Raw genomic sequence first — 288358 nt, 5'->3', positions numbered from 1 at the left:
TTTTTTTGTAGTTGTCATTGTTGTTTGGCAGGCCCAGTCAGGTTTGAACCCACCAGCCCTGGTATATGTGGCTGGTGCCCTAGCTGCTGATCTACAGGCACTGAGCTGAGAAATATTTATGATTTTATACAGTTTAAATGGTCAGGAATCTGGGGCCAGCTTAACTAGGTGATTCAGACTGAGTCTCTTATAAGAGACTGACGTTAATGTCCAGCAGGGTGCTCAAAAGTCACACAAGACAGAATTATCATGTGCACTGTAGGATTTTAGAAACTCTGACCCCCAATAATTGTGATAATCCAAAATACCACTGCATATTCCCAAATATGGCCCATACCATCACTTCCATCTCCATTAAGAGCGACTGCCCTGAGAAAGGACAGGTAAGAATAGGCAGTAGAAGAAAATGAAGTGGAAGCGTGTTGCCATGGAGAGGCACTTGAGAATAAGACATGAAGCATCCTGAGGCGTTGGGGCTTTGCTCAATGCCTGATAGCTCCATATGTACTTATTAATGGAATGAAGACTTCAGAACCAAACACAATTCTGAAGTTGTTCATTACACCAGGGACAGGAGGGAGAATGGAGAGAAAATGGAAGAGGCATGGACAAATGGGACTTAGAAATACAATTGCACTTTTACTGAAGTCACTTTATCATTTTAGGCACTACCTCATATCTTTATTTCTTTCACTTCCTTGGAGCTAAAACTACTAGAGTTTCTAACATGTTTGCTACTGAGACATTTCTCCTCTGCATATGAGAAGACTGAGGCCCAAAGAGATGAAATGCCTTGCGGAAGGTCCCTGCAGTAAGTTTATGGCTGAGCTGGGACTAGAGCAAGGAGCTCAACCTTCTTAATGCTGCGACCCTTTAATACAGTTCCTCATGTTGTGGTGACCCCCAACCATAAAGTTATTTTCGTTGCTAAGTGGGGGGGGGTCACCACAACATGAAGAACTGTATTAAAGGGTCACGGCATTAGGAAGGTTGAGAACCACTGCCCTAGAGCACTTTTACTCCCCTACACAAATGGGGCCTGACCAGAAAGTGCTGTAGTACATGGCCTTCTCCTTCCTATTTGGGCTTGTTTGGACCAAGGTCAGTGACAACACTGTTCCAATTCAGGCTCAGCTTGCAGCCACCTGGAAAGTTAAGTCTTGGATCTGTCAAGTTTTTGTTATTGTTGTTTAAGAGCCAATAAGTCCTTGGGAACTGAAATGCTTATAGCTGCTCATGAGCCTGCTGGCGTCCCCTGACTCTTGACCAGGAGCACCTCAATCTCGCTGACAGCACTGAGAACCATGTGTCCTCTGTAAGCAAGGGGCCTGATAAGGTTGGCAGGCTGTTCAGTAAAGACAGCCACCTTCTCCTTCCCTCCCATGTCCTCTGACCTTGGTGGGTTGGGGAGGGCAGTAGAGGTGTTACTAGATGGAAGCTGGTCTTTGCAGCATTATCTTACTTCTTTTCAAGCGACTGATAATTTTCTCCAGCAGAACATCCAAAAAGGCAAGTTACTTTCCCAGGCGCCTAGGCAGGGTTTTTGAGAAAGATACATTAATATGTCCTGGGTAGTCCAATTATTGATACCTGTGTAACAAGCTACTGCAGAACTGAGTGACTTAAAACAACCATTTTATTGTAGTTCACAATCTTGAGAGTGAGGAATTCTAACCAGGCTCGACTGGATGATTTTTCTGTCCTGCATAATTTAAATCACTCTCAGCTGGTGGATGGGTTGGTTCTGAGGGTCCAAGATGGCTTCACTCACATAGCTACCACCTTATAGAAACGACTAGAAAACTGGCTCAGCTGAGATTTCTGACAAAGGTACCTGTGAACTCTGCAGCATGCTGGTCTCAGGGCAGGTGCAATTAATACATGGCAGCTTAAAGCTTCCAGAGTGAGTGTTGCAAAAGGCCTGGGAAAAGGCTGCAAATCTTACGATACAACTCAGGAATTCTAGAACATGACTTTTGCTACATTCTGTGAGTCAAACAAATCACTAAATCCAGCCTAGATTCAACGAGGAGGGGGGATTAGACTTTTCCCTTCAGTGGGAAATGTAGCAAGAGATTTGCAGCTATCATTGATTTGCCATACCAGTCTTATAGAAACATTCACTTATTCATTTAACAAATATTTATTGAATGTCTGCTATGTACCAGGCACTGTTCTAGTCATTGAAAATAGCAGTGAGAAATAAAGCAGACAAAAAAAATCCTGGTGCTGTGGAGCTTACATCTTGTTGGCACAAACAGATAATGAACAAAATAAGTAAGTAAAAGATATAGCATGTTAGATTATTGCAAGTTCTAAGTAGAGAAATACAACAGACATGGAAATAAGAAGTATTGGAGTAGAGGGTTAAAATTTTAGATATTGCAGCTTGGCAAGACCTCACTGAGAAATGACTTTTGGGTAGAGATCTAAAGGAAGTGAGGGAACTAGCTGTTCATTTTTTCATATATCTAGTGGCATAAACTCTAGGCAGAGAAAACAGTAACTGCAAAGACCCTGAGAAAGGACAGTGCCCGGTGTCAGGAATGTTTGAGGAACAGTGAGGAGGCCAGTATGGCTGGAAGTGAATGAGGGACAGAGCCATATGGACAAACTAAGGCTAACAACAGGGGCTAGTCGGGGGGAGCACCAGATCAGTAAGGGTCTTTGAGCCCTATAATTAGCACTTTGGCTTTTCTAATGAAAGAGACAGGGAGCCACTGGCAGGTGGCTAGAGGAGTCTCTTGTTCCACGGGATGATTATGCTACTAGTCTGGCTAGATTCTTGTAGCCTATGCATATACATGCGGAAGTGTCTGTAAATATTTCTAGCCAACCCATATGTCTTGAACATCACTCATTTCACCAATGAACAATCACTTCTGATTTCTGAAGATAATTTAAGTATTTGCAGCAGACTTCGGGTGTGTGAGCTTCTTCAAATAACTAACACATGGAAGTGTGTATTCCTAATAAGACACTTGAAATGTTAACCAAAGCTCCTAGGATATTAATTAACACTAACCAGATTCTGGTTAGCATTTTATATACATAACAGAATAAACATGCACACACGCGCATGGGCAAATCATACCATTTTCTTTGTTCAAGTATTTAAAAGCAAATTTCTGTAAAATTTAACTCTGGTTGGCCTCACATTTGGAGCCCAGAAGCATTTAGCTTCTATGGACCTTGATGCAGTCAATGGCTTTGCTCCTGAGAACTTGGATTCTTGTTCCCCTTAGCTGGCCTGGCCTGCAATCCCTTCCTTCCTGTGCCAATCTAAGATCAGAGAAGTCTCAGAAAGGAATTCCTAGTGTTTTTTTCTGCACCTCTGTCCCACCTCTGCCCCAGGCCCATCACCATCAAGGTTTGTTTTTCCACTTCCTTTGGATGAACATCAGTGCCCCTGAAGGGCAGCTGGCCACCATTCCTCATTCACCTCTGTTCACCTCCCTCTGGGGCCCTGGAGCTCTGTTTCTCTGGGTGAGTGGGGATGTGAAGGATGGGGCAGATTTGCTTAGGAAGGGAGGAGGAGAGATAACAGCCTAAGCTGGGGAAGAGCAAGATCAAAGGCACAGAAGTGGAGCCATGTGTGGGCAGGGTGAGGAAATAGGAATTAATCCCACAGGATTAGAGCGTAAAGCCCCAACAGAGAAGCAGTGGGAGACAAGGCTGGACCAAAGATGAGGGCCATGTATTAGAGGGACCTGGAAACTTAGCTAATTAATTTGGCCTTTCTTTCAGTAACAATAGTTAAGTAACTTCTGTTTGTGGAACGCTTCCTGTGTGCCAAGCTCTGTCTTAGGCACTTTTTCTACATTTTCTCATGTAATCTCTATATTAGAGATTACTTCCCCTGATTTACATTTTAAGGAAACAGAAACCTAGAGAAGTTAAATCTCCTTGCTAAAGGTTGCTGGCTAGTGAGTGGTATAGCCCAGACTGGAACCTATGACTCTGTGGTCCTCACCACAGTTTGAAGGAGTCTCTCTTCTGGTTAAACACCTCCCAGGACTTTAGAAAACTGAGGCAGGGAGTTGATCCAAGTCTGCAGTGCTGAAGAGACTCTAGGCTCATAATCTCTCTCTTCCTCAATAGCTCCCTCAACTCCTTCTCCTTTTGATCCAGAAATTCTGGTCCATCTTGAGGAGCTTCCCTGTACTGTACTGTCATAAACCCTGCACAGCTGCACTAATAAACCCAACCCCCTTCTACTTCTCAAAGGTATGGCCACCAAGCGTAGGTCACCTAACATCCGCCTATATGCTATATTACAGTTGGACATCTTTGAGGTTAGGAATAGGGGGAGTTCTTTGTCTCTGTTTCATGCCCCTTTGTAGACTATGCTGACAGGACAGGACACCCACTTTGTGTGTTTGGGAGGCAGTTTCTATCTTGCCTTGTGGCTTACAGGTGGGCAGTAGCCAGACTGGATGATGTGCTTGTCCTGCACTCTGAATCCTCCATGTGAGAACTAAAAGATGTCCAGATGCTTAGTCAGATGCCAGCACCCAGGCCAAGCAACTAGGCTGGTCTTTTGGATCCCCTAGTCCCTCTTCCTCAGGAATCCAATCTATGAGGTCTTGAAGGCCTGCCATTGTCCTGTCTGTGCAAGGCCGAGGGAACAGGCTGAGCAGAGAGCTGAGGGTAAAGAAAGGTAGGAAGACAACAATTCATACCTCCATCCTATCACTCATAGGACAGCAGAACACGGCAGTGAGGGTTGGGGAGTGGGGCTTTGGGGAGTTGAGAGCTACATTCTATGGAAGGGGCTTAGGAGACTGTGACTCCACTGAGCACTTTCAGTTGACCCTGTCAGGACAAGCAGCACCTGCCTTTTCTCCAGGGTGTGAGGGCTTAGAGAAGGCAAAGAGATGGGTAAAATTGCCAGTGCTAAGGAAAGAGAAGAGATAGGTTCTTGCTGCCCATGAGCTTGAGAATTTTGCAGTCCTTCGTGTTTATGGATTTTCCTATTATCTATATTAAATAATTATGTAAGGCTGGGCAGCGCCTGTGGCTCAGTGAGCAGGGCACCAGCCCCATATACCAAGGGTGGTGGGTTTGAACCCGGCCCCAGCCAAACTGCAACAAAAAAATAGCCGGCAGTCACCTTAGTCCCAGCCACTTGGGAGGCTGAGGCAAGAGAATCACCTAAGCCCAGGAGTTGGAGGTTGCTGTGAGCCGTGATGTCACAGCACTCTACTTAAGAGACTCTTGTCTCTCTTTTTTTTTTTTTTGTGGTTTTTGGCCGGGGCTGGGTTTGAACCCGCCACCTCCGGCATATGGGACCAGCGTCCTACCCCTTTGAGCCACAGGTGCTGCCCAGAGACTCTTGTCTCCTAAAAAAAATTATGTAAGGCTAGTAAAAAGACTTTTTTTAATGCCTCACGTCCTTCTTATTTAGTTTTTCCTAGGAGAGCTGAGACCGGCCTCCAAGTTCTAAGCACTCATATCGCCTTCCTTCCTTTATTCTGTATTTCTCTCCTGTCCCCAGGCACCAACTTGCTACAAAGGCCCAATTTTTGCCTAATTTTCTTCACTCAATATTCCAGCAATTTTTGGGGTAAGGTAGCTCATGCCTATAATCCCAGCACTTTGAAAGGCTAAGGCAGGAGGATCATTTGAGGGCAGTGTTCATGACCAGCCTGGGGAACATAGAGAGACTTAATCTCTACAGAAGATTAAAAATAAAATAGCTACATGTGGTAGTGCACATCTATAGTCCCAGCTTCTTGTGAAACTTAGGAAGGAGGATCACTTGAGACCAGTACAAAGCTTCAGTGAGGTATGATAATGCCACTGCACTCCAGGTTAGGTGAAAGAGTAACATCTTGTCTGTTAAAAATATACTGCAGCAATTTTATAGGACTGAGACCATCTTGGAACCTCACTCAGGCCTCTGAGTTGGTCCCTTATCCTCTGCCTGGCTCTCACCAAATTCTTCCCCAGTAGAAAAAAATACTGCTTCTGTCTTCTAGGCTCTCCTGTGGATAGACCAATCACTCAAAACACCAAGTCCACCACTGGCTTAACCTAGAAAGAAGATGGATGGCTATCAGGATAGTTGTTTAATGGGATTTCTGTGTCAGAAAACCATGGTAAGAGGCATCTGAGAATAGAAGAGTGAGAAGACGACTGATGACTTGAGCATATTGTCTTAAGATCACACTCCAGTGATAGGGAGATCCCTCTCATGTTTGTCATGTGGGTAGCTTTGAGATTAGATGTGAAGTAACTGACAGTTCCTGGTGTGAACACATGCTAGTTTCCTTCCTCCTACCATCCCCATGCCCTCAGGTCAGGCCTCTGAGTGCCACCATCTATCCAAGCCCCAGCCTTGCTCCGCACAGTAGAACAGTGTGCATCAAAATGGCCAACTAACCTCCAGCCTGATCACTCTCAACCCAGGTCCTACCCATTTCGAAAGCTCAGTGATCAGCAGCCCCAGTCCTGTTTGGGCTGGCTACATTCAAAGGATTGGAAGCTAATTATAATGATCCTTCTTGTAAATATAGGCTTTCAATTGTGCAAAACATTTTCCCATCCATAATTTCATCTCTTTGTTCTAGGAATCTTGTGAAATACTGGCCTGCACTTTGTTGAGTTCATGTGGCTTTTCAGAGTTGTAGTGTTTGGTCCACACTGTAGTCATACTGACAGCCAGTAGTGCCTGCATTCTTTTTGATGGTTTCAATTGTTTACATTTAAGATGATTCTTGAGTTCCATGGTGAGGTTGGGGTATGAATATTGATTTTGCTTTTAATGAGATTTCTTGTGTTATATTCTACTTGTTAAAACAATACATGTTCATTGTAGGGCATTTGGAAAACACAGAAGAGTACAAGGAAGAAAACTTCAAAATTCCCTAAAATCCACCATTTGAACACAAGTATTATTTACTTCCAGACTTTTCTAGTAGCATTAATAATAGTTATAGTAATCACTGAGGATATTTAGTGAGTACTTACAGTATGAGAGCATTATACTAAGGGTTTTATGTTTATCTCATTTCGATATTCACAACAACCTATGGAGTGCATACGCAGTATCATCCTTACTAAAACTGATTAATTGAGGCACAGAAAAGTTTAAGTTACTTACTCAATGTTACTACAATCATTAACTATTGACACTAGAGTCTGAATGCAGAAATCTGCCTCTGGATCCCTGCTTCTACTATATGCTATGTGGCTATGTGTGTTAGATAGCTCAGACTTATTTTTGTTTGCAAGAAGGTAGACAAAAATAGATAATGGAAATAGTGACTTGAAATTATTCACTTACTCTTTGTCACACTCATCCCTTTCACCAGAGCTGCAGAGTCTCAGACATGTTCTTCCTCTAGGAAATGCACTGGAAGCCACAAATTGGCCTGATACCATGTGACAGGAGGACAGAAGAAGGAAATTAAGGGATGGATAAGAAGGCCTGCAAGTTGATGGAAGCCAGGAGCAGACAGTATAAACCACAAGACACCTATGTCCTCCTTGAGCTCACAGTCTGCATTCTTCTATCTTCTTGCTAACAGAACCCCAACATTGCCCAAGTGTTCAACAAAGATCTTCTGATGTCAGGGAAGATAGGCAGCTCTAGAGGAGCCATGATTGCTTTAGAACACTTACAGCAATGCTTTTCCTTCCACCAGTGATTGGTCACAGTTTAGGCTGATGAAGTATAAAGGAAGGCCAGCTAGGGGGCTTCTGGGAAAGGTTTACTCCCCTGCCTGGTGATCCAGATGCCTCCCAAAAGACATACCTGTATATCTCATTAGGGGCATGAGACTCAAAGTCAGCAGAGAACTAAACCTTGAAAGATGGGAGGAGTCAAATTCCCAGATTATGGAGGGGGAGAAGAATTCTGGAAGATGCTACGTGGCAGGACTAAGAATGGTGAGTTTGGCCAAAGAATGAGGTATTGTGCTGAATCCGACTTGGATCATGTCCTCATGCGAAATTTAGTGATAGTTTTTCTGATAGAAAACCTCCCGTGACAAGAATTTGATTTCATAGGACCCTTCTCTGTACTCCCTATGCTTCTCTATTCTTAGACCTTGTAATAGTGCCTATTTGCTTGCTTTAGTAGTGACTCGCACAAACAGGCGCTCAAGAAATACATATTGAATGAACAAAACAATCATCAGCTTTTGTTTTTTTCCTGACTGACTACATCCTGTCTGAATGTTCCACATGACACAGTTGGACCCATGGAAAACAATGCTTATCAGTGGAAAGAGCATTGAAGACACATACAGCTTCCAGGATCAGTTCTGTCACTAATGAGAGGGCTGTGTGACATTAGGAAAGTCATTCCCTATGTGAAAAACCGGGGAGTTGGACTGTATGATCTCTGTAGTGGAAATCTATCAATAATTTTGTAACATCTTTGAACCCTCTTCTGTTTTCTAGCCACTTCTCTACCAAACACATGCTTTCCCAAAGCAGAAACCAGAAATCCTCACTCTCAGCTTCCCTTGCCACTATGTTACAAGCATATGATTTAGAGCCTATGAAACAGACACATTCAGTTGGGATTTGGAAGACAATTCGATTTGGAAGAGCATGCCATGAAGGAGGCACTGCTCAGAACCCACTGTGGAGAGAGCAGGGGAGAGAAAGCCAGCTTTCACAGGCAATGGTGCTAAAGGGCCTTGCAGTGATGCCTTCAGCCTGGCCTTGGTTATTGATCATACAGTACACTTGCCCTCCTGAAGCAGCAATAGCGCCTCTCCCGGAGAATCCCAACAGGGCTCTGGACTTTATCCTTTAAAGGGCATTTTATGACATTGTTTTTGAAGGCAAAGTTTTTCTGTTTCCCTAGCCAACCCCAATTTTCTGAATTACTTAACATTACTTGGATTCTTATTTTTCTGCTAAAACTAGCTAGACAGAGTTTTGTTGTTTGTTTACAACCAAGAACCCTGACCAGGAGAGTCTCTGAGACATCTACCAATGCTAAGATTTTCCTAGGCCCTCTCTCTTCAGAAGTTACTCCCACAACTCTCAGTGTTTGTTCTAAGAGGTAGAGATAGTCGTGCTAGGTGGGGAAACTGTAGTTTTGTAGAACTATACTATAAACTTCTAGAGGAGGGTGGTAAGGTGAAAGAGTGGGCAACAGATCAGAAGGGCATTGATAAGCCTTGGTGCTTTAAGAATTTTGGACTTTATCCTTTAAAACAGCAGTTTTCAGGCTTTTTGATTTTATACTTTCATAGGACCTGCCTAAAAACTACTACGGACCCCAAAAAGCTTTTTTCTTTATAATTGACTTTTACCATGTTAGAAATTAAACTGAAAACTTTTTATGTATTCATTTTTAAATAACAATAATCTGATTATATGTTAGCAAAAATATATTTAATGAAAAATAAGCATATTTTCTGTTTTCCAAAATCAAAAAATAAATGAGAACCATTGTTTTATATATTTTCAGGTCTATTTAATGTAATAAAAGGCAGTTGGATTCTTCTTATCTGCTTCTAATTTTCAACCATTGCATTATGTTTTCTGATTAAGATGCCTGCTGTGAGCTGTGTGAGGCCATGGCACTCTACCAAGGGCCATAAAGTGAGACTCTGTCTCTACAAAAAAAAAAAAAAAGAAAGAAAGAAAAGATCTGGCTTAACATACAAATGTGGTTGGAAAAGGGAGAACCTTGGTGACCTTCTTACAGGACCTCAGGGGCCCCCAGGAACTTTTGGAACCTACTTTGAGAACCCTTGGTCCAGAGCAATGGGAAGTCATTAAAGGGTTCTAAGCAGGGGAATGACAAGTGTGATTTCCTGTAGAAAGCTGATTCTGGCTGCAAGGTTTCAGGGGCAGCACATGTTGTATTCTATGTCAGTGGTGCCCCCTACTAACACAATGGCCTTGAGGTAGAGAATAAAAGGAAAGTCAAGAAGGACAGTTACAAGGCTATTGCATTGTACAGGAGGAAGATGCTTTTGTCTTGGTTCTCTTGTAGGTATGGAGAATACGGGTCAGAACTTGAATTCAGATGCCTCTGACTTCAATACCCATGTTGTTCTCTCAGTACCAGTGATTGCCAAGCATGATTAAGAAACATTGAGAAACAAATTGAGCATATCTACCACTGTACCAAATATATACATTATAAGTAAAATTATAAAATAAGATAAAATGAAATAAATAGGACCAGATGTGGTGACTCAGACTTGCAATCCTAGCACATTGGGAGTCTGAGGTGGGAGGATCACTTGAGCTGAGGAGTTCGAGACCAGACTAAGCAAGAGCAAGACCCTGCCTCTAGTAAACACAGAAAAAATTAGCCAACTGTTGTGGTGGCGCCTGTAGTCCCAGCTACTTGGGACATTGAGCACAAGGGATTGCTTGAACCTAGAAGTTTGTGTTGCTGTGAACTAGGCTCTAGCATGGGGCAACAGAACAAGACTCTAGCAAAGAAAGACAAAAAGAGAGAGAGAGAGAGAAGGAAGGCAGGCAGGCTATTTTGAAAGGGCTTAATTATCATGATAGCGTCATACTCTCAGTAAGTAGTACATTGCTGTTAGAAAATACAAGCACTGAGGACAAGGTTTATTTCTAATGATCATGAGTGTACATCCAAATTTCAAAACAGCTCCTTAAAAATGCTTAATGTTGGGCCCAATGTCTTGTGATATCTCCTTAGATTATCAATGCCCTTAACTTGTAGTGTGACTGATAAAGTTCTCTCAGTAGGAATAGAAGTGCCAGCTGTACCACATTTGATTGTTTTGGGCTTTTGTTTGTTTTCTTTAATTTTCATGTTTTACATTATTTTATTTTTTACCCACAGTGAGAAAGAAGAAATAAATCTTAGACTTCTTAGTGATCCAGAGAAAGCAGGAGGCAGCTGCAGAACTCCTCTAAAGAGAAGAACAAACTTTACACTGATCTAAAATAACCTTGAAAAAAAAAAAAAAGACTCTGTAAGTAATAACAATACCCTGGTTTCTAACATCTGTAGTCATAACTATGTAGCTGATATGGAACTGAAAAAAAAAATGGTATAAAAGAGTCTGGAGAAAACTGTTGCTCAGCATTTCCCGCCTTGAGGCACCTGAGTTATCACTGGCAATTAAAGGTTCCTTCCTCTATGTTGTTGGTGTAAGTGTCTGTTGGTTTTATTTAGCTGTTTTCCTGCAACAATAGTTTCCTTGTAGGTGTCTCTTAAAGCAATCTGTCCATTTTGTGAGCATTAATTTTTTTAAAAACAAGGTAAATTCATAATTCCACTTTACTGAGCTAACATGAATAGAAATAAGTTGCCATATATCAAAGAGAGTGTGGCATCTCCTCATTTTGGAACTCTCACCTTTCCCTGAAGATGCCTCATTGAAATTATGTGACAAGTGGCCATCCTACATAAAGCCTACCACTGTCAATCTTTATAGTAAATGTTAATAAAATATAGTTTCTTACTTTCAAGTTGAAAACTAAGTATAGAAAAGAAATTCTAATATATTTCCCCCCACAATTCAATGGACCATGTTGCATTCTTTAATTTGGAACCCTCTGCCATGTACTCTAAAATATAGCAAAAGAGACTGGAGCCTTGGGCTGTTGCCCTGGGTAGAGCACCATGGCGTCACAGCTCATAGCAACCTCAAACTCCTGGGCTTGGCGCTGCCTGGACCTCCATAAGAGCTGCACCACGACTCCTGACATGTGACCCATGCTGACTGGGCTTCCACATGCCCTGACCAAAAACTGCGGGAGCTGTGCAACCCTGTGTCCTCCCTCCTGTATCCGCCTTGCCTCCACACTGGCCCGCACGTCTGGCCAGGGATACTGGTAGCCGTGTGCCCTATGGAGCCCTCCCTGCCTCTGCGCAGAGCCCTTCTCCTGGCCAGAGACTGCTGGAGCCTTGGGTGCTCTGTGCCAAAGTCACTGAGTGCCAGGCACTCCCAGAACCATGCGTACCACCTCCCGCCCTGTTGCTGGATATGGGTGTGTCACACACCAGAGCTGCTTCCACAACCAGAACTCCCTAGCTGGGTCAGCCCCAGAAGAACTACACAGGGTCACTACCTACAAAGATCCAGCAACAATAGAGTGATCCCACTGGGGCCCAATCTTGGAGACACACCTCCCCAACTCTGAGGACAGCCAGAGGCAACAGTGAAAAACAATCATGAGGCAAAATCAACAGAAAAACTCTGGCAATATGAATAATCAGAGTAGATCAACTCCGCCAAGGATCAATGGGGCAGACACAGCACAAGATCCCATGCACAAATAGCTGAGATGTCAGAAATCGAATTCAGAATCTGGATAGTAAATAAGATTGAACTAGAATTCCAAGTAGTAACCCAAAAGATATCCCAAGAATTCAATGACCAAAGATTTCAACACATTGAGACAAGAAGTTGCATCCCTCAAAGATCTGAGAAACACAGTAGAATCCCTCAGTAACAGAATGGAACAAGCAGAAGAAAGGATTTCTGACATTGATGACAAAGCTTTCCAATGCTCCCAAACTCTCAAGGAGGAAGAGAAATGGAAGGCAAAAACAGATCACTCTCTCAGAGAGCTCTGGGATAATTCGAGGAACCAATATTCATCTTATAGGGATCCCCGAAAGCGACAAAGTGGCTTCACAAGGCACAGAGTCTCTTCTCCATGAGATTATGAAGGAGAACTTTCCAAACATGCGAAGAGATTCTGAAATTCAGATAGCAGACAGTTTCAGAATTCCATTATGACTCAACCCAAATAAGACATCCCATAATCAATTTCACTAAAGTTAATATGAAGGAGAAAATTCTGAAAGCTACCAGATGAAAGAAAACCATTACCTACAAGGGGAAGAATATTAGAATAACTGCAGATCTCTCTGCTGAAGCCTTTCAAGCAGGAAGAAGATGGTCATCAACTTTTAATCTCCTAAAAATAAATAACTTTCAACCCAGGATCCTGTACCCAGCTAAACTAAGTTTCATTTATGATGGAGAAATTAAATAATTCAATGACATTCACATGTTGAAGAAATTTGCCATAACTAAACCAGCTCTCCAGGATAGTCTCAGACCTATCCTCCATAAAGACCAGCGTAATCCTCCACCACAAAAGTAAACCCACCCAGAAAATTTTGATCAAATTCCAACTTCCACAGTCACAAAAGAATTAAAAATGTCCACTGGGCTCTCAAAAGGCTTATCAATATTCTCAATTAATGTGAATGGTTTAAACTGTCCTCTAAAGAGGCACAGGTTGGCTGACAACATACAAAACCTCAAGCCAGATATCTGCTGCATACAAGAATCACATCTTACATTAAAAGAGAAATATAGACTCAAGGTGAAGGGATGGTCATCTATATTCCAGGCAAATGGAAAGCAGAAAAAAGCAGGCATTGCAATCCTGTTCGCAGACTCAACAGGCTTTAAACCAACCAAAATCAGGAAGGATAAGGATGGACACTTCATATTTGTTAAAGGTAATACTCAATATGATGAGATCTCAATTATTAATATTTATGCACCCAACCAGAACGCACCTCAATTTGTAAAAGAAACTCTAACAGACGTGAGCAACTCGATTTTCTCCAGTTCCATAGTAGTTGGAGATTTTAACATCCCTTTAGCAGTGCTGGATAGATCCTCCAAAAAGAAGCTAAGCAAAGAAATTTTAGATTTAAACTCAACCATTCAACATCTGGACGTAACAGACATCTACAGAACATTTCATCCCAACAAAACTGAATACACATTCTTCTCATCAGCCCACAGAACATACTCCAAAATTGACCACATCCTAGGCCACAAATCTAACCTCAGCAAATTCAAGAAAATAGAAATTATTCCTTGCATTTTCTCAGACCATCATGGAATAAAAGTTGAACTCAATAACAACAGGAATCTACATACCCATACAAAAACATGGAAGCTAAACAACCTTATGCTGAAGGATACATGGGTTATTGACGAGATTAAGAAGGAAATCACCAAATTTTTGGAACAAAACAACGATCAAGACATGAATTACCAGAACCTCTGGGATACTGCAAAGGCAGGCCTCAGAGGGAAATTTATAGCACTGCAAGCCTTCCTCAAGAAAATGGAAAGAGAGGAAGTTAATAACCTAATGGGACATCTCAAGCAACTGGAGAAGGAAGAACACCCCAACCCCAAACCCAGCAGAAGAAAAGAAATAACCAAAATCAGAGCAGAACTAAACGAAATTGAAAACAAAAGAATTATACAACAGATTAATAAATCCAAAAGTTGGTTTTTTGAAAAGATCAATAAAATAGATAAACCTTTGGCCAACCTAACCAGGAAAAAAAGAGTAAAACCTCTAATTTCATCAATCAGAAATGGTAATGATGAAATAACAACAGACCCCTCAGAAATTCAAAAAATCCTTAATGAATACTACAAGAAACTCTACTCTCAAAAATATGAAAATCTGAAAGAAATCAACCAATACCTGGAAGTACATCACCTACCAGGACTTAACCAGAATGAAGTGGAAATGTTGAATAGGCCTATATCAAGTTCTGAAATAGCATCAGCTATACAAAATCTCCCTAAAAAGAAAAGCTCAGGACCAGATGGCTTTATGTCAGAATTCTACCAAACCTTTAAAGAAGAACTAGTACCTATACTACCAAACCTCTTCCAAAATATAGAAAAAGAAGGAATATTACCCAACACATTCTATGAAGCAAACATCACCTTGATCCTCAAACCAGGGAAAGACCCAACAAGAAAAGAAAATTATAGACCAATATCACTAATGAATATCGATGCTAAAATACTCAATAAGATCCTAACAAACAGAATCCAACAACACATCAAAAAAATTATACACCATGACCAAGTCGGATTTATCCCAGGGTCTCAAGGCTGGTTCAATATACGTAAATCTATAAATGTAATTCAGCACATAAACAAATTAAAAAACAAAGACCATATGATTCTTTCAATTGATGCAGAAAAAGCTTTTGATAATATCCAGCATCCCTTCATGATCAGAACACTTAAGAAAATTGGTATAGAAGGGACATTTCTTAAACAAATAGAGGCCATCTACAGCAAACCCACAGCCAATATTGTATTGAATGGAGTTAAATTGAAATCATTTCCACTCAGATCAGGAACCAGGCAAGGTTGTCCATTGTCTCCATTACTCTTTAACATCGTAATGGAAGTTTTAGCCATTGCAATTAGGGAAGAAAAGGTGATCAAGGGTATCCACATAGGGTCAGAAGAGATCAAACTTTCACTCTTAGCAGATGATATGACCATATATCTGGAAAAGACTGGGGATTCTACTACAAAACTTTTAGAAGTGATCAAGGAATACAGCAATGTCTCAGGCTACAAAATCAACACCCATAAATCTGTAGCCTTTGTATATACCAACAATAACCAAGCCGAAAAAAGAGTCAAGGATTCTATTCCTTTCACAGTAGTGCCAAAGAAGATGAAATATTTGGGAGTATACCTAACAAAGGACGAGAAAGATCTCTACAAAGAGAACTATGAAATTTTAAGTAAAGAAACAGCTGAAGATGTTAACAAATGGAAAAACATACCATGCTCATGGCTGGGAAGAATCAACATTGTTAAAATGTCTATACTACCCAAAGCAATATATAATTTTAATGCAATTCCTATTAAAGCTCCATTGTCATATTTTAAAGATCTTGAAAAAAAAATACTTTGTTTTATATGGAATCAGAAAAAACCTCGAATAGCGAAAACATTATTCAGCAATAAAAACAAAGCTGAAGGAATCAGGCTACCAGCTTTATGGACTGTACTATAAATCCATAGTGATCAAAACAGCATGGTACTGGCACAAAAACAGAGAAGTAGATGTCTGGAACAGAATAGAGAACCAAGAGATGAATCCAGCTACTTACCATTATTTGATCTTTGACAAGCCAATTAAAAACATTCAGTGGGGAAAAGATTCCCTATTTAACAAATGGTGCTGGGTGAACTGGCTGGCAACCTGTAGAAGATTGAAACTGGACCCATCCCTTTCACCATTAACTAAGATAGACTCTCACTGGATAAAAGACTTAAACTTAAGACATGAAACTATAAAAATACTTGAAGAAAGTGCAGGGAAAACTCTTGAAGGAATTGGCCTGGGTGAATATTTTATGAGGAGGACTCCCCAGGCAATTGAAACCGTATCAAAAATACATTACTGGGACCTGATCAAACTAAAAAGCTTCTGCACAGCCAAGAACATAGTAAGTAAAGCAAGCAGACAACCCTCAGAATGGGAGAAAATATTTGCAGGTTATACCTCCGATAAAGGTCTAATAACCAGGATCCACAGAGAACTCAAATGTATTAGCAAGAAAAGAACACGTGACCCCATCTCAGGGTGGGCAAGGGACTTGAAGAGAAACTTCTCTAAAGAAGACAGACGCACGATCTACAAACACATGAAAAAAGCTCATCATCCTTATTCATCGGAGAAATGCAAATCAAAACTACTTTGAGATATCACCTAACCCCAGTAAGAGTAGCCCACATAACAAAATCCCAAAACCAGAGATGTTGGTGTGGATGTGGAGAAAAGGGCACACTTCTACACTGCTGGTGGGAATGCACACTAATACGTTCCTTCTGGAAGGATGTTTGGAGAATACTTAGAGACCTAAAAATAGACCTGCCATTTGATCCTATAATTCCTTTACTAGGTTTATACCCAGAAGACCAAAATTCACAATATAACAAAGACATCTGTACTAGAATGTTTATTGCAGCCCAATTCATAATTGCTAAGTCATGGAAGAAGCCCAAGTGCCCATCGACCCACGAATGGACTAGCAAATTGTGGTACATGTATACCATGGAATATTATGAAGCCTTAAAGAAAGATGGAGACTTTACCTCTTTCATGTTTACATGGATGGAGCTGGAACATATTCTTCTTAGCAAAGTATCTCAGGAATGGAAGAAAAAGTATCCAATCTACTATGAAGCTAAATTATAGCTTTCACATGAAGGTTATAACCCAACTATACCAGAAGACTATAGGGAAAGGGCCAAGGAAGGGGAAGGGAGTGGGGAGGTTATGGTGGAGGGAGGGTAATGGGTGGGGCCACACCTACGGTGCGTCTTAGAATGGGTACAGGCGAATCTTACTAAATGCAGAATACAAATGCCTGCATACAGTAACTAAGAAAATGCCATGAAGGCTATGTTGAACAGTTTGATAAGAATATTTCAGATTGCATATAAAACCGGCACATTGTACCCCTTGATTACACTAATGTACACAGCTATGATTTAACAATAAAAATAAATTAATTAATAAAAAAATAAAATATAGCAAAGGAGTAGATTTATAAACAAATAGGGGAGCATTTTTCATATCATGCCCAGAAGTAGGTTGATGTTTATTTATTCTACCACAGCTCTGACTTCAGCTCAGATACCTCGTACCAGTGTGTCCTGACCAGAGATTTTGTTTTTTCAGACCCATGGGTATTTCTTTCCCACCAACACGGACACCTAACTCAGAGATAAACTAATATCAAGGAATGTGATTAAAATGTTTTCAGGGGTATTTGTTTATCATATAGAACCTAAAGCAGCAAAAGTCAAAGTGAATTTCAGAATAAATGACTTATTAACTACTTTTTCTGTGCCTATCATTGTTCTAGACCCTTTCATATATGTTAGCTTTAATCATATATCAATCTTTGTGACAATCTATGCAGTAGCTGTTAATAGTGCATGGGGAGAAGAACATGCTCTCCTAGCACAATGCCTGGCATAAATGGGCATTCAGTAATGTTTATTGACCTATTCTTTCTTTCAAATGTAAAGTTACCCTTCATGAATAAGAGGTAGAAGAATGAAACGAAGTGCTTGAGATCAGTCGTCTGCAGAAATAAACCTTTTCTCCAAAAATGGTCCAGCATTTGTAATATAGTTTGAAATCAGGAAGTGCTATGCCTCCAGCTTTGTTATTTTTGCTCAACAAATTACTACTAAGCAATAAAAATTAAAATAGCAAGAAAATATTGTTTTTGCTATTGAGAGTCTTTTCTGGTTTTATATGAGTTGGGATTTTTTTTCCTATTTATGTGAAAAAAGTCATTAAAACTTTGATACAGATCACAAAGAGATATATCCTTACATCTATTAGAATGACTATTACCGAAAAGCCAAAAGATAAGTGCTAGCAAGGATGTGAAGAAAAGGGAAGGCTTGGAAACTGTTGGTGGCAATGTAAATTGGTGTTGCCATTATGGAAAACAGTATGGTAGCTCCTCATATAATTAAAAGTAGAACTACCATATGATCCAGCAATCCACTACTTGGGTATCTATCCAAAGAAAATAAAATCAATATCTCAAAGAGATATTTGCACCCCCATGTTCACTGTAGCATTATTCGCCATAGCCAAGATATGGAAACAACCTAAGTATCCATAGACAGATGAATTGATAAAGATGTGACTTTCTTTATAAAATGTATGAGAAGGTATACTAAGAGAGGGGCTTCAAGTGGGACAGGAGGAAAACTTGGCCTCGTGGACCAGGAAGTCTGAGGGCCTTTAGAATGTAGTTATGAAGTTACCAAGGTAACCAATGACCAATAGAAAAGAGCAATACTTCCTGGAGACCTCCAGAGGCCAATGAAAGACTTGCAACCAAGTTCAAAGGGAGAGGGTATTATACCCCTGCAGGCCTTTGCTTCTATATCTCTCTCTCACCTTTTCTCCCCCATGAGAAGGACCCACTTTGGAAATGCTCTCAGCTTTCTCTTTGTTCTTCCTAAATAAAATCTGTCTTTGTTACTCTGAAACTTGTGTAGGTTACGTTTGCTTTTTATCCACACTGCCTGTGCTGCTTCAGTTTTATTCTCAGTTTCCATTCATGTTTTGCTTTGGATTACCACCTGCCTCAGCTTAACTTTCTAGCTCAGCAGTGTAATAGAATCAGATCAAATAGGTTTGGGGAACTGGGACCCCCCCAACCCCAACAATATATATATTATAATATATATTATCTATTAGTTATTATTTCACTTATGTGTACAATGTTTTTGGGGGTTCTTTTACCTTTTTTTCTTCAGTTCGACATCGGCTACATAGTTATGGCTATAGATGTTAGAAACCAGGGTATTGTTATTAGTTACAGAGTCTGCCTAATTTCTAATATATAGATATGTATATATAGCGTGTGTGTGTATTATATGTAGAAGAATATATACACACACCAAAAAATGTTATTCAGCTTTTAAAAAAAGAAAATACTGACATTTGGGAAATGACAATATTAGGATAAGTGAAATAAGCTAGACTCTAGACACAGAAAGACAAATACTGTTATTATTTCATTTATGTAGACAATTTTTTTTTTTTTTTAAGTTAAACTTGCTTTTCTGCCCTGGACTACCATGAGGATGGTGTGACCCTATATATGATTTTCTTTAAAGATGGTTTAGAAATGGAAAAATGTTAACAAATTTCACAATTACTTTGGATCTATCAACTGTCATCATAACTGGCTGCTGCTTGTCATCCACACAACACAAGGACTTAAGACAAACAGGACTGATGTCATCTCGAGCTCTTCATTTATTTTGGCCGTGATTTATTTGGAGTGGAGGCATTGTTTTTAAGGAAAAAACATGTCATGTAGGTTGTTTAAAAATGAAATGCATTTAAATTCATTTGAGAGAATGCCTCTTAGTTTAATACACGTTTTAACTAAATCCATCCTACAATGTTCCTGGAGATGCTAGAGACTGGATGTAGACCCCTACTAGAAAGCATAAGACTTTAATCACATAAATTCTACTGTGGAAACCACTCCTGAGACTAGAATGTAAAGGAATCAAAAGTTTTAATTCTGAGTTACAGTAAAGGGAGAGACCATGATCATAGCAGTGCCAACACTTGAAGCGGACACTTAACACATTTCATCACCTACAATGGAAGTAGTAACTGGGGAAGAAATTACCAAGAGAATAAAAAGAAACTAATAGAGTTGGAAGTAAAAAAAAAAAGAAAAAAGTTAAAACTCTCCAACTTTTTATGGCTGAATAGTACCCTCATATTAATCTGAAAATTTTTTTTTAAAAAGACAAAACATTTCAAACTCATAGTAAAAAAGAGTAGAATGGTGGTTACCTTAGCGCTGTGAGGTGGGGTAAAGGGGAGAGTTTGGTCAAAGCATACAAGATGAGTACTTTTCAGAGACCTAATGTACAGTGGGTAACTATAGTTAACAATGTATGCTTGAAATATGCAAAGAAATATCTCAAGTGTTCTCATACAAAAAAATAAAAGCTAACTCTGTGAGGAGATTTATATGTTAATTAGCTTTATTTTAATAGTCATTTCACAATGTATATCAAAAAATCATGTTTTATACCCTAAATGTACACAATTTTTATCTGTCATGCCTCAAAAAAGCAAAAAGAAAATGCTAAAAAAAGAGACCCACAAAAAAAATGTTAAAAAAAAGAGACCCACAATTGGCTAGTCAAAGTTATTCCCTAATGTTCTAATATTCACTTGACCCTTGTTTTCTAAAGAGTATTGTAACAGAAGTAAGAGTCTGAAAGGGGGGAAATGGTTTACAAGTTATCTCTTTAAAACCCCTCACCTTTCTTGAGGATTTAAACCTGCATTTTTTATTATTCAGCCATTAAAAAGGATGGAGACTTACATCTTTTACATTTCCCTGGATGGAGCTGAAATACATTCTTCTTAGTAAAGTATCACAAGAATAGAAAAATAAATATCCAATGTACTCCATACTAATATGAAATCAATATATAAACAATTAACATGTCCATAATAACAATAAAACACTATTACTATCCAGTTTGGGGGTAGAGGGAAGCAGAAGGAGGGAGAGGAGAGGATGTATGGCAGAAGAAGGGAGGGCATGAGGCAGGATCTCACCTAATGTGCACATTATGAGGGTGTATAACACCCCCCTGGGTGAGGGGCTCTTCTACAAATGGAACTTTACTCTGGAAGGGAGAACAATGTAACCTAAATATTGTACCCTCATATTAATTTGAATAAAATTAAAAAATAATAATAATAAAACCTGCATTCCTACCTGGCCAGTTATAAGACAGGCAGAGGAGTATTCTTTGTTCTTTGTTTTAAAACACAAGAGATGACACAACAGACTTGTCCTTAGGCAAACAGCTCATCTTAATGGGAGATAAGACCGACCATGACCACCAACCATAGTTAAACAGCAATAGCCCCGAAGTTAAAACCCCCATTTAGCACTCTGTATTTCTGCTTAAAGGGAGGACAATGGCTGTTTTTATTTTTTTTATTGTTGGGGATTCATTGAGGGTACAATAAGCCAGGTTACACTGATTGCAATTATTAGGTAAAGTCCCTCTTGCAATCATGTCTTGCCCCCATAAAGTGTGACACACACCAAGGCCACACCCCCTCCCTCCAGTCCCTCTTTCTTCATCCCCCCCCATAACCTTAATTGTCATTAATTGTCCTCATATCAAAATTGAGTACATAGGATTCATGCTTCTCCATTCTTGTGATGCTTTACTAAGAATAATGTCTTCCACTTCCATCCAGGTTAATATGAAGGATGTAAAGTCTCCATTTTTTTTAATGGCTGAATAGTATTCCATGGTATACATATACCACAGCTTGTTAATCCATTCCTGGGTTGGTGGGCATTTAGGCTGTTTCCACATTTTGGCGATTGTAAATTGAGCTGCAATAAACAGTCTAGTACAAGTGTCCTCATGATAAAAGGATTTTTTTCCTTCTGGGTAGATGCCCAGTAATGGGATTGCAGGATCAAATGGGAGGTCTAGCTTGAGTGCTTTGAGGTTTCTCCATACTTCCTTCCAGAAAGATTGTACTAGTTTGCAGTCCCACCAGCAGTGTAAAAGTGTTCCCTTCTCTCCACATCCACGCCAGCATCTGCAGTTTTGAGATTTTGTCATGTGGGCCATTCTCACTGGGGTTAGATGATATCTCAGGGTTGTTTTGATTTGCATTTCTTTAATATATAGAGATGATGAACATTTTTTCATGTGTTTGTTAGCCATTCGTCTCTCGTCTTTAGAGAAAGTTCTATTCATGTCTCTTGCCCATTGATGTATGGGATTGTTGACTTTTTTCACGTGGATTAATTTGAGTTCTCTACAGATCGTAGTTATCAAGCTTTTGTCTGATTGAAAATATGCAAATATCTTTTCCCATTGTGTAGGTTGTCTCTTTGCTTTGGTTATTGTCTCCTTAGCTGTACAGAAGCTTTTCAGTTTAATGAAGTCCCATTTGTTTATTTTTATTGTTGTTGCAATTGCCCTGGCAGTCTTCTTCATGAAGTCTTTACCCAGGCCAATATCTTCCAGCATTTTTCCTATGCTTTCTTTGAGTATTTTTATTGTTTCATGCCTTAAATTTAAGTCCTTTATCCATCTTGAATCAATTTTTGTGAGTGGGGAAAGGTGTGGGTCCAGTTTCAGTCTTTTACATGTAGACATCCAGTTTTCCCAACACCATTTATTGAATAGGGAGTCTTTCCCACAAGGTATGTTCTTGTTTGGTTTATTGAAGATTAGGTGGTTGTAAGATGTTAGTTTCATTTCTTGGTTTTCAATTCTATTCCAAGTGTCTATGTCTCTGTTTTTGTGCCAGTACCATGCTGTCTTGACCACTATGGCTTTGTAGTACAGACTAAAATCTGGTATGCTGATGCCCCCAGCTTCATTTTTAATACTAAGAACTGCCTTAGCTATACGGGGTTTTTTCCGGTTCCATACAAAACCCAGAATCATTTTTTCCAAATCTTGACAGTACGATGTTGGTATTTTGATAGGAATGGCATTGAATAGGTAGATTGCTTTGGGAAGTATAGACATTTTAACAATGTTGATTCTTCCCATCCATGAGCATGGTATGTTCTTCCATTTGTTAATATCCTCTGCTATTTCCTTTCTGAGGATTTCATACTTTTCTTTATAGAGGTCCTTCACCTCCTTCGTTAGGTATATTCCTAGGTATTTCATTTTCTTTGAAACTATGGTGAAGGGAGTTGTGTCCTTAATTAGCTTCTCATCTTGACTGTTATTGGTGTATACAAAGGCTACTGACTTGTGGACATTGATTTTATATCCTGAAACATCACTGTATTTTTTGATGACTTCTAGGAGTCTTGTGGTTGAGTCTTTGGGGTTCTCTAAGTATAAGATCATGTCGTCAGCAAAGAGGGAGAGTTTGACCTCCTCTGCTCCCATTTGGATTCCCTTTATTTCCTTGTCTTGCTGAATTGTATTGGCTAGAACTTCCAGCACTACGTTGAATAGTAAAGGTGACAGAGGACAACCTTGTCTGGTTCCAGTTCTAAGAGGAAAAGCTTTCAGTTTTACTCCATTCAGTAAAATATTGGCTGTGGGTTTGTCATAGATAGCTTCAATCAGTTTTAGAAATGTGCCACCTATGCCTATACTCTTCAGTGTTCTAATTAGAAAAGGATGCTGGATTTTATCAAATGCTTTTTCTGCATCTATTGAGAGGATCATGTGATCTTTATTTTTGCCTCTGTTAATATGGTGGATAAAGTTTATGGACTGGCATAAGTTAAACCAGCCATGCATCCCTGGGATGAAGCCTACTTGATCATGATGAATGACTTTTTTGATGATAAGCTGTAATCTATTGGCTAGGATTTTGTTGAGAATTTTTGCATCTCTATTCATGAGTGAGATTGGTCTGAAATTCTCCTTTTTGTTTGGGTCTTTTCCTGGTTTTGGTATCAGGTTGATGTTTGCTTCATAGAATGTGTTGGGCAAGATTCCTTCTTCCTCAATTTTTTGGAATAATTTCTGCAGTACGGGAATAAGCTCTTCCTTGAAGGTTTGATAGAATTCTGGAGTGAAGCCATCTGGACCAGGGCATTTTTTGGTTGGAAGATTTTTTATTGTTTATTTGATCTCAGTGCTTAAAATTGGTCTGTTCAGGAGCTCTATTTCTTCCTGGCTGAGTCTAGGGAGAGGGTGTGATTCCAAATATTGATCCATTTTCTTCACATTGTCAAATTTCTGGGCATAGAGTTTCTGGGAGTATTCAGAGATGATCTCTTGTATCTCTGTGGGATCAGTTGTTATTTCCCCTTTATCATTTCTGATTGAGGTTACTAGAGATTTTACTTTTCTATTCCTCGTTAGTCTGGCCAATGGTTTATCTATTTTATTTATTTTTTCAAAAAAACCAACTCCTTGTTTCATTAATTTGCTGAATGATTCTTTTGTTTTCAATTTCATTGATCTCTGATTTGATTTTGGATATTTCTTTTCTTCTACTGAGTTTAGACTTAGATTGTTCTTCTTTTTCCAATTCCATAAGATCTCTTGTGAGATTCTTGATGCACTCTCTTTCTGTTTTTCTAATGTAGGCATCTAAAGCAATGAATTTTCCTCTCAAAACTGCTTTTGCAGTATCCCACAGGTTTTGGTAGCTTGTGTCTTCATTGTTGTTATGCTCAAGGAAGTTAATGATTTCCTGTTTTATTTCTTCCTTCACCCATCTGTTATTCAACAGAAGATTGTTTAGTTTCCATGCCTTTGGGTGGGGTCGAGCATTTTTGTTAGAGTTCAGTTCCACCTTTAGTGCCTTGTGGTCTGAAAAGATACAAGGTAAAATTTCAATTCTTTTTATTCTGTTGATATTTGTTTTGTGTCCCAGGATATGATCAATTTTGGAGAATGTTCCATGGGGTGATGAGAAGAATGTATATTCTTTGTCTTTGGGGTGGAGTGTTCTATATGCGTCTATCAAGCATAGTTGTTCTAGGGTCTCATTTAAATCTCTTACATCTTTGTTTAATTTCTGTTTAGAGGATCTGTCCAGCTCTGTAAGAGGTGTGTTAAAGTCCCCTGTTATTATGGTATTATCAGATATCATATTGCTCAGACTGAGTAAGGTCTGCTTCAAGAATCTGGGAGCATTTAAATTGGGTGCATAAATATTTAGAATTGAAATGTCTTCTTGTTGTATTTTTCCCTTGACCAATATAAAGTGACCATCTTTGTCTTTTTTTAGTTTAGTTGCTTTTAACCCACATGTATCTGAAAATAAGATTGCAACTCCTCTTTTCTTCTGAATTCCATTTGCCTGAAAAATTGTCTTCCAACCCTTGACTTGGAGCTTTCATTTGTCTTCTGAAGCCAGGTGTATTTCTTGCAGACAGCAAATGGATGGCTTGTGTTTTTTAATCCAGTCAGCCAATCTATGTCTCTTCAGTGGGGAATTCAAGCCATTAACATTTATTGAGATAATTGATAAGTGTGGTAGTATTCTATTCGTCTTATTTGGTGAGAGTCCATTGCTTAGTTTTATCTTTTGCATCAGTGTGGAGGTTAGGTTGTGTCCTTTAATTTCTGAGTTCTTACTTTGCTGCTGATCCATTGTGGTGGTCAGTGTGCAGAACAGGTTGAAGTATTTCCTGTAGAGCTGGTCTTGTTGTGGCGAATTTCCTCAATGTTTGTATATCTGTAAATGATTTGATTTCTCCGTCAATTTTGAAGCTTAGCTTAGCAGCGTACATAATTCTGGGGTGGAAAATGTTCTGTTTAAGTAGATTAAAGGTAGATCACCATTGTCTTCTTGCTTGGAAAGTTTCATTAGAGAAGTCTGCGGTCACTCTCATGGATTTGCCCCTGTAGGTCAACTGGCGCTTACTCCTGGCAGCTTGCAGAATTTTTTCTTTTGTCTTGATTTTGGACAGGTTCATCACAATGTGTCTTGGAGAAGCTCGGTTAGAGTTCAGGCGACCTGGGGTCCGATATCCTTCTGAAAGCAGTGTGTCAGAATCTTTGGTGATATTTGGGAAATTTTCTTTTATAATATTCTCTAGTATGGCTTCCATTCCTCTGGGGCATTCTTCTTCCCCTTCTGGAATTCCTATAACTTGTATGTTGGAACACTTCATAAAGTTCCATAATTCTGACAGTGAACGTTCTGCTTTCTCTCTCTTCTTTTTTGCCTCTTTTACTATCTGAGTTATCTCAAAAACTTTGTCTTCTACCTCTGAAATTCTTTCTTCTGCATGGTCTAACCTATTGCTGATACTTTCCATTGCATCTTTAAGTTCCCTAATTGACTGTTTCAGTTCTTTCAGCTCTGCTATATCCTTTTTATATTCTTCATATCATTCATCTCTTATTTGATTCTGTTTTTGGATTTCCTTTTGTTTATTTTCCACTTTATTAGCAGTTTCCTTCATTGTTTCCATCAATTTTTTCATTGTTTTCAACATGTGTATTCTAAATTCTCTTTCTGTCATTCCTAACATTTCTTCATAGGTGGAATCCTCTGCAGTAGCTACCTCATGGTCCTTTGGCGGGGTTGTTCTGGACTGGTTCTTCATGTTGCCTGGAGTTTTCTGCTGGTTCTTCCTCATGAGTGATTTCTTTTATCTGTTTCCTTGCCCTAATTTTCCTTTCACTTCCTCTTGCTCTTTAAGTTCTCGTGCCTGTGGACTAAGGGTTACAGGAACTGAAGGGTGAGAAGGTTGAAGAGCAAAAAAGGGATGAAAGAAAGGAGGACTGAGTGATAAGAAAAATAGAGAAAGGAGAGGGGGTGGGTAAAAGGAATATTGACAAAAAGAAGAGAGGCACAGAAAGAGGGAGACAGACCAATATAAGTGTACAGTAGGGTACTTTGACACAACCTTAAAAAAAACCCCACCTTCTGGGGGTGCCCAGTTGGATGGTTCCCTTGAGGTCAGCAGGTCTTTTCTAACCTGATCGGACACAGTACCCCACCTCCACCAAGTAGAGAGGAAAGACAAAAATGCTATAAATCAAACCAAAACAAGCAAACAGAAAACTTTATGGGATAAAATTGGGTGAAAAACCAAATAATAGTGGTAGAAACACTAGCAAAAATGAAGTTCTAGTTATTGAAAAAGGCAGTAATGGGAAATTATAATTAAACTAGAAAAATGGAGAAAGAAAAAGGATCTGTATGGAAAAGGTTGAAATTAAAAAACAAAACAACATCACCAACATCAAAATAAACAAACAAAAAAAAAAAGCAAACCAAAGAAAAACAAAAAAACAAAAAAAACACAACCAAAAACAAAGCAGTATGTATATGTTGTTGAATATTGTCTGGGCAACATGTGGTCTTCTGGGGTATGAGATGTTAATCGCCGTTCTGATACGACTGGAGGCTGCTGATTTCTCAAACCCCAGCAGGTAGACACCCTAAATCTGTCTTCAGCCCACTTAAAAGGCACTTTGTACTTGTAAACTTGCTGATCAGAAGCTTTCCCAGGAAAGTGCTTGTCGCTGGAATCACTGCTGAAGTGGCTATCCACTTACCCAGTGTGCCAAAACCGGTCTCACTCTGCCCCTGAGGGTTAGGGCTGCAAGGCGGCTCAGACCCCACCCTTAGGCTACTTGGTCGCTGGGTTACCAGCTCCCACCCGATTCTAGCTCTGCGACCCTGAGGGCGGAGCTTGCCGGGGCAGATCGCTCACAATGGCTCCCTGTGACCCACAGCCAAACACTATTAGTTCCGTCTGGCTCAGCGGCTCAGACTGGGGCCCTAGACAATGGCCAAAGTTCTCTGCACTCCCGTTCAGGCTCTCCCCAAGGCAGTTCAACTGAGTGCCAAGTCCAAAGACACGAAAACAGTTCACAGGTAAGGCCTTTCTGGTTTGCAGTCTCGCTGCTACTGAACTTACAGTTGCGGGCGGGTTTAGACGGATTGAACACATGTGACCACTTGCCGTTTTTCCACTGTTTTAGTCCTCCTCTTGGGGTCCAGAAGTCTCTCGCTGACTCCCTGTATCCTCACAGGGGTGATGATAGGCAGATCTCACCAGCCAGAGATGCCTGGAGTCCTATCTCCCCAGACTCACGGTGCCCAGATGCAAGGAAACTGTTACTCGGCCACCATCTTGCTCCACGTCCAGGATGATGGCTCTTTAAGATGAGAGGCTGATACCCTCCTCATCTGCTGGTAAATTAATAAACTTCTCTTCCCTTTTCCTCAAGCCACTGTCCTCATTCTTTGCTTGGCCTTGGGGACAAGTACCATTTTAGGCTACACATGCCTATGAGTGTCACTTTTCTAGATATAAGAGCATCAGGCACTCATTTGGCTTCCTCTTAATTTCAATTGGGTTGCTTGTGACCAGGGCATGGCTGAGGTTCAGCTTTACAATATAGAAGAAGTAAGGGTTTGCTGAGCAAATCAACAGAAATAAAGCCTGCAAAGAAAATGGCTGAACAATTTTTGGGAACAAAATGGCTTGAACGTTTGTCAAAAGCTTTAGAACCACCATTTTCCTATAATCAGTTTCCTGGAAACTATAAGTAATATGCTTATTAAATCAGAATTTAGAAGCAGGTCAAGGAACCAAAGCTGAGTTAATGTATTTCCTATATGCTTTGAAAGAAGTGAGAAGGTATTTAAGTGGAGAGGGAGAAGGAATCAACAAGAAAAGACAAGGCTGGAGTCTACATATATAAAGACAGACTGAGTTAAATTATTTGAGCCTTAGTTTACTGTATCAATGGGAATATGGTAGAACCTCCGTAGTTAACTACGGCCCTACATTGATGACCTCCTTAAGTTAACTTAATTTTCATAGACCGGACATACACCACATGTACATATCAGTACAGTGGCCTACTTTCTTATGTTGACCACCTCCACGTAGTGACCAGTTTGTTACAGTCCCTTGGGTAGTGAACTTACAGAGGTTTTGCTGAAATTATGAATTATCTAGCTTATAAGGCTATTCTAATAAATAATAATCTATGCCAAGGGCTTATCCCAGAGCTGGGCATAGAGTAAATACTCAATAGATGGTAGCTACTCTTTTCTATTTCTAAAACCATTCCTAGAAGAAGGAAGGTATTGTGGGTGGGAAGCACAGAATAAATCAAGGAGTGATTCTGGAATGGTGATGATGAACTTAGAGGGACAACAATGAGACCTGATGAAGTGTAAGATTCATTCATGCAGTAGATGGGGATGGAATGACTGTGGAAAGGCACTGAAGCAGCGGGGAAAATGGAAATACTTTAGGCAAAAATCAGCATGAAGAGTGCAGTTTGGAATGGGCAAGTCAGTGGGGTGGGGAGCAATAGAAGGCTGTTGTAGTACAAGAGAGAGGTAGAGGATGTACTAACAGAAAAGGAAACAGATGGCAAAAACGTGAAATAAGGATCCTCAAGCCTTGATTCCTGACTGAGGTATGAGAAAAGAAGGGAGAAGATAAACCTATACTTGTTTGTCAAATGGGTAGAGTTAGTTGGAAGGGCTGGTTTTACTCTAGGTGGAAATCTAAATCTGGAAGTCTGTCTCCTCCATATTGAGTACTCTTTGTGTGAAGTGACTGTAGAGGACTCCAATTAGTAGGGCTTGAATAGAAGTAAAAACAAGGCCAAGGTGTTTGGATCTCCTTTCCAGAATTCCTGGAATCTAAGCAGTTCTCAGACACAATGGCTCACATGGCTGTTACATGAGGCTTCCCATTATTCTCCTTTTTGTTATTAAGTAGTCACATATGTTCATTTGGGAACACTCAATATCTCCTCAGCCATTTTTTTTAACCTACAGATTTCAGCACTGTTCTAAACCCACAGTCCCATGCCTATTGGAGCAGGATTTGCTACCTCAAGAAGGCGGTTTCAGAGCCCTGACACCAATATGGCTCCCATTCCAACCTATGGCCTCTCTGGCCTCAAACTAGTTACAGTTCAGACATCTAGACCTTTGCTTCCCAGAGTGTAGTCCAAGGACTGGTATCACTTGCTCATTAGAACTACAGAATCTCGGGCTCCACTGGAGACTTACTGAATCATAATCTGCATTTTAACAAGATTTCATGTTAAAGTCTCAGAAGCACTAACCTAGAGAATGGTTTAGGTGTTAGTTTTTGGATTTTATGATGTGAGAAGAAAAATGACTTTCATGTAAAGGTTAAATAATGTTATTTTCAGAGAGTTGGGAAACCATGGTAGTTATATATGCAATAAATCTAGTCAATTAATCTACTACTTTGGTAACACAAAGGACGATGATGATAGTTAAAATTGACATTCATTAAGCACTTAGTCTCAGGTACTATACTAAGTGCCTTCCAAACAGTCCTTCTCATTCAACCTTCCATTCTAGAGTCTTACAACAAGCCTATGAAACAGGTACTGTTATCATCCCCATTTAACAGATGAGGAAACTGAGACACAGGCTTTGATCATTAAGCTGCACTGCCAGATGAGATCTCCCTGATCTTCAGAGATTTTGGTGAAATGAGATTAAACACCCACACTCTTTACATGCCTTTACAATTCCTGCAAATTCTCAGGAGCTTATGTTCTCATGGTACTTTCTACCTCTGGCTTTTCTGTCTCTTTCCTCCTCTCCCCCACTCAATAACTCCCTACATTCCTTCCAAGTGCTTAGCTCTACTCTCTTCCTTTTCTTCCCTATGTCTCCATTCTCCCTCCAGCTTTTCCAGGGGCAGAACCAATTCCTCTTTTGTTGTCTCATGCATGGAAATTTAGTGAGGAAAAGAAGGAAAGGAGAGGTGCAGATACAGAGATATTTATAGATTTGTTATAATTCCTGTTTTGATGTCTTCTCTTTTTGACCTTTATCAATGACAAAAGCAATACATGCTTGTGAAAATTTTTTTCCAAAATACATAAAATAAGTGAAACTATTGTTCTAATCATTTTCCTTAATTCTACTACAATTCCATCAATTGTTCAGTATGTATCCTTCCATAAGTCAATTAACAGAATTTCCCTATCCCAGACTCAGGAAGTTTGATGTCCTCTCCAAGGTGTTCATATTCTTATGGTCAGTTGGTCACTTTTGGCTTAAAGAAGCCTATGTGGGTAAATCATTATATCCTATTTACATCTTTTCTCTTGTAGCTGATACCATCTTATCTCCTTTCTCTGAAGCAACCCCTATATGAAGTTCAGTCTCTTTTTCTTAATTTCCACCAAAATCACTCACAAAAGACATCTGTGTATATAATAGACTTCACTGAAAACTTAGAGCAATGGAGAGAAATTGCTATCATAGCTATCCCAAAACCCCCTTAATTCTGAATGTTTGATTTCCTTGTTCTTAAAATTCTTGGTCCACTTCCCAAATATGAAATTTTTCACTGTCTCCATACCATCTTGCCTAAATCTCTACGACCTCAATTATTAAGACATTTTCCTGAAAAAAAATGCATTTCTCTCCCTAAGGGAACTCTACTATTAAAAAAATGCTCACCCCATGAATGCATTAATGTACATAGCCATGATTTAATAAAAAAAATAAAATTCATTTTAATTAAAATTAAAAGACAAAAAAATAACAGATGCTGGCATGGATGTAGAGAAAAGGGAGCTCTTACACAGTGTTGGTGGGAATGTAAATTAGTGTAGCCACTGTGGAAAACCATATGGAGATTTTACCATTCAATACAGCAATCCCACTACTGGGTATCTATGCAAAGAAAAAACATCAGTATATCAGAGGATATCTGCATCCCCATATTTATTGCAGCACTATTCACAATAGCAAAGATATGAATGAATAAAGAAAATGTGCTATATAGACTCAATGGAATACTATTTAGCCATAAGAAGGAATGAAAGCATGTCGTTTGCAGCAACATGGATGGAACTGGAGGTCATTATGTTAAGTGAAATAAGCCAGGCACAGAAGACTAATATTGCTTAATCTCAAATATATGGGAGTTAGATCTCACAGAAATAGAGAGTAGAATGATAAATACCAGAGCCTGGCATAGGTGAATGGCAAGGAGGGGTGGGAGAGATTTTAAAAGGTCAGTTAATGGGTACAAACATAGAGTTAGATAGAAGGAATAAGGTCTAGTGCTCCATAGTAGAGTGACTATAGCTAACACTGTATATTTCAAAATAGCTAGAAGAGAGAACTTGAAATGTTGTAACACATAGAAATGGTAAATACTCTAGGTGTTTAGTAGCCCAGATACCCTGATTTTATTATCACGCCTTCTATGTATGTAACCAAACACGACATGTACCCTGTACCAAGATACAAATATTATGTATTAATAAAAGAAATGAAACTTTGAAAAAAAATGCTCACCCCACTATATACAGATATAGATAAAAAGGGCTTTTTTCATTTTGTTTTCTACAAAGTAGAATTATATTGTATTTAATCTTCTGCAACTGGCTTCTTTCACTTAATTTTACTTAATGACTATCCTTCAATACTAGCCCATAGTAATCTATCTTATTCTTTTTTAGGAGATAAAACCATTATACAGCTGTTCCATAATTCATTAATCACTCCTATATTGCTGTATATTTTGTTTATATCTATTTTTCCAAGGTACAGACAATGTTCAGATAAATATACTTTAACATGGGCAGTGCCTGTGGCTCAAAGGAGTAGGGCGCCGGCCCCATATACCGGAAGTGGTGGGTTCAAACCCAGCCTCAGCCAAAAACAAACAAACAAACAACAACAACAACATTTTTTTTTTTAACATGGCCAGCCAGGCACAGTGGCTCATGTGTATAATTGCAGCACTTTTGAAGGCTGAGACAGTAAGATGCCTTGAGGCCAGGAGTTCAAAACCGGCCTGAGCAACATACCCTGTCTCTACAAAAAATTTAAAAATTATCTAGGAGTGGTGGCATACACCTGTTGTCCCAGTTACTTGGGAGGATAAAGTGAGGGAGGATCGCTTGAGCCATGGAGATTAAGGCTGCAGTGAACTATGATTCTGCCACTGCATTCTAGCCCCGGGAGCAAAGTGAGACCCTGTCCAAAAAATAAAAGCCATAGCTTTACACAATTGCTGATTTCCATAGAAATGTTTCCCCAAATAAGAATACTTGGAACAAATGAAATATGCATTTACTGTCTGGACAGATCATGTTCAGTTAGCCTCTATAAAGTCCCTATGGGTCTTGTTAGGGGCCTAAACCCTTCCCCCTCCTCCCCTCTATGGATAAAAGGCTTACTTGGCCCCACCCCAAGAGTACCCCTAAAAAGACCCTAGCCAGCCAAAGCCTATTAGCAACCTATGGAATTTTCTTCCCCCTACACCCAGTATACAAACAAGCCCCAAACCACACTCCATCTTTGCCCAGGCAGGTCTCAGTCCCCTTTCATTAAACTTGGCCTGAACTTCTCCTGATCTTGTTTCTGGGTACACCACTAAACACCTTTTAGATCTACATTCCAACCTATTGAAAGACTTGGGGCAGAACCCCCCACTCTGCCCGGAGCTCTGACCACCCCAATCAACCGCAAGAGACGTCGCTTGATGCAAAAACGCAAGAGGATTTTTATTCCTGCATGCCGGGGCTTGACCCACAACTCTTTTAGAAGCCGAGGAGTCAAGCCCCGCACAGCAGTTTTTACAAGCTTATAAAGGCAAAAACTACAAAGTAGGCGGGAATAGCAGACATGGTAGGGGCTCTAACCATAAAGTAAGAGGGAGTAGACATAGCTGGGGCTCTAACCAGATAAGAAGAACTCTGGTTCATTATTCAACTGTCTTAAGATAAGATCAACAGTCAAATATTTGTCTTTAACAATAAACATTCGCTTTAGCTCGGGGAGCTATCTTCTGGAACAATTACAAAAGGTCACATTCTTATGGTAGGGAGTGAGAGGTGGTCACATTCTCATGGTAATATTTTCTTTCACTATGATGTCTGGAGATGGCTTTTTTGCTATACTCTTTCCAACTCTAGACAACAATTTTTTAATATTAATTTATATTTCTTGATTATGAGTGAGATGGAATGGCGTTTTATGTGTTTCTGGGCCATTCATGTTGCCTGTGTGAATTGTCTGTTTATATTTTTTTCCCACCCAGCACTCCTCTGCCATTAGTGTTTTTCAGTGACACCCTTCAGGTCCCTCCATGTATCTCAGGCTCAAAGCCAAGTTCAAAATACATCACTGTCACTTCAGGCTTCAATAACACTATTTGTTTGAGATGTTCTATTTTATTTAATATGTTTTCTTTTATTCTTAATATGAAAAGCAGGCTGCCTTTTTAAAGTCATCTTTTCTCCCTCCCCCGCCATCTTGTCATGGTTACCATAACAAAACCATTGTTTTGAATATTCATTCTTTTGGAGAAAATTTAATAGAGTGGAAAACACAATGGAATGTGAATGTAACTATTACTTAAGAAGTTTAGAACACTACAGTCCCACATTTGTGTAATCCATGCATATTTTTGCTAAAGTTGAAATCACAGCTGGGGTATAATTTGGTGCCTCGTTTTTGGCATTTACCATTGGATCATTATCAACCTTGGCCTTTTCTCATCATGTGAGGGTCCATTTGCATTCCCCTGCTCCCTCAACACAAACCATAGCCTGTGGTTTGTGTTCTATTGCTGTGCAAAAGGACTTGACTCTGTGATTTATGGGAGTCACAGGTTCTGGTTCACTTCTTTTACCTGTTACCCAAGGCCATCATTTTCTTTTATCTTCCCCAGGTAGGTTGCAGGTGAAAATATAGTTACTGAGAAGTCACATGGCCTGAGGCAAGTCTAGAGGGGCAAAGCTCCTTTGGTCTTAGAGCCAGGGCCTGAAACAGACTAGAGCTGGCCCAGAAAAGGCTAGAGATCAGGAAGTCAAAAGCCCAGGAGAGAAATCATTCTGAAACAAAAGAACTCTGTGGAAAGCAATCTGCTCCAATAAATGTAAAATGAGAAGGGAAAAAGAATAGAAGGCACAATGGATCAGCATCCTTCAAATTTTACTTGTGTGTGTGTCTGTCTGTGTGCCACACAAACTGTCATGTAAAGGAAAATGATAAAAAGAAATTCACCCAAATCTAATAGTGGTATCTCTGAATGGAGGATTTATAAGGAATTTTACTTTCTTCACTATGATTTTCATTTTTTAAGAAAATTTCTAATTTTGAAACAATAAACCTATATAAACACCATTGTTTGTAAAAGCAGATCATTTCTACAGGTGCCAGTGTCATCTGTTGAGCAGTTGGGAACTCAGGGTATTTGATCTCTAAATTCTAGTAGCTTGCCCCAAGGGAGATGCTTTAGTCCACTAGAGCTGCCATAACAAAATATCATGGACTGAGCAGCTTAAACTGAAATTTATTTTTTCACAATTCTGGGGGCTGAAAGTCCAAGATCAAGGTGCTGGAAGGGCCCAATTCTTATGAGGACTCTTCTTGCCTTGCAGATGGCTGCCTTCTTGCTGTCTTCCTATGGCCTTTCCTAGGATCTATACTGAGGGACACTTCTGCTGCATGAAAGGAGGGGAGAAGGAGAGGGAGTTCACACATGCACACAAGAGTAAGTGTGAGTTCTGATTTCTCTTCTTATAAAAACACAAATCCTATTGGATCAGGGCCCCAGGCTTATGACCTCATTTAACCTGTTTTCCTTCCTTACTCCAAATACAGCCACACTAGGGGTTAGGGCTTCACCATATGAATTGGGGGCAGGAACACAATCAGTTCACAACAAAAGAAAAGGGAAGGGATTTATATACCTAAAACAGGTAGTTTCACACATAATCTCATAAAATTCTCACAGCAATCTTGTAAGTGCTATTTTCCCCCATTCTATATGTAGTGTTAGCAATAGTAAAATTTATTAAGCACTTACCATGTAAGGCACAGAACTATGGAAGATACCTGTTAAGTAATGGAAGAAAACTTATTGAAATTGTTGCCTGCAGTTATGTGGAAAGGAGAACACACAAATGTCAAACATATTTATTTAGTTAATAAGACATTCAAGCAAAGTGTTGGAGGCATGGGCTGTTTTATTCTTGATGTTTATGGTAAAATGTGAGAGGAGAGATATAAATTGAGGGAACAACTGTTAAACCAAAAAGGAACCAGAGCTTGATGATTCTCCAGATGGCAAAAGATGCTAAAATTAAGACATGGCTTCCACACATTCTTCCTAGTAAAGCATCACAAGAATGGAAAAGCAAGAATCTTGTACTTGATAGTAATATGAAACCAATAGAAAACAACTACACATCCACACAAGAGAAAAACACAATTAAATTCAAGTGCAGGGAAGGGGGGAGGAGGGAGAGATGAGGGGAGGAGGGAGGGGGTTTGGCGAGCTCTCACCTAATGTGCACAATGTAAGTGTATACAGTACATCCCCTGGGTGAAGCATTCAGCTACAACTTGAACTTTACCTAAGAAATGCAAACAATGTAACCTAATCATTTGTACCCTCATATTAATCTGAAATTTTTTGTTTTTTGTTTTTTTGTTTTGTTTTGAGACAGAGTCTCAAGCTGTCGCCCTGGGTAGAGTGTTGTGGGGTCACAGCTCACAGCTCACAGCTCACAGCAACCTCAAACTCTTGGGCTTAAGTGATTCTCTTGCCTCAGCCTCCCAAGTAGCTGGGACTACAGGTGCCTGCCACAACTGGCTATTTATTTTTTCGCTGTTGTTGCAGTTGTCATTGTTGTTTTAGCTGGCCTTCGCTGGGTTCAAACCCACCAGCCTCGGTGCATGTGGCCACCACTCTACCCACTGAGCTACAGCCACTGCCTAATCTGAATTTAAAAAAAAAAAAAAGTAAAAAAAAAAAAAGAAAAGAAATGGCTTCCTAGCACTGTTAAGAAAGCATGCCATTGAGAAAAAGCTAAGGGTGACTGCACAGTCTTTTGTAAAAATCTCAGAAATATCAAAGAATCAGAGTGGTATTCATTTACACAAAGGGTGACTGATTAAAGATAATAAAGGTGCAACTTTGATTTGCAGAATCTCTCAAACAATAGGGCCTCCTGGAAGCTGGAAGGTGTGTATCTCAGCCCTCTCAGAAGGAGTCCAAGATAAAGAAGGGCTTATCTCAAACAAACAGATCTGTGGGTATGTCTTTTTTCTAATGGAGTTAACCCCAGTTAAATCCACTGAAGACTCCAAAAGATTTAAGCAAGTTATTTAAGTAGAAACACCATCAGCTTGAACTGAGATGGAAAAAAGAACAAAATTAAAGAAGGCTACTGGTCCACCAGACTTCTTCTGGCAGGAAGCAAGCTGATAAACTGTTCACCTGCAAACATGTGCTACCTTACCTGGAAAAGGAAGGATAATTCAGAGAGCATAGCCAAGAGTCTAAAGAGTCTTAAGAACTAATCAAGAGGTTTCTCCATACCTCAAAGCACTCAAGCTAGACCTCCCATTTGATCCTGCAATCCCATTACTGGGCATCTACCCAGAAGGAAAAAAATCCTTTTATCATAAGGACACTTGTACTAGACTGTTTATTGCAGCTCAATTTACAATCGCCAAAATGTGGAAACAGCCTAAATGCCCACCAACCCAGGAATGGATTAACAAGCTGTGGTATATGTATACCATGGAATACTATTCAGCCATTAAAAAAAATGGAGACTTTACATTCTTCATATTAACCTGGATGGAAGTGGAAGACATTATTCTTAGTAAAGCATCACAAGAATGGAGAAGCATGAATCCTATGTACTCAATTTTGATATGAGGACAATTAATGACAATTAAGGTTATGGAGGGGGAAGCAGAAAGAGGGATGGGGGGGTGGGGCCTTGGTGTGTGTCACACTTTATGGGGGCAAGACATGATTGCAAGAGGGACTTTACCTAACAATTGCAATCAGTGTAATCTGGCTTATTGTACCCTCAATGAATCCCCAACAATAAAAAAAAAAAAGAACTAATCTAGAAACATTCAACAGTTGCCCAACTGGATTTAAGAATTGCCATGACCAGTGACTGTTTGATGCCTCTCATTTCTCTCCTCCTTTACAAGTGGAATTGTCTTTCACAGTTATCCTGGTTCGTCCCATTATTGTGCAGGGGGTAAGATTACTTGTCTCTTTCATTACAGACCAGCAGATCTGAGATTGAGAAGAATTTTACCTACAAGCCTACATACACACCTGAACCTGATTTAGATGATGAGATTCTGGACTTTAAGCAGATGCTATAATGGGATGAAATTTGGGGGAATGTTGGGAGAGAGTAAATATATTTTACATGTGGGACAGACATGAATTGTTGGAATTCAAGGGCTGGACTGTAACAGACTCTAACATGGCCCATACAATCCCCACCTTCTAGAATTCATACTCATGTGTAATCCTCCTCCTCTTGAGTATGGATGGGCAGGACCTATGACTTCCTTCTAAATGACAGAATATAATAGTGGTGACAGGATATCACTTTTGTGATTATGTTACATAATCTTGCAAGGTGTCTCCCGCTAGGAGAGTCTCTTCCTTGCTGGTTTTGATGAAGCAAGTGGTCATGTTGAAGAGGCCCACAATGACAAGCACCATGGTTAATTTTATGTGTCACCTTGGCTGTGCTACATCACCCAGATATTTGATCACATTATTCTGGATGTTTATGTGAGGGTGTTTGGGAATGAGATTAATATTAAATCAGAATTTGAGTAAAGCAGATTGCTTTCTATAATGTGGGTGGACCTCATCCAAACAGTTGAAGACCTGATTGGAGCAAAAGGCTGACTTAACGCAAACAAGAAGGAATTCGCCAGCAGACAACCATGAACTACAACATAAACTCTTCTATGGGTCTCCACCCCGCTGGCCCACCATGTGGATTTTGAATTTGCCAATTTCCATAATCATGTGAGCTCATTCCTTAAAATAAATCTCTCAGTACACACATGCACATGCACACATGCACACACACTCACTTCCTATTGGGTCTGTTTCTCTGGAGAACCCTGACAGATAAAGAATAAACCAAGAATGACTGCTGGCCAACAGCAAGCTAGGAACTAAGGCCTTTTGGTCCAGCAACCCAGAAGAAATTTATTGTTACCAACAACCACATGAACTTAGAAGTGGATTCTTGCTAAATTGAGCCTCATATGAGAGCTCAGCTCTGACCAACACCCTTAAAAAATTCAGATTAATATGAGGGTACACACTATTAGATTACATTGTTTGCATTTATAAGGTAGAGTCTGAGTTTTAGTTGTTTCCTTCACCCAGGAAGTGTAGCATACACCCATACATTGTTCCCTTTGGGTGGGAACTTGCCAAACCCTCACCCTACCTCCCCACTTCTTGAATTTAATTGAATTTTTCTCTCAAGTGAGAAACTAGTTGCTAATCTACTAGTTTCTATTTAGTATTGAGTACATGCATGCTTGCTTTTCCATTTCTGTGATACTTAGGAGAGTGTACTTCAAATCCATCCAGGTTATTACAAAAGATATAAACTTTCTATCTTTTTTAAATTAATCATAGCTGTGTACGTTAATGCAGTCATGAGGTACAATGTGCTGGTTTTATATACAATTTGAAATATTTTCATCACACTGGTTAACACAGCCTTCATGGCATTTTCTTAGTTATTGTTAAGACATTTATATTCTACACCTAGTAAATTTCACATGTACCCTTGTAAGATGCACCGTAGTTGTGGTCCCACCAATTACCCTCCCTCCACCTATCTTCCCTCCTCCCTTTCCCTCCCTCTCCCCTTCTTCTTGGGCTATAATTGGGTTATAGCTTTCATAAGAAAGCTATAAATTGGTTTCATAGTAGGGCTGAGTACATTGGATACTTTTTCTTCCATTCTTGAGATACTTTGCTAAGAAGAACATGTTCCAGCTCCATCCATGTAAACATGTAAGAGGTAAAGTCTCCAATCTTTCTTTATTTCCATCTTTTTGATGTCTGAATAGTATTCCATGATATACATATACTGCAGTTCATTAATCCATTCATGTGTTGAAGGGCATTTGGGTTATTTCTACATCTTTGCAATTGTGAATTGGGCTGTTATAAACATTCAAATGCAAATGTCCTTATGGTAAAATGACATTTTTTTCTTTTGAGTAGATTCATAATAATGGGATTGCAGGATCAAATGGAAATTCTACTTTTAGTTCTTTGAGGATTCTCCATACTTCTTTCCATAAAAGCTATACTAATTTGTAATCACACCAACAGTACATGAGTATTCCCCTCTCTCTGCACCCACACCAGCATCTGTAGCTTTGGGACCTTGTGATGTGGGCTATTCTCACTAGGGTTAGATCAGGGTGGTTTTGATTTGCATTTCTCTGATAATTAGAGATGATAAGCAGTTTTCATATGTCTCTGGCCAACACCTTGATTGCACCCTTAGAGAGGACCCTAGTGAGCCTTCCTGACTCCTAACCCACAGAAGATGTGAGATAATTGTGTATTGTTTTTAGCTGCTAAATTTGTGGTAATACTGTTACTCAGAAATAGATAACTAATAACTACAAGGGTATGGAAACTTTAGGATTCCTGTTTATAAACTGAGTGTCATTGACCCTTATTTTTTCTTCAAGGGCTTGCCTAACTTCCAGCAAATTTGCTTCTTTGGCAGAAATATTCCATGGAAATATTGAAGTATTGTGATATTATAGAAAAAAAGACTCAGGAGTCAAACAGACCTGGACTTGAATGCCGTCTCACCATTTACTATCTGTATGACCTACGGCAAATCACTTTACCTTCCCATCAGTGTGAACTTCCCTTTCTTTATTTGACATAAAAGCATTTAATAACAGTATTTACTTCTCAAGATTGTTGTGGAAATTAAAAAAATAATTGATGTGAAGCATGGAGTCTACTACTTGAAACAAAGTAAACACTCAATATTATTATTATTTAAAAAATAATTTGCAGAGGATTCCTAATCCTGTAAAACCCCAAGGACAAACACCGTTGTCTCTACCTGTCCTAGATCCAGGGCCACTTGGTCATCTGGGGCAACATCTGCTAGTGGCATAATGAAGATCTGGTGACCATGGTCACTATTCCAAAGCCTAAAACTGTCCAGACTAATAAATATTTTCTGAAGGCACATAGAGAAGGCAAACAAAAAACCAAAACCCTCCACTAGACAGCAAGCCCTGTGAGGACAAGGTTCGTGTTTGTGATGTTTGCTACTATATTCCTAGCAGTTGGCACAGTGCTAGAATTAAATAGTTGTTGAATAAACAAACAAATGAATGAATGATTACTGTATATGTGGAGCATGAAGAAAAGTATGATAGGTGTTTTATCCTAATCTGTGGCTTCTCCACCTGAATGGCTCCTTGGAGATGCCAGATAGAGCCCTGGGGTCATCCACAATCAGGCCAAATAATTTCTACTGTTATTCTGGAGAACTGCTAATTTCCCTAAAGAGAGGCAAATAGCTGTGAGAACAGGGGCTTTGGTTATTTCATTAGAGCAAAGTAGAAAAGGAAATAACATTTTTTGAGGACCTCGTGGGGAGCAGGCACAGCTAAGCTTTTTACAAACATAATTTATCTCACTAATTTCTTTCTTTTTTTAGACAGAGTCTCACTCTGTCACCCTCGATAGAGTGCCGTGGCATCACAGCTCACAGAAACCTCCAGCTCTTGGGCTTAGGTGATTTTCTTGCCTCACCTGGGACTACAGGTGCCCGCCACAACACCTGGCTATTTTTTTGTTGTAGCTTGACCGGGGCTGTGTTGAAACCTGCCACCCTCAGAATATGGGGTTGGCGCCCTAATCACTGAGCCACAGATGCTGCCTATTTCGTTAATTTCTTAACAGAACTCTCTGGGTTAGGTATTAACCAGCTCTGCCACTTACCAGGTGTGTGTTCTAGGTATGACACATAACCTCTCTGCATCTCAGTTCTCTCTTTTGGTGAATGGAGATAATATATTTTTTATTTCAGGTTAATGCGAGGGTACAAACAACTAGGTTACAATATTTGCATTTGTTAAGTAGAGTCCCTCTTATAGTTGTGTCCCGCACCCAAGAAATGTGCCATATACCCTTACATTGTGCCCATTAGATGGGAGCACACCAATCCCCTCCCCTCTCCTCTGATCCTCCTCCCTCAGTCCCCTCCCCCAACTTGAATTGAATTGAGTTTTTCTCTTATGTGGGTTTATATAGATCATCGACTGGCTTTATATTAGTATTGAGTACATTGGATACTTGCTTTTCCAGTTGGATACTTGCAATTCTACTTTACTAAGAAGAATGTGTTTCAACTTCATCCAGGTTAATACAAAAGATATGAAATCACTGTCTTGTTATGGCTGAATAGTATTTCATGGTATACATATTCCACAATTTGTTAATCCATTCCTGAGTGATGGGCATTTAGGTAGTTTCCATGTCGTGGCAACTGTAAATTGAGCTGTGATAAACAATCTAGTGTAAATGTTCTTATGATAAAATGATTTTTTTTTCTTCTGAGTAGATGCCTAGTAATGGGGTTGTGGGGTCAAATTGCAGATCTAATTTGAGTTCTATGAGGATTCTCCATACTTCTTTCCAAAGAGGCTGTATTAGGTTTGCAGTCCCACTAACAGTGTAAAAGTGTTCCCCTCTCTACAAATCCATGCCAGCATTTGCAGCTTTGGTACTTCATGATGTATACTAATCTTACTGGGATTAGGTGATATCTCAAAGTGGTTTTGATTTGCATTTTTCTGATGATTAGGGATAATGAGCATTTTTTCATATGTTTGTTAGCCATTCATCTGTCTTCCTTAGAGAAGGTTCTGTTTATGTCTCTTGCCTAGTGATAAATGGGATTGTTAATTCTTTTTTTGTTGATTAATTTGAGTTCTCTATAAATCCTAGTTAGATTTCTGTAGATCCAAGCTTTTGTCAGATTCATAAGATACAAATATATTTTCCCATTCTGAAGGTTGTATATTTGCTTTGGTTGTTGTGCTCTTATCTTAGCTATGCAGAAGCTTTTAAATTTATTTAACTACCATTTGTTTATTTTGTTGTTGTTGCAACTGTCACGGAAGTCTTCATAAAACCTAATGTACACAATGCAAGGGTACATGTCAAAATTACTAAAGCAGAGTATAAATGTCTTCACACAACAAATAAGTAAGTGAGGTAAAGGTTATGTTAACCAGTTTGATGTAAGCATTCCAAATTGTATATAAAATCAGCACATTGTTCCCCATAGATGCATTAATGTACACAGTTATGATTTGATTTTAAAAAAAGAAAAAAAAGGTTTCCCCAGGCCAACATCTTCAAGAATTTTCCCCACCCTTTCTTCTAGGATTTTTATCATTTCATGCCTTAGACATAAATCTTTTATCCATCTTGAATCAATTCTTGTACATGGTGAAAGGTGCAAGTCCAGTTTCAGTCTTTTACATGTGGTTATCCAGTTCTCCCAACACCATTTATTGAATAGGGATTCTTTTTCCCAGTGTATGCTTTAGTTTGGCTTATCAAAGATTAGGTGGCTATAAAATGTTAGTTTAATCTCATGATTTTCTTTTTGGTTCCAAATGTCAATGTCTCTATTTTTGTGCCAAAACCACACTGTTCTGATCACTATGGAGTTGTAATATAACCTAAAAGAGGAAAAGAAAGAAAGAAAAAAAGGAAATAAAAAAAGAAGGAGGAGCAGCACCTGTGGCTCAAAGAGTAGGGTGCTGGCACCATATACTGGAGGGTTCAAACTGCAAAGTAAATAAATAAATAAATAACTTAAAAAAAAGAGGGGAGATTAAAAAAAAGATCGAAGAACAGGAGAGAAGGAGGACAGAAAGAGAAAATAAGAGTGACAGGAAAAATGATGTTGTTTGACAGGATGCTATGGCTACACCTGCAACTCAAGGATTTGGGGGGCTCACTGGGTGGGTCTCTCTAAAGCAGGATCTCTTTACCAGCCTGAGCAAAGGAAGAGCCTACCTCTGACAAGGAAGGGAAAGAAAAGAAGGGAAAGAAAGAATAATAATAATAAAAGAAAAATTCAGCAGTGTGGACTTGCCAAGACTGTTTTTCCAAAGGCCAAAGGTAGAAGGACTCCGGGGTCTCCCTGAACCAGATCACTGCTGTGACCTCCCAGGCAGACCAGTGCCATGTCCACCAGCACTCACAGAAAAGAGGGAAAAAGTAAGATAGCTAAGGAAAATTAAAAATAGTTATAGCAGATAAAGAAGAAAGAAAGAAAGAAAAGTAAAAAGGGAGGAATATCTTTGCTGCCGTATGATAAATTTATGTGAGAAAGATGAGAAAAGTATAAAAGTCTGATAAAAGAGAGAAGAAATGATAGAAGTAAAATAGAGAGAGAGAATAAACGGGGCTGAAATACAATAACAAAAATACAGGTACCCTTGCTCTTGAGGAAAGTGAAAATGGAAATTAAGAATACAACCAATAAAACAAACTAGCAACAAAACAAAATTTATATTACCACAAACAACAACAACCTCAACAAGCAAAAAGAGAAAGGAAAAGAAAATTATAAAAAATAAAATAAAATAAAAATAAATAAATATTGCAGAAGGGAGCAAAAATAACAGAAAAAAATGTATATTGCAATATATTGTCAGGACACCAGGTGGCGCTGTGGTGTTAGAAGGGGGAGAGACACACCCTGGAAACCACTCTAGTTTCTGAGGAGAATGGTTCCTGTCATCCTGATTTAGTTGCCTGGTTGTTTCCTCAGTATTCAGTCCCCACTAGGTTGGGGTCTTACAGCTCTTCAGAATCCTTAGGAGGCAAATCTCACAGTTCCCCCTGACAAGAATTCCCCAGGGGGTGTGGGATCCACTCAGCTCACCCCAAGAGTGGAAGCCCGAGCTCAGCAGGCACGCCAGAGCCAGCCTTGCTCTGGACCCTTGCAGACAGTCTTCCCCAACGGGACCCTCCCACAAATGGCAGCCCAGCCAGCAGCCAAGCCAACAGGGAATCCACTCCACCTGGTATTCAAACCCAGTCGCTCTACACTGTTGGAGTCTGCCCACTCATCCAAGCTTTCCGTGGCAGTTCCAATGAGCAGCTTCCCCAAAATTCAAATACTGCAGAAAGACTCCCTCTGTGGGGGCACTTGGAGCCAGTCCCTGCCCCCTCCAACGTACTTACCTTCTGTATCAATCCTCCACAGCTCCAGACCTCCTGCTGTCTCCTGCCGTCTACCATCGCCTCACTGTTCCCCGGATTGATGACTCCAGGTAGGTTTCCCACACCAGATATGGGTGGGTTCTCTCTCGTTCCCTTGCCTTGCTGGAAGAGGCCAGCAGGGAAATCCTTCTAGACAACCATCTTGCTCTGCCCCCGAGAAATTTTATTTGGAAAGAACAAAGGGGCATTGCCCATAGCTCAGGGGGTAGGGCACCAGCCACATACACCGAGGCTGGCGGGTTCGAACCCGGCCTGGGCCAGATAAAGCAATAATGACAACTGCAAAAAAAAAAAAAAAAAAAAAAAAGCCGGATGTTGTGGCAGGCGCCTATAGTCCCAGCTACTTGGGAGGATGAGGCCAAGAGGATGGCTTGAACCCAAGAGTTTGAGGTTGTTGTGAGCTGCGATGCCACAGAACTCTATCCAAGGCAACCGCGTGATAATCTGTCTCAAAAAAAAAAAAATTAGAAAGAACAAAGGGAAAATTTAGAGAACTTCCAAAGAGAGTTGGAAGTGGGTCCCTCTCCTGACAGAGAGAAGGTGAGAGAGATGGAGATGCAAAGGCCATGCAGAAGTGTAGACACCTCTTCCTCTCATTTTGAAATTGGTTGCAAGTCTTTCATTGGTCTCTCTGAGCCTGCAGGCATTATTGCCCTTTTCTATTGGTCATTGATTATTGTGTCTTTCTATTGGTCATTGGTTACCTAGGTTACTGCACACTCACATTCTTATGGGCCCTCCTGACTTTTGATTGAGCCCAAGTTGTTTAGCAGGCCAGGACCCCTTTTCCCATACACCTTGAAGCCCCTTTCCTTTCTTTCTTATTTATTTATTTATATTAAATCCTAACTGTATATATTTATGGGGTACAATGTACTGATTTGATATACAATGTGGAATGTTTACATCAAACTGATAACATGACCACCACCTCACTTTTGTGTTGTTAAAGCCCCTTTTCATCCCTTCCCCAGGAGATAGGGTCCTAAAATCTTGAAGGGAAAAATGGACATGGACTGCTCTTATCTACTTCCTGATGTCAAAAAGGGGTGTTGACCTACCTATCAGGGACCCTCCTCAGGTTCCATACTCCGAAGGGGTTGCAGGGTGTAAAAAGTTTGTGGTCAACAGGTTCCATTGGTATTTGCTAGAATCCCTGCATCACCATCAACTTAATGTGGAATTTCTGGAGTCTGGAAAACACAAACTAGGATCTGATGTGGAATGTGGGGAATGCAGGGGTCATCTGGGGGTCTTTTTCCTAGTGCTTCTGCACCAGGAAAAAGGTTGAGGTTTTTCTTCCCAGGTTTTGCAGCACCAGAAAAGATGTTAGGAGTTGGGGGTCCCAGTTCCCCAAACCCAGTTGACCTAGTCTGATTACTTGGCTGAACTAGAACGTTCAAGCAAGGCACAGCAGTAATTGAAAGTAAAATTGAATGGAAGCTGAAAATAAAACCAGAGAAGCACAGGAAGCATGAGTAGAGAGCAAAAGCAATGTGCATGGCCAGGCTCAGTGGCTCACGCCTGTAATCCTAGCACTCTGGGAGGCTGAGGTGGGTGGATTTCTTGAGCTCACGAGTTCCAGAGCATAGACAAGTCTTGGTGTAACAAAGAGAAATTTTATTTAGGAAGAACAAGGGAAAAGTTTAGAGAACTTTCAAAGAGAGTTGGAAGTACCCTGTTTCCCCTAAAATAAGACATCCTCCGAAAATAAGACCTACTTACAGGAAAGATAAGACATCCGCTGAAAATAAGACCTAGCACATCTTTGGGAGCACACCTTAAAATAAGACACTGTCTTATTTTCGGGAAAACAGGGTAGGTCCCTCTCATGATGAAGAGAAGGTGAGAGAGACAGAGAGGACATTTAAACAGATTGACAATAAGGAGCCAGTCACCTAAAGGTCTGAGGGAAGTACATTTGAGAAAAATGAAATGCCTAGTGCAAAGATCCTGAGGTAAGAATAAACTTGGGAGATGTGTGTGTAACTGAGAAAGTAAGAATGTATGCTGGAAACAAGTGAGAAAAGGGGGCGGGTGGTAAGAGATGCAGTATCTTAGTCTGCTCAGGCTACCACGACCAAGTACCACACACTGGGTGGGGGCTTCGACAATAGAAATGTATTGTCTCACAGTTCTGGAGGGTGGAATTTCAAGATCAAGGTGTCAACAGGGTTGGTTGCTTTGGGGGACCATCGGAGCAATCTATTCCATGATTCTCACATGGCTTTTGGTGGTTTGCTGACAATCTTTGGCTTGTTAAAGCATCACCCCATCTCTGCCTTCATCTTGTCATGAGTTTCTCCCTGTGTATGTGCCTGAGTCCAAGGTTCCCTTTCTTATGAGAGAACTAGTTATGGTAATTTAGGGGCCCACCCTACTTCGGATTAACTCCTTCTAACTGAATTATATTTGCAATAACCCTGTCTCCAAATAAGATCACATTTTGAGATACAGAGGCCTTCAACATGAATTTTTGGAGAATGTAATTGAACTCATAACATGAGGTTAGTGGCATATGCCAGATAAAGGTCATGGAAGGCCTCAAAGACCAGAGGAAAGAGATTTGGATGTGCTTTGGATGTAATGGGAAGTCACCAAATGGCTTCAAATCAGGCAAATGACAAGATCTGATTTATGTTTTAAAAGGATAATTCTGGCTGCTGTGTTAGCTCTGTTAGATCATGAGAGAAAACAGCCCCCTATGCCTGCATGAGTCACATGGCTCCCCTGCGAGGAGTGTGAATTCTCACCATAACATCCACTTACTGGACCTAAGGTTTTTAGTTTTCTTTGTTTATCCTTAGTTCACAGGAAAAACAAATTTATCTTCCACTTTATAGGATGAATACATCCTTATAACCACATATAAAAATATTGTTTTCTTTCCTGAACATCTACTTTTAAAAATCATCAAAGTAGTACAAGATCTTGGTAAAAACTACGAACAACACCAATACTGCATTCCTACCTCTCTCCATTCCCAGTTCTTAAATCTACATTTTAAAAGAAATCTCTTTGGATATTCTCATCCCAGAATTGTTTCTGATTATATATCTATACAGATTCTTCCCCACAGTAAACTTTTGACACTAGACAAAATGTCCAACGTCACCAGGCAGGCTCCTATTACCTTCTTCCCATAGACTGGCATGGAAATGTCCAGGATGAACAGGAACATTGAGCCACAAATTTCTTGTAGTAGAAATAACACTGGACTTGAGATCAAAAACTTTGAGTTCCAGTTTCTGTTACATCATGTGCTGCCTCTGAGACACTGAGCAAATCATAATCAAGGCTTAGTCTTTTTTCTTCACAATTTGCCAATCTCAGGGGGTTGAAGCAATGATTAAGGGTATCTGTGTATAAAGCATTTTAACTATGCTGTTGCTAATGTAGACAACCCTCTTCTCCACTCCCCACAAACACACATTCATCGTATCTCTTGCTATTCGCTCATAAAGACAAGGGAGCTTTTGTTATGTAACTACAACTAGCAAGAGCTGTCATGCTGGAGGACAGGCCAACGCACAAGGGGTACAATTAACTTTGTCAGGCTAGGTGATGTCTGGGGAAAGGGTTCTCTGAGTGGCTTTGCAGGCTTCACATGTGCCCAAGTGGAAGCTGGAGAAGAAGGGAACAAAATGAGTGTGTCCCTCTTGAAGATAGATGACAAAATGATTTGAGTGTATGCCCTGATTTAGTGAGGTATTCTGAGTTTCGGAAGGAGAAATAATCAGGAAACATTTTGGTGGGTTCAAGATTCTGCAGGAGAGGCAGCCAAGCCCATAGACATTGAACTTGGGGGTAGAGGGGAAGAAATAGCATTTTATCACAAGAAAAACCTACTGGTTCATGTCATTCAAAATTGACTGTGTTTGGGATTGTCATCCAGGGACTGGGTCTGTTTTTTCCATTTGTTGCATCTCCTGCAGTAATAATACCAAGTAAGTGCTCAGTAAATATTGGCCACATAAACCGACTACTCCTTTTAAAAGAGATACATTATCTCTTTTAGCCCTCAGGACCAAATGAGTGACAACAATGTTCAGTGTCTGTACAGCCAGTTTGTAAACCCCAGTTTTCTCTTTTTTTAATTTTTAAAAAATTTTAGATTAATATGAGGGTATAAATGATTAGGTTACAATGTTTGCATTTGTTAGGTAGAGTCCCTCTTATAGTTGTGTCCTACACCCAGGAGGTGTGCCATACACCCTTACATTGTGCCCATTAGGTGGAAGCACACCAATCCCTCTCCCTCTTCGCCTTCCCTTCTCCTTCTTCTCCCCTCCCCCCACCTTGAATTGAATCAAATTTTTCTCTTATGTATGCATGTATTAGTTGGTCTCCTGGCTTCATATTAGTATTGAGTACATTGGATACTTGCTTTTCCATTCTTGTGATACTTTACTAAAGAGAAAGTTCTTCAACTCCATCCAGGTTAATACAAAAGATACAAACTCTCCATCTTTTTTATGGACAAATAGTGTTCCATGGTAAACATATACCACAGTTTATTAATCCATTCATGGGTTGATGGATAAGTGGCAAACCCCAGTTTTCATGATCAGTTTCAATTTATCATTTCAATGGTGCAATGAGGCAGGCTTTATTATCATTCCTACTTTAAAGATGAGGTTAATAAGATCAAGAGAAGTCAAATCATGGGCCTAAAATCACCTGGTAAGTAAAGCACCTGAAATAAACATGCCCTCCAAAACCTACAAAGGGTTGTAATGTGATGGTAATGATCAGGTTATGGCCTGTAATATAAAATATACGAACCACTTGTGGCTGGGTGAGTGTGGTGTGCCTGGAAGGTGGTATGCATCCATAAAAGAGATGATCTTCAGGCAGGAAACAGGAACTAAGCTTTACCTTTCCCCCACCCCCAGCCAGCATTCAGCAAGCACCATAATTTCTGAGGTCTTGTTCTGTGCTAGGCACTGGACATGGTACTTTGGATACGATAGTGAACAAGGAGCAGGACAATGAGTTCTCTCAGGTCACAGTCACAAGTGCTGAGATGAGGTGGCAGGCTCCTACCATGTAGCAGGCCAATAAAGCTTTAGGGTGGGATGAAGCCAGTAATAACCCCAAAGGTTTTTGAAATGCTAGTTCATGACCTGTTCCAAGCTGTTCAGGAATCTCTATTTTTTTAGATGGGGTCTCACTTTGTTGTCCAGGCTGGAGTGTGTGTAATCATAGATCACTACAGCCTTGAACTCCTGGGTTCAAGTGATCCTCCCATCTTGGCCTTCCAAAGTGCTGGGATTACAGGTGAGAGTCACTGCACTCAGCCAGGAATCTCTATTTTAATACCCATTTAGATAATTCTCATGCAGAATCATATCTGAGAGCCACAACTACAGGCAAGCTAGATGGTTTCATTGCACATCATGGTGACAACCTCTTATTTTCCCCCATGCTTTTATTTTTATCTTTTTTTCTTTTTGAGACAGAGTTTCACCATGTCACCCTCGGTAGAGTGCCATGGCGTCATGACTCACAGAAACCTCAAACTCTTGGGCTTAAATGATTCTCTTGCCTTAGCCTCTCAAGTACCTGGGACTAGAAGTGCCCGCCACAACACCTGGCTATTTTTTTTTTTTTTTGCTATTGCTGTCATTGTTTAGCAGGCCTGGGTCAGGTTTGAACCTAATAGCCTCGGTGCATATGAATGGCACCCTAAGCACTGAGCTATGGGCACCAAGCCTCCCCACGCTTTTAGATGAAAAGTTCTACCTTCAGCTAGCTGCACCATACAGGCACACTTGAGCCAGAATATTAAGGGGGTGATCTCTACCACACCCCTACACTGGTGAGGTAACCAGGAAAACTGGCTCCAAGGTAAAGAGAATCTTGTGGAACATAAAGCCATACTGTCAGACCCAGAAACCCCTTTTTTTAAGAGAAGCCTCTTTATCTAAGGCCACTCTTAGAGATCCCATGTTTTGCTTGAACAAGAAAGGCGGTAATTTCTTTACACTAAGCCTGAGTCCAGGTCCTTTGGCTTCAAATCCTATGCTTTTTCTATTATGTATCTCTTTTCTTCTATCTGCAGCTTCTTCAATTAAGATCCATACTAGTCTATTTAGACACACCAGCAGCAAGCCATGTGCCAAATGTACTGAAAAGTGACTTTTTCTCACCCTTAATGCTGCTCTCTGCTCAGGGCTCTATTATTATTTTTTGAGAATAAGAATTTCCTTGGCTCAGTGCCCATAGATCAGTGGTTAGGGTGCCGGCTACATACACCGGGGCAGGCAAGTTTGAACCTGGCCCAGGCCTGCTAAACAACAATGACAACTGTAACAACAACAAAAAAAATAGCTGGGCATTGGGGCGGGCGCCTGTAGTCCCAGCTAGTTGGGAAGCTGAGGCAAGAGAATAACTTAAGCCCAAAAATTTGATGTTGCTGTGAGCTGTGACACCATGACACTCTACCAAGGGCGACATAGTGAAACTGTTTCAAAAAAATTTCTTTTTCTTTTCTGTGGTTGCATAAGCATTTGGTTTTATCCAACATCTTAGCAGCAGTTGGGAGTGCTTATTATGAGGGAGGAAAGAGAGTCCAGGGCCCTGGGAGCTCAAGGGAACGAAGAGCCTGAGATCCTAGGGAACATGAGAGACCTGAAGTTAGACTCCAAAAGACAGGAGTTAGGGGTCCCTGAGGAACGGTGACTACACCTCTTTGTTTGCCTGGGATAGTCCCAATTTATGTCTGTGGTCCCTGGATAATTATTAACAGCATCCTCCCACTGACAAAAGTGTCCTAGCCATACAACAAATGATATGGCTGCCCTAATGAGGGAGGAACTGGAGCCCTTCTTTTCCCATTGTTTTCACTTGGGACATTGCTTTGGAAAAGAAAACTACAACTTCCTGACTCCAGGGCAATAAGCTCCTTGTAAGCAGAGACTGCTTGAGATTTAATTTTTTAATAACAAGAAACCCTAAAGCTTACCATGTACATTAAAATGAGAATGCCTGATAAACTAAGAAATACCCTGAGATTGAATTTTGTATTCCCAGCATCCAGCTGTATGTATGAATTAATGCTTCCTGCCTTTCCAGCACCTCAGCCACAGTTCCCCTCTGGCCAAATTTAGCCATTGGTATTTCAATGATTGCACTGACATCTGGTGGTCATTTCCAGGTTTTTCTCTAGACCACTCCTATAAGAAATTAATCTGTACCCCATACTCTATCAAAGCATAGTCTATTTAGCTGAATCCTACACTGACTAGACATGACATTCTAATTCTTTTTTTTTTTTTTTTTTTTTTGTAGAGACAGAGTCTCAGTTTATGGCCCTCTGTAGAGTGCCATGGCCTCACACAGCTCACAGCAACCTCCAACTCCTGGGCTTAAGCGATTCTCTTGCCTCAGCCTCCCATGTAGCTGGGACTACAGGCGCCCGCCACAACGCCCGGCTAGACATTCTAATTCTTAGCAAGCTGTTGATATCTGGTAACATATGTGTTTTTTTTTTCTCAAAAACTATTTAGAGGCCAGATGCAGTGGCTCACGCCTGTAATCCTAGCACCCTGGGAGGCTGAGGCAGGTAGATTGCTTGAGCTCAGGAGTTCTAGACCAGCCTGAGCAAGAACAAGACCCCATCTCTACTAAAATTAGAAAAACTAGCTGGGCGTAGTGCTGCATACTTGTAATCCCAGTTATGGGGGAGGCTGAGGTAGGAGGATTGCTCAAGCCCAGGAGTTTGAGGTTGCTGTGAGCTATGATGCCATGGCATTCTATTCAGGGCAACAGAGTGAGACTCTGTCTCAAAAAAAAAAAAAAAAAAAAAAAAGACAGGGATGACGCTAGTATGGAAGGAGCCCAATAAAATGATAACTAACATCAAAACTGAATTTTTTTGTACAGGATTTCAGGCTTATGAGGGAGATTTCTTCACATGAAATTATCCTTCTGGAAATACCAAATAGGCAAAAGCATTAAAGTTCATGATAGCAGTGAGACACAAACTCAACATGACAGTGCAGATGTGGTAAAATGTCAACTAGAGAAATCTTTAATCTAAACATTGGACACACAGTAAACTACCTTACTAGTACTAGCAATGTCTAGCTAATGGGGGGCGGCAGTGGCTGGGGAGTCAGAGGCAGGAAAAAGCAATTATGAAAACCACACTTCGAAGTAGAACTTTCCTATGCTTTTTGTGTTCCAGAAAAGTGTGAAAAGGACATTTTTACATATTCAATCACCTCCCCACATCCTACCATACTTTAACTTACAGGATTACTTCAGAGGTTTTCCTACAGAAGACATTTTAATCCCAACACACCCGAAAGAGAATACTAAGAACCCTAGTTAGTATTCACAGGAGGAACATTTTCATCACCCACCATCCTCCATATACAAAGTGCCTATAGGCAAGAAGCCTGTCAAAACCCATGACTTACATCATTAAAAGCTCAAAAACAGTGAAAAATATAGCTCCCAGGAGGGAGGAGACAAGATAGCTGACTGAAGCCATTTTTCCACAGAGGCTCCCATCCAATAGGAGAGGTAAGGACAAAAATTCAGCAAGTAACCTGGTGGATTTGAGCTACACTAAGAGAGGAGGTTGAAGAATGCACGTCAACCCTGCTGAGGCAAGCTGCAACCACAAGGATACAAACAAAAGCTGAGACTTCAATCCAGAGTATCTGTTTCACTAGGGTGGAACAGAAACCAGCTGAAAACAAGACAGAACCACTTAGCCCCACCACACAAGACAGGGCCCCAGTTTCTCAGGCCACAACACTGTACAGGCACTCGACAAAGCCCCAGGGGCAAAAAATCAAAGGGAGTAAAACAACCATGGGGCAGAATCAGCGGAAAAACTCTGGTAACAAGAATAACCAGAATAGATCAACCCCCCCAATGAAAGATATGCAGACGTAATTGAAGATCCCATTCATAAACAAATGGCTGAGATGTCAGAAATCGAATTCAGAATTTGGATTGCAGACAAGATTAACAAAGTGGAATTAGGAATTCGAGGAGAAATTCAAAAGTTGTCTCAAGAATTTAACGAATTTAAAGACAAAACCACCAAAGACTTAGACACACTGAAGCAAGAATTTGCAGCCCTTAAAGATATGAAAAATACAGTAGAATCCCTCAGTAACAGAATGGAGCAAGCAGAAGAAAGGATTTCTGACATCGAAGATAAAGCCTTTGAATGCTCCCAAACTCTCAAAGAGGAAGAGAAATGGAGAGCAAAAACAGATCACTCACTCAGAGAGCTCAGGGATAATTCGAAGAAGGCGAATATCTGAATCATAGGAGTTCCCAGAAACAGATGAAGTGGCCTCGCTGGGCACAGAGGCCCTTCTGCATGAAATTATGAAAGAGAATTTTCCAGACATGCCTAGAGATTCTGAAATTCAGATAGCGGACAGCTTCAGTACCCCAGCACGACTCAACCCCAATAAGACATCCCCAAGGCATATCATAATTAACTTCAGTAAAGTTAATATGAAGGAGAAAATCCTCAAAGCTGCTAGGAGAAAGAAAACCATTACCTTCAAAGGGAAGAATATTAGAATGACTGCAGATCTCTCTGCTGAAAATTTTCAAACCAGAAAAGGGTGGTCACCGACTTTTAATCTCCTAAAGCAAAATAACTTTCAACCTCAGATCTTGTATCCAGCTAAATTGAGTTTCATTTATAATGGAGAAATTAAATACTTTAACGACATTCATATGTTGAAGAAATTTGCCATAACCAAACCAGCTCCTCAGGATATTCTCAGACCAATCCTCCACAATGACCAACCCAATCCTATACCACAAAAGTAAACTCACTCAGAAACTTCAGATCAAACTCCAACTTCCACACTGGCGAAAGGATTAAAAATGCCCACTGGACTTTTGAAAAACTCTATACCCAAAACTTCACCAGACTTATCAATACTCTCCATTAATGTGAACGGCTTAAACTGTCCTCTAAAGAGGCATAGGTTAGCTGACTGGATACAAAAACTCAGGCCAGATATCTGTTGCATACAAGAGTCACATCTTAACTTAAAAGACAAATACAGACTCAGGGTGAAAGGATGGTCATCCATATTTCAGGCAAATGGTAATCAGAAAAAAGCAGGTGTTGCAATTTTATTTGCAGATACAATAGGCTTTAAACCAACAAAAGTAAGGAAGGACAAGAATGGTTACTTCATATTTGTTAAGGGTAATACTCAATATGATGAGATCTCAATTATTAATATCTATGCACCCAACCAGAATGCACCTCAATTTATAAGAGAAACTCTAACAGACATGAGCAACTTGATTTCCTCCAGCTCCATAATATTCAGAGATTTCAACACTCCTTTGGCAGTGTTGGATCGATCCTCCAGCAAGAAGCTGAGCAAAGAAATCTTAGATTTAAAGCTAACCATCCAACATTTGGATTTAGCAGACATCTACAGAACATTTCATCCCAACAAAACTGAATACACATACTTCTCATCAGCCCACGGAACTTACTCAAAAATCGATCACATCTTAGGTCACAAGTCTAACATAAGTAAATTTAAAGGAATAGAAATTATTCCATGCATCTTCTCGGACCAGCATGGAATAAAACTTGAGCAGAGTAACAACAGGAATCTGCATACTCATATAAAAACATGGAAGTTATATAACCTTATGCTGAATGATAGCTGGGTCAGAGATGAGATTAAGAAAGAAATCGCCAATTTTTTGGAACAAAACAACAATGAAGACACGAACTATCAGAACCTCTGGAACACCGCAAAGGCAGTTCTAAGAGGGAAAATTATAGCACTGCAAGCCTTCTTCAAGAGAACGGAAAGAGAGGAAGTTAACAACTTAATGGGACATCTCAAGCAACTGGAAAAGGAAGAACATTCCAACCCCAAACCCAGTAGAAGAAAAGAAATAACCAAAATTAGAGCAGAACTAAATGAAATTGAAAACAAAAGAATAATACAACAGATCAATAAATCAAAAAGCTGGTTTTTCGAAAAGGTCAATAAAATAGATAAACCATTGGCCAACCTAATCAGGAAAAAAGAGTAAAATCTCTAATCTCATCAATCAGAAATAACAAAGTCAAAATAACAACAGACTCCTCAGAAATCCAAAAAATCCTTAATGAATATTACAAGAAACTTTATTCTCAGAAATATGAAAATCTGAAGGAAATTCACTGATACTTGGAAGCACGTCACCTTCCAAAACTTAGCCAAAATCAAGTGGAAATGTTGAACAGGCCCATATCAAGTTCGGAAATCAACCACACAAAACCTACCTAAAAAGAAAAGCCCGGGACCAGATGGTTTCACATCAGAATTCTACCAAACTTTTAAAGAGGAATTAGTACCTATATTACTCAACCTGTTCCAAAAGGTAGAAAAAGGAGGAAGACTACCTAACACGTTCTATGAAGCAAACATCACCCTGATCCCCAAACCAGGAAAAGACCCAACAAGAAAAGCAAAGTATAGACCAATATCACTAATGAATATAGATGCAAAAATATTCAACAAGATCCTAACGAACAGGGGGGAGAGACAAGATGGCGGAATGAAGCCAGCTTTCCACAGAGGCTCCCGTCCAGAAGGAAAGTTAAGGGACAAAAATTTAGTAAGTATCCTGGTGGATTTGAGCTGCACCAAGAGGGAAGTTTGAAGAATGCACATCAACACCACTGAGGCAAGCTGTGATCACAAGGACGCAAACAAAAGGTACAAAATCCATCACCAAATGGACGGGAGCCCCCCTCCCCCATGAGACCGGCTCAAGAGCCCCACAATTAAACAAACGGGCAGAAATTAAAGGCCCTCCCACTACACCCTACAGGAGAGACCTTCTAAAAACTGGACCTACCTCCCCTACCAGGGTGCCATGGCGTTCTCCTGCCAGGCATAAAATTGTATAAAACTTTAAATATCCTTTGCAATCCTGAACTCCCAACACTCCCCACACACACACACTGAGGTCTGGAGGCCTGTCCCCCAGGAGTTCGGATTCTTGGGTGATTTCTCAAGGGGAGTGGACAGTCCCCGAGCTGCAACTGGTCGGCGCTGACTCTGAGGCACATGAGTGAGGAGAGGGCACCGGGCTAAGGGGGAGTCACGCCTCAGCGGCACTTCCCTGCGGTGCGGTACAGCAGCCCTCCCCGGGCAGCAATATGGCCAGGCATAAAACTGAGTGAAACTCTAGCTTCCCTGATGAGCTCCTAGCACTCCCCCCCACTCTCACTCAGGGTCTGGTGGCCTGTCCCCCAGGATTTCGGATCCTTGGGTGATTTCTCAAGGGGAGTACACAGTGCCCGACCTGCGACTTGTCAGCGCTGACTCTGAGACACGCGAGCGAGGAGAGGGCACTCGGCTGAGGGGGAGTAACGCCTCGGCGGCACTTCCCTGCGGCATGGTGCAGCAGCCCTCCTTGGGCAACAATACGGCCAGGCATAAAACTGAGTAAAACTGTAGCTTCCCCGTTTCCAGTGCTGAGCTCCCAGCACTCCCCCCAACTCTCACTCGGGGGTCTGGGGGCCTGCCCTCCAGGAGTCTGGATTCTTGGGAGATCTCTCGAGGGGTGTGGACAGAGCATAAACTGTGGCTGATCAGTGCTGACTCTGGGTCGCGAGACAGAGGAGAAAAGGGTCGGCTGGGTGCCCACACCAGAGCGGCAGTTCCTGGAGGCAGATCAACAGCCATTTTTCTTTCACAGCAAAAAGGCTCACTTCTGGATATTCTGAAGCCACAACCCCTGTCTCCCTGGGCAACCAGAGGAGGCCACCAGTGTGCAAAGGATTTGCCTGATGCTGCTCACAAACCCGGGAAGTTTCCAGGGCAGGGCCGACTCAGAGAGGTAATCGGACACAAACCTCCAGAAGCAAAGACGTTTGAACTCAGAACAGCCTGTCTCCTGCAGGCGATTTTAGCAGAAACAGAGACAGAATCCCACAAAGTTGTCTGTTCTGTTCTGTTCTCTTCGCCACATCAATCAGGGACGGGGCTAAGCCTGAGTGAACACCTCCCCCCCACCACCTGCATCAAGCACTCAAAAATGTCAGGCCCCATCTCCTTCTGCTAGATAGTGGCAGACTGCAGGGGCCTGGCAGATTTCCTTGAAATTCAGGCAGATGCAAACCCCTGCAGTATCTGTTCACTACAGGCAACTGGGTTAGCCATCTGCAGAGATACCAGTGACTGGGTCCGATGAAGGGGCAAAGTGGGGAAGGAGACATCAACCTTCCCAGACTGATCTATTTGCTAGGTGGCTCCTCCTAACTCCACGCAGCACTGGAGTAAGCCATATCAGAGTAGTCACCAGACCCTCATGATCTAGTTCCCAGAGACCTCTTGAACTCTCCCACACAAGACAGGTGCCGATCGAGACAATCGATTTGGACCTTTTGAACTGAACTAAGAGACTGAAGACTTCTCAGGTGGTGCCCTGGGTATGTGGTTGTAGGAAGGTTTGATATTCCTTTTCCAATTGGTGCCAGAGGTGGGCGGGCAGGGTGACTTAATTGCTGGTTTTTCCACACAGCTGAGACTTCAAGCCAGAGTAAATGTTACAATAGGATGGAACAAAAACCAGCTGAAAACAAGACAGAACCACTTAGCCCCACCACACAAGACAGGGCCCCAGTTTCTCAGGCCACAACACTGTACGGGTCCTCAATAAAGCCCCAGGGGAAAAATCAAAGGGAGTAAAATAACCATGGGGCAGAATCAGCGGAAAAACTCTTGGTAACATGAATAACCAGAATAGATCAACCCCTCCAAGAAAAGATATGGCAGATGTAATTGAAGATCCCATTCATAAACAGCTGTCTGAGATGTCAGAAATTGAATTCAGAATTTGGATTGCAGACAAGATTAATAAAATGGAATTAGGAATTCGAGGAGAAATTCAAAAGTTGTCTCAAGAATTTAACGAATTTAAAGACAAAACAACCAAAGACTTAGACACACTGAAGCAAGAATTTACAGCCCTCAAAGATATGAAAAATACAGTAGAATCCCTCAGCAACAGAATGGAGCAAGCAGAAGAAAGGATTTCTAACATTGAAGATAAAGTCTTCGAATGCTCCCAATCTCTCAAAGAGGAAGAGAAATGGAGAGCAAAAATGGATAACTCTCTCAGAGAACTCTGGGATAATTTGAAGAAGATCAATATATGAATAATTGGAATTTCTGAGAATGCTGACGGGGCCTCGATGGGCACAGAGGACCTTCCACATGAAATTATGAAAGAAAATTTTCCAGACATGCCTAGAGAATCTGAAATTCAGATAGCAGACAGCTTCAGAACCCCAGCACGATTCAACCCCAATAAGTCATCCCCCAGACATATCATAATTAGCTTCACTAAAGTTAATATGAAGGAAAAGATTCTCAAAGCAGCCCAGCGAAAGAAAACCATTATGTACAAAGGTAAGAATATTAGAATAACTGCAGACCTCTCTGCTGAAACTTTTCAAGCCAGAAGAGGGTGGTCATCAACTTTTAATCTCCTAAAGCAAAATAACATTCAACCCAGGATCTTGTATCCAGCTAAACTGAGTTTCATTTATGATGGAGAAATTAAATACTTCAATGACATTCATATGTTGAAAAAAATTGACATAAGAAAACCAGCTCTTCAGGATATTCTCAGAACTATCCTCCACAGTGACCAACCCAATCCTATACCACAAAAGTAAACTCACTCAGAAACTTCAGATCAAACTCCAACTTCCACACTGGCGAAAGGATTAAAAATGCCCACTGGACCTTTGAAAACTCAATACCCAAAATTCCACCAGACTTATCAATACTCTCCATTAATGTGAACGGCTTAAACTGTCCTCTAAAGAGGCATAGGTTAGCTGACTGGATACAAAGACTCAAGCCAGATACTTGTTGCATACAAGAGTCACATCTTAACTTAAAAGACAAATATAGACTCAGGGTGAAAGGATGGTCATCCATATTTCAGGCAAATGGTAATCAGAAAAAAGCAGGTGTTGCAATTTTATTTGCAGATACAGTAGGCTTTAAACCATCAAAAGTAAGGAAGGACAAGAACGGTCACTTCATATTTGTTAAGGGTAATACTCAATATGATGAGATCTCAATTATTAATATCTATGCACCCAACCAGAATGCACCTCAATTTATAAGAGAAACTCTAACAGACATGAGCAACTTGATTTCCTCCAGCTCCATAATATTCAGAGATTTCAACACTCCTTTGGCAGTGTTGGATCGATCCTCCAGCAAGAAGCTGAGCAAAGAAATCTTAGATTTAAACCTAACCATCCAATATTTAGATTTAGCAGACATCTACAGAACATTTCATCCCAACAAAACTGAATACACATACTTCTCATCAGCCCACGGAACTTACTCCAAAATTGACCACATTTTAGGTCACAACTCTAACCTCAGTGAATTGAAAGGAATAGAAATTATTCCTTGCATCTTCTCGGACCAGCATGGAATAAAACTTGAGCAGAGTAACAACAGGAATCTGCATACTCATACAAAAACATGGAAGTTATATAACCTTATGCTGAATGATAGCTGGGTCAGAGATGAGATTGAGAAAGAAATCGCCAATTTTTTGGAACAAAACGACAATTAAGTCACAAACTATCAGAACCTCTGGGACACCACAAAGGCAGTTCTAAGAGGGAAATTTATGGCATTGCAAGCCTTCCTCAAGAGAACGGAAAGAGAGGAGGTTAACAACTTAATGGGACATCTCAAGCAACTGGGAAAGGAAGAACATTCCAACCCCCAACCCAGTAGAAGAAAAGAAATAACCAAAATTAGAGCAGAATTAAATGAAATTGAAAACAAAAGAATAATACAACAGATCAATAAATCGAAAAGCTGGTTTTTTGAAAAGGTCAATAAAATAGATAAACCTCTGGCCAAAATAATCAAAAAAAAAGAGTGAAATCTCTAATCTCATCAATCAGAAACAACAAAGATGAAATAACAGCAGACTCATCACAAATCAAAAAAATTCTTAATGAATATTACAAGAAACTTTATTCTCAGAAATATGAAAATCTGAAGGAAATTCACTGATACTTGGAAGCACGTCACCTTCCAAGTCTCAGCCAGAATCAAGTGGAAATACGGAACAGGCCCATATTAAGTTCGGAAATAGCATCAACTATACAAAACCTCCCTAAAAAGAAAAGCCCGGGACCAGATGGTTTCATGTCAGAATTCTACCAAACCTTTAAAAAGGAATTAGTACCTATATTACTCAACCTGTTCCAAAAGGTAGAAAAAGAAGGAAGACTACCCAACACATTCTATGAAGCAAACATCACCCTGATCCCCAAACCAGGAAAAGACCCAACAAGAAAAGAAAATTATAGACCAATATCACTAATGAATGTTGATGCAAAAATATTCAACAAGATCCTAACAAAAAGAATACAGCAACACATCAAACAAATTATACATAATGACCAAATCGGTTTTATCCCAGGGTCTGAAGGCTGGGATACACGTAAATATACGTAAATATACTCAATAAACGTAAATCTATAAATGTAATTCAGCACATAAACAACTTAAAAAACAAAGACCATATGATTCTCTCAATTGATGCAGAAAAAGCTTTTGATAATATCCAGCATCCCTTCATGATCAGAACACTCAAGAAAATTGGTCTAGAAGGGACTTTTCTTAAACTGATAGAGGCCATCTACAGCAAACCCACAACCAATATCATATTGAATGGAGTTAAATTGGAATCATTTCCACTCAGATCAGGAACCATACAAGGCTGCCCATTGTCTCCACTGCTTTTTAACATTGTAATGGAAGTTTTAGCCAATGCAATTAGGGAAGAAAAGGTGATCAAGGGCATCCATATAGGGTCAGAAGAGATCAAACTTTTGCTCTTCGCAGATGATATGATTGTGTATCTGGAAAACACTAGGGACTCTACTACAAAACTCCTAGAAGTGATCAAAGAATACAGCAGCATCTCAGGTTACAAAATCAACATCCATAAACTGGTAGCCTTTATATAAAGAAACAACAGTCAAGTTGAAAAAGCAGTTAAGGACTCTATCCCATTCACAGTAGTGCCAAAGAAGATGAAATATTTGGGAATTTACCTACAAAAGACGTGAAAGATCTCTATAAAGAGAACTATGAAACTCTAAGAAAAGAAATAGCTGAAAATGTTAACAAATGAAAAAACATACCATGCTCATGGCTGGGAAGAATCTACATTGTTAAAATGTCCATACTATCCAAAGCAATATATAATTTCAATGCACTCCCTATTAAAGCTCCGCTGTCATACTTTAAAGATCTTGAAAAAACAATACTTCGTTTTATTTATTTTTATTAAACCATAGCTGTGTACATTAGTATGATCGTGGACAATACTTCGTTTTATGTGGAATCAGATAAAACCTCGAATAGCCAAGACATTACTCAGAAATAAAAACAAAACAGGAGGAATCACGCTACCAGACCTCAGACTATACTACAAATCTATAGGGATCAAAACAGCATGGTATTGGCACAAAAACAGAGAAGTAGATGTCTGGAACAGAATAGAGAACCAAGAGATGAATCCAGCTACTTACCGTTATTTAATCTTTGACAAGCCAATTAAAAACATTCAGTGGGGAAAAGATTCCCTATTTAACAAATGGTGCTGGGTAAACTGGCTGGCAACCTGCAGAAGACTGAAATTAGACCCACACCTTTCACCATTAACTAAGATAGACTCTCACTGGATTAAAGATTTAAACTTAAAACATGAAACTATAAAAATACTAGAGGAGAGTGCAGGGAATACCCTTGAAAAAATTGGTCTGGGTGAGTATTTTATGAGGAGGACCCCCCGGGCAATTAAAGCAGCTTCAAAAATACACTACTGGGACTTGATCAAACTAAAAAGCTTCTGCACCGCCAACAACACAGTAAGTAAAGCAAGCAAACAGCCCTCAGAATGGGAGAAGATATTTGCAGGTTATGTCTCCGACAAAGGTTTAATAACCAGAATCCAGAGAACTCAAATGCATTAGCAAGAATAGAACAAAGGATCCCATCGCAGGCTGGGCAAGGGATTTGAAGAGAAACTTCTCTGAAGAAGACAGGAGCACGGCCTTCAGACATATGAAAAAATGCTCATCATCTTTAATCATCAGAGAAATGCAAATGAAAACTACTTTGAGATATCATCTAACTCCAGTGAGACTAGCCTATATCACAAAATCTCAAGACCAGAGATGTTGGCGTGGATGTGGAAAAAAGGGAACACTTCTACACTGCTGGTGGGAATGCAAATTAATACATTCCTTTTGGAAAGAGATATGGAGAACACTGAGAGATCTAAAAATCGATCTGCCATTCAATCCTGTAATTCCTCTGCTGGGCATATACCCAGAAGACCAAAAATCACAACATAACAAAGATATTTGTACCAGAATGTTTATTGAAGCCCAATTCATAATTGCTAAGTCATGGAAAAAGCCCAAGTGCCCATCGATCCACGAGTGGATTAATAAATTGTGGTATATGTACACCATGGAATATTATGCACCAAGGAATATTAAAGAAAGATGGAGACTTTACCTCTTTCATGTTTACATGGATGGAGCTGGAACATCTTCTTCTTAGTAAAGTATCTCAAGAATGGAAGAAAAAGTACCCAATGTACTCAGCCCTACTATGAAACTAATTTGGGGCTTGCACATGAAAGCTATAACCCAGTTACAACCTAACAATAGGGGGAAGTGGGAAAGGGAGGGGAGGGAGGGGGGAGGTGGGTAAAGGGAGGGGGATTGGTGGGATTATACCTGCGGTGCATCTTACAGGGGTATTTGCGAAACTTGGTAAATGTAAAATGTAAATATCTTGGCACAGTAACTGAGATAATGCCAGGAAGGCTATGTTAACCATTGTGATGAAAATGTGTCAAATGGTCTATGAAGAGAGTGTATGATGCCCCATGATCATATCAATGTACACAACTATGATTTAATAAAAAAAAAATAATAAATAAATAAATAAATAAAAAAGATCCTAATAAACAGAATCCAGCAACACATCAAACATATTATATACCATGACCAAGTTGGTTTTATCCCGGGGTCTCAAGGCTGGTTCAATGTACGTAAATCTATAAATGTAATCCAGCACATAAACAAATTAAAAAACAAAGACCATATGATTCTCTCAATTGATGCAGAAAAAGCTTTTGATAATATCCAGCATCCCTTCATGATCAGAACACTTAAGAAAATTGGTATAGAAGGGACATTTCTTAAACTGATAGAGACTATCTACAGCAAACCCATAGCCAATATCATATTGAATGGAGTTAAATTGGAATCATTTCCACTCAGATCAGGAACCAGACAAGGCTGCCCATTGTCTCCATTGCTTTTTAACATTGTAATGGAAGTTTTAGCCACCGCAATTAGGGAAGAAAAGGCAATCAAGGGTATCCATATAGGGTCAGAAGAGATCAAACTTTCGCTCTTCGTAGATGATATCATAGTATATCTGGAAAACACTACGGACTCTACTACAAAACTCTTAGAAGTGATCAAGGAATACAGCAGCGTCTCAGGTTACAAAAGCAACATTCATAAATCGGTAGCCTTTATATATACCAACAATAGTCAAGTTGAAAAAACAGTTAAGAACTACATCCCATTCACAGTAGTGCCAAAGAAGATGAAATATTTGGGAATTTAACAAAGGACGTGAAAGATCTCTATAAAGAGAACTATGAAACTCTAAGAAAAGAAATAGCTGAAAATATTAACAAATGGAAAAACATACCATGCTCATGGCTGGGAAGAATCTACATTGTTAAAATGTCCATACTACCCAAAGCAATATATAATTTCAATGCAATCCCTATTAAAGCTCCACTGCTGTACTTTAAAGATCTTGAAAAAACAATACTTCATTTTATATGGAATCAGAAAAAACCTCGAATAGCCAAGACATTACTCAGAAATAAAAACAAAACAGGAGGAATTATGCTACCAGACCTCAGACTATACTACAAATCTAAAGGGATCAAAACAGCATGGTATTGGCACAAAAATAGAGAAGTAGATGTCTGGAACAGAATAGAGAACCAAGAGATTAATCCAGCTACTTATCGTTATTTAATCCTTGACAAGCCAGTTAAAAATATTCAGTGGGGAAAAGATTCCCTATTTAACAAATGGTGCTGGGTGAACTAGCTGGCAACCTGTAGAAGACTGAAATTAGACCCACACCTTTCACCATTAACTGAGATAGACTCTCACTGGATCAAAGATTTAAACTTAAGACATGAAACTATAAAAATACTAGAGGAGAGTGCAAGGAAAATCCTTGAAGAAATCCGTCTGGGCGAGTATTTTATGAGGAGGACCCCCTGGGCAATTGAGGCAGCTTCAAAAATACACTACTGGGACTCGATCAAACTAAAAAGCTTCTGCACAGCCTAGAACAGAGTAAGTAAAGCAAGCAAACAGCCCTCAGAATGGGAGAAGATATTTGCAGGTTATGTCTCCGATAAAGGTTTAATAACCAGAATCCACAGAGAACTCAAACGCATTAGCAAGAATAGAACAAGGGATCCCATCGCAGGCTGGGCAAGGGATTTGAAGAGAAACTTCTCTGAAGAAGACAGGCGCGCGGCTTCAGACATATGAAAAAATGCTCATTATCATTAATCATCAGAGAAATGCAAATCAAAACTACTTTGAGATACCATCTAATCCAGTGAGACTAGCCTACATCACAAAATCCCAAGACCAGAGATGTTGGCGCGGATGTGGAAAAAAGGGAACACTTTTGCACTGCTGGTGGGAATGCAAATTAATACATTCCTTTTGGAAAGAGATATGGAGAACACTTAGAGATGTAAAAATAGATCTGCCATTCAATCCTGTAATTCCTCTGCTGGGCATATACCCAGAAGACCAAAAATCACATCATAACAAAGATATTTGTACCAGAATGTTTATTGCAGCCCAATTCATAATTGCTAAGTCATGGAAGAAGCCCAAGTGCCCATCAATCCACGAATGGATTAATAAATTGTGGTATATGTACACCATGGAATATTATGCAGTCTTAAAGAAAGATGGAGACTTTACCTCTTTCATGTTTACATGGATGGAGCTGGAACATATTCTTCTTAGTAAAGTATCGCAAGAATGGAAGAAAAAGTACCCAATGTACTCAGCCCTACTATGAAACTAATTTAGGGTTTTCACATGAAAGCTATAACCCAGTTACAACCTAAGAATAGGGGGAAGGGAAAAGGGAGGGGAGGGAGGGGAGAGGTGAGTAGAGGGAAGGGGATTGGTGGGATTACACCAGCAGTGCATCTTACAAGGGTATATGTGAAACTTGGTAAATGGTCTGTGAAGCTAGTGAATGATGCCCCATGATTATATCAATGTACACAGCTATGATTTAATAAAAAAACAAAAAAGAAAAATATAGCTCCCAGCTAGTTCTTATGTCATCAGGAAAGTATCACTAATGAGACAGGGACATTTAAGCAGCCATAATGAATGAGATATCTGGGTATCTGGATTATCTCAGAAAATGCAAGCTGCCCCTCATTTGCCTCCTACGGTATAAAGTATAACTGAGTCTGTAAACATGGAAGTATTTAACAAATCTTTTTTTAAGTGGGTCCACCAGTAGGGGTTTGTGGTTACATTTTGCGCTACCCTCCCCCAAGCCCTCTACCCTGCCCCAGTGCTTTTCTGATCAGAAACTGTGAGATACAAAGTTCAGGGTCTTTAAAAACACACCATACACCATGTTGGATAAAGCTGTGCTTTATTACATGCATAATTACAAATCTGTGCTAAGTGAAAATGTATAAAGCAATGGCGACCTGGGTTCAAGCCACACAAAGAAAGGGCTAGATGATCCCATTAACCCTTCTGCCATTGTCCATTTCATTGCCTTTAATATGATTGTTTCCATTTCTTACAATTTGCATAGCACTTACTTGTCAAAGTACTTTTCATTCACTGTCTCAGTTTATCCTCACAACAACCCTGTGAGGTAGGTAGGGCAATTGACACTATCCCCATTTGAAGATGGGAACGCTGAGGCACAGAGCGGTTAAGATCTCAAGGCTAGTTAGTAGAAGCATAGGGAACAGAAACCATGTCTCCTAACTCCCCAGTCCACATTCTCCTCTTTTAGACTACATTGCTCCACTTGACCAGGGAGCAGAACTAGGTCAGCAGCGAGCCACAGGTCTGGTTCAGGCTGTGCCTAGGAAGAGACAAGAATAAAGCTAAGAAAGCACGGCTAAGGGCTGGCAACATTCAGATGTGCTCCGACAGCTCAACACCATGCTTTCTGTGGAAACTCAAGCTCTATCAGCTTTGGTTAAAGCTAGTTTCGGATGCCTAGCTACTGGATATCTAGACATTAGCTTCGGTTAAACTTTCACCAACTCTCAGGAATTAAAATGTTGAGTCAAACAGGTTTTCTTTGGCTACTGCAATTGGAGCTAGCCCTGCAAACAAGCTTATTACGGAAATATTCAAATAGTGGCCCATAGGCTAGAACTGGCCCCTCTGATCTCCTGGCCTTACTGGCTCACCCAGCAGGTGGTAGTTTTCTCACAGGCAGAAGTGAATGGGCAGAGGTAAGAACAGGAGGCTGGTCTTGGTCAAATGAAGAAGAGTCACCAACATGACATCACTGTCCCCCTTAACGTACATGACCAAGGTGCTGTCAGGCCCACCTCCTTTCTGGCCTGTACCTGGTTAGCAGCATAGCTTCAAAAGACAATTTAAGAGAACAAAATATTAAACATCATTTTTTCTTGAATGAACTAAATTCTTAATCATTATACAGTTCCAAAGGACCAAATACATAATAAAAAAGTAAATACATACTTATATAAAAAGCTGAGTACTAACAAGGCAGCATAATGGGAAAGGAAGAGGGAGAAGGTAGGACAAAGTGAAGTGGAAGAAGGAAAGGGAGAGCTCTTGAAGGGTGGTGAATTTTTGAGGTACCCCCAGTAGGATAGTGAGGCAGAACTTTCCCATCTCAAGCCACACCCTCTTCCCTATCTTCCCAGATGTCATTTCACTCCCTAAACGCTAGACTGCCCCTGAACCAAAAGATCTGGACTAGTAGATAATAAGGTTTAGCAAGAAATACTTCATTTATCTGCCTTGAGATGCTAAAGTCCTTGGCATTCCTGACAAGTACACTGGCTTTAGCACTTATAGAGGAAAAAAGCCCTATTGGCACCATCAGCTCAGAAGGATCTTTCAATCTCTGTTCTCAGGATGATCCCCTCCCTCTCTTAAAATCCACATTCAAAATAATATGCCTGTAAAAACCAAGAGAAATCTGAATCCAGGACATGGTGGAAGAGAAAGAGAAAGAGACAGAGAGTGAGGTGGGAGGGAGGAGAAGGAGATAGGAAGAGAGGGAGTGATTTTGTTAAACTCTCATATTTTTATGCCATAACATGCTGTTTCTCCTCAAAAGGCCAAACTTTAGGCAAGACATTCACTCAATAAGTGTGCACACAGAGGCTGAAGACCCTTTGGCAGGAACTTAGAGGTAGGAATTTATGACTGCAAGATTGGGCTGGGTGACCTGATAGGTTCCATCTAAGAAACACTAACTCCACACATCATATACTTTCTTTTTTGGGTGATTTGGCAAAATAGGACTATACCATGGAAAAAAACAATTTTGTTCCCTACCACTGTTCAAAACTTTACCCAGATACCTATGTTTAGAGATGAGAATGTAGCCAGCAAACTTTGGGGGAGTAACTTAAAGTTGCTAGCACCTTTAGCATTCTCGGAATTTCTGTCTTTGGAGCAAACACCTGAAACTGAAGTAGAACGGAGTTCAGTGATTGTCCCATGTCCACTACACTGATTGAACTTTACACAGCTCCTGAGTTGTGATCTTAGGAAATCTCACCTTTTTCTTTTCAATATATAATAAAAACATGCTAGATGGCTAAACATACAGATTTTTTTTAATTTGCTATCAAAATTCAGGACAATCTTCTTAAAGCTTTTCATTTAGGAAATGGCAACAGTTGCTACATTCCTTCCTGAGCAGATATCTTGGGTCAGCCCCTTCCATAAAACTAGGCTTCCCTTGGGCTGAACATTGCTTTGAACCCCTAGTTTTCTTAGAAAGCCTGGCCTTTGGAGGATTACTTGACTTTTTCTCCCCCGAGGCACATAAGCAAGCAGTTTATAAATGCCAAAATGTGTGGCATGGGGGAATGGGATGACTTTCCTTCCATCATCTTAAACCATTCACATATTTTCTTACCAGGGCTCTTCCACAGCCATAATTTTCAATTTCTTTCCCAAAGGGAACCCAAGCAATCCCAGAGGTGGTTTAAAAAAAAAAAAAAAAAAACAAAGTTTTAGAACACTTAACTTCAGGTATCTATTTTTTTTTTAAAGGACTCAATATTCTACCTCCCATTTACCTTCCACATTCCTACTTTTTTCTCAGGGATTTTAAGAGCTTGATACCTGCATACCACCACAAAAACCTACATTTGGCTCTGATCCAGTGTAAGGAAACAAGTTCCTTACAATACAAAGTGATGTGTTATCAGTAAGTACTTTGGAAATATAAAACTTACTGGCCATTTCAAATTCTCAACATTGTCTTTGACAGCATTATTAAAAACTCAACTTCAAAAACTGCACTGTTCATGACTTTTCAGAAAACAAAAATAAAAGATAGTATGGAGTAACAAGTATATCTTCCTACTCATCATCTAAGAAATCAAAATCAAGACCCAACCTCAACAAGTAATTGAACTACTTAAAACATATAGCAATAGTTAATTTCCATAATTAACTTTATTGCATGCTAATTTTTCTTTTTTGAGACACAGTCTCACTATGTTGCCCTCAGTAGAGTGCTGTGACATCACAGCTCACAGCAACCTCAAACTCCTGGGCCCAAGCAATTCCCTTACCTCAGCTTCCCCAGCAGCAGGGACTACAGGTGCCCTCCACAATGCCCAGCTAATTTTTGTTGCAGTTGTCACTGCTGTTCAGCTGTCCCAGGATAGGCTTGAACCGCAAGTCTCGGTGCATGTGGCTGGTGCCCCACCCACTGAGCCACCTTTTTTGTGTTTTTGAGACAGAGTTTCAGTATGTCACCCTCAGTACAGTACCGTGGCATCACAGCTCACAGCAACCTCAAACTCTTAGGTTTAAGAGATTCTCTTGCCTCAATCTCCAAAGTAGCTGGAACTACAAGCACCCACCACAAGGCCTGACTATTTTTTGGTTGTAGTTGTCGTTATTGTTTGGCAGGCCTGGGCCGGGTTCGAACCCGCCAGCCCAGGTGTATGTGGCTGGCACTCTAGCCTCTGAGCTACAGGGGCCAAGCCAATTGCATGCTAAATTTTTGAAAATATATTAGCTTCCCTCATACCTGAAAAAGTTCATAAGGTCTTAGTTATAGATTACCTCATAGCCTTAGACCACATTAAGTCCCCATTACTTTATCATTCTGATATTCAAATAGAATTGACCTGGTAGAACAATGAACATCTACTATGCTCTGATCTTCCTATAAAGGGTTTAGATTCAGCCTTTGGTGCCAAAACAATTAAATTGCTTTGTAGTTCAATCAGAAAATTAATTGTTTGCTCCGCCAGCTGGAAAATTTAAAGTATCATCAATGTAAGATTATCCACAAGAGGATATCTGTTTTGAGGATCATACCACGTCTACTCCACAGCAGGGCTGAGCCAGAATGCTGGGGCCAGAGAAAGAGGAGAGCATTGGAATATATTTCTAACCAAACATCTAATTAGAAATGATCTTTTAAGTTGCTGTTATTTTGCATTATCAGTTCCCTGCTTTTTCTCTCCAACGTAACTAATCATACATTAACTGTTTCAGCTTCTTTAAATTCTTTAAATTGAAGATTTAAAGATGCAAAATATAGCAGTGAGACTTTTACAAATCTATAGACTCTCACACCTTTCATGGCTAGATATCTACCAGATATATTTCCTTAGAAAATTCCAATTCTGTTGAAGCACTTATAAATACTTTCCTTGTATCAGACAATCTTCATTTTTAATACCCAAATAGTCTAGCCTCAACTCATTAATTTTAAAATCACAGACTATTAATATCCAGTCTTTTGCTATTGAGGTATGTGGCCATTTGAGTCTACTGACAGACCTTTCTACACTGGTTGTGTTTGTTGCTAAAGTATGTCCAACTACTAAACTGGCAATGACAGAAAGAACATTTTCTTTTATCTCAAGACAAGGAATCCTGAATGTCTAGCTGCTGAGCTGGGAGTCAAGTAGAGAACTCTAGCCACAATTAGCCAACCTTTGAGGCAAACCACATGACTGAACATATAATGGATACCATACACTATAGCTACTTCTAGCGTATGCACTACAAGGATTCCTGAGAAGCGGGAGGTTAATGAATGATATTTATCAGGAGTGAGGTATCAAGGGGATATTATCATTCTCTGGTGGGCCAATCAGTACTTAGCATCTAAAAAGTATACCTTGGCACAGTGTTATCTGATTTCTTGAATTTATTTTCTGAAGTAGCACCTTAACACTGGATCATCTGTCTATAATCAAGAACAGAGCTTAAAAGAAACAAAAAGGCAAACTTAAGACACCCTCCATATTGCTGCTGCTCTATGAAATATGACCAAACTTTTCATTGCCATCAAATACAGAAATAGTAACCTTTCCCATTTTGCAAAGTTTAGTAGGGAAGGGCAACTAATAGGACGGGTATTGAACCAGAAATACACAATAAGAACTTTGATTTCTACACAATATACGGGGTGTTCAAGCAAATAATCTCATCTCATATTAGAATCAGTGACATGGAAAGGACAAAAGATGTAAAGTTGCTGAGCCACAACTGTAATATAATGTACCCTAGAGAGCTATTTTTCCTTTCATTAAAATGCTAGAGTGATACACTCATAAGGAGAAACTCTGGTGACTGCCTTAATATTTTGAAGATAAAAAGAAAATAAGCCTTAGCTAACCAGTTCTGAGCAATAAAAGAATTCTAGATTTTGGAAGGATAAGAACTAGGGGTAAAAAGTCCTAGAATCAGGTATCAGCAACTTTTAAACGAGGTACATTAAGCTGTTTGGTTGGGTGGAGGGTTGGTGTGCAAAGCCAGGGGTAATATACCAAGTAACTGCTGTTTCTGGGCTAGAAGGATGGTGGAAAGAGCTGGGAATGGATTTGTAAAATTAGCCAGGATGAACTCTCACTTCTGGCAGTGAAGTCTCACTGCCGTGGGCATCCAGGGCAAAAATAGAGGCATGGCAGCAACAACTGGGCCACATGGCAAAGGGCTGGGTATCACCTCTGGTCCATGTGTAGTAAGACTGCCAAGTCTTGGCTTATAATTTAACTAGCCCTAGGAGTTACTTTTTTGTAATAGGAATGATTGACCAGGCATAGTGCTCAATCCCAAAGAGAGGATTCAGTACTAAGGAATAGGAAAGGGAACAGAATGGAGGTTGCACATGGGTCAAACTACAGAAAATGAAATAGTGGTAATAGTGGTTGGAATGATGGTGGGGGCTCTTTAATTCCACCAGGTGTCCCTAGAGCAGTGGTTTCTCAACCTGTGAGTTGCGACCCCTTTGTAATAATGAAAATACATCCTGCATGTCAGATATTTACATTACGATTCATAACAGCAAAATTACAGTTATGAAGTAGCAACGAAAATAATTTTATGGTTGGGGGTCACCACAACATAAGGAACTATATTAACAGGTCGCAGCATTAGGAGGCATTAGGAAGGTTGAGAACCACTGCCCTAGAGTATTATTTTTTTAAAAATTGCAATAAAGGTGGTAGGAAATTGAGATACAAGCACCTTTGATATCACCAGGCCTTGTCCATACCCCTGGGTCTTATGATAGCTCTGCATTTTATTTAGAATTCTAAGGACTCTGAAGGGCGTCACAGCTGCTTATCCTGTTCCAACACTTTGAATATATTTGAAAGTATCCCAAGCTTAATTCATGTTCACAGGGACAACACTGGCCTGTTATATATACTTAAAGCTGAGAGGTGCAATGAGTATCCAGTTATTTCAGTACTGGTGGTCTTTACATAGGAATGCATGAGAATGCAGATGCAGCTCTGAATCTTCCCTGGTTTACCAGTATGCAGTCTAGACTTGGTTCCCTTTACTGTTCTTACATATTCCAGAAGCCCAAAGCACCATCATTCATGGAGGTGGCATCTGGGTAAGAGGGTTAGTTAGGATCTCACAAAAATGTGAAATTCCTAGTCATTGACTGCTTAGAACTTTACTGATCATTCACTTCAAGGAAGCTGGAAGAAATCATTCTTTGCTATGAACAAATTCATGGCAAAGTCCTTGTCTACTAGCTAGCAAATACCATCTGAAAAATTACCCTTCTTGCAGACAAGGAGAAAGCTCTATAACTTGTCTTTGTGCATTTCAAAAGAGTACCAGAAACAAACAAGCTATAAAAGTCAACCTCTCTAAAGTCTTTTAGGAGAGATTAACCAAAGCAGCATTGTCTTATAATCAGGAATTAAAATTAACATATACATACAAAAATAACAAACTAATAATGCTAAATACTGTAACAGGAACAAGAATAACATTTGAACTGAATCTTCACAGTCTAGAAACACCATTACTATTTTCCTTCTGGCTTTCCTTTCTGTAGTTTGAAAAGCAAAGCCCCTTAATTTACAAACTTCATCTTCCATCAATAACAGATCCCCAAAAAGTGACTTTTTCATCAGTTTCCTGGAGGCTATAGTCAGGACGGTTGGAATTTTCTTGCATAGTTTTCAGTGATTGCATATTGGCTAACAATTAATTTTAAATTAAAAACAATCTTTAAGAAAACAAATAGAATTAAACTATAGCAATCTTGTACTCTGTCATGAAATCTTCCTAATGCAATATCACAGAAGGCTAACTGTATTTTCTCCTAAGGAGAAGATTAATTTCCAGAGATTATGTAGTGCAACTGGTTAACTTGTAGGAAAGAGACAACACATTAATATGACTTCACCATCCAAATATGGCAAATGTGTTTTGGGTACCCAGTTAACAAAATATATCCATGGTCTGCAATGTCCTTTCTGTTTTATATCCAGAACAATCCTATGATTCTAGTTGAAGAGAATGGAATCAGGATCTTGGTTCGCCATCTGTGCTATATGCTTTAACACATCCTTTTTGGTAATGATTCCAAGCAATCTCCTGAAAGACAAACATATTACAACAAAAATAAATCTGCAATTAAAATAGCATTCCCAAAGTGACACACTTGTCTTCCTCAGTCCTTTTCAACTCTGTCTTTGACCATTATCTGCACTTCCACAATGATTAACAGGAGTAGGATATGAGCCCCAGGCAAATGAGACAACATATGGGTATACATCTACCTCTAGGTCTCTGAACTTACAATTTTTTCTGGTTTAAATTCTCTCCTCTATATAGCTGAATCTTACTTAGCTGCTACAGCCTAGTCCAAATGCCCCTCTTCCCAGAACACCTTCTCTGACCCTACAAGCCAGCAGTAACTCTGTTCTCCTTAAAGCAATGGCGTGTTCTGTGCAAGCCTCTTCCATGGCTCTTGTCCCATTGGCTATTGTTCTATAACCACCGATGTGGTCTCGCCTTTCCTATAACACTGCACACTCCTTGAGAGCAGTGAAGGGTCTTATTTATTTTTGTCTCTCCTCAGAATCTAATGGTATTTCTTCTTACATGGAGTAGGGATTCAGTAAGTTGAATGACTCAATTAGGGAAAAGTCCCCTTACTCATTTAAATACTGCAAGACATCTGTTATGCCACTAAGAAGTTTCAGAAGAGGGTGAAATTCTTATATAAATGCTGGATTAACATACTACGTTAGGAAAAAATCTACCCCTCTTTCCAACCTGCCTTCTTTTTCAATAAAAATAGCAGGGCTTTCTTTACTGGATAAGACATATCACAGTAAGAAAAGAGCCTTGGTCTTGGGAGTCGGAAGACTTGTGTTTAAAGTCTACTACTACTATAATATTTACTAACTGGGGACCCTTACATACACATACATCATGCGACCTCACTGAAACTTGGTTTTCTCATCCTCAAATAATAATAACAAGGAGAGTGGCAGTGCCTGTGGCTCAAAGGAGTAGGGTGCTGGCCCCATATGCCAGAGGTGGCAGGTTCAAACCCAGCCCTGGCCAAAAACTGCAATAATAACAACAACAACAACAACAACAAGGAGAGCTTAAGGACCAAATACTACAAATATACTACCTGCTACCATTGTAATTTGAGCACTATCTGCACAGAACGTAGCTGATTCCTTTGTGGGGAAGGAATTTAGTTATTTATAATGTGCAACTAGCAGTTTATATCTCTCAAATATACATTCTTCCCCAAAGTCCTTTTCCATTGATTATAGTAAGAGAAATACATCCATCTTCACCTTAGAGCTTCAAAAAGGCCTGAAAATGCTACTAATGTTCATTTCTATTGGGTTGTCCTTCTCTCTCTTTACATCCTCTTTTTTCACATAATCCAATTTGCCTTCACCCAAGATTCTTACCCATTGTGTGTAACCAAGCACTGCCGTAGTCCCAGCTTGCGGAAGATATCCACTACAATCTCCATGGGTGTAAGGTCAGTCACAGTAAAGGGGCTAAGATCGAGGATATTCCGAAGCTTCAGGGTGGGTGGAGTATATGGTGGCATTGGAGGAGAATGTTCAGTGAAATAAATGATGGAAGTACTCACGACCCCATCCTGTTTCTTTCGAGCGTTTTCTATTTGAACAGAAGGAAAAAGAAAGCTGAAGGTGGAAGTGCTAATTCTATCCTTCTGGACCTTAACTAGTCCCTTCTTCCCTCCATCTTCCCCAATTTCATGCATACATATTGAGTTCAGCACTGGTTTCCATTATCCTCTTTCTGAAATCCTTACCAATTGAAATAATGAGATCTCTTCGGAGGACAAAGCCTACAAGTCTTTGGGACTCCCGGGACACCACCACTGGAAAGCCACTATATGTGGTTTCGCTAATTATGGTCTCTACATCTTCCACAGTCATACTGTCCTGAGTAAGAACAGTCAACAAAGGATCATTTCTCCGGGGTTTCATTACATCCATTGCCAGGGTCTTATGAGCAAACTCTTCTTTGGCTTCAAGAAAGGGGTATCCATTGAGACGAATGTGGGCATCATAGATGCCCTCCCGCCCAAGAGCATCTGCTACCCACTTGCTTGTCATGGCTGCAGCCATCAGAGGCACTATGTATTCCAAGCCACCAGTCAGTTCAAACATTATGACAACAAGAGAAACAGTCATCCGAGTCACCCCACCTGTAAAGAATAGACACAGGCTGCTGACATCAGGCAAAGTACAGGATTCATTACAATTATGGGTCTATCTAGGAAAAGCTAACTTACCAGAAACAATGCTAGAATGGGGTCTTACTTGTAAAGACCCCAGCAATCACATTAAAGTAAGGTTACAATAGACAGATTTAGGTTTCTCAAAACAATATCTGCAGGATACCTTCTTATGTGAGGTCTAACAATTAAGTTCATAAACTCATTCTAGAAAAAGTGCTACATAACTCATTGCTAAATATCATTATGATCACCTTTGAAGTAGTCCCCTTGGGAGGCTATGCACCAATGCCAGCACCTAGTCCATCCTTCAAAGCAATTTTAGAACTCTTCTTCTGGAATGACCATCAGAGCTGTCATCATACCAGGTCTGACAATCAAGTTTGTGAACTTCCCACCGTGTGCTTATATTGGCAGCACTGTATAAACAACTTGGCAAGGTTTCATAACTTCAGTATATCAATATCTCACAGCTATGTTCGTGTTGAAATGTGGCAGTGTCTTTCTGAATGGCATTCATTATTGATGTTGTATGTTTTTGTGTGCTATCCAACAACAGCTCTAACAGCCCTTCCAGAAAAAGAGTTCCAAAATTGCTTTCAAAGGTGGACTAGATGGTGGCCTCAGTTCATATCTTTCCAAGGGGGGCATACTTTGAACGTGACTATAGTGATATTCAGCAATGAAGTATGTAACACTTATTCTAGGATGAGTTTGTGAACTTAATTGTCAAATGTAATATATATTCATTCATTTGTTTGTTGCTTCTTCTAATAGAGAAGTGACACATGCCCATTGTGGAAAATTTGGAAAATATAACACAAAGTCATTATCTATAAGCTCACTGCCTATAAATGAGCACAGTAAAATTTTGAACGACTTTTCAAGGTTTTTTTTTTATGCAAAAACATACATTCTTACATAAGTGAGCTCACATTATATGTTTAATTCCTTATTACGGTTCCTTCCTTATGTTGGAAAAATTCTGCATATTATTATAATATTTATTTAACATCATATTCAAAGATGTTAACTATACTAACATCATATTTAAAGGCCGCATAGTATAACACCCTATGGATGTACCATTATTTAACCAGTCCCTTACTGTGAAAATTTAGATTGATTCTAATTTTTTGCTCTTACACCATGATGTACATTCTTGTGCAGATATTTTGTCCAAATTTCTATTATTTCCCCAGTGTGAGAGAGTAGAATTAGCTTTCTAAAAATGCTTTAGCTTTCTAAAAATGCTTGAGAGATGGCAAACCCAATAGGAAATGAATGGTCATTTTAAAAATATGGCAATCAATTACTGTAGCAGCCCACATAGCCAATGGCTAGGAGGAGTGAGAGTTATAAGAAATACCTGTATAGCTCAATAAGGGAACACCTTGGTGGAAAGGGGATGGAGAGGGATTTAGTTCTCCAAACAATCATAAGAGCTTGCAAGATGAGAGCAGTGGTGAATTGGCAGTCTCTACACCTGTCGTGTTGAGAGGCACGAGATCAGCCTTATATTAGGCTGGAGGAGAAGGCAGTCAGGAGCATGCACATTCTATCATGGACTTGCTTACTCTCTGTCTCCTCTCCTGCCTGCAGAACACCAGCACGGTGTCTCTCTGCTGAAGATCACCAAGCTGTGCTGAAGACCAAGATCTATCTTTCTAAGAAGACTGCTTTATTCTGAGTCTCTCTCTCTCTCTCTCTCTCTCTCTCCAGCTAAAGTAGATAGCCCTCAGACACCTAAGAGAAACTGTACCTGAGCAAGGTAACTCAGCAGTCCGCGTCCGGAACCTAGTTAAGCTGGCCAGTCTTGGGCCCTGACAAACTGTGTTATATAACTTCTTTTGTATGTCGCTTGAGTAACAACTTCTTTTAACTCAATGCAAACACTACTCACCTAAGCAGGCTGCAGCCCCAACCATTGCATAAAGGCCAGGGGTGATACAGTCAGCTCCCTGACTACACCAGCTATTGAAGATGGCCCAGTCATGGTGGTAATAAGCTAGTTGTTCCATTCCTACTCCTAGAAGTCGACCTGCTATAGCACCAACAGCCATGCTAGGGATAAAGAGGCCAGAGGGGATCTGCAAAAAGAAAGCAACAGTTAGTTAAAAACAATGTGATTGCTTGGCATATGGTAAGGTCTAGAGGACTGACACTCTGCAAAGCAAATAGGCCAATGACAATTTATGCGCTATGCTAGCAAGTGGCTGTAGAGATTTGTGTAACACTACAGAGACTAGAGGTTCTCTGGGATGTGCAGGCAAAGACGACTGCAAAGAAGCTTACCCTGATTCAGGGGTCCATCAGGCAAGAGCCTGAATTCTCCAGACCAACACAGAATTGGAGGCAGAAATTGGGCCTTTCCCAAAGAAAAAGGAAAACAGATGGAGTTTCTCATATATGCAGACATTTCTACTGATTTTGAATTCTTATCAACAACTACCCTTTATTAACTATCTCCTATGTTCTATGCTGGATGCTCTGCAGACAAGATCTATAGGCTCTTTATAACAATCCTGGAGGCAGGCATTATTATTCCCAAATGCCAAAGAACCTAACGTCCAGAGAGGTTAAATAACTCACTTAAGGTCAAGATTTAGTAAAAAATGTTGGGATTTAAATGGAATGCTCATAATCATGCTCATATGTTGAATCTTAACCCACTGCTTATACAAAAAAAAAAAAAAGGTGGCATATGAAGTTTCAGTTTATTAAACAATTAAAACTTTAAAATGAGATCATGACTATGGTTGTAACCAGAAAGAAGAGCCCTTATCTATCCCTTTGCTTTTTTTAACCCCTAGGATACTATAATGAATTATTAATATTCTGTACTAAGTGAGGGAAATGATAAGAATAATCAAAACAGGGCAGCGCCTGTGGCTCAGTGAGTGGGGCATTGGCCCCATATACGGAGGGTGGTGGGTTCAAACCCAGCCCCGGCCAAACTGCAACAAAAAAAATGGCCAGGCATTGTGGTGGGCGCCTGTAGTCCCAAGCTGCTCGGGAGGCTGAGGCAAGAGAATCACCTGAGCCCAGGAGTTGGAGGTTACTGTGAGCTGCCTACCGAGTGTGATAAAGGGAGACTCTGTCTCTAAAAAAAAAAAAGGAATAATCAAAACAAATTACTTTAATAGACTGTGTTTTATTTTGGAATGCATTTGGATCTAGTATTCTGACAGTCTACAAATTCCCTTTAAGTGAAAAGAGTGAAAGCACAAGGAGATAATTAATTCAAGCGGTACTGCAAAGCTTTCCATGATTTCCATCCTATCCCTGGGTTGAAGGCACAGATGGCATTATCTCAGAAATTACAGTATTGCCTATATGGAATTTCCTTCTCTTATTTTCTGGCTTCAATCTCCATTTCCCCGGAGAATATGGGGAAATAACATGATAGTGGTGTGCTAAAGAAAAGAAGAAAAAACAAAAAAACAAGTAAAGACCTAGAAGGGAAGGGGGGAAAATACCTTACAACTTATTTGTTTCTGGCTTCTTCTGAAACATAGAATTGGTAAACACATAGTGATAGTACATGTCAGTCTGATGTCAGCTTTTGATAGTTTGAATATTAATGTTGGATTACCTGTGAAATGAATCCCACTTGTTGACAAATGAGCATTGATACCAACTGTAAAAATTACATTTAGATCTATATTGGGTTGAACCACATCAAATTGCTATTTTAGTGGTCAAAATGATTCAGTACCAGCAACTTCATTTGGTTCAACTCTAGCATTGTACTTTTTTGGTAAACTCTAAAGCCACCCTATAAGGACTAACATTGTGTTGGTCAGAAATTGTTTTCATATAAAATACCTCACCATCCTTTTTGAGGGTCAAAATATATTTTTCCACAGAAAAGGAGAAAACAATTCTTCTAAAATTTCTCCTCTGAGAGGTTGGCATTTGGCCTACAACTTGACTTGGACAGTTGGAAACAGCAATATAACTATCTAGGAAGTTAGAACATGAGGGAATTAAAGAGGCTTTTGAAGGAGGGAGAATAACATTGAGGGAAGTTGAAAGTACCATGAATTATCAGGATTGTGCGATACCCAGATTTTGCCCTCCAAAACTCACAGCCACACGTACAGCCACCGAGTCCCCAAAGAAGTTCTCACCTTCATGCCAAAGGTGAATATAGTAATGACAATTTTCAGTATGAGTGTCAAAGCCAGCTGCCACATTGCACTGTAGACTCCCCTGCCAGCAGGTCTGTCAGGCAGTTCACCCCCCTTACTTGTGTTGAAGTGGTTCTCATAATCACAGAGCTTGGAGGAATCCAGAAGGCCACAGTCATTAAACAGTTCAGAAATGAGCTCACTTGTGCTCATACGGGTGTATTCATTGGGAAAAGCCAGGATGGCAGTGATGGCTGTCACGACAAGTACCTCTATGACAGGATACTTGCCCAACTGGGTGGTCTTTCGCTTCTGACACCAGGCAATGTTTGTGCGGATGAACAGAGCTCCCCACAAACCACCAAATATGCCTAGTAGGATGAACGGCACAAGCTCAAAGAGATGCCATGGGGTGTGAAACTCCACATAAAACAGAACCAGGCGACTGTTTCCAAAAGGATTGATGGAACGTAGAGTAAATGCTGCCACCAAGGCAGCAAAGAATGAACGCCATAAGGTTTTGAGGGGAAAATAATAGCTGACCTATAAGAGAGACGGTGAGAAAGCAAACTCAGTCAATATGCAAAAACCACTTCAGGTGAAAAGTTGGTACTGAGCATTAGAGTCAACTTGAGGATGAAAACTGCCCAGAGATTTCTAGTCACAAGCTGGGCAGACACTCAGGGACTACAATATACATAGATACTGTAGATTATGTACAAAATTATTGTACTGCAATGTATAACATTCCTCACACAAAAGCACACACACATGCTGTACAGTTAAATATTATTACCTCTTCAAGGCTAAATAACACTCCGCCAATAGGTGCCCCAAAGGCTACTGATACACCAGCCGCTGCTGCAGCTGACAAGACCTACAAACCAAAACTCAAAATTAGCGATAGAATAATGCCACTTTCCCACATTTAATCACATTTTTAAAAAGGATATTAGTGGTTACTAAACACTCTTTAAAAATACATTTACATGCTCCATATTGTCAAAAATGAAGTTCACATACTGTAGGCTCAATTCTAAACACATATACATGGTTCGCATGCCTAAGTAAGAGGGCCTTTCCTCTATAATTAATTTAAGCATGTGCTTGATCCTAAATTATCCCCCATCCCCAATACTCACAACTCAGTAACTGTATTTGAGATTGTAGACCTATTCATTCACCCCTAAATGAAGTACTTTACAGTGATGTATTTATACAGCATTTTGTAAAGGAATGCTTTTTAAACGAGATGTTAAAGAAGGCTCTAATGATACAAAACTGAAGTTACAATTGGCTCACAGCTATTCAGAGGCTGCAAGTACTCATATAACAGGTATTTGGCGTTCCCCTTACTATGCATTCTACTCCATTCCCAGTAACTTACGGAAACAGAAATAAGGAAGTGACTAGACTTTTAAAGTAAAAGAAAAACTATGGAAAGAAAAGAAAGAGGTTAGGAGTGAGAGAAGAAAAGAAAAATAAAGAAAGAGAACAGTGATATTTAGAGAACACCTCTGTGTGTAGGTGTACATATGCTTGTACATGACAAACAGTGGTGTTGGCAAACAAACCAGAATTAACAGAAAGCTCAAGTCTTTTCAATGGATTCTGGTTGCTGTGGAGAGAGATTATTTGGAGAAGTAAGGAAATATTTCAGAAAAAGTTGAACAAAATTAAGAATTTTAAAGAATAAAAAGTTCCTTGTCATAGTAAGTAGACAGATTTCTGGGGGAGTACAAGAGGGACTTTACCTAACAAATGCAATCAGTGTAACCTGGCTTATTGTACCCTCAATGAATCCCCAACAATAAAAAAATAAATAAACAAAAATAAAAAATAAAAAAGAATATAAATGTCTTAACATAATAACTAAGAAAATGCTGTGAAGGCTATGTAAACCAGATTGATGAAAGTATTTCAAATTATATATAAAACCAGCACATTGTACTTCATAATTGCATTAATGTACACAGCTATGATTTAATAAAAAAGGGGGTCTAATTTTATTATCCTTTACCACAAAAAAATCTATTATTTTTGCAACTTATTTCATAATAGAAGGAACACATACTTGAATAGAATTATATACAACAAAAAGTGAAAGTCCTTGCTTCTCCTTCTACTAACTCTTCACTCTCTCACTCACCAAGGATAGACATTTTTAACAGTTTGGGGTAAAACTACTTTGCAGATATTTTCTAAGTGCATATATAAACACTTTTAAAAATTTAATTGAATTATGCTATATGCATTATTCAGAAACTGGCTATTAAAACAAAACACTGTTATGCTTTATAGTCAACACTCCACATCAATATATCATTCTTTTTAATGGTTGCATAGTATTCTCAAGTATGAACAGAATATTGTTTATTCAATCTGTTCCCTATTTTGTTGCTTTGGTTTTCCATTATGTTGACAAATGCTACTCTATCTCCATATGCCTTTGTGCACACATATGCTAGGATGTCTGTAGGATAAATTCTTAGAAGTGTAATTGCTGGGTCAAAGAACATTTGCACTAACAGTGGTAGAATCCCCTGTAAGATTGTGTACCATTTATGCTGTCACCAAAGAGACTAATATGGCCATTTGTTATTACCTCTCTGCGCTTGGCTTCATTCTTCCTGTATTTGTTGAAACAGTGGCATAGGATGTTCCCACAGCAGCAAGCCACGTGCACTAGGGGGCCCTCTTTGCCCAGGCTCAAGCCAGATGACACTGCCAGCACCAAGGTGATGGTTTTGATAACCAGGGTCCACTTACCCAAATAGCCCCTAATAATGAAACCACTCAAGATAGTTTTTATCTGCAGGTCAAACATAAAGAAATTGAATATAGACTAAGGATATCAACAAGGCTAAGCAGCATAACTCTGGACCTCTTTATAGAAGCTATACCTTTTGAACAAGTGACATATAAATGCTTGACCTACAATGATCCCAGATTGGAGGGAACTCAGGAGCCCAAGAAAGTAAGAACTGTTCAAGATTTCATGTTCCTTTTTTTTTTTTTAATTCCAGGAGGCATGTGATAGCTGAGCAAGGGTAAATCATAAGCACAAGAGAGTGTGTACATGGAGAAGGGGGAAGCAGAAAGGGAGGGACAGGTGTCTTTCTTACTTTAAAAACTGGTGGCTCAAGAAGCATGTTCTGAGAAGGCATGTCCCCGAAACAACTTTAAAGGTTAGGTATAGGCTTTATTCCAAGGTAAAGAAATTTGTGACTATTATTTGGTCAGGAAACAGAGGGAGAGAGGGGCAAGGTCATCTTGGTAACCTAAAATCTCAGTGGTTTTAGTCACTGCCAAGCAATCTAAGCTAAAAGTAGTTAAAATGATGGTTTTAACCATCCATCCTACTTTCATCCTAAATCATACTATGGTTTAGGGTTCTATTTTTTTTTTTTGGCGTTTTTTCACCAGGGCTAGGTTTGAACCCACCACCTCCGGCATATGGGGCTGGCGCCCTACTCCTTTGAGCCACAGGCACCACCTATGGTTTAGGTTTTAACCATCCATCCTACTTTCAGGGTTTTAACCATCCATTCTACTTTCATCCTAAATCATACTATGGAAATGTAGCAAATGGCTTTATTACTTCTGCTCTAACAAAGATGATGATAACCCTACTTTTTCAGGTCAGATTCTTGGGATATACCCTGGGAGCTTCTTGGGTAAGGATTAGGTGAGGTCTTCAGGAATTTGGTTCATTAGAAACTTTCAAGAGGCTTAGAATCAAGGCTCTTTAATTTCTAGGTGGCCCAGGCTGAGGGTGGAAGACTTGAGCAAAGACCTAGAAAGGGACTTGAGGAAATACCTAGAGAGCTCTTACATGGCCTCAGAATTTGATTGTTTAATATTCACCAATTTATGTTCTATGATGGAATACACATTAAAAGATTTTAACCAAAAATAATTCATATTGTTACCACTTATAAACCATTTTAAGAGACTCACCTCAGGGATTCCGGAGCCACAGGCATAAGGAGCAAACACCTTGACAAGAGATACGGCAAGGAAGGCAAATAGAAGAGCCCAGAGGACGTACATGAAATAATTGACTATGTAGGCAAAGGCTCCCTGGAACAGGGGAAAAAGAAGATTGCTTTAGCTTAGACAGCTTAGTGAGGCACGCAGTTCTTTGAGTAATGGTTTTTCAGGAGAGAAGGTCAGAAAGAAAAAGACCAAGATTACATTGTTCAAGATGTTTCTTTCCAGATTGTCAGCAAAGCAACTACAAATATATTGTCAGGTCACTTGGTGCTAAAAAAGAGATGCTTTGCTACACGCAAAGGAAATTTACAAGGGATTATAAGAATAGATAAGGGATCAGAGCTAAAACAGAGATATTGGGTATTTTTTTCTTAACAAACATGGAAATTCTGTATTCCATTATTAAATGGGTGTTTATATTTAATTTTTGAAAAAAAATATTTCCTCCAAATATTTAGGAAAAACTGGTGATCTGAGAAGGGAAACAATGTTTATCTTATAGATTCACCTAACCTCTGACATACCCCACTTTGAGAAGCACAGAGCTAAACTCTCTTAAACATACAGCATCTATCTACCTCTTTTATTGAACCCTTTCCCCAAGCCAAAATGCATAATAATCCATGTACCTAAACACTCCTGTTTCTAACTTTATTATGTTTCAATTCTCCTTTTACTTTTCCCTTGGCAGACTATATGTGTGCATGTGTGCACATGCCACCTCAAACTGTGGACCAAGGTGAGTAATAAAAATAAAATTAAAAATTGGAAACATAACATCCTAGTCTTGTCTCCCTCACTTCATCAACAGACTGGATGAATAGTGAACCAAGATGGTACCTACCTTAGTTGGTAGAAGTCAGAGAAGAAGTGGGAGCTGAGGATTTTTTGGTTTTCATGCTTTTGTTTTCAGTAAGAGAAATCGAACATATAATTGAGTGGTAAAAGAAAGATTAAGAAGCCAAAAAACAAAGTTATTATACTTTTTTTTTAGACAGTCTCACTTGTCACCCTCGGTAGAGTGCCATGGCATCATAGCTCACAGCAACCTCAAATTCTTAGGGTAAAGCAATCCTCTTGCCTCAGCCTCCCAAGTAGCTGGGACTACAGGTGCCTGAAACTCTGTCTCAAAAAAATAAAAAAATAAATATAAGCATCAAAATGATGCCATATGTCAGAAGAAATGGAAATAGAGACCTGCACTTAAACCACAGAGAAAGGCAACTGGTATTGCTTCCCTTTATGTGAAAGGGAAAATGGGAGGTAATGCTATAATTTCTGTGAGTACAGTGTAAGAAACAATATAAATGTAACCATACAATTCAGTAGTTCAGAAATCATCACTACATGTTACCTCATCCGTGCTGATGATAAGCTGGGACCAGCTATTCCACTCCGGACATTTGTCTCTGTCTTCAAAGGTGACATGTTCAGAGTTCCAGCAACAATGTTCGTGGTTAAACCAGAATCCCCCTGTGCATATACCTTCTTTTAAGTCTGTCATCCAATGAGCAGAGATGTCTATCAAACCAGCTAAAGAACCTGATATGTGTCAGGAGGGAAAGGGCAAAATTCAATTCAAACTCTGAAACTCTGTTCTTTCATAATCACAATACGTTTTGTCAGAGAAAATGAAGGAAAAGAAATCAAAAGAATAAACAAGCACATACTTTCCCATTTCATATGTAACCTCTTTCAGATTGTGTTTGCTTGATTTTCACTTATTACTTAAACAATGGTGTCTATAGGGTGGCGCCTGTGGCTCAAAGGAGTAGGGCGCCAGCCCCATATACCAGAGGTGGTGGGTTCAAACCCAGCCCCAGCCCCCCCCAAAAAAAACTAAAACAAACAAAAAACAATGGTGTCTATAGAATTTCTATATAGAAGGGAAAAGGATTTCTACATAGTAGGGAAAGTAAAATGGGTGAGTGGGAGCAAGGGAATAGTGGGTTTGTCTGTAAGCAGAATTAACAGGCCAAAGACACTCCATTGACTTCCAGTTTATGAATACTGATCCATAAAGACAGTCAAGTTTATTAAATAATTTTTTCCACTATATATATAAATAACACTGAGGCAATGTAAATAACCACATTAAAAGATATTCTATGATATTTATTTGAGATGGCTTGTAGAGGAGAGCTGAAAAAGATTATGAGGAAAAGGGCAAAGCCTTGATAGCAAAATTGTGCCCCATGCACAAGGGAATTTGAGCAATAGCAGGCAGGCATTCTTGGCTAAAGGACTTGAATTCATTAAAGCAAAAACTGTGATGTGTAGACATATTGAAGCCTCCTGAGCCTAGGACATGAACGTTCTTAGTGAGAAGGGGCAAATACTAAAACAGTATCATACACAGAACATTTACCAAAGAAATTTAGGAGAAAATGAATAGTGAACTGGTACACTCATGCACTATGTTTAGTAGACAGAGTTAAGACAGTTATAGTGCTACAGATTTTGGCCTTCTTATCATTCCTGTCATCCAGATTAAGAAATTCTGGCATAAAGAAATTAAATGGCCCAGAATCATACTTTAGGGAAATAGTAAAGCCATCATAAAATTCTCAGCCCCTGAATTCCCAGACTGTTCCTGCATTCAGACACACTGCTTCTATTGTTGCTCTCCAATGCTTAAAAACAAAATACCCTGTGTGTATGAGGGAAAGAAAAATATTCACTGACCACCTAATGACAAGAAATACATTAAAAAGTTGAGGACATTATGCCTACATTCCAATAGGCGGGAGGCCATGTCATGTGTATGTTTTGGTAGGTGCTAAAAATGTTAACACAGGTTATTTACATACTTAAAGAACCTAGTCAAATCTAACAGATTGTTTGATACTTATTCTTAGCCACTCCAAACCCCCAGACTTCTCTGCACTTTCTGCCTGGATTCAGAAAATTACCATGATGTTATGTAATTTGGCTTGTTCCCTGGTTGTTTCATGTGTGCATGTCTTATTTTACCCAACATTGGTACCCTCAATCCTGTCTTCCTTTCTCCTTCTGCCTCTCTTCTTCCTTTTCCCACCCAATTGGCTCTCTTTTCTCATTATGAATTTTATTAGGTTTCCCTACACTAAAGAATAAAATGGTGTTCCTTGTCCTTGTTACCATTTCAAGCTTTTGTCCTTCCTCCTCTTCCAATAACTACTAAAACTTCCACACAAGTCACTTTCCCTTCAAATATGGCTCCTAATATTTATCTGAGATGGCTTTTCAAGATTATTGATGTGCTCCTAAGTACTAGGTTGTATAACATTTTCTTAGCCATTTTCTTTCATCTCAGCCCTTTTGCAATACTTGGCATCACAGACCACCCAGTCTGTTATTAGCCAGTTCCAAACTGGCCAAACTATGTTCTCTCGCTCTCCCATTAAGAGACAAAAGGAGCAGAGTCAATGCTCTAGTCTAGGCCATAGGTTGGCAAACTATGGCCCGTGGGCCAAATCCTGCCTGCCTCCTATGTATGTAAATGAAGTTTTATAGGTCACAGTAAGGCTCCTTTGTTTATGATCTAAGACTGCCTTCATGTCACATTGCAGAGTAAAGTAGGTACAGAGATCATTTGGCTCACAAATCCTAAAAAATATTTAATATCTGGCCCCTTTAAAGAAAAACTCTGCCAATCTCTATGCTAGACAATTTTTAAAAACCCAGCTATGGGTGAGCCATTACTTATTTGCTATAGTCATTTTCTATTCCATAGCTCTCAAATTATTCACTCTTGGTAACAGCAATAGCAGCAGCATTAACAACTGAATGTTGTGTTCGTAAGGGCTATTGTATGCTGTATCTCATTTAATCCTCACAGTAAACTTCATCACCTCCATTTTACAAATCAGTAAACTAAAGTTTCCAGGAGTTAATAAACTTGCCAAAAGCCACAAAACTAGCAAGTAATAGAGCTGGGATTCAAATCCAGGCAGCCTAAAACTAGAGCCTATACTGCTAACTACCATTTTATCCCCTCTATCTCCAGGTTTCCTACCTAACTTCTCTCTCAGCTCAAGATTCCTGACCTTCCTAGGCCCCCTTCTTTAATCCTATAAGGACATATGTCTTGGCTTCTCTGTCCAGGATCCTTGGCTCTCTGTTCCCCAGTGGTAGGGAAAGTTTGTTTGGGAACTTGCTTGAAAGCTGTATTTGCACAGCAATTATACTTTTCTTAGTGCAATTATATATTATTTGGAGTGGTCAGGGAGGATGAAGGTGGTGTATATCATCTCACCTCTTACCCACTATGAAAGAATGAGATCGTAAGCTCCTTGGGAATATGGCCATATCTTACAGGCTTTTTTGTATCACAAGATCAGAGAGCAGATCAGGCAAAATTTGGATTTAGTCAAAAGGCCACAGGTTCCTCAACCCTGGAATAAATGTTTAAGAAAAATCTACATATATCACAGCTTTTTAATCCATTCCTGGGTTGGTGGGCATTTAGGTTGTTTCCACATTTTGGCAATTATAAACTGAGCTGTGATAAAACAGTCTAGCACAAATGTCCTTATGATAAAATGATTTTTTTTTTTGTTCTGAGTAGATGCCAAGTAATGGATTGAGGTGGAACACATTCTTCTTAGTAAAGCATCACAAGAATGGAGAAGCAAGAATTCAACGTACTCAATTATAATAAGATCGCAGTAGATGACCTAATACACAGTGGGGGGTAGGGGAATAAGGGAGTGGGGAAAGGGGAGGAGGGATAGGGTTAGGGAGACATGGTGTATGGCACACCTCTTGGGTGCGGGATGCAGTTATAAGAGTGACTTTACGTAACAGGCAATCGGTGTAACCTAATTCTTTGTACCCTCACTGAATCCCAAATAATAAAAAAAAGGAAAAAGAAGGGGAAAAAAAGAAATTGTACAGTGGTTATACCCAAAAAGGAGTGACAGATTTTATTAATTATCAGATTATGTCTACTGTTGCAATACCATTTATTGAATAAACCAACATGTCTCCAGTTGACTTAAAAAAAAAATGAAGAAACATCTACAAAATGTCTCAGGAAGTACTCGTCTGCACCTTCTCTCCTAAACCCTATATAGTATGTGTTAAAAAAAAAAAAGGAAAACGAAAAGAAAATACGGTCTCCAAAAGAAAGGCTCTTCTCCAAGCACTGAAATGCTGTGCTAATAACTTCACCTTAAAATGGATATGATATTTTATAGTGTACAAAATGCATTTCCTCATTTATTTAAGGTGGATGACCAAGGTATTAGTGTCCCCTTACAAATAGGAATATTAAGCTTCCAAAAGTTGCACCAGCAATTTATTTCAGGTAGAAAAATAGGAAAACACAACATTCAACTCAGTTCATGACTTGGGGGAGAGACACACCACAATTTTAGACTTGTTCTGAAAACTAACATAATTTACCATACCTGATAAAAGCCCAATAAGGAGCATCAACAGCCAGCCAGAAAAAGCATCACTCACACTGTGAATTAAGGCCCATGTTGACTCTTTGCTTTTATTGGTAATCTAGGGGAAAATGAGAAGACATTTGTACACTACACACACCCTTTTTTCACCTCAAAATTGCTCAACAAAAAAATACAGAGACAAATCACTTGGAGACAGAACCCAATTTAGAGTTACTCTTCACAGAATCTTTAGCTAAACCAATTTCACCAAGAACTTTGAGGTTTACTAAACCTCACCTTCATTTATAGGCAGGAGTGTCCAACCTTCAGCCCGTGAGTAATCAGCTTTGGTAGTGTTTGTGTATTTATTGTGTAGCCCAAGACAACTCCTGTTCCTCCAATGTGCAGCAAAGGGGAAAAAAGGTTGGATACCCCTGAATTCTACAGTATTGCAATGTTAACAAGGACCTTATTAGGGCTTTCTCATTCAGTTTCTCATTTCTTACAGTATCAATCAACTGTTTTATTTATCAGTGATCTCTTTCTGTCCTGGACAACAGATATTCCAAGGATGATATCTGGACTCACAACAAATAGTTTCATTGTTTTTCAAAGGATAAACAAACATAGGCTCATTTAAGTGAGGAAAATACAATTTGAAGTTTACTACTTGGGGACTGTGGTTCAGGCCAGGCAAATTCCAAGACTTGATCCCACAAAGCCCTAACTTTACATTGATCATAGATTTTAATTGGTATCAGTGATACATCTCTTTCATTTTCAAAAACCTGCTAGCAATATCTAAGGCTATCAGGAGGTGCAGAAAGCTTTATCTTTTAGGTGGTCGTGAGAAAACCAGTCAGGAGTTAGGAAAGGCTTAAGAATGAAAAGCAATCTCCACCTGACTGCTTATGAGATTTGCTTGGCTCTCAGAGAAGGAAATTGTGAACTCAGGAGAGAATGGGGTCAGCTTAAAAATTACCCTTTAAATTTGGAGTCCAAGCAGAAATAGTAAGAAAAAGTAATAACACCTGCTTGTGGATTGAAAAAGTGACTCATCAGAGGACCACCTACTGTGAATCTCAGGGGCTGGACACCTACCTTTTTAATAACCTATGTGCTCTTACACCAACTAGAAATTGTGATGTTAATTGAAATGATTCACAGCAATAAGTTAAAGGCAAGCGACTAGCAGACTGATCTGAGAAGTTTCCATAGCCCTATGAAAAAAGAAAAGTGGGAAATTCTCTTGCCAAATTCAAAAGAATTTTTGCCATAGTCATAAGTACTATCTATTACCTATCATGCTAAATTAGCAACCTTAATTTGAATTTGATTGGTCTCATGGTTTTATTGGAGTTGAATGCATAAGTTTACTTTGGTTTTATGGTTGTTCAAGAGCTATAATCACAACTAGTTTATCCTACATGCTTTAGTAAATACTAGGGCTCTGAGAATTTTTTCTTTTATTCCTTTAAAAAAGGAGTCTATTGGGTGGTGCCTGTGGCTCAAAGGAGTAGGGCTCTGGCCCTCTATGTCAGAGGTGGTGGGTTCAAACCCAGCCCTGGCCAAAAACTGCAAAAAAGAAAAAAAAGGAGTCTATTTACTTTTCTTAGTTTTAGAAATCCTGCATCAAGGGAAAACCCACCAAAAGGACATGAGATGGAAAAGGAAGATCTTTGACATTTATTTTGTCACCTTCTGCCAAGTTTGTTTTAACCTCTCTACAGAGACATTTATTTCAGGGATGTGTAAGGACCCTTTTCAACTATTTACTATAGGAAGGTAAATCATAGGTTGTAACTTGGTTATAGCTTTCATGTGAAGGTCCTAAGTTAGTTTCATAGTAGGGGTGAATACATTGGATATTTTTTCTTCCATTCTTGAGACACTTTACTGAGAAGAATATGTTCCAGCTCCATCCATGTAAACATGAAAGAGGTAAAGTCTCCATATACCACAATACATATACCACAATTGGTGTACATATACCACAATTTGTTAATCCAGGTTTATTCGATGTTAAAACCATATAGGAAACATTCTCAAATATGAAATTGTGTTTAACTTTGTGTTATACTTGTATAAAAATGTTATTAATATATATTCCAACATTGCATGATAGTGTTACAATTCTGATGTCTTGATGTACTCACATTGTACCAGTAATAATTATGATTATTATGCTAAATTGAATTGCTGTATGCCACAGAAATAACCAACTTTCTTTGTCAAGTGTCTCTTTACCCATGGCTATGCTAAGACTTTTGCCATCCATAAATAATTATTAGTTTATTTTGAAAAAAAAAAGGAAGGTAAATCATCATTAATTATAATTTTCTTTTAAAAATTAGCATAAAAGTCATATATGCAAGATAACTTTAAAAATAATTTAAAATGGCTCGGCGCCTGTGGCTCAAGCGGCTAAGGTGCCAGCCATATACACCTGAGTTGGTGGGTATGAATCCAGCCAGGGCCACCAAACAACAATGATGGCTACAACCAAAAAATAGCCCAGTATTGTGGCAGGTGCCTGTGGTCCCAGCTACTTGGGAGGCAGAGGCAGGAGAATCGCTTGAGCCCAGGAGGTAGAAGTTGCTGTGAGCTGTGATGCCATGGCACTCTACCCAGGGTGACAGCTTGAGGCTCTATCTCTAAATTAATTAATTAATTGAAATGTGAAGCCCTATGTTGCCAACAGAAACCAGATTCATCTATATCTAGGGCTAAAGAAAGAAAAGAATAGAAAAAAACATATATCTTCAATCTCTTCCCCTGGTGTTTCTTAACCCTCATTCATGTACCATCTTTTGTCTTACCTCTCGGTGCCTATCCCGGTCTCGAGACTTCTCTCTCACCCAATCAATTGTATTAAAATCATCATAGGTCCCTACACCAGGAATTGGCTCCTCCAAGAAGTCCATGATCCTATTTGAAGAACCTATTCCTCCACCATTGTATGACTTGTCCTCTGTATTGAATAGGAAACAGATATTAGTACTTCAGATACTCTTAACATTTCTGAGCTCCCAAACCATCATAAGATTATATTTAGGGAGTACTGGTAAAGCAACTTAATCGCTGGGTGGGAATATCCATCACATTCACAGGTTATTGTGGTTTAGGCACAAAATAGTGAGTAACAAAAGGCAGTGTGAATAGAAGGGGACAGATTAGAGTGACAGTACAAAGAGAAAAGACAGGAATTGATGCACAATGTGAAAGAATTTATGAAATCAAAGACAGGAAGGAGCTTGGAGAAGCTTAGGCATTTTCAGTTTATAGAAGGGAAGACAAATGAGTCAAAGAACCATCTTACATTTATAAGGCAGTAATTCAATCCTATCAGGTAGCTTTTGCCTGATGGGGAATTCCAAAGAAAGCATATCAACCTCTTTAAGAGAAGCTGGCGGGGCTCGGCACCCGTAGCTCAGTGGTTAGGGCGCCGATCACATGCACCAGGGCTGGTGGGTTCAAACCCAGCCAGGGCCTGCTAAACAACAATGACAACAATAACAAAAAAAATAGCCTGGCATTGTGGTGTGCGCCTGTAGTCCCAGCTACTGGGAAGCTGAGGCAAGAGAATCATTTAAGCCTAAGAGTTTGAGGTTGCTGTGAGCTGTGATGCCAGGGCATGGCACTCTACTGAGGGTGACATAGTGAGACTCTGTCTCAAAAAAAAAAAAAAAAAGAGTTAAGCTGGCGGGAAAGTACAGATTTCCCTTCAATAGGTCTAAGACTTGATCCTTGATGTAATGGGCTTGTAGGAACTCCTTATGTCAGAACAGTCTGAGTTTTACAAACAGAGACTTAAAGAAAAGTACAGGGCTCAGTGATGACATGTCATCTAGAATGAACATATCCATTTGCCACCTATCATACTTCCTTCATCTGCTTCTCTTTTGACACTTCTATACATATTACAAGTACTTAATGCATATGCTTTATCTTCCTTTCTAGACTATAAACTCTTTGCTGATAGCCCTACATCTGATTCAACATTGCCTTCTCCACAGTGAGAAACACATATTCAAGACTTAATAAACATTGGCTGAACTAAAATTTGTTTGATGAATGGAGAGGATAAGAGAAAAAAAATTAAACTCACAGGTTGTATTCATTCACACAAGGCTTAACAAACTTGATCAAAATATTTCTGCAATATCATCTTATGAACAATATTTTGCTATTAAACACAGAACATAAACCTATTGAGGAATTTATGCAAATGTACGCTGGGAAAATGCAGAATAATGCCTTCATTTAATTCACCCAGCCAAAGCTCACATTTGCAGTACCAACCTTGGCAGGGACAAGGCTTCAACCAGACTGGTAATGAATCCTTCTGCAGAGAAGGCCTAAGTGGGCCTGTGCTGACTCCCTCTTCTCCCATCTGTATTCCCATCTTCACCATAACAGTCGAACTATAGCAGTCTCAAGTAAATTTGAAGGAACACCCCAAGCTGTACCTGGTTTACTAACTGTACGTCTTCTAAAGACCTATGTCAGCACACCTTTCATGAGCAATATGCACATTTGAAAGGAAAAGCTCTGCAGAGTCCAAATCATCTGGAGGATGGGGGTGGGGGTGGGGCAGGAGTGGAGTGGAGAAAGTGAACAAGTTAATCTTAAAACCCCAAACCAAAGTCCTTTCCATATCTTCACTCGTACCTGGCTGTAAAATGGATGGCTGCTGAATCACCAGCCCAGCATTTCCTATAATTTCAGTGTCATAATGATAAAGATGAAAGCTGGTATGTTGCTTGAAAGCTTAGAGGGGAAAAAACCAAGTAGGAAATGAGGGAGAAAGAGAATAAAGTATGTGTGTTTGGGGCAGGGGGCAGGCTGTTTCAATTCTCTAGTCAAATGCTGACATGAACACAGAACACCAAACAACCAGAAATTTACTTTTTAAGGCAGGTTACTGCTTCAATTGAATTTGCTCTGGTGTAAGAGTTCTCCTTTCAGGAGGGGGATAAAAGGATTTTGTGAAACTGATTTTTAAGAGCATCTGATAGCTATCTAATGTTACACTATATATCAAACGAGGCCCCCAACTTTAAGGATATTAAGGCAAAATGAAGATCTGCAACAGCTCTCTAGCAGGAAAGAAAGAATCCTATTACATCACTAGGTAACATGAGCACCACATCATCCTTCTTTGTAGTCAGGTCTCCCCTTAGAAATGCAATTGGCAGGCCACTTTCAAAGAACAGGCAGTGATTAGAATCCTACAACAGACTGCTTGTGATTCTCCAGACCCCCTGCTCCCGGGGGACATGCTTTAGTCCTTGGTCAGGCTTACCTTCAATCAGTTTTCTTTTTTTCTGCCTCTAGGAAGAAATAACCTTGGCAGCCTGCATTTGGTCATTTAGGTTGAGGAGCTTTCACTCTGAAATGCTTTAGAAGGGCACTTGCTGCATTCTCTGCCTTTTACAGCAACAAACGCCACCTAAAGAGCCACCAGTGTTCCCGGGCGGTCAGAATGTGATGTCACTGTTAGAATCACGTGACCAGACCCTTGGACCAGCCTTGGAGAAGGGAAGATTTTTAACCCCACACGGAAGCCTTAAAGATGTAGTCTCATCTAAACAAATGCTACCAAATTGGGGGCAGGCAGGAAGCTCAGAAAACTGGGGTGCAAATAAGTCTTAGTCTTCAGACCTCATTTAGCAGAAATTCCAAGAATTCTAAGTAGAAATATCCCCAGGCACTTAGAGTTACAGGAGTCCTAAGCAAAAAAAGGGGAGAAGCAAATACAGAAAAGGCTTTTTAAAAAATGCTCTGGATAACAATAACATGGGTAAAATCTCACTAACGTAATGCTGAGTGAAGGATAACAGACACAAAAGAGCATATAACGATTATTATTCTATTCCTATAAATTCAAAAACAGGCAAGTCTAGATAATATCATTTTAGGATACAAATGCAAGTGATTACATTAAGAGAAGAGAAGCAAGAAAATGACAAAAGTAAAGACAGGAGCTACCCAGAGGAGAGGGCTGCCATCTGGAGGAGCACATGGCAAGGGCGGGGCTTCTAGAATGCTGGTCATTTTTCTTGATCTTGGAAGTGGTTACGTGAGTGTTCACTTTAAACTTTAAACATGTTTTATGTCTCTTTCCCTGTGTATGTATTATAATTAAAGAAAAAAATGAAAAACTGAACTGTATATAATCTTATTATACAAGGTCAGTTCTTTAATAACACATAGTCACTTTGAAAATCTAAAGTACAGTCAAGAAAATGAGTTGTTTCTTAGTAGTGGTGCTCTACTCAGAAAGCACTGTCAACTTTGATACCCATTAAACTAACCTGGTGAAAGTAGCTATTTCAGCCCTGACAATAAATTCACTATGATGTTTCCATTGTTTTAAAGGCTTTCCTGGCTTCAGCTTTACTGTGAAGGCTATTTTTAAACAGGTCTTAATTAATTGCGCAGTAAAGCCAGCCCAGTAAAGAAGAATAAAATTGATGTCCCTTAACTCCTGAAAAGAACCTGCAGGGCAGCCACTGCTAAACATTAACCCAGTCACAGTTCTAATAATCAGATTCTAAGTATAGGGCTTTGAAATGCTTTTACTCTCAACAATTTATTTAAGACTTGATGCATCCTACAATGTTAATACAACAAAACCTTATGAAATGTAAGGCACTGCATGAAACCTCTATGCTTTGAGCTACAAGGATGTAAAAAGCAAAAGCCACGTGTGGCCCAAATATGACTATCTTATGTGATTAAAGTTTTAGAAAAGGATGTACATCTTACCCAACCTCTTAAGCCTCCTTCAGAATTTTCTTTATTAAAAACCATGATTTTAACTGTATTATCTGAAGACCACTACAGAATTCACTTACATTATCCAATCTGACTTACATTATCCTATTACATTATTTCTCACATTAGCAGCTATAGTATTTAGCAGTCAATTTAGTAAAGATACTATCTTTTGGAGGGGGCAGCGCCTATAGCTCAGTGGGTAGGGCGCCAGCCACATGTACCAGGACTGGTGGGTTCAAACCCAGCTCTGGCCTGCTAAAAACAAAAAAATAGCCAGGCATTGTGGTGGGCAGTAGTCCCAGCTACTCAGGAGGCTGAGGCAAGAAAATCGTTTAAGCCCAAGAGTTTGAGGTTGCTGCGAGCTGTGACGCCACAGCATTCTACTGAGGGCAACAAAGTGACACTCTGTCTCAATAAAAATAAAAAAAAAAAGATAGTGGGCGGCGCCTGTGGCTCAGCGAGTAGGGCGCCGGCCCCATATGCCGAGGGTGGCGGGTTCAAACCCAGCCCCGGCCAAACTGCAACAAAAAAAATAGCCAGGCGTTGTGGCGGGCGCCTGTAGTCCCAGCTGCTCGGGAGGCTGAGGCAAGAGAATCGCGTAAGCCCAGGATCTGGAGGTTGCTGTGAGCCGTGTGACACCACGGCACTCTACCGAGGGTGGTACGGTGAGACTCGGTCTCTACAAAAAAAAAAAAAAAAAAAAAAAGATACTATCTTTTTAGTATTTAAAAATCTATAGTTATATGAATTGTATAGCTGGTGCTGTGTATTAACTTTTAGTAAAAGATTAAGTGTTTTTCAAGTGTTCTATCAGCACTACTGAGGAGGGACATTTTTCATTTCATGTAAAGGTACTTCCTTTGAGAACTAGAGGGCTAGTAGGTATGGTACAGTCCTCATACTAAAACGAGATTTAATTACAATTCAGATTAAGAAATGAGGCACTGGGATTCAGAATGGACATGCTATATTTCTTTTATTCTTTTATATCCTCTATATCCTCTATTCCCTTCTCTACCAAATTTGTAATCACCAGCATGTGTTATACAAACTGCCCAGTGAGGACAACTGATATTATTATGAAAAGAAGACAAAGAAATGCTTACCAATTTTTAATGCATCACATGATAAAAATGCAACAATATAATTAATATTTTGGGATAAGCAGAGTTATCTTCCTGACACAGATCAGACCAGATCATTTCCCAGTTTCTAAAATGTCAGTGGTTCCTACAGCACATGCAGACTCCTTAATGAGTATTTGGCACAAGTGTGGGCCATAAATTTAAAAATATTCATCTTAATTTTTAGAATACAAAAAGTAAAATATTTTAAAATATATACTAATAATGACAACAATGACACTGCTACTATTTTAGATTTCACCAGTAAGAGGGATTACATTGTCTGTACTCTTTTACCAAGTTACCTATAGCTGACCTGACCACAAATCACTTAATCTGTTGGTCATGGTCTACATCCAGTTGGTTTCTTTTCTTAGCATTTTTTAAATTTAGTAGAAAGAAAGTGCAAATTCATAAAATTTAGCTGTCAAGAATAGCAGCAGGAGGCCAGGTGCAGTGGCTCATGCCTGTAATCCCAGCACTCTGGGTGGCTGAGGTGGGTGGATCACTTGAGCTCAGGAGTTCGAGACCAGCCTGAGCTAGAGTGAGACCCTGTGTCTAAAAATAGCCAGGTCTTGTGGCAGGCACCTATAGTCCCAGCTACTGCAAGGCTGAGGCAAAAGGATCACTTGAGCTTAAAAGTTTGAGGTTGCAGTGAGCTGTGATGCCATGGTACTCTACCTAGGGTGACAAAGTCTCAAAAAAAAAAAAAGAATAGCAGCAGCAATTATCTGCCTATTTATGGCCAAAGGCACAAAGAAAATGCAAAAGCCTTTTCAAAAAAATAATATATTAAGAGTTAAGCTTCTGGGCCAGGTACTGTGGCTTACACCTGTGATCCTTGTACTCTGGGAGGCTGTTCATTTGAGGTCAGGAGTTCAGGACCAACCTGAACAAGACCTCATCTCTACAAAAAATAGAAAAATTAGCTAGTCATGGTAGCACACACGTGTAGTCCCAGATACTTGGGAGGCTGAGGCAGGAGGATCACTTGAGCCTAGGAATTTGAAGTTGCAATGACTTATGCACTGCACTCTAGCTGGTGCAACCGAATAAGACTGTCTTAAAAAAAATATATGCTTCTGGTGCCAAGAAAGACAGAATTAAACAATGAGCCTAAATGTCAGATTGAAGTACTTAGGTGAGTCTAGATTTTTGCCTCTATAAGAATAAAAAAAGTAAAACTAATCTCAATTAAGTTTTGATGGCATTGTATTATATATAAAATATTATAATTTAGTGATGTCTAACAGGAAAATTATTCGAGTTAAAGTACAATTAGATCTCAACTTGAATGATAGAAGAAAAAGCCCCTCAAAAGCTAATTTGCACTGCCTGAGTCCAAGGAAAAAACACACTAAATTAGACAAAAAAGTCAATGTACAAACAGCTTTTCCTTAGGTAATACTTAGGTCTAAAGACTTAACAATGGGTCTTTAGAAACATATTGTTTGAACGAGAAGGCATAAAAATGAATGCATTTAACCTAGTTCCCATTATGGAAACCATTTTCTAATTTTTTCCTTAAAAAATAACATGCTGCTTAAAACTGTAAATCTCCTTAAAATACAAGAAAAACATTCTGATTTGAGAATAATGTTTATTTCAATCCCTAACAAATATGCCATTAGAATTTACCTAAGGGGTTGAATAGTAACTGATTAAGTGAACTAGTTAATCACTAACCAAAACACAGGGGGAAATAGAATAGAAGGAAACCTCAAGCACAGACCTTGAAGTACTGCTTTAGTAATATCTCAGCTGCATGAGGGCTCACTAATTGGCAACAGCCAAAGAAATAAACAAGAACACCAGGAAATGGGGCAGGGCTATTGGTGTATATCGTAGGATTTGAAAATAGTCCGTTTAAAACTATATTTCAGTTTTACAGGGATATATTGTATTTTTGCAAGGCTAGAACCACATCTACAAAAAATTCAACACTACGTCTAGCACACATCAGCAGATATTCGTCCTGGGGTCATTTAAACTTTACCTTTGTTCAACAACAACTACTGAGAGCCTATTATATGCCATTTCTCACTTCTATACCTGCACCCCGCTTCCCTTCTTGTACTGGTTCATCCATTCTAGAGCTCCTAATAAGTCATAAACTCTTTCACATTTCCTTTCACCTACATGTCTATTTCTGAGAATACATTAAAGCTGAAGCCCCATTAATTAGGCAATGTTTGTAGGACCTTTCTATCTAGCAACTTGTGCCTCCATTTTGCCTCTGTTTTGCTTTCCCACTTATCGAAACCCAGAGGCCAAAAAGAAAATGTAGTAGCTATTCCATCTAAGTCCTGGATAGTATCATCACACTACATTATGCTTTAATGCTGTGGTCTCCAACTCCTAGGCCACAAACCTGTACCAGTCCATGGCCTGTTAGGAGTCACAGAGCTCCACATCTCCCACCCTCCCTTGAAAAAATTGTTCCTTGAAACTTATGAACTGGCCACATAGTAGGAGGTGAGTGGCAGGCAATCTAGTGAAGTAGCTTCATCTGTATTTATTACAGTCTTACAGCTACCAGCTCCTCCCCATTGCTTGTATCACTGCCTGATCTCTGCCTACCTACCCTTCCCAGCCGCTCATCCCCTGTCGGTGAAAACATTGTCTTCCATGAAACCAGTCCCTAGTGCCAAAAAACCACTGCTTTATTACACCATCTTAGTTTGACCCCTGGGATATTCAGGGTGAATATTCTGATGGGACACATCTATATGTCATACTGGTTGTTAAATACTGAAATACCTCAGTAGCTATAGATAAATAACTACTTTTTTCCTAAGGATGCTTCTAATCCCTGGCCCCCTCACACTAACCCCTAGAAACTCCTGAACTTTTTCATGATGCAGCAGGTATAACACCAGGAGGCTCCAGAACACTATGCCTTAGTGCTATGTCTGACATCCGATCTGACTGATGCATCTGTGTTGTTTTGACTGTCACTCCTGAACTCATTTCATTTAGGGAGCCACTGCTTTGGTTCCTACCCAGAGCTAGTTAAAACTTGAAGTTGTCTAAGATGCAGGAAGGATAAAAAAGAAGAAACTCTTTATCCCAACTCTGCTGAGAGCTAGACAATAAAAGGGGTAGTTGAGGGATGTGAGTAATAGAACTGTGAAATCCAATAATACAGGGTGTCCATAAAGTTCATGTGCAATTTAAAATAGTTTACAGCCAGTATGACAATTTAAAATAGTAAACCATTTTAAATTTCATAGGAACTTTATGGACACCCTGTATATACTATTAAAACAAAGTTTGAGAGTTACAAGAAGAATACAGGAATCTGGAGCATGGTGGAAGAGGACAGGCAAAACTTTAGAGACAAGCATGAATATATATATTTTTTGTTTGTTTGTTTGTTTTAAGACAGCATCTCATTTTGTCACCCTAAGTAGAGTGTGTGGCATCATAGCTCACAGCAACCTCAAACTCCTGGGCTCAATCCTCTTGCCTCAGTTTTTTCTATTTTTAGTAGAGATGGGATCTTGCTCTTACTCAGACTGGTCTCAAACTCCTGCATTAAAGCAATCCACCTGCCTGAATGCTAGAATTACAAGCATGAGCCACCGCACCAGTCCTGTGAATCTAGATTCTAACATTACCTTCTGACCCCTTTTTTCCCATTGAATACAGCTTTATCTCTGCTGGGTTATGGACATTTTCTTGGAGCATGTCTCCTTTATGCCTCCTACTCTCAGCATCTTCTCTAATCTGGAAGTTCCCAGAACACCTCACTCTCATCGCAAGTGGAGCCAGGTTGCTAATTTCCAGTTACCAAAAACAGCACACGAGGATATTGCCTTGCTATCTGCAGGTTCCAACTGGACTATAATGTCACAGAAATGGAAATAAAGGGGCTAATTTTGATAAAGTTGCTGAGAGGGCTGTTCATATAAAGCAAACAGCCCTGTACTTCCTTACTGGCTCTTCATTCCTTTCTTCTCAAATGTACACATTTATGGGACTGACAAGAGAGTGGGGAATGTAATGAGTAGAGAGACACTACCCCAAAATGCACACTACATGCCACAACATTGGGAAATCCTTTGGGTAGCATTATCCTTTCTAATAACTTGTAATTATAGTTTTAGAAGCAGCAATTCTCTAGTTCTTCTGTACTAACTCTACCTTGATTTATCTTTATTACTCTCCAAAAGGAAGTTGGGGACAACAAATTAGCGATTATTCTTTGGTGGGGAAAGTTAAGTCGAGAGAGGAAATACCAATCAGGAGATTCTTCTTGAAGTCATAGGAATAGTGTGATGTCATAGATAGAAAAATGAGTTAAAAAGTGCACACCTCAGCAGAGAGAGGGAAGGAGGGAGTGGGTGGGGCCTTGGTATGTGCCACACCTTTTGGGGGCAAGACATGATTGTAAGAGGGACTTTACCTAACAAATGCAATCAGTGTAACCTGGTTTCTTGTACCCTCAATGAATCCCCAACAATAAAAAAAAAATTTTAAAAAATGCACACCTCCTAGAAATCTCCCTTAAAGAAACAGTTGTACTTGCACACACCAATATGTGTATGTTATTCATTGCAGCACTGTAGCAACAAAAGCTGGCAACAAGGACAATATCCAGTAACAGGAGAATAGTGCAAGGAAAGAAGTAGACTATCCTGAAATAGAAAAATGTCATCTCCCAGAATACTATATGAAAAAGCAAATCACAAAAACTGTTTTTTTTTTAAAAAGTGTGTGTCTGTGTGTATGACTGGATAGAGAAAGAACTGGAATATATTAAAGTCTTTTCAGTGTTTGTCTCTGGAGTGGGGAGAAAAAGTGGGACTTTCACATTTCACAGATGTGTATACAGTTTGAACCTTTTATAGTGAGATGTATTTAAATGCTATGTAAATGGTTTTGAAAATAAAAATAAAATCAGTGCAGCTGGAAGAATAGAGATAGGACATGGCAAAGAGGAGACCTATATTCTGGGAGGCAGACCACTGGGATATATGGACAAAGAAGGGGACTATTTCTGGTGAACACTAGGTGAAGTAGTCCTGAGAGGAAGGTGGCTCACTCAGTTTTCAAATAAAAGTCAATAGGAAGAAAGTCTTTGTGATTGGACCTCCATTCCAGCAGCGAGAAATATGAATTCTACTCCTAGCTCTACAACTTGCTAGGTTTGTCACCTTGAGCAACTGCCTTAATTTCTGGCGTTTTACAGGTTTGCCATCTATAAAATGAGGAGGTGTTAGCCAGCATGATTTTAAGGTCCCTTCCAGCTTCATAGTCTATCATTTCAACAATGATTTATTGTTTGGTCACTCATATATTGTATTGGATGATTTCTAAGAGGATCTTATCTTTGAGTTACTCCAAATGGTATTTTTCTCCCATAGTTATTTGAGAACACTCTTCTGACAAGTTCATAAAATGGTGCCAGCAATCCTTAGAAAAGAAAGGTAAGACTCAGTTCACCAGTGCAGTATAAGACAACCTAGTATCCCAATGAGACCCAACATTTCTGGTATATGGCTAACTATAGAACTTTAGCCATATGACTACAGTATCTCTGGAGTACGTGGTAGTCCCTGACCCCAGAAACACACAGTATGAATCTCCTGAAGCATTACAGCAACTCTTTACCACATCATAAAGTGGAACAAAGTAATACACTCAGGAATTACGTTGGCCAAAGGGCCTCTAAAATGTATTTCCTTCGAGAGCAGAGGGGTGGAGCAAGATGGCAGCCGAGTAACAGCTTCCTTGCATCTGGGCACCGTGAGTCTGGGGATATAGGACTCCAGGCATCTCTGGCTGGTGGGATCTGCCTATCATCACCCCTGAGAGGATACAGGGAGTCAGCGAGAGACTTCTGGACCCCAAGAGGAGGACTAAAACAGTGGAAAACCAGCAAGAGGTCGCGTGTGTTCAATCCGCCTAAACCCGCCCGCAACTGTAAGTTCAGTAGCAGCGAGACTGCAAACCAGAAAGGCCTTACCTGTGAACTGTTTTGGTGTCTTTGGACTTGGCACTCAGCTGAACTGCCTTGGGGAGAGCCTGAGCGGGAGTGCGGAGAACTCTGGCCTTTGTCTAGGGCCCCAGTCTGAGCCGCTGAGCCAGACGGAGCTAATAGAGTTTGGCTCTGGGTCACAGGCAGACATTGTGAGCGATCTGCCCTGGCAAGCTCCGCCCTCAGGGTCGCAGAGCTGGAATTGGGTGGGAGCTGGTAACCCAGCGACCAAGTAGCCTAAGGGCGGGGTCTGAGCCGCCTTGCAGCCCTAACCCTCGGGGGCAGAGGGAGACCAGTTTTGACACACAGGGTAAGTGGATAGCCACTTCAGCAGTGATTCCAGCAGCAAGCACTTCCCTGAGAAAGCTTCTGCTCAGTAAGTGAACAAGTTCAAAGTGCCTTTTAAGTGGGCTGAAGAGAGATTTAGGGCGTCTACCTGCTGGGGTTCGAGAAACTAGCAGCCTCCAGTCGTATCAGAACTGTGATTAACATCTCATACCCCAGAAGACCACGTGTTGCCCAGACAATATTCAATTCCATATACATACTGCTTTGTTTTTGGTTGCGTGTGTGTTTTTTTTTGTTTGTTTGTTTGGTTTTTTTTCTGGTTTGGTTTTTTTTTTGTTTATTTTGACGTTCTAGATTGTTGTTTTGTTTTTTAAGTTCAACCTTTTCCATACAGATCCTTTTTCTTTCTCAATTTTTCTAGTTTAATTATAATTTCCCATTGCTGCCTATTTCAATAATCAGAACTTCATTTTTGTTAGTGTTTCTACCACTATTATTTGGTTTTTCCAGCCAATTTTATCCCGTAAAGCTTTCTGTTTGCTTGTTTTGGTTTGATTTATAGCATTTTTGTCTTTCCTCTCTACTTGGTGGAGGTGGGGTACTGTGTCTCATCAGGTTAGCAAAGAGCTGCTGACCTCAAGTGAACCACCCCACTTGGCACCCCCAGAAGGTGTTTTTTTTTTTAAGGTTGTATCAAAGTACCCTACTGTACACCTATATTGCTCTGTCTCCCTCTTTCTGTACCTCTCTTCTTTTTGTCAATATTCCTTTCACCCAACCACTCTCCTTTCTCTATTTTTCTTTTTTTTCATTTTTTTTTTTTTTTTCTTATCACTCGGTCCTCATTTCTTTCATCGCTTTTTTGCTCTTAAATCTTCTCACCCTTCTGGTCCTGTAACCCTTAGTCCACAGGCACAAGAACTTAAAGAGCAAGAGGAATTGAAAGGAAAATTAGGGCAAGTAAACAGATAAAAGAAATCACCCATGAGGAAGAATCAGCAGAAAACTCCAGGCAACATGAAGAACCAGTCCAGAACTACCCCGCCAAGGGACCATGAGGTAGCTACTGCAGAGGATTCCACCTATACAGAAATGTTAGGAATGACAGAAAGGGAATTTAGAATACACATGTTGAAAACAATGAAGGAAATGATGGAAACAATGAAGGAAACTGTTAATAAAGTGGAAAATAACCAAAAGGAAATTCAAAAACAGAATCAAATAAGAGATGAACGATATGAAGAATATAAAAAGGATATAGCAGAGCTGAAGGAAATGAAACAGTCAATCAGGGAACTTAAAGATGCAATGGAAAGTATCAGCAACAGGTTAGACCATGCAGAAGAAAGAATTTCAGAGGTAGAAGACAAAGTTTTTGAGATAACTCAGATAGTAAAAGAGGCAGAAAAGAAGAGAGAGAAAGCAGAACGTTCACTGTCAGAATTATGGGACTTTATGAAGCGTTCCAACATACGAGTTATAGGAATTCCAGACGGGGAAGAAGAATGCCCCAGAGGAATGGAAGCCATACTAGAGAATATTATAAAAGAAAATTTTCCAAATATCACCAAAGATTCTGACACACTGCTTTCAGAGGGATATCGGACCCCAGGTCGCCTCAACTCTAACCGAGCTTCTCCAAGACATATTGTGATGAACCTCTCCAAAGTCAAGACCAAAGAAAAGATTCTGCAAGCTGCCAGGAGTAAGCGCCAGTTGACCTACCGGGGCAAATCCATCAGATTGACCTCAGACTTCTCTAATGAAACTTTCCAAGCAAGAAGACAATGGGCATCTACCTTTAATCTACTTAAACAGAACAATTTTCAGCCCAGAATTCTGTACCCTGCTAAGCTAAGCTTCAAAATTGACGGAGAAATCAAATCATTTACGGATATACAAACATTGAGGAAATTCGCCACAACAAGACCAGCTCTACAGGAAATACTTCAACCTGTTCTGCACACTGACCACCACAATGGATCAGCAGCAAAGTAAGAACTCAGAAATTAAAGGACAGAACCTAACCTCCACACTGATGCAAAAGATAAAACTAAGCAATGGACTCTCACAAAATAAGACGAATAGAATACTACCACACTTGTCAATTATCTCAATAAATGTTAATGGCTTGAATTCCCCACTGAAGAGACATAGATTGGTTGACTGGATTAAAAAACACAAGCCATCCATCTGCTGTCTGCAAGAAACACACCTGGCTTCAAAAGACAAATTAAAGCTCCGAGTCAAGGGTTGGAAGACAATTTTTCAGGCAAATGGAATTCAGAAGAAAAGAGGAGTTGCAATCTTATTTTCAGACACATGTGGATTTAAAGCAACTAAAGTCAAAAAAGACAAAGATGGTCACTTTATATTGGTCAAGGGAAAAATACAACAAGAAGACGTTTCAATTCTAAATATTTATGCACCCAATTTAAATGCTCCCAGATTCTTGAAGCAGACCTTACTCAGTCTGAGCAATATGATATCTGATAATACCATCATAACAGGGGACTTTAACACTCCTCTTACAGAGCTGGACAGATCCTCTAAACAGAAATTAAACAAGGATATAAGAGACTTAAATGAGACTCTAGAACAACTGTGCTTGATAGACGCATATAGAACACTCCACCCCAAAGATAAAGAATATACATTCTTCTCATCACCCCATGGAACATTCTCCAAAATTGATCATATCCTGGGACACAAAACAAATATCAACAGAATCAAAAGAATTGAAATTTTACCTTGTATCTTCTCAGACCATAAGGCACTAAAGGTGGAACTCAACTCTAACAAAAATGCTCGACCCCACCCAAAGGCATGGAAACTAAACAATCTTCTGTTGAATAACAGATGGGTGCAGGAAGAAATAAAACAGGAAATCATTAACTTCCTTGAGCATAACAACAATGAAGACACAAGCTACCAAAACCTGTGGGATACTGCAAAAGCAGTTTTGAGAGGAAAATTCATCGCTTTAGATGCCTACATTCGAAAAACAGAAAGAGAGCACATCAACAATCTCACAAGAGATCTTATGGAATTGGAAAAAGAAGAACAATCTAAGCCTAAACTCAGTAGAAGAAAAGAAATATCCAAAATCAAATCAGAGATCAATGAAATTGAAAACAAAATAATCATTCAGAAAATTAATGAAACAAGGAGTTGGTTTTTTGAAAAAATAAATAAAATAGATAAACCATTGGCCAGACTAACAAGGAATAGAAAAGTAAAATCTCTAGTAACCTCAATCAGAAATGATAAAGGGGAAATAACAACTGATCCCACAGAGATACAAGAGATCATCTCTAAATACTACCAGAAACTCTATGCCCAGAAATTTGACAATGTGAAAGAAATGGATCAATATTTGGAATCACACCCTCTCCCTAGACTCAGCCAGGAAGAAATAGAGCTCCTGAACAGACCAATTTCAAGCACTGAGATCAAAGAAACAATAAAAAAGCTTCCAACCAAAAAATGCCCTGGTCCAGATGGCTTCACTCCAGAATTCTATCAAACCTTCAAGGAAGAGCTTATTCCTGTACTGCAGAAATTATTCCAAAAAATTGAGGAAGAAGGAATCTTCCCCAACACATTCTATGAAGCAAACATCACCCTGATACCAAAACCAGGAAAAGACCCAACCAAAAAGGAGAATTTCAGACCAATCTCACTCATGAACATAGACGCAAAAATTCTCAACAAAATCCTAGCCAATAGATTACAGCTTATCATCAAAAAAGTCATTCATCATGATCAAGTAGGCTTCATCCCAGGGATGCAAGGCTGGTTTAACATACGCAAGTCTATAAACGTTATCCACCATATTAACAGAGGCAAAAATAAAGATCACATGATCCTCTCAATAGATGCAGAAAAAGCATTTGATAAAATCCAGCATCCTTTTCTAATTAGAACACTGAAGAGTATAGGCATAGGTGGCACATTTCTAAAACTGATTGAAGCTATCTATGACAAACCCACAGCCAATATTTTACTGAATGGAGTAAAACTGAAAGCTTTTCCTCTTAGAACTGGAACCAGACAAGGTTGTCCTCTGTCACCTTTACTATTCAACATAGTGCTGGAAGTTCTAGCCAATACAATTAGGCAAGACAAGGAAATAAAGGGAATCCAAATGGGAGCAGAGGAGGTCAAACTCTCCCTCTTTGCTGACGACATGATCTTATACTTAGAGAACCCCAAAGACTCAACCACAAGACTCCTAGAAGTCATCAAAAAATACAGTAATGTTTCAGGATATAAAATCAATGTCCACAAGTCAGTAGCCTTTGTGTACACCAATAACAGTCAAGATGAGAAGCTAATTAAGGACACAACTCCCTTCACCATAGTTTCAAAGAAAATCAAATACCTAGGAATATACCTAACGAAGGAGGTGAAGGACCTGTATAAAGAAAACTATGAAATCCTCAGAAAGGAAATAGCAGAGGATATTAACAAATGGAAGAACTTACCATGCTCATGGATGGGAAGAATCAACATTGTTAAAATGTCCATACTTCCCAAAGCAATCTACCTATTCAATGCCATTCCTATCAAAATACCAACATCATACTTTCAAGATTTGGAAAAAATGATTCTGCGTTTTGTATGGAACCGGAAAAAACCCCGTATAGCTAAGGCAGTTCTCTGTAATAAAAATAAAGCTGGGGGCATCAGCATACCAGATTTTAGTCTGTACTACAAAGCCATAGTGCTCAAGACAGCATGGTACTGGCACAAAAACAGAGACATAGACACTTGGAATCGAATGGAAAACCAAGAAATGAAACTAACATCTTACTACCACCTAATCTTTGATAAACCAAACAAGAACATACCTTGGGGGAAAGACTCCCTATTCAATAAATGGTGTTGGGAGAACTGGATGTCTACATGTAAAAGACTGAAACTGGACCCACACCTTTCCCCACTCACAAAAATTGATTCAAGATGGATAAAGGACTTAAACTTAAGGCATGAAACAATAAAAACCCTCCAAGAAAGCATAGGAAAAACACTGGAAGATATTGGCCTGGGGAAAGACTTCATGAAGAAGACTGCCATGGCAATTGCAACAACAACAAAAATAAACAAATGGGACTTCATTAAACTGAAAAGCTTCTGTACTGCTAAGGAGACAATAACCAAAGCAAAGAGACAACCTACACAATGGGAAAGGATATTTGCATATTTTCAATCAGACAAAAGCTTGATAACTAGGATCTATAGAGAACTCAAAGTAATCCACATGAAAAAAGCCAACAATCCCTTATATCAATGGGCAAGAGACATGAATAGAACTTTCTCTAAAGACGACAGACGAATGGCTAACAAACACATGAAAAAATGTTCATCATCTCTATATATTAGAGAAATGCAAATCAAAACAACCCTGAGATATCATCTAACCCCAGTGAGAATGGCCCACATCACAAAATCTCAAAACTGCAGATGCTGGCGTGGATGTGGAGAGAAGGGAACACTTTTACACTGCTGGTGGGACTGCAAACTAGTACAACCTTTCTGGAAGGAAGTATGGAGAATCCTCAAAGCACTCAAGCTAGACCTCCCATTTGATCCTGCAATCCCATTACTGGGCATCTACCCAGAAGGAAAAAAATCCTTTTATCATAAGGACACTTGTACTAGACTGTTTATTGCAGCTCAATTTACAGTCGCCAAAATGTGGAAACAGCCTAAATGCCCACCAACCCAGGAATGGATTAACAAGCTGTGGTATATGTATACCATGGAATACTATTCAGCCATTAAAAAAAATGGAGACTTTACATCCTTCGTATTAACCTGGATGGACGTGGAAGATATTATTCTTAGTAAAGCATCACAAGAATGGAGAAGCATGAATCCTATGTACTCAATTTTGATATGAGGACAATTAATGACAATTATGGTTATGGGGGGGGAACAGAAAGAGGGAAGGAGGGAGGTGGGTGGGGCCTTGGTGTGTGTCACACTTTATGGGGGCAAGACATGATTGCAAGAGGGACTTTACCTAACAATTGCAATCAGTGTAACCTGGCTTATTGTACCCTCAATGAATCCCCAACAATAAAAAAAAAATAAAATAAAATAAAAAAAATGTATTTCCTTCGAGATAGGACATGGTTTCATTAAATGAAAAAACGAGTAGCCTCTGGATTCAGCATATGCAAGTAAAAAGCTTAGATGTTATTACTTTCATCCTTACAAGAAAAGTTTAGACAAAATGAAAAATTAATGATTTTTCTCGGACCCATTGGAGAACTGAGGTTGCAGAGGAAACTGGCAATCCAAAATCTGAGGAAACAAATGTATCCAAAGAGAGACAGCTGAGCTCTGCTTACCTGAAGAAGAAACAGCTGGAACCATAAACACTTAGAAACACTTAAACGGCAACTTGGACAAATTGCTGAAGGCTAAGTGTGGATTAGCATGAATATGAGAAACTCCTGAGGATCACAGTCTTACAGGCGCTCCCATACTAAAGCTCTAGCTCTACCTCCAGGAACCCTACCAAGTTCTCCCTGTGAAGATCCAAGAAAGAATACCTCGTGGCTCTGACCAGGGGAGAAGAGTAATCATTGTGAAATTTGCCCAGAGATTTCTCCATAACAAAGGTCTATGCTCCAGGGGAAAATGCTTTGCCTGAGCTTACTCCCTGTTAGAGGAAAAGCATTCTTCCCACTGTAAAACCCTCTAGCCTGCTTATCAGACCTAAAGGGAGAAAAACATACTCAACAGGTCAGATCTTCAAGAAAACACATTGGGAATGCTACAGTCAAGGGAGTAGAGACCAGGGAGGACAAAATGCTACATTACTGGAGAAAAACTTACAGCCACAAAATACAGTACCAATAAAACACTGAGACTTAATCAGAAGATTGTAAAATTACCTTCTCCTCCATACTTTACCACCACACTACAGGGCTTTAGTATAATAACAATGGATTACAGTTCTAAGAGTTACCTAGATACAGGGTCTCTAAAGTTGTCCTCAGGGAAACTCAAAATCAAGAAGGGAGACAAAAACAAGGAAACTATAGGAATTTGAACCCTCTGGCACCTAGTTACAGCAAACATTAGATACAGCCCAACTCCCATCCAGTTTGCCATGAATCCTAACACAGTGAAATTATTACAGAAATAAATAACAGAAAAACAGCTGGAAAATCCCTTAAATACCTGGAAATCAAACAACACACACTTCCAAATAACCCATGCGTTAAAAAAGTCTCAAGACAAATTTAAAAATATTTTAAAGAAGATGAAAATATAATACATCAAAATTTGTGGGATACAGCAAAAGCAGTGCTTAGAAATTAATAGCATTAAATGAATATGTTAGAAAAGAAGATGTAAAATGAATAACCTAAGCTTCCATCTTAGGAAATTCATGGAAAAAGAGAGCAATGTAAGCCTAAACAAGCAGAAGAAAACAAAGAAAAAAATTAGAGCAAAAATCAATGAAACTGAACACAGGAAAACAGCAAAATCAATAAAATCAAAAGCAGATAAGTGTTAGCCAGGCTAACCAAGAAAAAAAGAGAAGACTCAAATTACCAATATTAGAGATGAAGGAGGACTCATCATTACTGTCCCTTACACATTAAAGGATAATAAGAAAATACTATGAACAACTCTACACACACAAATTTGCTAATTTAGGTGAAATGAACCAATTACTTGAAAGACACTAAACTATCAAAACTTGCACAGGAGAAGTAGAAAATCTAAATAGCCTTATGTCATTATTATTGTTATTATTGGATCAAAAATTAATAACCTTCCTCAAAAGAAAGCACCAGGCCCAAACATTTAGGGAAGAAATAATACCAATTTTTCACAATCTTTTCCAGGAAATAATAGCTGAGGAACTTTTTCTATGAGGCCAACATACCCCATAGGAAAATCTAATAAAGACATTACAAGAAAAGAAAACTACAGACCAGTATTGCTCATGAACACAGATGTAAAAGTCCTCAAAAATGTCAGTAAATTGAGTCCAACAATGTATAAAAAGAATTTTACACCCCAACCAAGTGGAATTTATTCTGGGTATGCAAAGCTGGTTCAGCATTCCAAAATCCATGTAATCTACCATATCAATAGACTAAAGAATAAAAAGCATATATGATCATATCAATTGACCACAAAAGCAACATAATTCAACATCCATTCATGATTAAAACTCTCAGCAAACTAAAAGGGTATTTTCCTCAATTTAATAAAGAACATCTATGGAACGACCCTACAGCTAACATCACACTTAATAGCGAGAAAGTAGACTCTTCTTCCCTAAGATTAGGAATAAAACAAGAATGTCTTCTGTTTTCACTCATCTATTCAACAACTGAGCTAATTAGAACAGCAAAAGGAAATAAAAGGTATACAGATTAGAAAGGCATAAATAAAACTCTGTTTATTCACAGGTTACACAATTGTCTATGTAGAAAATCTCAAAGAATACTAAAGAAATCCTGAAAGAAGGGAAAAACAACCCAAACTTATAAAATAACAGTCCATTGCAGGATATAAGGTCAAGATACAAAATGTTGGGGCAGCGCCTGTGGCTCAAAGGGGTAGGGCACTGGTCCCATATGCCAGACGTGGAGGGTTCAAACCCAGCCCTGGCCAAAAACCACACACACAAAAAAAAGATACAAAAAGTCAATTGCTCTCTTTATACCAGTAATGAATTAGAATTGCAAATTTTAAAAAATACAATTTACAATAGCCTACCCCCAAATTAAACACTTAGATATAAATCTAAGAACACATACACAGTATCTATATGCAGAGAACTACAAAAACTGATGAAGTAAATCAAAGAAGATCTAGATAGGGGTGGCGCCTGGGGCTCAGTGAGTAGGGCGCCTGCCCCATATACTGAGAGTGGTGGTTTCGAACTGAGCCGGCCAAAATGCAACAACAGCAACAAAAAAAATAGCCGGGTGTTGTGGCAGGTGACTCGCCAAAGCCCAGGAGTTGGAGGTTGCTGTGAACTGTGACACCATAGCACACAGCACTCTACCGAGGGCAACAAAGTGAAACTATGTCTCTAAAAAAAAAGATCTAGATAAATGTTCTATGTTCATGGAATGAAAAACTCAATAGTGTTAAACTGTCAATTCTTCCCAACTTGATCAACAAATTAAACACAATCCCAATCAAGACCCAAGGAAGTTATTTCACAAGTACAATAAACTGACTCTAAAGCAGCAGTTCTCAACCTGTGGGTTGCAACCCACAGGAACTGTATTAAAGGGTCACGGTATTAGGAAGGTTGAAAACCACTGCTCTAAAGCTTCTGTGAAAAAGCAAAATATCTAGAAGAGCCAATACCTTACTAAAAATGAATAAAGTTGGAGCACTCACACTGCCTGATTTCAAGATTTACTATAAATCTATAATAATCAAGACAACATATTATGAAAAGATGCATAGATCAGGGGCACAGAATAGACAGCCCAGAAATAGACCCACACAAATATAGTCAAATAGTGTTTGATGAAGGTACAATGGCAATTCAGTAGACAAAGGACAGTGTTTTCAAAAACCAGTGCTGCAATGATTAAGCATTACATATGTAAAAATGTGAACCTATACAAAGGCCTTATACTTATCACAAAAATTAACCCCAAATGGATCACTGACCTAAATGTAAAATACAAAACTGTTAAACTTCTAGAAGATAACATAGGAGAAACTCTACATAATCTTGGGTTTGGTGGTGACTTTCTAGATCCAGGAAAGAAAAAAAAAAATCACTAAATTGGATTTCAATAAAATTAAAAATTTCTGTCTAAGAAACAAGTGGCATCCTTGATAGGACATTTAGGTAAACTTCTGAATAAAGTATATACTTTACCTAATAAATAAAAATAATTGGTGGAAAGATTAGAGGCTACCAGTTCTAAAATCTGACCATTTTCCTATTAAGTTACTTTAAGGAAGCCAAAGCCAGTGGACATCATCATAGGTCTCATTTTAAAGATTCAGCATATAAAACTAGTAGGGTTTATGCCCCACAGGGATTTTGATATGAGCTACTTTTTTTCCAAGTTCAAAAAGCAGCAATATTGATTGCCATTCTCCTAGGCCAAGTGTTTGGGAAATTAGTGAATTATGAGAATGATAGAATCCAAAATACCTTTTCCTCCCTATGCAACCCACACAGTTGCTCTAGTCTAGTGGTTCTCAACCTTCCTAATGCCACGGTTGGTGACCCCCAACCATAAAATTATTTTTGTTGCTACTTCATAACTGTAATTTTGCTACTGTTATGAATCGTAATGTAAATATCTGATATGCAGAATGTATTTAGGCAACCTCTGTGAAAGGGTCGTTAGACCCCCAAAGGGGTCTCAACCCACAGGTTGAGAACCACTGCTCTATTCAGACAGGTTGGAGAAGGCCTAACTGAGGTGATGATGGTAGACTTCTCTATGAGCTGAAGCCCAAAGATATGCTCCTTATTTTCAGTTTCTCTCTGGAAAAAAATTACAATTTTTTTTATGGTGGGCAGAATAAACAAAATTGTTTCACAATTTATTTTGTGGATTTCAAGTACTGTCATGCTTTTCATTCTACTACATTTGACTATTAAAATTTTTTTCTTCTCTGAGATTTAGAAAGGTTGAGACTCAACATGTGGTAATGGGGGAACACAACCTACCCTATAATATGCTTAGGCTTTGAAATCATCCCTAACTGTTTTCTATTTTATTCTCCATGTCTAATTGGTCCTATCAATTCCCCTTCTGAAATTTCTCCAGAATTTATTCCCTCCTCTCTAGTCTTACTGTCTTCTTTCAGGTCTTTTGATTATTTGCCTAGATTAAAAAAAAAAAAAAAAAGCCAATTTCCTGGTCTCCCAAGAATCCAACCTGTACTTCTCAATCCACCTTCCACAGTGTAAAAACTTCTCTAAAATTCATATCTGATCAAATCATTCCTATGCTTTAAAATCATTTGACAGTGTCTTGGTTACAAACAAGATTAGGTCCAAAAGCATATATAATCTGGACCCCACCTAGATTCCTAACTAAATATCATCCCTTGCAGTCCTCCCACCTGCTCCAGCTGCCACCACTGTCCTTATCCCAGAAGCATTATGCCTCAGACAGGCAGGCACTATTTCTTGAATATAAAAGGCTCTCTCGTGCTTCTGTGTCTTTATCGGTGCTGCTCTTTCTACCAGGAATGTCTCCTCATTTTGACAGGGAGTAGCAAAGAATGCTAGTTAGAATGACAAGGAGGTGAGGGAAAGAAGGAAATCAAAGAGCATTATTAAAATAGCACCACACTGGGATGATTGATATCTGGATGTTCCTTAACTATAGAGTGAATAAATGAATGCGTTTCTGACCTGAGGTCCAGGCTGCAGAGGCAGGCAAGTGAGAACAGATAGACTACAAGAACAGCTCTGAATGTTTTCCTGTTATTCAAGTGCTTTTCCTATTTTCCTCCCCCACTTCTTTCAGATTGCCATGTTTACATTTCTTCTAATTTACAAACTACTATAACACTACCTTAGATGTATTTAACCATGCTATGCATAATTTATTTGTTCATTCCTCATAAATCAAGCCCTCTAGCCATCTGGAAAACAAGAACCACTTTTACTGCCTTTCAAGCCCCTTCTAACTAATCTTTTTAGTACTTATTATTGTGCTTGGTACAAAAGGTAGTATTTTATGTATAGTTTCACCATCAAATATTAATGACTCTGTAACCTATTTTCTGTTATTGCTGTCTTTATTAGGAAATCTCATGTGAACACATTAAATAAAATAAGAACAATTAGAAACCAAAGCAAGAAAATTGTCACTACTATAATGCAGTATGTAAGTGTAGTAAGTAGACTGATTTTCATGTGTGGCTCATGGAAAGTAACCTCATTATTTTATGATCAGACCTTATAAACCATAAACAATAATTCTTCTGTAAAGGCTAGTGAAAGTGGTGAAGGAATACTCATGCAAAAACACATTCTATAATCACAGTCAATGTCAAAAATCTTGTTCTGCCTCAGTTTTCTAGTCTATAAAAGGTAATAATCAATAGTCACTTACTCTAATCATTTACTGAGAGCAACATGAACACACAAAAACTACTCTGAGCTTACAGATGACATATAAGACCATTTTCTATTAGAAGCAATAATGATAACTAATAGCTATGGTTTAGCCAAAAGGCTTAAGTAGCCAGTTTAAGCTATTGATTCTTTAACTGATCACTCCACTAGAGCCAATGATCCTAGTACTTATTAGAATGGGTAATTAGGTAATCTGTATATTTTTTCATTTATTGTCTTCCCCAACAATATCTGAGTTCCAAGTCAATGTTTGTCTTAATCCTATCACCATATCCTCAGTCCCTACAATAGTACCTGGTGCATAGTCCCAGTGCTCAGAAACTATTTGTTAAATGAATAGATGAAGGAGTTTTATCCTCACAGCAACAGTATGGTTAATTCAAACTCAGCATGACATTGAAGGCCCCAACTCACCTATTTGGACTTATATTCTACCTTTTTATACCTGTGTATACTAGGGCTGCTGATACCTTTGTTACCAAAAAACCTATCATTCAAGATCTTACTACACTATACATTTTCTGTGAAATCTTCTTCAGTCCTTCACACACACACATAGAGAGTGAGAAAGAAAACACCTCCTCTGCTAAGTTCCTATAAGAGCTATAACATTTAAGCACTTAACTCTATGCCAGGTATAGTTATAAGCACTTTATATGTATTATCTAAATCCTGAAAACAACTCTAAGAGGCAGGTGCTATGTTAAGTACTGAGGTTAGAATTCAAATTCATGAAGGTAGAGAAAGTATCTTAAAGCCATGCTAATTCCAAGAACCTAGCAAAAGTGTCTATAGTGTCATATGACTTTAATATAAATTTGCTAAATAATGAATTCCTTATCCTCTGACTTTACTTTGAGAATGGCAATCCTAGTCAGTTAAAGAACCAGAGAGTAATCTTTAAATAATTATATAAATTTAATCTTAAAGTGATACAGTCCTTTCTAAGTACAAAAAGAATGCTACTCAGAAGTCATAAAGGAATGCATTTCTTTCTTTCTTTCTTTTTTTTTTTTTTTTTTTTTGAGACAGAGTCTCACTTTGTTGCCCCCGGTAGAGTGCCGTAGTGTCATAGCTCACAGCAACCTCAAACTCTTAGGCTTAAGCAATTCTCTTGCCTCAGCCTCCCAAGTAGCTGGGACTACAGGCGCCCACCACAGTGCCCGGCTATTTTTAGAGACAGGGTCTTGCTCTGGCTCAACCTGGTCTCAAACTCATGAGCTCAGGCAATCCACCAGCCTCCGCCTCCCAGAGTGCTATGATGACATGTGTAAGCTACCACGCCCAGCCAAGGAATGCATTTCTGACCATGAAGTCCAGCCTGAGAAAGAGTGAGACCCCATCTCTACTAAAAAGAGAAAAATTAGTTAGGTGTGGTATCAGGCTTCGCAGGAGGCTGAGGCATGACGATCACTTAAACCCAGGAATTTAAGGTTGCTGTGAGGTATGCTAAAGCCACAGCACTCTAGCCTAGGCAACAGAGTGAGACTCTGTCTCAAAAATAAATAAATACATACATATATACTAGATAAAATACACTATGATATAACCATGTCATAAAATTGTACACAGATACAATGTAATGTCATAAATTTGTACGCAGATACAACGCAGAATGATGTAACTGGGTAACCAAATAACAAATGAGGGGAATTTTCATTTTACATATGTATTCTAATTAATAAAAAATCTAATTATAAAAAGGGGGAAAGGATTTGAACACATATTCATCACAGAGGATAGAAGGCTGGCAAATAAGCACATGAAACAACGTTCAACATCATTAGCCATTAAGGAAATTCAATTGAAACTGTGATGAGATAACACTACAAATTTATTACGATGGCCTAAATAAAATTACTGAAAATGCCAAGAGCTGTTGAAGATGTAGAATAAGTGGGACTCTCATACATAACTAGTTCAGATGCAAAATGGTACAGGCGCTTTGGAAAATGGTTTGACAATTTCATATAAAGTTAAACACACGTTTACCATATAATCAAGTGATCCTGTTCCTGGGTATACTATTTAGCAAGAAAAAGGAATAAACAACTTGGATAAATCCCCAAGGCGTTAGGCTGAATGAAAGTTGTTGGTCTCAAAATGTGAAAAGAAAAAATTATAGGGACAGAGAAAAGATCAGTGGTACCAGGGGTTAAGAAGGAGGGAAGTCTGACTGCTAAGGGGTAGGAGGAGGGAATTCTTTGGGGGATAGAACTGTTCTATATCCTGTCAGTGGTGGTGGCTACAGGAATCTAGGTATGTATTAAAACTTACAGACTAGTGTGCCAGAAAATAAATGAATTTTACTGTGCATAAATTAATCTTTTAAAAGATAAATTGTTATCATCAGTAATGATACCTTCTACTTCTCGGTCTAATGGAGGAACATCATCTCTCATGGAGAAATCCATAGCTGTCCCTGGAATGTCCATCAAGTCCTCATCACTGGAGCTACTCCGGAAGCTACTAAAACTCCCCTGCGGAAAGCCTCTGTTATCCATGGTTCCTGTGCAGAAAGAAAATACCAGGCTTACAATAATAACCTCCAAGCCCCTTATCATTTTTTTCTTTTTCATTGTAATATACTAACATTAGCTTCAGGACCATTTGAACCATTTTAAAGTATAGAATTCAGTAGCACCTGAGTACATTTACAATGTGCAACCATCACCACTATCCATTTCCAGAACTCTTCATCATCCCAAACAGAAACTCTGTACCCAGCAAACAGTAACTCCCCATCCCCCAGCCACTGGTAATCTCTATTATACTATTATACTTTTTGTCTCTATAGATTTGCTGATTCTGGATATTGCATATCAATGGAATTGCAAAATATGTGATCTTTTGCATTTAGTTTCTTTTGCCTTAACATAATGTTTTCTTTTCTTTTTTTTTTTTTTTTTTGTAGAGACAGAGTCTCACTTTATGGCCCTCGGTAGAGTGCCATGGCATCACACAGCTCACAGCAACCTCCAACTCCTGGGCTTAAGTGATTCTCTTGCCTCAGCCTCCCGAGTAGCTGGGACTACAGGCGCCCACAACAACACCCGGCTATTTTTTTCTTTTTTTGGTTGCAGTTCAGCCGGGGCAGGGTTTGAACCCTCCACCCTCGGTATATGGGGCCAGCGCCTTACCAACTGAGCCACAGGCGCCTCCCTTTAACATAATGTTTTCAACATTCATCCATGTTACAGCATAGATCAGCACTTCATTGATTTTAATGGCTAAATAATATTCCATTATGTAGATAGACCAAATTTTGTCTATACATTCATCAGCTCATGGACACTTACACAGTTTTCACTTTTGGGGTCGCCACTTAAGTCTTTCCTACTCTTGCTTTGGCAATACAGACATGCAAACTATTTAATAGTTTCTAGATGAAAGGTACTTCTGCCTTTCCCGTGTAGTTGATAGAAGTTTACTGAGAACCATTCAAATGAGCATAAAGCCAAATGAGGACATGTATAATGGAGTCACAAATAATCAACTGACATAAAAACTAGACATTTTTAATCTGTCATGGTTTTTTAAGAGAAAAAAACCTAGAAATCAGAATTGACAAATGTACATTTGGGAACGGAAAAAAAACATTATCTTAATGCTCTGACTTTCCCTGTGCTCCTAATACAACATGCCTGTGCAGAAATACTGCATGATTGACACAGGGGAAAATGGAGTATACTGTGCCATTCAATCCTGTTCTCAATAACTTAATATCAAAGATAAACATTTTATACATCTTAAATGTAAATCTTCGGATAAGAAATTTTAGTCAAACAGTATACTGATAAAAAATAGCATATGGCCAATTTAACTTTATGAAGCCCTGCCACCCTTTTTAATGAAACCTTAGTCAAAAATCATAACCAGCAAAGTTCTATTATATTAGACAAATATTATTCCTGTTGCAGATTCCAACTCTTTTTTTTTTTTTTCCCCTGAGACAGAGTCTCACTCTGTCACCCTGGGTAGAGTGCTTTGTGTCCTCAAACTCCTGGGATCAAGTGATCTTCTTGCCTCAGCCTAGTGAGTAGCTAGGACTATAGGTGTCTGCCACCATGCTCAACTAGTTTTTTTTTTTTTTTAATTCTAATTTTAGTAGAGATGGGGTCTCAGTCTTGCTCAGGCTGGTCTTGAACTCCTGAGCTTGAACAATCTGCCCACCTTGGCCTCCCAGAGTCCTAGGATTATAGGTGTGAGCCACCATACCCAGCCAGATTCCAACTCAAGTAAGAAACTTCTTATTCTAGGTTTTCAGAATTAAGTGGGATGAATGTGGTAAAAAAAAAAAAAATAGGATAAATTAAGTAATAGAATCCATAAATTAGAATCAGAATCGATAAATATGTTAAACATTGGGCATAAAGGAGAAAGAGCCAAGATTTACCAGGTACTTACTAATTTCCAGGCACTGAGCTATGTGCTTAAATTCTTCTATTTAATTTTTCCAACATTCCTATGCTATGGCATTATCACTTCTAGTGAAGATGAGGAAACTGAAGCTCAGAGAGGCTAAGTAACTTGCCCAGTTAGTATTTTTAAAAAAGAATTAACCTCCCAGTCATGTGCTCTATTTCACAATACTTCACGTGTGATAAAGAGATCAGCCTGACTGAAGTGTGAATGACATTGATGAACCCCTACTATGTATGAATCATTGTGGGATAGTGGGACAGATAGAAAAATGATGCAGAATAGGCCAGATGAGATGAACAGCAGGTGGCAAACATTTGTATAATGTATATATGTATCAAAATATAACACTGTACCGCATAAGTGTAATTATTATGAGTCAATTAAAATGGAAGTATGGAGAAACCTCAAAGCACTCAAGCTAGACCTCCCATTTGATCCTGCAATCCCATTACTGGGTATCTACCCAGAAGGAAAAAAATCCTTTTATCATAAGGACACTTGTACTAGACTGTTTACTGCAGCTCAATTTGCAATCGCCAAAATGTGGAAACAGCCTAAATGCCCACCAACCCAGGAATGGATTAACAAGCTGTGGTATATGTATACCATGGAATACTATTCAGCCATTAAAAAAAATGGAGACTTTACATCCTTCGTATTAACCTGGATGGACGTGGAAGACATTATTCTTAGTAAAGCATCACAAGAATGGAGAAGCATGAATCCTATGTACTCAATCTTGATATGAGGACAATTAATGACAATTAAGGTTATGGGGGGGAAGCAGAAAGAGGGAAGGAGGGAGGGGGTGGGGCCTTGGTGTGTGTCACACTTTATGGGGGCAAGACATGATTGCAAGAGGGACTTTACCTAACAATTGCAATCAGTGTAACCTGGCTTATTGTACCCTCAATGAATCCCCAACAATAATAAATAAATATAAAAATGCATTCTAAATAGTTTTCTTTATTTTTTATTTAATTATTTATTTATTTTTTTAAGAGACAGAGTCTCAATTTATCACCCTCAGTAGAGTGCCGTGACATCACACCTCACAGCAACCTGCAACTTCTGGGCTTAGGTGATTTCTCTTGCCTCAGCCTCCGCAGTAGCTGGGACCACAGGTGCCCACCATAACGCCCGACTTAAATAGTTTTCTTTAACGTGTACAAATAGCTTAAATCTATGCAGATGTGAACTAAATACCAGAACCTCTATAAGTTGACCACCCAACAGACTGTAACAAACTGCTCAACACACAGAGGTGGTCAACATAAGGAACTAGGCTTACTATATTGATATATGTGGTACATGCCTGGTCTATGAAAATTAGGTCAACTTAAGGTGGTGGTCAATGCAGGGAGGTGGTCAACTATGCAGGTTACTGTAATAGGTTTCACTGGAACATTACCATGTTTACCTGATGATATATGGTCAGGGAGGGAAGGGGACAAATTTACTTCAAGTACTAACAATGTATAAAATTATTGATCATAAAACCATTTCCTGAGCTACAAAAACTAACCTTGCTGTGCAGACCAAATGGGTGCTGGGATACTATGAAGTCATGTTTTACAGCCTTAGCTGAGATCCCGTGCTGATTACCACTCCATCCTTGCTGGACTTTTTCCTCTTTTCTATCCTATTTCTTTCATACCCTTTCTTCTGAGAGCATTCCTTCAACAATGCACTTATACAAAATTCCGTGTCTCAGCTTCTGCTTCTAGGAAACTGGAACTAACACAAGATGATAGCAGGTTCTTCCTATTACTAACAACACATAGGAAATCTTGACTCTCTGTGTCTTCCCTCTTATCATCCAGGAGAAGTATCTTTACTCTTTAAGAAAAAAAAATTATGATAAACAGTCTAGTACAAGTGTCTTTAAAATAAAAGGTTTTTTTTTTTTTTTTTCCCTTCTGGATAAATGCCCAGTAATGGAACTGCAGGATTGAATAGGAGGTCTAGGTTGAGTTCTCTAAGGTTTCTCCATACTTCCTTCTGAAAAGGTTGTATTAGTTTGCAGTCCCACCAGCAGTGTAAAAAGTGTTGCTTTCTCTCCACATCCGCGCCAGCATCTGCAGTTTTGAGATTTTGTGATATGGGCCATTCTCACTGGGGTTAGATGATATCTCAGGGTGATTTTAATTTGCATTTCTCTAATAATTAGGGATGCTGAGCATTTTTTCATGTGTTTGCTAGCCATTCATCTGTCTTCTTTAAGAGAAGGTTCTGTTCATCTCTCTTTCCCATTGATGTATGGGATTGTTTATCGCAGCTCAATTTATAATCGCTAAAATGTGGAAATAGCCTAAATGCCCCTCAACCCAGGAATGGATGGCAAGCTATGGTATATGTATACCATGGAATACTATTCAGCCATTAAAAAAATGGAGATTTTGCAGCATATATATTAACCTGGATGGAAGTGGAACACATTATTCTTAGTGAAGCATCACAGGAATGGAGAAGCATGAATCCTATGTATTCAACTTTAATACGAGGACAATTAATGACATGGTGGGCCATGGGGGAAGTGGACAGCAGAGAGAGAGAGAAGGAGGGAGGGGATGAGGGAAAGGAAAAGGAGGAAAAAAAGAAAAGAAAATAGTGACTAATTATCACATAAATTGGATTTAATTTTGACCAAAGTACATTACTTGAACATTAATTTTTAATTCAACTTGTCAAGATGTTGTTTAGGATATTGCATCCTCATTTATAAGTGAAATATGTTTGTAATTTCCCTTTATAATATTTTTTTCCAATTTTAGTATCAGGTGTATCCAGATGAAGAGGAATGATTTTGAAGTATTTCTTCTTTTTCTATTGTCTATAAGATTTGGCATGATCTGTTCTTTGAAATTATCTTTTATTTTTATTTATAAATATTAGTTGTCTATTTTTTGATACTTTGGAAGAAATAATAATAAGTTAACTGATGATTCCATACTGAACCTCAGAGTCAAAGCATTCTATGATAGATATACTCTTATCTGACAATGTGAATGTTACTTTTTTTGCATTATTATTATTGCTCAACATTTCGTTGCAGCAATCATGTGATTTCTTTTCTGAATGTATTTATCTTTGTTCGTTCTTTACAAGGTTTCTGTTTCTAGTCCTTATCTTAAACATTGTTACTGTTATTAAATTTTAAACCTTTTTAATTTTGTCAAGGCAAAAAGCGGAAACCCAATAAACACATGTATATGAATAGAGAAAACAAAAAAAAAATTTGATTCTGTGCTGATGTTGGTCAAATTGTTAAGAGTGCATCCAAAAGCATGTTTACACCTGCGGTGCATCTTACAAGGGTATATGTGAATCCTAGTAAATGTGGAATATAAAGGTCTTAGCAAAATAACTAAGAAAATGCTACAAAAGCTATGTTAACTAATGTGATGAAAATGTGTCAAACGATCTATGAACCAAGTGTATGGTGCCCCACGATCATACTAATGTACACAGCTATGGTTTTATAAAAATAAATATAAAAAAATAAAATCAATACATAACACACACAAAAAAAAGCATGTTTAAATTCAACTTTTGGGTTCATGCTAGCTCCTATAAGTTCATTTCCTTTGTAATGCTGAAAATCTTTTGTCTGCTTTACAAATAACTATACCCCATAGTGAACGTTGCAACATTTGACAAGTACAAGACCAGAAAATGTTGTTGGATAGTATTCAAATAACTTAACATTTTCATCTCCTTAACAGCATTACATAGAATCACATGACAAAGCTGCCAACTTAACGGCTTATTTCACTTCTAAAGCTTGTCATTTCTTGGAACACCACTCAAAAGCTTTGTATAAAGTATACTATGCATATAAACTTATTAGTATTTATCTTATTTGCAAGAATGACTCAGTGTTATCAGAAGACATGGCCAAGTTACACAAGTAACATGCAACAGCTACAACTAAGGCTAACTGATTAAATTGTGACTTTTTTATAAGCCCCTGGATCCCTTCCTAGAAATTTTGACCTTAATGTTTGACTCTATAGTTTCTGCTCTTGCTTTGAACCTGATATCAGTGGATTCCTTCACACTGGTAACATTTCTATGTTGATTGCTAATTTTCTCCCACTTTTCTAATTTCTCAACTGATATTGGAGGGAAATTCCAAATCTGGGAAAACATAAACTCCCTGAGAAGGGACAGAAGTAATACTCACATGAAACTGCTACCTGAAACACAAATCCTTCTCGAGATTCATAATGTTGACACTCTTGAAGATTATAGGCCAGTTATTTTGTAGACAATATCTCAATTTTGGTTTTTCTGATGTTTCCTCATGAACAGACTTAGATTCATGCAATTTTGGCAGGAAAATCAGATAAGTGTTATGCTGTATTCTAATTGCATCCTGTCAGAGGGCACATGCTTTTCATTTGTCCCATTAATGATGATATTTGATTACTTGATAAAAGTGATGTCTTCCAGGCCTTTCCATTGTTAATATATTGTCTCTTTGTAACAGTGATTATTTTGTGATGAGGTACTTTGACACTAAGTAAATAAACTATTTCTTATAAAGCATTTCATTTATTCAATCTTTCATTTACTTATATATATATATGTTATTCCTATTTTATTCAATCGGTTATAATCCATTGCTATCATTATTTTCATGTTCAAAATTTCCAAAATTTGGCCAGTGGGAAACTCTTCAAGCTGGTTTCCATACATTTTTAACATTTCCCCACAATGCTTTGAGAATTTCCTTAATTTTTTTTTAAGTGTGGTTCTTTATCTTCCCCCTTTATTTATTTATTTATTTTTTTATATTTATTTATTTTTATTAAACCATAGCTGTGTACATTCGTATGATCATGGGGCACCATACACTTGGTTCATAGATCGTTTGACACATTTTCATCACATTAGTTAACAAAGCTTTTGTAGCATTTTCTTAGTTATTTTGCTAAGACCTTTACATTCCACATTTACTAGGATTCACATATACCCTTGTAAGATGCACTGCAGGTGTAAGACAGGGGCACGGCCTTCAGACATATGAAAAAATGCTCATCATCTTTAATCATCAGAGAAATGCAAATCAAAACTACTTTGAGATATCATCTAACTCCAGTGAGACTAGCCTATATCACAAAATCCCAAGACCAGAGATGTTGGCGTGGATGTGGAGAAAAGGGAACACTTTTGCACTGCTGGTGGGAATGCAAATTAATACATTCCTTTTGGAAAGAGATATGGAGAACACTTAAAGATCTAAAAATAGATCTGCCATTCAATCCTGTAATCCCCCTACTGGGCATATACCCAGAAGACCAAAAATCACACCATAACAAAGATATTTGTATCAGAATATTTATTGCAGCCCTATTCATAATTGCTAAGTCATGGAAAAAGCCCAAGTGCCCATCAATCCACGAATGGATTAATAAATTGTGGTATATGTACACCATGGAATATTATGCAGCCTTAAAGAAAGATGGAGACTTTACCTCTTTCATGTTTACATGGATGGAGCTGGAACATATTCTTCTTAGTAAAGTGTCTCAAGAATGGAAGAAAAAGTACCCAATGTACTCACCCTTATTATGAAACTAATGTAGGACCTTCACATGAAAGCTATAACCCAGTTACAACCTAAGAATAGGGAGAAAGGGGATTAATGGAATTTCCTTAATTTTTGTTATAAAAGTCATTCTGGACTTGTCTTATACTTTCATGTTCCATCCTTGAAATCAGCCATTTCTTCAAGTTACCCTCAGTCTCCTTTAGTTGGGAATGGTAAAGAAAGCATGCTCATTGACATTGAGGTGTTGCTGCTCCCAAGCTTGCTCAGTGGACATAGGTAGGGAACACGTGCACACACACACATAAACACACATATTTTCATATATATTTTCTTTTTTGTTGTTGTTGGGGATTCATTGAGGATACACAGAACCATGTTGTGGTTGACTGCATTTGTTAGATGAGGACCCTCTTATAATTGTGTCCCACCCCCAAAAGGTGTACCACACCTCCCTCTTCACCCCCTCCCTCTTTCCCTTTCTCAGCTCTCCCCATCCCCTACCCCCCACTGTGTACTAGGACATTAATTGTCCTTATATTAGAATTCAGTACATAGGATTCTTGCTTCTCCATTCTTGTGATGCTTTACTAAAAATAATGTGTTCTACATCTATCCAGGTTAATACAAAAGATGTAAAGTCTCCATCTTTTTTAGTGGCTGAATAGTATTCCATGGTATACATATACCACAGCTTGTTAATCCATTCCTGGGTTGGTAGACATTTAGGCTGTTTCCACATTTTGGCAATTATAATTTGAGCTGTGATAAACAGTCTAGTGCAAGTGTCCCTGTGGTAAAGGCATTTTTTTTCTTCTGGGTAGATGCCTAGTAATGGGATTGTAGGATCAAATGGGATGTCTAGCTTGAGTTCTTTGAGAGTTCTCCATACTTCCTTCCAAAATGGCTGTATTAGTTTACAGTCCCAACAGCAGTGTAAAAATGTTCCCTTCTCTCTACATCCATGCCAACATCTGTAGTTTTGAGACTTCGTCATGTGGGCCATTCTCACTGGGGTTAGATGATATCTTGGGGTGGTTTTGATATGCATTTCTCTAATAATTAGGGATGCTGAGCATTTTTTCATATGTTTGTTAGCCATTCATCTGTCGTCTTCTTTTTTTTATTTTTACATAAACATGTGTTTATTAGGTTTCCATTTTTTTGCCTTCACAAAATTAAAAGGCTTAAAATTTAATAACAATAAGAATGTTTAAGATAAGGACTAGAAACAAAAACCTTGTAAAGAATGAATGAACATAAATACATTCAGAAAAGGAATCAGACAATCGCTACTTCAAAATATTAAGCAATAATAATAATAATAAAAATGCAAAGAAAGTAACATTCACATTGTCAAGTAAGAGTATGTCTATTATAGAATGCTTTGACTCTGAGATTCAGTATGGAGTCATCAGTTAACTTCTTCTTATTATTTTTTTTTAAGTCTCAAAAAATAGACAATTAATACTTATAAGTAAAAGTAAAAGATAATTTTGAAAAACAGGTCATGCCAAATCTTATAGACAATAGAAAAAGAAGAAATACTTCAAAATCATTCTACTTGATCTGGGTACACCTGATATTAAAATTGGAGAAATATATTCTTATAAAGGGGAAATTACAAACATATATCACTTATAAATGAGGATGCAATATCCTAAATAACATATTAATAAGTTGACTTAAAAATTAATGTTTAAGGGCGGTGCCTGTGGCTCAGTCGGTAAGGCGCCGGCCCCATATACCGAGGGTGGCGGGTTCAAACCCGGCCCTGGCCAAACTGCAACAAAAAAATAGCCGGGTGTTGTGGTGGGCACCTGTAATCCCAGCTACTTGGGAGGCTGAGGCAAGAGAATGACTTAGGCCCAGGAGTTGGAGGTTGCTGTGAGCTGTGTGATGCCATGGCACTCTACCGAGGGCCATAAAGTGAAACTCTGTCTCTACAAAAAAAAAAATTAATGTTTAAGTAATGTACTTTGGTCAAAATTAAATCCTCATCTGTCTTCTTTAGAGAAGGTTCTATTCATCTCTCTTGCCCAATGGTATAAGGGATTGTTGGCTTTTTTATGTTTATTAATTTGAGTTCTCTATAGATCCTAGTTATCAAGCTTTTGTCTGATTCAAAATATGCAAATATCCTTTCCCAAATATCCTATCCCAAATGTGTAGGTTGTCTATTTGCTTTGGTTGTTGTCACCTTAGCTGTACAGAAGCTTTTCAGTTTAATTAAGTCCCATTTGTTTATTTTTGTTGTTGTCGTAATTGCCACAGAAGTCTTCCTCATAAAGTCCTTCCCCAGGCCGATAGCTTCCAGTGTTTTCCCCATACTTTCTTTGAGGATTTTCATTGTTTCATACCTTAGATTTAGGTCTTTTATCCATCTTGAATCAATTTTTGTGAGTGGAGAAAGGTGCGGGTCTAGTTTCAGTCTTTTACATGTGGATATCCAGTTCTCCCAGCACCATTTATTGAATGGGGATTCTTTCCCCAGTGTATGTTTTTGTTTGGTTTATTCATATATATTTTCTAATCTATCTACATACGTTGATAGCACATACAATTTTTAAATATGAATATTTACACATACATGTATATATAAAATCATAAGTTCTCACTGACACCTATTTCCAATCAACATGATGGGGTTTAATCTAGTTTTTACCCTTCCAATATTTGTACCTTTCTTCATTGACAATGACAAATCCAGATCCTACCCTGTTTCCCTGAAAATAAGACAGTGTCTTATTTTAAGTTGTGCTCCCAAATATGCACTAGGTCTTATTTTCAGGGGACGTCTTATCTTTCCTGTAAGTAGGTCTTATTTTCGGAGGATGTCTTATTTTCGGGGAAACAGGGTATTTCCCTTAATTTTTTTTACTCTCTTGAACATTCTCCTATATATAACCAATCTCTCATATACCCCCCCCCCAATTCGTTTCCCTGCACAGATGGTCTGCTCACACCTGTTGGGTTGACTCACAAAAGTAAGCCATTACCTCCCGTTGACGCCCTCTTTACCCTGCTTAGGCTCAGACCCTCACAGCAGGCTATATACCCACATGAACGTCCAGATGCCATCTTCAAAATGTTTAAGCTACAGTACCCCAAGCCAAGCTACCCTTCTAAGTGGATACCCTTCTCACCTCACTTGGGCTTTGACTACCTAGGTCAGGCCACCTAAGTTAGGGTAAAAATGTCCTCTTCAAATAAACAAAATAACTGTAAAGAAAATGGCCCCTCCACTTTGCTCTGGATCTTAGCTCCCACCTGACTTGAGATAACAGATGTTTCCTAGCCTTAATCTGATTTATTTTATCCTTTAAGTTAACCTACTATCTCTAGCTTTTATCAGTCTCTCAAATTCCAGTCCTGAATTTCCAAGAACTCTATTTGACACTTTTATTGCTACTTCAAACTCAACAGAAGGAAAATAAGAAAACAATGAAAATAATACTAACCTAAACACAAATAATAAAATCCAAATAAGACATGGCCCTAGCCCTCATCAACTTCCCTTTCTAAATGCAGGCAACATCAGAGTCAGTATTTATAGTTAATGTTTATCTAACTCTGGGATTTACTACATTTGACAAACCTACAAAAAGCACTCAACCTTGTGAGTAAGCACTCCAGGTTTCTAGAAATCTTAGCTGAAAATAAGCACTATCTTAGCTGAACTGAGGCTAACAGAGTAGCACAACTAAAGAGGTTTCCTTTCAGTATAAATTTATTAAATTCCTCTGAGTCCCATATGGTGACTAGTACTGAAAGAAAGCAAGAAAATTTGTAAAGTGATGAGGAATTCCCTTTCCTCTCTCCCTACTGTTATGTGTTTCATTCAGGAAGTGATTTAAAATACACAGTTCCAGCAACTCTACATTAGCTACACAAATCATAGGAATAAAGAGTATGGAGAGTCCAAAAGTAATTTATGTTTGGTTTTAGAATGTGTCTTGTAGTCATAGTTTTAGATGAGTGTACCTATTGTTCTGGGGATTCATTAAAACAAAATAATGACACTACAAGATGAAGACCCAACAAAGGAAAAGCTGGAAAACTTCTCAGTTTCCCCATAGAGACCTTACAAACTCCTTCCTATAACCCACTGACATAGAACAGTCTGAAAAATTGAGCTGCCTTATTTCAAACATTTCCTGGAGTAGCTATTTGGTTCACTGTTTGGGTTGTAAGTATCCCCTTAATAAAAAAAAAAAAAATAGAAAGGATCAAGAAAAGAAAATTAGAAAAAGCAATACATCAAACAAAATAGATGTTATGTATGCAATCAGTACACACAAAACTAAAAGTTGTATTTGTACACAGATAACACATTCTGATACTCTTTGGTATTATTTTCTAGATATAAGAATGTTCAAGATAAAAGGTTAGAAGAATATTTTCCAGCTCCATCCATGTAAACATGAAAGAGGTAAAGTCTCCATCTTTCTTTAAGGCTGCATAATATTTCATGGTGTACATATTCATCTTAGTATAGTATCTCAAGAATGGAAGAAAAAGTATCCAATGTACTCAGCCCTACTATGAAACTAATTTATGGCTTTCATATGAAAGCTATAACCCAGTTATAACCTAAGAATATGGGGAAGGGGGAAAGGGAGAGGAGGGAGGGGGGAGGATGGGCAGAGGGAGGGGGATTGGTGGGATTACACCTGTGGTGCATCTTACACGAGTACATGTGCAACTTAGTAAATGTAGAATATAATTGTCTTAACACAAAATTACTAAGAAAATGCCAGGAAGGCTACATTAACCAGTGTGATGAAAATGTGTCAAACTGTTTATAAAACCAGTGTATGGTGCCCCATGATCGCATTAATGTACACAGCTATGATTCAATATTAATAAAAAAAAAAAGAGAAAAGGTTGGAGCAGGAGAGGCTACATGTAGTGGTTCACATCTGTTATCTATCTCTACCAAAAAAAAAAAAAAGCCATCATAGTGGCATGTGCCTGTAGTCCCAGCTACTGGGGAAGCTGAGGCAGTAAAATTTTTTGAGCCTAAGAGTTTGAGGTGCTGTGAGCTGTGATGATGCCACTGTACTCTAGTTGGGTCAGCAGAGCAAGACTGTCTCAAAAAATAAAAAGGCAGGAGAATAATGAAGAAACAATTCAAAATTCCTTAGAATTAAGATTTGAACTCGTGTCTAGTTGAACTCCAAGCCTTGTGCTTTTTCCATAACATGTTGAGATTTCACTATGACATATTAGTCCAAAGAACAGCACATTTGGAATAAATTAAATCTTTAGATGGCCACAAGCCTGAGGTTAGCCAGAATTTGGGGCAGGCCAGGAACAATGTAAGGGGATTTGATTAATTTTTCCAACTGGAGTATTACAGATAGGACTTGTCATACAATGGAGGAGGGCAATCAGGGGGAAATGCTGTTTGGTCAGTATTTTTTTTTTTTATTAAATCATAGTTGTGTAAATTAATGCGATCATGGGGCACCATACACTGGTTTTATAGACCATTTGACATATTTTCGTCATACCGGTTAACATAGCCTTCCTGGTCAGTATTTGTGTTACAAAGATAACATGCTCTCTGTCACTTTCTTGCTTAAAATTATAAGATGATTCCCCAGTGCCTATAGGGTCAAGTTGAAACTTCTTTGCATAGCAGTAAGTGCCCTATCAGATCTGGATACCATATACCCAGATAGACTTAATCTCCTGCTAAAAATTTGTTATGGCCCACAAAGGCCGTGTACTTTCAGGCCTCCATGACTTTGCTTAGGCAAGTGAAAGAATCCCATTCACCCTTACCCCCATTCTCTTTTCAGTGTGGTAAAACCCCATTCAATTTACCTAGGGCCAGCTCAAACAGGCTTTCCCCTCAGCACCCTCCTTTCTTCAGACATCTATGCTGACTGCATAATATCTTTCACTGAGTCTTGTGACTACACCATGTCCTCATTTTGTTGCTCCTGCAATTCCAGTGTTGTCTCAGAGTAGGTGTTCAAAAAATGCTTACTGATGAAAATTCCAGTTGGGGAGGAAGGGTTAGCAGATAATCAACATATTTATATGACTGACACTCAATAAATCTATAACTTGCCCTATGAGGGGAGGGAATTGGGGATATAAGGAGAGTTACTCCATCCCTACTCTCAAGGAATTTACATCCTACTTGGGGAGAAAACCTTCAGATAATGCTATTACACAATAGTTAAGTGTTAAACTGTTAGAATAAAAGTGTATTTGGCATTCAGAAAATGGAGGACTGTTACCTAAAGAAGGCTTCATGGAGAAGAGAGGGTATTTCAGACCCAGAAAACAAAAGGGTCAAAGGCTTGGAGATGAGAATGAGGCTGGCATTTGTGCCTGACTAAAAGATAGGGTTAGGTGTCTGTAAGCAAACAGATAAAGAGACAGGCCTTGAAGGACCTGGGGAGCCAATAGAATCACTGAAGCTTTTGAAGAGCAACATGATAGAAAAACTTTATTGTAGGAGGTAAGTGTAGCAGCAGTAGGCTAGAAGCAAGAGAGAAAGAAAGGGCTGGAAAGGGAGTTTTCTACTTCTAGTTTCAACATAAGTGATTTAGGAGGTGGAAGAGGGGAAAGGAAGAGGAACACACATTCCCAACAGGTGAAGTAAGACCAAGGCAAGAGCCAGTTGGTAGGGGCAAACAGAATGGTGCTAGTTTGTGCTGTGGCATATTAGCACCCTGGTTTACTAGTAATATTGACACATGTTGGTTCAAATGAATACGCCCATCTCAACTAAACCATTTGGCAAAAACAAATGTATAAATCAATGGGTGGCTGATATACGTATGATCCCTCAAATGGAAATATTAAGTATGTCACATATTTCAATGCTAATAAGCACAGAGAAGCAATAAACTTTTCTATTTTTTTACTTTTGCTCCACAGAAATATCTGTTAGCCTACACATAGCATCCTGGTTAGTAATAGTAATCCAGTTACTGCAAACGTAGGAAAGAGAGAATGTAAGAGGAAGAAAGGGGTAAAGAAATGCCTTATACAATTAACCAAGATATAAATATAGTCATATCATTTAAAATAAAATATTAGGACAATCTTAAGTATAACAGTGAAAGCAGTAACAGCTAGCATACTCATAAAATCACCTATCTATCCACTATTCTTTGAGCTACTCGAGGTAAGAGTTACTTAAATCTGTGTTCCCTGTGTTTGTTCCTGACACAGAGGGCTCAGAAAATAATCTAGCTTATTCTTCAATTCTAGTTTCAGTTACTTCATTTGAAGAAGTGGAAACTAAATGCAGATCTTGGATGTTAATCTCTGAGATGCCAGAGGTTTGGGTAATTCTTAACCCAAGGCACTTTCTCTATCTGTTATAATTTCAGGTAGAAAGCCCATAAAGGAAATAATGGGGCTTCTTCTTACAGAGTGGTCTTTACTTGGGAGTTATCCTCACAGATGAGCAGAAGTTATGAGAAAATATGAAGACTAACAGTAAATACCAGAGTCGCAGTTCTCAAACTTTGGTCTCAGGATCCCTTTAGTCATCAAAAAGATTGAAGACACCAAAAAATGTTTATTTATATGGATTATACCTATAGATAGTTACTGTATTTGAAATTAAAACTGAGAAATGTTTAAAATATATTTACTGAAATATAACAATACTCAACCCATAATGTAATGTTGATATTAATATTTGAAAAGTAACTATTATCCAAAATAAAAGTGAGAGGCATGTATACAAACCTCTTTAATGTACAGCTTAATGGAGTACAGCTGGATTCCGCTTTATATAGTCTATTACCCATCAGAATAATGACATCAACACCTATCATACAGATTCCAGAAAATTCCACTGTATACTCATGAGAAAATTACTAAAAAAAAAACAAAACAGATAAATAATGTCTTAATATAAAAACAGTTTTGACCTTATGGACCCTCCAAAGGGATCTCAGAAACCTGCAGACCATGCTGTGAGGAATGTTAAAATAGAGAGAGAAATCAACAAGGACAAACTTGTACTTGGCAACACCTACAACTGATGAGAAGGAAGAAGAGGACAAACCAGTCAGAAAAAACCATGCTGATAACTATGAAAGTGAAACAAATGAAAAACGAATATTTTCTGTAAATATTTACCACAGTATAATAGCCTTTATGTATAAAGAGATTGCTAAAATCCTTAAAATTGAACCCCAAAAAATAGTGAAAAGACACTGGTACATAATTAAAGACATTTTAAAATGTCTTTAAAATTTCAGAAAAATTAAAATTAACGAAATAATATGCTATCTTCCCTTAGTAGATAAGCTTTGCTTTGGTTTTATTTCAGATTCTTCAGATGTAACAAATATCCTGTTACACAGGCTTTCAAGAATGTGATAAATGGGAAGTCTAGAGAAGTGTCCTGGAAGATCAAGGACAAGGGTCTACCAGGCCTGACAAAGACAACATGAGAAATTCATAGATCACTTTCACTTTGGAACATACATGTAAAAGTCCTAAATAAACTTCAACAAACTGAATACAGCATCACATTGAAAGAGAATTTATCCCAGGAATGCATGATTGGTATCATGAGGGAAACCATCAATATCAGTTATCAGATTAACAGATAAAATTTTAAAATCTATAGTTATTTCAACAGATAAGAGAAATGGATTTTTAAAATTTACAGTCACAAATGCTCATCATCTTTAATCATCAGAGAAATGCAAATCAAAACTAAATCCAGTAAGATTAGCCCATATCACAAAATCCCAAGACCAGAGATGTTGGCATGGATGTGGAGAAAAGGGAACACTTCTACACTGCTGGTGGGAATGCAAATTAATACTTTCCTTTTGGAAAGATGTTTGGAGAACACTTAGAGATCTAAAAATAGATCTGCCATTCAATCCTATAATTCCTCTACTAGGTATATACCCAGAAGACCAAAAATCACATCATAACAAAGATATTTATGCCAGAATGTTTATTGAAGCCCAATTCATAATTGCTAAGTCATGGAAAAAGCCCAAGTGCCCATCCATACATGAATGGATTAATAAATTGTGGTATATGTACACCATGGAATATTATGCAGCCTTAAAGAAAGATGGAGACTTTACCTCTTTCATGTTTACATGGATGGAACTGGAACATATTATTCTTAGTAAAGTATCTCAAGAATGGAAGAAAAAGTATCCAATGTACTCAGCCCCACTATGAAACTAATTTATGACTTTCACATGAAAGCTATAACCCAGTTATAACCTAAGAATAGGGAGAAGGGGGAAAGGGAGGGGAGGCGGGGGGAGGTAGGCGGAGGGAGGGTGATTGGTGGGATTACACCTGCGGTGCATCTGACAAGGGTACATGTGAAACTTAGTAAATTGATGAAAATGTGTCAAATGATCTATGAACCAAGTGTATGGTGCCCCACGATCATACTAATGTACACAGCTATGGTTTAATAAAAATAAATAAAATTTAAAAAAGAAAAAAAAAAGAAACTTAGTAAATGTAGAATATAAATGTCTTAACACAATAACTAAGAAAATGCCAGGAAGGCTCTGTTAACCAGTGTGATGAAAATGTGTCAAATGGTCTATAAAACCAGTGTATGGTGCCCCATGATCGCATTAACGTACACAGCTATGATTTAATAATAAAAAAAGCAAAGTGAAAAAAAATAAAAATAAAATAAAATTTACAGTCACTTGGGATTAAAAAATTTTACAATGTTCCATGTGGAATATTTCTTTCTTGACGTGATATATAATATTTAAATTAAAATCAAGAAGCAAAATATCATTCCCCTTAATACAGGAAGGCAATGATATCTCCTGTTACCAATCATATTTAACATGCTACAAGAAAAGATTCAGAAGGGAAAAATGAGGAATGCATATAGGAAAGGAAAAATAATGATATTACAGCTTGAGTTGCGGGAATGCCTACCTGTACAACTCTAAGGATATCAACTAAAAGCAGCAGAAGGGGCTTGGCACCTGTAGCTCAAGCAGCTAAAGGGCCAGACACATATACCAGAGTTGGTGGGTTCGAATCCAGCCCAGGCCTGCCAAACAACAATGACAACTACAACCAAAAAATAAAAATAGCCAGGCACTGTGGCAGGTGCCCATAGTCCCAGGTACTTGGGAGGCTGAGGCAAGAGAATCGCCCAAGAGTTTGAGGTTGCTGTGAGCTGTGATGCCACAGCACTCTACCGCGGATGACCAAGTGAGACTCTGTCTTACAAAATAAAAAATAAAGGCTCGGCACCTGTGGCTCAAGCAGCTAAGGCGCCAGCCACATACACCTGAGCTGGCGGGTTAGAATCCAGCCTGGGCCTGCCAAACAACAATGACGGCTGCAACCAAAAAATAGCCAGATGTTGTGGCGGGTGCCTGTCGTCCCAGCTACTTGGGAGGCAGAAAGCCAAGGAGTTGGAGGTTGCTATAAGCTGTAATGCCACAGCACTCTACCCCATGGCAACAGCTTGAGGCTCTGTCTCAAAATAAATAAATAAATAAATAAATAATAAAAAATGAAAACATAAAAACAGCAGAAGATAATAAATGAATTCAAAAATTATAAGATAAATCTATAAAAAAACCCTCATTCCTACAAATTACCATAGAACTAGAAAATATGATGATAGAAGAATTCACTTATGATAGAGACGTAAATTTGAAACACAATATTACTATAAAATTTACAAAAGCCAAGTAAGAAAAAGAATAAAGGAAGACATAAATCTACAATAATGTATCATGCTCTTGGTTGGAAAGTTTAAATACAGCAAGAATGAAACAGACCCTAATTTGAATTATATTATATCTATATATTAATCTATGGTTATATAACTTGGCAGACTGATAGTGAAATTCACCTAGAAGAATAAGTAGGCAAGGATACTGGTATTTTCTTAAATGTAATCATGCCAAATTTATCTTGTAGATTTTAATCTTCTACAAAAAAGCTATTATCAAAACCGTATGGCATTGGGTTAATAATAGAGATTCTAGCAATGGATCCAAATTAATTAAAAGAACGTAATAGTTGATAAATCAAAAGCAACACAAATATAAGGAAAGGATCACTTTTTAGTAAATAGTTGAGGGACTGCTCAAAATAGAGAATATAGAATTATAACACGTACCACCTTGCAAAAATTCTGAGTGTTTAAAAAGTTGACTGAAAGGGCTCGGCGCCCATAGCACAGTGGTTACGGTGCCGGCCACATACACCAGAGCTGGCAGATTCAAACCTGGCCTAGGCCAGCTAAACAAAAATGACAACTGCAACAAAACATAGTCGGGTGTTGTGGCAGTTGCCTGTAGTCCCAGCTACTTGGGAGGCTGAGGCAAGGGAATCGCTTAAGCCCAAGAGTTTGAGGTTGCTGTGAGCTGTGATGTGTCTACCTCAGGCGACATAGTGAGACTCTGTCTCAAAAAAAAAAAAAAAGTTGACTAAAAGAAGAACACAGAGTAGAGTATATTTATCCCAGATATGGAGAACACATAAAATTATGTGATTAGTAAGAAAGAGGTAAAAGGGATTAATTCATATAAAATAAAAGAAATAACTTTTTGCATCAGGATTATATGCAATAAAATGAAGTGAAAGGAACATAAAAGGAGCATATCTGTGTCATCACTGATAAAAGTTAAAGAAAAAGTGGATGCAAATATCCAAGTAAAAATAAAAGGAAGACTTCTAGTTTTTGCTCCAGTATATAAGGAGTTTGGAAGTCATCACTTTCATCCTCACAATAAAAAACAAAAAGATTCTTCAATAGTATAATGGAGAGAGGGAGGGAAAAAAGCTGAAAAAAACCCAAATCAACAATTCTTAGATCTGTCAGAGAACTGAGGTCACAGAGCCAAACTACTGCCTATCCCTCTAACAAACTGCAGAACAGTCAAATACAGAGAATCACAGCCTGCACTGTAAAAACCTCCACAGGAACCAGGACTGGTAGAAGCACCAAACTGTAACTAAAGAATAACTAGAGGCCCAGTGTAGACAAGTCTGAGAGCAAAAACTTTCAGTGAATCCACACATTTTCATTAGATTTACCCTTAGGAGTCCTACAAGGTTCTGACAGTGAAAAGAGAAAAAATCTCCTGCTTCCAGCAGGAAGAGGCGAACATAACTGTTCTGCAATACAACCAGAACATTTTGACTTCTTATAAGACCTACCCTCAAGAGAAACTATTTTACCAGAGCCTAATCAACTTGGTAGAAAGTCAATAACCAACTCTAGCTCCCTCTAGCCTTCCTAGCTTACATGAAGAAGGGAAGACAACACTAAACAGAGAAGCATTTGTCAAAGTCATGACTAAGAGGCATAGGCTCAGTAAAAAACTGAAACCTAATCATAGGACTATAGACTACTTCCCCTCCCTCCATGCCTTACCACCATTAAAATAGAGCTGCTACATAATAACATGGGAATATGACTGGAAGAACTGCACATTTTAAACCTTACTTAAGAAGTGTCTAGGGAAATAGAAACCAAAATACACAGGAGAGACAAAAACAAAAACATTAGCAGAAAATTTAGCCTCTGACACATAAAGTTACAGCAAATAGTAAACACAGCCTAGCTTCTACCCAGATAAACAAAATCTTACACAAAAGGCCTCAGTAATTTCAGTTACTTTTACTTTTATCATATCCAGCTTTCAACAAAAATTTACTAAGCATACTAAAGGACAAAAAAAAAAAAACTGCATGAAGAAAGAGATATGGAAGGAAAGTTAGATTATCACAACTAACAGCAATTTAAAATAATTTTAATATGCTAAATACCCTAATAGAAAAAGTGAAAAGCGTGCAATAACAGGTGAGTAATTTAAGTAGAAAAATGTAAATCCTAAGAAAAAATTAAAAAGGAAATGCTAGAAATCAAAAATGCAGTAACAAATGAACAATGCCTTTGACAGGTTCATCAACAAACTAGACATAACAGAGGAAGAATCAGCAATCTTGAAGAAATATCAACAGAAACTTCTAAAACATAAATACAAAGAGAAAAAAAAAGAATGAAAAAAACAACAGAATATCCAAGAACTATAGGACAATTACAAAAGATGCATAATGGGAATGCCAGAAAAAAGAAGGAAAAGTAATACATGAAGTAATAATGACTGGGAATTTCCCCAAATTAAATTATAGACACCAAACCACAGGTCCAGGAAGCTCAAAGAATAAAGAGAATAAATATAAAAAAATCCATACCTAGGCATATCATATTCAAACTGTGGAAAATCAAACAAAATTAAAATCTTAGAAGAAGCCAAGGGGAAGTGACACCTTACCCTTTTATCCATAAAGGAGCAAGGATAAGAATTATTAATACAACAGAATTATCTTCAGAAATCTTCTCTTCAAGGACATAGAAAAAGATATACTATCACTAATCAAAACAAATCTGGAGTAGGTAAATTAATTTTAGACATAGAAAACTTTAGAGCAAGGAAAATTATCAGAAATAAAGAGAGGTATTACATAATGATTAAGGGGTTATTTCCCTAAAAACACATAGCAATCTTTAACGAGTGTGCACCTAACAACATTCTCAAAATATGTGGAACAAAGACTGATAGAGATACAAAGAGAAAGAGATGCATGTACTATTATAGTTAGAGACTTCACCACCCTTTTGTCAGTAATTGAAAGATCCAGCTGCCAGAAAATCCATAAAGACATAGTCAAACTGAACAGCACCACCAATCAACTGGAGCAAGTTGCCATCTATAGAACACTTCATCTAACAACAGGAGAATACACATTATTCTTAAGCTCACACAGAACATTCACCAAGATAGACAACATCTGGGCCATAAACTACACATTAATAGAAATTTCACAAAGTATGCTCTAGGACCACAATGGAAGTAGATCAGAAGTTAATTAAAGAAAGCTAGAAAGATCCCAAATACTTGGAGATTAAACCTTACACTCCTCAATATCACATAGGGTAAAAAAGTCAAGAGAATTTCTAAAATATTTTGAACTAAATGTAACTTTTTACAAAAACTTATCAAACTTTGTGGAAGGCAGCAAAACCAGTGTGTTAGAAGGAAATTTATAGCATTTGATGCATATATTAGAAAAGAAGAAAGATCTAAAATCAATAATCTAAGCTTCCACCTTAGGAAACCAGAAAAAGAAGAACAAACTGAATCCAAAGTAAACAGAAGAAAAGAAGTAATAAAAATTAGGACAGAGGGCAGTGCCTGTGGCTAAAGGAGTAGGGCGCCAGCCCCATATACTGGAGGTGGTGGGTTCAAACCCGGAACTGGCCAAAAACTGCAAAAAAAAAAAAAAAAACAAACAATAAAACCCTGGTGACTTTAAAAATAAATAAATAGAGAGGCTCCCGTCCAGAAGGAGAGTTAAAGGACAGAAATTTAGCAAGTAACCTGGTGGATTTGAGCTGCACCAAGACAGAACATTGAAGAATTCACATCAACCCCACCGAGGCGAGCTGCGACCCCAAGGATACAAACAAAAGATACAAAATCCATCACCAAGTGGATGCGAGTCCCCTCCCCCATGAGAATGGCTCGGAGTGCCCCACAAACAAATAAGCAGAGTTCAAAGGTCCTCCCACTATAGTCCAGGGGAGAGACCCTCTAAAAACTGGACCTACCTCCCGTACTAGGGTGCCACAACGTCCTCCTGCCAGGCATAAAACTGTATAAAACTGTATATATTCTCTACCTGCAAATATGAGCTCGCAGCACTCCCCTCCACTCTCACTCTGAGGTTTGGAGGCCTGTCCCCCAGGAGTCTAGATTCTTGGGTGATTTCTCGAGGGGTGTGGACAGGGCCTAAACTGCAGCTGGTCAGTGCTGACTCTGGGGAATGGGAGTGAGGAGAGGACAGTTGGTTAAGAGGGAACCACACCGGAGCCGCGGTGCCCAGAGGCGCAGAGCAGCAGCCGTCTTTTAGCAACAATAGGGCTCACTCCCAGATATTCTGAAGCCACACCCGCTGTCTCCCTGCGCAAGCAGAGGAGGCTGGGCATCTACATAGGCAGTAACCACCACAGAACAGATGTGGGACAGAAACACAGGCCCCCTGAGACTTCAACCCAGAGTAACTGTTTCACTAGGGTCGAACAGAGACCAGCTGAAAACAAGACAGAACCACTTAGCCCCACCACACCAAACAGGTCCCCAGTTTCTCAGGCCATAGCACTGTACGGGTCCTCGATAAAGCTCCAGGGGAAAAATCAAACAGTGTAAAACAATGATGGGGTGGAATCAGTGGAAAAACTCTGGTAACATAAATAACCAGAATAGATCAACTCCCCCCCCCAAGAAAAGATATGGCAAATGTAACTGAAGATCCCATTCATAAACAGCTGGCCGAGATAACAGAAATCAAATTCAGAATTTGGATTGCAAACAAGATTTAATAGAATGGAGGAAAAATTGGAATTAGAAATTCGAGCAGCAATTCAAAAGTTGGAATTAGAAATTTGAGGAGAAATTCAAAAGGTGTCTCAAGAATTTAACAAATTTAAAGACAAAACCACCAAAGATTTTGATACACTGAAGCAAGAATTTGCAGCCCTCAAAGATCTGAAAAATACAGTAGAATCCCTCAGTAACAGAGCAAGTGAAAGAAAGGATTTCTGACATTGAAGCCAAAGCCTTTGAACACTCCCAAACTCTCAAAGAGGAAGAGAAATGGAGAGCAAAAATAGATCATTCTCTTAGAGAACTCTGGTATAATTCGAAGAAGTCTAATATCCGCCTCAATGGAATCCCTGAAACTGATGAAGTGGCCTTGCTAGGCACAGAGGCCCTTCTCCACGAAATTATGAAAGATAATTTTCCAGACACACCAAGAGATTCTGAAATTCAGATAGCAGACAGTTTCAGAACCCCAGCACTACTCAATCCCAATAAGACATCCCCCAGGCATATCATAATTAACTTCACTAAAGTTAATATGAAGGAGAAAATTCTGAAAGCAGCCAGACATAAGAAATCCATTACCTACAAAGGGAAGAATATTAGAATGACTGCAGATCTCTTTGCTGAAACTTTTCAAGCCAGAAGAGGGTGGTCATCAACTTTTAATCTCCTAAAGCAAAATAACTTTCAACCCTGGATCCTGTATCCAGCTAAACTGAGTTTCATTTATGATGGAGAAATTAAATACTTCAATGACATTCATATGTTGAAGAAATTTGCCATAACCAAACCAGCTCTTCAGGATATTCTCAGAACTATCCTCCATAATGACCAGCCCAATCCTCTACCACAAAAGTAAACTCACTCAGAAACTTTACATCAAACTCCAACTTCCACAGTGGCGAAAGGATTAAAAAGGTCCACTGGAATTTTGAAAAACTTGAAACCCAAAATTTTACCAGACTTATCAATATTCTCCATTAATGTGAACGACTTAAACTGCCCTCTAAAGAGGCACAGGTTGACTGACTGGATACAAAAACTCAGGCCAGATATCTGCTGCATACAAGAGTCACATCTTACCTTAAAAGACAAATATAGACTCAGGGTGAAAGGATGGTCATCCATAAATCAGGCAAATGGTAATCAGAAAAAAGCAGGTGTTGCAATTTTATTTGCAGATATAATAGGCTTTAAACCAACAAAAGTAAGGAAGGATAAGAATGGTCACTTCATATTTGTTAAGGGTAATACTCAATATGATGAGATTTCAATTATTAATATATATGCACCCAACCAGAATGCAACTCAATTATAAGAGAAACTCTAACAAACATGAGCAACTTGATTTCTTCCAGCTCCATAATAGTCAGAGATTTCAACACTCCTTTGGCAGTGTTGGATGGATCCTCCAGCAAGAAGCTGAGCAAAGAAATTTTAGATGTAAACCTAACCATCCAACATTTGGATTTAGCAGACATCTACAGAACATTTCATCCCAAAAAAACTGAATACACATACTTCTCATCAGCCCACGGAACATACTCCAAAATCGTCACATCTTAGGTCACAAATATAACCTCAGTAAATTTAAAGGAATAGAAATTATTCCTTGCATCTTCTCGGACCACCATGGGATAAAAGTTGAGCTCAGTAACAACAGGAATCTGCATACTCATACAAAAACATGGAAGTTAAATAACCTTGTGCTGAATGACAGCTGGGTCATAGATGAGATTAAGAAGGAAATTGCCAAATTTTTGGAACAAAACGACAATGAAAACACAAATTATCAGAACCTCTGGGATACCACAAAGGCAGTCCTAAGAGGGAAATTTATAGCACTGCAAGCCTTCCTCAAGAGAACAGAAAGAGAGGAAGTTAACAACTTAATGGGACATCTCCAGCAACTGGAAAAGGAAGAACATTCCAACCTCAAACCCAGTAGAAGAAAAGAAATAACCAAAATTAAAGCAGAATTAAATTAAATTGAAAAGAAAAGAATTATACAACAGCTCAATAATTCAAAAAGTTGGTTTTCTGAAAAGGTCAATAAAATAGATAAACCTTTGGCTAACCTAACCAGGAAAAAAAGAGAGTAAAATCTCTAACCTCATCAATCAGAAACGACAAAGACAAAGTAACAACACTCTCCTCAGAAATTCAAAAAATCCTTAATGAATATTACAAGAAACTTTATTCCCATAAATATGAAAATCTGAAGGAAACTGACCAATACTTGGAAGCATGTCACCTTCCAAGACTTAGCCAGAATCAAGTGGAAATGTTGAACAGGCCCATATCAAGTTCTGAAATAACATCAACCATACAAAATCTCCCTAAAAAGAAAAGCCCGGGACCAGATGGCTTCACATCAGAACACCAAACCTTTAAAGAGGAATTAGTACCTATATTACTCAACCTGTTCGAAAAGGTAGAAAAAGAAGGAAGACTACCCAACACGTTCTATGAAGCAAACATTACCCTGATCCCAAAACCAGGAAAAGGCCCAACAAGAAAAGAAAATTATAGACCAATATCACTAATGAATATAGTTTCAAAAATATTCAACAAGATCCTAACAAACAGAATCCAGCAACACATCAAACAAATTATACATCATGATCATATCATTATATACAGTTATGATTTAATAAAAAAAAAAAAACAAATTATACATCATGATCAAGTCAGTTTTACCCCAGGGTCTCCAGGCTGGTTCAATATCCATAAATCAATAAGTATAATTCAGCACATAAACAAATTATAAACCAAAGACCATATGACTCTCTCAATTGATGCAGAAAAAGCTTTTGATAATATACAGCATCCCTTCATGATCAGAACGCTTAAGAAAATTGCTATAGAAGGGACATTTCTTAAACTGATAGAGGCCATCTACAGCAAACCCACAACCAATATCATATTGAATGGAGTTAAATCGAAATCATTTCCACTCAGATCAGGAACCAGACAAGGCTGCCACTGCTTTTTAACATTGTAATGGAAGTTTTATCCACCGCAATTAGGGAAGAAAAGGCGATCAAGGGTATCCATATAGGGTCAGAAGAGATCAAACTTTCGCTCTTCGCAGATGATACGATTGTATATCTGGAAAACACCAGGCATTCTACTATAAAACTCTTAGAAGTGATCAAGGAATACAGCAGCGTCTCATGTTACAAAATCAACATTCATAAATCGGTAGCCTTTATATATACCAACAATAGTCAAGCTGAAAAAACAGTTAAGGACTCTACTCCATTCACAGTAGTGCCAAAGATGATGAAACATTTGGGAATTTATCTAACAAAGGACACGAAAGATCTCTATAAAGAGAACTATGAACCTCTAAGAAAAGAAATAGCTGAAAATATTAACAAATGGAAAAACATACCATGCTCATGGCTGGGAAGAATCAACATTGTTAAAATGTCCATACTACCCAAAGCAATATACAACTTTAATGCAATCACTACTAAAGCTCCACTGTCATACTTTAAAAATCTTGAAAAAATAATACTTCGTTTTATATGGAATCAGATAAAACCCCGAATAGCCAAGAAATTACTCAGAAATAAAAACAAAGTAGGAGGAATCACACTACCAGACCACAGACTATATTATAAATCGATAGTGATCAAAGCAGTATGGTACTGGCACAAAAACAGAGAAGTAGATGTCTGGAACAGAATAGAGAACCAAGAGATGAATCTAGCTACTTACCATTATTTGATCTTTGACAAGCCAATTAAAAACATTCAGTGGGGGAAAAGATTCCCTATTTAACAAATGGTGCTGGGTGAACTGGCTGGCAACCTGTAGAAGACTGAAACTGGACCCACACCTTTCACCATTAACTAAGATAGACTCTCACTGGATTAAAGATTTAAACTTAAGACATGAAACTATAAAAATAGTAGAAAAGAGTACAGGGAAAACCCTTGAAGAAATTGGTCTGGGTGAGTATTTTATGAGGAGGACACCCCAGGCAATTGAAGCAGCTTCAAAAATACACTACTGGGACTTGATCAAACTAAAAAGCTTCTGCACAGCCAAGAACGCAGTAAGTAAAGCAAGCAAACAGCCATCAGAATGGGAGAAGATATTTGCAGGTTATGTTTCCGACAAAGGTTTAATAACCAGAATTCACAGAGAACTCAAATGTATAAGCAAGAAAAGAACAAGTGATCCCATCGCAGGCTGGGCAATGGACTTGAAGAGAAACTTCTCTGAAGAAGACAAGCGCACGGCCTACAGACACATGAAAAAATGCTCATCATCTTTAATCATCAGAGTAATGCAAATCAAACTACTTTGAGATATTATCTAAGTCCAGTAAGATTAACCCATATCACAAAATCCCAAGACCAGAGATGTTGGCATGGATGTGGAGAAAAGGGAACACTTCTATACTGCTGGTGGGAATGCAAATTAATACATTCCTTTTGGAAAGATGTTTGGAGAACACTTAGAGATCTAAAAATAGATCTGCCATTCAATCCTATAATTCCTCTACTTGGCATATACCCAGAAGACCAAAAATCACATCATAACAAAGATATTTGTACCAGAATGTTTATTGAAGCCCAATTCATAATTGCTAAGTCATGGAAAAAGCCAAAGTGCCCATTGATCCACGAATGGATTAATAAATTGTGGCATATGTACACCATGGAATATTATGCACTAAGGAATATTAAAGAAAGATGGAGACTTTACCTCTTTCATGTTTACATGGATGGAGCTGGAACATATTCTTCTTAGTAAAGTATCTCAAGAATGGAAGAACAAGTATCCAAAGTACTCAGCCTTACTATGAAACTAATTTATGGCTTTCACATGAAAGCTATAACCCAGTTATAACCTAAGAATAGGGGGAAGGGGAAAAGGGAGGGGAGGGTAGGGTAGGTAGGCAGAGGGAGGGTGATTGGTGGGATTACACCTGCGGTGCATCTTACAAGGGTATATGTGAAACTTAGTAAATGTAGAATGTAAATGTCTTAACACAATAACTAAGAAAGTGCCAGGAAGGCTATGTTAACCAGTGTGATGAAAATGTGTTTAACGGTCTATAAAACCAGTGTATGGTGCCCCATGATCACATTAATGTACACAGCTATGATTTAATAAAAAATAAATAAATAAATAAATATTAGGGCAGAAATCAATGGAATTGAAAACAGGACATCAGTAGAGAAAGTAAACAAAACCAAAAGCTAGTTCTTTGAAAAGGTCAATAAAGTCGATAAACCTCTAGCCAGATTCACTAAGCAAGAAAGAAAGCACAAATTACTAATGTTGAAAATAAGTCCATGATCTGTTCACTATATATTACATGTATTAAAACATCTCTAAGTATAACATGTTATAAACATGTACAATTATTATATCAGTTTAAAATAAATATAATAGAGGTCATCACTATTGATAATATGGATATTAATAGAGGAATATTATTAGCAATTCTATGCCCACAATTTTGACAACCTAAATGAAATGGACCAATTCTCTTTGAAGACACAATCTACTAAAATTCATACAAGGAGCAAAAGACCATGTGAATAGGCCTGTATCTATGAAAGACACTAAAATCCCTAATTAATAAACTTCTAAAACAGAATACATCAGAACCAAGGGTTCACTAGTGTATGCTACCAAACATATAAAGAAGAAATTATAACAGTTCTCTCAGTCTCTTTTGGAATATAAAAACAAAAATAATACTTTCTAATTCATTCTATGAGGCCAGCATTACCCTAGTACCAAAACCAGAGAGAGAAATTACAAGAAAACTACAGACTAACATCACTCATGAACATAGTTGCAAAAATTCTAAACAAAATATTAGCAAATCAAATACAAAAATGTATAAAAATTATACATCATGATCAAGTGGGATTTATCCCAGTTATGGAATGCCAGTTCAACATTCAAAAATAAAATAGTATAATTTATCATATTAACAGACTAAAGAAGAAAAATCATATCAATAGATACAGAAAAAGCACTCAACAACACCCAACACCCATTCATGATAAAAAAATGTAAGTAAACTAGGAATAGAGGGGAACTTCCTCAACTTGATAAAGAACATCTACAAAAACCGATAGCTAACATCATACTTAATGGTGAGAAACTCAAAGCTTTTCCAATAACATTAGAAACAAAGCAAGGATATCCTTCTCACCATGCCTTTTCAACATCATACTGGAAGTCCTAGCTAATGCCGTAAGACAAGGACAGGAAGTAAAAGGTATACATAGGGGGAAGGAAGAAATAAAACTGTCTTTATCCATAGGTGACATGATTGTCTACATAGAAAATCCAAAGAATCAAGAGAAAAACTCCTGGAACTAATAAGCAATATAACAAGGTTGCAGGGTACAAGACTGGTATACAAAACTCAACTGCTTTCTTATACACCTGCAATGAGAAATTGGAATTTGAAAATAAAAACACAATGCTATTTACATTAGTACCAAATGAATGAAATAATCAGATACAAAACTAATAAAATATGTACAAGATCTGTATGAGAAAAACTACAAAATGCAGATGAAAGAAGCCAAAGATCTAAATAAATGGAGATATTCCATGCACATAGATGACTCAATATTGTCAAGAATTCAGTTCTTTCCAACTTGACCTATAGATCCGATGCAATGCCAATCAATCAAAATTCCAGCAAGTTATTTTGTGTATAACAACAAACTGATTCTAAAATTTATATGTAAATGCAAAAGACCCAGAATAGCCAATATAATATTGAAAGAGAAGAACAAAGTCAGAGGGCTGATAATATTTGACTTCAAGACTTACTATAAAACTACAGTATACAAGACAGCATATAAAATTGGTAAAATAAGAGACACACAGATCAATGTAACAGAATAGAATCCAGAAATATGCCCACAAAAATATAGTCAACTAATTTTGACAAGGGAGCAAAGGCAATACAGTGACACAAGGGTAATCTTTTTAATAAATGCTGCTGAAACAACTGGACATGTACACACAAGAAAAATGAACCTAGACATAGATCTTCATCTTTCACAAAAATTAACTCAAAATGGACTACAGACATAAACATAAAACACAAAACTATAAAACTCCCAGGAAATAACTACAAAAAAATCTAGGTGACCTTGGGTTTGTTGATGACTTTTTAAATATAACACTAAAAGCATGACTGATAAAAGAAAAAACCTGATAGTCTTCTGTTCTGCTAAAACCTCTTAATTGAATGAAAAAAATCACATACTGGGAGAAAATATTTGCAAAAGACGTATCAGATAAAGGACTTGTATCCACAATATACAAGAAACTCTCAAAGTTCAACAATAAGGAAGCAAACAACCCAATTAAAAAATGGGCAAAATACCCAATCCTACCAAAGATGAGACATAGAAGGCAAAGAAGCATTTAAAAAGATGCTTATGTCATTAGGGAATTACAAATTAAAACAAGATAACACTATATACCTGTTAGAATGGCTTAAATCAAAACACTAACAAAACCAAATACTGATGAGGATGGGTAGCAACAGTAATTCTCATTCATTGTTGATGGAAATGCAAATTTGGAAGATAGGTTGGTGGTTTCTTAAAAAACTAAACATAGTCTTACCATACAATCCAGCAATTAAGTTCCTGGTATTCAATCACATGAATTGAGAATTTACGTCCATACAAAATCCTACACACACATTTTTATAGCAACTTTATTCACAATTGCTAGAACTTGGAAGCAACTAAGCTGCCATTCAGTAGGTATAGATGGACAAACAGTGGTACATCCAGACAATGGAACATTATTCAAGGACAAAAAGTAATGAGCTATCAAATCATCAAAAGACATAGAGAAGCCTTAAATGCATAGTCCTAAGTTGAAGAAGCCAATCTGAAATGGCTGCATATTATATGATTCCAACTATATGACATTCTGGAGAAAGGCAAAACTATGGAGACAACAAAAAGATCAGTAGTTGTCAGGGGTTTAGGGCTGCAGAAGAGGGACAAAAACGCAGAGCACAGAGGATTTTTAGGGCAGTGAAACTATTCTGTATGATATTATAATGGTGTATACATGTCATCAGGGTTCCTTCTTTATACAAATCCATAAAGAAGAAATCCTAATTTAAACTGTGGATTTAAGTTAATAATAATGTCTCACTATTGGCTCATCAATTGTAACAAGTATACAATACTAATGCAATGATAGTGGAAACAAGGGTGAGGAGTATATGACAACTCTGTACCTTTCATTCAATCTTTATGTAAACTGCTCAAAAAATTAAGTCTATTAATTTTTTAAAAAATCAAAGGAAACTAAAGACAAACGATAAACTTTGCTTATCTTTTTGAGACAGAGTCTCACTTGGTCCCCCTAGGTAGAGTGTCCTGGCATCATAGCACTCAAATCCAGGTTGGAAGGAAGTGAGGGAGGGAGCAAATTGGAAGGCTCTGGTTCCAGTCCACCATTCCATGTGTGGACAGTAGAGGGGGAGTACAGAGAAGGCTCACTCTTTCACACTTGGGCACCCGTACATATGGACATTATTTAATTATAATATTTATTCTAGTACACAGCTCACCAAAAGCCCCTGAAGTGCTACCTATTCTGTTCTGTGCTTCCCCAAAACACACCCATTACTCAAAAACTATTACAAGGGAGGGAGGGAGGGAGGTGAGGAAGGGGTGACATCCAGGCTCTCTGTCCTTCTTGGTGCAGTAGAGCTCCCCCTCTCTGAATCCTTGCCCAGGTGCATTGCATAGACACAGCACTAGCACCCAGAAAGCAAGGATTAGAGAGGGGGAGCAGGGCAGAAGGCTCAGGCACCCACAGCACTTGATGTGAAGATGGTTCTTTATGTGAGGGGGGAATGAGAAGTCTCACACTGCATGTGTGTTGGCAGAGAGTGTCAGTAAGAAGTCCCATTCTGCAGTTCACTACAAACTCAGTACATGCAAAAACGTTAAGTGACAAAGAACTCCATTCTCCTACACATATTCTTTGAGCCAAGGACCAGTTCCACTTGTGTGCCACCAAATGCCTGTTGGCCTGGCAGCACAAAGTCAATCAATACTTGTGGAAGGGAGGAGGAGTGGAAAGGAAGGAGGGAGGAGGTAGTGATTCAGAGACTCTGTCCTTCAACATGCAGAAAAGGGCCCTTCTTAGAGTACTGGAGTAACTGCTGCATCAAGGTAGCATTCACATCTACGTGGCAAGGGTATGAGGGGAACAGAGCAGAAGGCTCAGGACGTGCACACTACATGCACATGCATGGCTACCTATGTGCCAAGGGATGGAGAGAAGTCCTATTTCTGTCATTCTGAGCCCATGTATCTATAGAAGTTAGATGTTATGAGGAAATCTGTTCTCCATGAGCCTACTAGACAGTAAGGCTGGCATCTGACACTGGTTAGTTCTCCATGACACCCCCCAAACAGCAGGAATTCAGTAAATTGTTAAAGGATAAATGGATCAAAAAATGTACACACAAATGATTCAGAGAATGAGCAAATTAAAGAGAAGAGCTGTGCAGGCTCTGTCCTACATGCAGACAAAGCTCACGAGCTGGTATCCTTGCACTAAGACAGTACTTGTACCTAAACTGCAAGGGCTGGGAGAGAGTAAGTAAAAATCAAGGTCCAGGCACCTGCGTACCAGACAGGCATTTGAATTTGTGTGTAACATGGAAGTTTACACTCTTGCAGACAAGTATAGATAGTAAGAAGGCTCATTGCTGCCTTTCAGTTTTGTACAGAAATGTGTTTACATTCACATGTACACATGCATGCAAGGGGAACATACGTACGTGAGACAGAATGATAAAATTCAATTCCTGGCATACTGGAATGCCTGTTGTTTAGGTGTCTAGGCCTGGGGAAGCCTAGGCACCACACACGTCCACCAGATAGGAGTCCTGGAGAGAGACACTGCTTTTTACTCAGCAGGGCAGAATGTGCCACATCAAAAGCAATCAATAAACAAGCACTGCTTCAGCAGAAGATTCTTCTGGGTTTTTTTTTTTTTTTTTTTTGAGACAGAGTCTCACTCTGTCACCCAGCGTAGAGTACCATGATGTCACAGCTCACAACAACCCCAAACTCTTGGGCTCAAGCTATCTTTTTCACTCAGCCTCCTGAGTAGTTGGGACTACAGATTTCTGCCACAACACCTACCTAGATTTCTTCTATTTTTAGTAGAGATGGGGTGTCACTCTTGCTCAGGTTGGCAGTAGAAGATTCTTGATGACAAGGCTCACCCTCCTGTAATCCATGCACATAGGAGGTGTTTTGAGAATTCACAACTCCGATATGCAATGGGTATGGGAGAAGGAGCAGTTCATTCTGCACACTTTTTTTTTTTATATTGTTGGGGATTTATTGAGGGTACACAGAACCAGTTTACATTGATTGCTTTTGTTAGATAAGGACTCTCTTATAATTGTGTGTGTTTTTAAAGTGTTAGGTGCATACCTGGAGAAATAGTGCCAAGGTTCTTCTCTAATCATGTTTGCTGAGTGTTCACTTAGTTTCATGTGCTCACCAAGTATGTGATTATGGAGGAGATCAGATAGAGTAATGAGATGGCCTCGGCAATGAGAATGCCCCTGAGCAATGGGAGAGCCACTTCCTCCCACTCCCTTCACTTGATTTTCTTATCACTGTGTGCCTAGCACTTACACCAACTCAGTGATTCTCACACTTGAGAGAACATCAGGATCAGTTGGGAGACATGTTACAGTACAGACTGCTGTGGTTAATGATTTAGTAGGTTGGGTGGGACCCAAGATTTGCATTTTGAACAAGTTCCCAGGCTATACTGACACCCAAGTTCCACAGGGCACTTTGAGAACCACCTCTCTAAATGTACATTACAGAAATCAAAGAATGGGAGTGGGGGGGACATAGGATCTACTCGTTTAAACATGGATGAGAGGGCAGTGCCTGTGGCTCAACGGAGTAGGGCACTGACCCCATATGCCAAAAGTGGCAGGTTCAAACCCAACCCCGGCCAAAAACTAAAAAAAAAAAAAAAGTTAAACATGGATGGGATTCCCTCTCTTCGCATTTTTGTACAAGAGCAACGGACTGGGGATAGCATTTGTACCCAACGACCAAGAATGAGAGGGAAAACTTGAACAGAAGGTTCAGGCATTTTCAGATCTAGTGTGTGTACACATAAGAAATAATGCTCTTCAGTTCATAGATGATTTGCCTATGATCATATAAAGGTGGAGTGTCTTTTCTACATATGCATGTGTGTAATGAACAATGAGTAGGGGCTACTCTTCTCCAAGCTCTGGCTGTGTGTAGAAAACTCATTGCCTTGCACGCCAGACATGGGCCAGAGCATGCTGCTCAATATCCTACACACACTGTGGATACAGCTCTATGTGTGGCAGGAACACACCTGTGTTTCTATATCTGAGCACTATGGGGAGGTGAGCAAGGGGTGATGGAAAGGGTCACTCCCTGGCACTTGTGTATATCTGAATAATGAGGGAGAGGGAAATTCACTCTCTTAAACATGCCCACTAGACCTAGTGAGGATGGGGTCTCTGTCCTATTTACTTGTCTCTACACAACTGATAAATGACACCAGCTCCTTCTTAAAGGCATGAATGAATGAAGGACAGGGGTTGTGTACAGGAACGCTGTGCTCTATTCAGAAGAGGCTCAGTCTTGCAGGGCTTACCCAGATGCACTGCATTGACACACCATTTGCACCTGGATACTAGGATTTGAGAGGGGGAATAGGACTGAAGCCTCAGACAGCCACTGTATGCGCACACACGAACACATGCAACATTGTGTGTGCTCACACAGCTTTACAGGGAATTCTCACTTTTTTGCAAGTAATGTGTTCATATGTGATTGTACAGAAAGGTAAATAAAAGAATCTCTCACACAAGAGCAGCAAGTAGGAAAGCAGAAGAAAGACTTCCCTCATTTAATCCCTCTCTATGGGAGGATTAAGAAAGCTCACTGGTAGGGGTGACAGGAATAGGAGAGGGGACAGCACAATGGGCTCCATCTCTTACCCTCCCTGTAGGTGGGGTTTTCTGCATGCAAGTCTCTGTCTCTGGGTTTGTCTGGGGAGGGGGAAAGTTTGAGAACTTTCACTTGAGCAGAACCTGCACATGTGTATGCATGCAGGCTGGGTAACAAGGAACACAGAGATTTACTTCATTCATTTTTTTTTTTTTTTGAGACAGAGTCTCACTTTGTCACCCTTGGTAGAGTGCTTTGGTATCACAGCTCACAGCAACCTCAAACTCTTGAGCTCAAGTGATTCTCTTTCCTCAGCCTCCCAAGTAGCTGGGACTACAGGTGCCTGCCACAACACCCGGCTACTTTTAGAGACACAGTCTCACTCTGGCTTGGGCTGGTCTCAAACCTGTGACCTCAGGCAATCCACCCACCTCGGCCTCCCAGAGTGCTAGGATTACAGGCGTGAGCCACTGCACCCAGCCCCACTTCTTCTTTTTAACAGTGGTCTATTAGTTTACCATGTTCATGTACCATGGTGTGCTTTTTAGTCCCATACCAGAATGTAGGGCAGGAATCCTGTCCATTTTGATCATTGCTACATCCTCTCTGACTAACATAGTACCTGGAGTCTAGTAGACAGCTGAATATTTGTGGAAGGGGAAGAAGAAAGAAGAGTTGACGTGCAAGAGCTCTGTCCTTTTAAATGTAGAAGGCTCCATGCATTGGAGTTCTTGCACAGGGACAGTGGTTCAGGGAGGACTGGCACCTAGGCTGAAAGAACATGAGTGAGGCACTAGATCAGAGTTCCAGCTCTGTGGACATATGACATAACTAGTTGGGTCCTGCACACAGTGATCTTTTTTTTCTTTTTTTTTTTATTGTTGGGGATTCATTGAGGGTACAATAAGCCAGGTTACACTGATTGCATTTGTTAGGTAAAGTCCCTCTTGCAATCATGTCTTGCCCGCACACAGTGATCTTATGTGAGGTTGTACTGAGAACATTGTCCCTCACACATCTGTGTGAGCCCAGGAAGTGTGTGTGTGTGTGTGTGTGTGTGTATGTGTGTGTTGGAGTGTGTGCATCAAATCCCAATCTGTGACTCTTCCACCCTCAGAACATGCAAGCATAATAGATGAGTAAAAGTTCATGCTTTTCCCTGGACTGTCTGCCCCCATGAATGTAGAGACCAGATGTGGCTCATTTTCTTGTGGGCCAACTGCACAGCATAGCACCTGAAATAGAGTAGGTAAGTACCCCAGAGATAATCAGAGAATGGATGGAAGGAGGCAGAGGTGCTCTGTCCTATGCGAAGATGACACTGCCCCTCTCAGAATCCTTGCCCAGGTGAACTGCATTCAGAAAGCACTCTCACCCAGGTAGCAAGGATTAGAGAGGGGGAGCCAGAACGGAAGATTCCAGTACCCTCATGTCTTGCATATGTGTTTAACAGGAAGGCCTGCTGTTCATGACCAGTTAATTTACCTAGATTTGAACTAAAGTAGAGAAGTTACTCCTATAAGTATCTGTGTGAGAGCAGGAATAAAAAGTCTCCCACTTGTGTAAGTTGAGGAGGAGTAGGTAAGAAGTCCCTTGTGTAGCCCACTTTCTTTTAGTACATGTAGGGATGATGGCTAGTCACAGTCTGTTCTCCCTGGCCTACAAGAGAACAGGCCCAAGTCTGTCTTGTACACTCTTCTGTGTCCAATGCCCAACACAGTACCCAATATACATTCTTTGTGGAAAGAATAAATGAATGAGTGGCAGAGAGCAGGGAAGCATCCAGGCAAGCAGTAAGCAGACGAAAGGTGATGTCCAGATCTTCTGTCCTTCTCCACGCAGAGGAGGCTCACCCTCTCGGAATCCTTGCCCAGGTGCATTGCATTCAGAAAGCACTCTCACCCAGGGACAAAGGATTAGAGAGGAGGAGCAGGCACCTTCCAGAAGGCTCAGGCACCTGCGCTCTGTGTGTGTCTCTGTGTATATTTAACTCTCACGGTCTCTTCCCTCCAAAGCATCGCTATTTGCATTTGGTAAGAGTTTTGCCTCTCCCCAGGGCAAACATATGTGTTCATTCTCATGCACAAGGCCACATGGACCTGCTCTCTCAGAAAATGCTTCTGATACTATGAATAGCATCTTTTTCAGATCACACTTGAGAGTCTGTATGTGCTGGATGCATGTGTTTTGGGAATAGTGAGAAGGTGCGGACAATCTATATATGTGGGCACACACATGCATGCACATGTTGGAAGATGGTACAGAAAAAGGGGGTGCTTTATTCCCTTCTGTACCCCTGCAAACAATAACCTTACTGGTTGTGTGAGTCTCATTGCCCAATGTATGTTTCCCCATTATAATATGTGACACATACTAAGCTGGGAACCAAGAGAAAGTTCATGCTCTGACAGAGGTGTAAGCCTGTCCACAGGGAATAATGAAGTTCATTCTCCCACAGGGGCCCTTCATAGAGATACCTTGGCTGTCTTATTCACCACTGTATCTCTACCACTGAGTACAGGGTTTGGCAACTTATAGAAAAGTCAAATACAATATTTGAAAGATGGTAAGAAGGTGGGAAGATGGCAGAGGTGAAGTACAGGTACTTTGATCCTTCTACATGCAGACAAGGCTCAGCCTCTTTGAATCCTTGAATAGGTGTGTTGCACAGAGACAGCACTCACACCTAGGTTCCAAGGATTTGAGAGGGGGAGCAGGCAAGAAGGCTCAGGCATCCATCATATGTGTGTGTGTGTGTGGTGTGTAGCTATAATAAAGAATATTATTTATGTGTCTATACTGATTCATTTATGACAGATTGTACAGAGAGACAGAGAACACTCTCTCCTGCATAGCTTCATGTGAAATCAAAGAAGATTCATGCTTTGGGGCATGTGTTTGTGGGTGACAGCAGTAATGAGACGTCCACTCTGTGGCCCACCCACTCTCAGGGCATGCAGGTATAATAAGGAATTCCATTTTCTCCCTCAACTCTAGCTCCATGAAGGCAAAGACCAAGCGTGTCTTGTGACCATATGCTCATTTCAACCTTAGTATCACACACAGAAGAGATGCTCAAGAAATATTTGTGGAATGGATGGAAGGAGGATACAATGGTGCTTTGTTCTGCATGAAGGCGAAGCTCTCACTCTCAGAATCCTTGCCCAGGTGCATTGCATCCAGACAGCACTCTCACCCAGGTAGCAAGGATTAGAGAGGGGGAGCAGAGCAGAAAGCCTTGTGAGGGTTTAGCAAGAGGGCTCCCTCTTCTCCACACAAGGTACTTACTTGTGATGATACAGAAGTAAAGAGAAGGCTCTCAAGCTTCACATTAAAGATGTCTAGATGAATATATATTTTGTTTGTTTTCCCAGATAACAACAAAATTGTATAAACCTATAAGGACAAAGAGACTGGGAGGAGAGAGGAGTGTTAGAGAAAGGAGAATGAATAGGAGACATCAAGGCTCATTACAACAGATCTTTTGGATATGTAATGAGAAAGCAGTATAGTTTAGCACACCTCTTCTCAAACTTTAACATGCATCAGAATCACCTGGAGAGCCTGATAATATATAGGTTACAGGGGTTTCTGATCTAGTAGGTCTACACATTGGGGCCCAAGCATTTGCATTTCTAGCAAATTCTCAGACTGTGCTGATGGTTGCAGGATGACACTGAGAGAATCACTGATGTGATAGAGAAATCATGGGCTTTGGTAGCCACGAACCCTGATTCACATCCATACTCATCCACATATTATCTCATACAATTGACCTGATTTTCCCAAGGTCATATTACACTTTTGAAAAAAATAGGGGCAATTCAAAGCCTGCCTTTTAAAAGGGGCCAAAACAAATGAACTAAGAGGACAAAGTGGAGCACAGTCCCTGGCACACAGTTATCACTATTTTTACTTCTTACCCTCATTTTTATGTATACATGTATTGGAATGAATGTGTATTTCTAAGAAGGATGGACTAACTCCTGCATGCATCTGCATGGGGAGAATGCATAGATTCATCCTCTTGAATTCCTTGTGTGTGAGTTGCTGAGTTTCCTTCAATCTCCCTAGGTCAACAAAGTCCACACCCTTTATATAAGGGATATGAAGGAAAACATCAGAAGTTTTGCTCTCTTTGTGTTTGGGGAGGAGATGAGGGGAAGAGAGGGAGGAGACAAAGAGAATGTGTATAGGTAAGTAAGTAGAAATAGGGGCATCTGCTCCTGTCTCTCCAGTCCTTGTATGAGCTGGACACCCGGTCACATGTGGGCCTCCCTCATATGCTTATTCTCCTGTCTACCTTGCTGTGTGCATGGGCATATTACTGCAGAACATTTGTGTATCTGTGAATGTGAGTGAGAGCACTAACAAGCAAATGCACCTTCTTGCAATAGCTCCACATAAGGAAATGATACCAAGGCAGCACACTGCCCTTCCTGGGAGGTCTAAGAAAGCAGGGCTATGGCAGAACTGAATCCCTTATTTATCTTGTCAGTGGGACTGTACAAACAAGGCCACATCCCTAGATACCTGTCTGTCCTGAGTGATGTGATGGGATTCTTGGGGAGAGGGAGCTAAAGAATAACTCATTCTCTAGCATCCCTAGCATGTGTGCACACCTGCAGAGTGGATACAAATCAACCTCACCTTCCTATATGTTCTGCTGGTCAGCATATTCAGGGGACTATGGATATCCTTCTGGCTCTCTACAAGAAGTAAATAAATATAAGCAGACAGGTGAGGGAGGCAACGTACAGGTGCTCTGTCCTACCTGCAGGGAAGGCTCATCCCGCTCTTAATCCTTGCCTAGGTGCATAGCATGTAGAAAGCACTAGCACCAGGTATCAAGGATTAAAGAGAAGGAGCCAATGAGAAGGCTCAGGTACCTACATCCCAAGGAAGGGATCAAAGAAAAAGCTCACTTTTTCCAGCCCCTTGAACACATGAAGGCAAGCTTAATGGGAATGGGGTTATTTTATCCTCTGGCACAACACACAGTAAACCTAGGGCCCCTGATGCTTTGCCCACTATTGGATCCCCAAATCCAAGAGACATTCAACAAGCTCCGTGAAAGGAACTAGGAAAGGAGGTAGGTAAGTGTTCTCTTCTCTGTGTGGAAGACACTGACCCTCTGTGAGTTTTTGCCCAAGTGCATCACACTGAAACAGCACTTTCAACTGGATACTAAGTATCAGAGATGGTGCCAGCCTAAGTACCCAACTCCCACATGAGAAAAAGGAAAAAGAGGGTCTGTCCTCTTTTTCTCATACCTCACATGCACTGTATCAGTAAATTCAATTGTCTCTAACTTTAAAATATATCCACATCTGACCATTTTTCACCATCTTCACCACCAACATCCCGGCCCTGCCCTCCACCCATCTCTCACCTGAATTATTTCAAAGGCTTCCTAATTGTCTTCCTTTTTCCTGAATTAGCTCACCCTATTCTCCACACATAGTCAGAATAATACTTATGAAACAAAGGCACGTAAGACCCCTGTAATCCTGATTTAGAATTGGATGTATAAGCATGGAGTCATGTTATATTTCATCTACAAACAAGACAAAACAATGACAAAACATTTTGTTGTTCTGATCATTGAAGAAGCCTAAAAACAATGACCATTCCAGAGACAAATATGATCTCTGAAGTAGTTTTAGATATTTTTCCACTCCAAATCTCATGTCAAAATGTGATCCCCAATGTTGAAGGTGGGGTCTCATGACAGGTGTTTGGGTCATGGGACAGATCCCTCATGATCAGCTTGGTGCCCTCCTGATGGTAAGGAGGGAGCTCTCACTCTTAGTTCACCCAGATATGGTTGTTTAAAAGAGTGTGCCACCCCTCCTTCTCTCTCTTGTTCCCTCTCTTACCACATGACACACCTGCTCCCTCTTCACCTTCTGCCACCAGCGGAAGCTGCCCAAAGCCTTCACCAGAAGCATATTCTGGTGCCAAGCTGCTTCTACAGTCTGCAGAATTCTGCCAAATAAAGCTCTTTTCTTTATAAATTACCCAGCCTCAAGTATTTCCTTCATAGCAATGCAAAATGTACTAATACAGTCCCCAAATACAATATCTGACTAAAACCAGGGCTTCTTGAAGACATGAAAGATTCCAGGACTGGGGAAGGAGATGTTTGAGATGAGCCTGAACATTTATCCCTGAAAACAGAGGAGCTATTGAGTAACTATCAGGGGATGTCAAAAAGACTGAGGAGCCAATTTGAAGAAGTCCCCACTGACTAGAGATGTGACATTTATACTTCACTGAGGATAAGAATTACAATGGATTGAAAGATCATACATATTTAAATCTATGAGTTTATGATAACAGTTTTTTATTAAATCATAGCTATGTACATTAATGTAATCATGGGGTACAATGTGCTGGTTTTATATGCAATTTGAAATATTTTCATAAAACTGATTAACATAGCCTTCATGGCATTTTCTTAGTTATTGTGTTAAGACATTTATATTCTACACCTAATAAATTTCACAAGTACCCTTGTAAGATGCACTGTAGGTGTGGTCCCACCAATTACCCTCCCTCCATCCATCCTCCCTCCTCTCCTCCCCTCTGATAACAGTTTTTAAAAGTCCTCTTTTAAAAGGAGTAAGCTAGCAAACCAACTTACTATTTTAAATCAAGCAGTTATCCTGTCTTTCCTATAAAAATCATACCAGTGGATAATCAAATAGTAGATATGGGGAAGTTTTTCTTTTTCTTTTCTATTTTTTTTTGTTTTTTGAAATTTGGACCAGGATGTTTATTGCAGCCCAATTCACCTTTGCAAAGACGTGGAAACAGCCCAAGTACCCATCAACCCATGAATGGATTAACAAATGGTGGTATATTTACACCACAGGATACTATGTAGCCTTAAAAAAGATGGAGACTTCACATCTTACCTGGATGGAGGTAGAACATATTCTTCTTCATAAAGTATCTCCAGAATGGAACAAAAAGTATCCAAGGTACTCAATACTACTATGAATTCAATATAGAATCACCTACACATTCATACAAATGGTAAAACATAATTACAGTCCAGAAAGTAGAAGGGAAGAGGAAAGAGAAGGAAGGGAATGGGGAGGCTAGAGGAGGGATGCCATATCACTCGACCAAGGGTGACATAGTGAGACTCTGTCTCAAAAGAAAGAAAAAAGAAAAACAAAGACAGACAGAAAGACAAATGAACAGAAAGACACACAGACAGAAAGATGAACAGATAGAACGACAGAGAGAAAGACACAAAGACAGAAAGACAAAACAACAGATGGACATAACGACAGACAGAAAAACAGACAGAAAGACAAAAAAGACACAAAGAAAGAAAGACAGACAGACAGACAAAGACAGACAGAAAGACAGAAGTAAGGGAGGGAAAGGGGAGAGGAGAGGGAGAGAGAGAGGAAAAGGAAGGAAAGGAAGGAGGGAGGGAGGAAAAGGAAAGGAAGGAAGTGAAAGAAAGGAAAAAGAAAGAAAAGAAAGACAAAGCCCCACAGACAGAAAGCCCGACAGACAGAAAGGGGGACAGACGGACAGACAGAAAGAGGGACAGGAAGACAGATGGACAGGTAGAAAGAAAAAAGAAAGACAGATGGAAAGACAGAGACAGACAGAAAGACAGGAAAAAAGGAAATTAAGAAAGAAAGACAGAAGGGCAGACAGACAGAAAGAGAGACAGACAGAGACAGACAGAAGACAGATGGAAAGACAGACGAACAGACAGAAAGACAGACAGAGGGCAGCGCCTGTGGCTCAAAGGAGTAGGACACTGGCCCCACATCCTGGGGGTGGCAGGTTCAAGCCCAGCCCTGGCCAAAAACTGCAAAAAAATAAAAGGACAGATGGAAAGACAGGCAGAAAGAAAGAAATAACAGAAGGAAGGAAGGGAAAGACAGAAAAGAAAGAACGAAAGAAGGAAGGGAGGGAGGGAGGAAGGGAAGGAAGGATGGATGGACAGACAGGACAGACGGACAGACAGATGGATAGATGGACAAACAGACAGAAGGACAGATGGACGGACAGACGGGCAGATGGACAGACAGAAGGACAGACAGACAGAAGGACAGATGGACGGACAGATGGATGGATGGACAGACAGAAAAAAGGACAGACGGACAGACAGACAGGACAGATGGACGGACAGATGGGTGGATGGACAAACAGAAAGAACAGACAGAAGGACAGCTGGACAGACAGTAGGACAGATGGATGGATGGACAGACAGAAGGACAGGCAGACAGACAAAAGGACAGATGGACAGACAGAAAGGACAGACAGACAGAAGAACAGATAGATGGATGGATGGACAGGCAGACAGAAGGACAGCTGGACGGACAGATGGATGGATGGACAGACAGAAGGACAGACGGACAGACAGATGGAAAGACAGACAGAAGGACAGATGGATGGACAGACAAAAAGAAAGAAGGACAGACAGATAGACAGAAGGACAGATGGACAAATGAATGAATGGACAGACAGAAAGAAGGAACGAAAAAGAGAAAGAAGGAACCAAAGACAGACAAACAGAAAGACTAACAGACAAACAAAGACTGACAGACATAGTAGGGCTGAGTACATTGGATACTTTTTCTTCCATTCTTAAGGTGCCCCATGATCGCATTAATGTACACAGCTATGATTTAATAATAAAAAAAAATAAAAATTAAAAAAAAGAACAAAAACGAAGACTGACAAGACAGACAAACCGAAAGACTGACAGAAACAGAAAGGCAGACAGAAATACAAAGAGAAACACAGAAAGACAGAAAGAGAGAGAGAGAAAGAAAGAGACACAAAGACAGCCCCACAGACAGAAAGCCCGACAGACAGAGAGAAAGAGGGACAGACAGAAAGAGGAACATATGGACAGACAGAAAAAGGGACAGGAAGACAGACAAAAGGACAAGAAGACAGACAGATGCACAGGAAGAAAGGAAAAAGAAAGAGACAGAAAGACACACAGACAGAAAGACAAAAAAGACACAGAGAAACAGACAGACAGACAAAGACAGAAGCAAGGGAGGGAGAGGGAGAGAAGAGAGGAGAGGAAGAGAGAGAGGAAAAGGAAGGAAGGAAGGAAGAAAGGGAGGGAGGGAGGGAAAGGAAAGGAAGGAAGGGAAAGAAAGGAAAAAGAAAAGAAAGACAAAGCCCCACAGACAGAAAGCCCGACAGACAGACAGAAAGGGGGACAGACAGACAGAAAGAGGGACAGGAAGACAGTCGGACAGGAAGACAGACAGAAAGAAAAAAGATAGACAGATGGAAAGACAGAGACAGAAAGACAGGAAAAAAAGGAAATTAAGAAAGACAGAGGGCAGCCAGACAGAAAGAGAGACAGACAGACAGAAACATAGAAAGACAGATGGAAAGACAGACGAACAGACAGAAAGACGGACAGACAGAGGGCGGCACCTGTGGCTCAAAGGAGTAGGGCGCTGGCCCCACATACTGGGGGTAGCAGGTTCAAGCCCAGCCCTGGCCAAAAACTGCAAAAAAAAAAGGACAGACGGAAAGACAGACAGAAGGAAAAAAAGACACAAAGAAAGAAATAACAGAAGGAAGGAAGGGAAAGACAGAAAAGAAAGAATGAAAGAAGGAAGGAAGGGAGGGAGGGAGGAAGGGAGGGAAGGATGGACAGACAGACAGACAGAAAGGACAGACGGACAGACAGAAGGACAAACGGATGAATGGACAGACAGAAAGGACAGATGGACGGACAGACGGGCAGATGGACATACAGAAAGGACAGACAGGACAGATGGGTGGACAGATGGACGGACAGATGGAAAGACAGAAGTACAGATGGATGGACAGATGGACAGACAGAAAGAAAGGACTGATGGGCAGACAGACGGATGGACAAACAGAAAGACTGACAGATAAACAGAAAGGCAGACAGAAATACAAAGAGAAAGACAGACAGACAGAAAGAGAGAGAGAGAGAAAGAAAGAGACACAAAGACAGCCCCACAGACAGAAAGCCCAACAGACAGAGAGAAAGAGGGACAGACAGAAAGAGGAACAGATGGACAGACAGAAAGAGGGACAGGAAAACAGACAAATGGACAAGAAGACAGACGCACAGGAAGAAAGAAAAAAAGAGACAGAGAAACAGACAGAAAGAAAGACAGGAAAAAAAAGGAAATTAAGAAAGACAGAAGGGCAGACAGACAGAAAGAGAGACAGACAGAAACAGAAAGACAGATGGAAAGACAGACGGACAGACAGAAAGAACAACAGACATAGGAAAAGACAGACAGAACGACAGACAGATGGAAAGACAGACATAAAGACAGAACAAAGGACATGAAGAAAGAAAGAACAGAAGGAAGGAAGGAAGGAAGGGAAAGACAGAAAAGCAAGAAAGAAGGAAGAGAGGGAAGGAAGGAAGGACAGACAGACAGATGGATGGGTGGACAGACAGAAAGAAAGAAGGAATGAAAGAACAAAAGACAGAAAGAAGGAACTAAAGAATGAAAGACAGAAAGAAGGAATGAAAGACAAACAGAAAGACTCACAGACTGACAAACAGAAGAAAGGCAGACAGAAATAGAGAAAGAGAGGGGAGGGGAGGGGAGGGAAGGGAAGGGAAGGGAAGGGAAGAGAAGAGAAGAGAAGAGAAGAGAAGTGAAGGGAAGGGAAGCCAGCCAGGCTCGGGGCCCCCAGCACAGTGGTTACAGTGCCAGCCACATGCACCGAGGCTGGTGGGTTCGAACCCAGCCCCCGCCAGCTAAACAACAATGATAGCTGCACCAAAAAAAATAGCAGGGCATTGTTGTGGGCACCTCTAGTCCCAGCTACTTGGGAGGCTGAGGCAATAGGATCTCTTGAGCCCAGGAGTTTGAGATTGTTGTTAGCTACAATGAGGTCAGGGCACTCAACCCACGGTGAAGAAGCGAGACTCTGTCTCAAAGAAAAAAACAATCCCAACTTCAATAGTATAGAACAATGTGTCTTCCATGTCAATTCATGGTAGTGTATGAGCAGGGAGACAAGGTTGACTGTATCTTCAGGCACTCTCACTACCTGGGTAATTGGTATGCTGGGAGCATTTAGAGCATGTAAAGTTTTGGAAAATACCTTTAAGTAGCTTAATTGAAATATGTAATTCACCCTTTTCTAGTGTATAATTCTGTGTTTCTTAGTATATTCACAAAATTGTACAGCTATCATCACAATCTAATTTCAGAACTTTTCTTCTCCCCCCACCCAGAGAAAGTCAATACCTACTAGCAGTTACTTTCATCTTCTCCACCAGCATCCCCCACCTCCCCTCTACTCCTAGCATGCTTTGTTTGGCACTGTCTTGATGTTTTCTTATACATTCAATCACAGTATATGTGGACTTTTGCAACTGGCTTGTTTCGTTTATCATAATGTTTTTAAGGTTCATTCGTATTGTAACATAAATATGCACTTCATTCATTTTTAATGTAAAAAAGTATTCCATAATACGAACATAACACGTTATACCTATCCAATCACCTGTAGATCCCATTTACACTACGGAAGAAGTTCCCTTCTAGTCTTAGTTTATTTATTTATTTATTTATTAATTTATTTATTTATTTATTTTCTGAGACAGAATCTCAAGCTGTCGCCCTGGATAGAGTGCCATGGCATCACAGCTCACATCAACTTCAAACTCCCGGGCTTAAGCGATTCTCTTGCCTCAGCCTCCCAAGTAGCTAGGATCACAGGCGCCCGCCATAACGCCAGGCTATTTTTTGGTTGCAGCTGTCATTGTTGTTTAGCAGACCCAGGCAGAGTTCGAACCCACCTGCCTTGGTATGTGTGGCTGGTGCTTTAACCACTGAGCTACAGGTGCCAGGTCAACTTTCTGAAATTTCTGAGATAATTTTTTTTTTTTTAATTTTTTTGGGGAGTATTTTTTTTTATTTTTTCAGGTTCATTGAGGGTACAACGAATTAGGTTACAGTGATTTCATTTGTTAAGTAAAGTCCGTCTCATAATTGTGTCCTGTCACCAAGAGGTATGTCATACACTATAACCCCCTAGCCCCTTCCCTACCCCCCTTTCCATGCTCCCTTGTTCCTCAGCCCCCACCTTGTATTGATTTGAGTTTTTCTCTTATGAGGATATGTATTAGATGATCTACTGGCTTCATATCAGAATTGAGTACACTGGATTCTTGTTTCTCTATTCTTGTGATACCTTACTAAGAAGAATGTGTTCCAACTCTATCTAGGTTTATCTTTTTAATGGCTGACTAGTATTCCATGGTATACATATACCACAGCTTGTTAATCCATTCCTGGGTTGGTGGGCATTTAGGTTGTTTTCACATTTGGGCAATTATAAATTGAGCTGCAATAAACAGTCCAGTGCAAATTTCCTTATGATAATTTTTTTTTTCTTCTGGGTAGATGTCTAGTAATGGGATTGCAGGATCAAATGGGATGTTCTGATATAATAATGTACAATGGATAGGTGATGATATTAAGAAATTATCAGTAACTATTTTAAGAATGACAATGGTATGATAGTCTTTTTTAAAAAAAAAAATCCTTCCGGGTAGTGCCTATGGCTCAAAGGAGTAGGGCACCGGCCCCATATGCCGGAGGTGGTGGGTTCAAACCCAGCCCTGGCCAAAAACTGCAAAAAAAAAAGCAAAAAAAAAAATCCTTCCCTTTTAGAGACACATATTAATCATCAGCTTTCTCTTTCCTTCATCATATCTTACTACTTCCCACCCCTCTGCTTCTGGTACAACAGGTCTTTGTTATTCCTAGAACACACTAGGCCTTTTCTGACTGCCATATTTGATTCTGGAACTTTTCCACCAGCATCTTCACTGTGACTACCCCTGCCCACTCCTTATCTTCTTTCACTGCTTTATTATTCTCCAGCATACTTATCACCAATTGATACACTAGGTATTTTACGTACTCATTTTGATCGCTGCCTACCTCCCCAACTAGGGAAAGAATTCTTGTCTTTTGATCACTGGTGTATCCCTGATGCACAAGAGAGTACTGAACAGATAGTATTAATAGATTTTTTTTTTTTTTTTAGAGACAGTCTCACTTTATCACCCTCAGTAGAGTGTCGTGGCGTCACAGCAACCCCCAACTCCTGGACTTAGGCGATTCTCTTGCCTCAGCCTCCTGAGTAGCTGGGACTATAGGTACCCACCACAATGCCCAGCTACTTTTTGTTGCAGTTTGGCTAGGGCTGGGTTCAAACCCGCCACCCTCAGTATATGGGGCCAGCGCCCTACCCACTGAACCACAGGCACCGCCCTATTAATAGATTCTTAATAAATATGTGCTGAATGAATAAATTCACCAGATGAATCAGCTGCAAATCCTGGGTCTTGGAAGAGAATAGAGAAAGCTCATACTCTGACTCAAGAGTGTCTAAGAAGACAGACCTTCACACACCCTCTTGTACAAGTAAATGTGTATATGGGAAGGCATGGAACAGTGAGGGGATTCCTCTTCTTGACCCTGAATGTGTGAGTATATATAAATACTTGTATAAATGTTAAAGTATAGACACAATTTCCCTCATACACTAGGTTTCTGAGAATAAGCTAGAAGGCTCCCTTTCCATCACACCCCATGTATATGAGTACTGAGAAAGCTCTTAGGACCAAGTCAAAAGATTCCCTTTCTGTCTAGGCTGTGCCTGTCCCTGAGTGTGAGGGCCTGAACTCTGTACAAAGGGCCTTTCTGTCTAGGCTGTGCCCTTTCTGTCTAGGCTGTGCCTGTCCCTGAGTGTGAGGGCCTGAACTCTGTACAAACTCTGTACTAAGAGAAGTCTCCCTGTCCTGCAAGATCTGTGTATGACTGAGATGGGAGAAAGGACACAGGACAGAAGGTCATTCTCCTTCCCACTGCCTGGGTGTGCATTTTTATTTTTGTGAACCTGTGTGTATGTGTATATGCACATGCACAAGAGAGCAAGAAAAGCTGAGGCTCACCATCCTGCAAACCCTGCATGTGGGAGGGGTTTTCAGAAAGCTCACCCTCCACCATGCAAGGGATGTGAGAGAGGGAGCAGGGAAGGGCTCACTCTCTTGGCACGACATATAGGTATGTTTTAGGAAGTAAGGAGCACTACCGTGGGGGTCATACATCGGCAGCAAGGCAGCCATAGCAGAAGCACTAATGAGTAAAGCAAGAGGGACACGCATGGAAACATAACAGTCATCCAGAGAGGTAGTTGGTGGTAGTGACATATGTATATGTGTTCCCCACACAAGACATACGAAAGAGGGTCTAATCTCCCTTCAGTGCATAGATGTGCTCATACCTGTGCAGTGGAGAGGGAAGAAAAGGCTCACTCTCTTGCAAGCCTTGGGTGTGGGAGGGTAATTAAGATGTCAACGGTCCTACACTCAAGGCATGGAAGAGAGAAAGCAAGTCAGGAGGTTCACTCCGCTATATACTATGGTTGTGAGAGTGTGGGAGTATATGTGCCCTGGATGACTTGGACAGGTATATGTGTGACTGTGCCCCAGACATGCTGTAACAAGCTGGTGTGTTTGTGTACATTCACATATGTCCTTCAAAAATATTCACTATCTACAACTTACTTTTTCATTTTCCTTTCTTCTTTCTTTTCCTTTTATTCCCAACACCAGTATAGCTTTTACTATTTGCAAAGCACTGTTCTAAGTGCTTTTCACATATAACTCATTAATTCTCATAAAATGCCAATAGGGTGATGATCATTATCCTCATTTTACTGATGAAACAACACCAGATCATACATATAATGACAGATGGTAAGAAAGTTCCGAATCGGACATGTGGGCTATTAGAAAGTGGACCCAACAAAGAAGGCTCAATCTCCTATCCATGATATAAGAGAGAGACACAGAGACAGAGAAAGAGACAGAGAGGGGTGGATATACAAGAGGACATGCACTTGCTAGCCCAGACAAGCTGGATTAGGGTGAAAATAGTAGGGGAAGTAAGAAGTAAATGTGTGAAACACAGTCAGATTAGGCATGTATTTTGAAAATAGACCAAACAAGATTTGATAGTGGTTTGGATTTGGAGAGTGAAGAAAATAATACCTGCCAATGAATCCAAGGACTTTAGCCTATTTAAGTCCACTATATCCTTGGCCTGAGCAATTGAAGAATGCTGTTTACTGACTTGGAGAACACTGATGGAGGAGTAGGGGATCTGGGAGAAAGAAAACCAGGACTTTGGCTTTGGATGTGTTAAAGTTTGAGATGCTTATAAGACATCCAAGGGTAGATTCCAAAACACAATTGGATGTAGGCATCTGGAAATCGGGAGAGTCCGGGCTAGAAACATAAATATGGACATCACACAGGATGGTATATAGCCCTGAAAGACACGATGAAACAGCTAAGAACTAATGATACTACACTTGATCTTAGCCTGAAACAGGTAAGGACTAATGAGAAGTAGAAAAAAGAAGTCCAGAGACTAAGCCCTACATCTCTTTCATGTTTAAAATTCAGAGAGAAGAGGAAACAGCATCAAAAGAGACTGAGAAAGAGAGGCTTGTGAGGTAAGAAAACTACCAAGACTGCAGAAGCCTGGAAAGCAGGTAAAGAGTCTCAAGGCAGAGGAAGTAATCGAGTGTGCTGATCTGTCAAGTAAGATGACAAAATTGCCCAATGAACTGGGAGCTATGCAGGGCACTGGGGACTTTGACCAAGGTAATTTAAGTGGAGTGGTGAAGGAGAAAGTCTGACACAGAAGTGTTCAAGAAAGAGCAGTAGAAATAGAAGTAGAGACAGCATAGACTTACTCCTTCAAGGAGTTTTTATCCATAAAGAGGAACAAAGGAATTGGTAGAAACTGGAGGAGGTTTGTCGGTAGAAAAGGTAGTGCTTTTTAATTTTTTAAATTTTTTTTAGGTGGGAAATGCTGCAGCACATTTAAATATGAGTAGCAGCATTCCAATATACAGAAAACAGTTAATGCAATAAGGAAAGGGGGATCAATTGCAGGAGCAGTGTCGCGGAAGAGGTGACAGGGGCTGGGATCCAGTATACAGTGGTGGAACTGGCCTTGACTGTGTGTGCACACAGTTCTCCTATCATAAAAGAAAGGAGTTCACATCTAGGCACACATGTAGATAACTAGAAAGATGTTATGGGAGTTTTGGAAGGTCCCTTCTGATGGCTTCCATTCTCTCAGGAAGAAGGAAACAAAGTCAGCAGCTGAAAGTGAGGAGGAAGGAAGGGAGGTGACACTGAGGTTTGAGGAAAGATTATAGAATAGTCATTCAGGACAGTACTTCCCAAACATTTTCAGATAGTGAGCCCAGGCAGCTTAGGTGTGAGTTTTCTTCTAGCAAGAATCAGTTGTTTGAAACAAAGCATGTGAAGTAAGGGAGTTTATTACATGTTACTCTCATTACAGGAACCGCCTCCTTCAGTTCTTAAAACAAATATATGAGGCTGGCACAATAAGTTACCCTATTTACGTACTGTAGAAATTGAGAAACGAGTCAAACTGTTTGTCCAGGATCACAAAGCTAGTAAGGGATTAAGCCAAGATTCCACCACGGGTAATTAACATGGCTTTCAAGGTAGTAGACCTAACCACCAAACCCCAAAGCTGTGTGTACCCACACATGTATGAGAACCAAAGGTGATAAGGACCCACTTTCTGGTACCATCTGGACACACACGTGTAGGGGGGTAGGGAGGAAGTAGAAGAGAGAAAAATGAGGATGGATATGATAAGAAGGTCCTGTCATAAACGTGTGTGGGGGTGTGTACAAAGAAAGGAGTAAAGAGTTGGCAGACACTGTGGCCCAGCCAGTGTTTGCATTAGGAGGCTGTAATCAAAAGATTAGATTTATTTGATTTAAGCTATGCATGGAGTAAGTAAGAGGGGGGCAGCAGTAAAAGCTCACAGTCCTGTAAACCTGAATGAAATGGGAAAGCTCAGATGTCTCCCTTACGTGCATACCATGAATGTGTCCTCATGATAGAAAGAAAGGGCAGAGCAGCATAAGAGAGATAGGATGGTCTAAAAATGCTGAAAGTAAGAGAGGAGATAGAGAGACTCACATTCCAACAAGTAGGACATGCAAGGGGGAGAACCTGTCAGCAGGCTCGCTCACCTTCGCTCTACATGCATGCATGTGTGTTTGGGAAAGCATGCTTAAAATCAAATAAGCTTATAGTCCTGTATGGTTAAGATGGAAAAGATGGGACAGCTCAAGAGGCTTGTACTCCTATACAGACAGTGGGGGAAGGTGGGTGGGGCATGGAGGGCAAAGATAGGGCAGATATAGGAAGAATGTTCACCGATGGATCCTTTCAAACTTTTAAAACATCATAAATATTCACACTACTTTTACGATGTAAAACATTTGAACAATATTGTATAACTTTTGAAACAACTTTAAAAGACAAAGGGCTTTCCCCTTCCCCCATCATTCTATAGGAAAAATAAATAAAAGATACAGGGCTTTTAATGTACAAAGAAAGCAAATTTATTAGTTGTAGGATAATTTTTATATGCTATTCCATAGATGTCAGTTGCTTGACAACACTAACCATAGTAAAAAGAGCTAAATATCTGTTCGCCTTGCCACTTTTTCTTTAGTCTTCAAACTTACTAGCAGATTATAGCTCAGAAATTGCCCACCATCCTTAAAGGATAACTCTCATTCCTGATCATATTTTTTTCCCTTAAATTAGGAGGGGTAGAAGGACAGATACTTTTATTCCTCAATAAATCCACCATACAAAGCAAACACTGCCAGACAGAAAGATTCTTCTCCCTCACTGTGTGTGTATGTACACACATGTGAATGTATACACACCTAAGGTTGGAGCCATTTTTTTTAGAGTCCACTATCCTACTTGTAGGAAGGGCACTAAGAAGGCATTCTGGGTTTAAGAGATAAACCAGAGCTCAGAAAGCTTGCACATCTGTAAACCTCATGTAGAGGAGGAAATGAGACAGCTCATATCCCAACACGTGAGAAAAGCAGGTCAGGAGTCTCTTCCTCTCTCCCTCACAGACAGAGGAAGTGCACAGACACAAATCTGAGGAGGCATGAGGTGAGGAGGCGGTGTGGAGTGATGAGAAGCCTCATTCTCTTAAAACTTCAGCTGTGTGCATCATCAGTGCATGCGTTAGGGGTGGGGAGGGTGTCACCACAATAAAGCTCACTCTTGCCAACCAGACCTATGAGAAAGGCACTAAGAAATCTCAGTCTGGATGCTGGGTGAGAGAAAAGGGGCACAGAAATCCTGAGTGTGTATGGGGGGGGTCACTAGAAAGTTCATTATAAGCTGTGTGTGTGGGAATGAGATTGAAAAAACTCATATTACACCATTCAAGGCAAATGGGAGGGTAAAGCAGTCAGATACCTCAGACTGTGTGTTTGAACACACACATATATAGAAAAGGCTCAAGGTAGCAAACCCTGTGCCATGTTATGAACATGTGGAATGAAGGCAAGAAGGAATAAGAAGGCTCTCCTGTAAACCCCACAGGTGGCAGTGGGATCGGAAAAACTTTCCTTCCTACAGTCAAGGCATAGGAAAGAGTGGTGGGGCTGGCGGCTTCTCTCCGGCACTCTGAGTGTGAGAGAGATGGAGGGAATGAAGGCACCATGAGGCTCATCTGTCTGCAGACCTTATGTGTGAGAGGGGACTGTGAAATCCTCCCTCTGACACTTCAGGCCCATGAGGCAGCAAGCAGGTCAGAAAGCTGCACATGGGAAGGCTTGTTTATCTGCCCCTTTTGTGTGTGTCTGCTCAAGAAAAGGCACACTCTGTGGCACTGTCTACGCAAGTATATGTGGGTGGTCGTGTAATGGCCGAAGTGAAGTGGGCAGGGGGATCCACCCAGTGATTGTACCCATAAGTGCATAACTCCATGCACATGTGATCATGAATGTTCAAGCAAGAAATGAGGCTCAGGGTTCCGAAACACACCATCTATACCTGTGTTTGAGTGGTACAGTGTAGTATCACCTTTGGAAATTCCTGGTTCTGCCATTAACAGCCATGCCTATGCCTGCATTTCATCATCTACAAACTGGGGGTGACAGTATGCCCTGTTTCTTATGGTTATTGTAGGTATTAAATAGGACACCACTGACCAATGCCAAGCTCAGGACACTATGAGTGCCAAATGTTAACGATCAGTGTTGGCATCAGTAACAGAGAAACGGGCCTTTCTAGGAAAATAACTCAAAGATTCCCATAAATGCCCCTGATCCCAAATGTTCATTTTCTCCCTTGTCTGGGACCAGAAAGGAGCAGCTAAAAGGTAGTGGGTTCCAAACTTTACACTGTGTTCCATAACCCGGGGCTAAGGGAGAGAGAAAGAGAGAACTAAGGAGACATACATAGAGATGGAATCTCCAATTTTAAAGAAATGTTCATTATTATAATTTGAAAGTAAAGGAGAAGGTGGAAAAATGGAAAGCTGTATGTATGTGTTTTCAGGAGGTGAATAAAGAGATATTGAGGTAAGGTGTGAAGGGTAGGAACTATACAACAGAGACACAGGGAAGTGTGACTTAGACACCTCTGGTGTAAACACTGGTGATCAACAGAGTGAGATAGATAACTAGCTCCTGAAAAATCCTTAGATAATGATATATTCATAGCATCCAGAGTCAGAGAAACCCTAAAAGGGAGACATGTTTGAGGCTTAATAGATATAATGTGACTGCTGTCTTCAAGGAGCTTAAAGGATCTATGTAACAGTACTATAAAAATTTCTCTATGATCGGTACCACCTTTAAGACTTTAAGATACTATGACAGAATTGGGCTGGATAAAATGAAATGCTGAACTACTGATTCAAGGCCATAGATGCAAAATGTAAGAATTCAGAGAAGAGAGACACTGGTACAGGCAAGATGGGCTAGAGTGAAGAATAACCAAAGAGGATGGAAAAGATGAAGACAGGTCAAGAGGAAGAAGTAGAAGATGTTTCAGAAGGTAGGGAGGGGAATATGTAAAGGCACTACCTAAGAAATCACAAATAAACCAGTTTGGCTGGAGTGGAGAGTTCTTCCAGGGAGAAGAGAATGAGTAAGTTCAAAGCCATGCTGTGGTCCTTAAATGCTGCAATAATTATGAGTTGCTATCAATGTAGTGAGCAACCACTTAGGAGAGGGAATTTTAAGTGGCCTGCTGACAGTTTTTCTTAATTAACATGTGCATTTGAGTGTGAAAAGGAATAATCTAAAACTAACCCCAACTCATGTTTGCATGGAGTTTATTGCTTGGAATGAGTCTAAAATAGTTATCTTTTTTAAATGAGCTGAGTTAAAGGAAGACAGCAAGGCCAGAAGGACATGAAGATTGTGATGACAATATATAAATGACTGGACTTGCTGCAAAAAGAGGTACAGGCTACAGACAATGGACAGTTACCAAAGTCTTACAAGTAAGAGAGTAATATTCTTCTTTAGGAAGTTTAGTCTAACAGCAAGCAAAAATATGTATTTGCACCAGGGAGATCAATTTAAAAGCTCAGTTCTCACAACCTACAGACACGAGAGTTCAGAAGGATCTGAACTAGACTAAATAGAGGTAAGAACTGAAAGGAAGTGATGGAGTGGGAGGTGAGGGATGACTCAATAGATTTAAAGCACAGGAATTGGCAACTCATTCTGTGTGGTGTTTTATGAATATGACTCTTGCAACAGTCTTGGGAACAAGGCTTGAATAAGGATAGTAGCTGAGGCAATAAATGCGATGAGCAGGAGGGACACTTTTAACAATCTACAGAACTTGGGTGATCAGGATTCAGCATAATTATGCCAGAAAATGCTAAGGATTCCAAAATTAATACCCAGACAGATAATGGCACAGGCCAAGAATTAGGTATTTGGGTTCTTAGCACCCTTCACTGAAACAGTCACATTGTTTTGCAAAGTAAGAAACAACAAAATGCAGTATGCCACACAGATAACAAAGCATTTAATACTTTTGCTACTCTTAGTCCTGGGCAAGCTACCCATCCTCTGCTACCAATCTCATATTGGTATTCCCAATATGGTATTGGGTATTCCCAATATGGTATTCCCAATATGAGACATTAATATTTCCCTCATTTCCCAAACCCTTCAGCTCTAAAGCCAAGACATAACACATGATAAAACTGGCAGTTGAATGAATTTTATTTTATTGCTCAAGGGAAATTTAAACAAAAAACAACAACTTGTTAGGACCTTACTCACGAGCTCAAGCCCCCTCTAAAAATGGACACAGTTATATCATTCATTTTGTACATAAACGTATTACGTCTTACCACTTACACTGGCAGAATGAATAGATTCATTATCTCTTCATTTATGCTTCTTCAGAGCTGTCAAGCCTTTGCACTCTACATTTCCTCCAAGAACCTACTCTAAGAATGTCTCTGCTATGAATTGCTCACATAGCACTTACACATATCCTGCCTTGCATTTGAGTTATTAGTACTGTGCCTTGTCTCTCCCAAAGGGAACAGATTTTGCCATTGCTTGGAGGCCTCAGATATAGGGTAGAAGCTCCATAACTATGTGTAAAATAAATTGTTTACTTTAAGCTTAGTATAGCTTCTCCCATTCTGATTGAAGTATTGCCATTTCAAGACAAAAATGTCTTAGCGCCAGCTATTCAAATTACTTCCTCTTGGCCATTATTATGTAAGAAAATATAGGCTCTGGGCCTGTGGCTCAAGCGGCTACGGCGCCAGCCACATACACCTACCTGAGCTGGCTGGGTGAATCCAGCCCAGGCCCGCCAAACAACAATGACGGCTGCAACCCAAAAATAGCCAGGTGTTGTGGCCGGCGCCTGTAGCCCCAACTACTTGGGAGGCGGAGGCAGGAGAATAGCTTGAGCCCAGGAGTTGGAGGTTGCTGTGAGCTATGAAGCGACAGCACTCTACCCAGAGCGACAGCTTGAAGCTCTGTCTCAAAAAAAAAAAAAAAAGAAAGAAGGAAAATATAGATAAAATTTATAAATTCAGGAAGATTTCAAGGTGTGTCAGGTTTAGGGACACAAACTCCATCCTTCAATTACTATTCTGCCCAACCACCTACCCAAGGCATGGTGACTTAACTAGCATGACAAATACTGCCTCACCTTACTCTGTGAGTCTAAAACATAAGCTTATGAATAAATCTTGAACTGAATTTAGGTCCAAGGGATACGATATATTGAGTTTAAGGTTAATCTTTATTCTCTCAATAGGCTAGACAAGAAAAATCATAAATTGTTTATAAAATATAAACAATGTGTGGAACTGGATTCTAGTTCCAACCCGGTCTCACTGACTTGAGCCTTAAAAGCAAGTGTCTGACTGAGACTTCTGCATCTTAGGTGTTTAATAACAAAGTTGATAAGAACAAGTATTTGTTTGGGAGTGTAAAAAGCCTGCTGAAACTTGGTGATTCTTTCCTTACCCAATCTTGTTTAACTGTTGTGATTCACTGTATATATTTTAAGAGAATATGCATCAACTTTTGTTTTATCCTGTCCCTAAGAAACTCCATGCAGCAGAGTCATGAGTAAGATGCTTCTAGGAATATCTACCTTCTTAAAATGGAGTACCAGACTGAATAAGGGTATATCAAATTCTGTACTATTGTAGGTTATGTTATAGTGACATCCTAACTTTACATGGTAAAAGAGGCTCAAGGCTTAATATACACTAGAATTTAACACAGTAAAACTATTTTCTTTTAACTTGCTACTCTCCTCAATTTCTTCTTTTGGCATCTGACATGACTGCCTAATTCTTTTTTTAAATATTATTTTTAAAATTGATTTATTTTTTATTTCAAATTAATATAAGGGTACATATGATTAGGTTACCTTTTTGCATTTGTCAGGTAGAGTCCTTTTGGTGGGGAAGGGAAGAGTCTACCTCTGTTGCCCAGGCTTGTTAGTTTACCTCACGGCAATCTCATACTCCTTGGTTCAAGTGATCCTCCTGCCTCAGCCTCCTGAGTAGCTATGACTACAGGCCCCTGCCACAATGTCTGGCTAATTTTTCTATTTTTAATAAAGATCGGGGTCTCATTCTTGCTCAAGCTGGTCATGAACTCCTAAGCTCAAGGGACTTCCTGCTTCAGCCTCCTGAAGTGCTAGGATTACAGGTGTGAGCCACTGTGCTCAGACAAGATAAGTCCCTAATTCTTGAAATGCCCTCATCTTAGTTTGTATTATACTGTAGAATATTCTGGTTCTCCTACTACTTCTCTGATTCTTTCTTTTCAATCTTTGTTGCCAAATCTTACTTCCTCAAGGTTCTTACTGTTTTTAGCCATTCCTACCACCTCCCTCCCCCAAGAATACATCTTTCTAATTATCTCTCTGAATTCTATTATGGATTCCTGACATCATTAGTCCCAAATAAATTCCAAATTCAAAAAATCTATTCTACTCTCCCATTCAAGTCACAGTATATTTCAAACCATTTATCACCAAATAAAATATATGATACCTGAAAAATGCAAAGATAAACTCATTTCCATTCCCCACAGCAGATTCCTCTCCCCAAATTCCCTGCAATCACACTATTGCTATTTTGACCTTACCTACTTAGAATGTTGATTCTTTTTTGCTCCCTCCTCCTTTATTGCCTATATTTAATTTGTTACTAAGTCTGAACTTTCCTATTTCCAATATTTAGTATTTATTCCTTTATTTTTATTTTATCCCCATTTTTCTCGCCGATGTTATTCCTTATGTTATTCTTCTCCAAGGTCATTCCCTATTGTTAGCCACATTCCATCTCTGACTCCCCTGATCTGGTTCCCAGCTTTCCTGCAGCCTTCTCTAAGCCAATTTACTCATGGTCAGCCTCTCACCCACCCTCAACCAGACTTGTGTTACTGAGCCAGATTAGATTGTCACCCTTCTTTCTACATGCCTAAATATTAACTGTCTTTAAAGGCCAGCTCATGTCTCACTTCTTTGAAGATACTCTCCCTTTCTTCAAGTCTCTTGGGATAATGCCACTCACTATTTTATTGTATTATCATTCTCCACTCCCCCTTCTCATTGTTTCTTGAATAATATGCATGGAGAAGCAGGGTTCAGGCAAATTTGTTCATATATTCCACCACAGTGTCAGACAAACAATTGATGTTCAAGAAATGTTTTTTGATTATACAATGATAACCATTCAAACTATACTATTTAATTGAAAAACCTCTGTTCCTCTTCTCCCCTCAGTGATCACATACTGAATCTAGAAAACCCCATGAGGGCCACAACACTCTAGGCCCCTCCTTACTCCCTTCCTCCTCTTGGAATTTAACATATGAAAAACACACATCACGTGATACTTAATGTCCATAATTTTAGAATTTTAGTAACAAAAGACCACAAAATCCTCTTACATGTGGAAAAACAGCTTTCTCCCCTAGCATTCAGGTTTAAACAAAGCCCTTAAATTAAAAGCAAGGACAACAGGAAACTCTTCCTCTCCACATCTCTGGGGAGAGGCTGCTCTGAGGCTGACCTTGGTGGTGGAGAAGGTGGGTGTGGGGAGGAAACCTTAAATGCCTAAAATCAATAGTTCCAGCCAAGGGAGAAAGAGACCCAAATCCACTGGGGCCAGCATATCTCTCTCTAATGCCAAAAGTTCACAGGACACTTCCTAACTTGTCCTGCTGGATTCTTAAATATGTTTAAACTATCGTATTGCTTAACCCATCACCCAGCCACCAAACAAGTCATCCCTAGTTAGCTCAAGGAAACAACAACACACCAGTCACACACCCTATTGTACTCTACCTAATTGTAACTGCAACAGTTAGATTTTTCTGGGCCAGCAGAACTTAACTACTTCATAAACCAAGGAAAAATTATAGTCCTACAAATATGCAAACCTTTATAATTACAATGCATCCCTTAATTAATCATACAGGCAAGTGAATTGCTTTCATTAAAGGCAACCTTAAAAAGTTGCTGGCTTGCCTCAAGGTTAAAGAAACATTAAGAAATTATTGCTAGGGGAAAAACGAAAACAACATGGAGAACACTCAACATGTGGTCCTAGCAAAGTGTTAGTTGAACTTCAATACATTTTAGCAGTGTGACCATTTTTCTCCTTGACACAAACCATGAGTACAACATTTAAGTATTTCTTCTTTTTCTTCCTTTTTTATTCCTAAACCGATTTCTTAGAGATTATGCCAGTGATATACCTGGATAGTTACTGGGAATTTTAACAGAGGTATGGAGTAAAATGTTAACCCTACAAGTCACATAGGGCCTTTAAGAAGAAAACAGGCAGGTTTCCTAGCCATAGGTACTTTATGAGGTTGTGCCTAATCCCAGTGTAGGACACGAAATAGTATATTAGAAATCATCTTCTGAAAACACAAAGAAAGCAATAATAGTGGGAAAATGAGGAGATGAGAAACTTTTATTATTCTAAGATGAAATTTGGAAGCCAAAAAGAAAAGGGGGTGGGTGGGTAAGGGGATCAGAGGGAGGGGGAGGGAGAGAAAAAGACAGAAAGACTGAGAAAGATACCCTGAGATACTTTTACAGATTCTGTGGCACAAGTCAAGAAGATATAGCCAGCCAGCTCATAAATTTACCACCAACTGCAACTAAATATAATTCAAAACACCTGGACAGCTTTTTTTTTTTTTTTTTTTTAATAAATGAACTGAAAGACCCTATAGATTTGGGTAGTTGTCAGAATTTGTACTGCCAGACACATGGCGTCAATGCTCTCAGGACAATAAGACAAGTCAAAGGCTTAATTCATTCAACTAAGCAGCACCTCTGCACATGGTTTACTATTTACACTTCATAACATACACTCCCACTAACACCATATGTTCAAGAAGCCATCTTCCGGGCTGTTAAAGAAAAGAAAGAAAGTTCCCAGTGAAATTATCACCACCCTTGGTTATATGGATGTGTTCACTTTGTGGTAAATCACTGAGCTATAATTCTGAATTTGTGCACTATTATGTGGATGTATGATGTTTTAATAGGAAAATTAAAAAACTTCTTGGTCCTTTGGCTAAACTAGTAGCATTATTAAACACCTTGCTATACAAATGCATAAATGGTGCAGTGTTCTGGTCATTTGGAATAAACTCACTGGTGGAGATGGAAAACATAACTGCTTATGGACTACTGGCACATGGACAGTAAGAATTGATCCTGAAACTAAAAAAAAAAAAAAAAGAATTGATCCTGAAACTAGACAAATAAGAAAGAAAGAATTTATTGATCAAAGGGTATGCAGACTGGATGGCTTAACCTAAAATAAGTTAATTCAGCAATTTCCAAATTGGGGGCAACTGTAATATTCTCTTAGTTTAAAGCTTCCTATAACCTCTAAAGGGGAAAAAACATTTCATGGCATGTGAAGGTGTGTTAATAGGAACTGGGTAAACACAAGATCTGACAATTAAGTTCATGAACTTGTCCTAGAAAAAGAGCTACATACCTCATTGCTGAATATCACTATGGTCACCTTTGAAGTATGCCCCTTGGGAAGCTATGCATTGATGCTACCACCTAGTTGGCATCAATCCACCATTCCTTTGAATTCCACCATTCAAAGGAATTTTGGATCTCTTTTTCTGAAATAGCCAAAGCTATCATATTACCTACCCTTGGTGGCCTCAATGTCATCAAAATGTCTTTCCTTTCAATATTTCTGTTATCGTTGGGTAAAGAAAAAAGTTCTTGGGGGCTAGATCAAAGAAGTAGGAGGGAGTCTCAATACATGTATTTGTTTACTGGCTAAAAACCCCTCATAAACAGTGATATGTGAGCTGGTACACTGTTGTGATGCAAAAGCCATGAATTGTTGGCTAAGATTTTCAGTTAAGATTTTCCTGTTTCTCTATCAATGTTTACTTGGTCTGCTGTGCTTCTCACAATCACCCAATGATTCTGACACACAATTCAACAGATTTTTTTCAATGCTTTCATCAGTTCTGCTCATTACTGGCCACCCTGACCTCTCTTCATCAGTGATGCTTTCTCTCTCCTCAGAAAAATATTTAACCCAACCTTTGTCAGATTGGTAACATGCAAATATCTTTTCTCATTCTGAAGGGTGTCTATTTGCTTTGATTACTGTGTTGTTAGCTGTGCAGAAACTTTTCAGTTTAATCAAGTCCTATTTGTCTATTTTTGTTGTTGCAATTGCCACTGGAATCTTCTTGATATAAATCTTTCCCCAGGCCTACATCCTCAAGAGTATTCCCCACACTTTCTTCTAGTTTTTTTATTGTTTCTTGCCTTAGATTTAAATATTTTCGAGAACTCAAATTAATTAACAAAAAAAAAGCTAACAATCCCATCTATCACTGGGCAAGAGACATTAACAGAACCTTCTCTGGGGATGACAGACATATAGCTAACAAACATATGAAAAAATGCTTACCATCCCTAATCATCAGAGAAATGAAAGTCAAAACCACCCTAAGATATCAACTAACCCCAGTAAGATTAGCCCATATCACAAAATCCCAATGTTGCAAATGCTGGTGTGGATGTGGAAAGAGGGGAACACTTTTACACTGTTGGTGGGACTGTATACTAATACGGCCTCTTTGGAAAGAAGTATGGAGAATCCTCAAAGAACTCAAATTAGACCTTCCATTTGACCCCACAATCCCACTATTAGGCATCTATCCAGAAGAAAAAAAAAATCATTTTATAACAAAGACCTTTACCCTAGATTGTTCATGGTAGTTCAATTTATAATCACCAAGATGTGGAAATAACCTAAATGCCCAACAACATAGGAATGGATTAACAACCTGTGGTATATGTATACCATGGAATACTAGTTATCCATAAAAAGATGAAGACTTTACATCTTTTGTACTAACCTGGATGGAGTCGAAACACACTCTTCTCAGTTAAGTATCACAAGAATGGAAAAGAATCCAATGTACTCAATACTAATATGAAGCCAGTAGATAATCTAATTCACTCATTTCAATTCAAGATGGTGGGAGGGGTAATAAGGGAGGGGGGAGGGGGGTACTCCCATCTAATGGGTACAATGTGGGGGTGTACGGAACACCTTTTGAGTGTACTCTACCTAACAAATTCAAATATTGCCACCTGGCTGTTTGTACCATCACATTAACCTAAAATTTAAAAAAATGTAAAAAACAAATATTTAATCCATTTGTACACTGCTGTTTTCTTCACAGCATTATCTCCATAAATTTGAACTAACATGTCCCTGATTTCACTTCCATTCTTGCCAAGCTTAACAAGAAATTTAATGTTTACTCATTGCTCTAATTCAAACTCTGATATTCTCACAATGGCACAGGAAAACACACAGCAATAATGAATACCACACAGCAAGACACTGCTACATATTGACATGAAGACAACTCTAAGACACTGACATACCAAGGTTATTAAACTTTACTGAGTTGTTTGTACAGTACTACCAATGTAAGTGCACAGTGGTAAGTTCACAAACTTATTTGTCAGACCTAGCAGAAAAAAAAAATTTGAAGTTTTACAACATTCTCAACACTCTATGGAATCCTAGAATCAGATCCAGGAATAACTGGTTTGAATGAGTGTAACATGCCTATTAAAAGCACCATACCCAAACCAAAACCTGCACCATAGTCAACCCTACACAATGGCCAAAAGGTATGTAACAGGCCAATGTTGGAAGTGAGTGCTTTATATTGGTCCAGGCTATAATCAACCAGTTTCATATACTTATTAAATACGAGTTTTAATCAATGGCCTACTATGCATTGTGAAAGTCATATTTTTTTGGAGGGGAGAAATACAAGGTATTATTATTTGGATAGAAGATTCATTTATTCACTTAACCAATGTGTACTCAGGGATTCATATGGCCAAGTTCTAGGACAAAATATGTTTTTGGGGGAACACACATTTTATACCCTTTCAGGGGTGTCCAACCTGTGGTCCACAGGCCACATGCAGATTATTTTAGGACTGTTTTGCTTATCTGTGGTGTCAGGTATTATGAAAAGTATGCATGGACCGTATTTTTTTGTTAATCAGCTTTTGTTAGTGTTTGTGTATTTAATGTGTGGCCCAAGACAACTCTTACTCTTCCAATGTGTGGCATAAACAGACACTAAATGATATGGTATTAAGTCTAAGTAGAGTAGCAGGAATTTAAGGAAGGGGTCTATTCAGTACAACTTTGTACAGTTGTAGAGTAGACCCAGTGCAGGCCCTCTAGCATGGGTAAGTGAGATTGTTGAAAAAGATAGAATATTGCAGGACAGGGCAAAGAGAGACTAAGTAAAGGGCAAAGCTGTGAACAGGCAGGATGCAAAGCTGTGCTATTCCTAGTGGGGCTCAAGGATGGGTACCAGTCTCCAACCTCCTTATTATCAGTGTTCACAGCAATAAGGACAAAAATTAATTAACATTTATCAACTTTTATAGCAATTTGACTGAACAATTTCATGTATCACGAACCTAATAAAAATGAAACATTTTATATGGTTTTATAATTTCATTCTAATAATTTTTATTGTATTTTGCCAAAGTACCAATCTATGATGGTTTATAAGTTAAAAAAATAAAAACAGCAAGTCTTTCAGCACAGCTACTTCAAGAAGCACTTATCAGAGAGTGATGATATGTCTGATTTGAGGTGCCAAGGTATGTGTAGGAGAGGTAGGAAAGGTAAGAATGGCTAAAAGATGGGCAAGATTACTAAGCCTTGAAATCCAAGCACATGGTGGAATTTATACAAGATACAATAATCAGTGGAAAGTCACCCTAGGTTCATGAATAAGAATGTGTCATGAAGAAAGCAGTCATTTTATAGGGCAGAGACTGGTAGCAGTTTATTGAGTTTGATTGGAAAGAAGAACAATCTCTCAAGAAATAAAGGGATTAGAGTAATTTGGAAATATGGTGAGGAGGCTGACCCTGGCCTGGGTGATGGATGACAGTATCAGAGAACAAGCGGAAAAGCTTAGATATGCTGGTTATCTGTGGTGAAAAGGGAAAAACAGGACTCCAAGGTTTTTTGCTGGAGGCCAGACATAAAAGGACTTGCTTTTCTTAAAGGAAAAGCTAAGTCTTGACCTAGGACAACAAGTAAAGACAGACTAGTAAAGAATGCAGGGGACTCAACACACTGAATTACTTGGAAGACAGAGGGGTTTCTCTGGGGTGTGAGGATGGGGCTAGGAATATAACCATAGGAAGCAGGAAATGTTCAGAAAAGTAACACTTTAAATACTAAAACTTATCAAATCTGTATAATCTGCAAACTAATCTATTGTGTTTCTACCTTGTGATTCCTACACACTGTAGTGTGTGTGTGTTAAAATGGCTATCTGCAAAGGGCAGTGGGTAGGGGCCTTACTATATGGTCTAAATGGCAATGTTTCCCTGGGCTTCCCTTTCACAGGCACAGGCAACAGAAATGTCACCCAAGATTTAATTAAGATCCCTCTCTGCTGGCTTAGCGCCTGTGGCTCAAGCGGCTAAGGCGCCACCCACATAGAGCTGGCGGGTTTGAATCCAGCCTGGGCCCACCAAACAACAATGACGGCTGCGACCAAAAAATAGCCAGGCGTTGTGGTGGGTGCCTGTAGGCCCAGCTACTTGGGAGGTGGAGGCAGGAGAATCACTTGAGCCCAGGAGTTGGAGGTTGCTGTGAGCTGTGATGCCCTAGCACTCTACCCAGGGCAACAGCTTGAGGCTCTGTCTCCAAAAAAAAAAAAAATTCCCTCTCTGCTTGGAGACTCCAGGAAGAATGTTTTATTATGCCTTGAAAATACCAGCATATAAAGTTTACAATTGTAACACCAGTGATCTATGAACATTCAGTTTATGGTACATAAGTACTTTCAAGGGTATCTTAAAGAAAGTGAATTTTTTACCCCCTTGTCATACTATACTGGTAAGGGATTAATTCTTAGGGATTTAATAAGCAGTATTTAAGAGATTGCTTTTATAACAAGTACATTACTGTTAGTAATTTTCCCAAAGTACAGCCAAAATTCCCCCAAATCTGGTTTAGAGAAGGTCTTATCAGATAAGATAGCAACCATCTGGTATGAGAAATGCACTGTTTACCCTTCAAAGGGCTATGGAAGATAAGATATGGGAGGGGCAATACCACCACCAACTTTGACAAGTCTTTTTAGGGGTGTAGTTTGGCTGGAGGTGCCTATTGAGAAAAAGAATGTGTCATTTCAAAAATGTGTTAGCAATATAAGCTAGTTCCCTCACCAGAATTACAATGCTTTTGGCATATGCTGTGCCTGTGTTAACTATTCCTAAGCATGCTTTACATTTTTCTGTATTACATAATCTTCAGTTTTTTTAGATTACCAAAGATTATCAAATCCAGCAACCTCTTCTGAATATGTGCAAGCATATATTTCTTAAAGCAGCATTTTCTAAATTATAAATTATGTAACACTTTAGTGATAAGATGTTTTTGTGCACTCCTTACAAAAAAACATAGTATTATTGTCCCATAGTCAAAAAAAGTTTGAGAAACATACAAATGTATTAAAAGCTATGAGAAGTCCTATAGTAGAGAAACTTAATAAATTTCTCATTTAACTCATCATTTTGGAAAAGACATGCTAATAGAGAGAGGAAGGTAGATTCCTAAGTATTTTCTTCAATAACTGACTTTTTTCTAAATTAAAAATTTGAGAAAGAATGGAAAATTAAACTCTAAATACAAAAGAAAACTCAATCATCCTTAAAGGTTTATCACAAATGAATAAGCTAAATATCATATATGCTAATATAAAAGATTAAAAATCCCAAAGGATTTTTAAAATTAAATAGACAAACAAAACAAATCCTTGTTTGGCTAAGGAAAGAGAAATTAGTTTTCTTCATGTCTTAGAAAATAAATTCCATCTGTTTTTAAAACATAATGTTAATTGTTAACAAATAGACAAAATGACTACATAAAGCAGCACAAGAACCCAGACATCTGAGCAGACAGCAAAACAACAGCTCCTTTTAATGAAATATCCATTCCTTTTTTTTCCAGATTAATATGAAGACACATATAGTTGGGTTACATTGTCTGTATCTGTAAGGTAAAGTCTGAGTTGTAGCTATGATCTTCACCCAAGAAGCGTGTCATTTACCCATACATTGTACCTGTTAGGTGGAAACTTACCAAAACCCTCCTCCCTCCCCTTAATCTAGGAGAATATCAATAATTACCTGTGGCTCAAAAGAGTAGGGCACCAGCCCCATATGCTGGAGGTGGTGGGTTCAAACCCAGGCCCAGCCAAAAAAAAAAAAAATGCAAAAAAAATAAAATAAAATAAAAATTAATCAAGATAAGACTCAGTTATTATGATTGTATAAGAAGCAAGGTACATCCAATTAAAAAGTTTTACAATGCTAAAAGTAGATAAGCGAAACCACAATGATAGGGTAAAGACAATAGCAATTAAGATAAAAATACAAAAATACTATAAGAAAAACAAATAGAATAAGATGGGTGGCCTAACAAATATATAAGACTATAATTCTGTGGTAAATAACAATTGTTAAAAACAAAAGAATCACTGCACACAGCCTAAGAAATGAAAGCAACACTAATTAAGAAATTAAAGCTATCTTTTTATATCATTAAACCATACCTCAAATCTACTAACGTATAAATTAAAAAGAAAAAAGTTCAGTGCTAAGTGAAAAATATATGATAATTATAATGCTAAATTGAATGCATTAAATATTATAAAATAATTTTAAATTAGATTAATAAAATATGACCCTAAATGGTTATAAAAATACAGGGTGTCCATAAAGTTCGTGAGCAATTTATTTTGTATTGCACAAAAACTTTATGGACACCTTATATATGTTAAAAACGACTGCCTTTTTTTAAGTTTGCTAATGCAAACAAAGAGGGCAAGGCATTAGTCACAGAATCTGAAAAAAAGCAAATTTTAAACCAAAAATAGGGATGCTATGCACTGATATACAAAGGCACCAAAAAATGATTTAAGTTCCCAGTAAATAAAAGAAAATTTAACTTTTTTTTTACAAAACAGAAAACTGACCAATTCAACATGACAGAAACAAATACAACCCTGGGTGGAGAATTATTACATTATCTCAGTGAGGAATCAAATTAGAAATAAAAACAATGAAAGAATTCAGTACATCTAAACAAGACAATACAATATAATCATCATGTTCATCATATGATTTAAGCGAAAAACTTGGGGAAAATGTTCTTTTTTACAATAATTTATCACATAGTTGACATAAAGCTTTCTCAATGAGTATGAAATGGTAGGATCTTTACACAGCACAAGACGGTAAGATACAAAATAGGATTTAAGAACATAATTCAACCACATGGAAATCATAAAAACATGTCTTTCTTAAATGACAACTAAATGAAGAAAGTAAGGACTATTTAAAATACAGTGAACTAAAATATATTCACAGCTCTACAAACCTATCTTAAGAAATGCGTGGGTTGAAAATACTAATAAAATTGATAAACTGCTAGTACAATTAAACAAAACAAAAAGCAAGTTGTTGACTTTAAAGATATTTTACTTAAAGCAAAAACTATTCCAATTATCAGGAAATTTCATATGTAAATATGCTAAAATCACGAAGTGAATAATTTTCTCAAAAGAAAAATAAAGAACCTAAATAGACCAAAGAAATAAGCAATGTTATCAACAATCTTCAAAAGAAAAAAAAGGCACTTAAATGGTTCAGATATTAAATAAACAATAATCTCATTATACAAATGGTTCCAAAGAGTGCTCTATCAAATTTATTTTCATGAGGTTAATGTCAGCTTGATTATGAAGTCTGACTTGAGGCTAAAATCTCACAAGGAAAATTACAGATTGGCCTTATTTGTGGACATAGATACAAAATTCTACTTTTCATATTGGCAAATTATACATCAACATTTTAAAAGAATTGTTTGTCATGATCATTTAGATTTTAACCTGAGGTTGCAAGGCTGATTTTATTTTATTTATTTTTTATTTTTTATTTTATTTTTTATTTGTTTACTCTATTTAATTGTATTTGCTATGTTTCTTATGAATTATTTTCTTTGTCTGATTTTAAACAAAGAAAATAATTCATAAGAAACATAGCAAATACAATTAAATAGAGTAAACAAATCTAAAAATTCAACATTAATTTCTGATTTTAAAAAAGAAGCATTTTCTTTTAATATTATAAATATGATATGTATGGATGAAGTCAGCATTATTCTTAAGCAAGACATATTAAAGGTATTCATCTAAAATAAATTTTAAAACTCCACAAAGATACTGTGTTAGAAAATTTGACTACTGTAATCAAGTAGGAAAAATAAATAACATGAGAGGATAAAATAAAAACACCATTTTCACACTACCTAATTAATTTCATAACCAAAAAGACCAAGCTATTCAAGGAACAAAGTTAAAAATAGTAAGTTTAACAAAGGGGCAAATTATAAGATAAAAAAAAAAAAACTGTTGCATTCTCATTCCAATAATAAATGTCTACCAAACATAACTATAAGAAGAAAAATCCCTTATTTCACATCAACCACCAAAAATACCCACATACACACACACTCACATACTCTGAAAATTATCCTAACTATGCATATACAGAGGGTGCCAAAAAATGTATACACATTTTAAGAAAGAAAAATACTATTAAAATTGTAATACTTAACATATGCCAATAATGTGTCATCTTGTATATTGTATCTTGTATCTCTTGTAATTGCAGAAGTCAAACATGACTTGAGCATTACAATTTAGTACAGTTTTTTTCTTTCTTAAAATGTGTATACATTTTGGGGGCACCGTCTATATATACTGTGGGCATGAAGTACGGTAAAGATGACAATAGTTTAGGCCTTCATTTCCACCTGGATAGCTGCTGAATCCCATGTTATCTCTGTAATGCAACAATACAACATACAAAAAGCTTGCCATCTAAATATAAAGTTAACACCAGCTGAGAGGCAGATGGTTTATATAAAAGGACTGAATGAAACGAAGCCCAAGTAAATGATTTTGAAGTACCATATTCACCCATTGTGCTAGTAAAAAAAAAAAATAAAAATAAGATCAAATCAAATAACTGTGGGGCTATGTGAATAATGAAAACACTCAAGAAGACGTTTATACCATAACACATACTAACTGTGCTGACCCAGTACTCCCAGCTCACAGCTATATTCATAATATATTTTTAAAATTCCAGAGATGTGATTAAACCAACCCTAACACAGCATTTATTCATCTCACTCATTGATCATCCATTTTGAGTAATATACACATGAACAAAACATGCAGTCTCTGCTCCAGATTGTATTATGTTAATTATGTGCAGTTTTTACACCTCAATAAAGCTAGGGCAAAACATACAGTCTCTGATCTCAAAGAACCTAAGTGATATTATTTAATTTAGCCATTAAAGTAAGTATTTGTGGGCAGTGCTGTGGCTCAAGGAGTAGGGCACTGGTCCCATATGCCAGAGGTGGCGGGTTCAAACCCAGCCCTGGCCAAAAACCACAAAAAAAAAATAATAATAATAAGTATTTGTTACCATGTTAATACACGGAAATGAAATGTACAAAATAAGGCTAGTCTAACAAAAAAGTCTAACAATAACAAATAAAATCTTCATATTTAGTGTCTCTCTACAGATAGAAATAGAAATAAAGGACAGAAAGATTTTGTAAGAGATGGACAATAACATAAATAGTTGGTGTTTTAAATGTGTGGAAGAGTTTTCTACACATGCTGCCAAGCTTATTCTGCATCTTTGAAAATGCTTTCAAAAGCAATGTTTGGCATTATTTAGCTGTTGCTTTTCTACAGCTATACCTCTTCTTAGGGGGACCAGCCTTTATGTGTATGTAACTCAGTATACCCCTCTTTTTCCCTCTCCTGTTTGTCTTTTAATTGCTAATAACATAAAACTGAAGTACTTCTTGTAAGTTTCTTGCTGCATTTACTGAAAAGGGGGTTTTATGTTCCCTTTTCCTAATTTTAAAACCAGATAAATTGAATATGTTCTATTTCTTTACTTTGTAAAAAGTTACTTTTTTTCTCCTTTGTTGCTTTTAATTGAATTTTTTTCACTGGGTCAGTGGCTCTTGATAGAATTTTTTCTTAAAGTTCTCCCATCTTGTTTTATGTAATGCTATTTTATTTGTTGGAATATAAAAAGAAATCCTGAAAGCAGACATTACAAGTCTCCCATCAGGGGCAGGAGGCTCCTCTACATTTGCTACCCTGGGCCCTTCAAGTTATTCAAAGAAATTTTATAATATTTATTCTTACAACCTCAAACTTTTTTCTCCTAAATTCCACCTGCATCAAAAGCAATGTTTTGTCTCTGTTACTGCTTTGAAAAATAGACCAAAATTAGTAGAGCAAATCAGAGAAATAAATGAGCATGGGTGATAATAGCAATCAAAGGGAAGAGGCAAACTGCCCTTATAGCTGGGATAATTGCCCCCAGATCCCCTCCAATACGGGTGGCTGGCTCTAATTGGAAGCATTACAAAGCCCTAAGACTCAGAGGCAAAGTACACCGGGCTCAAGGACTTAGACTAATTTCCTTAATGATGCCACCAAGAGTTTGGTGAACTGAATCTTGAGAACATTTACTACGTTACATTAGTTTCAGCTTCATATTTAAGTCGAACACAATAATTGCAGTCCAAGTATATTCTTCTCCATGTTCCTCTGCTGTTTTCTTAAAAAAAAAAAAAATTAAACAGCTGCTACTCTCTGGCTGCTACTAATAAAAAGGAATGAATTTAGTAATGTTTGGATTTAAACCCAGAATTCTGAAAGAGTTGACTTCTGTACTTTAAAACTTCATTTAAAAATTGGTAAATAAATAGAATAAAAACCAGGAAAGACTGAAACATAGAAAAATGAAATAAAATACTCATGTTGTCTTTTGATGCAATTTCAAGACAAAGTTTCTTTGTTTATCTTTTTTTTTTTTTCGGTTAGGGTATAGTTATAAGGGTAGAGTTTCTATATTAAAAAGTAGAGAAAGATGTGTATGACACTCAGAGACTTGGAAATGCATTAATCATGAAACCGTAAATTAGAATAGGATTCAGGCAACTTCAGCTATGTGGGAAAATGGATAGTATAAAAACAATGCACACAATGTCTTTGGATTATAGCATGGAGAAATGATGGCTCATTGGGGAAAAGAACCTTTAATAAATGTTATTAGAGAAACGATTAAAATTCATTACAAATGAGTCAAGGATTCAAACTTTTTTTAAATATGAAAAACTAGAAGAAAATGGAATTATGGATTTATATTCAATGTGTATGTGAGACAGTTTTATTTTTTATTTATTATTATTTTTTTTTTTTGTGGAGACAGAGTCTCACTGTACCGCCCTCGGTAGAGTGCCGTGGCATCACACAGCTCACAGCAACCTGTAACTCTTGGGCTTACGCGATTCTCTTGCCTCAGCCTCCCGAGCAGCTGGGACTACAGGCGCCCGCCACAACTCCCAGCTATTTTTTTGTTGCAGTTTGGCCGGGGCTGGGATTGAACCCGCCACCCTCGGCATATGGGGCCGGCGCCCTACTCACTGAGCCACAGGCGCCGCCTCAAGACAGTTTTATTAATATCAAAGCAGAACAAGAAATGGTCACCTATGCATGATGACTATGACTAAATAAAAATGAAGTACACTAAAAAAATACAAAGTTTAAAAGGAAAGCAATGCAGATAAAAGTAACCACTGTTTTGGTAGAGAAAAGACTTAATATAGAAAATAACGTTTATGCTATATCCTTATAGTTAACACTACTTTGCTCTAAATAACTGGCTAAAAGATTTAAAATACTGGAGGCGGAGCAAGATGGCAGCCGAGTAACAGCTTCCTTGCATCTGGGCACCGTGAGTCTGGGGAGATAGGACTCCAGGCATCTCCGGCTGGTGGGATCTGCCTATCATCACTCCTGAGAGGATACAGGGAGTCAGCGAGAGACTTCTGGACCCCAAGAGGAAGACTAAAACAGTGGAAAACCGGCAAGTGGTCGCGTGTGTTCAATCTGTCTAAACCCGCCCGCTACTGTAAGTTCAGTAGCAGCGAGACTGCAAACCAGAAAGGCCTTACCTGTGAACTGTTTTGGTGTCTTTGGACTTAGCACTCAGCTGAACTGCCTTGGGGAGAGCCTGAGTGGGAGTGTGGAGAAGTTTGGCCTTTGTCTAGGGCCCCAGTCTGAGCCGCTGAGCCAGGCGGAGCTAATAGTGTTTGGCTCTGGGTCACAGGCAGACATTGTGAGCGATCTGCCCCGGCAAGCTCCGCCCTCAGGGTCGCAGAGCTAGAATTGGGTGGGAGCTGGTAAGCCAGCGACCAAGTAGCCTAAGGGCCGGGTCTGAGCCGCCTTGCAGCCCTAACCCTCGGGGGCAGAGGGAGACCAGTTTTGGCACACAGGGTAAGTGGATAGCCACTTCAGCAGTGATTCCAGCGACAAACACTTCCCCTGGGAAAGCTTCTACTCAGCAAGTGAACAAGTTCAAAGTGCCTTTTAAGTGGGCTGAAGAGAGAGATTTAGGGTGTCTACCTGCTGGGGTTTGAGAAACTAGCAGCCTCCAGTTGTATCAGAACTGTAATTAACATCTCATACCCGAGAAGACCACATATTGCCCAGACAATATTCAATAACATATACATACTGCTTTGTTTTTGGTTGTTTTTTTTTTTTTTTTTTTTTTTTTGGTTTGGTTGTTTTTTTTCGTTTATTTTGATGTTGCTGATTGTTGTTTTGTTTTTTAAGTTCAACCTTTTCCATACAGATCCTTTTTCTTTCTCAATTTTGCTAGTTTAATTATAATTTCCCATTGCTGCCTATTTCAATAATTACAATTTCATTTCTGTTAGTGTTTCTACTGCTATTATTTGGTTTTTCCAGCCAATTTTATCCCGTAAAGTTTTCTGTTTGCCTGTTTTGCTTTGATTTATAGCATTTTTGTCTTTCCTCTCTACTAGGTGGAGGTGGGGTACTGTGTCTGATCAGGTTAGCAAAGAGCTGCTGACCTCAAGGGAACCACCCAACTGGGCACCCCCAGAAGGTGGTTTTTTTTGTTTAAGGTGGTATCAAAGTACCCTACTGTACACCTATATTGCTCTGTCTCACTCTTTCTGTGCCTCTCTTCTTTTTGTCAATATTCCTTTTACCCACCCCCTCTCCTTTCTCTATTTTTCTTTTCTTTTTCTTATCACTCGGTCCTCCTTTCTTTCATCCCCTACTTTGCTCTTCAACCTTCTCAACCTTCTGGTCCTGTAACCCTTAGTCCACAGGCACGAGAACTTAAAGAGCAAGAGGAAGTGAAAGGAAAATTAGGGCAAGGAAACAGATAAAAGAAATCACTCATGAGGAAGAATCAGCAGAAAACTCCAGGCAACATGAAGAACCAGTCCAGAACAACCCCGCCAAGGGACCATGAGGTAGCTACTGCAGAGGATTCCACCTATACAGAAATGTTAGGAATGACAGAAAGGGAATTTAGAATACACATGTTGAAAACAATAAAAGAAATGATGGAAACAATGAAGGAAACTGCTAATAAAGTGGAAATTAACCAAAAGGAAATCCAAAAACAGAATCAAATAAGAGATGAACGATATGAAGAATATAAAAAGGATATAGCAGAGCTGAAGGAAATGAAACAGTCAATCAGGGAACTTAAAGACGCAATGGAAAGTATCAGCAACAGGTGAGACCATGCAGAAGAAAGAATTTCAGAGGTAGAAGACAAAGGTTTTGAGATAACTCAGATAGTAAAAGAGGCAGAAAAGAAGAGAGAGAAAGCAGAACGTTCACTGTCAGAATTATGGGACTTTATGAAGCATTCCAACATACGAGTTATAGGAATTCCAGAAGGGGAAGAAGAATGCCCCAGAGGAATGGAAGCCATACTAGAGAATATTATAAAAGAAAATTTCCCAAACATCACCAAAGATTCTGACACAATGCTTTCAGAGGGCTATTGGACCCCAGGTCGCCTCAACTCTAACTTAGCTTCTCCAAGACACATTGTGATGAACCTGTCCAAAGTCAAGACAAAAGAAAAGATTACGCAAGCTGCCAGGAGTAAGCACCAGTTGACCTACAGGGGCAAATCCATCAGAGTGACCGCAGACTTCGCTAATGAAACTTTCCAAGTAAGAAGACAATGGTCATCTACCTTTAATCTACTTAAACAGAACAATTTCCAGCCCAGAATTCTGTACCCTGCTAAGCTAAGCTTCCAAATTGACGGAGAAATCAAATCATTTACAGATATACAAACATTGAGGAAATTCGCCACAACAAGACCAGCTCTACAGGAAATACTTCAACCTGTTCTGCACACTGACCACCACAATGGATCAGCAGTAAAGTAAGAACTCAGAAATTAAAGGACAGAACCTAACCTCCACACTGTTGCAAAAGATAAAACTAAGCAATGGACTCTCACAAAATAAGATGAATAGAATACTACCACACTTATCAATTATCTCAATAAATGTTAATGGCTTGAATTCCCCACTGTAGAGACATAGATTGGTTGACTGGATTAAAAAACACAAGCCATCCATTTGCTGTCTGCAAGAAACACACCTGGCTTCAAAAGACAAATGAAAGCTCCGAGTCAAGGGTTGCAAGACAATTTTTCAGGCAAATGGAATTCAGAAGAAAAAAGGAGTTGCAATCTTATTTTCAGATACATGTGGATTTAAAGCAACTAAAGTCAAAAAAGACAAAGATGGTCACTTTATATTGGTCAAGGGAAAACTACAACAAGAAGACATTTCAATTCTAAATATCTATGCACCCAATTTAAATGCTCCCAGATTCTTGAAACAGACCTTACTCAGTCTGAGCAATATGATATCTGATAATACCATAATAACAGGGGACCTTAACACTCCTCTTACAGAGCTGGACAGATCCTCTAAACAGAAATTAAACAAGAATATAAGAGATTTAAATGAGACCCTAGAACAACTGTGCTTGATAGACGCATATAGAACACTCCACCCCAAAGATAAAGAATATACATTCTTCTCATCACCCCATGGAACATTCTCCAAAATTGATCATATCCTGGGACACAAAACAAATATCAACAGAATCAAAAGAATTGAAATTTTACCTTGTATCTTCTCAGACCACAAGGCACTAAAGGTGGAACTCAACTCTAACAAAAACGCTTGACCCCACCCAAAGGCATGGAAATTAAACAATCTTCTGTTGAATAACAGATGGGTGCAGGAAGAAATAAAACAGGAAATCATTAACTTCCTTGAGCATAACAACAATGAAGACACAAGCTACCAAAACCTGTGGGACACTGCAAAAGCAGTTTTGAGAGGAAAATTCATCGCTTTAGATGCCTACATTCGAAAAACAGAAAGAGAGCACATCAACAATCTCACAAGAGATCTTATGGAATTGGAAAAAGAAGAACAATCTAAGCCTAAACTCAGTAGAAGAAAAGAAATATCCAAAATCAAATCAGAGAACAATGAAATTGAAAACAAAAGAATCATTCAGAAAATTAATGAAACAAGGAGTTGGTTTTTTGAAAAAATAAATAAAATAGATAAACCATTGGCCAGACTAAGGAGGAATAGAAAAGTAAAATCTCTAGTAACCTCAATCAGAAATGATAAAGGGGAAATAACAACTGATCCCACAGAGATACAAGAGATCAACTCTGAATACTACCAGAAACTCTATGCCCAGAAATTTGACAATGTGAAAGAAATGGATCAATATTTGGAACCACACCCTCTCCCTAGCCTCAGCCAGGAAGAAATAGACCTCCTGAACAGATCAATTTCAAGCACTGAGTTCAAAGAAACAATAAAAAATCTTCCAACCAAAAAATGCCCTGGTCCAGATGGCTTCACTCCAGAATTCTATCAAACCTTCAAGGAAGAGCTTATTCCCGTACTGCAGAAATTATTCCAAAAAATTGAGGAAGAAGGAATCTTCCCCAACATATTCTATGAAGCAAACATCAACCTGATACCAAAACCAGGAAAAGACCCAAACAAAAAGGAGAATTTCAGACCAATCTCACTCATGAACATAGACGCAAAAATTCTCAACAAAATCCTAGCCAATAGATTACAGCTTATCATCAAAAAAGTCATTCATCATGATCAAGTAGGCTTCATCCCAGGGATGCAAGGTTGGTTTAACATACGCAAGCCTATAAACGTTATCCACCATATTAACAGAGGCAAAAATAAAGATCACATGATCCTCTCAATAGATGCAGAAAAAGCATTTGATAAAATCCAGCATCCTTTTCTAATTAGAACACTGAAGAGTATAGGCATAGGTGGCACATTTCTAAAACTGATTGAAGCTATCTATGACAAACCCACAGCCAATATTTTACTGAATGGAGTAAAACTGAAAGCTTTTCCTCTTAGAACTGGAACCAGACAAGGTTGTCCTCTGTCACCTTTACTATTCAACGTAGTGCTGGAAGTTCTAGCCAATACAATTAGGCAAGACAAGGAAATAAAGGGAATCCAAATGGGAGCAGAGGAGGTCAAACTCTCCCTCTTTGCTGACGACATGATCTTATACTTAGAGAACCCCAAAGACTCAACCACAAGACTCCTAGAAGTCATCAAAAAATACAGTAATGTTTCAGGATATAAAATCAATGTCCACAAGTCTGTAGCCTTTGTGTACACCAATAACAGTCAAGATGAGAAGCTAATTAAGGACACAACTCTCTTCACCACAGTCTCAAAGAAAATGAAATACCTAGGAATATACCTAACGAAGGAGGTGAAGGACCTCTATAAAGAAAAGTATGAAATCCTCAGAAAGGAAATAGCAGAGGACATTAACAAATGGAAGAACATACCATGCTCATGAATGGGAAGAATCAACATTGTTAAAATGTCTATACTTCCCAAAGCAATCTAACTATTCAATGCCATTCCTATCAAAATACCAACATCGTACTTTCAAGATTTGGAAAAAATGATTCTGCGTTTTGTATGGAACCGGAAAAAAACCCGTATAGCTAAGGCAGTTCTCTGTAACAAAAATAAAGCTGGGGGCATCAGCATACCAGATTTTAGTCTGTACTACAAAGCCATAGTGCTCAAGACAGCATGGTACTGGCACAAAAACAGAGACATAGACACTTGGAATCGAATTGAAAACCAAGAAATGAAACTAACATTTTACAACCACCTAATCTTTGATAAACCAAACAAGAACATACCTTGGGGGAAAGACTCCCTATTCAATAAATGGTGTTGGGAGAACTGGATGTCTACATGTAAAAGACTGAAACTGGACCCACACCTTTCCCCACTCACAAAAATTGACTCAAGATGGATAAAGGACTTAAATTTAAGGCATGAAACAATAAAAATCCTCAAAGAAAGCATAGGGAAAATGCTGGCAGATATTGGCCTGGGGAAAGACTTCATGAAGAAGACTGCCATGGCAATTGCAACAACAACAAAAATAAACAAATGGGACTTCATTCAACTGAAAAGCTTCTGTACAGCTAAGGAGACAATAACCAAAGCAAAGAGACAACCTACACAATGGGAAAGGATATTTGCATATTTTCAATCAGACAAAAGCTTGATAACTAGGATCTATAGAGAACTCAAATTAATCCACATGAAAAAAGCCAACAATCCCATATATCAATGGGCAAGAGAGATGAATAGAACTTTCTCTAAAGACGACAGACGAATGGCTAACAAACACATGAAAAAATGTTCATCATCTCTATATATTAGAGAAATGCAAATCAAAACAACCCTGAGATATCATCTAACCCCAGTGAGAATGGCCCACATCACAAAATCTCAAAACTGCAGATGCTGGCGTGGATGTGGAGAGAAGGGAACACTTTTACACTGCTGGTGGGACTGCAAACTAGTACAACCTTTCTGGAAGGAAGTATGGAGAAACCTCAAAGCACTCAACCTAGACCTCCCATTTGATCCTGCAATCCCATTACTGGGCATCTACCCAGAAGGAAAGAAATCCTTTTATCATAAGGACACTTGTACTAGACTGTTTATTGCAGCTCAATTTACAATCGCCAAAATGTGGAAACAGCCTAAATGCCCACCAACCCAGGAATGGATTAACAAGCTGTGGTATATGTATACCATGGAATACTATTCAGCCATTAAAAAAAATGAAGACTTTACATCCTTCGTATTAACCTGGATGGACGTGGAAGACATTATTCTTAGCAAAGCATCACAAGAATGGAGAAGCATGAATCCTATGTACTCAATTTTGATATGAGGACAATTAATGACAATTATGGTTATGGGGGGGAACAGAAAGAGGGAAGGAGAGAAGGAGGGAGGGGGGTGGGGCCTTGGTGTGTGTCACACTTTATGGAGGCAAGACATGATTGCAAGAGGGACTTTACCTAACAATTGCAATCAGTGTAACCTGGCTTATTGTACCCTCAATGAATCCCCAACAATAAAAAAAGAAAAAAAAAGATTTAAAATACTATGCTCGCCTGTTGCCCAGTGGTTAGGGCGCCGGCCCCATATACCAAGGGTGGCAGGTTCGAATCTGGCTCTGGCCAAACTGCAACAAAAAAATAGCCAGGCATTGTGGTGGGCGCCTATAGTCCCAGCTACTCAGGAGCCTGAGGCAAGAGAATTATCTAAGCCCAGGAGCTGGAAGTTGCTGTTGAGCTGTGACACCACGGCAGTCTACTGAGGGTAACAAAGTAAGGCTCTGTCTCTAAAATAAATAAATAAATAAATAAATAAAATAATATGCCAACACGAAAGGCACACTGAAAAATGTTCAGCCTCATCAGCAATGAAAACATTGCATATCTATTAACTTCATAATAAAACTCAATGTTATATCCATACTTCATTCTTCTGAAAAGTGATAATAGTTTTTAAGGATGCAGTACTCATTTGGCTCTACATGAATTGGTTAAAGCAACGAACCCTGGAGAAAAATCTATATTTTCAGTCCCTGGTGTTTCATATACTGGTCATCCTCCTGCACTGCTAGGGCAGCTTTTTAATTTTCAATGTATATTTTCAGCATTTCAGTTCCTTTCAAGTTTTTTTTAAAGTTTTGGATTCATTTTTTAGTCATGTATGCCTAATCTATTCATTGGGCAATTTTTCATAAAATTTTCCTCATTTTATTTCAGCCATCAAATAAAATTGCTTTTGGAAATTTGGTTGAAAATTAATGTTCCCAATCATGAGTTCTTTTATCCATAAATAGTTTTTTGTATACTTTCTGGTGATTTTATAACATTTAAAACATACTTTCAAAAAAGCACTTTGGGTTGTTTTAAATTATATTGTTTCACTAAAGCCTATGTGATAAAGAAAAAGCTTTCAACAAAGTTGAAGGAATGGCTTCATTTTTTTCTTAGGTATTCCTAAAAGTAGCATTAGACTTTATTATTTATTTATTTATTTATTTATTGAGACAGAGTCTCACTATGTCACCCTCGGTAGAGTGCCATAGCATCACAGCTCACAGCAACCTCAAACTCTTGGGCTTAAGAGATTTTCTTGTCTCAGCCTCCCAAGGAGCTGGGATTACAGGCATCCGCCACAACGCCCAGCTATTTTTTGATAGCAGTTGTCATTGTTCTTTAGCAGGCCCGCGCCGGGCTCAAACCCACCAGCCTTGGTGTATGTGGCTGGCGCGGTAATGACTGTGCTACGAGCGCTGAGCCATAGACTTTAAATGTTATTTTTAATTCAGCATTCTAGTAATCATAGAAATATTTGTATCTTTAAACCTAAATACATTAGACAACACTGGACCTTTAATGTGACTAGTTAGTATTTACAAAACTAACATTGCTTCAATATGAAAGAACTATAGAAAAAAACAAAGTGGAGAAAGTATAGCTAAAGAGGTAAAGCCAGGAGAAAAGCCATTTTTTTTTTTAAATCATATTGGTCAAAGGATACAAAATTTCAGCTAGAAAAGAGGAATAAATTCAAGAGATCTATGGTATAACATGGTGACAATATTTAACAATGTACTATATTCTTGAAAATCACTGACAGTGTAATTTAAGGGTTCATAGCACAAAAAAAATAAGTATGTGAGGAAATGGATGTGTTCATTAACTCTATTTTATCATTCTACAATATATACATATTTTGAAATATCCTGTTTTACAGGATAAATATATACAATTTTTATCTGGCAATTAAAACCAGTCAACCAATCAATCAACTGAAAGTTTACCTAATACTAGAGGAAAGTTTTTAAATTCATGAACCCATTGCCAAACAAGCTGCGTAGGCTGAATGGCCAAAAATGAATTAAGACGTTCAGTTAAGCAGAAGTATGGATAGAAATGATTCAAAGCCAGTAAAAAGCCCTAGAACTACCCTGGGATAAACAGAACAAGTAAATATATGGAGAATTGTAGACAAGTTCATTCTCTCAAATAAATCATCTGCTTTCCAAATCTTTCAAAATTAGTCAATGATTAAATAATTACTCCAATATATTAGTAAAGCACTAAACTGCAGACATCAAAATTGAAAAATGATCCAATGTGTGGCCTATGATGAGGGTGTGATGGGAGGGGTGGCTGTAGGCATGACTTTACTAAACTAAAAGGAGAGTACAAACATCTTTTTTTCGTAAGAACAACAAGGATACAAATTGATTATAGAATTGTAGAAATAGTTGGTACTTTGAGGGGAAAGATACTGCCTTCTTTTCTTCTAAGGTATTTCTGTATACAACAAAGGAAAAATTTATAGTTTCTTCAACCTATTTTTGTTTGTTTCAGACAATGAAGTTCCCCTCATTCTTTCCCCTCCCTAACCTGTGCTTCGATTATCTTCTTCCTCACCTTTGTGGGGCTTGCACTTTAACTGCCCTGGGGTGGCCTCCACTGGATCTCTCTCTAATCTCCAGTGATGTATTTAAAATAAAACTACAAACATTCTCATAGTTTTCGTATCCCCTCCAGCAATCTCCCACCCTTCCATACACACTTCACTCTTACCTCTGTCTTCCACATTGGTTTAAAAGAATTGTCTACACTGTTTGGAGAGTCTATAGGCCAAACTTACCCTCTCAACATATAACATTCACTAAATAAAGGGCACACTTAAAGTAGATTAAATAGGGGTTAAAATCATTCTGTAACAATTTTCAAAGGAGATTTCAAAATTAGCAGGTATTGGCTACAAGCAGAGATAATTAATGTGGATATGTTAAAAACAAAACTATAAAGAAAGGAAATGAACCCTTACACTTAAAGAGCAACTACTGTTTTTCAAAGTATTTTCCTATTGTTTAAGGTCAAGGAATCTGTAGGGACATCATATTTGTAGAGGAAATTTTACACATGTTCTAATCTAGCACTTTCATTTTACAGATGAAGACAGGGCCAAGTTAATGATGGCTAACGTCAACTGCGCCTGTACTCTGTGCCAAGTAAGTGCTTTCCATGTATTCGTTCTCTCATATAAGTGTCAGTACAATCCCCAACTTGCAGAAACTGACTCAGAGCAGTTAAGTACTTTCCCAAGGGTAATATGGAACAAGCTACATAATTTGCAGGGCCTAGTGCAAAATGAAACTCTGAGATCCCTTATTCAAAAAATTACTAAGAATTTCAAAGACAGCGAAAGCAGTTTATTAAACCCTGCACAAACAGGCCCTTCCAAATGCCCAGCCCTGTGAGACTGCACAGATTGCACACCCACAAAGTCTACCCTGAGTAGACATTAGTGAAAGTCATAGAGAAGGAGCTTAAATTCACTTTCCTCAGTTCTCAAAGTCCTTAAACACTACTTTATTCTGCCTCCTGGGCAATTAAGGGATCAGCTTACTGGAGGTCACACCATTGGACTGCAACAGAGATAAAATCTGGACACAGGTAGCTTGACTTGCCCAAGGCCATAAAAGACCCTTTTTCACCCTGTCCCTCTCGCAGGTGATTGAGATCAGCTAGTTATGGGCAACTAGAGAGGAGCAGCTGTCACCATTGCAGCTGAATCAGCTTGCTGGTTCTGGCTGGCCCAGCTCTGCCCAGCCCTGCCCACTACCTGCTCTACAACTTCTAAAATCAGCCTGTGTACAGCCTGGGATTCAGGGGTGGGGGAGAAGAGCACAAAAGATGGGGGAGGGTGGATAATTTGGGGGGGTCTCCCTCCATAAATTCTCTAAAGGAAAAGTCTGGACACAGACATTTTGGAAAAGTCCCCTTTTTGTACTGATGTACAACCTTAGGTAACAAACACTGATCTAGTCTAGTAAGAGGAGGAATAAAGGAATCTCAGATACCTCTATGAATCTGATCATATGTCAGCTATGTTACTGTAGAAATTAATCCAAACTTGGAGAGAAACATACCAGAGTTTAGAATTTCAGCTCCGGCACTTATTTTATGTTGGACTCTGGCCATATTGTTTGACTTCTTTGAGCCTCAATTTCCTCATCTATAAACTGGGGATACACATTGATTTCCTTATGTTGTGAAGTGCACTTATTTTCACTGCACTGTGCTTGACACATACACATTTGTGAAGTTTAAAAAAAAAGAGGGAAAAAAGGTCTTCTATGCACAATAACTGCTTTTTTAAAAAGTATATATTCAATGTTAGGGAACATTTCCCTAACATACTCAATTTGTAAGGGAAAAAAAATCCTTAACCTCAGCTCCTGTTTTAATCCCCCCCCCAAATATACATGCTCTAAAAATCCTTCCCTACTCCTCAACCTCTACTCAGTAAAGAGTCTTTTTTAGAAAACAATCCAATCAAAATAAAATACAGGGCACTGAGATACCACTTTGGGTATCTACTATTTATGATGGCATTTTCTCCTAAAAGCTATCTTTCCTTTCACATTGTCTTATCTACATCCTTGGCTTCCCCAATGAGCTTCAAAAAGTTTCTGTTTTGAAGTTGGTCTTGTATTGTTTTCTTCTCAGATAACCAAAATTAGCCTAAGTGCATCTGTTTTGCCTTTCCTAGAACCTCAAATTCCACCAAACAACCCTCCAATTGACAGTGGGATCAAATTTACCTTTGCTAATCTAACAAAATGCTTCCTACTGCTCTATCAAAACCTTTGAAAATAGTTTGGTATTTATCGTGAAAGCAGAATACTCCATTGTAAAAATAGGTATGTACATAGACAAAGCCTAAAAGAAAACACGAAAATAATAAGAGCTGCTATTTTAGAGGGATAGATGATAGTCCTGGCAAGTTAGTCCCACATGCATAACATTAAATATAAACTTAAAAAGCAATTATTTTGCATAGAAGACTGCAAACTAAAATCTTTCAGGCCCTCCTCCCTGCTAAAACCTGTCACTTGGTAGGGACATCATACTTGCCACCCTCCAATTCAGGAGTCTTAACTATTAGTGGGATTTTCCTCTCTCTTTACCTGTTCTCATATTTACCAAGTCTTTGGGAATATTTAATACCAATAATCACTTTACCCTAGAAATATCACTTCCTGTGGATTTTTCTAACATTATTCCTTAGTCATTACTATGCTGCCTTCTCTTGGGGCTCTGGTACTGGCCCTGTTACCAACCATCTTTTTTACTTTAGAAGTGTGGTTCTCAAACTTCAGCCTGCATCAGAATTCCTCGGAGGACTTGTTAAAACAGTGTGTTAGACCTCACTCCCAGAGTTTCTCCTTGAGTGAGTTTGGAGTGAGACCCTATAATTTTCCTTTCTAACAGTTCCCAAGCAATGCTGCCTCTTCTGGGTCCACACTTTGCTTTTTGGAGGGCAGGACACAATTATAAGAGGGTCTTTGTCTAACAAATGCAATCAATGTAACCTGGTTCTTTGTACCATCAATGAATCTCCAAAAATAAAAAAAAAAAATTATGACAATCTAGGAACACAATACTACCCAAGAGAAGTGAAAGCATATGTCCATTTAAAAACCTGCACACAAGTTTCCATAGCAAATGATCACAAAAAAGTGGAAATAACAATTGTCCATCAACTAGTGAATGGATAAACAAAATGCAGTCTATCCACACAACGGAAAAATATTAGACAATAAAAAGGGATGAAGTACTGATACATTTTATTTATTTATTTTTATTTTTTAGAGATAGAGTCTCACTTTATTGCCCTCGGTAGAGTGCTGTGGCATCACATAGGTCACACCAACTTCCAACTCCTGGGCTTAGGCAATTCTTTTGTCTCAGCCTCCCAAGTAGCTGGGATACAGGTGCCCGCCACAACACCCGGCTATTTTTTTGTAGCATTTTGGTCAGGGCCAGGTTTGAACCTGCCACCCTTGGAATATGGGGCCAGCGCTCTACCCACTGAGCAACATGCACCACCCAGTACTGATACATTTTATAACAGATGAACCTTGATGACATCACACTAAATGAAAAAAGATAGACACAAAAGGCTACGTATCATATGACTCCATTTGCATGAAATATCCAGAATAGGTTCAGTACCCATAGCATAGTGGTTATGGCGCCAGCCATATACACCAAGGGTGGCAGGTTCAAACCCAGCCTGGGCCAGCTAAAAAACAATGGTAACTGCAACAAAAAACAGTCGGGCATTGTGGCGGGTGCCTGTAGTCCCAGCTACTTGGGAGGCTGAGGTAAGAGAATCGCTTAAGCCCAAGAGTTTGAGGTTGCTGTGAGCTATGACTACCAAGGGTGATATAGTGAGACTGTCTCATAAAAAAAAAAAAAAAGAAAGAAAGAAAGAAATATCCAGAATAGTCAAGTCCATACAGACAGAGAATAATCTGATGATTGGCAGTGGCTGGGGAGAGACTACTAATAGGTACTTTATTTTTGGTAAGACACAAATGTTCTAAAATTGGTGTGAATCAGATGCTCCTCACCTTATGATGGTGTTATATCCCAATAAAACCATAGTAAGCTGAAAATGTAAGTCAAGAATGCACACCTGCAACTCACTGCTGCTACCCAGCATTGCATGAAAAGTATAGTTTCCACTGAAAGTGCTCATTTTGCAACATTGTAAAGTAAAAAAATCATAAGTCAAATTATCGTACATCACGGATCATCTGTATACTTAAAATCATTTAATTGTATTCAGCCAGTCCCCTGGTTATGAATGGGATATGTTCTGTAGGTTAGTTTTTTTTTTTTTTTTTTTTTATTGTTGGGGATTCATTGAGGGTACAGAGAAACAGTTTACACTGATAGCATTTGTTAAAGTCCCTCTTATAATTGTGTCCTGCCTCCAAGAGGTGTGTCACACACTGTGACCCCTCCACCCTCCCACCCCTTCTCTCCTTCCCTCTCTTGGCTCCCCCATTCCCCCCACCCCCCACCACATACTAGGTCATCAATTGTCCTCATATCAGAATTGAGTACATTGGATTCTTGCATCTCTATTATTGTGATGCTTTACTAAAACGAATGTGTTTCAACTCCATCCAAGTTAATACAAAAGATTACTCCATCCAGGTTAATACAGAAGTCTCCATCTTTTTTAGTGGCTGAATAGTATTCCATGATACCATGAAGTACTATACCACAGCTTATTAATCCATTCCTGGATTGGTGGGCATTTAGTTTGTTCCCACGGTTTGGCAATTGTAAATTGAGCTGCGATAAACAGTCTAGTGCAAATGTCCTTAGGATAAAATGATTTTTTTTTTGCTTCTGGGTAGATGCCCAGTAATGGGATTGCAGGATCAAATGGGAAGTCTAGTTTGAGTTCTTTGAGGATTCTCCATACTTCCTTCCAAAAAGGTTGTATTAGTTTGCAGTCCCACCAGCAGTGTAAAAGTGTTCCCCTCTTTCCACATCCACACCAGCATCTGCAGCTTTGAGACTTTGTGGTGTGGGCCATTCTTACCGGGGTTAGGTAATATATCAGGGTGTTTTTGATTTGCATTTTTCTGATAATTAGGGATGATGAACATTTTTTGGTAGGTTAGTTCTTAAGTTGAATTTGTATGTAAGTTGGAACAGGTACATTTACCTATTACCTGTAATAGCCTCCATTCATAAGTGCAAGTTGTATGTCAGTCAGATGTTTGTAACTCAGGGACTTACTATAATATCCTCTGCTCGTAAATTTGAGTTGTACATTAAGTTGGATGTTTGTAACTTGAGGATTGCCTGTACTTTAAAAGGGTGAGTTGTATGATATGTGAATTATATCTCAATGAAGTTGTAAAGAAGATACAGAATATAAAAACAGAAAAATGACCAAAAAAATTCTATTTATTTTCTTCCCACATCCTCTTAGAGTATCTTGTATGTCCCACTTGAAAACTGCTGATTTTAACCAAAGATAAATCATCTGGCTGTAGAGAAAGTTTTTCTGGCACTGGCCATGATGACAATTCATGGGCACTATCAGAGAGACAAGTGAAGGGACAATGAGATCCAGGCTTGCATAGAAGTGAAGGGATATTGCGCTAGAGGAGTGCTTCTCAAACTTGAGGTGAATATGCATCACCTTGAGATTTTCACAGGGTTTGTGGTTTTCACAGGGTTGTTGTGGTTCTAAAATAAAGGAATGTATTATGATGTTTTTTAATCAGTAAAGCACCATAAAAATGTTGTTATGCCATCAAGTTGAACATTTCTGAGGATTTAAGAGTGGGTAATTTTAAGAGGAGGAAGGGAAATGACAGTAAAGTTTCCTTTTTTCTACTTTACTTAAGGGAGGAGTTTAAGAAATGATAGCCACTTGACGTCACTGAACCAAAAAGTCTTCAATTCTATATGTTGGATGTATCTGGCACAGTTTTTAGAATTATATGATCATAAATTGCTTTAAACTCAGAAAGCACAAAAGTCACATGTAAGCAGCTGAGAGCTTACTCAGCAAGGTCATTTGGTACAGAAAGATTACAGACTCTGGGGTCAAACTTCCTGGGGTTGAGGCCTAGATCTAACACTTGCTAAGCTTTACATCTTTGGTAAATTCCTCAGTGTTTCTTCATACTTGATATGAGTGGGGAAAACATATCTTGCCTGTGTCACAAGTTGATGACTGGATCAGCTGAGCTGATACAGTAATAGTATTTTGTCAAACTCTGGATTAGTTGCTTCACACTTTTTTAAGTGCACATGTCTATCAGTAGAAAAATATTTGAGCACATACTCCCATGTATGTTACCACTGTACTAAGATTATACACAGTACAAAAGATACACAAAAACATATGTAGGAAACATAAGATAAAAATAATTAGAAGATTAAAATTTCTATGGTCGATGAGATAAATAATGTTAAAGTTACTGAAATTGATAACTATACTTTGACTGTATAAGAGAGTATTACTATTCCTAAGAAACGCATACTCAATTATTTGGGGATAAAGGGCCATAAGATATGTACCTTTAGCCTCAAGTGGTTCAGAAAATATGTACACGTACACATACACACAAATACACCAAGAATGTAAGTAATAAAGCAAATGGGATAAAATGCTAACAATAGGTTAATCTGAGCAAAAGTGTAACAGTATTCTTAGTACTTTCTTGGGAAGATTTTCTATAAGTTTGAAATTATTACCAAATACATTTTTAATAATTAGTCCTAATCACTGAATGGGACTTACAGAAAGGAAGAGTTAAGGAGTTTTGCAGATTCTCACCCTGGGAAAATAACAATTTACTTGGTAAAAATTTTTCTTAAAAGCAATCATTTAAAGTTTCTGGAAATTGTCCTAAGGGCATACAGCAAATGTAGAAAATTTAGAAAAATCTCAGCACAAACAATGAGAATGGGTAGCATCTGAACTATGACTTGCTTCTTTACTGCCTCCCCCAGCTCTGGGTTACAGAGGTTCCACTCTGGGAAGCCAAGAAGATGGAGTCTCCTCCCCCCATTTCTATTCTAGGCATAGCAGGATAAAAACACTGGGCCATGATTATCCTCAAACTAGCTCACCTCCAGGATAGAGGCTGCAACATCCTTTTATAATAAAACCATTCAATGAAGTAGAAATAGAAAAGAACTTCCTCAAACTGATAAAAGACCATCTCTGAAAAGCTCATCACAATTAATGGTAAAAAACTGCATGCTTTCCACCTAAAATCAGGAACAAGACGAAGTGTACAATTTCACACGTTCTATTCAATATTGTGCTGGAAGTTCTAGCCAGGGCAATTAGACAGGGAAAAGAAATAAAAGGCATTTAGATTGGAAAATAAGTAAAATTATTTCTAAATACAAATAACATGATCTTATATATAGAAAATAAGACACTCTCTAGAAAACTATTAGAACTAATAAATAAGTTCTAATTTAAGTATACCAAAAAAATTTTTTAAAACATAAATTTTTATATACTATCAATGAATAATCTGAGATGACATAAATAAGACAATTACATTTATAATACTATCATAAATAGTAAAATACTTAAGAGAAGTACAAAATTTATACTGTGAAAACTCCAAAACACTCTTAAAAGAAATTAAGATCTAAATAAATGGAAAGATATTTCGTGACAGACAATAACAAGTGGTGGCAAGGTTGTGGAGAAATTGGAACCCTCACATATTGCTGGTGGAAATGTAAAATGCTCCAGTTGCTTTACAAAATAGTTTGGCAGTTCCTCAAAATATTAAACACAGTTATTATATGACCTGGAAATTCTACTCCTAGGTATACAGCCAAGAGAAATGAAAATATATGTCCACCCAAAACTTATATGTGAATGTTCATAACAGCATTAATCATAACAGCCAAAAAGTGGAAATAACCCAAATGTCCATCAACTGACGAATGGATAAACAAGATGTGGTCCATCCACACAATGGAATATTATTCCAGCCACAAAATGAATGAAGTACTGTTAACTGCTACAACATGAATGAACCTTGAAAAAATTATGCTGAAAGATGCCAGTCAAAAAGACCATATGTTGTATGATTTCATTTATAGAAAATTTCCAGAATAGTCAAATCTATAGAGATAAAAAGTATATTAACAGTGGCCTACGGCAGGAGTGGGGGTTAGGGGTTTGGGGACTAACTACTAATGGATACAAGTGTTTCTTTCAGGGTGAAAGAAATATTCTAAAATTAAATTGTGAGAATGGTTGCACAACTCTAAATATAATAAAAACCATTAAATTATATACCTTGAATAGGTGAATTATATAGTATATAAATATCTAAATAAAGCTGTTTCAAAATGTAAATGGTCTAAGCAAACCAATTAAAGGCAGAAATCTATATACTTGATTTAAAAAGCAAGACCCTACTTACTATAAGCTGCCATATACTACATTTAAACCCGTTTTAATCAAGAATGGAAGAAAAAGTATCCAATGTACTCAGCCCTACTATGAAACTAATTTATGGCTTTCACATGAAAGCTATAACCCAGTTATAACCTAAGAATATGGTGAAGGGGAAGAGGGAGAGAGAGGGGAGGGGGGGAGGATGGGCAGTGGGAGGGTGATTGGTGGGATTACACCTGTGATGCATCTTACAAGGGTACATGTGAAACTTAGTAAATGTAGAATATAAATGGGTACATGTGAAACTTAGTAAATGTAGAATATAAATGTCTTAGCACAATAACTAAGAAAATGCCAGGAAGGCTATGTTAACCAGTGTGATGAAAATGTGTCAAACGGTCTATAAAACCAGAGTATGGTGCCCCATGATCGCATTAATGTACACAGCTATGATTTAATAATAAAAAAAAAGAAAATGTGTCAAATGGTCTATAAAACCAGTGAATGGTGCCCCATGATCACATTAATGTACACATCTATGATTTAATAATAAAAAAAACGTTTTAAATATAATGACACAAATAAATTAATGTTAAAAGTTAAAAGGCTAGGAAAGGATGTATCATACTAACACTGATAAAAAAACAAAAGCTGAATTGGCTTTATTAACATAAAAGAAGATTTTAGAGCAAAGCCCATTACCATGAATTAAGTCATTTCATAACATTAAAAGGAGCCATCCATCAAGAGTATATAATAGTTCTAAACGTCTATGTACCCAACAATCAATTTTCAAATATATGAAGCAAAACTGACAGAATGGCAAGAAGAAATGGATAAATCTATAATTACAGTCAGAGATTTCAACACCACTTACTCAATAATTAATAGAACAAACAGAAAATCAGAAAAGATATAGAAGACTTGAAAAATATTAGTAAACAATTTGACCCTATTGACATTTTTAAAACATGCTACCCCACAACAGCGGAATGCATATTCTTTTCAAGTACACACAGAATACTTACTAAGATAGACTATATTCTAAGCAATAAAACAAGTCTGAATGAATTTTTTAAGATCCAAATCATACATAGTATATTCTCGAGCCACAATGGAATTGAATAAATCAATAACAGAAAGCTATCTGCAAAATATGCTAAATACTATGTATTTGAAAACTATTAAAAGGCATTCTAAATAACCCAGGAATCAAAGAAGTAATCAAAGGGAGAATTAGAAACTATTTAGAATGGAATGAAAATGAGCCATGTATCAAAAATATGGTATGCTGCTTAAGCAGTACTGGAAGAGAAATTTATGTCACTAACATTCTTATTTTGAAAAGAAGAAAGGTTTCAAATCAATGCTTCAGCTTGCACCTGAAAAAAATTTAAGAAATGCAAGGGAAACCCAAAGCAAGAAGAAAGAAGAAAATATTAAAGATCAGAATCAATCAGATAAAAATCAATGAGATAAAAATATAAATAAAAGAAAACAAAATAGAAAAAAATCAAGAAAATGATAGGCCAAATCTTTGAAAAGATCCACAAAAGGTATCAGCCTCTAATCAGGCAGAAAGGGAAAAAAGAAATAAGATACAGTTATGACTATCAGGACTGAGAGGGGATACATCACACTACAGAGTGTACAATTTTTTTTATTTTATTTTGCATTTTCCAGAGTTTTTAAAATTTGTTTTATTAAATCATAACTGCGTACATTTATGCATTTATGGGGTTCAGTGTACTGATTTGATAAACAATGTGAAACACATCAAACTGATTAACACATCTATCACCTTGCTTAATTATTTGTTGTAGTTAGACAATTATCCTCTTTTAATAGTTTCAAAATGTACCATTGCATCTTCCACATTAGGTGAGGTCCCCCCAAATACCCTCCCTCTTCCCGGCCTGCCTCCTCTCCTCCCCTCTCTCTCCTCTTCCCTCTTACTTTCTGGACTATAGTTATGTTTTACCATTCATATGAATGTGTAGGTGATAATATATTGATTTCATAGTAGTATTGAGTACATTGGACACTTTTTCTTCCATTCTTGAGATACTTTACTAAAAAGAATAGAGTCCATAAATTTTTAAAACATAAGAAAATACTATGAAGAGTTTTATTACAATAAATTTGAAAACACAGATGAAATGGACAAGTTCTGTGAAAGACACAAACTACAAAAGTGGACTGAAAAAGACAACCTAAACATACTATACCTATTTAAAAAGTTGAATTTGTAGTTTAAAACATTTCCCCAAAGAAAACTGCAAGTGCAGATGGCTTGTCTAGGGAATTCAACCAAACGCTTAAGAAAGAAATAATAATAGTTCTACCAAACTCTTTCAGAAAATTGAAGATGAACAAATTGTTCTCTACCCATTCTATGAAAATAGTATTATTCTGACATCAAAACCAGGCAAAGATATCTCAAGAAAAGCAAACTGAAAACCAGTATCACTAAGAAACATACATATAAAAAGTCTAAACAGAACTTTAGCAAAAAAACAATATATAAAACCAATAATCAAGATCTAGTGGGTTCATCTCCAGAATGCAAGGTTGATTTAGATTTAACATTTGAACAATCAATGTAATTCACCATATTAAAAGACTTTCTAAAAGCCATATGATCACAATACACATATAGATGCAGAAAAAACATTTGAGAAAATCCAACATTCGTTTTTAGTAACAACAACAAAAAAAAACAGCAACCTAGGAATTGAATGGAACTTACTTCACCTGACAAAGAACAACTATAAAAATCCTACAGGGGGAAGTGGGAAAGGGGGTGGGTGGGTAGAGGGAGGGGAATCGGTGGGATCACACCTGTGGTGCATATTACAGGGGTATTTGCGAAACTTGATAAATGTAGAATGTAAATGTTTTGGCACAGTAACTGAGATAACGCCGGAAAGGCTATGCTAACCACTGTGATAAAAATGTGTCAAATGGTTTATGAAGTCAGTGTATGATGCCCCATAATCATATCATTGTATACAGTTATGATTTAATAAAAAAAAAAAAATCCTACAGCAGGCCAGGCACAGTGGCTCACACCTATAGTCCTAGCACTTTGGGAGGTCAAGGAGAGAGGATCACTTGAGCCCAGGAATTTGAGGTTTTAGGGGGGTATGGTGATGCCCTGCACTCTAGCCTAGGCAACATTGGGAGACATTCCCACCGCTCCAAAAAAAAAAAAAAAAAAAAAAACCTATAGGAAACATCATTCTTAATGGTGAAAGACTGAATGCTGTCACCCTAAGATGAGGACTAAAGCAAGCTTATGTGCTTGAACTACTTCTCACCACTGGTTCTAGCCAGTACAATGGGCCAGACAAAGAAAAGCATCCAGATTGGAAGGAAGATGTTAAAATTCAGGAAACCTGATCACCAGTATATCAAATCTATAAAAACAGCTGCTAAAACTGATAAGTGAGTTTAGTGATGTTGCAGGACACAAGGTTAATGTGCAAAAATCAATTCCATTTCCATTCACTAGCAATAATCAAAACTTAAAATAAAAATACCATTTTAAATAGCATCAAAACCATGAAATACTTAGAAGTAAATCTGACAAAAAATATGCAAAACCTGTAACTACACTAAAAACTACAATCAATATATATTGATTTTTTTTTTTTTTTTTTTTTTGCAATTTTGGGCCGGGTCCGGGTTTGAACCAAATACCCCCCTTCCTCCCCTCCCCTTGCTCTCCTCTTCCCTTCTACTTTCCCCTCCCCTTGCTCTCCTCTTCCCTTCTACTTTCCCCTCAGGAAGAATTTATTTGCAGTTTAGTATAGATCACACGGACTATGAAAGCAGAATGCCTGTATTCAAATCCCAACATCACAACTTAATAATCACATAACCCTGAGCAAAACCTCTGTGACTCAGTTTCTTTTTTTGAGACAGAGTCTCCCTCTGTTGCCCTGGGTAGAGTGCCAGGGCATCTTAGCTCACAGCGACCTCAAATTCTTGGACTCAAGCGATCCTCTTGCCTCAGCTTCCCTAGTAGCTAGGACTACAGGTGCCTGCCACGATGCCTGACTAGTTTTTCTATTTTTAGTTGAGACAGAGTCTCTCTTATTCAGCTGGTCTGGAACTTCTGAGTTCAAGTGATCCACCCCACCTCGGCCTCCCAGAATGCCAGGATTACAGGCATGAGCCACTGTGCCCAGCCTCAGTTTCATCATTTATATAATGCAGGTGAAAATAGTATCTACCTCATAAGTTTGTTGTAAGGATTAATGAGTTAATATTTGTAAGGTTCTTAGACCACAGCCTGGCACATGTTCATTCTATTTAAGTAACATATAATAAATTAGGCTTGGAGCCTGCAGCTCAATGAGTAGGGCGCCAGCCACATACACCAAGGCTGGTGGGTTCCAGCCTGGCCCAGGCCTGCTAAACAACAATGACAACTGCAACAAAAAAATAGCCAGGTGTTGTGGTGAGCACCTGGAGTCCCAGCTCCTTGGGAGGCTGAGTCAAGAGAATCACTTAAGCCCAAGAATTTGAGGTTGCTTGAGCTGTGACGCTATAGCACTCTATGGAGGGTGACAAAGTGAAACTCTGTCTCAATAAAAAATAATAAAAATAAATTAGTCACTACTGGTTCACTAAAGCTATAACTGACAAGTTTATTTCAAGATATACTTTTCACTAACATGCACTGACTTTACTCACAATTGGATGGAATTAATGAAGTTTCTTTATAGAAAGTGATCTTTTACCTACTCCTCCTATGATAATTCTTTCCAAAGAACAAATCGTGGAAGTAGTTTACTGCTCCGATTTGAACAAAAACAGCTCCATTATTCAAAACATCATTTAAAATTTTCTGAGACATACTTAATATTCAGTAAATGCTGAACAAACATTCTTCCAGGCCAAATCAAATTTACCATATGTAATATTTTTATTTATATAGTTAGAGTTAAAAATGCAAAATGCATTACATCAAAATCGGGAATAAAAGACTCATTAAGAACTAGACTTACCACCTAACTGGTTAACCAACTTCAGTGTTTTTGGCCAAGTTAAGAAAGGTGCTAGTTTACTGCAAAAGCAGCAGAAGACAGGATTTGGTGTCAGTCAAAATGATCATGCAATGTAGGCATTCCTTAGTACTTTCTAGCGATAACAAGAAAAAAGACATAAACATAGAATACAAACAGAAAGAGCATATACTTACTATATTCTAAAAGGCCTCAATAGAAAACAGCACAGTTTTTCAGACTAACTCTGACATGGAATTCTCCTGTCGTCCCTCCTTTAGGGGGGTTGCTGACTTGGTTTGTAACATTAAGATGCTTCTAAGGAAGAAAATCAAATTCCCTTTTTCTAAATCCAAGACCAGAGTCCAGAAGGAAGAAATATCTTTTTTCTCTGAGTGTTCCAAGGGAGCAAGAGTTAAAAGCATCTCCTCCACAGGAAACAAGTACCTTCAAAAGAAGCTGTCTGGTTCATATATACAAATACATATATGGATTCGGGTTCTCAGCACAGAGCATGCTATAAGTTACACATGGTTACCACTCTGTCCTACATACTACTTGATACTTCTGTTCCTCCTTCTTTCTAGACTAGTTTTCCATTACTATAATTTCTTTTTTTCTTTTTCTTTTTTTTTTTTTTTTTTTTTTTTTGAGACAGAGCCTCAAGCTGTCACCCTGGGTAGAGTGCTGTGGCATCACAGCTCACAGCAACCTCCAACTCCTGGGCTCAAGTAATTCTCCTGCCTCCGCCTCCCAAGTAGTTGGGACTACAGGAGCCTGCCACAATGCCCAGCTATTTTTTGGTTGCAGCTGTCATTGTTTTTTGGTGGGCCAGGGCTGAATTCAAACCTGTCAGTTCAGGTGTATGTGGCTGGTGCCTTAGCAGCTTGAGCCATAGGCACCGAGCCACCATTACTATAATTTCTACCTGTTATAATAGTCTCTTCTGAAATCCTAATCAGCTTCTCCCTAGTATTCAAACCATTTCCTTCACAGAAAAGAGAGATGAACAAATGTAAGCTTTATAAGCTTTCTTGCTCTTTCTCAACATGACTTGTTTTTTTTCTTTTTTTTTTTTTTGTGAGACAGTTGCCCTGGCTCTGCTGCCCCAGCTGAAGTGCCATGGCATCAGCCTAGCTCACAGCAACCTCAAATTCCTGAGTTCAAGTGATATTCCTGCCTCAGCTTCCCAAGTAGCTGGAACTACAGGCTCCAGCCACAATGCCTAGCTAATTTTTCTATTTTCAATAGAGATACGATCTCACTTTCTTTTTTTTTCTTTTTATTGTTGGGGATTCATTGAGGGTACAATAAGCCAGTTACACTGATTGCAATTGTTAGGTAAAGTCCCTCTTGCAATCATGTTTTGCCCCCATAAAGTGTGACACACACTAAGGCCCCACCCCCCTCCCTCCATCCCTCTTTCTGCTTCCCCCCCCATAACCTTAATTGTCATTAATTGTCCTCATATAAAGATTGAGTACATAGGATTCATGCTTCTCCATTCTTGTGATGCTTTACTAAGAATAATGTCTTCCACTTCCATCCAGTTTAATACGAAGGATGTAAAGTCTCCATTTTCTTTAATGGCTGAATAGTATTCCATGGTATACATATACCACAGCTTGTTAATCCATTCCTGGGTTGGTGGGCATTTAGGCTCTTTCCACATTTTGGCGATTGTAAATTGAGCTGCAATAAACAGTCTAGTACAAGTGTCCTTATGATAAAAGGATTTTTTTCCTTCTGGGTAGATGCCCAGTAATGGGATTGCAGGATCGAATGGGAGGTCTAGGTTGAGTGCTTTGAGGTTTCTCCATACTTCCTTCCAGAAAGGTTGTACTAGTTTGCAGTCCCACCAGCAGTGTAAAAGTGTTCCCTTCTCTCCACATCCACGCCAGCATCTGCAGTTTTGAGATTTTGTGATGTGGGCCATTCTCACTGGGGTTAGATGATACCTCAGGGATGTTCTGATTTGCATTTCTCTAATATATAGAGATGATGAACATTTTTTCATGTGTTTGTTAGCCATTCGTCTGTCGTCTTTAGAGAAAGTTCTATTCATGTCTCTTGCCCATTGATATACGGGATTGTTGGCTTTTTTCATGTGGATTAATTTGAGTTCTCTATAGATTCTGGTTATCAAGCTTTTGTCTGATTGAAAATATGCAAATATCCTTTCCCATTGTGTGGGTTGTCTCTTTGCTTTGGTTATTGTCTCCTTAGCTGTACAGAAGCTTTTCAGTTTAATGAAGTCCCATTTGTTTACTTTTGTTGTTGTTGCAATTGCCATGGCAGTCTTCTTCATGAAGTCTTCCCCAGGCCAATATCTTCCAGTGTTTTTCCTATGCTTTCTTTGAGGATTTTTATTGTTTCGTGCCTTAAATTTAAGTCCTTTATCCATCTTGAGTCAATTTTTGTGAGTGGGGAAAGGTGTGGGTCCAGTTTCAGTCTTTTACATGTAGACATCCAGTTCTCCCAACACCATTTATTGAATAGGGAGTCTTTCCCCCAAGGTAAGTTCTTGTTTGGTTTATCGAAGATTAGGTGGTTGTAAGATGTTAGTTTCATTTCTTGGTTTTCAACTCGATTCCAAGTGTCTATGTCTCTGTTTTTGTGCCAGTACCATGCTGTCTTGAGCACTATGGCTTTGTAGTACAGACTAAAATCTGGTATGCTGATGCCCCCAGCTTTATTTTTGTTACTAAGAACTGCCTTAGCTATACGGGGATTTTTCCGGTTCCATACAAAACGCAGAATCATTTTTTCCAAATCTTGAAAGTATGATGTAGGTACTTTGATAGGAATTGCATTGAATAGGTAGATTGCTTTGGGAAGTATAGACATTTTAACAATGTTGATTCTTCCCATCCATGAGCATGGTATGTTCTTCCATTTGTTAATATCCTCTGCTATTTCCTTTCTGAGGAGTTCATAGTTTTCCTTATAGAGGTCCTTCACCTCCTTCGTTAGGTATATTCCTAAGTATTTCATTTTCTTTGAAACTATGGTGAAGGGAGTTGTGACCTTAATTAGCTTCTCATCTTGACTGTTATTGGTGTATACAAAGGCTACTGACTTGTGGACATTGATTTTATATCCTGAAACATTACTGTATTTTTTGATGACTTCTAGGAGTCTTGTGGTTGAGTCTTTGGGGTTCTCTAAGTATAAGATCATGTCGTCAGCAAAGAGGGAGAGTTTGACCTCCTCTGCTCCCATTTGGATTCCCCTTATTTCCTTGTCTTGCCTAATTATATTGGCTAGAACTTCCAGCACTATGTTGAATAGTAAAGGTGACAGAGGACAACCTTGTCTGGTTCCAGTTCTAAGAGGAAAAGCTTTCAGTTTTACTCCATTCAGTAAAATATTGGCTGTGGGTTTGTCATAGATAGCTTCAATCAGTTTTAGAAATGTGCCACCTATGCCTATACTCTTCAGTGTTCTAGTTAGAAAAGGATGCTGGATTTTATCAAATGCTTTTTCTGCATCTATTGAGAGGATCATGTGATCTTTATTTTTGCCTCTGTTAATATGGTGGATAACGATTATGGACTTGCGTATGTTAAACCAGCCTTGCATCCCTGGGATGAAGCCTACTTGATCATGATGAATGACTTTTTTGATGATAAGCTGTAATCTATTGGCTAGGATTTTGTTGAGAATTTTTCCATCTATATTCATGAGTGAGATTGGTCTGAAATTCTCCTTTTTGTTTGGGTCTTTTCCTGGTTTTGGTATCAGGGTGATGTTTGCTTCATAGAATGTGTTGGGGAAGATTCCTTCTTCCTCAGTTTTTTGGAATAATTTCTGCAGTACAGGAATAAGCTCTTCCTTGAAGGTTTGATAGAATTCTGGAGTGAAGCCATCTGGACCAGGGCATTTTTTAGTTGGAAGCTTTTTTATTGTTTCTTTGATCTCAGTGCTTGAAATTGGTCTGTTCAGGAGCTCTATTTCTTCCTGGCTAAGTCTAGGGAGAGGGTGTGAATCCAAATATTGATACATTTCCTTCACATTGTCAAATTTCTGGGCATGGAGTTTCTGGTAGTATTCAGAGATGATCTCTTGTATCTCTGTGGGATCAGTTGTTATTTCCCCTTTATCGTTTCTGATTGAGGTTACTAGAGATTTTACTTTTCTATTTCTAGTTAGTCTGGCCAATGGTTTATCTATTTTATTTATTTTTTCAAAAAACCAACTCCTTGTTTCATTAATTTTCTGAATGATTCTTTTGTTTTCAATTTCATTGATCTCTGATTTGATTTTGGATATTTCTTTTCTTCTACTGAGTTTAGGCTTAGATTGTTCTTCTTTTTCCAATTCCATAAGATCTCTTGTGAGATTGTTGATGTGCTCTCTTTCTGTTTTTCGAATGTAGGCATCTAAAGCGATGAATTTTCCTCTCAAAACTGCTTTTGCAGTATCCCAGAGGTTTTGGTAGCTTGTGTCTTCATTGTTGTTATGCTCAAGGAAGTTAATGTTTTATTTCTTCCTGCACCCATCTGTTATTCAACAGAAGATTGTTTAATTTTCATGCCTTTGGGTGGGGTCGAGCATTTTTGTTAAGAGTTGAGTTCCACCTTTAGTGCCTTATGGTCTGAGAAGATACAAGGTAAAATTTCAATTCTTTTGATTCTGTTGATATTTGTTTTGTGTCCCAGGATATGATCAATTTTGGAGAATGTTCCATGGGGTGATGAGAAGAATGTATATTCTTTGTCTTTGGGGTGGAGTGTTCTATATGCGTCTATCAAGCATAGTTGGTCTAAGGTCTCATTTAAATCTCTTATATCTTTGTTTAATTTCTGTTTAGAGGATCTGTCCAGCTCTGTAAGAGGTGTGTTAAAGTCCCCTGTTATGATGGTATTATCAGATATCATATTGCTCAGACTGAGTAAGGTCTGCTTCAAGAATCTGGGAGCATTTAAATTGGGTGCATAAATATTTAGAATTGAAATGTCTTCTTGTTGTAGTTTTCCCTTGACCAATATAAAGTGACCATCTTTGTCTTTTTTGACTTTAGTTGCTTTAAATCCACATGTATCTGAAAATAAGATTGCAACTCCTCTTTTCTTCTGAATTCCATTTGCCTGAAAAATTGTCTTCCAACCCTTGACTCAGAGCTTTCATTTGTCTTTTGAAGCCAGGTGTGTTTCTTGCAGACAGCAAATGGATGGCTTGTGTTTTTTAATCCAGTCAGCCAATCTATGTCTCTTCAGTGGGGAATTCAAGCCATTAACATTTATGGAGATAATTGATAAGTGTGGTAGTATTCTATTCATCTTATTTGGTGAGAGTCCATTGCTTAGTTTTATCTTTTGCATCAGTGTGGAGGTTAGGTTCTGTCCTTTGATTTCTGAGTTCTTACTTTGCTGCTGATCCATTGTGGTGGTCAGTGTGCAGAACAGGTTGAAGTATTTCCTGTAGAGCTGGTCTTGTTGTGGCGAATTTCCTCAATGTTTGTATATCCGTAAATGATTTGATTTCTCCGTCAATTTTGAAGCTTAGCTTAGCAGGGTACAGAATTCTGGGCTGAAAATTGTTCTGTTTAAGTAGATTAAAGGTAGATGACCATTGTCTTCTTGCTTGGAAAGTTTCATTAGAGAAGTCTGAGGTCACTCTGATGGATTTGTCCCTGTAGGTCAACTGGCGCTTACTCCTGGCAGCTTGCAGAATCTTTTCTTTTGTCTTGACTTTGGACAGGTTCATCACAATGTGTCTTGGAGAAGCTCGGTTAGAGTTGAGGCGACCTGGGGTCCGATAGCCCTCTGAAAGCAGTGTGTCAGAATCTTTGGTGATGTTTGGGAAATTTTCTTTTATAATATTCTCTAGTATGGCTTCCATTCCTCTGGGGCATTCTTCTTCCCCTTCTGGAATTCCTATAACTCGTATGTTGGAACGTTTCATAAAGTCCCATAATTCTGACAGTGAACGTTCTGCTTTCTCTCTCTTCTTTTCTGCCTCTTTTACTATCTGAGTTATTTCAAAAACTTTGTCTTCTACCTCTGAAATTCTTTCTTCTGCATGGTCTAACCTGTTGCTGATACTTTCCATTGCATCTTTAAGTTCCCTGATTGATTGTTTCATTTCTTTCAGCTCTGCTATATCCTTTTTATATTCTTCATATTGTTCATCTCTTATTTGATTCTGTTTTTGGATTTCCTTTTGGTTATTTTCCACTTTATTAGCAGTTTCCTTCATTGTTTCCATCATTTCTTTCATTGTTTTCAACATGTGTATTCTAAATTCCCTTTCTGTCATTCCTAACATTTCTGTATAGGTGGAATCCTCTGCAGTAGCTACCTCATGGTCCCTTGGTGGGGTTGTTCTGGACTGGTTCTTCGTGTTGCCTGGAGTTTTCTGCTGATTCTTCCTCATGAGTGATTTCTTTGATCTGTTTCCTTGCCCTAATTTTCCTTTCACTTCCTCTTGCTCTTTAAGTTTTTGTGCCTGTGGACTAAGGGTTACAGGACCAGAAGGGTGAGAAGGTTGAGGAGCAAAAAAGGGATGAAAGAAAAGAGGACCGAGTGATAAGAAAAAAAAGAAAGATAGAGAAAGGAGAGGGGGTGGGGATAAGGAATATTGACAAAAAGAAGAGAGGCACAGAAAGAGGGAGACAGGGCAATATAGGTGTACAGTAGGGTACTTTGACACAACCTTATAAAACCCCACCTTCTGGGAGTGCCCAGTTGGGTGGTTCCCTTGAGGTCAGCAGCTCTTTGCTAACCTGATCAGATACAGTACCCCACCTCCACCAAGTAGAGAGGAAAGACAAAAATGCTATAAATCAAACCAAAACAAGCAAACAGAAAACTTTACGGGGATACAATTGGGTGAAAAACCAAATGATAGCGGTAGAAACAATAGCAAAAATGAAGTTGTAGTTATTAAAAAAGGCAGCAATAGGAAATTATAATTAAACTAGAAAAGTTGAGAAAGAAAAAGGGATCTGTATGGAAAAGATTGAAATTAAAAAACAAAAGAACATCAACAACGTCAAAATAAACAAACAAAAAAAACCAAACAAACAAAAAAAAAGAAAAAAATACACAACCAAAAACAAAGCAGTTTGTATATGTTATTGAATATTGTCTGGGCAACACGTGGTCTTCTGGGGTATGAGATGTTAGTCACAGTTCTGATACGACTGGAGGCTGCTGATTTCTCAAACCCCAGCAGGTAGACACCCTAAATCTCTCTTCAGCCCACTTAAAAGGCACTTTGAACTTGTAAACTTGCTGAGCAGAAGCTTTCCCAGCTTTCTCGCTGGAATCACTGCTGAAGTGGCTATCCGCTTACCCAGTGTGCCAAAACCGGTCTCACTCTGCCCCTGAGGGTTAGGGCTGCAAGGCAGCTCAGACCCCACCCTTAGGCTACTTGGTTGCTGGGTTACAAGCTCCCACCCGTTTCTAGCTCTGCGACCCTGAGGGCGGAGCTTGCCGGCGCAGATCACTGACAATGGTTCCGTGTGACCCACCGCCAAACACTATTAGCTCCGTCTGGCTCAGCGGCACAGACTGGGGCCCTAGACAACGGCCAAAGTTCTCCGCACTCCTGCTCAGGCCCTCCCCAGGGCAGTTCAACTCAGTGCCAAGCCCAAGGACATCAAAACAGTTCACAGGTAAGGCCTTTCTGGTTTGCAGTCTCGCTGCTACTCAACTTACAGTTGTGGGCGGGTTTAGACGGGTTGAACACACGCGACCACTTGCCGGTTTTGCACTGTTTTAGTCCTCCTCTTGGGGTCCAGAAGTCTCTCGCTGACTCCCTGTATCCTCATAGGAGTGATGATAGGCAGTTCCCACCAGCCAGAGATGCCTGGAATCCTATCTCCCCAGACTCACGGTGCCCAGATGCAAGGAAGCTGTTACTCGGCTGCCATCTTGCTCCGCCTCCCGATCTCACTTTCTTTCAGGCTGGTCTCCAACTTGTGAGTTCACGTGATCCTGCCACTTCGGCCTCCCAGGATTATAGGCATGAGCCATCATGCCTAACTGATTTATTCATTCTTGCACCCATCCTTTTATGTAAGTCATCCTACTCTACTCAGGATCACTTGCTCTTTGCCCCTCTAGCCTACACCCAATTCAAACACTTTCTTAAAAACAATTTTAAACCAAATTTATGTTTTTCACTTCCTTTAACTCTCAGCTTCTTCTGGAGTCACTGTCTGGCTTCTCACTGAGTCTGTATCCTTTTTACACCATATATAGGACTGACCCAGGTATATAAATTCCCTCGTATCACTCTAATACTAGAATTTTAGCTCATGCAACTACCTCTAGGCTAAGACAGCACCAGATTAGTCTGTTAATAGCATTATACCTGGGGCTGAACCAAGAAAGGGGTATGGGCTTTCATTCTCTAGGTGGGACTGGCCCAGGTCTTGAAATTCTTATTTGGGAGAAGCTCAAGGTGAGAAGCTCAAGCCTAATGAACCAAAGACTACCAAGGACATGTCTGTAGTCTGACAAAGTCAGATCTGTTCACTCATAAGGGACAACACTCCAGAGGAAACATACAATGCTGTTCACCAAGAAGGAAGAAAAAGCTTCATTTGAGTTTCTACTGAAGGATTCTGAGGAATGTGGGGATCAGTTTTGGGTTAGTTACTACTTCTGAGGCAGGAATAGGAGAAGGGGTGATAAATTAGGGATTGGGTGCTGTTATGAGACAAGGGCAGCTCAGCAGTTGGGAATCCCCAGTAATTAACAGAAAGAGCCAAGCGGGTCCAGAGGCATCACTAATAAGAAAGTAGTAGTCACTGAAAGAGAGTGTTTTTATGGCATTTTATGGCTGCTTTGTGACTCTTTGAGAAATGATGCTTCCTATTAACCTTATAATTGTCTCATCTTGATTAATAGCAGAAGCTGCCTTTTCGTCTTTCAGTCCTAGCTAGAGCTCCCATCCCAGACCCTTTTGACTCTTTCAATGAGATAGGCATGGATGCTATTGCATCTTCCAGTTTACTTTTATTCCTGCAAAAGTTCAGATCTAGGAACGAAATATATAACCACGAAGAACCGACCTGTACCTCTGCTGACTTTAAAATCTTGGGTAGAATACTGGGACTTTAGGGGCATGTGGAAGCTTTTCACCTTTTCTTCATGTTGAAGGTCATAACTTTTGACTACAAGGGAAGATATGGAGAATGAATATCTTGCTACTTAGATGATGTCAAAGAGCAGAATGTGATTTTCCAATTACTTAAGATCTCAAAATTATGACTTATAGCCAGAAATGGAGGAAATTTCACAAAGACCAGGAAGAAATGATTTTGTTGGAGATTCACTAATGTGATGAATATAGACTGAAAAGGTTAAGGGAAGGTAAAAAATACTACCAAATGTGACAAAACCGATAGTGAAAGGGATACTGCTTCTCAAGAGAAAACAGGGGGGGGGAACTAGAAGTCATACTAGGGCTGAGAAGTCTACATATTGATTTAAGAGTACTGATAACAAAGTTATTGAGGTACATGAAACACCAGAAAGCAAATATAATCTCACAGTCATTATTGTATAGAGCTGGTGAGATGGCATCTGGCACCAGATCATAGAAATCAGTAGTATAGTGGTTAAGTAGCGGTGCCTTTAAGCCAGGCTGACCAGACTTCAACTCCCTGTGCTGCCTCTTACTTGACAGGTGATATTGGTCAAGATGGTTGCCATCTCTGAACCTTAAATGGCCCATCTGTAAATTGGGTATTAGAATACTTACTTCACTAAGCTGTTAATGGAGATTAAGGATTAGGAAGTATTTATCTATCACAGTATACAGCACAGAATTAGGCAGCCACTACCATCATATCATCATCATCATCATCTATAGTAAACAGGTAGTAGCACTTCCTTATGGAATTCAACAAACCAGAAGGTGGAAACATGGTAGATAACATTTGGCTGAGAATAAAAGCAAAGAGAAAGTGGTAATATTGGATCATACCATGAACTTCTTTGGAACAGAAGAGAGGAATAGTATTGAAATCTGTTCCCCTTCCTTCATATTTCTTTTCCCCTCTAAACAGGCCTGGGCAACCTAGTATGTGTACACGTGTATGTCTTCTTGCCTCTGTTTTCTGTATTTTGGGGTACATAATCCACTTAATCTGAATTTGAAAATCATATTGACTTATGATAGGTCAATTTTAAGTAGAGAAAAAGGTGCAGAAGCAAGATTTCATGAGAATGAAAGAAAAGTATAGATGGCTCTTTCAACATATTTTGAAACAAAGAGATGGAATAAGAATTGCACTAGCCCGTGGGAAAGGTAGGATTAAAAAGAAAATTTGAGAAGAAGGGAAAGGGGGATTTCTGAATAGGTTTGTAAGCAGAAGAAAAAGAGCTTTTTGAGAAACATACTAGAGATACAAGAAAGAGAAGGGAGATGATTAATGGAACAGAGTATCTCAAAGGAGGCATCAGGGGATATGTTAAAGGAAAAACAATGTTAACCTTAGAAAAGATGGTACAAAAAGAATGAAGGTAAAAATCTGTAGGGAAAGAAAGAATTTGTGACCAATGGGCCCTCTTTTCTAGTAAGTATGTAACTAGATTATCTGCTTAAGGGAGCTGAGGGTAGGGAGGGCTAAGTTAGGAGGAGTGTGGTAAGCAAATGGAACACTTGCTGTGGGAAATTGGAAAAGGAACCAACTAGGAATGTGTAAAAGGGATTAGTGAGCAGCCGTTGAGGATCCAGCTGTGGTTAGAAATCATAGTTTGGTCATGGATATAATCAGCATGCTGAGACAATTATCCCTAGTACTTATTCAGCAGCCTGGGAACAGAAGAGAAGAAAACAGATGCTAAAGTCCATCTAGGTTTGGGGATTGGCAGGGCAGGTGCAGCGGAACAACAGGGACATGAGGGAACTGAAGATAATGTGGGAATTAATATCAAATGGCTGGTGGGGTCATATGGGGGAGAGAAGTTGTTGTTGGGTGAGAGAGAACACAGAAGCAGGAGACAGTTGGAAGTCATAGAGAAAAGGGAAAGGACTAGCAATATCAATGAAGTCAAAGCAGTCCTGTGAGAGTCAGGGAACAGAAGATAAGGAAGGCTGGATGTTTTAGTCAAAAAGCTGAATTTCAAAGTTTGAAATACCAGAAGTAGAACAGTTCCAGATGATGACATGATTAGGAAGTGTGGCCATATAAAAAGGTTGCTAAAGCAGAATGAAAATGAAGGTCATATTATTGCAAATCAAGATGATGCGTCAGTGTGACCACTGATGCGGTTTAGGATGATACCAGGAGTCAGGGAAACTTAAAAGACTAAGCTAGGTGCCAGAGGCTTCACACAGTATGAGCAAATAACTCAGAGATTCTCTATGCCAAGGAAGAGAGTCTGCAAGATGTCTGATAGCATGTATGTCAAAGACCAGGGGAAAAGGAAAGTTATTGAACAACATTCTGGCACCAGAAGCTAGCTTGAGATTGAGAAATTATCAGCAAATGAGCAGCTTCCACTTAAAAGGGCCGTGGAAAGTAACAGCATCATTAAGAGAAAGAGTTCCTGAAAAAAATGGTTGCAAATATATGGACATTCTTGACCAGGAACAAGAGTTCTGGAGGGCACAGGAGATCTAAGAAGGAAGTGTTAGCCAGGAAGCAACATGCTTATGAAAGAGGGAGGGCTGTGTTGAATTTATAAGAGGGAAATTTCATCCTTTGGGATGCTGAGGAACCAATGAGAGGAACTACAAACCCTGTAGCTAAATTTGAGCAAGAAAGAAGAACTAATTGGTAAAAGTAGAAGTGAAAGAAACTTTAGGAAATGTGGTTAAGTACTGTTGGATATTGGCCATGGACAAAAACAAATGACAGGTACAAAGATATTCCCCAGATATTGAGAATGAAAATTTCCACAAGAAACCACAGTGACCCTTAAGTGGAATAACGTTGAAAAGGAATAAAAGATTTGGGGGAAAAGGTCTCATAATATTATCAATCCCCCATGATCTTATAGGAAAAAAAAAGGAGAAATAACTGAAGAACACAGTAACTACACAGAAAATATGCTGACAGGTTATAGGAACTAATGTTGCTATAGCAAGCAATGATTTTTCAAGATCGTCTATCCTAAGTAGCAGATATCTGTGAACAATGATAGAGAAACAGAACAAGTGAGCAAGTAAGAACAAAATGGAATGACTCAGTTTCTATTTCTATTCCATCTTAAATGATAAGAATAATTTTTCAAACCAGAAACAGAAGCACAAACATGAATAACAGTTCATCAGAGCCCAACAGATATGGAGATATCAAGAGTAGCAAATAGTTTGAAAAGAATTGGGGTCTATGGGCCCAGATAAAGTATAACCTATAGTGTTGAGATAACCTATATTCCTGATTCAGAAGCAACCACTAGTAATCTCTAAAAAAAATCATGGCAGATTAGAAAACTTGGGCTGTTAGTTTCATAACTAACAGTCCAAATTTCAAAAGCCAAGCCATTTTTGAAACAGCTCAGAAAACAAAGACTACAGATCTTGATGGAGACAAAAAAAAACAGTTTATGATAGGGTATTATTAAACAGATGGTATGAGCAATGATTAAGTCATGAGAATGGTAGATTGAAGTAATGCCCCTAAGTATTTTTGAGTTTCAGTAACTTATTTAAAGGTATTTTCCCCTAAAGAATATGTTCACCTGAGACAGTGAGGTGTGTCCTGAACTATTACACAAGTCGGTTTATGATTACTCAAAAAGAATGCTAATGGAACAAACTATTGCTAAACGCAACAACTCAGATGAACCTCAGGGAACTTAGGCTGAGTGAAAAAAGCCAATCACAAAAGGATATATACTATATAATTCTATTTATGCGACATTTGTGAAAAAATGCAATTATAGAGATGGAGAAAAGATTAGTGGTTGCCAGGGGTTACATCTATAGGAAGGGGGAAGTGATATGGCTATATTAAAAGGTAGCACAAGGGAGTCTTGTAGTGATGGTAAAGTATCTTGATTGTAGTGGGGATGGTTAGCCAAAGCTATGCATGTATTAAAATTGCATAGACCTTCTCTCCCCTCCCCTTTTATAACCTCTATGGATTGTACTAGTGTCAATTTATTGGTTTTAATATTGTACTATAGTCATGTAAGATGTTATCATTGAAGGAAGCTGGGGGGAAATAAAATATTTCTCTGTACATTTCTTTGCAGTACCCATAATTATCAGAATCTATAATTATTTTAAAATAAAAATATTTTTAAAGAGTGCTAATTAACGGATCAATGTCAATTTCACAAAAGGAGATCTATTGCATGTTCAGGGTTCTGTACTTGGCACTAATAAAACACCACTTTTAACCGAAGTTAGGGAAGACAGTGAAAGCATGTTCATAAAATTCATAAATTATGTGAAACACTGAGACATAGCTAATCTGCTTTCAAACAGAATGAGAATCCAAACATATTAACAGGTTAGACTAGGAACTGACAGGTAATGGAGATAAGGGTAGAACCCACCATTGTATCCCCAGCATGCATCACAGTGCCTGGCATAAAGAAGAGGACTCAAAAATTATCTGATAAAAAAATAAATGAATGCAAGTTTTATTTTTTTTTCACCATTGATTAGTTTCGCATGTTCTTTTTTTTTTATTAAATCATAACTGTATACAATGATATGATTATGGGGCATCATACACTCACTTCATAAACCATTTGACACATTTTTATCACAGTGGTTAACATAGCCTTTCCAGCGTTATCTCAGTTACTGTGCCAAAACATTTACATTCTACATTTACCAAGTTTCGCAAATACCCCTGTAATATGCACCACAGGTGTGATCCCACCGATTCCCCTCCCTCTACCCACCCCCCCCCTTTCCCACTTCTCCCTATTGTTAAGTTGTAGCTGGGTTATAGCTTTCATGTGAGAGTCCCAAATTAGTTTCATAGTAGGGCTGTGTACATTGGGTATTTTTTCTTCCATTCTTGGGATACTTTACTAAGAAGAATATGTTCCAGCTCCATCCATGTAAACATGAAAGAGGTAAAGTCTCCATCTTTCTTTAAGGCTGCATAGTATTCCATGCTATACATATACCACAATTTATTAATCCATTCGTGGATCGATGGGCACTTGGGCTTTTTCCATGACTTAGCTATTATGAATTGGGCTGCAATAAACATTCTGGTACAAATATCTTTGTTATGTTGTGATTTTTGGTCTTCTGGGTATATGCCCAGCAGAGGAATTACAGGATTGAATGGCAGATCTATTTTTAGATCTCTGAGTGTTCTCCATATATCTTTCCAAAAGGAATGAATTAATTTGCATTCCCACCAGCAGTGCAGAAGTGTTCCCTTTTCTCCGCATCCACTACAACATCTCTGGTCTTGAGATTTTGTGATATAGGCTAGTCTCATTGGAGTTAGATGATATCTCAAAGTAGTTTTGATTTGCATTTCTCTGATGATTAAAGATGATGAGCATTTTTTCATATGTCTGAAGGCCGTGTGCCTGTCTTCTTCAGAGAAGTTTTTCTTCAAATCCCTTGCCCAGTCTGCGATGGGATCCCTTGTTTTTTTCTTGCTGATGCATTTGAGTTCTCTGTGGATTCTGGTTATTAAACCTTTGTCAGAGATATACCCTGCAAATATCTTCTCCCATTCTGAGGGCTGTCTGCTTGCTCTGCTTACTGTGTTCTTAGCTGTGCAGAAGCTTTTTAGTTTGATCAAGTCCCAGTAGTGTATTTTTGAAGCTGCTTCAATTGCCCGGGGGGTTCTCCTCATGAAATACTCACCCAGACCAATTTCTTCAAGGGTTTTCCCTGCATTCTCCTCTAGGATTTTTATAGTTTCATGTTTTAAGTTTAAATCTTTAATCCAATGAGAGTCTATCTTCGTTAATGGTGAAAGGTGTGGGTCCAATTTCAGTCTTCTGCAGTTTGCCAGCCAGTTCACCCAGCACCATTTGTTAAATAGGGAATCTTTTCCCCACTGAATGTTTTTAATTGGCTTGTCAAAAATCAAATAGCGGTAAGTAGCTGGATTCATCTCTTGGTTCTCTATTCTGTTCCAGATATCTACTTCTCTGTTTTTGTGCCAATACCATGCTGTTTTGATCACTATCGATTTGTAGTAAAGTCTGAGGTCTGGTAGTGTGATTCCTCCTGTTTTGTTTTTATTTCTGAGTAATGTCTTGGCTATTCGAGGTTTTTTCTGATTCCATATAAAACGAAGTAATGTTTTTTCAAGATCTTTAAAATATGACAGTGGAGCTTTAATAGGGAGTGCATTGAAATTATATATTGCTTTGGGTAGTATGGACATTTTGATAATGTTGATTCTTCCTAGCCATGAGCATGGTATGTTTTTCCATTTGTTAACATTTTCAGCTATTTCTTTTCTTAGAGTTTCATAGTTCTCTTTATAGAGATCTTTCACGTCTTTTGTTAGGTAAATTCCCAAATATTTCATCTTCTTTGGCGCTACTGTGAATGGGATAGAGTCCTTAACTGCTTTTTCAATTTGACTGTTGTTGGTGTATATAAAGGCTACCGATTTATGAATGTTGATTTTGTAACCTGAGACACTGCTGTATTCCTTGATCACTTCTAGGAGTTTTGTAGTAGAGTCCCTAGTGTTTTCCAGATACACAATCATATCATCTGCGAAGAGCGAGAGTTTGATCTCTTCTGACCCTATATGGATACCCTTGATCGCCTTTTCTTCCCTAATTGCGGTGGCTAAAACTTCCATTACAATGTTGAAAAGCAATGGAGACAATGGGCAGCCTTGTCTGGTTCCTGATCTGAGTGGAAATGATTCCAATTTAACTCCATTCAATATGATATTGGCTGTGGGTTTGCTGTAGATAGCCTCTATCAGTTTAAGAAAAGTCCCTTCTAGACCAATTTTCTTGAGTGTTCTGATCATGAAGGGATGCTGGATATTATCAAAAGCTTTTTCTGCATCAATTGAGAGAATCATATGGTCTTTGTTTTTTAATTTGTTTATGTGCTGAATTACATTTATAGATTTACGTATATTGAACCAGCCTTGAGACCCTGGGATAAAACCAACTTGGTCATGATGTATAATTTGTTTGATGTGTTGCTGGATTCTGTTTGTTAGGATCTTGTTGAATATTTTTGCATCTATATTCATTAGTGATATTGGTCTACAATTTTCTTTTCTTGTTGGGTCTTTTCCTGGATTGGGGATCAGGGTGATGTTTGCTTCATAGAACGTGTTGGGTAGTCTTCCTTCTTTTTCTACATTTTGGAACAGGTTGAGTAATATAGGTACTAATTCCTCTTTAAAGGTTTGGTAGAATTCTGACGTGAAACCATCTGGTCCCGGGCTTTTCTTTTTAGGGAGGTTTTGTATAGTTGATGCTATTTCTGAACTTGATATGGGTCTGTTCAACATTTCCACTTGATTCTGGTTAAGTCTTGGAAGGTGGCGTGCTTCCAAGTATCGGTCTATTTCCTTCAGATTTTCATATTTCTGAGAATAAAGTTTCTTGTAATATTCATTAAGGATTTTTTGGATTTCTGATGAGTCTGTGGTTATTTCGTCTTTGTTGTTTCTGATTGATGATATTAGGGATTTTACTCTTTTTTTCCTGAGTAGGTTGGCCAGAGGTTTATCTATTTTATTGACCTTTTCAAAAAACCAGCTTTTTGATTTATTAATCTGTTGTATTATTCTTTTGTTTTCAATTTCATTTAATTCTGCTCTAATTTTGGTTATTTCTTTTCTTCTACTGGGTTTGGGGTTGGAATGTTCTTCCTTTTCCAGTTGCGTGAGATGTCCCATTAAGTTGTTAACTTCCTCTCTTTCCGTTCTCTTGAGGAAGGCTTGCAGTGCTATAAATTTCCCTCTTAGAACTGCCTTTGCAGTGTCCCAGAGGTTCTGATAGTTTGTGTCTTCATTGTAATTTTGTTCCAAAAAATTGGTGATTTCTTTCTTAATCTCATCTCTGACCCAGCTATCATTCAGCATAAGGTTATTTAACTTCCATGTTTTTGTATGGGTATGCAGATTCCTGTTGTTACTCAATTCAAGTTTTATTCCATGATGGTCTGAGAAGATGCATGGAATAATTTCTATTCCTTTAAATTTACTGAGGTTAGACTTGTGACCTAAAATGTGATCAATTTTGGAGTAAGTTCCGTGGGCTGATGAGAAGTATGTGTATTCAGTTTTGTTGGGATGAAATGTTCTGTAGATGTCTGCTAAATCTAAATATTGGATGGTTAGGTTTAAATCTAAGATTTCTTTGCTCAGCTTCTTTCTGGAGGATCGATCCAACACTGCCAAGGGAGTGTTGAAATCTCCAATGATTATGGAGCTGGAGGAAATCAAGTTACTCATGTCTGTTAGAGTTTCTCTTATAAATTGAGGTGCATTCTGGTTGGGTGCATAGATATTAATAATTGAGATCTCGTCATATTGAGTATTACCCTTAACAAATAAGAAGTGACCATTCTTGTCCTTCCTTACTTTTGATGGTTTAAAGCCTACTGTATCTGCAAATAAAATTGCAACACCTGCTTTTTTCTGATTACCATTTGCCTGAAATATGGATGACCATCCTTTCACCCTGAGTCTGCATTTGTCTTTTAAGTTGAGATGTGACTCTTGTATGCAACAAATATCTGGCTTGAGTTTTTGTATCCAGTCAGCTAACCTATGCCTCTTTAGAGGACAGTTTAAGCCATTCACATTGATGGAGAGTATTGATAAGTCTGGTGGAATTTTGGGTGTCGAGTTTTTCAAAGGTCCAGTGGACATTTTTAATCCTTTCGCCAGTGTGGAAGTTGGAGTTTGATCCGAAGTTTCTGGGTGATTTTACTTTTGTGGTATAGGATTGGGTTGGTCATTGTGGAGGATAGGTCTGAGAACATCCTGAAGAGCTGGTTTACTTATGGCAAATTTTTTCAACATATGAATGTCATTGAAGTATTTAATTTCTCCATCATAGATGAAACTCAATTTAGCTGGATACAAGATCCTGGGTTGAAAGTTTTTTTGCTTTAGGAGATTAAAAGTTGATGACCAGCCTCTTCTGGCTTGAAAAGTTTCAGCAGAGAGATCTGCAGTTACTCTAATAATCTTACCTTTGTACGTTATAGTTTTCTTTCGCCGGGTTGCTTTGAGAATCTTCTCTTTCATGTTAACTTTAGTGAAGCTAATTATGATATGTCTGGGAGATGGCTTATTGGAGTTGAATCGTGCTGGGGTTCTGAAGCTGTCTGCTATCTGAATTTCAGATTCTCTGGGCACGTCTGGAAAATTTTCTTTCATAATTTCATGTAGAAGGGCCTCTGTGCCCTTGGCAGCCACTTCATCGTTCTCCGGAATTCCTATAACCCTTACGTTGTTTTTTTTCGAATTATCTGAGAGTTCTCTGAGTGAGTGATCCGTTTTTGCTCTCCATTTCTCTTCCTCTTTGAGAGATTGGGAGCGTTCGAAGACTTTATCTTCAATGTCAGAAATCCTTTCTTCTGCTTGCTCCATTCTGTTACTGAGGGATTCTACTGTATTTTTCATATCTTTGAGGGCTGTAAGTTCTTGTTTCAGTGTGTCTAAGTCTTTGGTGGTTTTGTCTTTAAATTCGTTAAATTCTTGAGACAATTTTTTAATTTCTCCTCGAATTCCTAATTCCATTTTATTGATCTTGTCTGCAAACCAAATTCTGAATTCGACTTCTGACATCTCAGCCAGTTGTTTATGAATGGGATCTTCAATCACATCTGCCGTATCTTTTCTTGGGGGGGTTGATCTATTCTGGTTATTCATGTTACCAGAGTTTTTCCGCTGATTCCGCCCCATGGTTTACTCCCTTTGGTTTTTCCCCTGGGGTTTTATCGAGGGCCCGTACAGTGTTGTGGCCTGAGAAACTGGGGCCCTGTCTGGTGTGGTGGAGCAAAGTGGTTCTGTCTTGTTTTCAGCTGGTTTCTGTTCGATCCTATTGCAACTTCTACTCTGGCTTGAAGTCTCAGCTGTGTGGAAAAATCAGCAATTAAGTCACCCCGCCTGCCCACCTGTGGCCCCAGTTGGAAAAGGAGAATCAAACCTTCCTACAATCGCACACCCAGGGCACCGCCTGAAAAGTCCTCAGTCTATTAGCCCAGTTCAAAAGGTCCGAATCAACTGTCTCAATCGGCACTTGTCTCGGGTGGAAGGGTTCAAGAGGTCTCTGGGAACTGGATCACAGGGGCCTGGTTACTCCTCTGACACAGTTCACCCCAGTGTAGCGTGGAGTCAGGAGGAGCCGCCCAGCAAACAGAGCAGTCTAGGAAGGTTGACGTCTCCTTCCCCACTTTGCCCCTCCGTCGGACCCAGTCACTGGTATCTCTGCAGATGGCTAACCCAGTTGCCTGCAGTGAACAGACACTCCAGGGATTTGCACCTGCCTGAATCGCAAGGAAGTCTGCCAGGCCCCCGCAGACTGCCGCTATCTAGCAGGAGGAGATGGGGCCTGACATCTTTGAGTGTTTGATGCAGGTGATGGGAAGGAGGTGTTCACTCAGGCTTAGCCCCGTCCCTGATGGATGCTGCTAACAGAACAGAACAGAACAGACAACTTTGTGAGGTTCTGTCTCTGTTCCTGTCGTCGCCTACAGAAGACGGGCTGTTTTGAGTTCAAACGTCTTTGCTGCTGGAGAATTGCGTCTGAACACCTCTCTGGGTCGGCCCCGCCCTGGAAGCTTCCCGGGTTTGTGAGGGTCACCCGGTGGCCTCCTCTGGTTGCCCAGGGAGACAGGGGGTGTGGCCTCAGAATATCCAGAAGTGAGCGTTCTGCCGTTAAAGAAAAAACGGCTGTTGATCTACCTCCAGGGAACTGCTGCTCTGGTGTGGGCACTCAGGCGACCCTTTTCTCCTCTGTCCCGCGCCCCAGAGTCAGCACTGAGCGGCCGCAGTTTGTGCTGGGTTCACACCCCTTAAGAGATCCCCCAAGAATCAGAACTCTTGGGGGATGGGCCCCCAGACCCCAATTGGGAGTGGGGGGGGGAAGCTAGAGTTTCATTCAGTTTCACACAATACTACGGTCCGGGGAAGGCTCCTGCACTGCACCGCAGGGAAGTGCCGCCAAGGCTTGATTTCCCCTCAGCAGAGTGCCCTCTCCTCGCTCACGTATCCCAGAGTCAGCGCTGACCTGACGCAGCTCAGGCACTGTGCTCTCCCCTCGAGAAATCACCCAAGGAGCCGAACTCCTGGGGGATAGGCCCTCAGACCCCGAGTGAGAGTAGGGGTTCTCAGCTCTCAGCAGGGAGGCCAGAGTCTTATTCAGTCTTGGGCCCGTATGCCTGGGGAGGGTTGCTGCACTGCACCGCAGGGAAGTGCCGCGAGGCGTGACTCCCCCTCAGCCCGGTGCCTTCTCCTCACTCGCGCGCCTCGGAGTCAATGCTGACCAGTCGCAACTCGGGGACTGTCCACTCCCCTTGAGAAGTCACCCAAGGATTCGAACTCCTGGGGGATAGTCCCTCAGACCCCGAGTGAGAGTAGGGGCTCTCAGCTCTCAGCGGGGAGGCTAGAGTCTTATTCAGTCTTGTGCCCGGGGAGGGTTGGTGCACTGCTCCGCAGGGAAGTGCCGCGAGGCGTGACTCCCCCTCAGCCCGGCGCCCTCTCCTCACTCGCGCGCCTCAGAGTCAATGCTGACCAGTCGCAACTCGGGGACTGTCCACTCCCCTTGAGAAATCACCCAAGGATCCGAAGTCCTAGGGGACAGGCCTCCAGACCTCAGTGGGCGGGAGGGGAGCGCCGGGGATTCAGGGTTGCCGGCAAAGGATTCCCAAAGTTTTATTCAGCCCTATGTCCGGCAGGAGAACGCCACGGCACCCCAGTAGGGGAGGTAGGTCCAGTTTTTAGAAGGTCTCTCCCGTGGAGTGTAGTGGGAGGGCCTTTAATTTCTGCCCGCTTGTTCAATTTTGGGGCTCTTGAGCCGGTCTCATGGGGGAGGGGGACTCCCGTCCGCTTGGTGGTGGATTTTGTACCTTTTGTTTGCGTCCTTGTGATCACAGCTTGCCTCAGCGGTGTTGATGTGCGTTCTTCAGCCTTCTCTCTTGGTGAGGCTCAAGTCCACCAGGATACTTACTAAATTCCTGTCCCTTAACTCTCCTTCTGGACGGGAGCCTTTGTTGAAAGCTGGCTTCAGTCAGCCATCTTGTCTCCCCCTGAATGCAAGTTTTAAAAATGGTTTCAGGGGTATCCAACCTGTGGCCCATGGCTGTGTGTTGATTATTTGTGGTGTCGGATATTGAGAAAATTCTGCACAGACTTTTTTTTTTTTTTTTGGTCATCAGCTTTTGTGTTTGTGTATTTAATGCAAGCACAAAAAAACTCTTCATCCAATGTGCAACAGAACAAAAAAGGTTGGACACCCATGGAAAGGTTTAATGGGAGTCCATCTGAAAAGGCTCTTTAATCAACGGAATGATACCATGGAATAAAAGTGGAATACTCTGCCTCAAATTGGCAGAATTAACATAGTCATGAACTTTATGGCCACCCTGTATTATCACTATGCTCTGTACTAGTCAGACTGAATATACAGGACCAAGTGAAGCCCTGAGGGCTATGTTTTAAAAGAGACATGAATGAACTAGAATGTATCCCAAGTAAGGAAACTACTACGGTTATGTATCTAGAAATCTTCATATAAAGAACACTAGAATGACATGTAGCCTGGAAAAGATATGTCAGGTAAAAGGGACAAGCCGGTTATAATAGAATAATATTAAATACCTCAGGGATTGTAAGTTAACACGGCACTTTATAGCTTACAATGTGCTTTTATATTTGTGTCCTTACCTGTCTAACATCTGGAAGGCTGACAAGTGGGGAAAGGACTAGAACTTTTTCTGTGCAGCCACAGTGGTTAGACTTAGACATTACAGAGAAAGAGATCAGCTGAACATAAGAAAGGATTTTCAGCATTTCAATATTCATGACAGTGGATGAACAATGGCAAAACCAACAATAAAGTGCTAGTAGAAATAATAAGTACTATACATTTATCATCTGATTTAATTATTACAACAGTGCTGTGAGGTGCATACTATTATTCTCATTTTACAGATGAAAGAACTAAAGCCCAAGGAGTAAGATGATCCGCCCAAGGCTATAACCACAGCTGGTCAAGAGCTAGAATTCAAATCCAGGTATTCCCACTCTAGAGCTACTGCTTGTAGATAATCAGAACAATCACCTGCTAAGGTGACTGCAGGGTGAGTGGCCTGCAAGTCTCAGTTAGAAGCTGTACTAGATCAAAGATAATATATGGCATACCTCCTGGGTGCAGGACATAACTATAACAGGGACTTTACCTAACAAATGGAAACATTGTAACCTAATCATTCATACCCTCAGATTAATCTAATCTGAAATAAAAAAATTCCAATTAAAAAAAACATAAGGTGGGCGGCGCCTGTGGCTCAGTCAGTAAGGCACCGGCCCCATATACCGAGGGTGGCGGGTTCAAACCCGGCCCCGGCTGAACTACAACCAAAAAATAGCTGGGCGTTGTGGCGGACGCCTGTAGTCCCAGCTACTCGGGAGGCTGAGGCAAGAGAATTGCTTAAGCCCAGGTGTTGGAGGTTGCTGTGAGCTGTGTGATGCCATGGCATTCTACCTAGGGCCATAAAGTGAGACTGTCTCTACAAAAAAAGAAACATAAGGTAATAGGATTCTAGGGATCTTGAATAATAGGCTGGTTTGGATTTAAAACTCAGCACGGAGCTCTTCCAAAAGTGGCATGGCTCCAGTCTAGAGATAGTATTAGCTCTAAAGCCCTAAGGCAGGTTATTTGAGAATGAAGGCAAGAGCATCAGGCCAGAAGAATTAAACAGACCTTTGGAATAGTGTTACAATTCTATACGCATCAGGATTGGTTTTGACTTTACCAAAACTTGTGATTTGAAGATCAATTAGAATATTAGTGTCATCGGGCAGCCCCTGTGGCTCAGTGGGTAGGGCGCTGGCCCCATATACGGAGGGTGGCAGGTTCGAACCTGGCCCCAGCCAAACTGCAACAAAAAAAAAATAGCTGGGCATTGTGGCAGGCACCTGTAGTCCCAGCTACTTCGGAGGCTGAGGCAAAAGAATCGCCTAAGCCCAGGAGTTGGAAGTTGCTGTGAGCTGTGACATCACCGCACTCTACCAAGGGCGATAAAGTGAGACTCTGTCTCTTAAAATATATATATATATATATATATATGAAGAAGATTAGCATCATCATAATTGAATTGCAAAATTATCTGTGTACTATTTCCTATTCCACTCCCTGCCCCCATCAACTGATGCAACATATATTAAAAATCACAAAGTTCACTCACTTTGACAGTTTTAATTAACAAATTCTCCCAGCTCAAACCATATAAATTGAGATTTCTACCTTTAGGGAAATACAGCAGTAGGGTTTTCCTTCATTAAAGATTAAAAAAGAAAGAAATCTCCATATTGAAATTCAGTTTAATAGTTGCTAGGTTGAATTATCTTTGGAGTACACAGTGTAACATTAAAAGTAGAGAAGAATATAAAATATGTAGTCAAATCTAGATGAAAATCGGAAAATAAACTGGACCATGGAAAATGTACTAAGGTTATCACAGTAAACAATCTGTATTCAGAAACAGTCGAATTATCTCAGGTTTTTACCAATGATTATGCTTATAGCACCTCATAGGGGAGTAGGAGTGAGGTAACCATTTAAACGGCTAATCAGAAGCCATATAAAAAAGCCAACTCTGTAAAACATAAATGCTTCAGCAGGTATCTATAGTTATCTGCAGATTCCCATCCTTAGGGTTCTAACTGGCACTTAAGGAGCAGAGGTTATAACTAAGAGTTGCAGAGTTTCAAATGCTTTAGAAACAGAGGCAACCACAGTCATACCATGGCCTGAGGCATGAGGCTGAGGTCAGCACTGCCAATATGGGGCACAACCTGGAAAACATAGGTAGTGGGTAGAATGATGGAAGACCAGGGATGAGTGGTAGGTAGGTTTCTCTTTACTTCATTAGAGATTACAAAAGGTTAAGTAACCTGCCCTACACAACATATGAAAAGTGAGTTAGCAACAAACCAGAGTCAAACCCAGGACTATCTGCCTCAAAAGAATGAGCACTAGTCTGTCAGTCATAAGAAATAGCTCTGCCACTAACCAGCCCAGTGACTCTGGATCAATTACAACCTAAAACTCAGTTTTCCCATCTATAAGACAAAAGGGTTGAGATTTGGGAGAGAAAGTTCTTTTTTTTTTGGAGTTTTGTCCAGGGCTGGGTTTGAACCCACCACCTCCGGCATATGGGGCCAGCACCCTACTCCTTTGAGCCACAGGTGCTGCCCAAAAGTTCATTTTTTATTTCATCTTAACACAAAGGAAATGCTAGATGGATTCATGAATTAAATGCAATAATCATAACTATTACTATAAAAAATAGATCCATCCCTAATACTTGCAAGGCCAGGGTCAAGAATATAAATATGGAAGCCAGGCATGGTGGCTCATGCCTGTAATCCTAACACTCTGGGAGGCCAAGGCGGGTGGATTGCCTGAGTTCATGAGTTCGAGACCAGCCTGAGCCAGAGTGAGACCTCGTCTCTACAAATAGCAGGGCATTGTGTGGTGGGCACCTGTAGATACTCAGGAGGCTGAGGCAAGAGAATCTCTCGAGCCCAAGAGTTAGCTGCTGTGAGCTGTGATACCATAGTACTCTACCCAGGGTGACAAAGTGAGACTCTGTCTCAAAAAAAAAAAAGAGAATATAAATGTGGGATCTTAATCCTCCTTTTTTTTTTTAAGACACACAGTCTCACTTTGTTGCCCTCAGTAGAGTGCTGTGGCATCACAGCTCACAGCAACCTCAAACCCAGTCCACACATTCAAGCTCTACCTACATACTTCTTCCACCAAACAAGCACTCCTTAGACCTAGAAGAGCTTGTACCCATGGCACAGTCCCCGCTTGAGAGGGAAGACCCAGAGAAGAGGCCCTTACAAGCAGATTAAATAAGTAATCCTTGGCTTCCAAGTACCTGGAGTATGGTATGGAAGGAGCATGCAGGAATTCTGGGTGGGCACATTTCCTCAGCCCTTAGAATTCCTTGTTCTGTGACAAGAGATGTGTCAAGTGTAAATAAGAAATGAAAAGGCTGATACACCTGACTATATAAAAATGGTAAACATGTAGACATTAAAAACAAATCAATTACAAAGCAATATCAATTAAAAATCAATATCAAAACTAAGAACATGTTCAACATTATGACAAAGAGTTATTATCCTTAATAAATAACTTACAAATCAATGAAAATGTAACTGCCCAATAAGGAACTATCAATAATATAAGCATAAGAAGAAAATTCAGCCTTTAATTCCTAATAATTAAAGGAATATACCACAACCAAAAGCCATTTTTGATGTATCGAGTTGACTAGTATTTTCCAACTGATTCTACACAGGATTGGCAAGAATTCAGTGAACTACTGGTGAGATGTACATTGATCAACTTTTAACCTCCTATCTATCCAATTTTACTTTTTATAATTTATACCAAAGAAACAGTTAAGTACTACACAAAAGAATAAAGATATTCACTGCATTGCTGGTATTAACAGAGAACTGGAAACAAATATCCAACAACAGTGGATTGGTTAAATAACTTATTGTACAGCAATAAAATGGAGCAGTCGGCATTATTGTAGGTGAAGAGATGACAATATAAACATAGATCCATAATGTAAAGATGACAAAAAGACAGTTTATAAAATGCTATCATCCATTTTATTGTTAAAGTTACACACACACACACAGGATCTAGAAGGCTATACATACAGGTGTTAACAATGGTTTTCTTTTTAAATCCAGAATATTACAATTTTTCTTTCTTATCTGTATTTTCTAATTTAAAAAACTGGTCATAAGAACATCATATTATTTTATTTTTTTTTTTTATTGTTGGGGATTCATTGAGGGTACAATAAGCCAGGTTACACTGATTGCAATTGTTAAGTAAAGTCCCTCTTGCAATCATGTCTTGCCCCCATAAAGTGTGACACAAACCAAGGCCCCACCCTCCTCCCTCCTTCCCTCTTTGTTTCCCCCCCATAATCATAATTGTCATTAATTGTCCTCATATCAAAATTGAGTACATAGGATTCATGCTTCTCCATTCTTGTGATGCTTTACTAAGAATAATGTCTTCCACGTCCATCCAGGTTAATACGAAGGATGTAAAGTCTCCATTTTTTTTAATGGCTGAATAGTATTCCATGGTATACATATACCACAGCTTGTTAATCCATTCCTGGGTTGGTGGGCATTTAGGCTGTTTCCACATTTTGGCGATTGTAAATTGAGCTGCAATAAACAGTCTGGTACAAGTGTCCTTATGATAAAAGGATTTCTTTCCTTCTGGGTAGATGCCCAGTAATGGGATTGCAGGATCAAATGGGAGGTCTAGCTTGAGTGCTTTGAGGTTTCTCCATACTTCCCTCCAGAAAAGTTGTACTAGTTTGCAGTCCCACCAGCAGGGTAAAAGTGTTCCCTTCTCTCCACATCCACGCCAGCATCTGCAGTTTTGAGATTTTGTGATGTGGGCCATTCTCACTGGGGTTAGATGATATCTCAGGGTTGTTTTGATTTGCATTTCTCTAATATATAGAGATGATGAACATTTTTTCATGTGTTTGTTAGCCATTCGTCTGTCATCTTTAGAGAAAGTTCTATTCATGTCTCTTGCCCATTGATATATGGGACTGTTGGCTTTTTCCATGTGGATTAATTTGAGTTCTCTATAGATCCTAGTTATCAAGCTTTTGTCTGATTGAAAATATGCAAATATCCTTTCCCATTGTGTAGGTTGTCTCTTTGCTTTGGTTATTGTCTCCTTAGCTGTACAGAAGCTTTTCAGTTTAAGGAAGTCCCATTTGTTTATTTTTGTTGTTGTTGCAATTGCCATGGCAGTCTTCTTCATGAAGTCTTTCCCCAGGCCAATATCTTCCAGTGTTTTTCTTATGCTTTCTTGGAGGATTTTTATTGTTTCATGCCTTAAATTTAAGTCCTTTATCCATCTTGAATCAATTTTTGTGAGTGGGGAAAGGTGTGGGTCCAGTTTCAGTCTTTTACATGTAGACATCCAGTTCTTCCAACACCATTTATTGAATAGGGAGTCTTTCCCCCAAGGTATGTTCTTGTTTGGTTTATCAAAGATTAGGTGGTTGTAAAATGTTAGTTTCATTTCTTGGTTTTCAATTCGATTCCAAGTGTCTGTGTCTCTGTTTTTGTGCCAGTACCATGCTGTCTTGAGCACTATGGCTTTGTAGTACAGACTAAAATCTGGTATGCTGATGCCCCCAGCTTTATTTTTGTTACAGAGAACTGCCTTAGCTATACGGGGTTTTTTCCGGTTCCATACAAAATGCAGAATCATTTTTTCCAAATCTTGAAAGTACGATGTTGGTATTTTGATAGGAATGGCATTGAATAGGTAGATTGCTTTTTTAAAGACATGTGTTACCATTTCTGACTAAGGGATATATCTACTCTAACATCGTACAAGAATACCCCTTTGTAGCTTTAATATTTTACTATTGTATAAAAGGAAAACCCAATTAACTTCATTATATTCTCTGGAGAGCAGGAAGGAATCACTGTAGTGTATTCTACATTAATGGGACAAAATTCTATTAGCATAAAACAAACAAACCAAAAAAGAACCACCTAAAAGATAAAGGCACCCCACCTACAAATACAGAATTCTCTCCAGGTTTTATATTGTATGCAATATTTCTTTTTTTTTTTTTTTCAATATTTTTAAATGCCAAATGATTTCCACACAAAACCAAACCAATCAATTTGATGTACAATTGGTAGCTGGAAGGAAAAGCCAGAATTGAACACAGTGCTATTGGTGGGATAGGTGGAATATTTTTCTACTTTTCCCACTTTAAGGTAGAGAAGCTTCTATTAGAGTAACATTCCTGTCCTCTTGCTTACCCTTCCCCATGGAGGGAACTATGATTATTTGCTTCAGATATTAAACAAGAAAAATTTCAAGTTAAATCTAAATTTCAAGGTGAGGCCATTTTAACCACAGTATAAAAACAATTAATCTGCCTGTCCATCCATTATACATACCTAGAAACATATGCACAAGCACGAGCTATGTGTTTAATCAATACTTGCTCCCTGGCTTATCTGATGGGAAGTTTTTATGTACATGTAAGAAACAGGTATGATAAGGAAGGAATATCAACAAAATGGATCCTTAATAAAAGCCACATTTCAAAATATACAACCTATCTCTATTTTGTGCTCAAAAATCATGCCTGCTTAGTGACCCATCACCTAGTTCTGCATGTCCTTTTGCATATAGAGGGAATCTTTACTAAAATCCTATCCATTTTTCTCCAACCAGCACAAATGTCACCTCCTTCTTAAAACTTCCTTCCTTACACTAGCTGCAAATTATCTCTTGTTCTCTGAAGATGCTAAAATTTCTGTTTCTCCCACCCACCACATGTGATTTTATGTACAGTCATATGTGCATGTTTTTTTACTAGATTATATCTAAGCTTTTGGATGTCAAGGTCCAAGTCATTCATTTTTATACAATCCACAGTGTCAATGCAAGGTCTTACACAGTTATTAAATAGACGTTTATGGGACTAAAACTGTAGAAAACACCTGAAAGTTTCCTTGTTCCTCACCCCTAAATAATGCAAGCATTAAAGAATATACCTAATGTCCACCTTACAACTTAATAGTTAGAACAGCAACTTTAGAGCTGGGCGCAGTGGCTCACGCCTGTAATCTTAACACTCTGGGAGGCCAAGGCAGGTGGACTGGCTGAGCTCACAGGTTCAAGACCAGCCTGAGGCCAGAGTGAGACCTCATCTCTAAAAATAGTTGGGTGTTGTGGTGGCATCTGTAGTCCCAGCTACTCAGGAGGCTGAGGCAAGAGAATGGCTTGAGCCCAAGAGTTTGAGGTTGCTGTGAGCTATGACGCCACAGCATTCTACCAAGGGCGACAAAGTGAGACTCTGTCTCAAAAAAACAAACAAAAAGAACAACAACTTTACCTAATGTATTTAACTCTTTTGGCTGCCTTACCTTTTAATCTCATGTACATAATATAAGGATGAGATACCGTCCACCTTCAGGAGCTAGCTTGATAAAACTCTCCAGAGCAGTACTATCTAACAGAAACATAAAAATCTGAGCCACCTATACAATTTAAAATTTTCCAGAAGCCCCGTTAAGAAAAGTATAAAAGAAACCAATCTACAGTGATCAAAACATCATAGTATTGGCATATAAAGAGATGTAGATCTATAGAACAGAAATGAGAAATTTAGAGATAAAACCAGCCTCATATCACCATCTGATCTTTGATAAATCAAGCAAAGCATACACTGGGGAAAAGAATCTGTATCTAATAAATGATTTGGGGAGAACTGGTTAGCCACATGTAAAAGACTGAAACTGGACCCATACCTCTCATGACTTACAAAAATTAACCCATGATGGATAAAATATTTAAATCTAAGACATGAAACTATAAAAACTCTAGAAGAAAGTGTGAGGAAAAACTCTAAATCTTATCAGCCTAGGAAAAGAATGTATGAAGAAGACCCATTGGCAATTTCAGCAACAACAAAAATAAATAAATGGGACCTGATCAAGTTTAAAAGTTTCTGCACAGCTAAAGACACAATCAACAAAGCAAATGGACAACACTCAGAATGGGAAAATATATTCACAAGCTACAAATCTAATAAAGGGCTAATACCAAAATCTATAAAGAACTCAAGTAAATCAACAAGAAAAGAGCAAACAACCTCATTAATAACTGGACAAGAGACTTGAACAGAATCTTTTCTCATGAGGACAGATGAATGGCCAAAAAACACATGAAAAAATGTTCATTGTCTCTAATCATCAGAGAAATGCAAATCAAAACCACTTTGAGATATCATCTAACTCCAATAATAATGGCCCACATCACAAGGTCCCAAAGCAACAGATGCTGGCACAGGTGCAAAAAGAAGGGAACACTCATGTACAGTTAGTGGGACAACAAACTAAAACAGCCCTTATGGAAAGAAGTATGGAGAGTCCTCAAAGAAACTAAAAGTAGACCTTCCATTTGATCCTGCAATCCCATTACTAGGCATCTATCCAAAAGGAAAAAAAGTCATTTTACCATAAGGACATTTGCACTAGACTGTTTATCACAGCTCAATTCACAATTGCAAAGATGTGGAAAAAAACCAAGTGCCCATCAATCCATGAATGGATTAATAAACTGTGATATATGCATATCACAGAATACTATTCAGACATAAAAAGATGGAGATTTTGTATCTTTTGTAATAACCTGGAAGGATTTGGAGAACGTTCTCCTAAGTATCACAAGCATGAAAATCAATTATCCCAAGTACTCTCAATACTAAGTTGAACCAGAAGATTAACAACTACAGGCCCACATGACAGAAAAACTCAATTAAATTACAGAAGGGGAAAGTGGAGAGAGGGTTCGGTTAAGTTCCCACCATACCCATACAGCAAAGGACACAACCACAACTCGAACATTACTTTACAAATGCAAACAATGAGAGGAATTCTGGGAAGATGGCCAACTGGTATCAACCCTGGGCAGAGGCTCCTGAGCAGAGGAAGAAAAACTGGACAGAATCTATGAAGCCAAAGGTGGGGAGCTGAGCCAAGAAAGAAGTTCGGCAAGCTGTAACTCCATGGAAGAGCATTCAAGAAAACAAATTTCAGGTACAAATCCTATCAACTAGAGGATGGGAGACCCCTCCCCCAAGCAGGAGGCCTGCTGCAGGCTATCTGCAAATGAGCAGGGAATAAAAGACCTCTCATTTTACCTCACTGGAGAGAGCTGCTAAACTCCAGGTCTCATTCTCCAGGGAGGTCCCACATATGAACCTAGATACCACCCCGCCAGATATAAAATTGAACAGATATTTTCCCCCACAAGTCCAAACTCCGAGTCCACCCTTCCCCCTCCCATGGCGGTCTGAAGTTCTGCCCCCTGTACAGCACAAAGTGTTTGGTCTCATCCTGAGAGATATGGGCATAGTGTGAACCCCCAAACATCAGGATAGAATATGTGACTAACAGGGAAGAAAGAGGGTGTGGGAAGAAAGGGACATTCAGCAGGAGGAAAAGCAGTCCCCTGGTTATGACGATGCCTGGCCAGTGGTGGTGTTGACCCTAAGTTTGGGCTATGTATGGCGGGACAGGGTACAGAACCCCCGGCTCTGACAGCACCCACAGCAGGAGAGTGGTTGCCCCGTATGGACTGAGTTTGGCCGACAGGGCTGATCCCCAGCCCCTGCTGGGGCCTGTGAGCAGAGGCTTGCTAAGCATGGACTGAGACCTGAGAGCAAGGGTGTGGTCCACTGATTCCAACAGAACCCTCGAGCAGTGGCTTGCTGGTGTGAACCAAGACCTGAGGGCTAGGGCATGGTCCCCTGTCCCCAGCGGGGCTGGTGAGCAGAGGCTTACTGGGTGAGGACTGAGACCTGCGGTGGGGTATGGTGCCCTGACTCTAACGGAGCCTGCAAACAGAGGCTTGCCGGGCAGTGGACTGAGACTGGCAGGTGGGGGCATGGTCCCCTGACTCCAACTGGTCTGTCAAGCAGAGGCTAGCTGGGTGTGGACTGAGACCTGTGGGTGGGGGCGTGGCCCCTGGCTCCAACTGGGCCCGTGAGCAGAGAAGCAGACAACAGTGTGGACTGAGTCTGGTGAGCAGAAGTGTGGATCCCTGGCCCCAGTTGTGCTATTGGAGACCCCTGAACCCCTCTCTGATGAGCAGGGTTTGCACTGCCTGAGACAATTTAATTGGAACCTATGTCTGGGGCTGTCCACTCGAGGACATTCTGAGGTTGAGCTTCAAAGTTCTGAGGCAGAAAAGTACTGAAGGGTGGGGGATGGATGCTGCAACTGTTTGTATCTCTTCACAGTCGAGATTTAAACTTAATACTGTGGCTTCTTAGGATAGGGTAGAAGTTGGCTGATACCAAAAAAAAGAGTTAGCTTGCACTATCTCACCAAGTAGGTCTGCAGAATCTCCAGCCAAAACTCTGAAAGGAGCCTTTGTAAGGTTGTAGGAGATAAGCCACAATTACAAAGCCTAGAGATTTGGTAAGGGGCTATCTCTACTGCCTGGCAACCCCAATTCAATGTCACCCTAACAGTTCTAATAACCAAATGGTAGAAAACAAACATGGTGAGGACACAACATAAGAACTCTGGCAACATGAATAACCAGAGTAGATCTACGCCCCACCCCAAGAAATGACAAAGGAGATACAACTGAAGAAGCCGTGCATAGACAAATGGCAGCAATGTCAGAAGTCGGATTCAGAATATGGATTGCAAATAAGATAAATAGAATGGAAGAAAAGATAGAAATTGAATTCCAAAGAGTAGTTCTAAAGTTGTCTCAAGAAATTAATGAATTCAAAGCCCAAGTCACCAAAGATATGGACATAATGAGAAAAGAGATAGCAGAGCTCAAGGAAACGAAAAAGTTAGTTGAGGAACTCCAAAGTATAGTAGAATCCCTCAGTAATAGAGTTGACCAGGCAGAAGAAAGGATCTCTGAAACTGAAGACAAAGCTTTTGAACATTCCCAATCAATCAAAGAAACAGACAAATGGAGAGGAAAAACTGATCATTCCCTGAGAGAGTTGTGGAATCACTCCAAAAAATCAAACATTCATCTTATAGGAATTCTCAAAGGAGAAGATGGCCCTAAAGGTACAGATGCTCTACTCCAAGAGATTTTGGAGAATTTCCCAAACATTGCAAGAGATACAGAACTTCAAATAGCAGACAGTTTCAGAACCCCAGCAAGACTCAAACCAAATAAAGCATCTCCTAGACACACTGTGACTGACTTTGCCAAAGTTAAGACAAAGGAGAAAATTCTGGAAGCAGCCAGATGTTAGAAAAGTATCATGTACAAAAGGAGAAGTATCAGAATGACTGCAGATCTCTCAGCCAAAACATTTCAAGCCAGAAAAAGGTTATCAACCTTCAGTCTCCTAAAACAAAACAACTTCCAGCCCAGGATCATGTATCCCATTAAACTGAGTTTCATTTGTGATGGAGAAATCAAATACTTTAATGACATAGACATGTTGAAGAAATTTGCCATAACTAAACCAGCTCTCTGGGATATTCTCAGACCCATCCTCCACAATGACCAGCACGATGCTCCAAAGTAAACTCACCCAGAAATTTTTGAACAAAACCCAACTTCCACAGTAGTGAAAGGATTAAAAATGTCCACTGGACATCCAAAAATCATGACACCCAAAACACAACCAGGCTTATCAATTCTCTCAATTACTATGAATGGTTTAAATTGTCCTCTAAAGAGGCACAGGCTGGCTGACTGCATACATAAACTCAGACCGGAGATCTGCTGCACACAAGAATCTAACCTTACCTTAAAGGATAAAATTAGACTAAAGGTGAAGGGATGGAGTTGTATAATACAGGCAAATGGAAACCAGAAAAAGCAGGGGTTGCAATTTTAGTAGCAGATACAATTGGCTTTAAACCAACAAAGATAAAGAAAGACAAGGAAGGTCACTACATATTTGTCAAGGGGAACACCCAACATGAAAAGATTTCTATAATTAAAATTTATGCATCCTACCAGAATGCTCCTCAATTAATAAAGCAGACCCTAATGGATATGAACAACTTGATATCTTCCTGCACTATAATAGTTGGAGATTTTAACACCCCTTTGACAGGTTTGGATAGATTCTCCAAGAAAAAACTAAACAACAAAATATTAGACTTAAACCTGACCCTAGAACAAATGGACTTTACAGAACTCTACAGAACATTCCACCCTAACAAAACTGAATATACATTCTTCTCATCAGCCCACGGGTTATCCTCCAAAATAGATCATGTCCTAGGACACAAGTCTAACCTCAGCAAATGTAAAAGTATAGAAATTATTCCTTGTATCTTCTCGGACCACCATGGAATAAAAGTTGAACCAAACAGCAACAGGAATCCCCATACTCAAACAAAGTCATGGACACTAAATAATCTTAGGCTAACTGATAGCTGGGTCAAAGACGAGATTAAGAAGGAAATCACCAAATTTTTGTACCAAAATGATAACAAAGACACAAATTATCAAAACCTGTGGAATGCTGCACAAGGAGTCCTAAGAGGGAAATTTATAGCATTGGAAGCCTTCATTAAGAAAACAGAAAGAGAGGAAGCCAACAACTTAATGGATCATCTCAATCAACCGGAAAAGAAAGAACATTCCAACCCCAAACCCAGCAGAAGAAAAGAAATAACCAAAATTAGGGCAGAATTAAATGAAATTGAAAACAAAAGAATCATTCAGAATATCAATGAAACGAAAAGTTGATTTTTTGAAAAGATTAACAAAATTGATAAACCTTTGACCAACCTAACCAGAAATAGAAAAGTAAAATCTCTAATATCATTTATCAGATACAATAAAGGAGAAATAACAAGAGACGCTTCAGAAATTCAAAAAATCCTCAATGATTACTACAAAAATCTCTATTCCCAGAAATATGAAAATCTGAAGGAAATGGACCAATACCTGGAAGCACGCCACCTTCCTAGACTCAACCGGACAGAATTAGAAATCCTGAATAGACCTATATCAACCACTGAAATAGCATCAACAATATGAAATCTCCCTAAAAAGAAAAGTCCAGGACCAGATGGCTTCACATCTGAATTCTATCAAACCTTTCAAGAGGAACTAGTACCTACAGTATACAACCTTTTCCAAAGCATATAAAAAGAAGTAATACTTCCCAACACATTCTATGAAGCAAATATCACCCTGACACCCAAACCAGGAAAGGATCCAACAAAGAAAGAAAATTACAGACCAATATCATTAATGAATATCGATGCAAAAATATTCATTAAGATCTTAGCAAACAGAATTCAACAATGCATCAAAAATATTGTACACCACGATCAAATTGGTTTTATTCCAGGGTTACAGGGTTGGTTCAACATACGCAAATCTATAAATATAATACATCACATCAATAAAATAAAAAACAAACACCATATGATTTTCTCAATTGATGCACAAAAAGCCTTTGATAACATCCAGCATCCCTTCATGATCAGAACACTTAAGAAAATAGGCATAAAAGGGACATTTCTTAAACTGATAGAGGCCATCTACAGCAAACCCACAGCCAATATCATATTGAATAGTATAAAATTGAAAACATTTCCACTCAGATCAGGAATGAGGCAAGGATGCCCACTGTCTCCACTGCTATTCAACATAGTAATAGAAGTCTTAGCCATCACAATCAGCCAAGAAAAGGTGATCAAGGGTATCCAAATAGGGTCAGAGGAGACCAAACTCTCACTCTTCACTGATGATATGATCCTATACCTGGAAAATCCCAAGGACTCAACTTCAAAAGTGATCAAGAAATACAGCAACGTCTCAGGATAAAAAAATCAATACTTACAAGTCAGTATCTTTTATATATGCCAACAATAGTAAAGATAAAAGAACAATCAAGGACTCTATTCCTTTTATAATAGTGCCAAAGAAGATGAAATATCTGGGAATTTACCTAACAAAGGACATGAAAGATCTCTATAAAGAGAACTATGAAACTCTGAGAAAAGAAATAGCTGAAGATGTTAACAAATGGAAAAACATGCCATGCTCATGGCTGGGAAGAATCAATATTGTTAATATGTCCATAATACCAAAGCAATCTACAGATTTAATGCAATCTCTATTAAAGCACCACTGTCATACTTTAAAGAACTTTAAAAAATAGTACTTCATTTTATATGGAATCAGAAAAAAAAAAAAACTCGAATAGCAAATACATTACTCAGAAATAAGAACAAATCAGGAGGTATCATGTTACCAGACTTTAGGCTATATTATACTATACTATAGACTTCAGGCTATACTATAGTGATCAAAACAGTATGGTACTGGCACAAAAACAGAGCGGTAGATTTATGGAACAGAATACAGAACCAAGAGATGAACCCAGCTACTTATCGTCATTTGATCTTCAACAGGCCTATCAAAAATATTTAGTGGGGGAAAGACTCCCTATTTAACAAATGGTGCTGGGTGAACTGGCTGGCGACCTGTAGAAGACTGAACCTGGACCCACACTTTTCACCCTTAACAAAAATTGATTCTCACTGGATTAAAGATTCAAACTTAAGACACAAAACTATAAAAATACTAGAAGGGTGTGCGGGGAAAACACTTGAAGAGATTGGCCTGCGAGAATATTTTGTGAGGAGGAACCCCCCAGCAATTGAAGCAACATCAAAAATACATTGCTGGGATCTGATCAAACTAAAAAGCTTTTGTATAGCCAAGAGCACAGTAAGTAAAGCAAACAGACAACCTTCAGAATGGGAAAAGATTTTCGCAGTTTATGTTTCCGACAATGGTCTGATAACTAAAATACACAGAGAACTCAAACTAATCAATAAGAAAAGAATAAATAACCCCATTTCTATGTGGGCAAGAGACTTGAACAGAAACTTCTCTGATGAAGACAGGCACATGTCCAAATACATGAAAAAATGTTCATCGTCCTTAATCATCAGAGAAATGCAAACCAAAACCACTTTGAGACATCATCTAACTCCAGTAAGATTAGCCCACTTTGCAAAATCCCAAAACTATAGATGTTGGCATGGATGTGGAGAGAAGGGAATGTTTCTACACTGCTGGTGGGAATGCAAGCTAATACGACATTTTTGGAGAGAAGTTTGGAGAACACTCAAGGAACTAAAAGTAGACCTACAGTTCGATCCTGCAATTCCTCTACCAGGTATACATCCAGATGATCAAAAATCAATTTATAATAAAGACATTTGCACTAGAATGTTTATTTCAGCCCAATTCATAATAGCCAAGACACGGAAACAGGCTAAGTGCCCATCAACCCATGAATGGATTAACAAATTGTGGTATATGTACACTATGGAGTACTACTATGCAGCCATGAAAAATATGGAGACTTCACATCTTTTATGTTTACCTGGATGGAGCTGGAACATATGCTTCTTAGTAAAGTATCTCAAGAATGTAAAAAAAAGTATCCAATGTACTCAATACTACCATGAAATCAATATATAATCACCTACACATTCATATGAATGACAAAACATAACTATAGTCCAGAAAGTAGAAGGCAAGAGGAGAGAGAGGGGAGGAGAGGGGGAATATAGGAGGAGGGAGAGTATTTGGGGGAACCTCACCTAATGTGCATGATGCGATGGTACATTTCAAAACTATTAAGAAATGAGTATAATTGTGATGGATGTGTTACTTAGTTCAATGCAAGCATTTCACATTGTATATCGAAGCAGTACCCTGAACCCCATAAATACATCAATGTACAAAGTTATGATTTAATAAAAAATAATAAAAATAAAATTTTAAAAATGCAAACAATGTAATCTAATTGTGCAAGTCCTCAAATTAATCCAAAACAAAAATATGTTAGTACAGAGTATAAATGTCTTAACATAATTAAGTAAACGAGATGAGGTATATATTAACCAGTGTAATGTATGTGTTCCTAATTCTATATGAAATCAGCACATTGTACCCCATAAATGCATTAATGTGTACATGATCTATGTGTTTATGATTTAATAAAAAATAAAAAATAAAAATTTTAAAAAGTACAAAAAATGAATGAAATTAAGCTTAATACCATATTTTATTCAACCCAATATATCAAAAATATTACCATTTTAACATGTGAACAATACAAAAAATTGAAATATTTTACATTCTTTTTATCACACTAAATACACTAGTGTATATTTTACACTCCCAACATATCTCAATTCATACCAGGTGTGACTTATTAGCTGTGAAAAATAGTTACTTAATTTCTCTTTATCTCTGTTTCCTCAATTTTAAAAGGGGATAATAACAGTATTCTCTTTATAGAGCTGTATTGATATTTAATAGTATAATATATGAAAAGGGCTTAGAACAGTACCTGGCAAATTGTAAGGGCTCAGTAAATATTAACCACCATCATCTTCCTCATCTTCATCCATTTATAAAAAAACTGAGATGAAAAACCAAATGCATTTCCCAGGTTCATAAAGCAAATCAATGCTGGTTGTACTCTCTGTCTTTTAAATAGTTGTCTATTAAACCATGTAGGGCAGCTGGAAGCAATGGAAAATCATATTTTTTTACCCACTTAAAATTCCAAAGTGCTAGCCAAATGGAGTTTGGGAGTCAGTCCAAACTGCAACACTCTTCAAAATGGTAGCTTAGAGAAATGCCATCCAGCTGTGTTATATTAATGGTCCTTTCACCCTACTACTTCAAGTTCTATCTCCATTTGCTACAATATTTCATACATATTAATAGCTGAAAAAGTATAACTTTTTGTGTTTTATTCTGCATTATTTTGGATTATTTTCATTGCTTTTTTAAAAAATTACTGGCAATATCGAATATGCTTATGAAAATTTACAAAATTCCCAGCACCTAAGACCTACAGCACTCTTTGACTTACTTGATTGTGCTGTTCAGGAGACTCAGAGAAGATGCAACACAGAAGCAATAATCAAATTGAAAGAACTATGGCCTGGGAATCAAGAAACCTGATTTCTAACCTTGGGTCTATGAGTAAATCATGATGTGACCTTGGGCAACTCATTTATACTCCTGAGCTATATCTCAATTTAAGATAAATTCACGTGTGGTATTTAAGACTAAGTATTAAAATGCAACAACTCAAGATAAAATTGCACCTAGTTTTAGCATTCTTATTTCTCTCTCTTTAATGATTTGTCAATAAGTTCTTCTTGGAAAAAATGGGCATTGATAAAGTTTTGGTATGATTTACTTTAATATTTAAATAACTAGAATACATAGAAAAGCAAATAAATAGTTCATCTATCTAATATTTATGCTGCTATGACTGAAACTCAAGCAGTTGTCATATACTCCAGATTTCAACTAGGTAGCAAGGTTAAGAATTATAGGACAACAGCATTAACACAAAAGGCCATCAATAACCACCTCTATAGATTTCCTGCCCTACCCCAAATTCCCTGGATAAAGGTTTCTGAACCTCAGCACTACTGATATCTTGGGTCAAATAATAGGCAACTGGGCTGCACATCATAGGATATTTATCATATTTCCTGGCCTCCTTCAACTAGATGGCAGTAACACTTCCCCACCGTTGGGAAAACCAAAAATGTCTCCAGGCATTGACAAATATCCCCAGAGGAACAAAACTGCCCCCAGTTGAGAACACTACTACATATCCTTTACCATGGCTACCCTAAATTCCTTTAGAATTAAGCTTTTACACATAATTTTCAGTATATTGCTGCTTATTACACATCCTCATTAGTACAGTATGCAATGATCAAATCTCATTGACAATCTGGATTCTCAAAAATCATAACCATTCCGGTCACTGTGCATTTAATACACACATATAATATAATTTTTCAAAATGACCTCTTACACTACAGAGTTTACCCATGTATCTTTCTGGGGGCCAAAACAATGTTTTCACACTAATAGTGACTTTGGTAGCTAATATTTTAAATTAAGATATTTAAGTTATAGAACTATGATATATTTATTTAATGTTAGCACCCTGGCTTTAATTTACCAACCAAAGTGTTCAATGTTCTACCCATCGACCAACCCTATTCTTCTCCATCAAGTCCCCATGTTTCCTGTTACCCACTGAACTGCTCACATGCTCTGGTTTCCAGTAACTACACCCCATACCCAGCCACCCACCTTTTCATCTAAAGTTTTAACAGAGGTTTATTTTATTTCCTTGGGTCTCTGCATTTAAGTAAGTTGGGAAGGAGTACTAAAATAAGCTTACCAGCCATAAAACAACAATCAACCAAACATATAAAAAAATACCTGCCCTTTAATTCTATGTTGACACAAAGAGAGATAAATATAAGACATGAAAGAACCACAGAGCAAAAAGAACCATGAAAATAACTAACAACCATATACTCAAAGTCATTCATCTAACTAATTTAATATGCTGTTGGTGAAGCCCCCACATAAGGATATCCTGATTGTGGCTACAGATGAAAAGTAGAGCTGAGAGCTACGTTTATAGATTTGGGACTCAAAACATAGGAAAAAAAGGACAACATGATAAAGTTGGTTACCTCTGAGGAGGAGGTTGAAGGGGCATTTTCACTTTTTACTCTAGATGATTCTATATTATTTTTTTCAGATGAATATCTAATTGTGTGTTACTTCAATAATGAAAAAACAAAAAAAGGTAAATCCAGGAGTGTAGACGAAATCTCAGAGGCAGAGAGTATAAAGAGTGAAAGGGCAAAGAACTTGACACCCATATATACAGACACAATTAGGGTGCAGAGTGAAACAAACGCAACAGAGAAGCAGCAAGAGAGGCAGGCAGAAAGAGAACTAGAGGAGTAAACAATTTTATGGCCAAGAGAGGGAAGTTTCAGAAAGGAACTTCCTTCCAACAGAACCAAAAAGGGAAAAAGGAAGAGAAATAAGATGGCAGAATAGAATTTATATCTGAAAGAGGCTTCTTAAATATAATAACCTTCTTCCTATATCACACCCCTCAATCTTTGAGACCCAGAAAGGTTAAGTAGCTGGCTAGATAGGTATTAGTAACTAGATGGCAAAGCAAAAGGAGATCAGAACATGTTTATGGATAACCTAGTGAATGGGTCCAGTGAAAAGTAAGAGAAGAGGACACCAGAAGAAAAGGAGGATAAATGGATTAGTAGTATTTGTAACAGATAGGAAGAGATAGGACTGAAGGCACAAGCAGACAAAAATAATACAGCTTTTCCTCTGATCCAGAATAACTTGTTTTCATTTTTTGTTTGGGTTGTTAGATTAGGAGGTACAGGGAATCCTTCAGACACGGTACCTTGATTTCCCCAGAATTCTATCCTTGGCACCCTACCCTTCTCAAAGCATATCCATACCCTAGTCTCCTTTTACCCTCTCTACTTAAAGGATTCCCAAATCTCTACTCCAGCCTAGACTCCTTCCTAAATCCCAGACCCAGGAGAGATGAACAGCTCTACTTGGATATCTAAGTAGATATCCAGTACCCTAACTGAATCCACAATTCTATTCCCACTTCTATACTGTCTCAGGGGAAGGCCCCACACAATGAGTGATTTCAGCAAATTATTGAACAACATTTCTGATCATACTTATAAACAGGATAAAAAAATTTGCTGGATGACAGTAAAGTTAGAGTCACAATTGTTAGAGCAGCCTTACCTAAATAACTAATGGTAAATTAGAAAATCTTCAATTCTGATTGAGAGCTATATCAAGCGTAGCAGACTGACTGACTGACCATAAGGTAACTTCCAATGATGCCCACTTCCAGGTGTTCGTGTCCTTGTTTAGTCCTCTTTCCCTGAGTATAGGTAGGACCTGTGACTAGGCTCTAATTAATAATATATGATAATGGTAATGGGAAATCACTGCAATGACTAGTTATATATGTATGTTTGTGTATATTTCATACACACACATGTACACACACACAACCTTCTTGCTGTTGTGAGACAGAGACTTTATCCCTTGCTGGCCTTGAAAAAGCAAGCTATCATGCAAACTGCCTATAAAGAGGGCCATATGGCAGGGAACTGCAGGCAGCCCCTAGGATCTGAGGCTTTAGTCCTATAACTACAAAGAACTAAATTCTGCCAATAAGCATGTGAACTTGGAAGGGGAGCCCAAGATGGGACCACAGGCCCTGCTAACACCTTTACTGAAGCCTGTGAGACCCGTAGCAGAGAACCCAGTTGAGCCATTACAAACTCCTTCCCACGTAAACTGTGAGATAAGAAATGTGTTGTTTTTCAATTAAACTCAAGTGGGGGGAGAGGGATTGGTGTGCTCCTACCTAATGGATACAATGTAAGAGTTTATGGCACACCTCCTGGGTGAGGGTAACAACAACAGAGACCTTACCTAACAAACACAAACACTGTAACCTAATTATTTGTACCCTCATAATAATCTGAATTTTTAAAAAAGAAATGTGTTGTTTTAAGCAACTAAGTTTGTAGTAAGTCATTATACAGCAAAAGAGAACTAATATACCAAGCAGTATTTTATTAAATACTTGGGTAAGGATATTTATGAAATATATATGATAATAAATCTAAAGGTCTAAAGCTAAAAAGATGAACAAGAAATAAAAAATTTAACTACATTAAAATTTAAATAAAGGCAAATAGAAAAAGGGTCTTGTTAAAATTGACAGGGTACTCACTTTTCAGCAGCACATATACTAAAATTGGAACAATATAGAGAAGATTTATATGGCCCCTGCACAGAGATAACATGAAAATTCATGAAGCATTCCATATTTTTCTTTAATTAAGACAGTAACTTTAAGAAAGAAGTGGGTCTTAGACTCATTATGAGCTCATAGTTGAGACATGGCTATCAAAAACCAAATACTACTGTATTTGAGACCATATTAACAGAGTATAACATACAAAAGTCTTATTGTGTCACATGAGCTGATTGAATCACATCAATAAATACTTCCTGGGTGCCTTTATTTAAGACATTAGGAGGAACAGAGGAACACATAAAGTATGTTCCTATCCAAGGATCTTCCACTGTATCTGGGGAGTTAAAATAAACACATAAAAAAGTTAAACCATAATAAAGAATTTAAATAACAGTTTGAGAAAGCAATAAAAAAGATGCTATAAAGCTAGCATAACAATTCATCTGACAACTAGTTAAAAGCAATAACAGAAGCAAAGGAAGATAACATAACATTATGATTGTTTGCAGTATGATGTATAAGTGTATTCGACATTAGGATTCAATTTCATATTACTGTGCATGAGCACTCAAATTCTGAAAATGTGGAGGTAAAAAAGCATTCAATGTGTGCTAATTGAGGGGCTTTTGCAGTAGAAGATTACATTTTCCAGATGAGTAAATCTGGGCAAAAAAGGGTTAAATACTTAACTCAGATTACAAATCAGTAAACAAACTGTATTGGAAAGCAGATTTTCTTTTCAGCTAGTATACAAATAAAAACTCATATTACCTTTTGGGTTATAATGCCTACTTTGGGTTAATGTTTTCACTAAACTAATTTAAAATCCTGTGTCATCCTTTATTCTTCTCCCTCCAAAGTTAACCAGTAGTCAAATTTTGTCATTCTACCTCTGTGCTTTGTGATGTCTCTTTTATCTCTTGCTTTAAATTCCTGAAGTCCAAAAAAAAAAAGTAAATAAATAAAAATAAATTCCTGAAGTCAACATCTTATATACAGGCCCTTACAATTTATCTGAAATCTTATTCAGCTATCTCCTAACTCATTGTTCCATGTCTCTCCTTTGCTTCTGTCCTGCATAGTTCTATCACAAAAGTTCTCTGCTCAAAGCCCTTCAGTTGTACCCCATTGCATACATAATGAAGTACACATCACTTAGTTTTGGAGCCAAAGCTGGATTCAAGTACTAGCTCCACAACTTCTGAGCTATATGACATGTGGCCTCATTTTTCTCATGTGTTAAATGAGAATGATACCAACTACCTCATAGGTCCTGGTTTTCCTGAGTCACTGGGATTATGCCTTCTCTATATGATCAGCCCTCTGCTCCACTTTCAAAAGTTTCCTAGTTTTGACAATAAACTATTTCGTTAATAAAGGGTTGTTATGAGTAGTTAACAAGACAATGCATATAACAGTCCTGGCATGATACTTTCTTTTCTAGTTGCCCCAAATGTACCTGATACTTTGCTGTCTGAAATCCTATCCCCAAGTTCTCCAACTACAGAAGAATCTACCCATATACTGCTTCAGATGCCACCTCCTCGCCTTTGTCTAACTCCTATGGCATTTCATAACTTTCTGAACATGTCTCTGATACTAGCTTGGGTCATGGTTATTTGTGCACATGTTTTAACTACCTCAGAGATTCGCTTTTGGGAGGACCATGTCTTTTTCTGAATCACCTTAGTCCCACATATGATACCTAGTAGTGTCTTCCACACTGAAGATACTCACTAATTAAATTTAGAAAGAATATAGAATTTTGGCCACAGGCTGTTTATTCAAGCCTTCTGCTCTCTTATTCCCTTAAAATCATTTCACTTGCTCATTAAGACCACACCAAGATGCCTGTAATTCTAGCACTCTGAGAGGCTGAGAGAGGTGGATTGCCTAAACTCAGGAATTCAAGACCAGCCTGAGCAAGAGTGAGACCCCCAACTCTACTAAAAATAGAAAAATGAGACAGACATTGTGGCAGGTGCCTATAATCCTAGCTATTTGGGAGGCTGAGGCAAGAGGATCACTTGAACCCATGAGTTTGAGGTTTCTGTGAGCTAGGGCACCACACCATAGCACTCTACTAAGGGTGATGAAGTAAGACTCTGCCTCAAAAAAAAAAAAGGTGTTTGCCAGGAATGCCACCTACTGACATGATCTAGGCCACCAAGGGTAGACTATAGGGAGGAGAGAGCAAGGAATGGATGGTGTCTCTCAAAATTTGGGGTTGTACATCTTGGGTGCATGGTAGTACAATTACTCAACACAAAGAAATTTAAGAGAGGAGGAAACTGTTTTGTTACTAGGGTATAAAATCTAAGGAAAAGAAGGCCTTGGCAGAGTTGGGAATTTGGATGGCAGAGCCTTCCCTGCCCACATGCCTCTCACTGTTCTCAAGTTAAATAGGAAACATCATGATTGCAACCTGGGAATATTCAGAGCGGAGTCATAAGTGGCCACAAGTCAAGCCAGACCAAAAGGAGGGTAGTGAAAGAACCAGAAGCTTTAGCATAGATGGAGCAGGGGGTGGGTGCTCTCTACATCTGAACACTTTTTTTGGCCAAAAGATATCAATAATGATATAATTTAGTATGCTTACCTTGAGGGGAGTAAGGGGAGAAAAAGAAAACAAAGAAAAATTCAGTGCCCAGAGTATCTCACATGCCTAGTATTATAATATGTATTTAATTTCCACTAGCTGGTCCCTGTCCTGGATTTATTTCTAATTGTTCTATTTTATAATTTCTGTGCAAATCTATATTCCTCATGGAAGTAGCAAGGCCAGAAATCCTAAATTAATAAAAAGCCACCTAATACCAGAATGGTATTGGGTTGCAAAGTATCAAAATATGACATCACTAAGGGAGCTTACTATGAACTCCTCAACAGCTTCTTTGGTCTGACCACAGGTCTATAAATACCTGGGTGTTAAAGTAGGAAAACTAAGAAGAAATTGGTATTTACTGCCACCAAAAGTGAAACTTTGTAGTCCCGCCTCCCTCCACCCTTTGACACACAGAACAGCCTTACATGAAACAGGAAGTTCTGAATCATAATTCTGGTTAAAACATAATAACCTATAGTTTATTTCATAATGCTAACGTAGTGACAAGAAGGGGGGAAAAACACCCTGGAAACTCAATGAAAAATCAATTCTTTGAGGAAAATTTTAAAAATGAAGCTTTTCACAGAAGCAATAAAGCATAGTAGAGAAAAACTAACATTAAAGAGAAAATTGTACCCAAGCTTAGGGGACGCATTGCAATGCAGTAGGGCTAATTAGGTAGACTGACAGAGTGAACTGGGCAACATTGATTATCAGGAGCTCCAGGGTCTAGTCCTAGCTCTAGGTACCACGTGACAGCTACATGGCCTAGAATAAGTCTCACTGGGCCTCAATTTCCTCCCTTACAAGATTAGAGGTTTGAAACAAATAATATCTAAGGATCACTTCCAGTGTATAAAAGTCTCTAATTTTATTTCTAATTTTATTTTTTATGCCACAATTGATAACACAATTAGAACAGCTACAATGGGTCAGGGTTTTATTAACTATCCCATCTTCATCTAGAAGAATATGAGGTAAATATTGTATCCTTTTGCATATTATTAATAGTAAAGGCCAAAATTTACAAGCGCCAAGAGCCAGAAAGTGTTCAAAAGGCTACATGTGTCTCAACTCACAGCATCCACCTAATAATCTTATGAGTGGGCATTATTTCTATGAACTCCATTTCATAGATGAAGAAGGTAAGGGAAGATTAAATAACCCCCAAATCACATGGCTAGCAGTGACATAGCCAGGATACAAACCCAGGGAGTCTGTCCCTAGAGACTTGACCCCTGAGGACCATTGAGACTTTCAGTATTTAGGTAACTTTGGCTCCAGGGTTCAGATCCAGGTGTATCAGATTCCAAGGCCTATGCTCCTTCCAGACTGCATGCTTGGGAAAGAATGATTGGCTTTTAGAAAATAATTTTCTAAAAGATTGTTTTTATTTACCCCATTTAATGCCTTCATCAGAATCCACCCCCACCTATTCTCCCCCGAGGAGTTACAGAAAAGCAATGAGTAAAGAGAGAGAACTCATTTCTTTTAAATTTTATTTATTTATTTGACAAAGAACTTATCTATTAAGTGTTTGCTGTAGGTGAGGCACCATGCCAGATAGAGAAATAAGTGGGGAGAGGACTCTGCTTCTTGTTTTGTTTTTTTTGACACAGAGCCTCAAGCTGTTGCCCTGGGTAGAGTGCTGTGGCATCACAGCTCATAGCAACCTCCAACTCCTGGGCTCAAGCAATTCTCCTGCCTCCACCTCCCAAGTAGCTTGGACTATAGGTGCCCGCCACAACACCCGGCTATTTTTTGGTTGCAGCCATCATTGCTGATTGGCGGGCAGGGCTGGATTTGAACCCGCCAGCTCAGGTGTATGTGGCTGGTGCCTTAGCCACTTGAGCCACAGGCGCCGAGCCAGGACTCTGCTTCTTTACTCCTGCTATAACAACCTGACTTTCATGCAAGAATCATATAGATTACTAATGTTTTGGTCAACAAGTAGGACCAGATGGCTTTTCTTAGATGACAGTGGCCCAATTAGGAAGCCACACTGTTACCCAGATATCACACTGAAGCTCTGTTGTCAATTCACTGACTTCATGAAGCTCCCTCTTGGCCCCTCATGTGATAGCTAAATCAGAGTGTTTACATATACACTGTGGTATGCTTAGAAACATCTGCAAGATCAAAATATACACTTCCTTCAGACTTGAAACATTGTGCACAACTATTTTACTACAATTTTCTTATGCCTGATTTTCTTGCTTATCCTGCCATATATTTTGCTGTCTCCTGTTATTATGTAACCTCTACATTAGGTGCAGCATAATTTCCCATTTTTTGCAAAATCTCCCCATCCCCATTTTCACTCCCAAGAGTTTTTTGGAGTCAACAGGAGAAGCAACCAAAAATTACAAGAGTACTTGAGGAAATATTAATAGCAAAAAGCCCTGCTCTAATCAAATCCTCAGGGTATCTTTTCTTTCTTTTTTTTTTTTTTTGTTTGTTTGTTTTGTTTTGTTTTAGTTCAAAAATAGAGAGGGACACAGAGTGGTTAGAGCCACTCTTTGAGAGTCTACCGGCTCATTTTATATCCCATTTTCAAATCACTTGTTTTCTAGTTATAAAAGTAATACATATTCATTGTATAAAATTTGGAAAATAAAAGCATAAAAAAGGGAGGGAAAGTAAGTAGTAAGTATATCCCACCACTTAGAAACAATCACTTTAATAACTTTGGCTCATTTCTGTTTGTTCTGTATTTATCTTCACATTCATAGGTGTATAAAATTTAAATACACAGCAATACATAATCCCACACCTGAATTAAAAAGAGAGAAATGGGATAATCCCATACTGTTCCATTATATCATGAGGATTTTCCACAGCATTAGTCTTGATTTTTAATGGCCAGATATTATACTGTTCAGATCTGCCAAAATTTATTTACATTCCCCAATATGGAAATTAATCTCTTCAGGTTTTCACTACAAATGCCTTAGTATATATAAAGTTGTGTACATATATCTGATATTTCCTTCGGGAATTATACTTTTTAAAATTAATAAGTAATTCATGTTATTTGCAGAAAAATGAAGGGATACAAATTAAAAAACAAAGTCAACTAAAAAAATAAAGTCAACTATATATATTTCTTTTTAAAATACTTTGTGTTTACCACCTCAGACTTTTTTATATAATATATGTAAATGGACACAAACACATTAAAATGGATACTATAAATTTTAAAATAGCAATAATAAAAATAGCTACCATGTACTGAGTACTTACAGGCACTGTGATTTTCTCATTCAATGCCCTCAACAATCCCTTCAACAACAGCCCAGTGGTTCCCAAACTTGTCTGCACATTGGAATCACATCAGGGGTCTCAAAAACTACTGATCACTGCATCTCATCTCCAGAGATTCAGATTTAATTGGATTGAATGAGGCCTGAGCTTGGGAAGTTTTAGAAGATCCCCAGGTGATCCTAATGGGCACACAAGTTGGAAACTATTAGGTTAGCTACTATTTTATCCCTATTTTACTGATGTGGTGATTAAGGATCATTAAGATCAGAAATGTAACCAACATCACACAGCTGATAAAGGTGTAGCTGAGATTTGTATCCAGGTTTAAGCCCCAGAGCTCATACTTAGTCAACCCTTGATCAACTTGGGGGTGAATGGCACAGGTCCATATTTATGCAGATTTTCTAAACCATACACAGCTGGAAAATACAGTATTTAAAGGATAAGAAACCTATGTATAAGGGCTGACTTTTCACATACCCAGGTTCTACAGGGCCAACTGTGGGACACATGGGCAGATTTTGGCATATGCAGGGGTCCTGGAACAAATTCCCTGAGTATACTGAGGAGTGATTCTTGATAATTTGAAATCTGCCTCCCTCCCCCCAAGGTTTAAAATTATGTTATGAATTTATTTATATGTTAATAAATAGAACTCTATCATTTTTATTAACTATAGTATTCTATTGTACAGATGGATCGGAATGCAAGTATATCAATTTTTCAATTGATAACATCATTATCAAACAATTACAAAAAATGCTGAATTTAATATCCTTATTGATATGTCTTCATATATATCCTTAGTTATTTCCTTAGGATAAATTCCAAGAAAATGAATTGCTGGATCAAAAAGCAAACACATTTTTTAAAGCTTTTGATAAATATTGCCAAACTAACATTTCCACCACAAGTATATGAGAACACCTGCTTCCTTGTGTTCTTGCCAATGGTGAGTTCTCTCATTCCTTTTTAATCTTTATAAAGTATATTGAAGAAAATAGAATACCATTCTAATTCCCCCTTTTTTGACTACCTCTAAGATTAGTACATTTTTCATGTTTGCAGACCATTTGCATTTCTTCCTTTATGTATTTTTCTTTGCACATTTTCCCCCATCCTTTGCACATTTTTCTAGTAAAATACTTATATTTTTCTTAGTGCTCTGTAAGTCTTTGTGTTAATAATAGTGAGTCTTATTTAAGTTTTCTCATTAACTTTATTTATGGTTCATGCAAAAAATTTTAATTTTCATATAATTGATTATTTTAATCTTTTTCTTTCTTATTCCACCTTTGATAACATGCATACAAATATCTTACTTACCCCAATATTATATAAATACTTTCCTATATTTTTTAAGATCTTTTATCATGCCCCTTTCTTTTTCCTAACTTCTAATTCTGTAATGCAGCAATTCCCGAGCAGGCTTACATACACATCAGAATTGCTTACAGAGCTTCTTTAAATGCTCAGGTCTTAAGAATGAATCACAACTTGGGGAGCTGGGACTTAAGCAGGGATATTTTTAAAAATACCACAGGTAATTCTGACACCCCCTTCTTTATTAAGAAACACTATTTTAATCCTTTTAAATTTATATTGATGTTATTTTTCTACATCACTTCAGCACATAGAAATGCTACCTTTATCCTAGGTGATAAGCTCCATGCGAGCAGAGACCATACCCATTTTCATTGACCACTGCATCTCCAGAGCCCACTGGGATACAACTAGTGTTCAACACATGTTAACTGAATTAATAAATAACACCTGACAAGTCTCCAACCTCAATATGGCTAGTCTTCTCTTCAATTTTTCTTGACTATTAGACCAATAAAACTGATGTTATTAATGATAACCCTGAGTTATTAAAAATATTAAATTATGCTCAGTACACTGCCTAAAAGGGCTAGAAAATATATTAGAGAGTTCCATTAAGTGAAGCCAAAATAATAACATTGGCCAGGTTTAAGAAGTATGGGAATTCTGATCATATTCGGTGGGGAAATTAAACTGTAAGATTTGGATTCCTCTAGCTCTTGAGGTTCCTCAACTATCTCCACTGACTGCCTCAGAAGCTTCCTTGAGCTGAAGATAGACTCACACATTCCCTCTTTCATGAGCCCATGGAAAGAAATTTGGAATAGGGAAACAGGTGACCTGGATTTTAGTCCTATCACTAGGAACAGCTACTACCTGCTTGACCTTGGGCATGTCACTTAACCTCTAGAGTAGTGATTTTCAACCAGTGTGCAGGAGCACACTGGTGTGCCATAAGAGGATCTTAGGTGTACGGAGAAAATTTTTAAAGATCATTAATTAAATTACTTTCAAAAGAAGTTCAAAGCACAGTAAGTGTATTTTTTTCTCTCTCTCTTTTTTTTTTTGATCAACATAATTTAAGTGTGCTGCAGAAGTTTAGCTATAGGTTCAAGTGTGCTGAGAGATTAAAAAAAAAAAAAAGGGTTGAAAAACACTGTTCTAGAGGTTGAGCTGTTTTCTGGATGTCTTCAAACCTAAACCTCTACTTGAAGACCCAAACAGACTACTACAGGGCAGGTTTTCCAAGGACAACCCGAAATTTTCCCCCACAGAACAGAGTCCCAGTCCCACCCCAGACTAGGAAAATAATAGTGATAGTATTAAGAGTTTCTGCTAAATTTTACTAAGCATTTGTTATATACTAAGTGATATTTTAAACATTTTACTATAATAAAGCTGAACATTCATATGGTACTTACTATGTTCCAAGTGCTCTGCATATATTAACTTAATTTATCTTCATAGCAACCCTATATTGTGAGTTCTATTATTTTTTCCCTTTTTAAAATTGATATATTATAGTTGTGCATGTACATGTAATATTTTGATACATTTATACAATGTATAGTGATCAAACCAAGATAATTGGATTATCTATCATCTCAAACTTTTATGTTAGAAACATTCCCATTCTTCTAACTATTTTTAAATACACAATAAACTATTGAATATTAGAATTTACTCCTTCTAGGGCGGCGCCTGTGGCTCAGTGAGTAGGGCGCTGGCCCCATATGCCAAGGGTGGCGGGTTCAAACCCAGCCCCAGCCAAACTGCAACAAAAAAATAGCTGGGCGTTGTGTTGGGCGCCTGTAGCCCCAGCTGCTCGGGAGGCTGAGGCAAGAGAATCGCGGAAGCCCAAGAGTTAGAGGTTGCTGTGAGCCGTGTGACGCCACAGCACTCTACCCGAGGGCGGCACGGTGAGACTCTGTCTCTACAAAAAAAAAAAAAAAAAAAAAGAATTTACTCCTTCTAACAGCATTTTTTTATCCATTAACCAACTTCTCTTCACCACCCCTTTCCCCCACTTCTATTAACCATGATTCTACTTTCTCCCTCCATGAGATCCACTTTTTTAGCTGCCACATATGTGTGAGAACATGTGGTATTTATTTTTCTGTGCCTGGCTTATTTCACTTAACATAATGTCCTCCAGTTCCATCCATGATTTTATTTATTTATTTTTTTGAAACGGAGTCTCACTATGTCACCCTTGGTAGAGTGCCATAGCATCACAGCTCACAGCAACCTCAAACTCTTGGGCTTAAGCAATTCTCTTGCCTCAGTCTCCCAAGTAGCTGAAACTACAGGTGCCTGCCACAACACCTGGCTATTTTTTGGTTGCAGTTGTCATTGTTGTTTAGCAGGCCTGGGCCAGGCTCGAACCCGCCAGCTTCTGTGTACGTGGCTGGCACCCAACTCACTGAGCTACGGGCACCAAGCCATCCATGATTTTATTTTTTATGGCTGGATATTATTCCATTGTGCAAATTTACCACATTTTGTTCATCCATTTGTCTGTCGATACACTTAGATTGATACCATATCTTGCCTATTGTGAATAGTGCTGCAATGAACTTGGGAGTGTAAGTATCTCTTTCATACACCGATTTCCTTTCCTTTGGATAGATACCCAGCAGTGGGATGAATTGTATTATTACTCCCATTTTACAAAAGAGAAAATTGGGACACAAGAGAGTTTAAGTGACTTGCCCAAGACCTCACAGCTACCGAGTGACAGAACCAATGGAGTAGAATCCAAATCCACATGTTGAACTATTATGCCACACTGTTTCCAAATTATCATTGTACTATGCTTGTCACATCAGAGGTTCCCCAAAACAAGGGATTCACTGCAGTTTTCCAAACAGCTTACTAATGTAGAATACTTCCCTCTTCACTAATGCTAGAAAAATAAGGTTTCACTGCAATGTAATTTTAAGATCAGATTTCAGAGCTTGAGCTTAAAAAATGTATTATTTACTAAGAAAATATGACATTTTGATTAAGAATTATTAAACATCAAAATGTTTTTTTCAACTCGTATTTAGTTTTTATTTAAGCATGCAGGTTTGTTATATGCGTATTTCGTGCATATATAAAAGTTGCTCCTAATTAAGTTAGGAAAAATACATTTTCAGTGGAACGTCCATTAGCAACCAGACAGTGGTAACGTTGGCAACTAAGGCTTGCCTCGTGGATTTCAAACCATTCTAGAATTATTCTTTAGGGCAAAGAGATGATTCTTTTTTCCTAGTCTAGGACAGTGATCTTTAAACATTTTGGTTCAGATATTCCCTAACTTTATCTGGAACAACCATGGATCCCCTTCTCACATTTATATTGGCACTCTAAAATTTCTCTTTGTAAATTTTCAGTACTTACAAAGACTGTAATTCCCCATATATTATCTATATTATGAATTCAATATAAAATTATTATATCTAAATTTTAAATATATTCACATGAATATAAATACTAAAAGTGATTTGTTATCTACCATCATGCATTTTAAAAAGTATTATCAATAACCTTTTTATTACTTGTAATTTTACATTATTCTTTTTTTACTTTAGTATTTCTATTCCATTTGGCTTATAGAGTCCCATTGTGATTTTATACTGTTTCATGTTTTTTTGTTTTTATTTATTTTTTTAATTAAATCATAGCTGTGTACATTGATATAATCATGGGGCATCATTCACTAGCTTCACAGACCATTTACCAAGTTTCACATATACCCTTGTAAGATGCACCGCTAGTATAATCCCACCAATCCCCTTCCCTCTACTCACCTCTCCCCTTCCTCCCCTCCCTTTCCCCCTTCCCCCATACTTAGGTTGTAACTGGGTTATAGCTTTCATGTGAAAACCCTAAATTAGTTTCATAGTAGGGCTGAGTACATTGGGTACTTTTTCTTCCATTCTTGCGATACTTTACTAAGAAGAATATGTTCCAGCTCCATCCATGTAAACATGAAAGAGGTAAAGTCTCCATCTTTCTTTAAGGCTGCATAATATTCCATGGTGTACATATACCACAATTTATTAATCCATTCGTGGATCGATGGGCACTTGGGCTTCTTCCATGACTTGGCAATTATGAATTCGGCTGCAATAAACATTCTGGTACAAATATCTTTGTTATGATGTGATTTTTGGTCTTCTGGGTATATGCCCAGTAGAGGGATTACAGGATTGAATGGCAGATCTATTTTTAGATCTCTACGCGTTCTCCATATCTCTTTCCAAAAGGAATGTATTAATTTGCATTCCCACCAGCAGTGCAAAAGTGTTCCCTTTTCTCCACATCCGTGCCAACATCTCTGGTCTTGGGATTTTGTGATATAGGCTAGTCTCACTGGAGTTAGATGGTATCTCTAAGTAGTTTTGATTTGCATTTCTCTGATGATTAAAGATGATGAGCATTTTTTCATATGTCTGAAGGCCACACGCCTATCTTCTTCAGAGAAGTTTCTCTTCAAATCCCTTGCCCAACCTGCGATGGGATCCCTTGTTCTATTCTTGCTAATGCGTTTGAGTTCTCTGTGGATTCTGGTTATTAAACGTTTGTCGGAGACATAACCTGCAAATATCTTCTTCCGTTCTGAAGGCTGTTGCTTTACTTACTGTGTTCTTGACTGTGCATCAAAATGTTTTTATTATAAACTAAATATTAACTACTAATGACATTAACTACAAAGAAAAAAAGCAAGCTCTTTATGCATCATTAGGAACAAAACTTTAGATCGTCACCTACACAAACTCTAGTTACAAACTTTCAACACTGTCTTTAAAACATCCACCTGACAACCTTTAGGTGTCTCAACCCCAAGGAGTCATCCAAACTCAGTACACTAACTTCCAGCATCCCCACACCTATCAGCTGCCTCACCTGTTCCCAGTTTCACAGAATGGCTCCACTGGCCCCCAGGGCACCCAAGCTGGCTATCAATTTGGGCTCATTTCTTGACACATCCAGTCAGAGAACATTCTAGAATTTATTCTGTTCTCTCCAAACTTGCTGCCCCTGCTTCTGCTCAGGCCCTTGCCATATCTCCCTAAGCTACTATTCCAAAAACCTCCCAACTGACTCCCAGCTTTCGTCATCTCCAGCTCAGCACTGCTGCCAAAGTAATCTTTCTAAAACAAAATCTGATTATGTTACTTCCTTGTGTAGAATCTTTGTCTTCAGGAAAAGGTGTAAAATCCTTCCTAGAACATACAAGGTTCTTTATTATCTGGCCTCTGACTACCTTCCCTGCTTTGTCTGAGGTCATGCCCCCACACATCTCACATGAGGCAAACAGAGCAACTTGGAACTTCCCAAACAGTGCTGCTCTGTCTGCCCAGAATGCAATTCTCTCATTTGCCCAGCTGGCAAACTCCTACTCATTTTTTTAGACCAGCTTAAAACTCAGAGTTCATCATGCTTTTCTCTGGGCTTCCACAGCATTTTGCAACTTTCCCTATTGTAATACTTATTCAACATGACACAATTATTTACTTGTATGTTTGCCTTTCCCAGACAACAAGGAAACTTCTAGGGTTCCGTATCTTATTCATCTCTGTATTCCACTTATTGAATGAAAGAATGTCTCAGGATTTAAGCAAGAATATCCAAACTCCTCTTGATAAATGCTCATTGTGTGAGTCAAAGCAGGCATACAGGCCAAATTCCATTTCAACAAATATCTTTAAATTGAAAATCTTTATACATCAAAACTACTTATTACATTTGTGTGCCCACATATTTTAACCAACACAATGCAACATTTTTAAAAGATGCATTAGACCACCAACTAATCTATCTGTTGAATATTTCTGTAATAGATATTCAAGTTATTTCTTTCTCCTTCATTTAGTCGTCTTTAACCTTTTGTGGGTCACAGATGAATTTCAGTAGTATTTGTCTATCATTTCTTAAACCCAGACTCACTTTTGATAAACATAAAAATCACACACACAACCCTGGCAATTCTGAAATTCTCCAGAATGGCATAATCCTCAGACTCAACATAAATAAAAAAAAAAAACTTTGTATGTGATAGGAATTCTCAGGCTCACAAAAGATGTAGCCAAGATAGTGTTAAGCTTTGCTCTCAGGCAGTCTGTATTACTAAAATAGGCATTTTCCTTCTATCACCACACATAAACATTAAATATGCTTTTTCAAACTGCATACATCCCAAGAAAATTTTTATTGGGAGGAGGAAGGTGGAAATGTGCTGACATCTGTCTCCCTCACCTTTGAGAATTTTATGAGAGAAATTTGCAGGAAACAAATGAAAAATGCAAATAGGAAAAAAATCCCATTTCCTCACATATAATCCCCATGAGCACATGTTTTAACTTCACTTTAAAATAATTTGAAATTCTAGCTAGAAGTAGCTTCTTTTAAACTAAAGTTCTGTGTCCTTACAAAGACAAAGGGTTAAATTTAAAAAAAAAACAGCTGGCTGCTTGCCACTGGCTTTGGGTTAGGGGGAGGATATAGTAGGAAGGAAAAACAGAGGAATAAGTGCTGATTTCTTACCCTGCCACATGGCCATCTTGATCTTATCCTCTTCCACGCTGGGGTCACAGGCCCAGAGTTTCCCAGAGCCCCTCAGTTTTGCAGGAAGAGTAGCTCGAATGGCAACTGTGTGGTCCTTTCTACAAGGTGCTAAAAGCTCCAAATCTGAAAATGTAAACAAGAAAAAAATTTTTTCAAATGTTTGAAAATTATCTCCTGCCTCTCTTTGAACCTCTCTTTCAAAGACATGAAGACACTGTAGTGTCAAGTTTCCCCCTAAGCAGCAAGATATTGCTGAAGAAAGAATGGAGAGTAACCAGGAGATCTGGAGTCACTTAATGTTCCTGCTCCAAGCTGTACAATTCTGCACAAATCACTGGAGCTTTAGTAAATGGACTTCTAAATCTCAACGGATAGGTGGTTAGATGAGATCACTGTTAATTGTCTTTCCTATCTTGAAGTTCCACACTTTAGGGACTGAAGAGCAGCATTAATATCCAATGCTTGATCCAGTCACTAAAACACCCAACTTTACATTTAAAAATCGGTAGAAAGGAGAGAATTTTTGTCAATACTTAGTTTTGAAATAGATTTTGAGTAGGATTAAAAAAAGAAAGTATAATAAAATTAAAACGTGGTGATACTCTTTGGATAGTAGTATTTCCTCCCTGCTTCATTATACTTTCCCACATTTTGAAAATGTCTTATAGTGCGTGTATACTGCTTTTGTAGCTTTTGTAATCAGCAGGAAAATGAACCAAAGAAATGTAAAAATAGAATACCAATTTCAAGAAAACCAAATTAATTCAGCTAATTCCTATTGTTAAGAATTCAAATCCAGTCTTAGGACAATACTATTTGCAAGGATGTGAAAGAAGCTAGAAATGGGAGAAAAAATGAGAAATCTAAGTTTAATTCCTAAGTTTAATATATTAAACACTCTGCTTGTCCATTTAAACAAGTTCTCAGTTAATAAACTGGTCTTCCTTACTTAGCATATGAGCCAATATGCTCTTTCTAAGAAAGTCTCTGCGTTTTTGACTGGTGAACATCAAAGCAGACTGCTATTTCCATGGCTTTTATATAACCAACACCTCCAACCCCGAAGTGAAAGCGCTTTAGCAAAAACACTGAAGGCTAATACTAACGTGAGAATCACTGTGCCTCTCTTTAATGACAAAAGAATTAATGTGTGTACACCAGCCCCCCAAAACAACAGTGCTTTGGATAATCAGAGTTTCACGAAGTCCAAGAAATCTAAGAACTCACAAAGTGCCAGGACGAATTCACCAGGAAAAGGCGCACCAATGACTTATCTGGAACCTGGGACAAGTTTGTTTTGGTTTGCCTTTTTTCTTCTCCTATTTCGCGTGCGGTTAAGAAGTACTGTTCTGCACCTCCGGAGCAAGGTGAAATTTAACATTTCTGAAGTTAAACTTGTAGTTGCTAATAATTGTATGAAGCTTATGTAAAGCGGGATTGTACTGGCTTATTATGCGCCAAGCTGCTGGATTTCCCTCACTTACTCGGGGCAGCTTCCACTGACGTTATCACACGGGCACACGCACAACTTCACTCGGAACTCCAATCAACATTGCTCTGAAATGTTAGTAAAGGTAAACGCGAGCATCAATGTATAGGTAAAGCTTTCCCCTTGAGAGTAAAGGCTCTCAAGAAGAAAGCTTGAAAATCTAAAGAGAACCAGCTAGGCACGTTAAGTGGCAAAAGGAACACGCGCTACAACTACTTTTCCGAGTTTGGACCCAACCTCGCCAAGACCCATACAAACCTGAGGCAAGCCCAGAGCCTGAGTAAAAAGAACCGAGTCTCGACTGTGCTTTATCAGCTCAAGCCCCCCCTATCCCAGTACTGAAAAGGCGACGCAGGCAGCTAACCTCCCCGATTTCAAAGCAGGGCAGGCTTGGCGCCGCTCCGCAAGGAAACTTCGCTGAGGCAGCCCAGGGACCCTTCTCCGAGAACAGGGCTGGGCTCCCGGGAAGATGCCGCCTGGTTCAGACTAGAACTAGCCTGTCTACCTCCTCCGAGGGCTAGGCGGTGGCGTCTGGGACACGGGGAACCCCAGTCTCTGGGGGGGCGAGCCAGCCGAGGAGTGCTTCCCCTGTGTCGCTGCGCTCCGGAGGGTGCTCCGGGTGTGGGCTGGGGACCAGCAGCCCCGAAAGGACCTGTTGGGGAAGAGACAGTCCATTTGCCTTTACCTGTCACTAAAGTCAGGAGCCGCGATGCCGGTGTCCAATACCGGTGGGCAGCACGCTGGGTCTGCTCTGGCGTCCAGGACACTAAGTTGAGCTAGCGCCCCACGTAGCCGGCAGAGCTTCATTCACACAGCCCAACCGGGTAGGAGGGGGAGCCGAGAGGGCGCGCGGCTCATGTGACAGGCGCCTGGCGAGTATCGGCTCAGTCCAGCCCGCGTTTGCGCGTGCGCGCCACCACTGGCCCTCACCTGGCACCCTGGCCCAGCCAGGGAGGTGGGGAATGCGGGGCTAGGAGGGGCTGCTGGGCGGAGCTTCAACCCGCGCAACCTCAGTAGGTCGGCCCTACTGGCTGCCATATTTAATGAGCACAGGGCGGTCCTAATCCAGTGCGGGGCACGTCCAACTGTATATAGTCCACTGTTTCCAACCTGCAGTACCTCTTTTTTTGTTTTATCTTCAGAATGAAACTGTCCTTACCTTCTGTCCCACAAAGTAGTTAGTAGTAGAAACCTAGTACTAGTAACATTAGATCACATATTTTGAGTTGCTTCTTAAATGCTAGGCACAGTTCTAAGCCCTTTACTTTTTTCATCTCATTTAATGCTTGCAATAACCCTTAGGATATGTATCATTATTTCTCCATTTTTACTTATAAGAATACAGAGGCACAGAAAGGTTAAATAACATAAGAATAGGAATAGTGATGCTTTTACCAGCCAACTTGATCCACATAGCAACATTGGAAAATCTATACTCTGGTTATCAGTACTGTATTATCTCTGTTTTAATCATCACAAAACGGAAGCTCAGAAAAGCAAAGCACAGAAATAGGAATCCAACCTAGGTATATCTTACTCCAAATTCCTTGCTCTGGTATTGGAAGAAATGACACCTTGTTTTAAAAAAGAGAAAATTCACACCAAATGGGATGTGTTGATGTACTTACTTGAAATGATCCAGCTACTTAGTTATTTGCAGAATTAGAACTAGAATCCACAAAATCAATTCAAGTAATCTAACTAGAATCCAGATACTCTAATTTATAGAGTCTACTGCAGTGAACAATTCTGAATACCTACTTTGGACAAGCTTAGTGGTTGGGTATACAAAATATGTTTCCTAGTCCAATCAGTGTAAGGCCACCAGGAACAAATCTGTAATCCAACAAAGTCAGGCTTTTGACCCATTGCAGTAAGGGAAACTGCACACCAGAAAAACTGTACTTATCTCATCAAATAAAGAAATAAATACAGTTAATATAGTATTTAGGGGAAGGTGGAGGTTAGGTTTTGGTAACTACAAAGTACTGTTTTGGTAAACTCAAAGCAAAGCAAGGACTGTGTCACCTGGGGTCACCATCAAGTCTGGACTGGGAAGAGAACCCAGAGCTCTGTTTCCTTGGGAACTACAAAATAAAAATAGATGTGGAATGTTGTGTCCAGATACCCCTTATCTGAAACTCTGCACCTGGGTTAGAAATTGAGGCTGCTTCTCCACGTCAAAGAAATTTATGCCCTCCAGACAAATGTGGGATGTCTTATTCTTACTGATATTATTTCAAGCAGAAAATTTTCTGATAATCTATGATTTGAGAGAACAAATTTTCTCAGTGAATAAAAAAAGTGGTGATCTCTCAAATAAGGGTGTTAGTACCACTTACAGCTGCAGCATGTCTTTGGAAGAAATATTGTTCTCTGTTAAATTTGCAGCTGGCTTTATCTGTGTGTTATTCCAGCCTGATGATTTTGGCCATATTTTTGCTTTCTCAGTCCAAAATAATTTTTATTTTCTTACTTGGTAACATTTAGTCCTCCCTTCAGGCACTTGCAATGTTTGTGATAGCCCCAAGTAACCAGAAAGAATCAAGGCAGCCCTTCAATAAAGGTAAATCCAAGTGGGGTTAACACCTTTGGCAAAACTGTGCAGGCAAGTAGTTTTCTGTGAGGGCCTGTGAGTAGTCCTGTGTAATTGAAGCTTAGGGTATAGAAGTGTAGGGGAGTTGTAGGAGATATAACCAGAAAGTAAATTGAGGCCCAGTTTTGGAGGATCCTGAATATTGGACTAATACTTGTACTTAATTAAGAAAGTGACTGAGAAAGAATTGCGTTTTTTGAGCAAGCAATCCCCCTTTTTAAAGTCTTCTTTAAGAAAGCAAATCTGGGATGATTATTCAAAGCGAAATTGGTTTGTTTGCTTGCTTTTATTTTTTTTCCCCCTTTCATTGCAGGGTAGAAGAAACCAGATCTTATTTGTAGGTTAAGCAGGAAGAGCCACTAGTGAAATAGAAATCGAGGAGGCACGAAAAGGAGAGGATAAGTAATGGAGTAAAATACTTGGACGGATAGAAATGAGATCCAAAATATAAGCTAACCTTGGAAAAGACGCTTCTTCTTCTGATACAAAAAGGCGGGGAGGGGTTAAAGGACGACAATCTGGTAGGAACCAGAATTGTCATGAAGCTGCCTCTGCGGAACAAGCATATTGGCTTTACTTGGAATACTGTAGTTTTATTTGGGAGAGCCAGGGCAGGGTGGAGGGGACCGAGGGGAAGGGAAATCATGAGAGTAATTTGCAGTACACCTAGATTACCACTTGGTGTCGCCAATGACCGCTGACAGCTTGAAGAACGTCCGTTGGGGATTACATTTTTTTAAATGTACATTTGAAAAAAAGCACATTTTATCTTTCACGAATTGCAAAACAAAATAGTTATGAAAGTGGGCTCTGGAGCCAGACTGCCTGGGCTCAAACAAACCATACTTAGACACTCACTAACTGTGTCGCCTTGTTCAAATTATTTAATTTCACTCTGTTTCAGGTTTCTTATCTGTAAAATGAGATAATAGGAATAAATATATTAATAGATGTAGAATAGTTGGAACAGATGAAGTGATCAATAAATGTTAGATAGCATTACTTTTGATGATGATGATGATGATGATAAATAAGGCTCCTTCAGCCTTTGGATCCCCAAGTTTTGCAGGAGCTATTTGTGTGGTATTAATGCTTATACAACAATGTATTTCCAAGATGAAGTAGTTAAAGCAGTGATTTTCAACTGGTGTGCCATGAGAGGATTTTAGGTGTGCCACAAAAATTTTTAAAGATCATTAATTAAATTAGTTTCTAAAGCTGTTCAAAGCACAGTATGTATATTATTTTTCTACTCTCCCTTTTTTTTTTTTTTGATCAACATAATTTAAGTGTGCCACAGAAGTTTAACTACAGGTTCAAGTGTGCGGTGAGATAAAAAAAAAAAAAGGTTGAAAAACACTGAGTTAGAGTGTGGCACTAATGAGGCAAAGTTAGCAGTTCAATCAAGAGGTAGAGATTCTGACTCTACACCAGAGAACCTTAGACAGATGTCCCAGATCTGTGTGCATATAGTCTTAAGTGGATTTGGCCCAGGGCAACAGAAATGAGTCTTCTACTGTTCTCCCTCTCCCTTGGAAAAAACTGAAAAAAAGGCTCGGCACTGTGACTCAAGCAGCTAAGGGTGCCGGTCCCATATGCCGGAGGTGGCGGGTTCAAACCCAGCCCCCGGCCAAAAAAAAAAAGTTAATTATAAAGAAAGAATAAAACAGTGATTTTCTCTGTATAATAAAAGGTAGCACTTTAGAGTTAATTTTTCAAAAGACAAACCTCCAGAGCAAGAGATCACAGTGATACCTAAAGTATCATGTCTAAAACAGCTTTATCTTTCATTTTAAAACTGGTATTGCAAATAAAGACTGAAACGGTTACATGAGCATGTAGCCATTGTAGAGCAGTAAGTGAATATTTCTGGTATTGTTCTTATTTATTCCACATTTTGTTGAATCCTAATTACTGTTCTAGGCACTATGCTAGCCCCTAGCGATACTAGTTTTAAAGTGAAATATCTGGGGTGCCCAAGAAATTCCTGAGATAGTTCTAGAAAAATGGAGCAGAATAAAGGCAAATGAACAAAGTTTTCCAGCTTGGGGGATCTATCAAGGCAGAAGGTTAGGAAATTCTGATAATAGAGTGATCTGAAATCATTTGTAATTGTCCTGTGCCTGGAGGTGAATGGCTTTATACAAATAATAGACAGCTTACCTCATAACTGGAGAAGTACTAATGAAAACTACAGTGAGATGTCATTGGCAAAAATATTGACAATACACTGTGCTGACAAACTGTGGGTGGGGGTGCTAAGTCCTCTCATAAATTGCTGGTTGGGAGTCCAATTAGCCAATTGAGGGCAATATATATATATATATATATATATATATATAGTTTTGTTGAGATAGAGTGTCACTCTGCTGCCCAGGCTAGAGTGCCATGCCATCAGCCTACCTTACAGCAGCTTCAAACTCCTGGGTTCAAGCATTCCCCCTGCGTCAGCCTCCTGAGTAGGTGGAACTATAAGTGCCTGCCTAATTTTTCTATTTTTAGTACACACAGGGTCTAATTTGCTTAGGCTGGTTTTGAACTCCTGAGCTCAAGAGATCCTCTTGCCTCAGCCTCCCAGAGTGCTAATATTACAGGCATGAGCAACTGTGCCTGGCATAAATTATATATATTTAAAAGTAATATAGAAAAGAATTTTGCATAATCAGTCAAGGATAGTGTTTAGAATGAAGAGTCAGTTGGTAAGCCTACTCCTTAAGTGACAAAGATCTGTTAGTCTATGAGAATATATTAGAAAATCTATTATAAGCAAAAACCTGCTCTTTATAGTTCTCTAATTGGGTCCAGCATAATTTTTAACAAGTAGTTTTCATGAGAAATTTTACTTCTTTTTTTTTAACTTTTTTTTTTTATTAAATCATAGCTGTGTACATTGATATAACCATGGGGCATCATTCACTAGCTTTACAGACCGTTTACCAAGTTTCACATATACCCTTGTAAGATGCACCGCTGGTGTAATCCCACCAATCCCCTTCCCTCTACCCACTTCCCCCCTCCCTCCCCTCCCTTTCCCCCTTCCCCCTATTCTTAGGTTGTAACTGGGTTATAGCTTTCATGAGCAAACCCTAAATTAGTTTCATAGTAGGTCTGAGTACATTGGGTACTTTTTCTTCCATTCTTGAGATACTTTACTAAGAAGAATATGTTCCAGCTCCATCCATGTAAACATGAAAGAGGTAAAGTCTCCATCTTTCTTTAAGGCTGCATAATATTCCATGGTGTACATGTACGAGAAATTTTACTTCTTAAAAGTCTCATGTCAGGTTGCTCTCTATGTGAGAGAAAACAAAGTCTAGCTAGAGTTGTTAGCCTTCTAAGTGGGCAGATATGAGAGTTCGTTTAGGGAATGGTTTTGAGGACTTGCTGATCTTTTAATATGTAAGTTCAATCAGCTCTCACCTCAGTTCTATAAAGGCATGAAAGCACACCGAATAGTGGTAGTGATTTCCCTGAACCACTGTGATACTTGTTTCCCAACAGGTATGTGAGCTCCTTGAGGGCAGGGTTCATGTACTATATTTCCTTTATATTCATTACTGCAATGCTTTCAAACTATTTGTAAAAGCTCATTTTCTCTAAATCCATCATGTACCAATACTTTTATAAAATAAAAATGAATTATTAGAAAATGAAATAAAAAAACATTTTAAAAAGCCCAATTCTTTTATGATTATATTAAACAGACATGAAATTACTGTCAAATTGTTGTTAAAGTTCCAAAACATTTACTCCCAATTTTATTCCAGTTTTATATGGACCAATAACAGCGTGTGGAATAGCACTGGGCCCTGGACCACACTTTGAATAGTCTCACCTGACAGCACCACCACAGCACCTAGTTCATTGCAGGGATTCAGAAGCACTGCGTTTAGTACATCATTCTTATATAATGTTTCTACTTTTCAGTGTGTTTTCACGCCTCTTTTCCCATTCTACATCACCTTCATAGTTAAGTGGAGAAGATTTTTGTCATTCCATTTGACAGAAGAAGAAGTTGAAGCATGCAGATTGATTTCCCTGGCCTGACAGCTACTTAGTGTCAGAACCCCAAATTGGATTCTGACTCCTATTGCGTTTGAGGCAGCGGCACTAGGAAAACCCTCTGACTGGAAAACCAGTCATAAAGAGTTTCCCAAGGGTCTCACCAATTAGATGAAAACCTGCCTCAGCTTTTCTAAATGACAACAGATTGACAGCGGTGTATGATGGAAAGAGGGAAACTCAGAGATCTCATTTTGAATCCTGGCTTGAGCAAGAAATTTTACCTATGACCTTGTCTCCTTATCTCTAAAGAGAATAATACAAGCTTCCCCACAAAGCTGAACCAAGAACGAAATGGTGGATTAAATAACCAGGCACGTATTTCAGGAAGAATGGCTGTTATTAATGTAGGCTTGGTTTAGAAGGCCGGTTTTGAAGGGTTTGCTCCTTAATCTCCTCACATGGAATGTGCGCCATCTAGTGGTAGAGGAGAGAACGTGGCTCCAAAAAGGGGAGTGGCGCCAGTGAATCACTATGCCCTTTTTTGCATTTCTCTTTTTGCATTAGCTATAAGCTTGGAGCCAAATGTTTGGTCCTTCCCTAGCAAGAAAAAAGGACATTACAGGGTGGCTCCTGTGGCTCAAAGGGGTAAGGCGCCAGCCCCGTATACTGGAGGTGGCAGGTTCAAACTTGGCCCTGGTTGAAAACTGCAAAAAAAGAGAAAAAAGGACTTTACAGATTGTAGTTGTGTTAACCTCACCTGTAGCTCCATTTTATTTTTCCTCTCTGTATTTTCCCTTGGCCAGATTATCTCATTTTTATATATTTTTGTAGTCACTTTGAATACATTTTATAATATTCAGAATAGTGATTTATTAAACTAGATAAGAATTTGACAAGAATATATTCTACTTTTTGTTATTGTTGGTCTGTTATCCTGACAACCTGCAGAATCTAACAATAGATACAAGTCTAGATAAGTTAACTCTAAAACATAATTGAGGTTAAAAATAATTAAAATGAAAAATAAAAATGTAAGATGCCAAGCCTATGGAGATTTAAATGGCCACTACCAAGTAGTAGTGAGACACTACAACCTGAGTCAGGTGATATTTTTATTACACTGGGTATTAGCTATGTGCCATACACTGTTCCAGGTACAGAAAATATAGCAGTGAACTAAAAAACACAAGTGCATGCCATTGCTCAGTTACACCTTTGGGGGAGGGGTGAAGGTGAAGACAGATGATGAATAAGGTAAATAAGAATGTTATATGGTATATGCAGGAGGTAAGTGCTATGAAAAAAATTCAGCTGTGAAGGGGTAAGGAAATCTAAAGTGTTACAGCTTAAGACAGGGTAGTCAGAGAAGTCCTTGAGAGAAGGTGACACTTGAGAAGGTGACACATGAAAAATAACTTTCAGAAAATGAGAGAGTAGGCCATGCTGGTACTTGGAGGAAGAATATTCCAGGTCAAGGGAAAGCAAGTGGAAGGGCTATTAAATGGAAGCATGCTGGTGTGACTGGGAGTAGCTGGTGTGGTGAGAACAGCTGATGTGGCAGGAACAGTGGGGGCAAGGAAGACAGCAGTTGGAGAGATCATGCCCATCTGTGTAGGCTAGTGTACACATTTTGACTTTTGCTGTTGCTTGAGCCATGCTTAGCAGCCATGGGAGGATGTCAGCAAAGGAGTGTTAAGATCTGACTTCTCTCTGGTTACTATCTTAAGTTAGAGGGCAAAGGGGGAAGGAGAAGCACCAGTTTGGAGCCTATGTCAGCAATTTAGGCAGGAAACAATGGTAGCTTGGACCAAGGTAATAGCAGTGAGGATGATCAGAAGGAGTCAGATTGTGCATTTATTTTGAAGTAGCACTGTCAGGATATGCTGATGAATTAGATGTGAGATGTTAGACAGAGAAATTAAGAATGATGCCAAGGTTTGTGTCCAGAGCAATTGGAAACAATAAAGAAAAAGTGCATTTGGAAACAGTGGAGATCAGAAATTCCATTTTAACATTTTAAAATCTGAAATATGTACTAGACATCGAGTAGAGATATTAAATAGACAGCTAGCTATCCACAGTGCAATTTAAAGGAGAGGTTTGGACAGGAGATATAAATTTGAGAGTTGACAGTGGATGGTTTTTAAAGCTATGTGATCAGATAAATGACTAAGGGAGAGAGGAGGGAAAAAGACAAGACTAACGCATCTTCAGGTTAGGAGATTAGGCAGCCAAGGATAAATTGAAAACTAAGAAAATAACTGTGACAGGAGAAAATCCAGAATACTCTGGTGTCTTGGAAACAAATGAAAGCGTTTCAAGGAACATGTGATAAACTGAGTTAATGCCACTGGTGGAGTAAGTAAAATGAAAACAACATTGGATTTAGCAGTGTGGAAGTCACTGGTGACTTTGACAAGATCCATTTGAGTAGAGTCATGGAGGATGAAAGTTTGATAAGAGCTGGTTTAAGAGAAGATTTGAAAGAAGGATCTTTTGTTTATATACAAGATGGAGTGAATGCACTTATCTCTATCACTTCTGATAAAAATACCCTGGAATTTTATGTAAAAAGCCTAAGACCATTCTGAAAGATGAAGAAAAGAAGACAGGGTGACTAGGGACCTTGCAACCTAAGGAATGATAGTGCTGTCAGTGGAGGCCTGGTGGAGAGCTTGAATTTTTACCCTTTCCCAATAAGAACAAAGATGCCTCTCCTGCCCCCTGGTGCAAACAAGGTAGGAAACATGGTCTTCCATCCCTAACTGGCAGTAACAAGGCAGTACCCCCTTCTTGGCATGGTATCAGAGAAGGGAAGTTAAAACAAAAGATTTGAATAAGATCCAGGGTCTTATTGCACAGCACTCAATATGTCCAGGATACAAATGAAAACCACGTGTCACAACAAGAGCAAGGAGAATCTTTCAAATAAAAAACAATAGACAGGCTTGGCACCTGTGGCTCAAGCAGCTAAGGTGCCAGCCACATAACACCTGAGTTTGAATCCAGCCCGGGCCCGCCAAACAACAATGACAGCTTCAACCAAAAAAAATAGCTGGGCATTGTGGCAGGTGCCTGTAGTCTCAGTTACTTGGAAGCTGGAGACAGGAGAATCGCTTGAGCCCAGGAGTTGGAGGTTGCTGTGAGCTGTGATGCCACAGCACTCTATCCAGGGAGACAGCTTGAGGCTCTGTCTCAAAAAAAAAAAAAAAATATATATATATATATAGACAGACACAAAAACCTATGAGACACAAATGTTGGAATTATATTACAAAATCTTTAAAGCTTCCAACATAAAAAATGTTTTAAAGAGCAATTGTGGGCTGGGCATGGTGGCTCATGCTTATAATCCCAGCACTCTGGGGAAGCCAAAGGGAGTGGATAGCTTGAGCTCAGGAGTTTGAGACCAGCCTGAGCAAAAGTGAGATCCCTGTCTCTACTAAAAATAGAAAAATTAGCCTGGCATTCTGGCAGGTGCCAGTAGTCCCAACTACTTGGAAGGCTGATCTCAGAGGATTGCTCAAGCCCAAGAATTTGAGGTTGCTGTGAGCTATGATGTCACAGCACTCTACCCAGGGTGATGGAGTGAGACTGTCTAAAAAAAAGAGAAAGAAAGAACAGACTCAGTGCCTGCAGCTCAGTGGCTAGGGTGCCAGCCACATACACTGGAGCTGGCAGGTTTGAACCCAGCCTGGGCCTTCCAAACAATGACAAGTACAACAAAAATAATAATTGTGGCAGTCACCTGTAGTCCTGGCTACTTGGGAGGCTGAGGCAAGGGAATCACTTAAGCCCAAGAGTTGGAGGTTGCTGTGAGCTGTGACGCGACAGCACTCTACTGAGGGCAACATAGTGAGACTCTGTAAGAGTCTTTCTCTCTCTGAAAGAAAGAAAGAAAGAAAGAAAGAAAGAAAGAAAGAAAGAAAGAAAGAAAGAAAGAAAGAAAGAAAGAAAGAAAGAAAGAAAGAAAGAAAGAAAGAAAGAAAAAAGATTGATTATGAACAGAGTTGAATGAAAAAATACAGTGTCAGCCAAGAAATAAATGATATAAAGGAGAACCAAATGGAAAGTTTAGAACCAAAAAAATACAACAACTAAAGTTTTAAAATTCATTGGATGGGCTCAACAGCATAATGGAGAACGTGGATGAAAGAACAATAAAAATAACCCAGTTTGAACACCAAACAGAAAACAGACTGGAAAAAAAAATAACAGAGCTTATGAAACTAGCTCTAGCATTCATGTGATAGGGAGACCCAGAAAAACAAGAGAAAAATGTGAGGCTGAAAATGTGTTTGAAGAAATAATAACTGAAATTTTTCAATGTTTGAGAAAAGATACAAACCTACAGATTCAATAGCTATGCAAACCCAAAACAAAACATGCCCAAATAAATGCATGCCAAGATACAGCAAACTTAAGGAAACCAAAGCCAAAAAAATCTTGAAAGTGGCAAATAACCTTACCTAGAGGAGGGAGAAACAATTTGAATGAAGGCATATTTCTCATCAGAAATCATGGATGCCAGAAGGAAGTAGCATAACATTTTTCAAGTGCTGAGAGAATAGGATATATAAAGAATAGTGAAAATTGAGCAGTAAAAGAAAACAATGCTATTTGTAAATAAGCAAAAGACACAGAGACATTTCACAGCAGAGCATATACAGTTGGGAAATAAACACATAAAAAGATGTTCAACATCACTAACCATTGGAGAAATGCCAGTTAAGACATTGGAGAAATGAGATATCACTACACACCTACTAGAACAGCTAAACCAAAAAAAAAAAACAGTGCTAATACTAAATGCTGACAAAGATGCAGAGAAACTAGATGTTTCATACATTTCTGATGGGACTATAAAATGGTATGGCTACTTCAGAAAGCAGGTTAGAAGTTTCTTAATAAATTAAACATATCCTTACCATATGACCAAGAACAAGTTCAAAGTCCTGTGTGAGAAGGAACAGAAGGGGTCCATGACTGCCTTGTGTCACTGCTTCTGTGACCTGATGTCAGCCATCAACCGAAAGAGCTTCCTGTGGATCCTGAGGGCCAGCAAGTAGACTGGCCTGGCCTTGATTGCATCAGCTATGAATCCACCAGATGAGCAGCATGGAAAACTTCATCTGAATGTCACTAACAGGAGAGCGAGACACTGAGCTGCATGTCCCAGGACTCCAAGCCCCAGAGGTGTACAGTGGGAATTCACAGTGGGCAACACTCAGTTAGTGTCTTGGTGTGTGGCGAAGAGGGCAACCTCATAGTGTGTATGTACCTGCCAGAGCTCAGGAGAGTTTCAAAGGTGTGCTCCTGCTACACTGAGCCAACGTCATTGTGGGCCTCCACGTGTACAGATTCTGGAGAACCCTGTGTCGGGGAGTTACTGACTGGCCCAGCAAAAAGCTAGTGGTGTGGGAGAACACAGTGGACGGCGGCATCAGACCTTACTGCTGGTGAAGACCCGTCAGAAGCTGCTGATGCTACAGAACACGCTGATCACTGTGGTGCCACACATGCCTCCCACGCCTTCCAGATGATGCACGTGGACCGCGGCTCCGAGAGAACACTGCCATCCAGAGTGTCCTACACTGAGAACTGCTCCACCACCTCTGCCTTTGGCTCAGCATGGTGGAGTGTAGATGGCAAGCTGGCCAAAAAAATGGGTACCACGCCTGACATTGTCCTGAAAGGCTTGTTGGAGCCCCACACAGTGTGACTGACTGCCCACTTAGACAGCCCCGTGGATACTGCAGCCGCCCTGGCACTGCTTTCCACCCCCTTTTGTACAAAACACAAGGAAAAGGAGGGGAGAGGTAACAAATAATTAAATGCATTAGCAAATGGATCTCAAGGACATTATGGTGAGTGCAAAAAGGCAATCTCGAGAGGTCACGCATTGTAGGATTCCATTTACATATCATTTTCTAAATAAGAAAATTACAGAAATGGAGAATAGATTAGTGGTTGCCAAGGGTTAGGGATGGTGGGTGGGAGGGGGCGTGGCTATAAAGGGATAGCAGGAAGGAGAGATTTGTGAAGAAGGAATACCTCTGTATCTTGATTGCTGTGGTGGTTACACAAATTTACATACGTTATAAAATGGCATAGAAATATTCATACACATTGTACCAATGTCAATTTCCCAGACTGGATATTATACTGTAGTTTGTAAAATGCGACAATTGGGGGAATCTGGGTGAGGTTTACAAAGGATCTGTCTGTGCTACTTTTGCAATTTCCTGTGGATGTAAAATTATTTCAAAATAAAAAGTTTTAAAAAGAATGGAAAAGGAGGAATTGTAGACATTGAATATGGAAATGTCTAGCAAGGAATTTTACTATAAAGGGGAACAGAGAAATAGGATGGGCAGTGAGCAAAGGATGGTGGCTAAAAAGATTTGAAATTTTCTTTAACGAGAGCAATAATAGCATAGTTGAAATTGTTGAGAAAAAACCTGTAGAAGGGGAAAAATTTATACAAGAGGCCAAGAAAGGAGAGAATTGCCAGAAGGGGATGGGATCTAATGAACAAGTGGGGTGATTGGCCTAAATAGTAGCAGGGACAGATCATCCATAATACGAGGAGAAAGCGTAGAGCATATACAGATGTAGATAGGCGAGTAGATACAGTGGTAGAAATTTGTGGGCTTTGTTTTCTGATTGCCTCTGTTTTCTCAGTAAAACCGGAAACAGGGTCATGAACTGCGAATGAGGATGTGTGCGGAGGTGTTAGAGGATTGAAGGGAGAGGAGAAGGTATAAAATAGTTGTCTAGGAAACCAGCAGAGTAAATGGACTAGGATAATATGTGATTTCCTGGCAACATTAAGTGCCCACTTGAGGTTCATGGTCTTGAATTTAAAGTGAAAGTGTCATTTTGTGTTTTTCGTCAGCCATGTTCAGCTCTGCAGATAAAGAAAGGAGTAGGAGTTACTGGTAGTGACAAGATGGAGGCTGCACTTATGTGGAGAACAAAACTGGAAGAGAGGATTTCAATGACTTCAAAGGCTAAGGTGTTGGAAGCGTCAGGTACTGAGATATTGGAATCACAAATAATTAAGGCAAGACTAATTGGAGAAAATGATAGTGAGGCAGAAAACTAAAATTTTTGAGAAACTGGAGGGGCACCTGAGGCTCCATAGATAATAATGGCAAGGAAGGACAGTGGGTAATAAATTCTGTGACGGAGAATTCAAAATAGGAGATTTTGGTGGGGGGGAGGGAGTCAAAAATGATCTGGAAGTGGCAGTGAGGGATCTCAGGCTATGGGAGAAAAAATAACTACTGCATGAAAGGGGCATGTCAGGTCCTTGGATAGATCCAGACTTCAGTTAGATCAAAAGCAAAGGGAGCATTCAGCAAACAGGGAAAGGATATAAGGGATTTTGCTAATGACTTTGAGTTCTAGATAAGGTAACTATATAGTTTATCATCCAATCTGTAACACTTTTGCGAATGACAGATTCTGAACTGGGCAGGACAGAGACACACCATGCACAAACTGAAATTCTCCTGGGAAAACCAGGATTGTAGTTTTAGAGGACATAATAGAAGGATTTCAGCATCTGGAGAGGGCTAAGAGGTAAGTATAGGTCAGGCAAATACACAAAGTAGTATGGGGATTAGAACACAAGACATGTGAGTAGTAACCATGGAGTCCCTGGATTCTTATGATAACTGACATATGTGAAGTTAAAGGGCATGAAAATTTTAGTCTGATTATCTTAAGGCAGATAGATGTGGCATGTCTATGAGTGCTAAGAGGGAGAAATGGATGGTGGTCAGGGTTTCCCCCTCATTCCTCTCCAGTAGAGAATTGGAGAGAGGAGTTCTATTTCTAGTCAAAAAATGACAGCAAGTCAATCCTAAGTCCCACTGAAGAAGAGCTTGATACTTCTGAAACTCTTCATGTTTTCAGTATTTGTTTTTAGAGTCAGAGTCATGCTCTGTTGCCCAGGCTAGAGTGTAGTGGCACAATTGTAGTTCACTGCAACCTCAAACTCCTGGGCTCAAGCGATTCTTCTGCTTCAGCCTCCTCAGTAGCTGGGATTACAGACATGCCCCACCATGGTAATTATTTTTTAATTTATTTTAGAGGACCAGGCCAGGCAGTGGTCCTAACTATGTTGCCTATGCTGGTTCTCAACTTCTGGCCTCAATCATTTCTCCCACCTCAGCCTCCAAAAGTGTTGGGATTACAAGTGTGAGCCACTGAGCCCAATCCCAATATGAATTGTTTTATTTAACAACTGGAATTGGATTTACTACAGGTGAGGAAATTAATCAACCTAGTTGTGAGAAGCTGAGTTTGGCAGAGACAAGGGACTTAGTGGTGTTTCCCACAGAAACCATAGAGAAATACACTGACGTTGACAAAAGTAGAAAATACTAAGCTGAATAGGGAGTATAAAGTCCATCAATTCAATCCAAAAACCTAACTGCACAAGAACAAAATAGTTAAGGTGGTATATAAGTACTCAGCCCTTATTCCCCTTCTCTTTTCTATGTTCACTACTCAGACCTTATTCCCCTTTTCTTTTCTACGTTCATTCCCCAGATGAGTTCATCCTGTCTCCTGGTTCATAATTAAAATTACTGATGTTAATTACCTCAGTAAACTGTTGACCTCTATCCAGAGTTACCTCCTTAGACTTGATTTCTCCCTTAAACTCCAAATCAGGGGTCCTCAAACTTTTTCAACAGGGGGCCAGTTCATTGTCCCTCAGATAATTGGAGGGCCGGACTATAGTTTAAAAAAAAACAACTATGAACAAACTTCTATACAGACTGCACATATCTTATTTTGAAGTAAAAAAAATAAAACGGGAACAAATACAATCACACCGCCTCATGTGGCCTGGGGGCCGTAGTTTGAGGACCCCTGCAACTGCCTTCTTTTCATTTCCTGTCTTTTATTTTCTTTCTGGCTTTTTTTTTTTTTTTTTTTTGAGACAGGGTCTTACTCTGTCACCTGGAATAGATAGAGTACAGTGGCATAATCATAACTCCCTGCAACCTCAAATTCCTAAGCTCAAGCCATCCTACTGTCTCAGGCTCCCAAGTAACTGAGACTACAGGCACATACCACCATGCTTGGTTAATATTTCAATTTCTTCTAGAGGTGGGGTCTCACTGTTGCTCAGGCTAGTCTTGAACTTCTGGCCTCAAGCCATCCTCCTACCTCAGCCTGACAGAGTGCTGCTATTATAGGCATGAGTCACCATACCTGGTCCTAACTGCCTTCTTCATAGCACAACTTAGACTTCTTTTTTTTTTTTTTTTTGCAGTTTTTGGCCAGGGCTGGGTTTGAACCCACCACCTCCAGCATATGGGGCCGGTGCCCTACTCCTTTGAACCACAGGTGCCACCCACAACTTAGACTTCTAATAGATGTCCCAAACATAATATGATCAACATTGAACCCTTGATTTTTCTTTGAAAACTTGTTTCACCCAAGCATACTCCATCTCAGTTGATGGAAAACTATCCTTCCAGTCACTCAAGCCAAAATACCTTGAAACTACAGATGGCCTTCCTTATCCTCAGATTAAACCAACTACGGATCAAAAATATTTGGGAAAAAAACAATAAAAAGTAATATAAATATACAATACAGTGTAACAACTGTTAACATAGCATTTACCTTGTATTGGGCATTATAAGTAATGTAGGGGTGATTTTAAGCACATAGGAGGAAGTGCATAGGTTATATGCAAATGCTATGCCATTTTATATTTTATAAAGGACTTGAGCATCCATAGATTTTGGTATCAGTGGGGCACAGGAAACCTGGAACCAATTCCCCCCATATGGAGGCAAATCCTTTTGCATTCTCTTCCAAATATATCCAAAAGTGCACCACTTCTCACCTTCTCCACCACTGCTACCTGGCTCCTAAACACCATGATCTCTCTCCTGGATTATTGCAATATTGCCATAACTAATCTCCCTGAATATACTCTATTCATAACAAAGAAGTCATAGTGATCCTTTTGTAACAAGTATCAAATTATGTCACTCCTCTGTTCCAAACCCTCCAGTAATATCTCCATCTTATTTAAATGTAAATCCATACTCTTTATGATGGCCTGCAAGGAAGGCCCTATGATCTATTCCATGCATAACTCTGAAACCTTCTCTCTAATCATTATCCACCTCATCCACTTCTCCTAGCCACAGTGACTTTGTGTTGCAGTTTTGTTGTTGTTTGTTTGTTTTAAACACAGTCTCACGCTGTTGCCTTGGCTAGAACACCATGGAATCATCATAGCTCACAGCAATCTCAAACTCTTGGGCTCAAGTGATCCTCTTGCCTCTGCCTCCTGAGTAGGTGAGACTACGGGTGCCTGACATGAGGCCCCACTAATTTTTCTATTTTTAGAGATGGGGTCTTGCTCTTACTCAGGCTGGTCTCAAACTCCTGAGCTCAAACAATCCACTTACCTCAGCCTCCCAGACTGCTAGGATTACATGCAC

General features: G+C 39.0%; 1 protein-coding gene, 1 non-coding gene and 1 pseudogene across 2 annotated transcripts; 1 reads left to right on the top strand and 2 right to left on the bottom strand.

The window, feature by feature from the left end:
• The window catches only part of LOC128576817 (zinc finger and BTB domain-containing protein 10-like), a 7913-nt pseudogene extending 4475 nt beyond the window's left edge, over positions 1–3438 (bottom strand).
• Positions 3439–66691: 63253 nt separating this feature from the next.
• On the bottom strand, positions 66692–272112 carry CLCN5 (chloride voltage-gated channel 5). Its single transcript, XM_053579964.1, has 14 exons — positions 271962–272112; positions 269767–269910; positions 118465–118611; positions 92632–92783; positions 89831–89930; positions 85792–85979; positions 84402–84524; positions 83047–83253; positions 81238–81318; positions 80442–80984; positions 78212–78398; positions 75880–76278; positions 75506–75722; positions 66692–74162 (listed from the first exon to the last, which is right to left on the bottom strand). Exons 2-14 carry the CDS (start codon positions 269780–269782, stop codon positions 74072–74074), a joined length of 2451 nt encoding a protein of 816 aa, XP_053435939.1. The 5' UTR covers positions 269783–269910; positions 271962–272112; the 3' UTR covers positions 66692–74071.
• On the top strand, positions 256006–256114 carry LOC128578751 (U6 spliceosomal RNA). Its single transcript, XR_008377884.1, has one exon. It is a non-coding gene; the product is annotated as a U6 spliceosomal RNA (small nuclear RNA).
• Positions 272113–288358: the final 16246 nt, after the last annotated feature.

This window comes from Nycticebus coucang, chromosome X, assembly GCF_027406575.1.
Source record: "Nycticebus coucang isolate mNycCou1 chromosome X, mNycCou1.pri, whole genome shotgun sequence".
Taxonomy (NCBI): Eukaryota; Metazoa; Chordata; class Mammalia; order Primates; family Lorisidae; genus Nycticebus; species Nycticebus coucang.
Note: the sequence above shows the minus strand (reverse complement) of the source record. Positions and strands in the feature narration are given on the sequence as shown.

Bases quoted from the DNA above. Each gene is read 5' to 3' on its own strand.
- CLCN5 (XM_053579964.1), bottom strand. The intron at 80,985-81,237 runs GTAATAATATTT...TCTCTCTTATAG, and splicing joins TGTTATTTAGCCTTGAAGAG to GTCAGCTATTATTTTCCCCT. The intron at 78,399-80,441 runs GTGAGAACTTCT...TTCTTTTTGCAG, and splicing joins TATTCACCTTTGGCATGAAG to ATCCCCTCTGGCCTCTTTAT.